General features: G+C 46.3%; 1 protein-coding gene across 1 annotated transcript; it reads left to right on the top strand.

The window, feature by feature from the left end:
- Nucleotides 1-358: 358 nt before the first annotated feature.
- CAPN11 (calpain 11) lies at nucleotides 359-160,296 on the top strand. Its single transcript, XM_030195746.1, has 22 exons — nucleotides 359-533; nucleotides 60,083-60,336; nucleotides 81,197-81,266; nucleotides 98,655-98,773; nucleotides 111,680-111,813; nucleotides 112,821-112,989; nucleotides 118,252-118,335; nucleotides 118,420-118,505; nucleotides 120,141-120,215; nucleotides 121,249-121,409; nucleotides 123,689-123,858; nucleotides 135,286-135,297; nucleotides 136,652-136,863; nucleotides 138,798-138,837; nucleotides 141,096-141,161; nucleotides 141,998-142,055; nucleotides 144,196-144,260; nucleotides 144,357-144,425; nucleotides 147,201-147,279; nucleotides 148,829-148,945; nucleotides 155,323-155,381; nucleotides 158,871-160,296. The coding sequence occupies exons 2-22, from the start codon at nucleotides 60,091-60,093 to the stop codon at nucleotides 158,895-158,897; spliced, it is 2,118 nt and encodes a 705-aa protein (XP_030051606.1). The 5' UTR covers nucleotides 359-533; nucleotides 60,083-60,090; the 3' UTR covers nucleotides 158,898-160,296.
- The last annotated feature ends 43,681 nt before the right edge of the window (nucleotides 160,297-203,977 follow it).

Genomic DNA, 203,977 nt, shown 5'->3' on the forward strand with positions numbered 1-203,977 from the left:
TGCATTTGTTTCCCTTTCTCCTCTTTCCCTCAGGATTGTTCAGAGTTTTCCTGCTCGGTCTTTGATTCCCCCCCCCCCTTAGTTTTGGGCAATTTGCATCTCTGATCTCTTTGTATTTTGCTCTGTAGAGGAGGAAATGCATTCTCCGTTTCTCCAGTGCTGCAGACTCTGGCTTTTGGGAGTTTCCACGGAAATGTCTGTTTGTTACAAGAATCTGGTGTTTTAATCGTCGGACTATCAGGGATTAGAGGAAGTGGAACCGGCCGAGCCTGTTCCTTGCCCTGGAGCCTCGCGCTCAGGTTTTGGCCGGGGAAAGGGTTAAAAGACGGTGCTGCAGGGCAATGCAGCACCCGGGCTGCTGTGCCTTTAAGGTGCCCGCCCATCCCCCAGCCCAGCCCAGCCCAGGCCTGAGAGTTGCACATCCTGCCAGACCCCACCTTCAGCTGGCAGCAGGGCTGGAAAGCTGCAACGGCAAGACAGAAGAAGGACAGACAGACAGAGGGAGGGACAGACCGGGCTGCAGCACACCAGAGGTAAGTGGCAGGTTGCAGGCAGAGTCCGCGGGATCCACCTTTTACCCGGACTGGCCTTCTGCACTTTCTCCTTGGTTCGTGCCCAGACGGGGGGGATCCCGGGAAAGGAAGTGATCAGTTGCTGGACAAGGCTCAGGGGAAGGGGGAGCATTTCTTGGAGACCAGTTAAACGATTGTCCTTTTCTCTTGTTTTTTTTTCCTCTCACTTCCTCCTATTCCAGCATTTTATGTATACAAAATGAGGAATCCATTACATTCTCAGATGAATCCTGGGCCTGTCTCTGCTTTGCTTGGGATGGATTTGGGCAGCTGGCTGGGGCCATGTCACTGGACCCTCCTGCCAGCCCTTAGTGCTCTGCCTCGTAGCCTTACTCTGCTTTAGGGCCGCTGGGACCCTGGCACCAAGTCAGTGCCCGGCCCTCTTCTTAAGAGCTCAGCCCTGGTGTTGCCCTGCTACTAGGAAAGTTGCATTCTCTCTTCATAACTATTTTCTGCTTCCTGCTTGTGATTCATTCCCTGCCTGCTCTTCAGATGTTTCTGTTCTAGTTTCCTGCCTTGGCACGCCTTTGGGGAAGCCTCTCAGCTTCCTTTCTACCCTCCTGCGTTCACCTCTGGTGCCTGAAGAAACCCAGGGCTTGGCATAAAACTCAGGTGGGGTGAGGCCCTGCTGCCATGGAGCCGGGGTGGGTTGGGCATGGAGAACGGGGCTCTGTTATGGGGGGGCACCTGGCACCAGAATGGTAATCGTTGTGCGGAAATCAGAATGAAGGCGTGTGAAAAGGGATGTCTCAGCATGGCATGTGCTGTCGCTCCCAGGGTCATAGAAGTGGAGGAGTGGCCCAGTGGTTAGAGCACGGGTCTTGCAATCCAGAGGTGGCCGGGTCAAATCCCACTGCTGCCCCTTGTGATCTTGGGCAAGTCACTTAATCTTCCATTGCCTCAGGTACAAACTTAGATTGTGAGCCCTCCTGGGACAGAGAAATATCCAGAGTACCTGAATGTAACTCACCTTGAGCTACTACTGAAAAAGATGCAAGCAAAATCCAAATAAATAAATAAATAGCAAGATTCTAGAATCCTAAAGAGTAACAAGATTCCATGCAGAATCTCAGAGTAGCAACATTCCATGTAGAACCCCAAAAAGTAGTAAGATACTTTGGGGTGGAGGAGTGGCCTAGTGGTGGAGGAGTGGCCCAGTGGTTAGAGCACGGGTCTTGCAATCCAGAGGTGGCCGGTTCAAATCCCACCACTGCTGCTCCTTGTGATCTTGGGCAAGTCACTTAACCCTCCATTGCCTCAGGTACAAACTTAGATTGTGAGCCCTCCTGGGACAGAGAAATATCCAGAGTACCTGAATGTAACTCACCTTGAGCTACTACTGAAGAAGGTGTGAGCAAAATCCAAATAAATAATAATAATATTCCATATAGAACCCCAAAGAATAGCAACATTCTGGAATCCTAAAGAGTGACAAGATTCCATGCAGAATCTCAGAGTAGCAACCGGAGTGGAGGAGTGGCCTAGTGGTTAGAGCACTGGTCTTGCAATCCAGAGGTGGCCAGTTCAAATCCCACTGCTGCTCCTTGTGATCTTGGGCAAGTCACCTAACCCTCCATTGCCTCAGGTACAAAATTAGATTGTGAGCCCTCCTGGGACAGAGAAATATCTAGTGTACCTGAATGTAACTCACCTTGAGCTACTAGTGAAAAAGGTGAGCAAAAATCTAAAATAGAAAGCTGGAAATGGCTGTGGGAGGAACAACAGTCAGCACGTTGATATTATAGAGGGGCTGTGAGCAAGCCTGGCAATACATAATATCTGAAGCTGTTAAGACTGAGCTCGGAACTGTACCCTGCTGGGTCTTACTATACCATGAGCTGCAACCTTCCCTTTAGGGATAAGCTGGAGTTTGAAATAATGTTGTCCACTGATAAGAGCACACATTACGCCCCCCCCCCCCCCAAGATTCTGTAAACAATTTATGCACGTAACATAATAGTTTAACAAGATAATCAGCGCGGATAATTGGCCACTAATGAGCAATTAGTACTAATTGACACTAATTAGAATTTGTGCAGCAGCTTTGTAATTGTATCCTGTAAAGCAGTGCATAGATTACAGAAGGGGGCGTAGACATGGGAGGGGCGTAAGCAGGTCATGGGCATTCCTGAAAATGATGCGCGCTGTTACAAAATGTGGCTGATCCGCGCCTAAATAAGATGTGGGCATTGGCGTAAATGGCTTCACCTAAATTGTAGTCACGGGACAGCCGCCAGGCGTATTCTTTAAACCTGATCCTAACTTTAGGGGAAGTTTATAAAATAGCGTTACGTGCTTTTCAGTGCTGAAGTTTTCGCCCCATCTGGCCCATGGTGGGCGCTCTCCTTAAAAACTGCGCCATATTTGCTCTTTGGGGGGGTCTTTTACTAAGCTGTGGTAAGCCCAACACGGGCTTACTGCTCGCTAAACCAGAAGGTACCACCGGGCTACTGCAGCAGCCCAGCACTAATTCCCACCCCCAGCAGGCACCATTTTCAGCGCTACAAAAATATATAGATTTTGTAACGTCGGTGTGTACCCGGCAGTAATCGGGCACTGCTGTGTGCTGCCCGATTATTGCCAGGTTAGCATGCTCCCCCCCCCCCCCCCGAAAAAAATGTCCTCACGGCAAGTGCTTCACTTACCGCTTGCCCATTTCTTAAAAAAAAACAAAAACACCCCTTTACTCGCTGCAGTAAAATGGGGCCCCTTTTGCTGCTGCTTAGTAAGAGGGACCCCATAGCGCAGCGTTTTTCAACCAGTGTGCCATGAGAGTTGGAACACCTTAATTTGTGCCAGGATGGAGCAAGTTTTCTTGTCTCTAGCGGTCGGTGGCAGGGAGCAGTGATTCATACAGCCTGTTCGCATCAACCCTGGATCAGGGGCGTAGCCAGACTTCGGTGGGAGGGGGGTCCAAAGCCCGAGGTGAGGGGGCACATTTTAGCCCTCCCCCCGGCACCACCAACCCCCCCCCCCCGGCACCACCAACTTTGATGACCCCTGCCGACGACCCTCTCGACCCTCCCTCCCGCCGCCAACCCTCCCCCGCCTACCTTTGCTGGCGGGAGACCCCAATCCCCACCAGCCGAGGAGGTCCTCTTCTTCCCGCAAAGGCATTGTTCTGTTTCTGACGTCCTGCACATTGTATGTGCAGGACGTCAGAAACAGAACGAAGCCTTCGCGGGAAGAAGAGGACCTCCTTGGCTGGCGGGGATTGGGGTCCCCCGCCAGCAAAGGTAGCCCACGGCAACGGCGGGGGAGGGTTGGCGGCGGGAGGGGGGTCGAGAGGGTCATCGGCAGGGGGGTCCAGGGCCAAATCTACGGGGGCCCAGGCCCTCCTGGTCCCACGTAGCTACGCCACTGCCCTGGATCCTTCTCTCTGATGTAACTTCTTGCTTTCGCATAGGTGGGAAGTGTCAGAACGCTCCAGGGTTGACACGGGCAGGCTGTATGAATTGTTGGTCGCTGCCCCTGACCACTAGAGACAAGAAAATGTTTAAAAGGTATATGGGGGGGGGGGGGAGGAGAGGGGACCGGAGGGAGAGATGTAGGACTATTTTTTGGGGGGGGGAAGAGAAGGTAAATGCTGAACTTCGGTGGGGGTGTGGGAAAGAAGGTAAAATACTGGCTTATGTGTGGGGGTGCAGGTGGGGTGGGAGGGGGGGAAGAAGGTAAAATACTGGACCATGTGTGTGTGGGGGGGGGGGTCCCTGGACAATTTTAGCGCCATTTAACTGCGCCGTGAGATTAAATAAAGGTTGAAAATGTCTGCTTCCCCTTTCCTGATGGTTTGCACAAACACATCTGTTAAGAAAATGCTCTCTATGTGCCAGTAGCGCAGTTTTAAAGGACAGAGTTCAGTAAAGTTAGGAGCCGGGAAGGTCCGCACTGACTAGCATTCTGCAAAGAGCCTGTTGTTAGTTACGGTCCCCAGATCTTAGTTATCAGTTTTGGCTTTTGCCTGGTTCTAGGTTCCTTTCTTCGGTCCCGGGTCCACTTTCCAGGGACAGTGGGTTGGATCTCACAATAAAGCAACACACAGGTGTGGCTTGGAAAAAGGAATTTTATATAGAAACTAGTAAAAAAGGCCCGTTTCCGAAACCAATGAAACGGGCGCTAGCATGTGGTTTTTTTTGTGTGTGTGTGTGTGTGTCTGTGTCACAGAGTTATTTTGTGTGAGTGTGTGAGGGTGCGGTGTGTGTGCAGGTTGTTGACGGCTGCAGGGGAATGCTGGAACATTTATGCGCTGCAGGAATCAGCGCCGTCTTTTTCCGGGTGCTCGGGGAATCCCCGAGGTGGGAGACAGCTTGCCTGAGGCTGGGGATGGTTGGGCACGTCCTTGGCCGCTTCGGCAAAAGGGGAAGAGGAAGGGGGTGGGGAGTTACCTGCAGCCGCCTGAGAAACCATGTATTCTTTGTTTTTGTATTATTAGTTTGCATTTCTGTTGAAGAAAGAGTGGATGCCTTTCGAATGATGGAGGTGGTGCGTCGGTGTGCGGTTGTTTCGTTAGTTTGGCAGCCAGTCTCCAGCGATTCCTAGGCAGGGAAGGAGTACTCCTCCCCCTTCCTTGGTCGCTGTTTGCTGCTGGCTGGGTCGCAGGTAATCCTTCCAGCTGGGCCGCAGCTTGTCCTGTTCGCCCACATCCCAGATGGTGACGGGTACGTTGTTTTCCGGCTCCTCTGACTCCATGTCAAGCGATCCCAAATATAGTCTGTGCTATAGGCCCTCTGGCACTCTTCAGTACTGGCATTAGGCATTTAAAAATTTCTCCCCCCCCTCCCCCCCGGTCTATTTTTGCACATACCCACAGCAGGAATATTCTTCTCTCGTTCCAGCGGTGGTTCTGTGCTCTCCGTGCTGCACAGATAATGAGCCATTCTGCTGGGGAATGCTCCTCCCTTATTGTCACGTAGTTTCCTCTGATTGGTCCGTCTTACGTTGCCTAGTGTTGCCTGGGAACGGTGTTGTGATGGTCCTTTGTGTTTCAGAATGTTGAGTGTGTTTTTTCTGATTGGTCCGTCATGCGAGGGCGGGGCAGAGAGACATGGTCAGTGTTGTGGCTTCACCACCATGAATCTATGAACCCTTCAGTGAGTGACTGAGTGACTTCAGAACGTTGTCTTCAGAACGTTGAGGGTGAGTTTTATTATAGTAGATAGGCTGACAGCACTTATGGATATATGATCAGAAGCAAACGCGGACGCTAGAGGCTGTTAGCGCCATACTAGCACCCACGTTTTTTTACCACCCCATGAACAGAGCTCCCGAGTGCGTGAAACATTCCTTCCCAATGATCAGCAGGCTGCACGCCGCAAACCCTACGCCACCTCAAAGTTTGGCGTTAGGGTTTGATGAACATTGGGGAGGAATGGAAACGCCCCCCCCCCCCCCCCATCTCAGTCCCCCCTGGAGGAGCCCCGAGCTCCCATCCCAAGCTGGTGACACAGGGGCTGGAGATCCGGCGGACCTCCAGTCCCCACGACTCCCCCAACATAAGCCAGTGACACAGCAGTGACCTGCAGCCCCCCTGACACAATTTCCCCCCCCCCCCCTCCAAAAAAAAAAGTCCTGGTGGTTGCAAAGTCAAGAACACCCCCTCCCCCAAACCTAGTGGTCTAACGACCCACCCCCGGTACCTTAACAGTGGAGGAGAGTGTACTACTCCCTTCTCCAAGACTAAGGTATGGGACGGGTGAGGAAGAGGGCTGTTAGACCAGGTTGGGGTGGTGGCTTGGTTTTCAGCCAGTGGGCTACCAGGGCTTTTTTTGTGGGGGTGCGAGGGGGGTTGGGGGTCTGGAGATCCACTGGATCTCCAGCCCCTCCCCCCCCCCCGTGGACTTGGGGATGGGGGTTCAGTGGGGGCACTAGGCCACCAGGGCCTTGTGTTGAAGGGGTCCAGTGGTCCCACGGACCTCCACCCCTGCGTTTGACAGGTCTGGGCTTTTGACAGCCCGGACCTGTCAACCAAGTGCGCATGCTCAGGCACAATCCTCCCGCACTTTACCCCATGATCAGAGATAATAGCGCACATAAATTTGCATGATATTAACTCTGATCATAGTGGCGGTAAAGCCCCGCACTCTTCCTGTTTGAAACAGCACAGGGTTTTTGATCTGTGGGTCTCCATGTCTGCTTGTCACTCTGACTGGGTGTGTTTGTCTGTCCTGTGGGAGCTGGGGAGTGATATATGTGTGGAAGAAGGTATGTGAATGTCTGTGTGTCCTGTCCCTCTCTGGCTTTAAGTACCTGCTGCATTCTCCTTTTCCATATCATCAAGCCGATCAGTCCATAGACTGGTGGGTTGTGTCCATCTACCAGCAGGTGGAGATAGAGAGCAATCCTTTTGCCTCCCTATATGTGGTCATGTGCTGCCATAAACTCCTCAGTATGTTCTCTCTCTCAGCAGGTGTGTGGTCACACAACAGCAGCTCTGGCTAGGTCTCCGAGCCTAATTGTTTAGGTTTTGTTGAGTACCTGGGGTTGCTCTTCGTGAGCAAGTGCAAACCTGGTGGTGCCAGGTCCCTCCTTTTCTCCCCCCTCCATTAAAAAAAACAAAAAACAAACAAACAGAAAAATAGACGTCTTTGAGAGAAAGACGTCCTTGTTTGCAGCTACTCACTGGGACTCCAAATCGTTGCAGCTCGGAGCGAGAAGCAGGTAATTTTTACCTTTTACTAGCGGGGTTCCCCGAATGGTCTCCGTGTGGCTATGGCGTCGGATGGGAAGGGCGCAAAGAGACGCTCCACGGACCGCGTGCGCGCGTCCAGCGGGGAATCGGGGGGGTTCAGAGGCAGAGACGCCTTTTTTGGGTGTTGTTTTGTTACTGTTATGTTTGACCTCGTTTTCGTCCTCTTTGAGCTATTCCATATGGAGGATTGAACGTATTAAGTTCATCCAGAAGATTCTGAATTGTTTTTCTTACTTCCACTGTCACCCAGTCCCATGGGGGTCTGTTCTGGGCAGGCATCAACAGCCGCAATTCGAAACTAATTCCCATAACTACTGCTTTCTGTCTTTCTGGATCTAGGTATATTCTGGGCCATTTATGTTCCCACATATAGTCTGTTAGAATCTATCAGTATTTTATGCACCAAATGAGTGTCTGGTGTGCGTTTAGTTTTGTTTAGTTAGTCAAATAAGGAATACTTGAAAATAAAGACAGAAATAGATTTCAGATAGAAAGATATTTATTCTTACCAGAGTTTCAATTCAGTACAGACATCGGACAGATTCTGGGTTCAATAGCACAGCGTTCTGGCGTCTGAGAAGTGCGGACGACGACTCCTCCCATTAAGCCAAAATCTCTCTTCTTTTATACCCTTACCTCTCCATAGAAGTCTATGGAGAGGTACAATTTTTGTCAGTTATTTCTCAATTTCTGCGGTTATACTTTCGCGTCCTGCCATCTGTGCATTTGTACCCAGCTCCTTCCGTTCCATCTATTTCAACAGGTTGCCACATTTTCCGGTTATGTCAACATGTTTTTAGAACAAACTGTTTTTGCGGTTACTAACATATTTTTCTGTTGAGATACCAGTTTCACATAATGTTTTTGCAACACCTCTCATCACATCTTCTGATCTCTGTATCATTTTATACATTAATATGAAAAATAAACCCCATTTTGAAAGCCACATTTTTTTCCATTTTATCCATCATTCTTTCATTACAGATGCTATATTTTATTTGAATACTGTACCTGTTTGTGTTAAGACTCATTGTTCAGACCTGCTTTCTGCAGATTCTCAAATATTAATTCATTTGTTACTTGTTTGGCCTAATCAGTACTTTTTCAGATGTTTTTGGCTCTGTGGCTTTGTCCATCACAATTCCAGTGGTAGATCTAAAACCAGGCCATATATTAACATTCCCCTCTTCACCCTATCCCATAGGGTGACACCAGGGTTAATGTACCATGGTACCATCCATTCCAGAAGGTTTCCTACAAGGCCATCAAATTTTCTGTGTCTCAATGCAAACCGGTACAGTCTGAATTATTTGGTTTCAGATTACCATCCTGGCACCACTTCAATTATTTCTATCCTTCCTACTTATCTATATCTATGGTTATACAAAAACTTATAGTTACTATACTTCTACCCTTTAATATGCAGATTCTATCTTATTCTTACCTATTTTATCATTAATTCTTTGGTTATATACTGATTATATCTTATCTTATAAAGCTTTATATGGTTATATTGTATCCCTGTGTGTGCTATTACCTGATTATACAGATGCAGACATCTCTCTAGTGTCTCTAGCAGTTGCATAGCGATTGGTCCTTCTCAGAGGGAGATAGTCCAATGTGTCATCTCCTGTGGTGTTGGGAAGGAGATTTTCGTACAGGACATATTGTCCTGCTGTTGTCTTTTTCGTGATTGCAGTTTCAATTAAGCGTTCTACTAAGCCTCTAGCACAAGGGATTATGCAACACCCTACTAGCACAAAAATTGCTACCACTATGATTATAGTTGTGGCTGCTGAAATGATAAATGTCTTCCATTTACCAAAAGCTCTATCCATCCAACCAGTCCAGGATGTATCAACGCCAGAGTTTTCTGCCAATTCTTGCGACAGTGAGGTTAAGCCTTCCAAAGCTCTGGTGATTGATCCATCTGGAGCTGTATTGTTGGGGATAAAGGTGCAACACTGTGTACCTATCTTTTGGCACACCCCGCCATCCGCTGCTAGAAGTTGGTCAAGAACTAATCTATTTTCCAACGTCATCCTGCTGGTGGCGTCTAATTGTGTTGCAATTCCTTTAACTGCGTCCCTAGTGTAGTTCACAAATCTCTGCTGGTTGTAATATATATAATTAATCCAGTCTACGTTCTTATTTATAGTGGACCACCAAAAGAAAGCTGATTCAAATCCTGCAGCTATTTGGTTTCTGGCTTTGAACTCATCAGGGACCCCTCTTGGAACACCAATAGCATCTATATAGACCCGATCATCAAAAGATCCAGGCATTGCATTTCTCTTCACTCGTGAGGAAGAGCTGCTGTGAGGAGGGAGTAAGGATGCTATTATGATTGGAATTACCAATTTTACTAAGGCACATCTGCCTGTCCAACTGTTAGGAAGTGTATGGCGAATAGTACGGGTTCCACAGTACCACCATATGTCTGCTCTACCTTGTGAGAACTGTGTTAGGTTCAGATTTTGCAGAGTCCCATTTCCTAAGGTTGTATTACAATTGGTTAAGTTTCCTAAAAACCGTGTCTTTTTCACCCCATATCGTTCCAGACATGTATGATATCTGGTAGCAGGATCTGGAATCCTGAATGCAGGTGGAACCCTCATCCGAGGGGGTAAGTAGGGGTGGTGCTCGTCAAGATGTTGACAAGACTGATTTATGTCCTCTTTAACCTGCAATAACTGCAACATACACCAAAATCCATCTGGATCATTTTGGAGATCTAAAGGGAAAGGAACTACCGTTGGTTCTGCTCTTGCATGGGAACAAAAATAACAATTAGAGACATTCAAGCTCTTTGTAGTATAATGTGCCCATTCGAGCCATAGGTTTGTTTCTCCAAATCCTGTTTCTAAGGCTATTAAATCTTTGGAATTATTAATTGGCACGATCTGGTAAGGAATTTTTACTTCTGGGATCTTTGTTGGCACCAAAGGATTATTTTCTGGTTGAGTTGGGGGTGGAATAATCTTGAACGTTCCAACCGGATCTCTACCTGTGGCATCAATTCCTATGGAATAAGTTCTGTATGTAGTGGCCGTTACTCCTCTGAAAGTGATAGCCACTTGGTTACATTTGGTCATTGGACAAAGGCCAGTCACTCGCAATTTCATGATGGAAATGCTCTTTTTGAGATCTGGAATCTCACTACCTGAGTAGGGGACCCACGAACCTGTATACCACCATACTTGTGCCCAACTTCCGCAATTGGAGAAGGGACACAGGTATACCTCAAAAGCTGATAGGTATTGCTGTACAGGATGTGCCCCACACATTGTGTAAGCACAGACATCAAGGGTTATTGTGGTTGTGTCCGTGGTGGTGGGTAATGCTATTTCGTAAATGGTAATGAATTGTTTTAGAAAACTTTCTAGTTGCTGTGTTCCTTGTATCATGGGTATGGTGTGCACACACAACAGGAGGAAGACTAAGGACTTCATGTTGGTAGTTTTCATGGTTAAATGTAAGATCTGGATTGTACCAAAGGTAATTGGCGGTTAATGAAAATGAGTAACACAATAAATCCTAGGGTCTTAACCAGAACTGTAATTGCTATAATTAATATTCCAAGGTATACCAAAGCTTGATATATCATTAGGAAGAATTTGGGTTGGGTTGGTAAATTCTAATAACTGGGTAGGGTGGGTAAATTCTAATAGCTCCTCTTTCAGGAGGGTCGGGGATATCGAAAAGACTGTATACTTCCAAAGGTCCCAATCCAACCTCTCTAATGAACACAAGGGGTATCCAATCAGTGCCCAGTACGGCGTATGTGATAATCCAAAAATCTACAACGTCACCAGTTTCTGGTCTTATTAGGAGGTCGTCGGTTTGTTCTATTTGTAAACCTAAAGTTCCTCCAAACAGGATCACAGTGTCTGTAACCGTTCGGCTAGGGCCTAGTGTCCAATTCTCAAACAAAGGTTCACACAATGTCAGATATCGGGTGAAGGGGTCCCAATTGGGATTGTCTTCTGGAGCAGGGTCCCAATGAGGATGTATTAACTCTCTTAGATCAAAAAGGTACTCTGGGGGTTCAGGGATTAAGTGTACACCTATACTAAAAGGCGATGGTGGGGGAGAATCAGGTGGAGAGGGCGGGTTATCTGGTAAATTCTGGGACATATATTGATGGTTACTTAAGGATGATGAGCTATCTGGGAGGTCGAGTGTCTGGGACGGTGATGTTTGGAGTGGCTAAAGTAGTATTCGTGGGAGGAGGAGCGTCACTAGGAGGAACCAGAGAATAAGGAGGAGGGGTGGGTCGTAATTCAAGCAAGGTAATATTATCCTCAAAAGTAGTTGTAAGATTGGGGACAATATGGACCGAGCTACTGATATTATTGGGAACAGTTGTAGAATGCAAAACAGGAGAATCAGTGAGGATAGGAGTAGTCGCAGAGGTTGCAATAGGCTCTGGAGGATTGCCAGTTGAAAAGTCTGTCGTGGCAGATGTATCTGCCCAGGGGGTGGGATGACTGGTGGCAATGGGACCTATCTTTGAGGTCGTCTGGGGGGATCTGTATGCAAACAGGCGTGTAAATGCGGTGTATTGTTGGGGCTCTGTGTAGGCTGCTGTAGTAAGTGGTGGAGCAGGAGTAGATGTAAGTACCGAAGTAGTTACAAGTACTGCTGGAGTAGTTGCAAGTACAGAGGTAGTTGCAAGTACCGTGGCGTTTCCGGCTGGCAAGGTAACGTTGCCAGTGGGAAAGGCAGTAAGTGTGATCCAAAGATCAAGGAGGTTACTGTCAGCAGTATAGGTAAACAGGGTAGTGAAAAACAAAACCAAACCTATACAAAGTAGGATGATGCACACGAGTCCAACAGCAAACAATCGAGCAGATGGAAAGCAGAAGAAGAGGGTGTATTGATGTAACACCGTCACTGCTGCTGAGACAACGCTCGGACGGGTGCTGGTTCCGTCCGTGTCGTCAGGAATGGTGTCGCCTTCCAAATAAGTGTCGTCGAAGTCGTTCGACCAATGGGAATTGGTTTCAGATACCTGCTCAGAGTGACACTTATCAACAGGGTAAAGTCCAATGTCCAGTGGGTCTGGTGGATCAGGTTCCTTGATATTGTCGAGGGCAGCAAGGTTCTCAGCAGTTGGTTCCCTGCGGAGACTCTTACCAGCGGGGGAGGGTGGTGGTATCAACACTTTCACAGGAGTGGTTGGAAAAGGTGGTATTGGAATAGGAACTTTATGTAGAGAAATAGTCTGTAAGGGAATGAGTTCTTCTGGAGTGAACAGCGGCGGAAATTGCTGTGGCATTTATCTGGCTTGATTCGGGAAATACAAATGTAGAATGTCGAGCAGCTCACAGATGTTGCTGTGCAAACTCTGTACTGTTGAACAGGCAACGGACTCTTGTTCTGCCAGATTCAACTGTCCTGCTAAGTTGCGGACTTGGCTGAGATCTTCCGTAAGATTACGGATTCGGATTAGACGGATGCGAAGATCAACGTATGTAAGTGGGAGAGCAGGAACGGTGGGAGGTAGAGGTGAGGATGGCAACTCAAACGCAGGTTCAAGTACAGGTGGTTGTTCTGCTGGTGACTCAGGAGAATCAGCGAAGGCTTGGATGACTATGTCAGCCAGATCAAGGAGGTGTGATTCGGGTGATGGATGGTCTAAGTTGATTAAGTGGTTAAGTCTTTGGTCGAGTTGATCAAGATGATTCAAAAGTGTTGGGTGCGGGGTCGGTGGTCTTGGGCTCAGTGGCGGTGGAGATGGGGTTAGTGGTGGGACAGGTCTCTCCAGTGGCTGCTGTGCTGGAAACATCAATGGAAACATCCAGGAGGCCTGATTGGGTATTCGGATAGGCGCGGATATCTTTCAGATGGACCCAGGATGTGTGGTCCTCAAGCTTAGCAGCTGTGGCTGACAGAGCTTCTATCTTGAAGGGCCCAACGTAGATGGGATCTCGCCAGGTCTTGTGCGTGTAATAACGCCGGTGCACTAGATCACCCACTTTATAAGGGGGGGATCTATTGGCATCACAATCCCCTCAAAATGAGGGGGCGGTCAAGAATTGGCAGGTTCGAAGGAAGGAGCAGCGGGAGCAATTTGCGCGCCGTGTGGTTATGCTGAACAAGGAGATCAGAAGGCTGCGTGTTCGAATCACGTCGGGGCCATATATTAACAGTCCTGATTACCAAGGAGGTGTGAATTCCTGTGAAGGTCCAGTCTTTGGAATCAGGCAGTTGAGCACTAGGTCCTGGTCTCTCTTGTTGCTTCACCCTCACTACCTCAGTTGCAAACTGTTTTCTGGGAGCAGGGAGATAGTTCATGTACTTGAGTGTAACTCAGTCTGAACTAATGAAAAGGTGAGTAAGTGGAGAATATGATGCTCTCTGTCTCAGGTCTGATATCTGGGGTATGTCCATGCAGTGCAGAGATGACTGGATCGATTAATTGCCTATTTTCTGCTGTCTTACTGTGAATATGTGCTATTCAAAGGACACCTGCTGTTTATCAGGGCTGCCATGATGTGTACCCTGTAAGGAGACCTACCGTGAATTCCTTCCTTGTTGGCAAGATTAAAGTTAGGCATAACATTTTGAAAACAGAAATGATTTTAGCTGTAATGGTCTATTAGTGACAGCCTGGACAGTAAACAGGTTTCCTGTACACACCCCACATATGTGACCTGGATGTGAGTCCCTGTATCTGCCTGTACCCTGGTTCTAATCCCAGCTCTGTCACAGATTCTCTGTGTAACCTGAGAATGAGTTTAGTATCTCAGTTCTAATCCCGGCTCTGCTGCTGATTCTCTGTGTGACCTGGGAACCAGTCTTGTATCTCTCTGCACCTCGGTTCTAATCCCGGCTCTGTCGCTGATTCTCTGTGTGACCTGGGAACGAGTCTTGTATCTCTCTGCATCTCAGTTCTAATCCCTGCTCTGTCGCTGATTCTCTGTGTGACCTGGGAATGAGTCTTGTATCTCTCTGCATCTCGGTTCTAATCCCAGCTCTGTCGCTGATTCTCTGTGTGACCTGGGAATGAGTCTTGTATCTCTCTAAACCTCAGTTCTAGTCCCGGCTCTGTCGCTGATTCTCTGTGTGACCTGGGAATGAGTCATGTATCTCTCTGCATCTCAGTTCTAATCCCGGCTGTTGCTGATTCTCTGTGTGACCTGGGAACGAGTCTTGTATCTCTCTAAACCTCAGTTCTAATCCCGGCTCTGTCGCTGATATTCTGTGTGACCTGGGAACGAGTTTTGTATCTCTGTAAACCTCAGTTCTAATCCCGGCTCTGTCGCTGATTCTCTGTGTGACCTGGGAACGAGTCTTGTATCTCTCTGCATCTTGGTTCTAATCCCAGCTCTGTCGCTGATTCTCTGTTTGACCTGGGAATGAGTCTTGTATCTCTCTAAACCTCAGTTCTAATCCCGGCTCTGTCGCTGATTCTCTGTGTGACCTGGGAATGAGTCATGTATCTCTCTGCATCTCAGTTCTAATCCCGGCTGTTGCTGATTCTCTGTGTGACCTGGGAATGAGTCTTGTATCTCTCTGCATCTCGGTTCTAATCCCTGCTCTGTCGCTGATTCTCTGTGTGACCTGGGAATGAGTCTTGTATCTCTCTGCATCTCGGTTCTAATCCCAGCTCTGTCGCTGATTCTCTGTGTGACCTGGGAATGAGTCATGTATCTCTCTGCATCTCAGTTCTAATCCCGGCTGTTGCTGATTCTCTGTGTGACCTGGGAACGAGTCTTGTATCTCTCTAAACCTCAGTTCTAATCCCGGCTCTGTCGCTGATATTCTGTGTGACCTGGGAACGAGTTTTGTATCTCTGTAAACCTCAGTTCTAATCCCGGCTCTGTCGCTGATTCTCTGTGTGACCTGGGAACGAGTCTTGTATCTCTCTGCATCTTGGTTCTAATCCCAGCTCTGTCGCTGATTCTCTGTTTGACCTGGGAATGAGTCTTGTATCTCTCTAAACCTCAGTTCTAATCCCGGCTCTGTCGCTGATTCTCTGTGTGACCTGGGAATGAGTCATGTATCTCTCTGCATCTCAGTTCTAATCCCGGCTGTTGCTGATTCTCTGTGTGACCTGGGAACGAGTCTTGTATCTCTCTAAACCTCAGTTCTAATCCCGGCTCTGTCGCTGATATTCTGTGTGACCTGGGAACGAGTTTTGTATCTCTGTAAACCTCAGTTCTAATCCCGGCTCTGTCGCTGATTCTCTGTGTGACCTGGGAACGAGTCTTGTATCTCTCTGCATCTTGGTTCTAATCCCAGCTCTGTCGCTGATTCTCTGTGTGACCTGAGAACGAGTCTTGTATCTCTCTGCATCTCGGTTCTAATCCCGGCTCTGTCGCAGATTCTCTTTGTGATAAGGGAGGTTATTCATGTTTTTGACCCCTTTCAAATGTATCTTTAAGTAAAGTATTATAAAAGGTAGTATTGATTCAGTTATTGAAATTTGTTGAGAGCAATGTGTTCTTGCATTAGCATCAATCAGGCTATGGATACAATCATAATACTGAATCTCTTTTACCTTAATGAGGTACTAGTGAAAATGGACCAGGGCTTTGATGCCCTCTGGGTTCAACTTGATTTGAGTGCTGTTTTTCATACTGTGTCCCATCTTAAGTTGGTTGGTTTATTGTGTAGTTTGAGGCTTAGTTCTACAGTATTGAAGTGGTTTTCTTCAAAACATTTACAAATGGTAGTGTGGAATCAAGAAAACTCTGTGCCAAAGAAGTTGGTTAAAAGGGTTCCTCCAGAATCACTTATATCTCCTCTGTTGTTTAATTTGTACTTGGTTCCTTTGGCAAAATTGGAGAGTTTAGATTTAAATTTTCATTTTTTTTTGCTGATGATAATCCAGCTCGTTATTGTTATGAAGGATGATCAGTGTAATGTCATTACCAGTTTCAATCAGAAAGTGGAGGAGTGGCCTAGTGGTTAGGGTGGTGGACTTTGGTCCTGGGGAACTGAGGAACTGAGTTCAATTCCCACTTCAGGCACAGGCAGCTCCTTGTGACTCTGGGCAAGTCACTTAACCCTCCATTGCCCCATGTAAGCCGCATTGAGCCTGCCATGAGTGGGAAAGCGCAGGGTACAAATGTAACTAAAATAAAATAGATACTATTGGAGATTCTACATGGAATGTTGCTACTATTGGAGATTCTACATGGAATGTTGTTATTCCACTAGCAACATTCCATGTAGAAGGCTGCGCAGGCTTCTGTTTCTGTGAGTCTGACGTCCTGCACATATGTGCAGGACGTCAGAATCACAGAAGCAGAAGCCTGCGCGGCCATATTGGTGATCTGCAAGGGCCGACTTCTACATGGAATGTTGCTAGTGGAATAGCAACATTCCATGTAGAATCTCAAATAGTAGCAACAGTGGAGGAGTGGCCTAGTGGTTAGGGTGGTGGACTTTGGTCCTGGGGAACTGAGGAACTGAGTTTGATTCCCACTTCAGGCACAGGCAGCTCCTTGTGACTCTGGGCAAGTCACTTAACCCTCCATTTCCCCATGTAAGCCACATTGAGCCTGCCATGAGTGGGAAAGCGCGGGATACAAATGTATCAAAAAAAAAATTGGCTGTTTTGGGTGACTGGTTAAGTAGCCGTGAGTTAGTTTTGAATGCAGAGAAGTCTGTGGCTATGTGGATTTCTCACAGTTCTACCCTAGTGGTATTTTTTATTTTGAAAAAAAAAAATGGCTAAAGATGTAAAGAGAGGTGACAAGACTTTTTCATATATATTGGAGAAAGGAGAAGAGATAGGAATGAAACTACGAGACTGAAAGATAATGAGAATGGCTATGTGGAGAGTGATGAAGATAAAGCGAACGTGCTCAACAATTATTTCTCTTCAGTGTTCACGGAGGAAAATCCTGGAGAAGGACCACAGTTGGCTGCCGAGGGAACATCTGGGAATGGAGTGGATACTGCGCCGGAGTTTATAAACAGCTGGAGAATCTGAAGGTGGACAAAGCTATGGGGCCGGATGGGATACATCCCAGGATACTGAAAGAGCTCAGAGAGGTCCTGGCGGGACCTCTTAAAGATTTATTTAATAGATCTTTAGAGACGGGAGAGGTTCCGCGGGATTGGAGACGAGCAGATGTGGTCCCTCTTCACAAAAGTGGAGACATGGAAACTACAGACCGGTAAGTCTCACATCGGTGGTAGGAAAAATAATGGAGTCACTGCTGAAAGAAAGGATAGTTAACTTTCTAGAAACCGACGGGTTACAGGACCCGAAGCAACATGGCTTTACCAAAGGAAAATCCTGCCAAACGAATCTCATTGACTTTTTTGACTGGTGATCAAAGAACTGGATGAGGGACGTGCGCTAGATGTAATCTACTTGGACTTCAGCAAAGCCTTTGATACGGTCCCCCACAGAAGACTCGTGAATAAGCTGAAAGGGTTGAACTTAGGACCGAAAGTGGTGAACTGGATAAGAAACTGGTTGACCGACAGGTGGGAAAGGGTGGTGGTAAATGGAATACGCTCGGAGGAAAGGAAGGTGAGCAGTGGAGCTCGTCAGGGGTCAGTGCTGGGGCCTATTCTGTTTAATATATTTGTGGGAGATATTGCTGAAGGGTTGGAAGGAAAGGTGTGCTTTTCTGCTGATGACACGAAAATAGCCAATAGAGTGGATACCCTGGAGGGAGCAGAAACGATGAGAAGGGATCTCCGAACGTTAGAAGAATGGTCGAGGGTCTGGCAGTTAAAATTTAATCAGTAACAAAACAGTACTCCTATTCTCTATTAATTACAAATTCTTTATTAGTGAAAATAATTCAGTGCATTAAAAACCTACCAAACAGTACCCCTGCCATCCTACCATCACTCCCACTACCATCCACATTTACACTTGTGCCCAGATCACACCTGCAAATCCCATCCCCAAAGCACTAAGCATCAACCCTAAACTGCAGTTTCTTCAGTCTCTGTATATAATCAAAACACAGGGCTCAGTAAAGATCAATCACTTAGCCATAAATAATAATGGCCTAGGGAACCCTGTTTTCAGCAGTAGGTGTCACTGCTCACAGCAGTGGCGTTCCGAGCCTAGCTGACACCCAGGGCGGATCGCCAATGCGCCCCCCCCAGGTGCACGCTGCTGGGGGGGGGGGTGCCGCGGCGCGCGCCTGTTGCCCTGTCTCCTTTCCGGAGACGGGAAGGCAGTAGAACTAGAGGACATGAATTGAGGGGGGCAGATTCAGGACTAATGTCAGGAAGTATTTTTTCACGGAGAGGGTGGTGGATATGTGGAATGCCCTCCCGCGGGAGGTGTGGAAATGAAAACGGTAACAGAATTCAAACATGCGTGGGATAAACACAAAGGAATCCTGTTTATAAGGAATGGTTCCATGGAATCTTAGCAGAGATTGGGTGGCGACGCCGGTAATTGGAAACAAAATGGGAGCTGGGCAGACTTCTATGGTCTACGCCCTGATCGTGACTGAATAGATAGGGATGGGCTGGAGTGTCAATTTTAAGGGGCTTCGATGTTAGCTTCAGAACTATATACAAGAACAGTACTGGGCAGACGTCTACGGTCTGTGCCCTGGGATAGGCAAGGACGAATCAAACTCGGGTATACATATAAAGTATCAATGAGTTTATCTTGTTGAGCAGACTGGGTGGACCATACAGGTCTTTATCTGCTGTCATTTACTATGTTACTATATTGGGATTTATTAACCGCCTTTATGAAGAGATTCACCCAAGGGTGGTGTACAGTAGGTAGAGGTTAACATCAAACTTACAATTTTGTTAACAGCATAGCAAGAGTGAAATGAACAGGTATAAACAGAAATACAATGAAAGAGGAAACCTGAAATGTAATTATAGGACCACCATGAAACAGGATCAAAAATATACACAGGTGACAGCACTGAAATTCAAACAACAGAGATATAATATGATGTAAGCATAATAGTGATGGAATACCTAATAAGCAGACAAATAGAACATTACATAAGTACATAAGTAGTGCCATACTGGGAAAGACCAAAGGTCCATCTAGCCCAGCATCCTGTCACCGACAGTGGCCAATCCAGGTCAAGGGCACCTGGCACGCTCCCCAAACGTAAAAACATTCCAGACAAGTTATACCTAAAAATGCGGAATTTTTCCAAGTCCATTTAATAGCGGTCTATGGACTTGTCCTTTAGGAATCTATCTAACCCCTTTTTAAACTCCGTCAAGCTAACCGCCCGTACCACGTTCTCCGGCAACGAATTCCAGAGTCTAATTACACGTTGGGTGAAGAAAAATTTTCTCCGATTCGTTTTAAATTTACCACACTGTAGCTTCAACTCATGCCCTCTAGTCCTAGTATTTTTGGATAGCGTGAACAGTCGCTTCACATCCACCCGATCCATTCCACTCATTATTTTATACACTTCTATCATATCTCCCCTCAGCCGTCTCTTCTCCAAGCTGAAAAGCCCTAGCCTTCTCAGCCTCTCTTCATAGGAAAGTCGTCCCATCCCCACTATCATTTTCGTCGCCCTTCGCTGTACCTTTTCCAATTCTACTATATCTTTTTTGAGATACGGAGACCAGTACTGAACACAATACTCCAGGTGCGGTCGCACCATGGAGCGATACAACGGCATTATAACATCCGCACACCTGGACTCCATACCCTTCCTAATAACACCCAACATTCTATTCGCTTTCCTAGCCGCAGCAGCACACTGAGCAGAAGGTTTCAGCGTATCATCGACGACGACACCCAGATCCCTTTCTTGATCCGTAACTCCTAACGCGGAACCTTGCAAGACGTAGCTATAATTCGGGTTCCTCTTACCCACATGCATCACTTTGCACTTGTCAACATTGAACTTCATCTGCCACTTGCACGCCCATTCTCCCAGTCTCGCAAGGTCCTCCTGTAATCGTTCACATAGATATGATGCTAATGCTTTTCTACAATACAGCTTACCATATAGATGGGGGGCTGAGTGCCGATAGATGGGGACAAGAAGGGTTGTACAGAGTCAGTTGGGATATTTAAAAACTCAAGGTAAATTCTTTGCACAGTTAATCTAGATATAAGGAACTGTCTAAGTTACAGTGGGTGTAGCAAGCTAGTCCAGGTGCAGAACGGGTGTATATAGACAAATCCCTCCTTTCAGTACCCTTCTCCACCACCACCAACTCCAGGCTCCGCCCTTTCTGCCTCGCCTCACCCCATGCTTGGAATAAACTCCCTGAGCCCATACGCCAGGCCCCTTCCCTGCCCATCTTCAAATCCTTGCTCAAAGCCTATCTCTTCAGTGTCGCTTTTGGCACCTAACCACTATTCAAGAAACCTAGACTACCCCAACTTGTCATTTCGTCCTTTAGATTGTAAGCTCCTTTGAGCAGGGACTGTCCTCTTTTATTAAATTGTACAGCGCTGCGTAACCCTAGTAGCGCTATAGAAATGTCAAGTAGTAGTAAGTAGTATAGTCAGTCACCCTATGGATTAAAGGTTTGGGAGAAGAGCCAGGTTTTCACCTGCTTCCTGGAGTACAGGTAGTAATACATTGTTATCAAAGCCAATATTACAGGGTAAACAGTTTGTCATTGTTCATGATTTTGTCCCTGGGGGATTTCATTCTCATGACCAAATGAAATTCAATCAGCAGATTAGTAATGTGGTTAAGAATCAACTGTGGCCATGACCAAGCAAAGCAAATTTGATGAAAATCGTTGTGAGGAGCAGACTGAACTGCTGGGATCATTAGGGAATTAGGGAGGGGCATAAGGTTTAGATACCACTAGTGTGTGTAGGGTGGGGGGGTAGGGGTGAAGCTGATATCCTTACACTTGAGAGCCTGACAGGAGGAAGTGCATTTTCAGATGAAGGTCTCCCTGGTGGTGAGGGTCTTATCTGCAGATGTGTGTGGAGGCATGGGCTGGTTTGTAGGTGGATGTGAGTTGTGTGTGATTGCACAGTCTTTGCAGGTCTAGAAAGCAGTAAATGATTTATAGTCTTGATCTTGCTACCTGCATTTAATATTTATTTTAAAATGCTTTTATCACTGACTTTTGCTTGATTTCACCTGCGTAAACAATGGCAAATACTTAACTGTACCCCTGACGCACGATCAAGGCCCTACCTCCCATCCACAGAAGAGTGAGGGAAGATTCTGCAGAAAGGCCCAAGTCTTGCAGAAGTCTGGGCAAAATCTATAGTGTAAAATGTAAATATGAAAAAAAAACCCATTACATATAGAGGGTAACTTTTTATTTCTTATTATTTTTTTAACCAATAAAGGACCTGATTACTAAGCCTTCCCCCCCCCCCCCCCCCCATAGACACATGAAGGTTAATTCTGTAAGTGAGAGCCTAAATTTACACACCCCCTATACATGTAAATTTACAGAATACCAGCACTTTTATAGGTAAGTGTACACTTTTACATATATACTAGGACTAGGAGGTCCACAATGAAGCTACTAAATAGTCAATTTAAAACAAATAGGAGAACAAGTATCTTCACACAACATGTAATTAAACTATGGAATTCGTTGCCAGAGAATGTGGTAAAAGCAGTTAGCTTAGCAGGGTTTTAAAAAAAGATTTGGCTAGCTTCCTAAAAGAAAAGTCCATAAGCCATTATTAAGATGGACTTGGGGAAAATCCACTGTTTATTTCTAGGATAAGGATAAGCAATACTGTTTTGGGATGTCGCCAGTTCTGGCTGAATTACACTGGTTGCCACTGGCTTCAAGAACACCGTAATCTTTAAGCTTTTGTTTGTGGTATTCAAAGCTTTTGGTCTGGCCGCTCCAGGGTATCTTTCTGCTGTGGTCAAAAGGTATGTGCCCACAAGACAATTACCCTTGTTGGAGGCTCCTCCATTATCTCTGTTTATCTTATCACTATGAATCGGGCCTTTTGTTATTCTGGCTCTCATTTGTGGAATTCTTTGCCAGAGGAAATTAGAAGCATTGATAGTCATCTGATGTTGTATAAGTTCGTTTGGGAAACTGTAAAGAGTGGTATTCAGTGTTTTCATGTAAATTCTCTAGGGAAATTGTATGCCTATCTTTAGAAAATTGTAAAGAGTGATATTTTGTGTTTTATGGGGGTGGGAGATATTGTATAAGTGTAATTTTGATGTATTTTAATATGTTTTTTAACCGCTTTGATGCTTTTTGTGTAAATGTGGTATATCAAACTAATAAATCGAATTAAGTCTCTGTATTCTCTGCACCTCAGTTCTAATCCTGGCTCTGTCACTGATTCTCAGTGTGTCCTGGGAACAAGTCTTGTATCTCTCTGCATTTCACTTCTAATCCCAGATCTATCATTAACCTGGGGGAGGGTGAATCCTTGCATCTCTCTGTGCCCGTTCTAATCCCGGCTCTGTCACTGATTCTCTGTGTAACCTGGGGTAAGTCCCTATATCTTCCTGTGCCTGAGTTCTAATCCAGGGGTTTCTCAACCCAGTCTTCGGGACACACCCAACCAGTCAGATTTTCAGGATATCCACAATGAATATGAATGAGATAAATTTGCTTTCACTACCTTCATTGTATTCAAATCTATCTCATGCATATTCATTATGGATATCCTGAAAACCTGACTGGCTGGGTGTGTCCCGAAGACTGGGTTGAGGACTCGTGTACTGATCCTGCCTGTCACTGATTTTTCCTGGGGGGTACGTACCTGTATCTCTCTCTGCCTCAGTTCTAATCCCAGCTCTGGCATTCTGTGTTTTGACCTGGGTATGAATTTATTTATTTTTTTATTTATTGCATTTGTATCCCACATTTTCCCACCTATTTGCAGGCTCAATGTGGCTTACAATACATCATGAATAGTGGAAATATATAAGAGAATATACATTTAGTATTACATAAGGATCTTGGGTAGCATGATAGGACAGTTCTTCCTCGGGCAGTGATCACAGTAGTGATTTTTTTAGACGCATGTCCATACAGAGGAAGAGGAAGAAATTTGCGCAGAAGATGGGGTGGAAACACCGGACCTCCCCGCCCCCAGACTCAGTCTCAATGGCAGTTCCAGCAATGGTAATGAACCTTTCTTCCCTTGAGTTGACTTCGTCGTATTACAGCTTGTTATCCTACTACAAATCATTTCTATAGCGCTACCAGTCGTACACAGCGCTTCACAATTGTTATCCAAGGGCTTATCGTTTGTGCCTTCTTCCAGATTTGACTTATTTCAATTTCATATTGACCTTGAACGATTTATTAGACAACTACCACAGGAGGTGGTGGAAATGAAAACGGTAACAGAATTCAAACACGCGTGGGATAAACATAAAGGAATCCTATTCAGAAGGAATGGATCCAAAGGAGCTTAGCCGAGATTGGGTGGCAGAGCCAGCCGGTGGTGGGAGGCGAGGATAGTGCTGGGCAGACTTATACGGTCTGTGCCAGAGCCAGTGGTGGGAGGTGGGGCTGGTGGTTGAGAGGCGGGTATAGTGCTGGGCAGACTTACACGGTCTGTGCCCTGAAGAGGACAGGTACAAATCAAAGTAGGGTATACACAAAATTAGCACATATGAGTTTGTCTTGTTGGGCAGACTGGATGGACCATGCAGGTCTTTTTCTGCCGTCATCTACTATGTTACTATGATAGTGATGAAACATGATAGTAGTTTAACAAGCAAATAATGTAAGACAATTCTGGGTATATGTGTAGGAGTTCACATTTGTTGATCTTTGTGGAATGCCTTGTTAAAGAGATGAGTCTTCAGTAGTTTGTGGAAGTTGGTTAATTCATAGATCGTTTTCAAGCTGCGCGGCAGCTCGTTCCAGAATTGTGTACTCAAGTAGGAAAAGGTTGACGCATGCATTAGTTTGTATTTTAGACCTTTGCAGTTGGGGAAGTGAAGATTGAGGAATGTGCGGGATGATTTTTTAGCATTCCTGGGTGGTAAGTCTATCAGATCTGACATGTAGGCTGGGGCATCTCCATGAATGATTTTGTGAACTAGGGTACATATTTTGAACGTGATGCGTTCTTTAAGTGGGAGCCAGTGTAGCTTTTCTCGTAAGGGTTTCGCACTTTCATATTTTGTTTTGCCGAATATGAATCCCTGTATCTCTCTGTTCCTCAGTCCTAATCCCAGCTCTGTCACCTAAGGGTGTCTCAGTCCTAATCCTGATGCTTTCACAAAGTTTGTGACCTTGGATGAGGAGTCACTGTTGTCAGGATATCCACAGCGCCTGGTCATGAGAGATGTTTGCATACATTTGCTTGAAGAACCTGTGTGCTTTGTGGACTGTGGTGAAGTGGTTGGGTGGGGCGTGAGGATGGATTGGGGAAGGCGCTGTGGTGAGCAGTTCTGCCCTGTACAGGAGGTGATGTTGCAGTTCATCTTATATACTGAAGACTGGCAGCAGGTAAACTGAAACACTTGGAGTCCGAGATCTGAAACCATTTTTACAAGGCTAGAATTTTAGTGACACCAGTGGAGAAAAATCCTGAGGTTTACCAGGTTAGACTGATATAAGGAGTTCATGCGTGCACATATCCCTCGCTCCTGATGCGCCAATTCTCCTGGTCACACCCACAGGGAAAAGCTCATCAGAATCTATGAAATTACGTTTGAAATTACAATTATTGCAAATAGCTGCTTCTAAACTCATTTTGGGTCGTAAGAACTTTGATGGTTCCACTTTGGCCCTCGGTACTCTGCACTGGCTTCCCATTCATGGTAGACTTTTGTCGCTTAATTTCTAAGACTTGATGGTACATCCCCAGAATATCCTTTTAGTTTGATTTCTTTACTTTTGCTCATAATATCTCAAGATCAAGAGCTCTACTTCATTTGTTACTTCCTTCTTTTTCTGGTATCAAATACAGAAAGATTTGGGAGTTTCTCATTCTGTTATCACGTCCTTCATTTTTGCCTTTCACTTCCTTTTCTTTATTTAGATATATATTTATAGCCTTTTTAAAGGAATTCCCTCAAGGTGGCCAACAGCAAGAATAAGTCAAACAGAACAGTAGACAATTACAGCAATAAAAATATTCAAACACCAATACAAAGTATGGCATACTATGTTATATTACAACGCCAACACAATAAAACATTTTAATAGACAGCATAGGATGTAAGCAAAGATGGAACATATAGATAGATAAGATAAAGTAACAGGAGTAAGAAAATAAGGGATTAGTTTTTCAAAAAGTTGCTTGAACGTTATCTTGGCCAGGGCAGGAGTGGGTAAACATGTCCTGCTCTCATATGTGCAGCCGGTGTCATCTACTTCTTCCGTTAAAGGCCTGGTTGAAGAGCCAAGCTTTCACCTGTTTCCTGAAGTAGAGATAGTCTCGTGTTAAGCGAAGGGCATTCCAGAGCATGGGGGCTACTCTGGAGAAGGCTTCCTTGCGGGGATCACATTGTTTAATGTCTTCTGGAGAGGGTGTGGTTAGGGAAACTCCTTGGGAGGACCTTAGTGACCTTGATGGTGTGTAGAGGGAGATCCTTTTCTTCAAGTATTCTGGGCCATTTCCTTTAAGGGCCTTGAAGGTCAAACATAGACCCCTGTTAGCGTTTTTAATGCGCCTACAATTAATGCACGTTCTAACCATGTAGGTGCCTATAGAGATGTTGTAGGCATGTACACAGTTAACGATTAAAAATGCAAACATGCCTGTAATGCGGCTTAGTTAACGGGATCCATAGAGTTTTCCGTAGATGGGAAGGCGGTAGAACTAGAGGACATGAAATGAGATTGAAGGAGGGCAGACTCAGGAAGTATTTTTTCACGGAGAGAGTGGTGGATGCTTGGAATGCCCTCCCGCGGGAGGTGGTGGAGATGAAAATGGTAACGGAATTCAAAAATGCATAGGATAAACATAAAGGAATCCTGTTCAGAAGGAATGGATCCTCGGAAGCTTAGCAGAAATTGGGTGGCAGAGCCTGTGGGGGGAGGCGGGACTGGTGGTTTGGAGACGGGGATAGTGCTGGACAGACTTGTACGGTCTGTACCGGAGACGGTGGTGGGCAGCTGAAGACTTCCTCCTGATAGTAACAAAAACGCTACTCTCCTTGATACTGGCACCTGCACATGCTCAGTTTGGGGGAGGGGGGAGAACACTTGATGCCCACCAGTGGCATTCCTAGGGCGGCTGACACCTGGGGCGGATCACCTATGCGCCCCCCCCCCCGGCGAAACGACACCTCCCCCCCGGTGAAACAACACCCCCCCCCCCCGGGTGCATTTTTACCTGCTGGGGGGGGGGGGGGTGCCGCGTGCCTGTTGGCTTCGCTCGTTCCATGCTCCCTCTGCCCCGGAACAGGAAGTAACCTGTTCCGGGGCAGAGGGAGCACGGAACGAGCGGAGCCGACAGGCACGTGGCACCCCCCAGCGGCGTGCACCTGGTGCGGACCGCACCCACCGCCCCCCCCAGGAACTCCACTGATGCCCACCCAGTTTTTGCCTAGGCCCACCCAAAATCTATTTTCTGGCAACACCCCTGATCTGATGTTCCTCAGTTTCCTCCCTTCCAGGCTCCCTTCCCTCTGTTTTCACAGCTCACATTATCCAGGTCTATATTTTCACTTTCCCCTGCCCTTCTTGAAGTAAGAGGCCTAAACCCAGACAGACTGCTGCAATGACAGCTTTACTTGCTGCTGGGTAGAGCAAATGAATTACAGCATGAGAGAAGAGAGCACTGCGCTCTCAGAAAGTCAGAATTCCACAGTGGTGTGTTCTGGGTAGACAGCTACGATCATCTCCTGGCTGCCGTTTTGTCAGTCCTCTGTTAACAGCAGCGTTGGATTTGGTACAGCATTCCATTTTCTTGGATGGGTTCCCGTCCTGTGTGGTATTGACTCTCCAGATCTGAAATGGTTTTTACTTCCTGCCTTTCTGAAAGGAAACAAAGAATTTAGTTGGAAGGGAAAGTCTTGGACTGGGTTGTGCAGTTGATCGGAGTGTCCTGCAAGGGTCGGCTTTGTCTTCTTTTTAATCTTTAAGTCTGTCCCCTTTTGTGGCATATTACGTGATCTGGGAATTTTTCAATCATTTTCATGCAGGCCATGTGATGTTGTTTTGACCTGTTTTCTAAGGATCTGGTTACTACTTGAGTGTTTGCATTTTCCTCAATTGATTCACAAATGCACAGTTATATGAAAACGGGCTGACTCGGAATTTTTCTAAAACTCGGTACCAGATGCCAGTAAATCATTGAACACTCCAAATGTGGCCAGAAAGACATATGCTTTACTCCTTTATCGAACCATACCCTGTTTACAGGAATTTATTAATGCTGGTCTGACCTTCTCTGTACAGCATAGGAGCCAACTTTTCAAAATGATTGGGGGTGCTGAATTTTTTTTTTTTTTTACATTTGGTGCATTCCCCCCTCCCCTCTTGTCCCCCCTCCACCTCCCTCTGAGTTCCAGGCCCCCCTCCCTCCCCTCTCTCTCTCCTTTCCCTCCCCCCTCCCTCCCAGTTCCAGGCCCCCCTCCCTCCCCTCTCTCTCTCTTTTCCCTCCCCCTCCCTCCGAGTTCAAGGGTCCCTCCCTCCCTCCCAGTTCCAGGGTCCCTCCCTTCCTCCCTTTGAGTTCCAGGCCCCCTCCCTCCGATTTTTAAAAGTCATCTATCTTGCGGAAACAGGAAATGAGGGCGGGATCAGAGCTGAGAGAGAAGGGAAAACAACTAAGCACCGAGCCGAGCCTGCATGCTTTTTTACTGCTGCTGCCGCCCTAACCCTGACGAGGTAAAATAGATGACTTTTAAAATTCAGAGGGAGGGGGCCTGGAACTCAAAGGGAGGGAGGGAGGGAACGAACTTCCGGTGGGTGAACGAACTTCTGGTGGGTGAAATATATTGGGGGTGCTCGAGCACCCACAGTACCCACGGAGTTGGTGCCTATGCTGTACAGGTTGATCGTTTGAATTGCACCACGTTACTGTGCCTCTGTCCGTATCTTCCATCTCCTGATTTCAGGGACATTTTACATACATTTTATTGATTTTATTGTTGATGCTGTATGTAGTTTGCTTTGTTTTTTTTTTTTTTTTTGATTTTGATTTTTTTGTAAACTGCTTTGATTTAAGCAGTCTATAAACAAGTAAAATACATCCGTCAATCATTTAGTCCTCTGGCCCAATGATTACTCTAACGTTCTGCACACAGGGCTGCCTGTATCTAAGTCGATGGACCCTTGGTCTTTCCCAGTATGGCGGTGCTTATGTGCTTATGTAATATATACATTGTGGATATCCTGAAAACCTGACTGGTGGGAAGCCTCCGGGGACCAGGTTTGGGAATCACTGATCAATGCCTCTAATTTCCTCTAGCAACTAATTACAAAGATAAAGGCCAGAATAACAAAAGATCCGATTAATAGTTGATGATAACTTAAACTAGAGACAAAGGCGGAAGTTCCAGCAAGTTCACTGCCTCGGTTTAGGGCTGAATGCGATGTGCGCCCCTTCTGTAAAAAATGAAAAGTCTGCCATTTTTCTGTTGCGTTCTCTGAAACCGTGGCGGCTGTTCTGTAAAATTGGCCCCTCCTTTTTTTATATCCAGACTTTACTTTGATTACCCAGATCTGGTACAAAAGAAAATCACAATATTACATTACATTTACATTAAAACACTTGTATTCTGCAAATACCTACTTAGTTCATAGTAGATCACAACCAATTACTAGGCATCCCTAGAAAATCACAGCAATATCCATACTATCTTTAAAAATGCACAACATCAGGACATAACATAAATAAAATAGCCAATCATTGTTTATCTAATACAAACTTTCTGAATAAATACAAAACCGTACGAGGAGAGACTTGCCGACCTGAACATGTGTACCTTGGAGGAAAGGAGAAACAGGGGTGACATGATACAGACGTTCAAATATTTGAAAGGTATTAATCCGCAAACGAACCTTTTCCGGAGATGGGAAGGCGGTAGAACTAGAGGACATGAATTGAGGATGAAGGGGGGCAGACTCAGGAGTAATGTCAGGAAGTATTTTTTTCACGGATAGGGTGGTGGACATGTGGAATGCCTTCCCGCGGGAGGTGGTGAAGATGAAAACGGTAACGGAATTCAAACATGCGTGGGATAAACACAAAGGAATCCTGTTTAGAAGGAATGGTTCCGTGGAATCTTAGCGGAGATTGGGTGGCGACGCCGGTAATTGAAAACAAAATGGGAGCTGGGCAGACTTCTATGGTCTATGCCCTGATCGTGACTGAATAGATAGGGATGGGCTGGAGTGTAAATTTTAAGGGGCTTCGATGTTAGCTTCAGAACTTAGTACAAGAACAGTGCTGGGCAGACTTCTATGGTCTGTGCCCTGAGAAAGGCAGGGACAAATCAAACTCTGATATACATATAAAGTATTACATACCATGCTAGATGAGTTTATCTTGTTGGGCAGACTGGATGGACCATATAAGTCTTTATCTGCCGTCATTTACTATCCAGCCTATAATCGAAACTAATCGCCGGCTATTTCCTGACACAAATCGGGATATGGCCGGCGATTTTGCAAAAGCCGGCGATTTCGTATAATCGAAAGCTACATTTGTGATAGCTTCGCCGCTTCCCCTTCGCCTCGCCAGCGAAGGTTGAAGGGGGCGTGTCACCGGCGAAGCGAAGGTGGGACATGGGCGTGGCTACCAGATGGCCGGCTTTCGCCGATAATGGAAAAATAAAACCCGGCGATAAGCAGTATTTCGCCGGGTTTACCTGGGCCATTTTTTTTCACGACCAAGCCTCAAAAAGGTGCCCCAACTGACCAGATGACCACCGGAGGGAATGGGGGATGACCTCCCCGTACTCCCCCAGTGGTCACCAACCCCCTCCCACACTAAAAATATTAAAATACAAACCTTTTTTGCCAGCCTGTATGCCAGCCTCAAATGTCATACCCAGCACCCTGACAGCAGTATGCAGGTCCCTGGAACAGTTGTTGTTGGTTGCAGTGGACTGCAGAAAGGCAGAGCCAGGCCCATCCCCCCCCCCTACCTGTTCCACTTGTGGTGGGTAATGTTGAGCCCTCCCAAACCCCCCAAAACCCACTGTACCCACATGTAGGTGCCCCCCTTCAGCCCTTAGGGCTAGGGTAATGGTGTTCACTTGTGGGCAGTGGGTTTTGGGGGGGATTTGGGGGACTGAGCACACAAGGGAAGGGTGCTATGCACCTGGTTGTTTCTAAAAGACTAGCCGTTAAGCCCGTTAAAACGGGCACGTATTGGAATGTTTTTTTTCCCAAGGCCCCCCTCCCGTTGCAGCTGCAAGGCCCCCTGCCATCCTCCTTCCCTGCCAGCTCCAAGGCCCCCTCTGTCCCTCCCTCCCAGCTCCAAGGCTCCAGTCCTCCCCCCTTCCCAGCTGCAAGGCCCCCTGCCCTCCCTCCCTCCCAGTTCCAAGGCCCCAGGCCCTCCCCCCCGCTCCCAAGGCCCCCTTTCCTCCCTCCCTCCCAGTTCCAAGGCCCCCTGGTCTCCCTCACAACTGTAAGGGCCCCCCTACCCTTCCTCCCAGCTCCAAGGCTCCAGTCCTCCCCCCTTCCCAGCTGCAAGGCCCCCTGCCCGCCCTCCCTTCCTCCCAGTTCCAAGGCCCCAGGCCCTCCCCCCCAGCTCCCAAGGCCCCCTTCCCTCCCTCCCTCCCAGTTCCAAGGCCCCAGGCCCTCCCCCCCAGCTCCCAAGGCCCCCTTCCCTCCCTCCCTCCCAGTTCCAAGGCCCCCTGCTCTCCCTCACAACTGTAAGAGCCCCCCTGCCCTCCCTCCCAGCTCCAAGGCTCCAGTCCTCCCCCTTCCCAGCTGCAAGGCCCCCCGCCCTCCCTCCCAGTTCCAAGGCCCCAGGTCCTCCCCAGCTCCCAAGGCCCCCTTCCCTCCCTCCCTCCCAGTTCCAAGGCCCCCTGCTCTCCCTCACAACTGTAAGGGCCCCCCTGCTCTCCCTCCCAGCTCCAAGGCTCCAGTCCTCCCCCCTTCCCAGTTCCAAGGCCCCCTGCCCTCCCTCCCTCCAAGTTCCAAGGCCCCAGGCCCTCCCCCCCAGCTCCCAAGGCCCCAGGCCCTCCCCCCCAGCTCCCAAGGCCCCCAGCCCTCCCTCCCTCCCTCCCAGTTCCAAGGCCCCCTGCTCTCCCTCACAACTGTAAGGGCCCTCCCTCCCAGCTCCAAGGCTCCAGTCCTCCCCCCTTCCCAGCTGCAATGCCCCCCCGCCCTCCCTCCCTCCCTCCCAGTTCCAAGACCCCAGGCCCCCCCAGCTCCCAAGACCCCCTTCCCTCCTTCCCAGTTCCAAGGCCCCCCCCGTGCCTTCTTCCCAGCCAGCTGGAAGGCCCCCTTCAGTCCAGCCCTCCCAGCTCCAAGGCCCCCCCTCCTTCTGAGACCTCCCATGTCCCCTCTCCCCCCCAAGGTAGCCGATACCGCCCCCTCCCCCCACCCCGGAGTCGCCACCAACCCCCCCTTCACCCAGCCCGGGCCCTCTCTTCGTTATTCAACTTACAGCAGCGCCAAAACAGCAGCAAGCAGCAGCTCCCGTTGGCCTTCCTTCACTGCCTGTGACTCGCCCTCGTGTGACGTCACGTCGGCGAGGGCGGGGCACAGGCAGGGAAGGAAGGCCGACGGGAGCTGAAGCTGAGCTGCTTGCTGCTGTTTCGGCGCTGCTGTAAGTTGAATAACGAAGAGAGGGCCCGGGCCGGGTGAAAGGGGGGGTGGTGGCGACTCCGGGGGGGGGGGCGGTAGCGGCTACCTTGGGGGTGGAGCGGTAGCGACGTCAGTGGTTCCCTCCCTCCCCTTCTGCGCAGTTTCCCTCTCTGTCCCGCCCCCCTCCCCCCGTCATCACGTCTTGACGCGGGGGTGGGACAGAGAGGGAAGTCTCTACTGCGCGTTTGCAGTGAGTACGGTCACTCGCCGTTTATATGTTTGATGTTTGAAGTGCCCCCTAGGATGCCCGCTTGGTGTCCTGGCATGTGAGGGGGACCATTGCACTACAAATGCTGGCTCCTCCCACGGCCAAATGCCTTGGATTTCGCCGGGTTTGAGTTCGCCGGCAGTTTTTTCCATTATCGCGGAAAAACAAAACTGGCGATCTCAAAACCCGGCGAAATCCAAGGCATTTCGCCGGGCTACACCGTATTATCGAAGCTGTAATATAAACAGTTTACGCAAAGAGTAAACCTGAGCAACCCTGACCGCATGCAGCAGTTAGAAATGTTATTGGAAGTACTTCTCTCTGATTTCAACAGCTGTTTGGTGCTGTTAGTCAGAGAAGGAGGAAACGAACATCCCCTGTGCTGTATCTGTTTAGTGAATACTGTAAACAAAGAAAAAGAAAAAAGCTAGTTGGGATCATGGCAATTTTTTTTATTTTTGTTACAATTGTACCCTGCGCTTTCCCACTCATGGCAGGCTCAATGTGGCTTACATGGGGCAATGGAGGGTTAAGTGACTTGCCCAGAGTCACAAGGAGCTGCCTGTGCCTGAAGTGGGAATCCAACTCAGTTCCTCAGGACCAAAGTCCACCACCCTAACCACTAGGCCACTCCTCCACTAGCAACATTCCATGTAGAGGTCGGCCCTTGCAGATCACCAATGTGGCCACGCAGGCTTCTGCTTCTGTGAGTCTGACGTCGTGCACGTACGTGCAGGACATCAGACTCACAGAAACAGAAGCCTGCGCAGCCTTCTACATGGAATGTTGCTAGTGGAATAGCAACATTCCATGTAGAATCTCCAATACTAGCAACATTCCATGTAGAATCTCATATAGTAGTAACATTCCATGTAGAATCTCCAATAGTAGCAACATTCCGTGTAGAATCTCCAATAGTATCTATTTTATTTTTGTTACATTTGTACCCTGCGCTTTCCCACTCATGGCAGGCTCAATGTGGCTTACATGGGGCAATGGAGGGTTAAGTGACTTGCCCAGAGTCACAAGGAGCTGCCTGTGCCTGAAGTGGGAATCCAACTCAGTTCCTCAGGACCAAAGTCCACCACCCTAACCACTAGGCCACTCCTCCACTAGCAACATTCCATGTAGAGGTCGGCCCTTGCAGATCACCAATGTGGCCACGCAGGCTTCTGCTTCTGTGAGTCTGACGTCCTGCACGTACGTGCAGGACATCAGACTCACAGAAACAGAAGCCTGCGCAGCCTTCTACATGGAATGTTGCTAGTGGAATAGCAACATTCCATGTAGAATCTCCAATAGTAGCAACATTCCATGTAGAATCTCATATAGTAGTAACATTCCATGTAGAATCTCCAACAGTAGCAACATTCCGTGTAGAATCTCCAATAGTATCTATTTTATTTTTGTTACATTTGTACCCTGCGCTTTCCCACTCATGGCAGGCTCAATGCGGCTTACATGGGGCAATGGAGGGTTAAGTGACTTGCCCAGAGTCACAAGGAGCTGCCTGTGCCTGAAGTGGGAATCAAACTCAGTTCCTCAGTTCCCCAAGACCAAAGTCCACCACCCTAACCACTAGGCCACTCCTCCACTGTTGCTACTATTTGAGATTCTACATGGAATGTTGCTATTCCACTAGCAACATTCCATGTAGAAGTCCTGACAGCGCTATAGAAATGCTAAGTAGTAGTAAGTCGGCCCTTGCAGATCACCAATGTGGCCGCGCAGGCCGCGCAGGAATGTTGCTAGTGGAATAGCAACATTCCATGTAGAATCTCCAATAGTAGCAACATTCCATGTAGAATCTCATATAGTAGTAACATTCCATGTAGAATCTCCAATAGTAGCAACATTCCGTGTAGAATCTCCAATAGTATCTATTTTATTTTTGTTACATTTGTACCCTGCGCTTTCCCACTCATGGCAGGCTCAATGCGGCTTACATGGGGCAATGGAGGGTTAAGTGACTTGCCCAGAGTCACAAGGAGCTGCCTGTGCCTGAAGTGGGAATCAAACTCAGTTCCTCAGTTCCCCAGGACCAAAGTCCACCACCCTAACCACTAGGCCACTCCTCCACTGTTGCTACTATTTGAGATTCTACATGGAATGTTGCTATTCCACTAGCAACATTCCATGTAGAAGTCCTGACAGCGCTATAGAAATGCTAAGTAGTAGTAAGTCGGCCCTTGCAGATCACCAATGTGGCTGCGCAGGCTTCTACATGGAATGTTGCTAGTGGAATAGCAACATTCCATGTAGAATCTCCAATAGTAGCAACATTCCATGTAGAATCTCATATAGTAGTAACATTCCATGTAGAATCTCCAATAGTAGCAACATTCCGTGTAGAATCTCCAATAGTATCTATTTATTTTTGTTACATTTGTACCCTGCGCTTTCCCACTCCTGGCAGGCTCAATGCGGCTTACATGGGGCAATGGAGGGTTAAGTGACTTGCCCAGAGTCACAAGGAGCTGCCTGTGCCTGAAGTGGGAATCCAACTCAGTTCCCCAGGACCAAAGTCCACCACCCTAACCACTAGGCCACTCCTCCACTCCACTCCATTTATGAAGGATCATTATGTTAGTCTTTAGTAATTTCCGGAAGGCTGTCAAGTCATGCATTGTTTTTATGGTAGTTGGAAGTGCATTCCATAGTTGCGTGCTGATGTGGGAGAAGCTAGATGCATATAAGTACATAAGTAGTGCCATACTGGGAAAGACCAAAGGTCCATCTAGCCCAGCATCCTGTCCTTTGCAACTGTGCTAAAGAGGTGCAGGCCATTGTCATGCACTTGTTACAAGCTTCTGAGCCGGATACTTCTGTGGGTCGAGACATTAAAATTCACTGGGTGCACAGATCGTTGGGCCCGAGGTGTGATAATATGCCCCTGGACATAGTGGTCTGCTTTTCCGACAACCCACGTAAAGAAAGAATTCTGCGTTTCAGCAGGTCACATTGAAGCAGCTTGGGCAGAGAAATCATATTAATTTTAACTTTGGTTCAGTCCTGCAAGTGATGGAATGCCATCTGGTTTTAATTGTTCAGAAGTCTAGCTTTTGCTAGACTAGAGGTTAGAAAGGTCAGAGAGAAATGAAACTTTTTGTCCCTTTTTGAGTTAATGTTAGTTCAAAGGTATTATTTACCATATCTGGATGCCATTATGAGCAAGGCATACTGGACAGTTTTGCAGGCAGTTTAAAGGATTAGATTGAACGCTGTTTAGAAGAAGATAGTTTAGATATAGATATTCTAGATGATTTAGATTTTGTCTTTAAGGAATTCTGATTTCTGCTTATTTTAGAATATGTTTTATTCTGTTTAATTAATAAGTTCTATTTCTATGTAGAATATCTTTTCAATCCAGTGTCTGACTTTTCAAGTGAGCTTTGTCTGCAGTTTAAGAGGTCATCATCTGGTTTGAATTATCCACAGTCCTAGCTAGTTTTGTGTATGAAACTAATAGGTGAAAGAGGTCAGGACAAGTCAAGTCTTCTCCTTGATTGATTAGCTAAGTGTAGGACTGGTCTTCTGAAAGTAATAACAAACCATGTCTGTGTGCCATTAAGCAAGATTAGCCCCTCAATGAACCTAAGTTATGAAGTTAGCTGATTATGTGAATAATAATAAAATGCAGGAGATAGGTGCCACATTGTCTAGTTTGAGAGGCCCCAGGTCATAGGTCAGTTTAGGAAATATCTCAAACCTATGTAACTGATATTTTTAAGTAATGTGTAAGTAATAATTAGTTCAAGACAGGGTAATCAATCTATTCTTTACCATCTGGTGAGAAAGGGGGGCTAGAAGGGTGTAGGAATAATATAAAGGAGAGCAGAAGCAGCTTACATTAGAGAAGGAGCTGAGAAGAGAAGGAGCTGAGACGAGAGAGGACAGACAGGAGACGCAGGATCCAGAGAGCTCAGAAGAAGAGACACAGAAGGACAGGACACAGAGAGAGCTAGAGCTGATGTCCTACTTTGTTTGCTGGCAAATAAAGAAGATTTCTCTCTCATTCTGGTGTGTGGTGTTTGACTCCTGAAGTACCACAGATTCTGCTAACAATAGTGGTAATTCCTGCAACAACATCACCTGATACAGCGGAGAGCCCGGAAAACTGAGATATTCCAAGATGTCTCCTCAATTAACACTGAAGAAGCGGAGGGATTTTGCTGGGGTGACGACATTTTTACGGCAGTCCAACCTGAACTATAAATGGGGCTTCCCATTTAGTTTGATTTTTACGGTCAATGGGGTTACCAAGCGTGTGCAAACTCCGGAGGATATTTGGCGAGAATTCCAACAATGAAAGTGGAGAATTTGCCAGAGGAGTTGATAGCCTTACCACAACACAGGGGCATCCCGATGGCTTAAGGTGTTAAAGGTTAACGGTGTTCTCAGTCTATTTCCTCTTCAAAAACCGCATCTCCGCCAAGTACCTCTGTGGAATTGAATCATTTAGCTTGGTTGGATGGTGTATGTCAGACGTTTCACAGTTGGATCTTGGTTCATTGGCCAGTATCTTAACTTTTCTTGTTTTTTTTTTTTTTTTTAATTTTATTCGAATGATCTGGACTCTACCTGGGACACATGAGAGATGACCCTTCTTTCAAGGGGCTCCCCAGTGGTCTTGAGGAGCAGGGACTAAGTGTACACCGGACTTTCGGATGATCTATGTTATTGAAGTGTTGTGTGGGGGGCGTATCCTGGGGTATCTCGTATGCACCCTGGAGCTGATGGGCCCTACTGCACAGTAGTTCTACACCCATGACTATTGGTAACATCGGTCTGGGTATTTGGGGTGGCAAGGGGGAGTGAGGGAGGAATGATCGGTGGGAGGGGGATGGGTGTGGTTGTATAGGTGTGTGTGGTTTGAACGCGCCAGGCACATTAACTGATTGAGTGGGATGGTTATACAGTCTCATGTCTAATGCTAAGGAATTAATTGGCAGGGCATTAATGTCAAAGGTCTTAATTCTCCCATGAAGCGTACCCTTTTGTTTAAAAAGTGTAAGCACCTGGCCTTAGGGACAGTGTTTGTCCAGGAAACACACCTCACTCACGGGGGTGGGGGGGGGGGGGGAGCACATGCTGATGCACAGGGACTACCCTCAAATCTTTTTAGTTCTTCCAAAGATGGGAAGAAGAAGACAGATACAAGAATGCGTAAATAAATAAATAAAATCTGGCTGGGCTGGGTTCATCCCTGGGTGCCCGGTCTGGACAACATTAAACAGGTCCTTCACTTAATTTGGGTGACTCGGAGGGAAAACATTCCATCCATGCTGATAGCAGTTAATGCGGGAAAAGCTTTTGACCACATCCACTGGGAATTCATGTTTGCAGTGGGGGTAGGACGGGACCCTTACTTACCTCCTGGCTGAAATCTCTCTATATATCTCCAGCTGCACATATTAAGATTAATGGGACCTATACGGATAGCTTTACGCTTGGGAGGGGGACCAGGCAAGGATGCCCACTGTCACCCATCTTGTTTACTTTGGTAATGGAGCCTTTTGCTGAAAGGATTAAGGTGACAGTGGACAGAGGAGGAGTGTGGGTGGGAGGGCAAACACATAACATAGTAACATAGTAGATGACGGCAGAAAAAGACCTGCACGGTCCATCCAGTCTGCCCAACAAGATAACTCATATTTGCTGCTTTTTGTGTATACCCTACTTTGATTTGTACCTATGCTCTTCAGGGCACAGACCGTATAAGTCTGCCCAGCACTATCCCCGCCTCCCAACCACCAGCCCCTCCTCCCAACCACCGGCTCTGGCACAGACCGTACAAGTCTGTCCAGCACTATCCCCGCCTCCCAACCACCAGCCCCGCCTCCCGATCTTGACTAAGCTCCTGAGGATCCATTCCTTCGGCATAGGATTCCTTTATGCTTATCCCATGCATGTTTGAATTCCGTTACCGTTTTCATTTCCACCACCTCCCGCGGGAGGGCATTCCAAGCATCCACTACTCTCTCCGTGAAAAAATACTTCCTGACATTTTTCTTGAGTCTGCCCCCCTGCAATCTCATTTCATGTCCTATCGTTCTACCACCTTCCCATCTCCGGAAAAGGTTCGTTTACGGATTAATACCTTTCAAATATTTGAACGTCTGTATCATATCACCCCTGTTTCTTCTTTCCTCCAGAGTATACATGTTTAGTTCAGCAAGTCTCTCCTCATACGTCTTGTAACGCAAATCCCATACCATTCTCATAGCTTTTCTTTGCACCGCTTCAATTCTTTTTACATCCTTAGCAAAATACGGCCTCCAAAACTGAACACAATACTCTAGGTGGGGCCTCACCAACGACTTATACAGAGGCATCAACACCTCCTTTCTTCTGCTGGTCACACCTCTCTCTATACAGCCTAACAACCTTCTAGCTACGGCCACCGCCTTGTCACACTGTTTCGTCGCCTTCAAATCCTCAGATACTATCACCCCAAGATCCCGCTCTCCGCCCGTACCTATCAGACTCTCCCCGCCTAACACATACGTCTACCGTGGATTTCTATTCCCTAAGTGCATCACATAAGATTTCATCGTTTGCCGATGATGTGATCCTGTCGGTAACTAAACCCCACACGTCACTCCCGACCTTTCTGAAGGAAATGAAGCAAGATGGGGCTGTCTCTGGTTTTAAAGCCAACTTAGGTAAGACTGAGGCGCTAAACTTTAATATTAATTATTAAATAATTATTAAATTAAATATTATTATTAATATTTAATACAACAATCTTCCGGAAACTACTAAAAGCCAACCTGTTCAAAAAGGCATACCACAATGATTCATCCTAAATACCAGACAACGAAGCATCAACCAAACTAAACAAAGCCGAACCCAACACTGGACTACCTCACTTATTCGGACATGGGTTACGCACTATACACCACCACCTTTTTGTCCATACCATAAATGAACTTTCTATAGTTAACTGTCTAACCACCTTGTACTTTACTCTAGCATTTATGAACTTTAATGCAATACCACCTTGTAATTCATGTTATCATCTACGAATAACAATGCTACACCACTTTGTATTTCTCAGATCCGGAAAGGGTGACCGCCATTACGGCTTAATGTAAATCACTCTTTCATCCATGAACACTAATACAAATTACTCTGCAATCTACCTTACAATATTCATTTTATACCACTCTGTACTTTTCAGATCTGGAAGTGGCGACTGTCACTCCGACACTATCGGAGAATGCAGTATGCAGGTCCCTTGGAGCAGTTGTTAGTAGGTGCAGTGGACGTCAGGCAGGCGGACCCAGGCCCATCCCCCCCTACCTGTTCCACTTGTGCTGGTTAATATTGAGCCCTCCAAAAACCCCCAAACCCACTGTACCCACATGTACGTGCCCCCTGCACCCCGTAGGGCTATGGTAATGGTGTAGACTTGTGGGCAGTGGGTTTTGGGGGGGGGGGGACTTGGGGGGCTCAGCACACAAGGGAAAGGTGCTATGCACCTGGGAGCTATTTTAATTTTTTTTTTTAAATTTGTAAAAGTGCCCCCTAGGGTGCCCAGTTGGTGTCCTGGCATATGAGGGGGACCAGTGCACTAAGAATCCTGGCCCCTCCCACGACCCAATGCCTTGGATTTGTTCGTTTTTGAGCTGTAATACTAGGACTAGGGGGCAAGCGATGAAACTACAAAGTAGTAAATTTAAAATGAATTGGAGAAAATTTTTCTTCTATCAATGTGGAGTTTAATTACACGTTGAGAGAAGAAAAATTTTCTCCAATTCATTTTAAATTTACTACTTTGTAGTTTCATCGCATGCCCCCTAGTCCTAGTATTTTTGGAAAGCGTGAATAGACGCTTCACATCTACCCATTCCACTCCAATCATTTTATAGACCTCTATCATATCTCCCCTCAGCCGTCTTGTCTCCAAGCTGAAGAGCCCTAGCCGCTTCAGCCTTTCCTCATAGGGAAGTCGTCTCATCCCCTATATCATTTTTGTGGCCCTTCTCTGCACCTTTTCTAATTCCACTATATCTTTTTTGAGATGCGGCGACCAGAATTGAACACAATATTCGAAGTGCGGCCGCACCATGGAGCGATACAAAGGCATTATAACGTCCTCATTGCCAGACAATGTGGTAAAGGCGATTAGCTTAGCGCAGTTTTAAAAAGGTTTTGACGGCTTCCTAAAGGAAAAGTCCATAGACCATTATTAAATGGACTTAGGGAAAATCCACTATTTCTGGGATAAGCAGTATAAAATGTTTTGTACTTTTTTGGGATCTTGCCAGGTACTTGTGACCTGGATTGGCCACTATAGGAAACAGGATACTGGGCTTGATTGACCTTCAGATGGACACCGTATGGTGTAGCTTATCTTCTTGTGTGGAGTGGGGGGGGATTAAGACATTCCAGGGTCACGGTCACAAATATTTAAGGGTAGATATTTAATGGAGTTTAAGTGAGCAGGAGGGGCTCCTGCTTAAACTCTGTTCAGTGAGCCTTCCTGGATATTCAGTCACACGTAACGCACAGATCCGCTGTATATCTCCTCGGACTGCTGCGTCACTATGCTGCTAGTGCTGGGGTGGTCTGTGGGCGGAGTCAGGGAGGAACTGGCATTTATGCAGGCAGCAGCATAGCCCCGTGCCACTGTCCTGCACAACTAACTTGGCAGATAGGACTGCGCAAAAGTCAGTCCACTCTTAGCTATGCAGGTGCCAGCAGTGCCCGGGACCCGTATAACTTCCGGGTTGGCGGCCGACCAGGATACTGTGTGTCAGGGTTGAGACATGACCCCAGCTTTGAACATCTGGATTAGATTCAGCCCACAGCGTTGGCAGCTTTAAAACCACTGACTTCCACGGGCTGAGTATTGGGGGTTATTGATTACTTGTATAGGCAGAAATATTTGGCTCAGATATGGAAAACCAGGTATTACTACTACTACTACTATTTAGCATTTCTATAGCGCTACAAGGCATACGCAGCGCTGCACAAACATAGAAGAAAGACAGTCCCTGCTCAAAGAGCTTACAATCTAATAGACAAAAAAATAAAGTAAGCAAATCAATGTGTACAGGAAAGAGGAGATGAGGGTAGGTGGAGGCAAGTGGTTACGAGTCAAAAGCAATGTTAAAGAGGTGGGCTTTCAGTCTAGATTTAAAGGTGGCCAAGGATGGGGCAAGACGTAGGGGCTCAGGAAGTTTATTCCAGGCGTAGGGTGCAGCGAGACAGAAGGTGCGAAGTCTGGAGTTGGCAGTAGTGGAGAAGGGAACAGATAAGAAGGATTTATCCATGGAGCGGAGTGCACGGGAAGGGGTGTAGGGAAGGACGAGTGTGGAGAGATACTGGGGAGCAGCAGAGTGAGTACATTTATAGGTTAGTAGAAGAAGTTTGAACAGGATGCGAAAACGGATAGGGAGCCAGTGAAGGGTCTTGAGGAGAGAGGTAGTATGAGTAAAGCGACCCTGGCGGAAGACGAGACGGGCAGCAGAGTTTTGAACCGACTGGAGAGGGGAGAGGTGACTAAGTGGGAGGCCAGCAAGAAGCAGATTGCAGTAGTCTAAACGAGAGGTGACAAGGGTGTGGATGAGGGTTTTGGTAGAGTGCTCGGAAAGAAAGGGGCGGATTTTACGGATGTTGTAAAGAAAGAAACGACAGGTCTTGGCGGTCTGCTGAATGTGAGCAGAGAAGGAGAGAGAAGAGTCAAAGATGACCCCAAGGTTTCGAGCCGAGGAGACAGGGAGAATGAGAGAGCCATCAACAGAAATAGAAAATGGGGGGAGCGGGGAGGTGGGTTTGGGGATAACCTGGGTTATCTGAACAGAAGGTATAACTGACAAGGTTTGGGGTGTGTTCAGTATATCATATATGCAGAAGCCCAAGTGTTTGCATATCTATGTATATACACGCATGTACCTATGCATATAATTTATGCTAACATATCCACTGTTGCTATATGTATGGGTTTGATTTAGTAAATTGAATTGATATTGAATGTGACTGTTGGGCATTCAGGTCTTTATCTGCCGTCACTTACTTTGTTGCTGTGGGGTTCATTTTCGAAAGAGAAAATCGTCTAAAAAGTGGCATAAAGCAGCATTTGGATGTTTTACTCCCGAAAACATCCAAATCAGTATTTTCAAAACCTAATTTTCAGACGTTTTTCTATGCTGTTCATCTGCAGTGCGTCCAGATCGCAAGGGAGTGTGTCGGAGGCGTGTTAAGAGCGGGATTTAGGTGTTCCTAAGACTTAAGACGTTTTTCAGCCGTAATGGAGCAAAACAAAACTAAGACGTTTTGAGCTAAACTTGGTTTTTTAACGAATAAGGCACAAAAGGGTGTCCTAAATGACCAGATGACCACTGGAGGGAATGACCCCCTCCCACCCCCCAAAAATGTGACTTCCCAGCCTCTATAACAGCCTCATAGCCAGGTCCCTGGAGTAGTGTAGTGGCCAGTGCAGTACACAGTGGGTGACCCAGGCCCTTATCTTCCTCTACCTGTCACACTTGTGGTGGAAACTGTGACCCCTCCCAAAGTCACCAGAATTCTACTGTACCCACATATAGGTGCCCCCTTCACCCATAAGGGCTATTGTAGTGATGCAAGATAAGGGAGCAAAGGTGAGATGTGTACCTGGGAGCATTTTTATGAAGTGCCCCCTAGGGTACCCGATTGCTCTCCTGGGATATCTGGGGGACCAGTTTACTAAAAATGCTGGCTCCTACATCCCAATGGCTTTGTACGTGTTTGTTTTTTTTGAAAATGGACTGTTTCTGATTCTTCTTCATTCTGGCATTAGCGTAATTTTTTCCACCATATTATGCTATTAGAGAAGCAGAGGGTGGGCTCGTCCTTAAAACGCAAAACAAACAGTTTTTATCTGTGTGGGATTCCTGTATACACTCCCTTCCTCCCAGAGTCCAGTTTTAGATTGAATACATTGTCATTTTGAATGGATATTAATATGTTTTTTTTGAAGGAGGTTGGGGGGGGGGAGGATGGTTTGGGGGGTTGTATTCAGTTTGAGACATATGCTCTGTCTTTCGGGGGGGGGGGGTTATAACACAAAAAGCCCCTCTGTAATTTTGCTTGATTGCTGTATAGGTTGGTTGTTCAGTTCTGTTGATTATTGTTCGCTTTTGCACACCTCAATCCTATATAATAAAACTCACCCTCAACGTTCTGAGGACACTGACGTCAGTGTCACTTCCTTCGGGTTCGAAGGGTTCGTGGTGGTGAAGCCACCGAAATCACTGTCTCTGGGCCCCGCCCTCGCGTCAAACGTTGTGACGTTGAGGGCGGAGCAATGGCGTCAGTGGCTTCACAACGAACAAGGACTCAGGAGATGAAGGTGGCGTGCGTTGACGAGGTGCGGAGCAATGGAGTCAGTGCCTTCACAACGACGAAGAGGTGGGTAGGGAGGGGGGGTTGGGGAAGGAAAACCTTGCTAGCGCCCGTTTCATTTGCTCCAGAAACGGGCCTTTTTTACTAGTACTTTAATAAAAAGATTTAAACATAAGTTATGCGCTGAAGTGTAGCTTTTATGCCAGCCATAGACTTGGTGTACGTCAGTGTGGTTAAATATAGGAACGTTGTTTCCGATGCTGCTGGTATTCTGTAAGATAAATTATGCGGGTAATTGCTGTTGATAAAAGTGATGCACTTCTGCAGTACCTGCTTGATTCTAGGCCTACCATTGGCTCCCAGTTATACAATTACATCTATGCGTCTGTAGCGTCTGTTCACACTGTTCAAATTTATTTATTGTACCGCAAATCAAGTAATTATCTAGGTGGGAAAGGAAAAGCGGGAAGAAACACTGGGATGCCTAAATTTACAGTAACCGATTATTAACAAAGTAACATAGTAGATGACGGCAGAAAAAGACCTGCACGGTCCATCCAGTCTGCCTAAGAAGATAAATTCATATGTGCTACTTTTTTTTATTTGTACTGTCCTCTTCAGTGCATAGACCGTATAAGTCTTGCCAGCCCTATCTCCGCCTCCCAACCACCAACCCCGCCTCCCAACCACCAGCTCTGGCACAGACCGTATAAGTCTGCCCAGCACTATCCCTGCCACCCACCACCGGCTCTGGCACAGACCGTATAAGTCTGCCCAGCACTATCCCCGCCTCCCAACCACCAACCCCGCCTCCCAACCACCAGCTCTGGCACAGACCGTATAAGTCTGCCCAGCACTATCCCTGCCTCCCACCACCGGCTCTGGCACAGACCATATAAGTCTGCCCAGCACTATCCCTGCCACCCACCACCGGCTCTGGCACAGACCGTATAAGTCTGCCCATTAAGTGTCTAGAACAGTATAATATACAAGTAATAGATTAAATTAAAGTATGATACAATAGGAGTGGAGGTACATAAGTGTTGCCATACTGGGACAGACCAAAGGTCCTTCAAGCCCAGCATCCTGGTTCCAACAGTGGCCAATCCAGGTCACAAATACCTGGCAAGATCCCAAAAAAGTACAAAACATTTTATGCTGCTTATCCCAGAAACAAGCAGTGGAGTTTCTCCAACTCCATCTTAATAATGGCTTACGGACTTCTTTTAGAAACCGATCTAACCTTTTTTAAACCCCGCAAAACTAACAGCTTTTACTACATTCTCTGGCAACGAATTCCAGAAATATTTTCTCCAATTTGTTTTAAATTTACTACTTTGTAACTTCATTGTGTGCCCCCTAGTGAAAAGGTAGTGTGCTATATCTACTGAATGCACGTGTGTTTTATGTTGAATGATTGTGAGTATGAGTATGTGCATGATAGAGGTATATAAAATAATGAGTGGAGTGGAACAGGTGGATGTGAAGCGTCTGTTCACGCTTTCCAAAAATACTAGGACTAGGGGGCATGCGATGAAACTACAGTGTAGTAAATTTAAAACAAATCGGAGAAAATTTTTCTTCACCCAACGTGTAATTAAACTCTGGAATTCGTTGCCGGAGAAAGTGGTGAAGGCGGTTAGCTTAGCAGAGTTTAAAAAGGGGTTGGACGGTTTCCTAAAGGACAAGTCCAAAACCGCTACTAAACGGACTTGGAAAACTCCAAAATTCCAGGAATAACATGTATAGAATGTTTGTACGTTTGGGAAGCTTGCCAGGTACCCTTGGCCTGGATTGGCCGCTGTCGTGGACAGGATGCTGGGCTCGATGGACCCTTGGTCTTTTCCCAGTATGGCATTACTTATGTACTTATGTACTTATGTGTATGACTGCAGGCATGTCTGGACATTTTGATACTGTTGGTGATTGAATGTCTGTGTGCTGTTCGTGTGTGTGTGTAAGAGTAAAGTGTGGTGACAGTCACATGATGGATATTGTGGTTAATGTGTTTCCAGCTTCCAATGAATTCAGTAAGCACTGCAGGGCCCTGGGGCAGAATGTTAACCTTTCAGAAGTCAGGGCACAGTCACACACAGGCAGGAAAATAGCTACTGAACCTGAATGTAAGTCACCTTGAACTAATGCTGAAAAGACCCAGGATAAATCCAGAAAGGGGAGGGCAATGCATTTGACACATCGCTTTTCTGTGGTACAGTCAAAGCAGTTTAGATGATATATGCAGGTACTTTCTCTGTCTCTAGGGAAAGGAAACTGGGACTTGATATACTGCCTTTCTGAGGTTTTCGCAACTACATTTTAAGCGGTTTACATATATTCAGGAACTTATTTTGTATCAGAGACAATGGAGGGTTAAGTGACTTGCCCACAGTCACAAGGAGCTGCAGTGGGAATTGAACCCAGTTCCCCAGAATCAAAGTCTGCTGCACTAACCACTAGGCTACTCCTCCACTAGCAACATTCCATGTAGAAGCCTGCAGGACGTCAGACTCATAGAAACGGAAGCCTGCGCGGCCGCGTTGCTGATCTGCAAGGGCAGGCTTCTACATGGAATGTTGCTAGTGGAATAGCAACATTAACAGTCCATCTATAATCTCCAATAGTAGCAACATTCCATGTAGAATCTCAAATACAGAAAGGGAACTGGGACTTGATATACCGCCTTTCTGAGGTTTTTGCAACTACATTCAAAGCGGTTTACATATATTCAGGTACTTATTTTGTACCAGGGGCAATGGAGGGTTAAGTGACTTGCCCAGAGTCACAAGGAGCTGCAGTGGGAATCGAACTCAGTTCCCCAGGATCAAAGTCCACTGCATTAACCACTAGGCTTTTAAAGTCTGTTTTAAAGTCTGTTTTGTGCCCAGGGTCACAAGGATCCGCAGTGGTAATTGAGCCTAGTTCTTTATTTACAGATACATGATTTTCTGTTGTTGTCTGTCTGTACCATTCTGAATAAGCAGATGTAATCCCCTCCTATCAGCAGCTGGAGGTAGAGAAAAACTGATATTTTCCGGTGAAACACTGGTATAACCTGCTGGTGCTCAGTGGAAAACTTTAGTATTTTCTCTATTTCTAGCAGATGGTAGGTTGTTCAGGCTGGTGCTTCTAGTCCCTGCCCTAGCACCCTTCTCTGCTGGCCGCAGCCGCTTCCAGATTGCTGGTTCCTGGCCGGACCTGGTTGAACACGGAGCATAGCCCGTTGCCCCCAGTCATACTTCTTAGCGTTCACTAGGTGAAGCTTTGGCTCAGCCCTGCCCTGGGCAGCTGTATTTTGCATTGGCTTTACTATAGCTGGTGATAAAGGCATGTACCAATTATATTTGATTATCTTTGGTCAAAATAGATTTCATTTGTTGTAACATACTCAGGTAGTAAAAACAAGATTTCACAATTGTAACTTATGTGCAACTTGAATTTCAAAGTCCTGTTCACCTCCTGTGGGGGGGTTTCATTGGACTTTCCAGAGAGGGTGGTAATTACCACTGATTCAAGTATCCTTGAATGGGGCTGCTGGAAGCTTCTTGGTCCATCATCTGCCTGGAGATTCAGGTTGGGTACCACAGCGGTAGGCTACATCAACAAGCAAGGTGGTACCAGGAGCTATTTCCTGTTAGATCTGTAGGAATGAGAGCTGTGGTGACTGCATTCCAGGTCATTCTGGACCAGTGGAGGTCTCTGATGTTCAGGCTGATGGCTACTCGCTCCAATACCAAGATGGAGCATTTCTTCAACCGCAAGAGGGAGGCAGCCTCGCAAGTGATAGGTGCCTTGATTCAACCATGGCCAGCAGATCAGACCCTGTATGTCTTTCTGTGACCTCTGATAGTATGATTCTTGCCCAGAATTGCATGGCATTCTCATGCAGGCCTGCTGGTGACCTTGGATTAGCCCCATTGGCCATGGTATGTGGACCTAGTGCGGGTGTTGGTGGCCGAACCACTCCAGCTACCCAAGAGTCATGGTCTTCTACATTAGGGTCCGGTGGAAATGGAAGATCTGGATCCTTTTTGGCTTATAGTTTGGCCCTTGAAATGAGGTGTTTAGCCAGGTGGGGTTTCTCCCCAGCTGTGGTCTCTACGTTGCTTAGGTCCCAGAAGTCTTCTGCATCCCTGGCTTATGTGTGGGTTTGGAAGGTTTTTAAGGATTAGTGTGCTGGGCATGATTGTCTGGAAGGCACAGATTCCTGATATTTTGTGTGTCTTGCAACAGGGCCTGGATCAGTGTCTGGCACTCAGCTCCCTAAGGGTCCAGGTGACTGCCCTTACCAGTTTTCGGGGCAGGGTGAGGGGCCTCTCCCTGTCAATGCATGGGGAGGTGGCCTGGATTTTGAAGAGGTGGTGCATTTGCATCCTCCAGTGTGACCTTCCTTTCTCTCATGGGTCCTGAATCTGATCTTCCATTCTCTCTCCGGAGCTCCCTTTCAGCCTTTGCGGTTGGCCTTCATTAAGGACCTCATTCTCAAGACAGTTTTCTTGTCGCAATTACCTCAGCTAGGAGGGTATGGGAGATGCAGGCTCTAACTTATTGGGACCTGTACCTCTCCTTTTCGGAAGACTCAGTGTTGGTTTGCGCCAGTCTTCCTTTCTTCCCAAGGTGAATTCTCCATTCCATGTGAATCAGGAGGTCTGTTTGTCCTTTTTGTTGAAGAGGCCTCCGATCCTTTGGCTCAGAGACTACACAAGCTGGACTTTCGGTGAATGTCGCTGTGTTACCTGGCGAGACGAGCTCTCTTTGTCCTTTTCCATTGCCCTTGGAAGGGCCAGGCTGAGTCCAAGGCCACCGTTGTGAGATGCATCAAGACAGCTATTGAGAACTCCTTCATTTGTAAGAATCCTCAGGTGCCTCCAGGGTTGACAGCACACTCCATGCAAGCACAGGTGGTGATCTGGGTGGAGACCTGGAGGAAATCTGTTGGGTGGCCTCATGGTCCTTGCTCCATCCCTTTGTGAAGCATTACAGGCGGGACATGCTGGCCAGGGCAGTCAATAGGGAGGCTTTGTCTTCCAAACTAATTAACAACAAGAAGTCTCTCCAAACAACAATTGCCAACATTAGGTGAATTGTACATATAAAAGGAAGAAAAGGATCTCAGAAACCACAGGGACAATAATCTCAATTGCTGCTTTGTCAGTGCATTTTATCTAGCGAAAAAGGTGTTGGTACTCAAATGCTAGGCCACCCTTCATGGGTGGGGTGATCACTGAAGGACCCACCCCACAATAGCCAGGGCCCCTGCAACCAGTTACAGAATCTATGACAAGGCAGAATTGGTGTGTAGAGCCTGAGCTCTTTCATTAAAACTTGGGGACCATGGGTCAAGTTTAGCAGACAATGGAAAAGGTGCCGGTACTCAAATGCCAGGCCATCCTTCAGGATGGGGTGATCACTGAGGGACCCATCCTACAACAGCCAGGCCCCCTGCAACCAGTCACAGAATCTATGACAAGGCAGAATTGGTGTGTAGAGCCTGAGCTCTTTCATTAAAACTTGGGGATCCATGGGTCAATTTTAGCAAACAATAAAAAAGGTGCCGGTACTCAGTACCCCCAAGTACCCCCTCAAAAAAAGCCCTGTGCTTTGTCCTATTTACAGGTTCCAGTTTCTATCATTGATCCTAAAAAACCTCCAACAACCTAAATACGTTTTTTTTTTCTTTCTGCAGTTTAAGATACAAAAAAAATTCAATTCTCACACAAACATGTACTATATGCCTGAATTTTTCAAACAAACACATTTTTGTTACATACATAAATTTTTCTATCAAATTTTTAACACATTTTGGCATTGTACCTTATGCATCCTGAAATATTTAACCAAATATATCGTAAAAAATTTGATAACAGCAGCCAGCTTTAAGTTTTTTTGCATGCCAACAGCTTAGCTTAATTGCTTAATTTGAAGAGTTTAATAATAGCCGCTGGCTTTAAACTTTTAAAGTGGAGGAGTGGCCTAGTGGTTAGTGCAGTGGAACATGGAATGTTGCTACTATTGGAGATTCTAGATGGAATGTTGCTACTATTCGAGATTGTGTTGCTACTATTGGAGATTCTAGATGGAATGTTGCTACTATTGGAGATTCTGTTGCTACTATTTGAGTTTCTAAATGGAATGTTGCTACTATTGAGATTCTGTTGCTACTATTTGAGATTCTACATGGCATGTTGCTAGTGGAGGAGTAGCCTAGTGGTTAGAGCACTGGTCTTGCAATCCAGAGGTGGCCAGTTCAAATCCCACTGCTGCTTCTTGTGATCTTGAGCAAGTCACTTAACCCTCCATTGCCTCAGGTACAAACTTAGAGAAATATCCAGAGTACCTGAATGTAACTCACCTTGCGCTACTACTGAATGTGAGCAAAATCTAAATTAAAAAAATATATAAATAAATAACAGCAGCCAGCACTTAGCTTTAATTGCCAACGGAACTCGCTTCGCTGAACTTCACAGCTTCATCAGGGACCACTCATATATATAGCAGCCAAAGTACTGTGAACAAATGCACACAGTCAGCATCTTACAAAATTAGAAAAACCTAACCAAATATACTAACGGGGCAAATTGTTTACCTCGTTCTAATTCAAAATGACACCTGCTCAATTTACAAACGCTGACGCATGTGCATATTTTTATATTCAAATGATGTCATACATGGATACATAAGTATTGCCATCCTGGGACAGACTGAAGAAAGGTCCATCAAGCCCAGCATCCAGTTTCTAACAGTGGCCAATCCAGGTCACAAGTACCTGGCAAGATCCCAAAACAGTACAATACATTTTATGCTGCTTATCCCAGAAATAAGCAGTGGATTCCATTTTAATAATGGCTTATGGATTTTTACTTTAGAAAGACATCCAAACCTTTTTTTAAACCCCACTAAGCTAACTGCTTTTACCACATTCTCTGGCAACAAATTCTAGAATTTAATTACACGTTGAGTGAAAAAATATTTTCTCTGATTCGTGCATTGGTGTCTCTAATGCATGGCTTTGTGCAAGAAAACCTTTTTCTATATTGTTCTCCCACAAAATTATTCATAGCCGTTGTGCAGAACCCTTGCCAATGTCTGTTCACTTTTGCTGCATTGGCTCCTTTATGGACATATGGGCTTAACTACTACTACTTAACATTTCTAAAGCGCTACTAGGGTTACGCAGCGCTGTACAATTTAACATGGAAGGACAGTCCCTGCTCAAGGAGCTTACAATCTAAAAGACAGGTGTACAATCTAGAGACAAGTGTACAATCTAAAAGACAAGTGTAGAGTCAATCTGATAGGGCATACTATATTTCCCGAAAGGTTAGGTGCCGAAGGCAGCATTGAAGAGGTGAGTTTTAAGCAGAGATTTGAAGATGGGTAGGGAGGGGGCTTGGCGTAGGGGTTGAGGAAGATTGTTCCAGGCATAGGGTGAGGCAAGGCAGAATGAGCGGAGCCTGGAGTTGGCAGTGGTGGAGAAGGGTACTGAAAGGAGGGATTTGTCCTGGGAGCGGAGGTTACGGGCGGGAACATAGGGGGAGATGAGGGTAGAGAGGTAGTGAGGAGCCGCAGACCGGGTGCATTTGTAGGTAAGAAGGAGAAGCTTGAATTGAATGCGGTATCTGATCGGAAGCCAGTGAAGTGACTTGAGGAGAGGGGTGATATGAGTATATCGGTTCTGGCGGAATATAAGACGTGCAGCAGCGTTCTGAACGGATTGAAGGGGGGATAGATGGCTACGTGGGAGGCCGGTGAGGAGTAGGTTGCAGTAGTCATTGAGGTTGAAGGAGGATGTTAGGGTGAGGAACTTAGAAGCGTTAGAGTTGGAAGGGTCATCAACGTGAATGTTAAAGTCTCCGAGAATGAGGGACGGAGATGAGGGTTCAAGAAAGACAGAGAGCCACGCATCAAAGTCAGTGAGGAAGGAAGAGAAGGATTTTTCAGGGGGGCGGTAGATGACTGCGACTCTGAGTGGGAGCGGGTAGAATAGGCGGATGGAGTGGGCTTCAAAGGATGAGAAGCAGTGGGACTGCGGTAGGGGGAGGGGTTGGAAACTACAGGAGGGCGAGAGTAGCAGCCCAACGCCTCCACCGCGGCCAATTGGGCGGGGAGTGTGGGAGAAGAGATAACCTCCGTGGCAGAGGGCCGCGACTGAGGCCGAGTCTTCCGGGGAGATCCAGGTTTCGGTAAGGGCGAGCAGTTGAAGGGAGCGAGAGATGAAGAGATCGTGAGTGAAGGGCAGTTTGTTACAGACTGAGTGGGCATTCCACAGGGCGCATGAGAAGGGGAGGGAAGAGGGGGGGAGAAGGGGAATAGAGACCAGATTGGAGCCGTACTGAGGGGTGGTGACCTTAGCCTGGACCTTTCTTTTGTCCTGCAAGTCTCCCCCTGCTCCTTGACACTTACTGTTTATTTGGAGCTGGTATCCTGTACCATGAGCATTTATTCCCATCTACATAAGATCTCTCCCCCCCCCACCCCCCAACAACACACTTGGTCTGGTTTTTGCAGGGTTGAGCCTGGTCTGGGAGCCATTCCCAATTTCCTTTCCAGAACCCTAAAATCAACCCTCTTGTATAATGACTAATAATGCCTTCTTTGTTCTGTGAATACTCCACAGCATCCCGTGGCTGGAATTGAATTCAGGGCTCCACTCGCTGTGTTTTTACGGACATCCGGTTTTCACTGACAGACAGCGGGTAACCCTGAGTCTGGGCTGTGAAACCTGGCTTTGAGACCCGACTCCCACTCTGGAATCTGGGGCGATTGTAACGAGGTTTTTTCTGTGATTAGGAGGGAAACTGGTAAGATACAAGGGGACATTTTCAAACTTCCCACCAGTTTTCTAAGCAAAAGTACCTACATACCCATGGCAGGTATTTTCATTTAACCTGCTTTTTACTCTTCCCCTTCCCCTCCAATATTTTCCAGAGAGGCGCAGTGCCCCCTTGGGTGCACGGAGCCGAAGATAACATGGCGCCGTGCACCGAGGGGGCATGCGCGCTCAGGCCAGCGGGGTGCCCAGGACAGGTACTAGGTGTTCGCGTGCCCGACGCGAAAGGGGCACCCCGCTGGGAGAAGGAGGAGAGAAAAACGGGGTATAAAAGCCCCGGGGAGGAGCCCGGACGCCCTCTTTCGTGTCTGGGCTCCCTGTTAGCTTTTCTCCTTTCTGCAGATGGTGATTCCTCCTCTTGGGCCCAGTTCTGACCACAGCAGCCTTCCTGGTTCTGTCCCCTCCTCCTGGTCGCAGCAATGGCTGCTCCTTCCTGGCTGGGTCCTGGCTGCTGCTGCTCCTCACCAGGCCCTTGCCTTTCGCTCGTGACTTGTCCTCACACCTCCAGTCCCACGCATCAGCCGCGGCTTCTCCTCACGTCTTGCTGAGCTTGGATTTTCTAAGCACTAATGTATGTGTGGCTGGTTCATTTATTTATTGAAACCATCATGTCCTTCCGTTCGGGACCAGCCAGCTAGGACCAGTAGCGTACCCACTGCTGTCTTCATGAGATGTTCCTCTGTTCCCAGTACCCTGCTGCTATTTCTGCTCAGTAGCTTTACTCTAACCCTGAAGATTGTTCACGCGTGTTGAAGATGTGACTTTAGGGCTCCTGGAGTGTTGTTCCATGCAGACCTGCCAGACTTGTTCATGAGACACAAGGACTCTGGAGGAGAGAAGAAATGGAAATAAGATATGGGTGTTTCATTTCCTCTGATACAAGAAGCAAAACCTTTCAGGTGGGAAAGCAGCTCTAGAACCAAGAGATAATGTGGTGACACTCGAGGAAGTGACTTGGGAGCAGTGCATTTTTTCTAGCAAAAAAAGGTGCTGGTACTCAAATGCCAGGCCACCCTTCAGGGGTGGGGGTGATCACTGAGGGACCCACCCCACAATAGCCAGGCCCCCCTGCAACCAGTCACAGAATCTATGACAAGGCAGAATTGTTGTGTAGAACCTGAGCTCTTTCATTAAAGCTTGGAGACAATGGGTCAATTTTGGCAGACAATAGAAAAGGTGCCGGTACTCAGTACCCCCAAGTACCCCCTCAAAAAAAAAGCTCTGCTTGGTAGTAACATGAAATATTTCTTTATGGGAAGGGGGAGAGATGCATGGAACGCTTCCCAGGGAAACTGGCAGAGGCAAAATCTTTACTGGAGTAATAGAAAACCTAGATACTTAACTTTGAAGAAGTAAAGGGGGGGAAACGGGAAGTAAATCATCCTTTATTGTCCTTATGTGACATCAGACTGTGCTGTGACAGTTTTAGCTGAGGCTTCTCTGCTCTTGAATGCCATTCTACCCCTCTGCTTCCTTCCAGACCTGTAAGCCTTTCTCTCCCACACTGTACATGCCACCCAGGGAGCTCTGCGGTGGTGACATGAACCCCACAGTCCTGTGAGTATAGGGATGACGCTTGAAGTCTTGAATCCTGCCGGAGTGGGTTTCCATATTGGAGGCGGTGGCCAACCATGTGCACTGCAGAGGGGAGGATTTAGGAGGTCTGGGGAGCATTGCCAGTGTGCAGGATGGCAGACAGGACATGTCTCATGCTAGCTACAAGCCTGAAAGATGAGTGACAGTATTCTCCGTGGACAGCCCTGTCACTACAGCTTCAGTGATTGCCTTACACAGACCCCAGCAAAAGCTAAAGGGGACTTCCTTCCTTCCCCAAACGCAGAGGTGCCCTCTTCTGATGTGAGTACTGAGCAGGACAGGGCGTTTCCTTACCATTCTCCTTCAGTAAAAGATTTCACTCTCCAAGGACACATGTCCCAGCTCCATAGCTAGAATGTCCGGGGGAGTGGGAAATCTGACTGAATGACCACCACAGGCAGAGAAGTTTGAATGCTCACTCTTCCCTTTCATTACCCCTCCCTCTCCCCTACTCCTCCCCAGATGCACTCTGCTGATTGCTCACAGGGGACAGAGGGACACGTGCTGAGAGGAGATAATTCTTGGATGCCATACACTCTTACTAATGCAAGTCCGCACTTTGCTGCTTCAGCACTGAGCCTCTGAGAGCTGGAGGGCAGAGCAGCCCTTCGGTGCTATAAGCTAATCATTGCAGTAAAACTTGACATAACAACTGGAGTCTTCTCAGCCTCTCTCAGCAGCAACCACTGCAGGAAAGGGTGTGGGGTGATCTCATCTCCTGCAGTCCCTGCCTCTCCCAGCAGGAGGCACTGTAAGGAAGGATGCAACAGCTGTGGTGTGAGGGAGCTCACAGCTCCCGCAGCCCCTGTCTCTCCCAGCAGGAGGCACCGTAAGGAATGATGCAGGGGCACGGAAATGAGAGGGTCATGGGCGGTTTGGAGCGGATCGCGAGCATTGTTTTGGGATATACGTGTGCAATTAGAAATACATCAGAATCAACACGATCTTATCTAAACCTGCACTAAACAAGCTGCAAAGGACTTAAATACAAAACAACTTACGCATCTAGTTTTTCCTACATCAGCACACAACTGTGGAACGCATTACCAAAAGCCTTGCAAACGACGCACGACCACCTAAACTTCCAGAAATCACTAAAAACCAACCTGTTTAAAAAGGCATACCCTACCGATCCAACTTAAATGCCTAATTTCTGCAACACAACCAAACTAAAGCACGTAATGGACATAGCACACCTCTTCCGTTCTCCGATTCCCTAATGTGGCTGTGCTCCGTGAACTTGATCTTACCACAACATCACTTTGTATTTGTTTACACCGGAGTCTGCAAACGCCTCTCCGGTACTATGTAAGCCACACTGAGCCTACAAATAGGTGGGAAAATGTGGGATATAAATGTAACAAATAAATTAATAAATTGTAGAATAAGGGGGGGATCTGTGCATAATTTTAGGCGGGGGCATTTGCACCACTTAGTTGGTGCAAATGGATGTGTCTAAATTTACATGCAACCCCCCCCCTCCCCCCAAGGACTTAAACGCTATTCTGTAAACCAGTGTGGCTTATAGAATAGTGAACAGCATTTTTTTCCTGCCCCAGTTATTTTTAGTTGCGATTTATAGAATTCACCCCCATGTGTGTTGTTATTTGAATATTTTTACTGCTGTGATTGTCTGTTGCCTAGGTTTGACTTACTCTTGCTGAACACCACCTTGGGTGAATTTCCTGAAAAAGGTGATAAATCAATAGCCTTTCAGAAAAGCTACTGGGGCAGCTTCCTGAAACCTTCCTGCTGTGTCTGATCAATTATGTTCGGCACTTGGGACCTGCTTCTTGGCTCTTGTTCAGATGTTCAGCAGAGAGCTGAAGTAGAGCAGTTTGAGAGCAGAGGAAGCTCAGTCAGTGGATAGGACAGGATATCTGATCAGATTCAGTGCACTAAGGTCCACTTCTGCTGAGTACAAGCTGAGATTTATATAAGAACATAAGTGTTGCCACACTGGGACAGACCGGAGGTCCTTCAAGCCCAGCATCCTGTTTCCAACAGTGGCCAATCCAGGTCACAAGTTCCCAATAGTAGCAACATTCCATGTAGAACCCCAAAGAATAGCAGTATTCTAGAATTCTAAAGAATAACAAGATTCCATGCAGAATTTCAAAGTGTAGCAACATTCCATGTGGAACCCCAAAGAGCAGAAAGATTCCATTCAGAATCCCAAGCACATAAGTACATAAGTGTTGCCACACTGGGACAGACAAAAGGTCCATCGAGCCCAGCATCCTGTTTCCAACAGTGGCCAATCCAGGTCACAAGTACCCAATAGTAGCAACATTCCATGTTGAACCCCAAAGAATAGCAAGATTCTAGAATTCTAAAGAATAACAAGATTCCATGCAGAATTTCAAAGTGTAGCAACATTCCATGTGGAACCCCAAAGAGTAGAAAGATGCCATTCAGAATCCCAAGCACATAAGTACTTAAGTGTTCTCACACTGGGACAAGCCCAGCATCCTGTTTCCAACCGTGGCCAATCTAGGTCACAAGTACCTGGCAAGATCCCAAAACAGTACAATTCATTTTATGCAGCTTATCCTAGAAATAAGCTGTGGATTTTCCCCAAGTCCATTTTAATAATGGTCTATGGAATTTTCTTTTAGGAAGCTGTCAAAACCTTTTTTTCTAAACCCCGTTAAGCTAACTGCTTTTACTATATTATGCTGCTTATCCTAGAGATAATCAAAAAATATAACCAAAAATGGCAACCCTCCACCACTTATAATTTGAACCATACACAACAAACTGTCAGTGGAGCAGCTCACACTTATTTATGTTTTAATGAGGGGATGTCTCATACTGTCACACAGGCACTTCTTTTTTGTGCTTCCTTAAAGCCTCAGCTTTAGTGACTCAGTTATAATCATCAACTACCCCCAACCACCCATAGTGCTGTCAACCACCTCAAAATCAGAGTTCTACAGTAAATTAATCCATATTTCAACTGTGCTTATATAACAAAAAATTCTTCTTTGGTTCATATCATTTTTTTGTAAATTTTTATGCACTATCGTTTGTAGCTTATATACAGAGCTTAAACCGGTGCAGAAACAATGTTTATACTTGTTAAGCAGGATCAATGTTTAGACTTATCTGGCTGAAAAACCCCCTGCTGCTTTATAATCTGTAGCTCATGCTGTGGATTCAGCCCTCCTGCATTGCTTAGATCTCACTTGTCAGCATTCCATTGAACAGCCGGTGAATGCTTTGTCCCTTGACAAAGCCAGGCACCGCGAAACAGGTACACAATTGAAGAACAGGGAGCAGGACCACAGAACATAAATAGGAATGGAGCTGTGGCAGACGCTGAACAATTTTCAGAGGACTGTGTTTGATTACAGGACCTGAGGCAGCATGATTTCACTAGAGCAGTGGCGTAGGAAGGGGGGGCGGTCTGCCCCGGGTGCACACCGCTGGGGGGTGTCGGCTCCGCGCTGGTGCACTGCCCTCTCTGCCCCGGAACAGGTTACTTCCTGTTCCGGGACAGAGAGAGAGCAGTGAACCAGCACGGAGCCTGCACACCCCAGCAACGTGCAGTCGGGGCGGATTGGCCCTCCCACCCGTCCCTCGCCGCAGGTATGCGCTCCGGGGGGGGGGAGGTATGTGCTCCGGGGGGGGTGCGCTCCAGCGGGAGGAGGGTGTGCCGTGCTGCACCCGGGGGGGGCGGGGTGTGCGCAGCGGCGACCCGCCCCGGGTGTCAGCTCCCCTCGCTATGGCTCTGCACTAGAGGCAGTTCTTCTCAGACAGATCTGATTGATTGATTTTGACGGGGTGACCAGAAAGTTGGACCAAGGGGGGAGCATTAGATGTGGTGTACTTAGATTTTAGCAAACCCTTCAACAAGGTTCCGCATAGATGACTAATAAATAAACCGAGTGCCCTCAGTAAGGGCCCTAAAGTGAGTGATTGGGTTAAGAACTTGCGGAGTGGAAGGTGGCAGAGGGCAGTGATAAATGAAGCTCACTCTGAGGAAAGGGATGTTATCAATATGCCTCAAGGTTCGGTTCTTGGGCAGTTCTTTTTTTTAACATTTTTGTAACTGATATTGCTGAAGGGCTTTGCGGATGATACCAAAAGCTGCAATAAGGTCCACGCTCTGTTGAGAAGGTACCTAACGAAGCTTGAAGAATGGTCCAGAATTTGGCAGCTAAGATTTAATGATAAAATAATGCAGGGTCGTACATATGGGCTGCAAAAGCCTGAGGGGCTGGTACATTTTAGGGGGTGATGAACTCTTGTGCGTGAAAGAGGTGGGACTTGGGCGTGATTGTAAGTGATGATGTTAAGGTGGCCAAACAGGTAGAAAAGGCAACAGTAAAATCTAGAAGGATTGTTGGGTGCATAGGGAAAGGAATGGCCTGTAGGAAAAAGGAGGTAATAATTTATTTATTTTTGTTACATTTGTACCCCGCGCTTTCCCACTCATGGCAGGCTCAATGCGGCAGGCCATGGAGGGTTAAGTGACTTGGCCAGAGTCACAAGGAGCTGCCTGTGCCGGGAATCGAACTCAGTTCCTCAGGACCAAAGTCCACCACCCTAACCACTAGGCCACTCCTTGTATAAGACTCTTGGTGAGACCTCATTCAGCGTACTGTGTACAATTCTAGAGATCACACCTTCAAAAACATATAAACAGGATGGAGTCGGTCCAGAGGGCAGCTACTAAAATGGTCAGTGGGCTTTGTCATAAAGTGTATGGAGATGGTGTATACTTTGTAAGAAGGCAGGAGAGGGGGACCCTCTTCGAAAACCCTCAGTTCCCAGCGATTGGCTCCTCCACTGGCTCCATTGGAGAGGGGGAGCCCAAAAAAACTCGTATGCCAGTTCTCGCACTTCCTCTGCGCTCTTATTGAGCACTGGGGTTCTCTTCCTATTTCTGAGATGAAAGAGCCCCCTATGAGCTCTGAACTGTTCAGGGCCACATCAACCACATAACACACCAATTCGGAGCTCCTCCTTCACAATCATCCTGCCCTCATTCCCATTGCTGGTTGCTGAATCCTCATACTGACTTGGCATAGTATCTTAAATTACTTGTTGCTGTAGTTGTCATTCAGACTTTTTACTTTAACACTGCTGGGCTGTGGTCGTTATATAGACTGGGATTCTGTATTTTTGAAGTTTGCATTGTTTGTTTCTTTGTTGCATTAAAGAAACTACACTCAGACTGTGTGTTGGCATCCCAGTGATCTGAGGTTACAATACTGCATATGTCTTATATTTGATTTTCAAATGCCCATCAGTTTGACATTCAGATTCACCTACGGTGTCGTCTCTACTGCAGACCCTGTTGGTCCTTAGATAAAAATAAATCTGTTCGGTGCTACTTCCTAGAGAGCGTATGTTTTCTTTCTCTTCCTTCACCTCCTGATAGGGCCAGACCCTCCTACCTCAGCACTTCAAGGGCCATAGGAACCAAAGCCACTAGGGCAGCTGGCTCGGCAGTCACCTTTATATGGCTGATGCATCCAAGAAGAAAGTGGAGCTACTTACCTGTAATGGAGGTTCTCTATGGACCGCAAGATGTGAGCCACACAAACCTCCCACCTCCCCTCTTTGGATGATCCGTTCCTAGCTAGAGATTGACTGAGGCAGGAAGTGGGGTTGCCTGGGCTCGCCTAGCAGAGATAGTCACTGCACATGCTCAAAGAGATCTTAAAAAAAAGATCTCCAAGGTATTGGAAAGCATTTCCATCCAGTGGAGCTGTTGGATGATGTCACATGTCTGTGGATGACTTATCCTGCTGTCCACAGAGAACCCTCATTACAGGTAAGTAACTCCACTTTTTCTAGAATTTTGTCATTCAGACATTCTTTTTGTTCTGTTTGGTGGATCTTCCAAGGGTTGGCGTCTAAAACTACTATTGCTTGTTGGATTAAGGAGGCAATTGGATCCAGAGTGGTTCCAGAAGGGATTAAAGCTTGTTGGGCAGACTGGATGGACCGTGCAGGTCTTTTTCTGCCATCATCTACTATGTTACTATGTTACCTGTGTTTATTATTAAACTGCACTGACCCCTTCTTCTCTCTTTGCACAGCTGTTGGTGATACCCTGCCATTTATCACGCTGTACTAACTTCTCCCCCTCTCTGCATGCCTGCTGATAATATTCTCCTATTTATTACACCTCTCTCTCTTTCTCTCTCTTTGTGTGTCTCTGCACAGCTGCTGGTGATATTCTGCCATTTATTACATGTCTCTCTCTCTCTGTTTCTGCACAGCTGTCAACATGATAGCATTTGGAGGAATCGCATCCAAGTTGCAGATTGAGCGGCTGAAAGCAGACGGGGTGGGACAGTTCAGTAATGCTGTGAAATATCTGAATCAGGATTATGAGAGCCTGAAGCAGCAGTGTCTGGAGAGTGGGACCCTCTTCGAAGACCCTCAGTTCCCAGCGATTGGCTCCTCCATTGGCTTTAAGGAACTGGGCCCCAGCTCAGGAAAAACACGAGGGGTGCACTGGCAACGCCCTTCTGTAAGTACCAGTCTGTTTTCAACTCTTTGCTCATGTTTCTAACTGGGTCCATTCTTGCCTCTGGTTCCAAACATATTGGGAAACAGGAGTCTTGGGTTAAATTCCCACTTGTGGGTCCTGGGGATCAGAGTCCTGCTAAAGAAGTTAAGATGAACTTAGACTCCTGGGAAGGGTAGCTTCAGTGTTCCATTTTGGGTGATCTTCAATTTTAGAACGAGGAAGATGGTTGTAAGAACAATTAGGGACATGAAGTGTTCTTATAGTGACCTCCCTGCAGTACTGGAGAGGGCCAAGAGCAAGGGATATAAAGCTGCATCCCAATCCCAAGGACCCTTCCCCCCTAGTATATATACTCTACTGAAGAGATCCTCTGTCCCAGGACTAAAACTCATGGCTTAGACATCCAATGCTTGATAAATGCAGATGATTTGGTCATGCTATCCCCCTCCTCAGAAGAGAATCATATCTACTAGAGACCTACAGCAAATCCTGAACCATCCTCTCTAACATTTAATGATCTCCCTAGGACTAAACTCAGTGACTCAGAAATCAAATGTTTGAAATATGCCGATAATCTGATCATTCTATTCCCTTCCTCAGAAGAGATCTTCATCTACTAGAGGTCATAGTAGATGACGGCAGAAAAAGACCTGCATGGTCCATCCAGTCTGCCCAACAAGATAAACTCATATGTGCTGCTTTTTTGTGTATACCTTACCTTGATTTGTACCTGTCCTTTTCAGGGCACAGTGTAACTCTGCCCAGCACTATCCCCACCTCCCAACCACCAGCCCCGCCTCCACCACCAGCTCTGGCACTGACCGTATAAGTCTGCCCAGCACTGTCCCCACCTCCCGCCACCGGCTGTGCCACACAATCTCGGCTAAGCTCCTTAGGATCTATTCCTTCTAAACAGGATTCCTTTATGTTTATCCCACGCGTGCTTGAATTCTGTTACCGTTTTCATTTCCACCACCTCCCGTGGGAGGGCATTCCAAGCATCCACTACTCTCTCTGTGAAAAAATACTTCCTGACATTTTTCTTGAGTCTGCCCCCCTTCAATCTCATTTCATGTCCTCTCGTTCTACCTCTTTCGCATCTCCTGAAAAGGTTCGTTTGCAGATTAATACATTTCAAATATTTGAACGTCTGTATCATATCACCCCTGTTTCTCCTTTCTTCCAGAGTATACATGTTCAGGTCATCAAGTCTCTCCTCATACGTCTTGTAACGCAAATCCCTTACCATTCTCGTAGCTTTTCTTTACACTTAATGACTCAGATATCAAATGCTTGATATATGCAGGTGATCTTTTCATTCTATTCCCCCTCGTCAGAAGATCTACAAGAGACTCTAAACTTGCACGTCTTTTTATCGCCCCCAAACTACGATTGCTTCCTTCCAAAGTTGCAGTGCCTATGTCCCATTAGTACATCCCTAACGACACCTCAACTGCTTCGCTTAACCCTGCATAATCTAATCTCTAACTATCTGTAACAAATTGTATTTCCAACATTCAAATCATATTGTAAGCCACACTGAACCCGCAAAAAGGTGGGAAAATGTGGGATACAAATGCATTAAATAAATAAATAAGAATCTGTAAAGGACAAAAATCATGATTTTGTAGAAAAAAAAAACTTTTCTAACATAAATTCGATGGATCAATATTCAAAAACTATGGCCAGCATTTTTAAACAAATCTATTCTGTATATTATGCGCTGCTATCCACAGAGTGTCAAGAGTTATCCATCCCTTTTTCTCTTCAGTTTTGCAGTATATGCTAAGATATGCCCTTGAAGGACTAATTTCGTGGGTGCCTAGAATGTGACAGAACCAACAGAGTCTACAGTGTTATGAGAAGCGTAATCTTGCCATTGTGTTTCCAAATAACTATGAAAGTCAGCATCTTGATATAAACTAGGTAACATCCTCCAAATGTATCACTTGTTATGTTAATGGAGGACGATAGTCACCTTAGCATGGTCGGAAAGTACCGGGGTCAATATACCTGATTGTGATATTTTCGGGAATAGAGCCTCAGATTTCAGTATGTAATCTGTTCTAATGTAGACCTCATGTGGGTTGGAGTAGAAGATAAAGTTTGACTCAAGTGGGTGAAGAGTTCTCCAAACATCTATGAGACCTAGCTCATCAAATAATTAACATCTCGCTCCACTGTATTTTATGGGGGGGACTTTGGGGATTGGCAGTTTGCAATCTACTGGTGGGTAAGTGGAGATATTGAAATAGCCACCCAACACCAAGGAGTAGCCATCATAAGAGTTAACCTTTGCCAGAAGATCAGAATAGAATATATACTATGGGCATAAACATTACCAACTAACAGTTGTTGACTCCATAGTTCGCCTGCCATCGACACAAACTGCTTTCTTATTTGCTTATGAAGGTTGAAGGGAATGCGCTTGTGGATCAGTATAGTCACCCTACATTGTCTGGAATTGAAAAAATGGAGTACCCCAACTGTCCCACCAAGTATCTCTGCAGCTAAGCATGTTCTGTTGTGTTTAGGTGCATTTACATAAGTATTGCCATACTGGGAAAGACCAAAGGACCATCGAGCCCAGCATCCTGTTTCCAATAGTGGCCAATCCAGGTCACTAATACCCGGCAAGATCCCAAAAATGTACAAAACATTTTATATTAACGGAAGGGATGGTGACCAAACAACTCACAAACTACTTTAAACAAATTCTCAATACTACACGACTCCCAGTCAGGATTTCGGTCTAACCACAGTACCGAAACAGTACTAGTTACTCTCATGAATAAGTTCAAACAAACGATTGCAATTGGCAAGAACATACTACTTCGACATGGTTGATCATGGAATACTACTACATATCCTCGAGTACTTCGGAATTGGAGGCAACATTCTCCATTGGTTCAAGGGATTCCTAACCACACGATCATACCAAGTGACATCTAATTCGACTACATCAGCCACATGGATACCTGAATGCGGAGTTCCTCAGGGATCCCCCCTCTCACGACCTTATTCAACTTAATGATGATACCCTTGGCCAAACTACTATCAAACCAAAACCTCAACCCATACATATACGCAGACGACGTAACGATCTACATCCCATTTAAACAAGATTTAAAGGAAATTTCCAAGGACATCAACCAAAGCCTACACATCATGCACTCATGGGCAGATGCATTTCAATTGAAACTCAATGCAGAAAAAACCCAGTGCCTAATTCTCACCTCTCAACATAACACGAACAAATTCACCACCATTAACACACCAACACTGAGCCTTCCAATTTCGGATACCCTAAAATTTCTTGGAGTTACCTTTGATCGACACCTAACTCTTGACAGTCACGCGAAAAACACAACCAAGAAGATGTTCCACTCAATGTGGAAACTAAAAAGAGTAAGACCTTTCTTCCCAAGGACCGTCTTCCGCAACCTGGTACAATCAATAGTACTCAGTCATCTAGACTATTGCAACGCACTCTACGCTGGCTGCAAAGAGCAAATAATCAAGAAACTTCAGACAGCTCAGAACACAGCAGTTGGACTCATATTCGACAAAACAAAATATGAAAGTGCAAAACCCTTATGAGAAAAGCTACACTGGCTCCCACTTAAAGAACGCATCACGTTCAAAATATGTATCCAAGTTCACAAAATCATTCATGGAGATGCCCCAGCCTACATGTCAGATCTGATAGACTTACCACCCAGGAATGCTAAAAAATCATCCCGCACATTCCTCAATCTTCACTTCCCCAACTGTAAAGGTCTAAAATACAAACTAACTCATGCGTTAACCTTTTCCTATTTGAATACACAATTCTGGAACCAGATGCCGCGCAGCTTGAAAACGATTTATGAATTAACTAACTTCCACAAACTACTGAAGACTCATCTCTTTAAGAAGGCATTCCACAAAGATCAACAAATGTGAACTCCTACACATATATCCAGAATTGTCTTATAATATTTGCTTGTTAAACTACTATCATGTTTCATCACTATCATGCTACCCAAGATCCTTATGTAATACTAAATGTATATTCTCTTATATATTTCCACTATTCATGATGTATTGTAAGCCACATTGAGCCTGCAAATAGGTGGGAAAATGTGGGATACAAATGCAATAAATACTGCTTATCCCAGAAATAGTGAATTTTCCCCTAGTCCATTTAATAATGGTCTATGGACTTTTCCTTTAGGAAGCCGTCCAAATCTTTTTTTAAACTCCGCTAAGCTAACCGTCTTTACCACATTCTCTGGCAATGAATTCCAGAGTTTAATTACACGTTGAGTGAAGAAAATGTTTCTCCGATTCGTTTTAAATTTACAACATTGTAGCTTCATTGCATGCCCCCTAGTCCTAGTATTTTTGGAAAGCGTGAACAGGCGCTTCACATCTACCCGTTCAACTCTACTCATTATTTTATAGACCTCTATCATATCTTCCCTCAGCCGCCTTTTCTTCAAGCTGAAGAGCCCTAGCCACTTTAGCCTTTCCTCATAGGGAAGTCGTCCCATCCCCTTTATCATTTTCATCGCCCTTCTCTGCACCTTTTCTAATTCCACTATATCTTTTTTGAGACGCGGTGACCAGAATTGAACACAATATTCGAGGTGCGGTCACACCATGGAGTGATACAAATGCATTATAACATCCTCATTTTTGTTTTCCATTCCTTTCCTAATAATACCTAACATTCTATTTGCTTTCTTAGCTGCAGCAGCACACCGAGCAGAAGGTTTCAACGTATCATCAATGACGACACCTAGATCCATTTCTTGGTCCGTGACTCCTAACATGGAACCTTGCATGACAGCTATAATTCGGGTTCCTCTTTCTCACATGCATCACTTTGCACTTGCTCACATTAAATGTCATCTGCCATTTAGACGCCCAGTTTCCCAGTCTCGTAAGGTCCGCTTGTAATTTTTCACAATCCTCCCACGATTTAACGACTTTGAATAACTTTGTGTCATCAGCAAATGTAATTACCTCACTAGTTACTCTCATCTCTAGGTCATTAATAAATATGTTAAAAAGCAGCGGTCCCAGCACAGACCCCTGGGGAACCCCAATAACTACCCTTCTCCATTGAGAATACTGACCATTTAACCCTACTCTCTGTTTTCTATCTTTTAACCGATTTTTTAATCCACAATAGAACACTATCTCCTATCCCATGACTCTTCAGTTTCCTCTGGAGTCTTTCATGAGGTACTTTGTCAAATGCCTTCTGAAAATCCAGATACACAGTATCAACCAGCTCCCCTTTATCCACATGTTTGTTCACCCCTTCAAAGAAATGTAGTAGACTGGTGAGGCAAGATTTCCCTTCACTAAATCCATGTTGACTTTGCCTCATTAATCCATGCTTTTGAATATGCTCTGTAATTTTGTTCTTAATAATAGTCTCTACCATTTTGCCCGGCACTGACGTTCAGACTCACCGGTCTATAATTTCCCGGATCTCCTCTGGAACCTTTTTTAAAAATTGGTGTTACATTGGCCACCCTCCAATCTTCCGGTACCGCGCTCAATTTTAAGGATAAATTACATATTTCTAACAATAGCTCCACAAGCTCATATTTCAGTTCTATCAGTACTCTGGGATGAATACCATCCAGTCTAGGAGATTTGCTACTCTTCAGTTTGTAGAACTGCCACATTACATCCTCCAGGTTTACAGAGAATTCATTAAGTTTCTCCGACTCGTCAGCTTTGAATACCATTTCCGGCACCGGGATCCCACTCAAATCTTCCTCGGTGAAGACCAAAGCAAAGAATTCATTTAATCTCTCCGCTACGGCTTTGTCTTCTCTGATCGCCCCTTTTACTCCTCGGTCATCTAGCGGTCCAACCGATTTTTTTGCTGGCGTCCTGCTTTTAATATACCTAAAAAAAAGTTTTACTATGTGTTTTTGCCTCCAATGCAATCTTTTTTCGAAGTCCCTCTTAGCCTTCCTTATCAGCGCTTTGCATTTGACTTGACAGTGAATAAACAACAAACACATACAGATAGATAGTGCAGATAAACAATGCAAAGGATTTATCTTCATATCATTTGTGTTAAATCACCAAAGATTAACAATCGTGGTTATAAATCAATGTGAAGAGATGGTCTAAAAGAAATAAATATATGATATAATAGCATATACAAATCGGCATATATATGGAAAGAAACACGTGAGTCTGGATAATATAGATGTACATGTTTATGTTAGATGGAGTCTGAATACATAGATAAATATCAACTGGTACTGAATAACAGTGACTTATAGATGTAACTATTTGACATTTGCTAATGTAAGATGGTACAAGAAATAGTTAAAAAGGAGTTACAGCTCGTTGGAAGTAAGGCGTACTCTTCCATCTTAGAGAGACCTTGAGTAAAGATTCAAGTTACGCTAAAAACATTAAGGATGTGTGTAAAATAACAATGAGACACAACATAAGTACATAAGTAATGCCACACTGGGAAAAGACCAAGGGTCCATCGAGCCCAGCATCCTGTCCACAACAGCGGCCAATCCAGGCCAAGGGCACCTGGCGAGCTTCCCAAACGTACAAACATTCTATACAATCAAGCCATTGTGACATCACTAATGAGGTTGGCTCTTATTGGTGGAATGAGCCACTATGACATCACAATAGGTTAAATCACTGCTCTATGTAATAAAAGTGAGCCAAGTAGTGGACATAAGTACATAAGTAATGCCACACTGGGAAAAGACCAAGGGTCCATCGAGCCCAGCATCCTGTCCACGACAGCGGCCAATCCAGGCCAAGGGCACCTGGCGAGCTTCCTAAACGTACAAACATTCTATACATGTTATTCCTGGAATTGTGGATTTTTCCCAAGTCCATTTAGTAGCGGTTTATGGACTTGTCCTTTAGGAAACCGTCTAACCGCTTTTTAAACTCTGCCAAGCTAACCGCCTTCACCACTTTCTCCGGCAACGAATTCCAGAGTTTAATTATGCGTTGGGTGAAGAAAAATCTTCTCCGATTTGTTTTAAATTTACTACACTGTAGTTTAATCGCATGCCCCCTAGTCCTAGTATTTTTGGAAAGCGTGAACAGACGCTTCACATTCACCTGTTCCACTCCACTCATTATTTTATATACCTCTATCATGTCTCCCCTCAGCCGTCTCTTCTCCAAGCTGAAAAGCCCTAGCCTCCTCAGTCTTTCTTCATAGGGAAGTCGTCCCATCCCCGCTATCATTTTAGTCGCCCTTCGCTGCACCTTTTCCAATTCCGCTATATCTTTCTTGAGATGCGGCGACAACAATTGTACTGGGACAAATATTCACCAATATTGTTGGAGAAACTAATATTACCAATGGAAGTGAAAGTTGAACGACACTGTCAGTGTGTATATACAACATTGTGTACTAAAACTGAAGTGTATATTGCCTGTAATAAAACACAGTGGTGAAAAAAGCTATAAGAACCTTTCTTAAAAAGATCTTTATTTAGCTGTTGGTGGTACAATGTTGGCAATAGAGGATTGCAGCAAAACAAAACAAACCAGGACGCCGGAGTGAATCCGGACAATTCGACGTGAAAGGGCTGAAGAATGGAAACAAAAGAAATGACCGATGGAACCTTATGGAGAAACAAAATTACATCAGGTGGATCTGGAAAAACAAAGGGGAACGAAACTGTAGTTGCTTCCGTCTGGGCAGATCACGGGTGGCAGAGAAGAAAAGCTTTGGGACAGCTGGAGGCAGCTTGTGAAGATGGCTGCCTCACCGGGGCTCCTCTGAGAAGGAAAATAAAAAATTTAAAGAAGACGGCAAGGTGAGGGGGAAGGGAGGGAGACGGACTGTGGTGGGGAGAAGGGGAAGAGAAGCCCAGACTGCATAGTAGCAATGCAGGTAGGGAGATCAAGGGCCCCTCCTTAATTTCTGCCCTGGGCCCCACACCATGTCTAAAACCGGCCCTGTATAGACTGGTAGCAAGCATGCCCCTCCTTGGAACTATTGGAAGTTTATATTGCTGAACTGTTGTCATATTATCTAATCAAGTTTGACTGTTTACATTCATTTTTTTTTGTTGTTGTTACATTTGTACCCCGCGGTTTCCCACTCATGGCAGGCTCAATGCAGCTTACATGGGGCAATGGAGGGTTAAGTGACTTGCCCAGAGTCCCACTAGCAACATTCCATGTAGAAGTCGGCCCTTGCAGATCACCAATGTGGCCGCGCAGGCTTCTGCTCGTCAGACTCACAGAAACAGAAGCCTGCGCAGCCTTCTACGTGGAATGTTGCTGGTGGAATAGCAACATTCCATGTAGAATCTCCAATAGTAGCAACATTCCATGTAGAATCTCCAATAGTATCTATTTTATTTTTGTTACATTTGTACCCCGCGCTTTCCCACTCATGGCAGGCTCAATGTGGCTTACATGGGGCAATGGAGGGTTAAGTGACTTGCCCAGAGTCACAAGGAGCTGCCTGTGCCTGAAGTGGGAATCCAACTCAGTTCCTCAGGACCAAAGTCCACCACCCTAACCACTAGGCCACTCCTCCACTCCACTCATTACATTTTGGATTCAGGCCTAGCCATTCAACTGAAGCGGTTTTGCTAGCTATTCTTTCTGAAGCAAAGGCTTTATTTGCTCAAGGGAAGTCAGCTTTCATTTTACAATTCGATCTTATGGCTGCTTTTGATCTAGTCGATCATATTTTGCTCTGTAAGTTAAGTTCTCTGGGTTTATCGGATCGGGTTTTGCTCTGGATGAAAGAGTTTTTGACTCATAGATTTTATAAGATGAAAATGGCTGATAAATGTTCTAATGAATGGATATCACTCTTCGGGGTCCCTCGGGGCTTTCCACTCTCTCCATCTTTATTTAATATTTTCATGGTTTCTTTCTGTCATGGTTATTTTCAACTGGGGTGAAGTTTTTCTATTATGCCGACGATATGTTTTTGTTGATTCCTGCCGACGTGAGCTCAGCTTCTACACTTTTCTGTTATTGCTCAATGTGGATCTAGGATTGAACACGGCTCTAAGTTAAATGAGGATAAAACTAAAGACCTGTGGTTGAGCCGCTTGGATTCCTCTGTTCCTTCTGATTTGATTCTAGCAAATAATCTTAACGTTGAAAGTGGAAAAAGTTTCCAGAGTTCTTGGTGTCCTTTTAGATACCAGGCCGTTGCCGAGACCACAGATTAATGCAGTGATTAAGACCACATTTTTTAAACTGCATTCATTTAGAAATATTTGCTCTTTGTTTGTGGTAAAGTATTTCTCCATTTTAGCTCAATCTGTTGTTATGCCTCTCTTCAGGAAATCTAGACTGCCCCTATTTGACTGACTGTACATTTGTCCTTTAGATTGTAAGCTCCTTGAGCAGGGACTGTCCTTCTATGTTAAACTGTACAGCGCTGCGTAACCCTAGTAGCGCTTTAGAAATGTTAAGTAGTAGTACTGTCTGTTGTCAGCTCAGGCTCTTTCTCGTTTTCAGGTCTTACAAAATACAGCAGCTAAGTTGATTTTTGGTTACAGAAAAAAATCAGGTCATGCTACACCTCGTTTGTTGAATTTGCGCTGTTCACTAGATAAGTAATAGAAGGGAATGGGGACAACAAATCGCTAGAAAATAATCACAAAATCTGGAATGACCCCAGGTAAAAAAGAATCCAAAAGTTGCCTGAAGTTAGTTGTCAGAAGGAAAAACGGCCTCAAAGAGCTCACTGACATAACGTATCTATAGAGCGAAATCGGATCACACAGATCCTCTCTTCATCATCGGCACGTAAAAACCCTTCAAGAACTGGAGTATGAACCACCTTAATAATGTGGCGAAACATGCGTTAATTGTGCAACATCAAATCAACTCCAGAGTTAACTGAGCTGTATATTTCAGGCTAAAGAGTTGGTAGAATGTGCTTGAATACAAAGCCAGCACTTATCTTAAGTAGTTTAGTAACACCAGGCTTATCCTGTGCCTGTGTCTACTGAAGGAATTTATTTTATTATTTATTTATTGCATTTGTATCCCACATTCCCCCACCTATTTGCAGGCTCAATGTGGCTTACATAGATTTGTTGACATAATCATAACAAGACATCAGATACAATTCGTAATGTGTAGCGATCAGGTAGGGAGGAGGAAAGAAGGAGGGAGTGATTAGGATAGTTGTATAAGGTGAGCTTTCATAATTGAGTGGGTTGGTGAGGTGACTTAGTGAGATTGTAGGCGTTCATTGTAGGCCTTGTTGGAGAAGAATGTTTTCAGAATTTAACGAACACTGTCTGCTGCTGCGGCAGTTTAACTTCATCTCACCCCAAGCCGACGGTGGCCAGCGTTTCGTTTTTGCTGCATCAGGGTCTCGGAGGTCAGGATACTGCTCTACTCTATCAAACAGCAACCAAAGACAAGTGCTGTGCGGTGGCGGTTTTTTAAACATATTTATAAATGATCTGAAAATGGAAATGACAAATGATGTGATCAGATTTACTGGTGACAAAAGAATGATTCAAAGTTGTTAATTGTGAGAAATTGCTGGATCACCTCGGGAGGCTGGAAGACCTGGGCCTCCAAATGGACAACTGCAAAGTGATGCATATTAGGAGGAATAACCCAATGCTGAGTTGCACGTTAAGAGTCAACACCCAGGAAAAAGATGTAGTTGTCATTGTGGACCAAGCCTCAAAAAAAAAGGAGGTAAAACCCCTCACGATCACAAAAAAAAGGTATTCTCATCTGTTCTCCTCACCTTTTTGTTTCGTATCAGTTGTCATTGTGGACAACTTGTCGAAATCTTCAGCTCAGTGTGTAGCGGTGGCCAACAACGCTAAACAGAATGTTAGGAACCATTAGGAAAGGGATAGAGATTAAGACAAAGAATGAGTATTGTGTGCATCTAAAAAAAAACCCCAAAACAACATTATAATGGAATTGGAAAAGGTACAAAGAAAGGTGACCAACCAGCTTATAATCGAAAGTAATCGCCGGCTATTTCCCGACACAAATCGGGATATGGCCGGCGATTTCGCAAAAGCGGCGAATAGCATATATTCGAAAGCTACATTTGTGATAGCTTCGCCGCTTTCCCTTCGCCTCACCGGCGAAAGTTCAAAGGAGCGTGTTGGCGGCAAAGGTAAGACGGGACATGGGCAGGCTTGGGCGTGGCTACCAGATGGCCGGCTTTCGCGGATAATGGAAAAATAAAACCCGGCGATAAGCAGTATTTCGCCGGGTTTACTTGGTCCTTTTATTTTCACGACCAAGCCTCAAAAAGGTGCCCCAACTGACCAGATGACCACCGGAGGGAATGGGGGATGACCTCCCCTTACTCCCCCAGTGGTCGCCAACCCCCTCCCACACTAAAATTATTAAAATACAAACCTTTTTTGCCAGCCTGTATACCAGCCTCAAATGTCATACCCAGCACCCAGACAGCAGTATGCAGGTCCCTGGAACAGTTGTTGTTGGTTGCAGTGGACTGCAGAAAGGCAGAGCCAGGCCCATCCCCCCCCCACCTGTTCCACTTGTGGTGGGTAATGTTGAGCCCTCCCAAACCCCCCAAAACCCACTGTACCCACATGTAGGTGCCCCCCTTCAACCCTTAGGGCTAGGGTAATGGTGCACACTTGTGGGCAGTGGGTTTTGGGGGGGATTTGAGGGACTCAGCACACAAGGGAAGGGTGCTATGCACCTGGAAGCTAATTTGGTTGTTTATAAAAGATGTTTGAAGTGCCCCCTAGGGTGCCCGGTTGGTGTCCTGGCATATGAGGGGGACCATTGCACTACAAATGCTGGCTCCTCCCACGGCCAAATGCCTTGGATTTCGCCGGGTTTGAGATCGCCGGCAGTTTTTTCCATTATTGCGGAAAAACAAAAGTGGCGATCTCAAACCCGGCGAAATCCAAGGCATTTCGCCGGCCCACACCGTATTATCAAAAAAAAAGATGGCCGGCCGTCTTTTTTGAAAATACGGTTCCGGCCAGCTGTTGCGCCGCCGCCAAAATAGATCGCCGGCGACCTATTTCGCCGGCGACGTTCGATTATTCCCCTCCAAATGATTAAGGGGACGGGAAGACTCTCATGTAAGGTAAGGCTAACAAGGTTAGGGCTCTTCATCTTGGTGAAGAGACAGCTGGTAGAGGTCTATAAAATCCTGAAAGAGTGGAACAGTTAAGCGTGAATCGATTGTTTACTCATCAGAAAGTACTAAGACTAGGGACACTCCATGAAGTAAGTAATACGTTTAATATAACCCAAGATACAACTTTTGACCCTACTAGTCAGTTCCAGAGCCCTTGGTCCTTTTGAGCATTTTCCTTACTCCTAGGGGAATTTACACAGAATTCCCCACCCTCACAGGATGTGTAGAATTAGGTGAAGGTACCTGCTTTGAGTGTCTCTTTCCCCCTCCCCCTCTCCCGCAGAGATTGGACAGCAAGTGAACTGCTACTGCAAGGTGGATGTGCCATGGGGGGGGGGGGGGGGGGGGAGAAGGAAAGAACAAAGTAAGGTGACAGTGTGCCATGGGGATGAGGAGGGCAAAGCAAGATGATCCTGTACGCTGGGGATTTGGGGGGGGGGGGGGCAGTGAAAGCTAAAATTGTTCCATGGGGAATGTATTTTTTTGGGAGGGGGGAGAGAGAAAACCGAGAGTGCAGAGAAAGTTAAGATTGTGCCTTGGAGCTGGGAGCAGGACAAGCTGAAAGTATGTCACTGGTGTGGGGGGAGATCAAGCTTGAGGATGTGCCATGGGAAGTGTTTTTAATGTCCCTCTCTACGACCCGGGGAGACCCATTTCTATGGAGACGTAGAGAGGGTTTGCGCCTCCACAGTCTGCTTGAACGCCTCCCTGAATTCCAGTGGTATCCCTCCCCAAGGGAATTGGCGTTGAGGAGGCATCAGAAGGCTCAGTTCTAACCTTATTCCCATCACCACAACTTTCTGTCCATTAGGATCAAAGTAAATCTTTATCCTTTTATTTTCCCACATATATTATATTGAAAATCAACCCAAATTAGTTCAGGGAATCAGTATTATTGGTGTGTGGATTACTTGGTAGATCAAGTGATAAGTAGAAGGTAAATAGAAATATAGAAATGAAGACAAAGATAGTTTCCAGAGATAAAGTATTTATTCTCACCAATATAAGGTCTTCAGGTCAGTACATTCATCAAACAGATTCTGAGTTCTACTGGACAGAGTTCTGCTGTCGGTCAAGTGTTGGAGGAAACTTCCCACTTTCTGTCTAAATCTCATCTCCTTTTATAGGCGAAGATCTCTATGCAAGTCAATGGCAAGACCCTTTTTTTTCTTATTATTGCCCAACCTCTGAGTCAATTTTCCGGCAGGTGTCCATCTGTACCATCTAGTTTCCGTTCTAGCTATTACAAGATTTCCGCTATTGTCAATAACATGTTTTTTTCTTATTACAAAAATATCTTGCACCTGTTTCCGCTTTTGTAAACATCTTATTTTTCTCTTCTTGATACAAAATTAACCTATTATTGACATCTCAGTTTCATATCAGCTTTCATAACATCTTATGATCTGAGTACCATCTCATAGAAGCACAGACTTCATTTTGAAAACCAGATTTTATCCATTTTAGTCCATTATTCAATCATCATATGTGCTATATTCAATTTGTAAGGTGTACCAAGTTTTATTAAGACTCATCATATAGTCCTGCTTTTGCAGGTTCTCAACTGTAATGCCATTAGTGGGTTATCAGGCCTAGTCAAGGCTTCTCAGCTGACCAAAGTCCTGTAACTTGGCCCACCACCATTCCAGTGGATAGGCCTTAAGCTACAACACATATTAACAGAAGGGTGGGAGAGATACAATGATAGCTGGACAGAGGAAGAGAAAGAATGAGGGGTGTGCTTGGGGGGAGGGGGAATGAGAGGTAGGGGTGGCTTCCTGGGGGGAAGGAGAATGAGGTGGGTGTGTTTGCCTGGGGGGAGGGAGGACAAGAGGTGGAGGTATTGCACGCGGGGGCAGAAGAATGAGAGGTGGGAGAGTTTGCCTGGGGGGAGGGAGGATGAGAGGTAGTAGGAGTATTGCATGCTGGAGAAGATTCTGGGGGCAGACAGAATTCGAGGTCCTGCTGGGAGTTAGAGGGAGAGAGAACTGCAATTATATTGAGAGATGGAACTGGGGAGGCTGGAGCCTGAGGAGGGAAAAGGTGGGAGGGGGAACTGTGCAAAAGCACTTAAAATAAACTATGCCGAATTCTTCCCAGAGTATTCTTTTGTACACTTCCTTCATTGCAAAATCTCCATCTTGGGCACAGAAAGCTAAGCACTGCACAGCCTCCCTCCCCCTCTCCAATCTTCGAATGCAGCATCATTTGTCACCAATCAATCAACATCTGTCTCTTCAGTCCATTAATCAACATCCAGTCTTAAGTTAATTTGGCATTCAGTCACAGTCAATCCATTGAACAGCATTTCGTATTCATTCTGCAGAAACAGTCAATGCTTAGTAAGCTCTGGAACTCATCGCTGGATCAACTGGTTAAAGCATTTAGTGTACCTGGGTTTAATAAAGGTTAAGACCAGGGACTCACAACCTAGTCCTCAGGACACATCTAGCCAGTTAGGTTTTCAGGATATCCACAATGAATATACAGGAGATAAGTTTTGCATACACTATGTATATCTATCTCAGCATGTTCACTGAGAATGTCCTGAAAACCTGGTTTGGACAAATGCCTCCAGGGAAAGCCACTGCTTGTCCCTGGGTTAAGTCGCGTGGAATTTGAAGGGAACGTCCATAAACCGCTATTGAGATAGACATGAGGGAAGCCACTACTTGCCCTGGGATTGATAGCATGGAATCTTGCTACTCTTCGGGATTGTGGCATGTTGCTACCCTTTGGGTTTCTGCCAGGTACTTGTGACCTGGATTGGTCGCTGTTGGAAACAAGATCCTGGCCTAGATGGACCCAGTATGGCTATTCTTATGTGTATTTTTGGAGTCCTGCAGGCTGACTGGAAAAGAGGGGATGGAATAGAACAACCCTGCTACTCTGGAGTCTGAAAATTAAGTGATGGAACCATGTTTTAGGCTGTTTTCCCCCTTCCCCAACCCAAAAAAAAATGAAGCCCTGATTTTGCATATAATTCTTAACTCTGTCTGGTGATTGAGTAATAGGTTTACTTGACTCTCTTTACTACTACTACTACTTAACATTTCTAGAGCGCTACTAGGGTTATGCAGCGCTGTACAGTTTAACAAAAAAGGACAGTCCCTGCTCAAAGGAGCTTACAATCTAAAGGACTTCCCCCCCCCCCCCCCCCCCAAAAAAAAAATGAAGCCCTGATTTTGCATATAATTCTTAACTCTGTCTGGTGATTGAGTAATAGGTTTACTTGACTCTCTTTAAATAACTCATAGTGCTCGGCAAAGAAACCAAGAGTCTGGAGTCCATTCCTATCCATGGTTGTCCATTCTCTTTCTGTTGTTTTCTTATTTCTGCTTTTCTTTGGTAACATATGAACATATTTACATGTTTCCCACTGTTCATGTCTAAGAGCATCCGGCTGAGTCATAATCGTTAATCGGAGAACCTCCTCTTCTTCCTTGCTCTCCTAAGAGGAATCCATGGTTGACCTCGATATCTTCACACTGCTGCTGAACCAATTTAGAGGGAAATTAGAGAATTTTGATACAGGGTTCTTCTTCATTTAATTACCAGACTCCCCATCCAAAACACTTCACTGTACAGGGTCAGTCAGAAAAGGCAGACGGTGCAAACTCTGCCTGAGCTGTTGTAGAGCTGGACTGATAGTAACATAGTAACATAGTAAATGACGGCAGAAAAAGACCTGCATGGTCCATCCAGTCTGCCCAACAAGACAAACTCATATGTGCTACTTTTTGTGTATACCCTACTTTGATTTGTACCTGTCCTCTTCAGGGCACAGACCGTATAAGTCTGTCCAGCACTATCCCCGCCTCCCAACCACCAGCCCCGCCTCCCACCACTGGCTCTGGCACAGACCGTATAATGGATCCTAAGGAGCTTAGCCAAGATTGGGTGGCAGAGCCAGCCAGTGGTGGGAGGCGAGGATAGTACTGGGCAGACTTATACGGTCTGTGCCAGAGCCGGTGGTGGGAGGCGGGGCTGGTGGTTGGGAGGCGGGGATAGTGCTGGGCAGACTTATACGGTCTGTGCCAGAGCCGGTGGTGGGAGGCGGGGCTGGTGATTGGGAGGCGGGGATGGTGCTGGGCAGACTTATACGGCCTGTGCCAGAGCTGGTGGTGGGAAGCGGGGCTGGTGGGTGGGAGGCGGGAATAGTGCTGAGCAGACTTATACGGTCTGTGCCCTGAAAAAGACAGATACAAATCAAGGTAAGGTATACACAAAAAGTAGCACATATGAGTTTGTCTTGTTGGGCAGACTGGATGGACCATGCAGGTCTTTTTCTGCCGTCATTTACTATGTTACTATGTTACTATCAGTCCGGCTCTTCCGTGGATCGCTGGTGAATGTGTATCCTGGGTGTCAAGGATAGTGTCGTTAGCTTAATTCGTTTTACCGTGGTTGTTAAAATAGTTTCATCATATGCAAGATCTTTAGGCAATGAGCCCTGCTGTCCAACAAATCACCTCAAAAAAAAAATCACCTCAAAAATTAAAAAAAAATAAAAAAAACCCCCAAGATTTGTGTTTGGAAGATTTAGTCAGGAGCATTTCACACCATTTTTGCATGATTTGCATTGACTTCCTGTTGAGGCACCATGCAACTTAAATACTTCTTGTTTTGGAAATCATTGTGCAAAGGCGTGCCATATTATCTGGCAAAGTGTGTGATGGATTACGTACCCAACCTCTCTTTAGGGTTGTGATAGCTGCCGTATGTGTCAATGGTCCACTTATACATGATGAAGTGCTTTTGGTTGTGTAGTGACCACTTTACCCCCACCTTTTGCAGTTGGGAAATTCTTGAAAGAACATAACCATTGCCATACTGAAACAGACCGAAGGTCCATCAAGCGCAGTATCCTGTTTCCAACAGTGGCAAATCCAGGTGACAAGTACCTGGCAAGATCCCAAAACAGTACAATACATTTTATGCTGCTTATCCTAGAAATAAAGCAGTGGATTGTCCCAAGTCCATCTTAATAATGACTTATGAACTTTTCTTTTAGGAAGCAATCCAAACCTTTTTTAAACCCCGCTAAGCTAAATGTTTTTACCACATTGAATGTATAAGCTTTCTGCCTTAGAGTTCAGTTCTTGAGTCCAGTGCCTACAGTCTCCAGTCTAGCTTCAGTCTCGGAGACTTCTAGCCGGTTCGGTTTCACCAGAGGGTTTAGTTCCAAAGGTTTTGCTCCAAGTCCGCCGGGCTTGTTTGTCTCTGCTTGTCTGAATCAACGACTGCTCCTGTCCCTTCATAGCAAATGGGTTGTGCCTCTCTTGAGTGTCTGGAAGCTGCCTATGATAACGTAAAGGCCTGGCCTGGTCTTGGACCGGTGCCCTGGAGATTTGGACTCCACTTCCTCAGGGGACGCTGTTTAATGCTTGGATCTGCGGTTGGGCTCTTTTTTGACCATTCATGGCATGTCACTCCTGGAAATAATTTCTTCTTTTAGTGGGTTACATCAAATATATATAATAGAATGTATTGTCATTACACATATAGATAAAACATAAAAGAACAGCAGTGAAAATGTTTAGCCGTAGAAATATTGTAAGGCTATACAGATCTATTACTTCCAATCTAATATTCATAATTGTCACAAATGGTCTTTTAATTTCTCACAATATATAATAAAATCAGGCTTCTCCATAAATGAGCTCATATCACTGGCCCTGCCCTGAAAGAGTTCTTGCCCTAATTACTGAGCAGCCTTACCTCATTGTGGGTTGGAAACCTGAAGAACCTTCTAGCTTCAGAGCACAAGGATCTGCCAGGAATATACATTTATCAGACCTTGCAAGTAGCCTGAGCCAATCCATGTATTTCGCTTAATAGCAACAAAAGAACCTTAAGTTTCACCCGGCTCCTAGTCAGAAGCCAAGGAAGCTCATGAAGATGAGCGATACGATGACAATATCTCCAGTCGGTGATGAGCCTTCCAGCTGCATATTATAAAAGCAGTAGAGCTTTCTTTGAAGTAGCAGGTAATCCCATAAAAACAGCATTACAGTCATCTGCTCCAGGTGAAACTAGTGCTTGTAAAACATTCTGAAGATCATGGAATGCCAAACGATGATGTCATGTTTGCAACAACAAAAAAGAACCATCCACAGCTTATCACCTTATCAAAAACCTCCAGAACACATGGAGAGTGATACCCCCCTCCCCCGTCTCCTTAAAGAGATTTCCCAGCAATTCCTTGTGTGGTCCATCCAGTCTGCCCAGCGAGGTGTCTACAGTTGCGTCTGCACTGTGCAAGTACCAGCATTGTAAGCAGGGCAGTCGGCAACTTGCCTTGCCAATCTCATATGGACAGTTCTTTGATCCAATGTTGAACACAACACCATTGCTTTCAACCCTAAGAATATCTTCCCCTCCCCCACTGCCGAGCTTTATGATTCTACCCCTCCCCCATAGAGTACGTAGCACTTTCAATCAGATCATATCGCAAGCTCTTCCTGCTCGATGAGGTGCCTAGCTTTAGATCCTAACGCCCAAATGAGGGTATTTAGCACCTAACTGCAAAGGGGTGGGGTATGTGGGCGGAGCATGGACAGGTCACACATTTAGGTACCAAACATAGAATATTGTAAATTGTGTGTCTAGGTGCCACTATTTACCCTTTACATGATGTAAGTGTTAAGATGTGAAGCGTCTGTTCACGCTTTCCAAAAATACTAGGACTAGGGGGCATGCGATGAAGCTACAATGTAGTAAATTTAAAATGAATTGGAGAAAATGTTTCTTCACTCAACGTGTAATTAAACTCTGGAATTCATTGCTAGAGAATGTGGTAAAGGCGGTTAGCTTAGCAGAGTTTTAACAAGGTTTGGACGGCTTCCTCCAGGAAAAGTCCATAGACCGTTATTAAATAGACTTGGGGAAAAATCCACAATTTCTGGGATAAGCAGTATAAAATGTTTTGTACATTTTTGGGATCTTGCCAGGTATTTGTGACCTGGATTGGCCACTGTTGGAAACAGGATGCTGGGCTCGATGGACCTTTGGTCTTTCCCAGTATGGTAATACTTTTGTACCTATTATGTAAACTTGGAGGCTGAATACCAAATTAGGCTGTGTTCTAGAACAGAATCTGGAGGCCCTGAAGCTCTTACAGAATACTACCTTAGCACGGATTTTGGGCCCCTAATTTTTAGCGCCCTGTTAAAGCACAGTATGCCACTTACAATGTCAACACAATACACATTACTTTAAATGTTCTCATTGAAAGACACAAAGAAACAACAAGACAGCAAAGCACACTTTTGTTTTCCTCCACAAACTTGCTTACCACCTTTAACAAAACCCCCTTCCTGTTACCCCTCCCCCACCAATAAACCCACACCCCAACCAGTGTGAATTAGGTAAAAGAGGAAGCAAAAAATGACTACAGGGTCTTGACCCCATAGTACCTAATCATAGTCATGGAACACTGGCTCTACCCTTACCCCTATCCACCCTCCCCCCCCCCCCCCCCCAAGATAGCACTGTTGAGGACCTGACCTCGTGCTTTAGGAGAGATGGATTGGAGGTACACCTCACATATAGAGAGAAAGACCCTTTGTCATTTAGGGTGGTACTGTGCCCCGCGTAATTCTCAGAGCATCTGAGGATGGAGCCTGTTACGATGAAGCCAATGATTATGGATTCATTTTTTACCAACCACAGAGGCCTTGCGTAGACACTGCCTTATCCCACGTTCCTGAACCCCATAGTGGCTCTGTACATTTGCAAATTTCAATGTGGAGCCCCAAATCTGTTGTAAATAATGTAAAACCCTGATTCTTCTACTCAGTTCGATTCGGTCGAAGAGTGATTTAAATTTGAATACGAATAATCCGGGGCTCTACTTTCCTAAGTCCTACTGAAATAAACACTTGATGTCTGGTTTCACATTGCTTCTTTTATTATTTGTTATGCTACAGGTTGGCCAAATAATATTTTTCATTATTCGTATTCGGACATTTAGAGTGGAGGAGTGGCCTAGTGGTTAGGGTGGTGGACTTTGGTCCTGAGGAAGTGAGTTCGATTCCCGGCACAGGCAGCTCCTTGTGACTCTGGGCAAGTCACTTAACCCTCCATTGCTCCATGTAAGCCGCATTGAGCCTGCCATGAGTGGGAAAGTGCAGGGTACAAATGTAACAAAAATAAAATATACTATTCGGTAGAGCTGTATTAATACATGCTTTAAGTTTACAGGGTGGGGGCTCTATAATGAAATTTATTTGTTGCATTTGTACCCCACATTTTCCCACCTATTTGCAGGCTCAATGTGGCTTACATAGTACCGTCAAAGGCGTTTGCCCAGTCGGCTGATAACAAATACATAGTTGTATAGTGATCGAATGAGGTATAAGTGGAGGGTCGGAAGGGGTGAAGATTGCGTGTTGTCCTGTTTGGTCATAGTTATGCTGTGTTGGTAGGTGAAGAGGGTTAAGTGGAGTTGTTGGGGTGACAAGGAGGAGGGCAGGAGGGGAGGCACTGGTGGTTGTGAATTGAAATAATTTATATGTAAAATGTGCTTATCTTGTAAACTTCAGAACTGATTGCTGAAGACACAATGTCAGCAGGTGTACTGGGATAGTGTATTTATGAGAATATGGGAAAACGTCACTTTCTGACATAAGCATCCTAAATGTTTTTCTAAGAGCAGTATATGCTGCTTCACAACTGGTAAAGTTTAAAAATCATATTTTCCTTTCTTATCCCATGTAGGAGATTGCTGGTGACCCTCAGTTCATTGTTGATGGAGCAACAAGGACAGACATCTGTCAGGGAGCGCTGGGTGAGTAATGAGTATGATGCCTGGATTTTGGAGTCTCAGTCCTTCCTTTCGTCAATCTGCTATCAGAGGTGCAGTCCCTGGGGTTGGGTCTCAAACCTCACTTTAGTGATGATTTAGGAGCAGGTATAAATCAGGGGGCACTAGACAAGGTAGAGTGTGTGGCCCCAGTGGCAGGATCTCAGTCCTTCTCTTAGTAATACTGCAGGAGCAGATATCAGTCAGAGGACACTGGGTGATGGACAGGGATGGAGAACAATCCAAATGAAGAAAATAGCCACTAGCAAATTAGATGATCGAAGGGCACTCAGGGACGACAGGGTCATCGCAGAAAGACTAAATTAATTCTTTCCTTCAGTCTTTACTAAGGAGGATGTTGGGGAGATACCTGTGCTGGACATGGCATTTAGGGGGAATTCTTTCTATAGGTATCCGGAGGCTGCTTATGAAAGAATGCTAACATAACCGGATATTATAATGAGAAAGTATCTTGAAATGAAAATGTCTTTAAGTCAGTTTTAAATTTTTGTAAGGAGCGTTCCAATATCAAACTAGAAGGAAGAGCGTTCCATAACGTAAGTCCTGTAACACTAAAAATACGTGGTCAGATGATGTCTAGACAAATATGCCTGAAGAAGGAACTCTTAGGCAGTTTTCTTAGGAAGTTTGTAATGTCCTGGAAGGAGAGTAGGGGATGAGTAGATGCGATAAGTATAGCGGGTCACCTGAATAGTCTACTTTATATACTAACCAAAGAAATTGAAGTGTTATTCTTTGTTGTATGTTCTTATAACAGAGGGGTGACATGGTCACATTGCTTTGAACCTGTAAGAAATTTTATGGCCATATTTTGAACAGTCTGCAGTCTTTGTATATTGGAACTTCTGAGACATTCAAGAGAGAATTCCAATAGTCCAGTCGACTTGTTATGAGAGGACGAAAAACAATTTTAAGGGCATTTTTCGTGAACAGCTCCCTCACTGAGTAAATCATGTGCAATTTCTAACATAGTAACATAATAGATGACAGCATATAAAGACCTGTACGATCCATCCAGTCTGCCCAACAGGATAAACTCATTACATATGGTGTTTGATACTTCATATGCATACCTGGTCTTGATTTATCCTTATATTAAACTTGGGTTCAAAATAATATATCTTTTTTTATTTTTATGTATGCACTTTAAAAAAAATACTATAAAGTGTTTTAAATTATTTTAAATGTGCTCAGACCATACCGTTTACACCCATTATATCCCCAAGAGGAATATGTGGTGGTGTCACAATGGAACCATCATTGCACATATGATGTTCCACCTCCTAATATTTGTGAATGTACATACAGCTGAGCCCAAGTAGATCTTAATCACCGGTGTATGCGTATATTTATAATACATATGTATAGGTCATAAACTACTCACATTAAATACTGTTAGACTTGAGCTCAAACCTCCGCCCATAAATTATGGTGCTTTCTTTATTACCATCTAATACATGGATAATAAAACATACCATTCAACATTTGTTTGAACCTAAAGGAGGTAAATGTTAATTCATGACACCCTGATCTCACTTCCCCACATATCTTACAAAAACCAACCCACAATGCGATATACACCCATATTCACATAATTATTTCACTTCCCTTGGGGTATATTGTGCTCGTGCTTGTGCTTCATTAAAATCACATATCATTCATCCATTCCAATCTTGCCATCAAAATAACTGCTCCCTTTAACTCTGGCCGAGTTTCAAAAGTCTTCATCAGAAAGGGAAACTAAAAATAGGAAAACACTCTTTTACAAACAACCCACTCTTACAGGGTGAAGTATACACTCACAATGCTTCAGACAAACTCAATATATTAAAACAAAATAACTCACAATACTAATCTTTTAAACCAATTTACAGGCATCATAAATCCCCCGGGTAGGATCGCCTCTGGAACCCTTCCTCACTCCAAGTATCAAAGCTCAGAGACAATTGTAAAACCACAGGGGGTCAAATTAACACCAGTCAAAGCCACTCCACCTCCCTGTTCAATCCCGAAGGGTGAACAGTGTTCCAGGAAAATATCAGACGCTGCTCCTTTTGGGCTAGAATTTCACTTAAATTGCCCCCTCTGGTCAATTCAATATGAAGCAGCACTGTATAACGTAAATCCTGAATGTGATGGTTATACTCCTGCCAGTGTCCAGATAAAGGAGCCTCAGGCTTACATGTACGAATGTTACTGACATGTTCCCCAATCCGAATCTTGATTTTTCTACGCGGGGGATTTATGATGCCTGTAAATTGGTTTAAAAGATTAGTATTGTGAGTTATTTTGTTTTAATATATTGAGTTTGTCTGAAGCATTGTGAGTGTATACTTCACCCTGTAAGAGTGGGTTGTTTGTAAAAGAGTGTTTTCCTATTTTTAGTTTCCCTTTCTGATGAAGACTTTTGAAACTCGGCCAGAGTTAAAGGGAGCAGTTATTTTGATGGCAAGATTGGAATGGATGAATGATATGTGATTTTAATGAAGCACAAGCACGAGCACAATATACCCCAAGGGAAGTGAAATAATTATGTGAATATGTGTGTATATCGCATTGTGGGTTGTTGGTTTATGTAAGATAAGTGGGGGAAGTGAGATCAGGGTGTCATGAATTAACATTTACCTCCTTTTGGTTCAAACAAATGTTGAATTGTATGTTTTATTATCCATGTATCAGATGGTAATATGGAATGCACCATAATTTATGGGCGGAGGTTTGAGCTCAAGTCTAACAGTATTTAATGTGAGTAGTTTATGACCTATACATATGTATTATAGATATACGCATACACCGGTGATTAAGATCTACTTGGGCTCAGCTGTATGTACACACACAAATATTAGGAGGTGGAACATCATATGTGCAATGATGGTTCCATTGTGACACTACCACATATTCCTCTTGGGGATATAATGGGTGTAAACGGTATGGTCTGAGCACATTTAAAATAATTTAAAACACTTTATAGTATTTTTTTTAAGTGCATACATAAAAATAAAAAAAGATAAATTATTTTAAACCCAAGTTTAATATAGTGAGTTTAAGGTTTAACTTGGTTTGTGGATTTGTTCTTCCTGATTTTTTGTGACTTGATTTATCCTTGCCAATTTCAGGGCATAGACCGTAGAAGTCTGCCCAGCACTGTCCTTGTTCTAAAATTTCTGAAGTTAAAGCCGAAGTCCTGAACAGCTCCACTCCATCCCATCCAAATCTATTCAGCCACGATGAGGACACAGACCTTAGAAGTCTGCCCAGTGCTGGCTTTGCTTCCCAATTACCAGTTTTGATTACCTGATCTCCGCTAAGCTTCTTTGGATCCATTCCTTCTAAACAGGATTCCTTTATATTTATCCCATGCTTTTTTGAATTCCATTACCATTTTAATTTCCACCACCTCCTGCAGGAGGGCATTCCAGGTATCTACCACTCTCTCTGTGAAAAAAATACTTCCTGACATTATTCCTGAGTCTGCCCCCTTTCAACCTCAATTCATTTCCTCTTGTTCTAGTGCCTTCCTGTCTCTGGAAAAGGCTTGTTTGTGGATTAGTACCTTTCAGCTATTTGAACATCTGTATCATAAGCAGTTCTGGACAACTTTCAAATTATATAAATGAAAGTTTAGTGATTGATCTAGTACTAATCCCAGGATCTTAACCAAAGAAACAGTAAGTATAGTACAGTTTGCCAATTGGAAAGGAATGATAGGGGTCATGGCATCTTTCCAAGAAAGAAGCATTGCCCAAGATTTTGGAAGATTTAAATGGAATATGTGAAGCCTTAACCAATCTGCAATCCTAGGGAGCTTATCGTTGAATAAAGATATAGCAGGGGACATTCGCAGTTGAGAGTGCCAAGGATCTGAATGTCGTCCGCATAGACAAAGGGGTTAGGCCTAAGGTTTAAATATGTCCTAGGAGCGGTGCCATGAATATATTGAAGAGAATAGGGGCTAAGATAGGCCCTTGAGGTACCCCACAATAAGAGGGGTGTGTGTCTAAGTGGTTATCTCACTAGAGGACTACGATATTACAGTTTGTCAAGTAGGAACCTAACACCATCCCTTGAATACCTATATCATGAAGTCTATTAAGGAGAAGTGTGTGATAGTATGAAGAAAATCATAACAACAATCAAAGATAATCGATAGCTGGATGTCAAAGAATTAAATGAAGAAGCTTTGGGCCCATAGAAGTAAACTTGTTATCAAGGCATTTGGTGAGATGAGGGATGAGTGTTAACAACACAGACACAAGATATTTCAGATATTGTAGCTTTAAGGATGACGTTGTAGGAATGTATTTGTTAGCGGATTCCATTTGTCTCAGTTGTGCATGTTGTTGTTATTTAACGAGTGTTAATGTTGTTATCCGCCTAGAACGTTTGAATTGTTGCGGAATATACATTTTTAAATAAATAAAGATAAATATATTGTAAACTTTCTGATCTTCCTGATGAAAAATGATTTATCAGCTAGTAGTGTACTTTATTCACTTTTTGTAACACAAATCACAGTGTGGCATTTTAACGCAGTGGTGAGACGGAGAAAGTGCTTGGACCTTCATGGGTTGAGGAGGTTGTCCTTATGAGTCATTGACAGCATTTTCTGTATGTTTATTTTATTTTATTTTTATTACATTTGTACCCCGCGCTTTCCCACTCATGGCAGGCTCAATGCGGCTTACATGGGGCAATGGAGGGTTAAGTGACTTTGCCCAGAGTCACAAGGAGCTGCCTGTGCCTGAAGTGGGAATCAGTATTGAGCTATGAAAGAGTTGACTGCTTCTGAGGTGTAGAGTCAAAACATGTGCTGTGCTGAAGGTGCCCTTATGCTGAGACTAGCACAGCCTGGAGGTGGTAGAAGTTTGAAATTAGATACAGCTTGAGTAGAGAAGGGATTTCACCTCCAAAGGCTTGCAAGGCATTCTGTTGGGTGAGAGACAGCAAAGTGTCCTTTCCTTTATTTTGTGTTGTAGCCCTGTGTCCACCTATTTGGACTGGTCTACTCCCCCCACTCTCTTACCCATCAATAGTCCCACTTTCTTACCTCTGCATCTGTTATGCCCCCTTCCCCTTCCTTGCCTATTCTTGTCTCTTACCATTTTCTCTTATTGCATTTGTCATTTTTAATTCTCCTATGTAAGCCACATTGTGCCTGCGTGTGTGGGAAAATGTGAGGTAGAAATGTACTATAAATAAATAAATTAATTAATTAAAGGTGTGGCATGCACCTGTAAGAGGTTTGCATGGGGAGCCAGTGACAACTATAAAACCACAGCACAGGCTTACCAGGATGTTCCCTCTAAGCTGTGGGGGAGTCCTCCATCTACGGTCCTGCCAGTTGGGGGGGGGGGGCCCTGTTTCACTATCACATTTTCAATATTGAGGGACAGGCAAGCTCTGCAGAACTCAAGGGTGCCTGCCTGTCCGTAGTGACTGAAAGCAGTTGGAGGACCCCCGCACAGCTTAGAGGGACCAGTGATCTTATTTTATTTATTTATATTTGTGGCATTTATACCCCGCTCTTTCCCGCTCGATAGCAGGTTCAATGCGACTTACAAGGTATGGTACAAAGTATCACAGAGATAATACAGTATGGAACAAAGTATCAGAGATGACATAATTACATAGAGTAGTACAATAGTGGGAGATGTGGGGAAGGGTTGGAGTTTGGATAGTACTAATGGTGTGAGTTAGGTTCGAGAGTTAGGATGGTTCATTTGGATAGGCTTGTTTGAAGAGGTAAGTCTTCAGCAGTTTTCGGAAGGGTAGGTGTTCATTGGTTTTTCCGGATGTGTCGAGGTACGGCGTTCCAGAGTTGGCTGCATAACGTGGCTTTGTTGTTGGTCCGAGGTTTCATTGAGGAAACTGGGAGTGGCAGCCATCAGCTCAGTAGATGGTGAGATTGAGTGGTGCCATAGTCCTTACCCAGACTATTACAGTCTGCATTCTTGGCGTGTTTCTGAAATCAGCACTGGAAGACACAGTTGCAGTGGCAAAGCCATGGGTGGGCCTGGGCCCACTCAAACTTCTGGCACCTTTTGTTATAGTTGGTGGGGACTCCCAAGCCCAACCAGCTGGAAGAGGTCCTCCGATGACCAGGACAGGTCATTCTCCTACTTGCAGCAGCCGTCAGCATTGTCCACGCATTGCTGCCTCGCTGTCTGTTCTCCCCTCCCCGGCGCATACTAAGTTTTTTCTCATGCACTGGCTGCAGCAGATAGGGGAGTGTCCTGGTCTGGCCGCCGGAAGACCTCTTTCAGCTTGTGGGGCATGTGGGATCTCTGTCAGCTCAGATATTTATTTTATTTGTCAGGAGGTCACTGATGAAGGGGCAGGCGTGGGGGCAAAAAGCACGGGGGGGGGGGGGGGGTGAGGAATTGTGTGCCTATCCACTTTCGGCTCAGGCCCACCCAAATATCATGTCTGTTTACGCCTCTGCACAGTTAGAGGATATTTGGGCCTTTAGTACTGAGTGCTGTGGAGGCGCTAGCAAGGACGTCAGACTCACAGAAACAGAAGCGTGCGCAGCCGAGTTGCTGATCTGCAAGGGCAGACTTCTACATGGAATGTTGCTAGTGGAATAGCAACATTCCATGTAGAATCTCAAATAGTAGCAACATTCCATGTAGAATCTCAAATAGGGAAAGGGAAATGGAAAAGGGACTTGATATACTGCCTTTCTGAGGTTTTTGCAACTCCATTCAAAGCGGTTTACATATATTCAGGTACTTATTTTGTACCAGGGGCAATGGAGGGTTAAGTGACTTGCCCAGAGTCACAAGGAGCTGCAGTGGGAATTGAACTCAGTTCCCCAGGATCAAAGTCCACTGCACTAACCACTAGGCTACTCCTCCACTCATTCCACCAATAAGAGCCAACCTCATCAGTGATGTCACAATGGCTTGATTGCCCGATACTTGGTTCGCTTCTGATATTGTGATGTCATAAGGGAAAGGGGGAAGGGAAATGGGACTTGATATACTGCCTTTCTGAGGTTTTTGCAACTACATTCCAAGCAGTTTACATATATTCAGGTATTATTTTGTACCAGGGGCAATGGAGGGTTAAGTGACTTGCCCAGAGTCACAAGGAGCTGCAGTGGGAATTGAACTCAGTTCCCCAGGATCAAAGTCCACTGCACTAACCACTAGGCTACTCCTCCACTCATTCCACCAATAAGAGCCAACCTCATCAGTGATGTCACAATGGCTTGATTGCCCGATACTTGGTTCGCTTCTGATATTGTGATGTCATAAGGGAAAGGGGGAAGGGAAATGGGACTTGATATACTGCCTTTCTGAGGTTTTTGCAACTACATTCCAAGCAGTTTACATATATTCAGGTATTATTTGTACCAGGGGCAATGGAGGGTTAAGTGACTTGCCCAGAGTCACAAGGAGCTGCAGTGGGAATTGAACTCAGTTCCCCAGGATCAAAGTCCACTGCACTAACCACTAGGCTACTCCTCCACTCATTCCACCAATAAGAGCCAACCTCATCAGTGATGTCACAATGGCTTGATTGCCCGATACTTGGTTCGCTTCTGATATTGTGATGTCATAAGGGAAAGGGGGAAGGGAAATGGGACTTGATATACTGCCTTTCTGAGGTTTTTGCAACTACATTCCAAGCAGTTTACATATATTCAGGTATTATTTTGTACCAGGGGCAATGGAGGGTTAAGTGACTTGCCCAGAGTCACAAGGAGCTGCAGTGGGAATTGAACTCAGTTCCCCAGGATCAAAGTCCACTGCACTAACCACTAGGCTACTCCTCCACTCATTCCACCAATAAGAGCCAACCTCATCAGTGATGTCACAATGGCTTGATTGCCCGATACTTGGTTCGCTTCTGATATTGTGATGTCATAAGGGAAAGGGGGAAGGGAAATGGGACTTGATATACTGCCTTTCTGAGGTTTTTGCAACTACATTCCAAGCAGTTTACATATATTCAGGTATTATTTTGTACCAGGGGCAATGGAGGGTTAAGTGACTTGCCCAGAGTCACAAGGAGCTGCAGTGGGAATTGAACTCAGTTCCCCAGGATCAAAGTCCACTGCACTAACCACTAGGCTACTCCTCCACTCATTCCACCAATAAGAGCCAACCTCATCAGTGATGTCACAATGGCTTGATTGCCCGATACTTGGTTCGCTTCTGATATTGTGATGTCATAAGGGAAAGGGGGAAGGGAAATGGGACTTGATATACTGCCTTTCTGAGGTTTTTGCAACTACATTCCAAGCAGTTTACATATATTCAGGTATTATTTGTACCAGGGGCAATGGAGGGTTAAGTGACTTGCCCAGAGTCACAAGGAGCTGCAGTGGGAATTGAACTCAGTTCCCCAGGATCAAAGTCCACTGCACTAACCACTAGGCTACTCCTCCACTCATTCCACCAATAAGAGCCAACCTCATCAGTGATGTCACAATGGCTTGATTGCCCGATACTTGGTTCGCTTCTGATATTGTGATGTCATAAGGGAAAGGGGGAAGGGAAATGGGACTTGATATACTGCCTTTCTGAGGTTTTTGCAACTACATTCCAAGCAGTTTACATATATTCAGGTATTATTTTGTACCAGGGGCAATGGAGGGTTAAGTGACTTGCCCAGAGTCACAAGGAGCTGCAGTGGGAATTGAACTCAGTTCCCCAGGATCAAAGTCCACTGCACTAACCACTAGGCTACTCCTCCACTCATTCCACCAATAAGAGCCAACCTCATCAGTGATGTCACAATGGCTTGATTGCCCGATACTTGGTTCGCTTCTGATATTGTGATGTCATAAGGGAAAGGGGGAAGGGAAATGGGACTTGATATACTGCCTTTCTGAGGTTTTTGCAACTACATTCCAAGCAGTTTACATATATTCAGGTATTATTTTGTACCAGGGGCAATGGAGGGTTAAGTGACTTGCCCAGAGTCACAAGGAGCTGCAGTGGGAATTGAACTCAGTTCCCCAGGATCAAAGTCCACTGCACTAACCACTAGGCTACTCCTCCACTCATTCCACCAATAAGAGCCAACCTCATCAGTGATGTCACAATGGCTTGATTGCCCGATACTTGGTTCGCTTCTGATATTGTGATGTCATAAGGGAAAGGGGGAAGGGAAATGGGACTTGATATACTGCCTTTCTGAGGTTTTTTGCAACTACATTCCAAGCAGTTTACATATATTCAGGTATTATTTTGTACCAGGGGCAATGGAGGGTTAAGTGACTTGCCCAGAGTCACAAGGAGCTGCAGTGGGAATTGAACTCAGTTCCCCAGGATCAAAGTCCACTGCACTAACCACTAGGCTACTCCTCCACTCATTCCACCAATAAGAGCCAACCTCATCAGTGATGTCACAATGGCTTGATTGCCCGATACTTGGTTCGCTTCTGATATTGTGATGTCATAAGGGAAAGGGGGAAGGGAAATGGGACTTGATATACTGCCTTTCTGAGGTTTTTGCAACTACATTCCAAGCAGTTTACATATATTCAGGTATTATTTTGTACCAGGGGCAATGGAGGGTTAAGTGACTTGCCCAGAGTCACAAGGAGCTGCAGTGGGAATTGAACTCAGTTCCCCAGGATCAAAGTCCACTGCACTAACCACTAGGCTACTCCTCCACTCATTCCACCAATAAGAGCCAACCTCATCAGTGATGTCACAATGGCTTGATTGCCCGATACTTGGTTCGCTTCTGATATTGTGATGTCATAAGGGAAAGGGGGAAGGGAAATGGGACTTGATATACTGCCTTTCTGAGGTTTTTGCAACTACATTCCAAGCAGTTTACATATATTCAGGTATTATTTTGTACCAGGGGCAATGGAGGGTTAAGTGACTTGCCCAGAGTCACAAGGAGCTGCAGTGGGAATTGAACTCAGTTCCCCAGGATCAAAGTCCACTGCACTAACCACTAGGCTACTCCTCCACTCATTCCACCAATAAGAGCCAACCTCATCAGTGATGTCACAATGGCTTGATTGCCCGATACTTGGTTCGCTTCTGATATTGTGATGTCATAAGGGAAAGGGGGAAGGGAAATGGGACTTGATATACTGCCTTTCTGAGGTTTTTGCAACTACATTCCAAGCAGTTTACATATATTCAGGTATTATTTTGTACCAGGGGCAATGGAGGGTTAAGTGACTTGCCCAGAGTCACAAGGAGCTGCAGTGGGAATTGAACTCAGTTCCCCAGGATCAAAGTCCACTGCACTAACCACTAGGCTACTCCTCCACTCATTCCACCAATAAGAGCCAACCTCATCAGTGATGTCACAATGGCTTGATTGCCCGATACTTGGTTCGCTTCTGATATTGTGATGTCATAAGGGAAAGGGGGAAGGGAAATGGGACTTGATATACTGCCTTTCTGAGGTTTTTGCAACTACATTCCAAGCAGTTTACATATATTCAGGTATTATTTTGTACCAGGGGCAATGGAGGGTTAAGTGACTTGCCCAGAGTCACAAGGAGCTGCAGTGGGAATTGAACTCAGTTCCCCAGGATCAAAGTCCACTGCACTAACCACTAGGCTACTCCTCCACTCATTCCACCAATAAGAGCCAACCTCATCAGTGATGTCACAATGGCTTGATTGCCCGATACTTGGTTCGCTTCTGATATTGTGATGTCATAAGGGAAAGGGGGAAGGGAAATGGGACTTGATATACTGCCTTTCTGAGGTTTTTGCAACTACATTCCAAGCAGTTTACATATATTCAGGTATTATTTTGTACCAGGGGCAATGGAGGGTTAAGTGACTTGCCCAGAGTCACAAGGAGCTGCAGTGGGAATTGAACTCAGTTCCCCAGGATCAAAGTCCACTGCACTAACCACTAGGCTACTCCTCCACTCATTCCACCAATAAGAGCCAACCTCATCAGTGATGTCACAATGGCTTGATTGCCCGATACTTGGTTCGCTTCTGATATTGTGATGTCATAAGGGAAAGGGGGAAGGGAAATGGGACTTGATATACTGCCTTTCTGAGGTTTTTGCAACTACATTCCAAGCAGTTTACATATATTCAGGTATTATTTTGTACCAGGGGCAATGGAGGGTTAAGTGACTTGCCCAGAGTCACAAGGAGCTGCAGTGGGAATTGAACTCAGTTCCCCAGGATCAAAGTCCACTGCACTAACCACTAGGCTACTCCTCCACTCATTCCACCAATAAGAGCCAACCTCATCAGTGATGTCACAATGGCTTGATTGCCCGATACTTGGTTCGCTTCTGATATTGTGATGTCATAAGGGAAAGGGGGAAGGGAAATGGGACTTGATATACTGCCTTTCTGAGGTTTTTGCAACTACATTCCAAGCAGTTTACATATATTCAGGTATTATTTTGTACCAGGGGCAATGGAGGGTTAAGTGACTTGCCCAGAGTCACAAGGAGCTGCAGTGGGAATTGAACTCAGTTCCCCAGGATCAAAGTCCACTGCACTAACCACTAGGCTACTCCTCCACTCATTCCACCAATAAGAGCCAACCTCATCAGTGATGTCACAATGGCTTGATTGCCCGATACTTGGTTCGCTTCTGATATTGTGATGTCATAAGGGAAAGGGGGAAGGGAAATGGGACTTGATATACTGCCTTTCTGAGGTTTTTGCAACTACATTCCAAGCAGTTTACATATATTCAGGTATTATTTTGTACCAGGGGCAATGGAGGGTTAAGTGACTTGCCCAGAGTCACAAGGAGCTGCAGTGGGAATTGAACTCAGTTCCCCAGGATCAAAGTCCACTGCACTAACCACTAGGCTACTCCTCCACTCATTCCACCAATAAGAGCCAACCTCATCAGTGATGTCACAATGGCTTGATTGCCCGATACTTGGTTCGCTTCTGATATTGTGATGTCATAAGGGAAAGGGGGAAGGGAAATGGGACTTGATATACTGCCTTTCTGAGGTTTTTGCAACTACATTCCAAGCAGTTTACATATATTCAGGTATTATTTTGTACCAGGGGCAATGGAGGGTTAAGTGACTTGCCCAGAGTCACAAGGAGCTGCAGTGGGAATTGAACTCAGTTCCCCAGGATCAAAGTCCACTGCACTAACCACTAGGCTACTCCTCCACTCATTCCACCAATAAGAGCCAACCTCATCAGTGATGTCACAATGGCTTGATTGCCCGATACTTGGTTCGCTTCTGATATTGTGATGTCATAAGGGAAAGGGGGAAGGGAAATGGGACTTGATATACTGCCTTTCTGAGGTTTTTGCAACTACATTCCAAGCAGTTTACATATATTCAGGTATTATTTTGTACCAGGGGCAATGGAGGGTTAAGTGACTTGCCCAGAGTCACAAGGAGCTGCAGTGGGAATTGAACTCAGTTCCCCAGGATCAAAGTCCACTGCACTAACCACTAGGCTACTCCTCCACTCATTCCACCAATAAGAGCCAACCTCATCAGTGATGTCACAATGGCTTGATTGCCCGATACTTGGTTCGCTTCTGATATTGTGATGTCATAAGGGAAAGGGGAAGGGAAATGGGACTTGATATACTGCCTTTCTGAGGTTTTTGCAACTACATTCCAAGCAGTTTACATATATTCAGGTATTATTTTGTACCAGGGGCAATGGAGGGTTAAGTGACTTGCCCAGAGTCACAAGGAGCTGCAGTGGGAATTGAACTCAGTTCCCCAGGATCAAAGTCCACTGCACTAACCACTAGGCTACTCCTCCACTCATTCCACCAATAAGAGCCAACCTCATCAGTGATGTCACAATGGCTTGATTGCCCGATACTTGGTTCGCTTCTGATATTGTGATGTCATAAGGGAAAGGGGGAAGGGAAATGGGACTTGATATACTGCCTTTCTGAGGTTTTTGCAACTACATTCCAAGCAGTTTACATATATTCAGGTATTATTTTGTACCAGGGGCAATGGAGGGTTAAGTGACTTGCCCAGAGTCACAAGGAGCTGCAGTGGGAATTGAACTCAGTTCCCCAGGATCAAAGTCCACTGCACTAACCACTAGGCTACTCCTCCACTCATTCCACCAATAAGAGCCAACCTCATCAGTGATGTCACAATGGCTTGATTGCCCGATACTTGGTTCGCTTCTGATATTGTGATGTCATAAGGGAAAGGGGGAAGGGAAATGGGACTTGATATACTGCCTTTCTGAGGTTTTTGCAACTACATTCCAAGCAGTTTACATATATTCAGGTATTATTTTGTACCAGGGGCAATGGAGGGTTAAGTGACTTGCCCAGAGTCACAAGGAGCTGCAGTGGGAATTGAACTCAGTTCCCCAGGATCAAAGTCCACTGCACTAACCACTAGGCTACTCCTCCACTCATTCCACCAATAAGAGCCAACCTCATCAGTGATGTCACAATGGCTTGATTGCCCGATACTTGGTTCGCTTCTGATATTGTGATGTCATAAGGGAAAGGGGGAAGGGAAATGGGACTTGATATACTGCCTTTCTGAGGTTTTTGCAACTACATTCCAAGCAGTTTACATATATTCAGGTATTATTTTGTACCAGGGGCAATGGAGGGTTAAGTGACTTGCCCAGAGTCACAAGGAGCTGCAGTGGGAATTGAACTCAGTTCCCCAGGATCAAAGTCCACTGCACTAACCACTAGGCTACTCCTCCACTCATTCCACCAATAAGAGCCAACCTCATCAGTGATGTCACAATGGCTTGATTGCCCGATACTTGGTTCGCTTCTGATATTGTGATGTCATAAGGGAAAGGGGGAAGGGAAATGGGACTTGATATACTGCCTTTCTGAGGTTTTTGCAACTACATTCCAAGCAGTTTACATATATTCAGGTATTATTTTGTACCAGGGGCAATGGAGGGTTAAGTGACTTGCCCAGAGTCACAAGGAGCTGCAGTGGGAATTGAACTCAGTTCCCCAGGATCAAAGTCCACTGCACTAACCACTAGGCTACTCCTCCACTCATTCCACCAATAAGAGCCAACCTCATCAGTGATGTCACAATGGCTTGATTGCCCGATACTTGGTTCGCTTCTGATATTGTGATGTCATAAGGGAAAGGGGGAAGGGAAATGGGACTTGATATACTGCCTTTCTGAGGTTTTTGCAACTACATTCCAAGCAGTTTACATATATTCAGGTATTATTTTGTACCGGGGCAATGGAGGGTTAAGTGACTTGCCCAGAGTCACAAGGAGCTGCAGTGGGAATTGAACTCAGTTCCCCAGGATCAAAGTCCACTGCACTAACCACTAGGCTACTCCTCCACTCATTCCACCAATAAGAGCCAACCTCATCAGTGATGTCACAATGGCTTGATTGCCCGATACTTGGTTCGCTTCTGATATTGTGATGTCATAAGGGAAAGGGGGAAGGGAAATGGGACTTGATATACTGCCTTTCTGAGGTTTTTGCAACTACATTCCAAGCAGTTTACATATATTCAGGTATTATTTTGTACCAGGGGCAATGGAGGGTTAAGTGACTTGCCCAGAGTCACAAGGAGCTGCAGTGGGAATTGAACTCAGTTCCCCAGGATCAAAGTCCACTGCACTAACCACTAGGCTACTCCTCCACTCATTCCACCAATAAGAGCCAACCTCATCAGTGATGTCACAATGGCTTGATTGCCCGATACTTGGTTCGCTTCTGATATTGTGATGTCATAAGGGAAAGGGGGAAGGGAAATGGGACTTGATATACTGCCTTTCTGAGGTTTTTGCAACTACATTCCAAGCAGTTACATATATTCAGGTATTATTTTGTACCAGGGGCAATGGAGGGTTAAGTGACTTGCCCAGAGTCACAAGGAGCTGCAGTGGGAATTGAACTCAGTTCCCCAGGATCAAAGTCCACTGCACTAACCACTAGGCTACTCCTCCACTCATTCCACCAATAAGAGCCAACCTCATCAGTGATGTCACAATGGCTTGATTGCCCGATACTTGGTTCGCTTCTGATATTGTGATGTCATAAGGGAAAGGGGGAAGGGAAATGGGACTTGATATACTGCCTTTCTGAGGTTTTTGCAACTACATTCCAAGCAGTTTACATATATTCAGGTATTATTTTGTACCAGGGGCAATGGAGGGTTAAGTGACTTGCCCAGAGTCACAAGGAGCTGCAGTGGGAATTGAACTCAGTTCCCCAGGATCAAAGTCCACTGCACTAACCACTAGGCTACTCCTCCACTCATTCCACCAATAAGAGCCAACCTCATCAGTGATGTCACAATGGCTTGATTGCCCGATACTTGGTTCGCTTCTGATATTGTGATGTCATAAGGGAAAGGGGGAAGGGAAATGGGACTTGATATACTGCCTTTCTGAGGTTTTTGCAACTACATTCCAAGCAGTTTACATATATTCAGGTATTATTTTGTACCAGGGGCAATGGAGGGTTAAGTGACTTGCCCAGAGTCACAAGGAGCTGCAGTGGGAATTGAACTCAGTTCCCCAGGATCAAAGTCCACTGCACTAACCACTAGGCTACTCCTCCACTCATTCCACCAATAAGAGCCAACCTCATCAGTGATGTCACAATGGCTTGATTGCCCGATACGTGGTTCGCTTCTGATATTGTGATGTCATAAGGGAAAGGGGGAAGGGAAATGGGACTTGATATACTGCCTTTCTGAGGTTTTTGCAACTACATTCCAAGCAGTTTACATATATTCAGGTATTATTTTGTACCAGGGGCAATGGAGGGTTAAGTGACTTGCCCAGAGTCACAAGGAGCTGCAGTGGGAATTGAACTCAGTTCCCCAGGATCAAAGTCCACTGCACTAACCACTAGGCTACTCCTCCACTCATTCCACCAATAAGAGCCAACCTCATCAGTGATGTCACAATGGCTTGATTGCCCGATACTTGGTTCGCTTCTGATATTGTGATGTCATAAGGGAAAGGGGGAAGGGAAATGGGACTTGATATACTGCCTTTCTGAGGTTTTTGCAACTACATTCCAAGCAGTTTACATATATTCAGGTATTATTTTGTACCAGGGGCAATGGAGGGTTAAGTGACTTGCCCAGAGTCACAAGGAGCTGCAGTGGGAATTGAACTCAGTTCCCCAGGATCAAAGTCCACTGCACTAACCACTAGGCTACTCCTCCACTCATTCCACCAATAAGAGCCAACCTCATCAGTGATGTCACAATGGCTTGATTGCCCGATACTTGGTTCGCTTCTGATATTGTGATGTCATAAGGGAAAGGGGGAAGGGAAATGGGACTTGATATACTGCCTTTCTGAGGATTTTGCAACTACATTCAAAGCGATTTACATATATTCAGTTACTTATTTTGTACCAGGGGCAATGGAGGGTTAAGTGACTTGCCCAGAGTCACAAGGAGCTGCAGTGGGAATCGAACTCAGTTCCCCAGGATCAAAGTCCACTGCCCTAACCACTAGGCTACTCCTCCAAGAGCAGCGGTGATGTTCATTAATCTTGCTCTTTTCAGTGGCATACCAAGGGGGGGGGGGCGGTGGGGGCGGTTCGCCCCGGTTGCAAGCCGCTGGGGGGGTGCCACACGCGCCTGTCCTTCATTCCTTCCATGCTCCCTCTGCCCCGGAACAGGTTACTTCCTGTTCCGGGGCAGAGGGAGCATGGCAGAAACGAAGGACAAGCACACGCGGCACCCCCTCCAGCGGCGTGCACCCGGGGGAGGGGTCTTTCATGGGGGGGGGGTCACGCTGCATCCAGGGGGCGGGCGCATCGGCGATCCACCCCGGGTGTCAGCCCCCCTAGGAACGCCACTGGCTCTTTTGATTGCTATTTGTCCTAGGCAGCTCTTTCACTCATACATTCCCACTTATTAAATCTATGAAATAGTTGTATATTCTACAGCATTATTTTAAGCAAGCAGTATGTTACATTTGTTGTGAATGAAGCTCTACATTTGTGTGGTACAGAACACGCATACTCGATCCTGATTTGTCTGTGCCATTGTCATGATGCAGATCGTAGAAGTCTGCCTGGATGCCTAAAATCGTGGGATTGAAAGCAAGCAGTGAGTGCAGCAGCTCAAAGCAACAGTGAAAAGACTTTCCACTTGCTCATACAGCAATGGTCAGGGGAAGGGAGGGAGGGAGGAAAATACAGAGAGTGGCAGTTGTTTACATCCTTCACCGCGTTACTAAATGGGCTGTTTTGGTCTTTATGTGCAGTTTTCCTCTGTTGCAGGGTGATGGAGGTGAGACATTGAGAAATTCGTAACTGTGACAAGTTACCTGCAGAGGGCTTTTCAAGGTTCAGTGGGTGGGTTGGGCACAGGGGATTCTGTGCACTCTAGGACCTCCTGACGTTTCCACGGGCCCTTTCTTTCCGTGGCTGTGCTTCATGGCCCTTTGTGTTTCTGTCTCTCTTCTGCAGGTGACTGTTGGTTGTTGGCTGCCATCGGCTCCCTCACCCTTAATGAGGATCTCCTGCACAGGGTGGTGCCACATGGACAGAGTTTCCAGGAGGACTATGCCGGTATCTTCCATTTCCAGGTAGAGTTGCTTCTTCTCCAGGCCTGGCTCTGTCAGTCTGGGATATTCCCAGGGGCAGAGGAGCACCCCTTTGACTGAAGGGAGCAAACAAACCAATGCCCAGCTCCTCCTCCAAGCTTTCCCTCTTGCCAATGTTGTTCCACGGCCCCAGTGACCCAGCCCATTCTCCTTTTACAGTATATTCCAGTCTGCAGTTTGATTGTCCACTTTCCAAGGAGGCAAAATCTATCTCCTTCTACTGCAAGCGTCAAGTATCCCTGACGCTTGCAGTAGAAAATGACCGCATGTGTACTGTTGTGGTTTTGGGGATTTTCAGCTTATTTATTTATTAGGATTTATTTACCGCCTTTTTGAAGGAATTCACTTAAGGTGGCGTACAGCAAGAATAAATCAAGCATAAGTAATAGACATTTACAGCATTAAAAATATTCAGACAACAATACAAAGCATGGCATAGTAAGCTGCATCAGCTTTGCTTCCTATAATACAGAATGTTATCTTAGAAAATCACTATGGGGCTCATTTTTGAAAGGGGAAAGGGAAATGGGACTTGATATACCGCCTTTCTGAGGTTTTTGCAACTACATTCAAAGCAGTTTACATATATTCAGGTACTTATTTTGTACCTGGGGCAATGGAGGGTTAAGTGACTTGCCCAGAGTCACAAGGAGCTGCAGTGGGAATCGAACTCAGTTCCCCAGGATCAAAGTCAACTGCACTAACCACTAGGCTACTCCTCCACTCATTCCACCAATAAGAGCCAACCTCATCAGTGATGTCACAATGGCTTGATTGCCCCAATACTTGCTCACTTCTGATATTGTGATGTCATAAGGGAAAGGGGGAAAGGAAAATGGGACTTGATATACCGTCTTTCTGTGGTTTTTGCAACTACATTTAAAGCGGTTTACATAGTATATACAGGTACTTATTTGGATCTGGGGCAATGGAGGGTTAAGTGACTTGCCCAGGCTCACAAGGTGCTACTACTACTACTACTATTTAGCATTTCTCTAGCGCTACAAGGCGTATGCAGCGCTGCACAAACATAGAAGAAAGACAGTCCCTGCTCAAAGAGCTTACAATCTAATAGACAAAAAATAAAGTAATCAAATCAATTAATGTGTACAGGAAGGAGGAGAGGAGGGTAGGTGGAGACTCAGTCCACCAATAAGAGCCAACCTCATCAGTGATGTCACAATGGCTTGATTGCCTGATACTTGGCTCACTTCTGATATTGTGATGTCATAAGGGAAAGGGGGAAAGGGAAATGGGACTTGATATACCGTCTTTCTGTGGTATTTTGCAACTACATTCAAAGCGGTTTATTATTATTACATTTGTACCCCACATTTTCCCACCTATTTACAGGCTCAATGTGGCTTACAGAGTGTTGTTATGACAGAGTCATGACAAGATATTGGATACAATCAAAAGTAAGCAGAAGATGGATGAGGAGTTAGAGAAGATGGTGTTAGAATAGGATAGTTTAGGAGGTGATTTGTGTCTTTAAGGGGTCTTTTTGTAGGCTCTATTAAAGAGATGTGTCTTCAGAGATTTGCGAAAGTTGCTTAGATTGTCCATAGTTTTTAGGGCTGGGGGTAACCCATTCCATATCTGTGTACTTCTGTAGCTGCAGTGGGAATTGAACCCAGTTCCCCAGAATCAGAGTCCGCTGCACTAACCACTAGCCTGCTCCTCCACTAGCAACATTCCATGTAGAAGCCTGCCCTTGTAGATCAGCAACACGGCCGCGCAGGCTTCTGTTTCTGTGAATCTGACATCCTGTACGTACAGGACGTCAGACTCACAGAAACAGAAGCCTACACGGCTGCGTTGCTAATCTGCAAGGGTTCTACATGGAATGTTGCTGCTAGTGGAATAGCAACATTAATATTCCATGTAGAATCTCAAATAGTAGCAACATTCCACGTAGAATCTCAAATAAGGAAAGGGAACTGGGACTTGATATACTGCCTTTCTGAGGTTTTTGCAACTACATTCAAAGTGGTTTACATATATTCAGGTACTTATTTTGCACCAGGGGCAATGGAGGGTTAAGTGACTTACCCAGAGTCACAAGGAGCTGCAGTGGGAATTGAAGTCAGTTCCTCAGGATCAAAGTCCACTGCACTAACCGCTAGGCAACTCCTCCACTCAGAAAAACATCCAAAAAGTGTTATAAAGAGGTATTTCTTCTCTAAACGTCCAAATCACTATTTTCAAAACCTATTTTGCAGAGGTTTATCTATGCAGTTTGGGGGAATGTTGGGGGCAGGATTAGGGCGTCCTGAAACTTGGACGTTTTGCAGCCCATAATGGAACAAAATGAAAACATCCAGGACTACAATTTCAATATTTTGGTCTAGCACAAAAAGGTTCTCTAAATAACCAGACGACCACTGGAGGGATTTGGCCATGGTCCCCTTTACTCCCTCAGTGGTTACGGCCTCCTCCCACCCCACAAAAATGTGAAAGAAACAGTACCTGCGAGCCACTATAATGGCTTCAGAATTTATGGACAGTCCTATTGGAGCAGAAAGCAGGTCCCTGGAGTAGCCTAGTGGCACTGTAGACAAGGAAACCCAGGCCGATATCCCACTGTAACTGTTACACTTGTGGTGGAAAGTGTGAGCCCTCCCATACTCACCAAAAACCTACTGTGCCCACATATAGGTGACCCTGTCAGCTATAAGGGCTATTGTAGTGGTGTAGTTGGGTACAGTAGGTTTTGGAGGGCTCACCATACAATATAAGGAGGTAACAGTGAAGTGTACTACAGTGTCCCCTAGGGTGCCCCACTGCTTTCTTGGGATGTCTGGGTGGCCAGTCTATGAAGAATGTCCCCCCCCCCCCCCCCCCCCCCACACACACACACCTCATACATCCCAATGGCTTGTTTTTGTGCGTTTTTCACTTGGACTATTTTTTTCCCCCCGAAAATGGTCCTCAAAGATAAACGCATTGAGAACAAAAACAAGCATGTAGCCATTTTAGAACAAAAAAACAAAAAGAAAAGATAAGGCATTTTGCTGTTTTGAAAATGGCCATGTTTCCTATTTGAATTTGGGACGTTTACAGCAAAACGTCAAAGTTGGACATAGACGTAATATCGAAAATGTCCCGCCAAGTCTGTCTGTCTAGCCTCATTATAATTTTTAAAGTGTTCATCCAGTTTAGACTTCCGAAGTAGAAGGTAGAATACCCACTAACCGGCACCTCACACCTTTTATGTGTCGTTAATATCCAGTGTGCCCGGAACTTGCTTCACAAAGGTGTTGCTTCTGTGCTGGGTCTGTAGGGAGCCAGACTCATCCAGCTCATGTGATACCTCAGGTCACATTGTGATGTCATCAAGCATTTTTAAAGCTGCACTGTCATTGGTTAGTGCCTACGATCACCAGGAAAACTCCATTTCTTACCTTGTTTCTGATGGTCATGTTACACAACATCTGCATAATGATCCTGGTCATATCCAAGTACAAAGTTCTGCATCAAAGGAGAAAATGAGGCATTGAAGAATACTCATGCAGTTCCTTGATATTTCCTCAGGGCTTTGACATACAGTTTATTTATTTATTCATACTTGTATCCCACAATTATCCAAAACCGAGTTTTGGTTCAATGTAGGGTTACCATATGTCTTGTTTTACCCAGACATGTCCTCTTTTTGAGCGTAAGTAGTTTTCAAGGCTTTTGGTAATGCGTTCCACAGTTGTGTGCTTATGTAGGAAAAGCTGGATGCATAAGTTGATTTGTATTTGAGTCCTTTGCAGCTTGGGTAGTGGAGATTTAGGTACGTTCGTGTTGATTTGGATGTGTTTTCTAGTTGGTAGGTCGATCAGGTCTGTCATATATCTCGGGGCTTCACCAGAGTGCAGATTTTGAAAGCAATGCGTTCTTTGATTGGGAGCCAGTGTAGTTTATCGCGAAGGGGTTTTGCACTTTCAAATCGCATTTTTCTGAAGATAAGCCTAGCTGCCATGTTTTGAGCGGTCAGAAGTTTCTTTAAGGTTTGTTCTTTGCATCCCGCATAAATTCCATTGCAGTAGTCTATATGGCTTAGTACCATTGTTTGTACCAGGTTGTGAAATGTTTCACCCGTTCGAGTTTCCACATTGAGTGGGAAGAAATCCGTCCGAAGGCGGAGAACTCAGAACGCCCCACAGAAAAACAACAGTCTTCATGCTTCAATAAACTTCTTTTATCAACATACATCTTCCAGTCTTTGGTATCCTTGGTCACTCTCCCACTTTTTCTGTTGTACTATCCACATTGAGTGGAACATTTTCTTTGTTGTGAATGTCACTTGGCTCTCTAGTGTTAGGTTGCGGTCCATTGTAACGCCGAGGATTTTCAGGCTGTCTGAGATAGGGAGGGTGTAATCTGGAGTGTTGATAATTGTGGGGTTGTCTGTGCTGTGTTATTTTATTTTTGTTACATTTGTACCCCGCGCTTTCCCACTCATGGCAGGCTCAATGCGGTGGGCAATGGAGGGTTAAGTGACTTGCCCAGAGTCACAAGGAGCTGCCTGTGCCGGGAATCGAACTCAGTTCCTCAGGACCAAAGTCCACCACCCTAACCACTAGACCACTCCTCCATGGGATGAGAGGATGAGACAGTGTGTTTTTTCTTTATTTTTAGTTGAAATGCATTTGCCCAAGAGTCCATGATGTTATAAGGGACACAGTCCATAAAAGTCTGTCCAGCACTGGCTTCACTTCCCCACTGCTGGAGCTGCCGTTTAAGCAGCAGTCCTGCTCATCATGAATGACCTTATAGCTGTTGATCTGCTAAGTTCTGTTTTGATACTATCCTATTTCTATTTAGGGATTTTTTTTGTGTCTGTCCCTTACATTTTTGAATTCTGTCCCTGTTTTCCGGCAGGACATTCAGGCATCCATCACCCTCTGGATTCACTGTAGCTAAGCAAAGAGACCTAGATTTATTCTAAAGATTCCCTCTGTGAGGGTCAGAAAGTCCCAAGGCAATCTGGAGAAAGATTAAGCCCTGAATACGGTGAAGGTGCTGTTTGGCTTTTGTCCACCATGTGCTTTCCTCCTCCCTCTTTAAGGCTTAGTCAATGATTCTGTATTGCAGGGTTATAAAACCAGGAGGAACAAAGCACAGCATTTCATCAATATCCCCTTACTGACTCTAAAGTAATCACATTGCCATGATTTGATCAAATCATTAAAAGGCAATTATTTCTAAAAGGTTCTCCAAACAATCCCGTCTGTGCCTCTCTTTTTTTTTTTACGGGCAGCAGCTACTTAAAGGGCCCTTGTTCTGAAGTTTCCGATATCCTGGCCTTTTTTATATGTTGGTTCTTGCCTCATCTTTTTCTCTTTGGGGGTCTATATGTGTGTCTCTCCCTTTCTCTTCTAAGCGTGTATCTATCTTTTTATTGTTCATCTGTCTTAGGACACAATAACTGTCAGGCTGGGTGTGAGCCCTTGAGCCTAGGCCGAGGCCTAATACAGCTTTTAGGCCAGGGCCTAGGATGGACCGAACAGGTACTATACACCACCCCAGCTACCAAGCCCTACACACACACACGCGACTGACTTGCACTATCAGAAAGGGGAAGATAGGGCATTTAGGCGGGCCTCACGGCCTAACGGGAACCCACTTGCTCAGAATACAGTCATTCGGGCCTCACGGCCTAACCGGAACCGACTCAAACCCAGGGAAGGGAGAAGGAAAAAAACGAGGGGTCCCCACGGGGTCTAGAGGACCAACACACTAAGTGTTCACTAAGGACACAAGGGAAAAATGAACTAAGAGAGGTAACTACAGGAAACACATCATGCTGTGCCTCACAGCACACAAAGAATTATGGATACAGAGAGCAGAGACCCCCAACAGACAGGAGAGGGAAAAGCCAGCAAAAAATAGAGAGCTGGGCCAGGGACGCATCCCGCTCAGAAAGGGCAGCACACAGTAATAGCGAGGGTAGTGACAGCAAAAAAAAGAATTAAAACAGTCACAAGGGAAAGACTGCTCCAAACACTCAGCTGCCAGAGGCAGGCAAAATACCAAGCTCTGAACACACAGCTGCCAGAGGCAGGAACACTGCGGACAAGGGTAACGTAAACACAGGGAAGAACAACCAAACAACTTCCACGGAAAGAAACAAAAGGTCCCGTGTCTGCCACAAAGACAAGAAGCACGACAAAATACAAACACAGCCCAAAGGGTAACGCCAAGGGAAACAAAGCAAACAACCTGGAACAGAATGATAAACGAGCTTACCACAAAGCACCAGAATCAAACAGAAGAAATCACAGGTGAGGGAAGAGGGGTAATCGGACACACCCTGGAAGCAGCAAGCACACTGAGACAGAGCTACAGAGGGCTACAGCAAGGAAGGAGAAAACAAACTCCACAATACAGAGATCAAAAGCTCAAACAGCGCAAGGAAAGGGTTCAGCAATAAACGAAGGGCAACGCCAAAGCAAGGGTCGTTGGGAAGGGTAAGCTTACGTAGATCAGACTGACGTCAGCTCAGCCCAGATGGGCCAATCAGGAACGTTGCCAGGCATTCCCCTGTCTGACTAGCAGAGTTAAACAGAATCATAACAATAACTCATCTGTCCACACACAAACACCCTTCTGTTCACACACCCCTGTAGCCACCCACCCACCCCCTCTCTCCATACACATCCACCTATCCATACACACACCCCTCTATCCACCCACCCCCACGCACATATACATCTCTGTCCACCCACCCACACACACTCTGTCCACACACACACTCCTCTGTTCACCCACCCATTCACACCTACACACACTTCTGTCCACACAACCCCCCTCTATTTATCCACCCACACCCCCCCCCCTCTATACTCCTATGCACAGACACAGCTCTATCCACTCACCCACCTCTACAAATACATCTCTCTAGCCACCAACCCACACCCCCCCCTGTCCACTCACCCCCCCCCCCCCCCAGTCCATTCCCACACTCCCCCACACACACCCCCTCTCGGGCACACACCCCTTTATCCATCCACCCACATCCACACATATCTCTGTGCACACACACCCCTGTATCCCGCCCCCGCCCCCCCCACACACACACACCCTTGTATCCACCCACCCATACACACACGGATATTCAAAGCAATTTAACCAGCCAGACAATGCCATTAACTGGTTAAATAGAATATTGCCATCTAACTGCTAATACTCCTCGGGAGATAACGGTTATCTCTGCTGAATATGGCCAGTTAGCGCCTAGCGTATAACCGGATATATCTTGCAACTTGTCCAGTTAGATGCCAATATTCAGCGCCTAACCGGATAAGTTTAGCACTGAAATAGGACTGTATAAATAGCTGTCCTAACTTCTGCTGCTAAAAAGTTAACCGGTTAATGCTGAAAATTGGCATAACTGGTTAACTTTTTAGCAGTTAAATAAAAAAACCCAGGTATTTAGTACCAGTTGCCGGAAACGGCCCGGCATTGAATATGATGCGCTATAGCACTTGTAGTCTGCCAACTCCCAAAATATGGTTCAAAGCTAATTTAATGCCAGCAGCGGACAGCAAAAACGCTGCTCTCTGCCAGCTAAATATCAGGCCCAATGGGGAGAGGGACCTTGGGGTGATGGTGTCCAAGGACCTTAAAACAAAAGACCAGTGTGACAAAGCAGGTCCGTAGCTAGAAGGATGTTAGGTTGCATCGAGAGAGGAGTAACCAGCAGAAGAAAGGAGGTGTTGACGCCTCTGTACAAGTCGTTGATGAGGCCCCACCTGGAGTATTGTGTTCAGTTTTGGAGGCCATATTTTGCTAAGGATATAAAAAGACTAGAAGCGGTCCAGAGGAAGGTGACAAAAATGATATGAGGCCTGCGTCATAAGACACATGGGAAGAGCCTGGAAGACCTGAATATGTGTAGTCTAGAGCAAAGAAGGGACAGGAGAGATATGATACAGATGTTTAAGTACTTGAAAGGTATTAATATAGAAACAAATCTCTTCCAGAGAAGAGGAAATGGTAAAACTAGAGGACATGAGCTGAGGTTGCGGGGTGGTAGACTTAGGAGTAATGTCAGGAAATTCTTTTTCACGGAGAGGGTGGTCGATGCTCGGAATGCCCTCCTGAGGGAGGTGGTGGAAAAAAGCTGTGGTGGAATTCAAAAAGGTGTGGGATGAACACAGAGGAACCCAATTTAGAAAATAGATGGTAGAAAACAAAAATAAATTAAAAACCTTAAATGGGTGCAGGAGGCGGATGTGTGAGTGACAATTGGACAACTACTCCGGCTGTGGCAGACTTTGTAGGGCTGTGTCTGTATATTATTATATGGCAATCCAATTTAGGATAGGCTGGAGAGGGGTTCAATGGCAACTTCAGTATCTGGAACCGAGGACAGTGCTGGGCAGATTTTTGTGGTCTGGATTTGGATAGGATGGAGTGAGCTTTGAAGGTAACTCCAGTAGGTGGGACATAAGGATAGAGCTGGGCGGACTTCTACGGTCTATGTCCCAGAAACAGCAAAGAAAGACTTGTGATAAAGTATATACTATCATATTCATTGTTGATTTAATCATGATTTGATAATGAGTATGACTGCTGGGGCGGAGTGGATGGACCGTTCAGGTCTTTATCTGCCGTCAGTTACTATGTTACTATAAATAATATGAAACCACTTAAATCTCCACACTACAGAATCTTTGGTAAATATAATCACGCTCTTCACAAATCCAAAGATAAGAACTTATCTTTGGAACTATAAATAATATTACAATAATCCAAATGACCCAGTGTAAGTGTCTGTATTATCAGGCTGAAGACATCTATTTTGAAATATGATCTTATATGTCTCAGCTTCCGTAATAAACTAAACACCTTGATGGATAACATGTGGACATGAGGCTCAAGAGAGAGTACAGAAGTATAAGTAATGCCACACTGGGAAAAGACCAAGGGTCCATCGAGCCCAGCATCCTGTCCACGACAGCGGCCAATCCAGGCCAAGGGCACCTGGCGAGCTTCCCAAACGTACAAACATTCTATACAATCAAGCCATTGTGACATCACTAATGAGGTTGGCTCTTATTGGTGGAATGAGCCACTATGACATCACAATAGGTTAAATCACTGCTCTATGTAATAAAAGTGAGCCAGTAGAGGACATAAGTACATAAGTAATGCCACACTGGGAAAAGACCAAGGGTCCATCGAGCCCAGCATCCTGTCCACGACAGCGGCCAATCCAGGCCAAGGGCACCTGGTGAGCTTCCCAAACGTACAAACATTCTATACATGTTATTCCTGGAATTGTGGATTTTTCCCAAGTCCAATTAGTAGTGGTTTATGGACTTGTCCTTTAGGAAACCGTCTAACCCCTTTTTAAACTCTACCAAGCTAACCGCCTTCACCACGTTCTCCGGCAATGAATTCCAGAGTTTAATTATGCGTTGGGTGAAGAAAACTTTTCTCCGATTTGTTTTAAATTTACTACACTGTAGTTTCATCGCATGCCCCCTAGTCCTAGTATTTTTGGAAAGCGTGAACAGACGCTTCACATCCACCTGTTCCACTCCACTCATTATTTTATATACCTCTATCATGTCTCCCCTCAGCCATCTCTTCTCCAAGCTGAAAAGCCCTAGCCTCCTTAGTCTTTCTTCATAGGGAAATCGTCCCATCCCCGCTATCATTTTAGTCGCCCTTCTCTGCACCTTTTCCAATTCTACTATATCTTTCTTGAGATGCGGCGACCAGAATTGAACACAATACTCAAGGTGCGGTCGCACCATGGTGCGATACAACGGCATTATAATATCCTCACACCTGTTTTCCATACCTTTCCTAATAATACCCAACATTCTATTCGCTTTCCTAGCCGCAGCAGCACAATGAGCAGAAGGTTTCAGTGTATTATCGACAACGACACCCAGATCCCTTTCTTGGTCCGTAACTCCTAACGTGGAACCTTGCATGACGTAGCTATAATTCGGGTTCTTTTTTCCCACATGCATCACCTTGCACTTGCTCACATTAAACGTCATCTGCCATTTAGCCGCCCAGTCTCCCAGTCTCGTAAGGTCCTCTTGTAATTTTTCACAATCCTGTCGCGATTTAACAACTTTGAATAACTTTGTGTCATCAGCAAATTTAATTATCTCGCTAGTTACTCCCAACTCTAAATCATTTATAAATATATTAAAAAGCAGCGGTCCTAGCACAGACCCCTGAGGAACCCCACTAACTACCCTTCTCCATTGTGAATACTGCCCATTTAACCCCACTCTCTGTTTCCTATCCTTCAACCAGTTTTTAATCCACAATAGGACATTTCCTCTTATCCCATGACCCTCCAATTTCCTCTGTAGCCTTTCATGAGGTACCTTGTCAAACGCCTTTTGGAAATCCAGATACACAATATCAACCGGTTCCCCTTTGTCCACATGTTTGTTTACTCCTTCAAAGAATTGAAGTAAATTGGTCAGGCAAGATTTCCCCACACAAAAGCCGTGCTGACTCGGTCTCAGTAATCCATGTCCTCAGATGTGCTCTGTAATTTTGTTTTTAATAATAGCCTCTACCATTTCCCCGGCACCGACGTCAGACTCACCGGTCTATAATTTCCCGGATCTCCCCTGGAGCCTTTTTTAAAAATGGGCGTTACATTGGCCACCCTCCAATCTTCCGGTACCACGCTCGATTTTAAGGATAAGTTGCATATCACTAGCAGTAGCTCCGCAAGCTCATTTTCAGTTCTATCAGTACTCTAGGGATGAATACCATCCGGTCCAGGAGATTTGCTACTCTTCAGTTGCCGAACTGCCCCATTACGTCCTCCAGGTTTACCGTGAAGTCAGTAAGTTTCTCCGACTCGTCCGCTTGAAATACCATTTCCGACACAGTATCCCACCCAAATTTTCCTCGGTTGAAGACCGAAGCAAAGAATTCATTCAGTCTCTGCGCTACGTCTTTGTCTTCCTTGATCGCCCCTTTTACCCCTCGGTCATCCAGCGGCCCAACCGATTCTTTTGCCGGCTTCCTGCTTTTAATATACCGAAAAAATTTTTTACTATGTTTTTTTGCCTCTAATGCTATCTTTTTTTCGTAATCCCTCTTGGCCTTCTTTATCTGCGCCTTGCATTTGCATTGACACTCCTTATGCTGCTTCTTGTTATTTTCAGATGGTTCCTTCTTCCATTTTCTGAAGGCGTTTCTTTTAGCCCTAATAGCTTCCTTCACCTCACTTTCCAACCAGGCCGGCTGTCTTTTGGACTTCCGTCTTTCTTTTCTAATTCATGGAATATGTATGGCCTGGGCCTCCAGGATGGTAATTTTGAACAGCGTCCACACCTGTTGTACTGTTTTTACTCTCTCAGTTGCCCCCCTAAGTTTTTTTTTTTTTAACCGTTCTTCTCATTTATCATAGTCTTCTTTTTTAAAGTTAAACGCTAACGTATTTGACTTTCTGTGTACAGTTACTTCAAGGTCGATATCAAAACTGATCATATTATGGTCACTGTTATCAAGCGGCCCCAGTACCATAACGTCCCTCACCAGATCATGCGCTCCACTAAGGACCAAGTCTAGAATTTTTCCTTCTCTCGTCGGCTCCTGCACCAGTTGCTCCATAAAGCTGTCCTTGATTTCATCAAGGAATTGTATCTCTGTAGCGTGTCCCGATGTTACATTTACCCAGTCTATATTTGGATAATTGAAGTCACCCATTATTATCACATTGCCCATTTTGTTTGCGTCTCTGATTTCTTTTATCATTTCTGCGTCTACCTGCTCGTCCTGGCGAGGCGGACGGTAGTACACTCCTATCACCGTTTTTTTCCCTTTTATACATGGAATTTCAACCCACAATGATTCAAAGGTGTGACTTGTGTCATGCTGAATTTGTAATCTATCTGAGTCAAGGCTCTCGTTAATATACAATGCATGACGCAGGATGCAGGATGACTTGACTTTTCTGCATGAGTCTGTATCGAAGGGAAAAAGAGTTCCCAATGTTGAATCCATCTCCAGTTTCACAGTGACTCTTGACCAGTGTTGAGAAGTTCATAAGTACATAAGTATTGCCATACTGGGAAAGACCAAAGGTCCATCAAGCCCAGCATCCTGTTTCCAACAGTGGCCAATCCAGATCACAAATACCCAACAAGATCCCAAAAAGTACAAAACATTTTATACTGCTTATCCCAGAAATAGTGGATTTTCCCCAAGTCCATTTAATAATGGTCTATGGACGTTTCCTTTAGAACTCCGCTAAGCTAACCGCCTTTACCACATTCTCTGGCAACGAATTCCAGAGTTTAATTACACATTGAGTGAATAAAAAGTTTCTCCAATTCATTTTAAATTAACTACATTGTAGCTTCATCGCATGCCCCCTAGTCCTAGTATTTTTGGAAAGCGTGAACAGACGTTTCACATCTACCTGTTCCACTCCACTCATTATTTTATAGACCTCTATCATATCTTCCCTCAGCCGCCTTTTCTCCAAGCTGAAGAGCCCTAGCCACTTTAGCCTTTCCTCATAGGGCAGTCGTCCCATCCCTTTATCATTTTCGTTGCCCTTCTCTGCACCTTTTCTCATTCCACTATATCTTTTTTTAGATGCGGCGACCAGAACTGAACACAATATTCGAGGTGCGGTCGCACCATGGAGCGATACAAAGGCATTATAACATCCTCATTTTGTTTTCCATTCCTTTCCTAATAATACCTAACATTCTATTTGCTTTCTTAGCCGCAGCAGCACACTGAGCAGAAGGTTTCAACGTATCATCAACGACGACACCTAGATCCCTTTCTTGGTGTATCAGAACCAAGTTCATCTTGGTCCTAATACACATTCCTGTAAATCAGCTGAAATAAATGTGCTTTCTGACCTTCTCTTGTTCTTCTCGTGCTTTTTCACAGATGTGGCAGTTTGGAGAGTGGGTGGATGTGGTTATTGATGACCGATTACCAGTCAAGGATGGGGAGCTGGTGTTTGTCCACTCGAAGGAGTGCAGTGAATTTTGGAGCGCCCTCCTGGAGAAGGCCTATGCCAAGTGAGTCCAATGTATTCGTCACACAATTCGTTCACGGCTGTAAACTGCCCGTGTGTGTATGACCTGTTCTGTGTGCATTTCTATTTGCGTAAAGTCTGTGCCACCTGGACTTCTGATGTGGCCTGTGGTGGCCAGTCCCCAATGCTTGATTTCCACCTGATCTGTAATGGTCAGTCCCTGTGTGACGTGCTGCTGTGATAGTTTACTTGCCTTTCAATAGTTCCCCAATGTGATCACCCACATAATCTCCTGTGGTCTCTGCCTGAGGAGGGTAACCCCAATGATCACACATGTAATTTGCCATGGTAATTGGCCATGTCATATGCAGTGGTGTAGCCACAGGGGGATGGGCCCCCTCACTTTGGGTTCAGGACCCCAAAATTGCAGCACTGTCTACTACTATGTCTGACAGGGGTCTCCAAGCCCTGCTACAAAACAGGTCCTCCACCAGTGGCCTGGCAGTCGGCACTTTCTGTGGGCTGCCACCACGCTGGCCCCCCTCCCTCTTGCATACTCTGATAGTGTGCATTGTGAGAAAACATTGCATGCGCTCAGGGGGCCTGGCACATCAACGACCCACTGAATGTCCTGCCAACTGCCAGGCTGCTGGTGGAGGACCTGTTTTACAGGCAGGGCTTGGGGATCCCCGCCAGCTCAGGTATTTGGAGGTCAGGTGGGGGAGGGAAGGGAAACTTTGTGCCTCCCCACAATTGAAGATCTGGCTACACAACTGGTCATGTGATGTTATGTTCCTGTGATCACCCATGTCCTTACTGTGATCACCCAAAATAATGTCCAGATGTGCCCAGGTGACAGCAATATAGCTTCTTATATGACTCAGCCCTTTAAAGTTTCCTTTTCTTAGTCCTGGTTTGTCACAGTGAACGTAGGAAACTGCAGTCCTGCTTCCTCTCTAAGCATGGCCAAGCCTTTCTCTGGTGCCCGGGTCACCTCTCATCTCCTCTTACTGCCGTTATAATGTGCTGGTTCTCACCTTTCACCTCCAGGTTGAACGGCTCCTACGAGGCGCTGTCGGGGGGCAGCACGACAGAAGGGTTTGAGGACTTCACAGGTGGAGTGGCTGAGTCGTACGAGCTGAGACGTGCTCCAAAGGACCTGCACAGGATCATTCGCCGAGCCTTGGAGAGGGGCTCTCTGCTGGGCTGCTCAATTGATGTAAGTGGTGCCCCTAGAATAGCTTAGCATACATCACCAAGGGACCCAGTGCAAGGAACACTGGGATTTGTAGTCCTTATAATCTGTATTGTCCAAAGCATGCTTTTAGACAAGAGTGGGAAAACCCAGGCCGGGCTCAGTGCAGGGTTACAGTGTTGCTTAGACTGGACATGGAAGTATTTTATTATGGACTGTAGTGCATGCTACCCTTTCTTGTCACTGTCAGGGGCCAAGCGACCATGCAGGAAGGAGCTGTGGCTAGTACAGCACTGCAGTGTTAGTCAGGGCAGCTTAAATGGCCATTTTTGGAGGGTGCAAAGTGGAGTGCCTCAGGGATCTGTACTGGGACCGGTGCTATTTAGCAGATTTATAAATGATCTGGAAAACAGAATGACGAGTGAGGTGATTAAATTTGCAGATAACACTAAACTTTTCACAGCTGTCAAAACACATGCGGACTGTGAAAAAGGTGTTACTATGAGTGTTTTTCTTCATCTTTTACCTAAATCCAACTTGATTGAATCTTATCTTCCCTATCCCAATACAACATTTTGTAACTATCCTGTACCGGATTTGGCAAACGCCTTCACAATATTATGTAAGCCACATTGAGCCTGCAAATATGTGGGAAAATGTGGGATACAAATGTAACAAATAAAATAAAACAAACCTATTTTATCAGTGCTTTGCATTTAGCTTGACACTGCTTATATTACATAAGTACATAAGTAATGCCACACTGGGAAAAGACCAAGGGTCCATCGAGCCCAGCATCTTGTCCACGACAGCGGCCAATCCTGGCCAAGGGCACCTGGCGAGCTTCCCAAACGTACAAACATTCTATACAATCAAGCCATTGTGACATCACTAATGAGGTTGGCTCTTAATGGTGGAATGAGCCACTATGACATCACAATAGGTTAAATCACTGCTCTATGTAATAAAAGTGAGCCAAGTAGAGGACATAAGTACATAAGTAATGCCACACTGGGAAAGACCAAGGGTCCATCAAGCCCAGCATCCTGTCCACGACAGCGGCCAATCCAGGCCAAGGGCACCTGGCGAGCTTCCCAAACGTACAAACATTCTATACAATCAAGCCATTGTGACATCACTAATGAGGTTGGCTCTTAATGGTGGAATGAGCCACTATGACATCACAATAGGTTAAATCACTGCTCTATGTAATAAAAGTGAGCCAAGTAGAGGACATAAGTACATAAGTAATGCCACACTGGGAAAAGACCAAGGGTCCATCGAGCCCAGCATCCTGTCCACGACAGCGGCCAATCCAGGCCAAGGGCACCTGGTGAGCTTCCCAAACGTACAAACATTCTATACATGTTATTCCTGGAATTGTGGATTTTTCCCAAGTCCATTTAGTAGCGGTTTATGGACTTGTCCTTTAGGAAACCGTCCAACCCCCTTTTAAACTCTGCTAAGCTAACTGCCTTCACCACTTTCTCCGGCAACGAATTCCAGAGTTTAATTACGCGTTGGGTGAAGAAACATTTTCTCCGATTTGTTTTAAATTTACTACACTGTAGTTTAATCGCATGCCCCCTAGTCCTAGTATTTTTGGAAAGCGTGAACAGACGCTTCACATCCACCTGTTCCACTCCACTCATTATTTTATAGACCTCTATCATGTCTCCCCTCAGTCGTCTCTTCTCCAAGCTGAAAAGCCCTAGCCTCCTTAGTCTGTCTTCATAGGGAAGTCGTCCCATTGCCGCTATCATTTTAGTCGCCCTTCGCTGCACCTTTTCCAATTCTACTATATCTTTCTTGAGATGCGGCGACCAGAATTGAACACAATACTCAAGGTGCGGTCGCACCATGGAGCGATACAACGGCATTATAACATCCTCACACCTGTTTTCCATACCTTTCCTAATAATACCCAACATTCTATTTGCTTTCCTAGTCGCAGCAGCACACTGAGCAGAAGGTTTCAGCGTATTATCGACGACACCCAGATCACTTTTTTGGTCCGTAACTCCTAACGTGGAACCTTGCATGACGTAGCTATAATTCGGGTTCTTTTTTCCCACATGCATCACCTTGCACTTGCTCACATTAAACGTCATCTGCCATTTAGCCGCCCAGTCTCCCAGTCTCGTAAGGTCCTCTTGTAATTTTTCACAATCCTGTCACGATTTAGTAGCGGTTTATGGACTTAGCCTCCTTAGTCTTTCTTCATAGGGAAGTCGTCCCATCCCCGCTATCATTTTAGTCGCCCTTCGCTGCGCCTTTTCCAATTCCACTATATCTTTCTTGAGATGCGGCGACCAGAATTGAACACAATACTCAAGGTGCGGTCGCACCATGGAGCGATACAACGGCATTATAACATCCTCACACCTGTTTTCCATACCTTTCCTGATAATACCCAACATTCTATTCGCTTTCCGAGCTGCAGCTCTTTTGGCTCTATTAGCCTCTTTCATTTCACCTTTTAACCATGCTGGCTGTGTCGTTTGTTCTTCTTTCCACCTTTGTTAATATGTGGAATACATCTGGTCTGGGCTTCCACAATGCTATTTAATGCTATTTTTAAACAACGTCCATGCCCTATTTAAAGCTCTAAGCTTTGCGGCCGACCCTTTCAGCTTCTTTTTAATCATTTTCCTCATTTTTGTCATAGTCACCCTTTTGAAAATTAAATGCTGCTAGAGTACATTTCTTTAGTGACTTCACTCTAAATATTAGCTCAAATTGATCATGTTATGATCACTGCTTCCCATCAAATCCAACACCGTTACCTCTCGTACCATGCCCTGCATTCCACTAAGGGCTAGATCCAAAATAGCGCCCTCTCTTGTCAGTTCCTGGACCAGTTGCTCCAAGAAGCAGTCCTTTATTACATTTTACCTCCCTAACACTCCCTGATGTAGCATTTATCCAGTAAATATTGGAGTAATTGAAATCGCCCATTATTATAATGTTTCTCAATTTGTCAGGTTTCCTAATTTCTGTAAACATTTCTTCATCTGTCCGTTCTGTCCTGGTGGCTGGTAGTACATTCCTACCGGCATACTCTTTCCCTTCACAAATGAAATTTCTATCCATAATGATTCCACACTGCTATCTGTGTCATGTAGAATATTTATTTTGTTCGACCCAATTCCCTCTTTAACATGTAGTGCAACCCCCTCTCCAGTTTGATCCACTCTATCATCGAGATATAATTTGTACCCTGATAACACAGTGTCCCATTGCTTGTCTTTCTTCCACCAGGTATATCTACCTCATCATTTAGTGCTATATACTCCAACTCTGGGATAAGCAGTATGAAATGTTTTGTACTTTTTTGGGATCTTGCTAGGTATTTGTGACCTGGATTGGCCACTGTTGGAAACAGGATGGTGGGCTTGATGGACCTTTGGTCTGTCCCAGTGTGGCAACACTTATGTGCTTGGGATTCTGAATGGAATCTTTCTACTCTTTGGGGTTCCACATGGAATGTTGCTACACTTTGAAATTCCGCATGGAATCTTGTTATTCTTTAGAATTCTAGAATCTTGCTACTCTTTGGGGTTCTACATGGAATGTTGCTACTATTGGGTACTTGTGACCTGGATTGGCCACTGTTGGAAACAGGATGCTGGGCTTGATGGACCTCTGGTCTGTCCCAGTGTGGCAACACTTACATGCTTGGGATTCTGAATGGAATCTTTCTACTCTTTGGGGTTCCACATGGAATGTTGCTACTATTTGGATTTCTGTCAGGTACTTGTGACCTGGATTGGCCACTGTTGGAAACAGGATGCTGGGCTTGAAGGACCTTTGGCCTGTCCCAGTGTGGCAACACTTAAGTGCTTGGGATTCTGAATGGAATCTTTCTACTCTTTGGGGTTCCACGTGGAATGTTGCTACACTTTGAAATTCTGCATGGAATCTTGTTATTCTTTAGAATTCTAGAATCTTGCTACTCTTTGGGGTTCTACATGGAATGTTGCTACTATTGGGTACTTGTGACCTGGATTGGCCACTGTTGGAAACAGGATGCTGGACTTGATGGACCTTTGGTCTTTCCCAGTATGGCAACACTTATGTACTTATGTGCTTGGGATTCTGAATGGAATCTTTCTACTCTTTAGGGTTCTAAATGGAATGTTGCTACTATTGGGTACTTGTGACCTGGATTGGCCACTGTTGGAAACAGGATGCTGGACTTGATGGACCTTTGGTCTTTCCCAGTATGGCAACACTTATGTACTTATGTGCTTGGGATTCTGAATGGAATCTTTCTACTCTTTGGGGTTCCACGTGGAATGTTGCTACACTTTGAAATTCTGCATGGAATCTTGTTATTCTTTAGAATTCTAGAATCTTGCTACTCTTTGGGGTTCTACATGGAATGTTGCTACTATTGGGTACTTGTGATCTGGATTGGCCACTGTTGGAAACAGGATGCTGGGCTTGATGGACCTTTGGTCTGTTCCAGTGTGGCAATACTTATGCTCTTATGTACTTACGAACTCTCCTATCTTATTTATAGGCTTCAAGCATTTGTGTATAGACACTTCAAATTGTGTTTTTTCCTAGTATCTACAAGCTGCTTTGAAGTTGACTGGGATAATTTGTCATCTTTTACTCTGCTATCCCATTAAACACTCCTGGCTTTCTTTCACCATTATTGAACCCCCTCTACTGAGATTCCCTAAAGATTCTGTTTCAGTAGTATCCTTCGAGGATACTCCACATCGAACCATGCGCTCCTACGCAACTGTCTGCTTTCCTCCCATTTTAGTTTAAAAGCTGCACCATCTCCTGGTTCCACCCCGGTTAATCCTTTTGGGACAGGCTCCCCCTTCCCCTGAATGTTGTCCAGTTCCTAGCAAATATAAATCCCATTGTCACAATCACACATTGAGACCGCGGAGCTCTGCCTTATCAATCCTGCTGTCTACAGAAAACACCTCCTACACGTGAGCAATATTGCTTTACCCACAGACAGGGTGGGCAGTAGTGAAAGAGTCTGTTTCTGCAGTTGAGATGCTGTGATACTCGGAGAAATGCCTTTGCCTTTTGCCTTATTCCAGACTTGTCCTGACTCGGTGTCCTCCTGGGTTGAGAGGTGATGGGCACGAGAACTCAGCAATGTCAGGAAGGGGCAGCAGTACTTCTGCTGAAGGGAAATACAGTACATATGATTGGTGACATAGCTAGGAAGCGAGAATGACACGGGCGAGGGAGCAGGGAGGCTGGAAACCCAGTACTGGACTGGCTAACAATCCCATCTGTTGTTACTCTATCCAGATAACCAGTGCCTTTGATATGGAATCTGTGACCTTCAAAAAGCTGGTGAAAGGCCATGCCTACTCGGTGACTGCACTGAAAGAGGTGAGTGGGGGAGGTGAACCTCTGGCTGCAAGGTGATGGCTGCTGATACCAGCTCTGTATCACTTTCACGCTGCTTCTTCACAGGTGAATTACCGGGGTCGTCAGGAGGTGCTGATTCGCATACGGAATCCTTGGGGTGAAGTGGAATGGACTGGGGCATGGAGTGATAAGTAAGTAGCAAAGACATCTGCACCAGGCTTTACTGTACTGCTGACAGCATCAGTAACGTTCTTGCAGGGACGCAAAGAGTTCTTAAAACATAAGTATTAAACAATGCTCAGACCACAATCAATAAATTGCTATGGGGCCCTGGCAGGTTGGAGGCACTGCTGTGGGGAAGCTCACTTCACTGGGGCCCTGGTAGGTTGGGGGCACTGCTGTGGGGAAGATTACCTTGGTAGGGCCCTGGCAGGTCGGGGGCACTGCTGTGGGGAAGCTCACTTCACTGGGGCTCTGGCAGGTCGGGGGCACTGCTGTGAGGAAGCTCACTTTACTGGGGCCCTGGCAGGTTGGGGGCACTGCTGTGGGGAAGATTGCCTTGCTGGGGCCCTGGCAGGTCGGGGGCACTGCTGTGGGGAACATTAACTTGCTGGGGCCCTGGCACGTCGGGGGCACTGCTGTGAGGAAGCTCACTTTACTGGGGCCCTGGCAGGTTGGGGGCACTGCTGTGGGGAAGATTGCCTTGGTAGGGCCCTGGCAGGTCAGGGGCACTGCTGTGGGGAAGCTCACTTCACTGGGGCCCTGGTAGGTTGGGGGCACTGCTGTGGGGAAGATTACCTTTGCTGGGGCCCTGGCAGGTCGGGGGCACTGCTGTGGGGAAGCTCAGTTCACTGGGGCTCTGGTAGGTTGGGGGCACTGCTGTGGGGAAGATTACCTTGGTAGGGCCCTGGCAGGTCGGGGGCACTGCTGTGGGGAAGCTCAGTTCACTGGGGCTCTGGTAGGTTGGGGGCACTGCTGTGGGGAAGATTACCTTGGTAGAGCCCTGGCACGTCGGGGGCACTGCTGTGAGGAAGCTCACTTCACTGGGGCCCTGGCAGGTTGGGGGCACTGCTGTGAGGAAGCTCACTTCACTGGGGGCCCTGGCAGGTCAGGGGCACTGCTGTGGGGAAGCTCACTTCACTGGGGCCCTGGTAGGTTGGGGGCACTGCTGTGGGGAAGATTACCTTGGTAGGGCCCTGGCAGGTCGGGGGCACTGCTGTGAGGAAGCTCACTTCACTGGGGCCCTGGCAGGTCGGGGGCACTGCTGTGAGGAAGCTCACTTCACTGGGGCCCTGGCAGGTCGGGGGCACTGCTGTGAGGAAGCTCACTTCACTGGGGCCCTGGCAGATCGGGGGCACTGCTGTGAGGAAGCTCACTTCACTGGGGCCCTGGCAGGTCGGGGGCATTGCTGTGAGGAAGCTCACTTCACTGGGGCCCTGGCAGGTCGGGGCACTGCTGTGAGGAAGCTCACTTCACTGGGGCCCTGGCAGATTGGGGGCACTGCTGTGGGGAAGCTCACTTCACTGGGGCCCTGGCAGGTCGGGGGCACTGCTCTGAGGAAATTCACTTCACTAGGGTGTTGGAAGCTTGGTTCCCTATGGTTTCTGATCCCGATAGCCTCATACGGTTTCTGGATCTGGAGAGCTTTCTCCCTCACGACCTCCTCCTTTTCTGAATTCTTTCCTACTGCTTTTAGCAAAATGGAGCTCTTTTCCCCGCTATTGAGTATTTTTGATTTGTACCCCGCTTTGATGGTATTGCCTTAAGCGGTAATCAAATGACACAACCGTGAAGCTTGACTCGCTGCCTCTGTTCTATAATGACAGCTCTCCGGAGTGGAATGAAGTGGATCCATCGGAACAGGAAGATCTGCGCCTTAAGATGGAAGACGGGGAATTCTGGTAAGCAAACTGTCAAAATATTCAAAAAGCATCAGGGCAGGCCACGCACCATATAGTGTTAAAGATGCAGTGCTGGGGGGGGGGAAGTTCAGTTTAGGAGCAGAAGGGTATTTCCAGTGTATTTGTAATCAGTAAGATTTATACATATGCAGAGTATGGCATTGTTTGCAAATGGCTCCTGAATTCACATCCATGATTCATAGTTCTTAAACACGGGTGCTGTTGTCAGGTTGGGAGGGACGTACAACGTGCAGGACGTCAGACTAGAACGAAGCCTTGCGCGGGATTGGGAAGAAGAGGACCTCGGCTCGGCTGGAGGGGGTTGGGGTCCCCCGCCAGCAAAGGTAGGCGATGGCGGGTTGGCGGCGGGAGGGGGGGGGGGTCGAGAGGGTCGTCAGCAGGGTGGTCCAGGGGCAAATCTATGGGGGGGGGCCTAGGCCCCCGTGGCCCCATACTGGCCATGCAATATGTCCACCTAGTATAACTAAGTAACTGCTGTCAGTATAAGATGGGCTGGGTTTGGGGCAGAGCAGACAGCCAGCACAGGATCACACTATGCATTTATTCAGTGCCACTCCTGTACGGATGACAGCACTGAATTCAGAGATTAATTTAAGCACCATTGTTAAATACAACTGTTAATTTAAGGGCTGGCTGAAAATTGACCCCCCCCCCCCCCCCCCCCCCCAGTTTTGTCCCTTTGGCCTGCTTTTTCCATGTCATTCCAGTAAAAGATCTCCCAACTACGTACCCACAGGAGCAGTCACTCCCACAGCCTCTGTGCACTGAGTGGCCAAAAAGCAGGGGGGTGGGGAGTGGGCTGCAGGGTAGGAGTGAGGTGCAGTAATAGAGCTGGATGTGAGGGTCTCAGTACAGGAATAGCTGAAGGCTGCAAGGCAGGAATCAGGTGTATTGGCAGAGCTGTATATGTCAGGGTCTCAATACTGGACTAGCAGGAAGTGTTGCTTGGCAGGAATGAGGTGCATTACCTGAGTCCTGTGTGCATCTTGTTTCCTATCCATGGATTCTCTAGGATGTCCTTCCAAGAATTTCTCAGACAGTTTTCCCGGCTGGAGATTTGTAACCTGACCCCTGATGCCCTGAATAAGGATGATGTCGGTAAATGGCACACCACAGTGTATGAAGGCACCTGGAGACGGGGCAGCACAGCTGGGGGCTGCAGGAACAATCCTGGTAAGAACTAGTACTCTCTGTCTGCATCTACTCACTCACTATGATTCCTTCCTCACCTTCTGTCAGCACCCGCTTACCTCCCCACCTTCTGTTAGCAGTTGCTCACCATAATACTCCCTTCACCTTCTGTCAGCATGCGCTCACCATGATTCCCTCCTCACCCTCTGTCAGCACGCACTCACCATGCTCTCCCCTCACCTTCTGTCAGCGCTTGCTCACCATGAATTTAGCCTCATCCTGAGTCAGCACCTGTTCACCATAACTCCCTCCATGCCCTCTGTCAGCACCCACTCACCAGGACTCCCTTCACCCTCTGTCAGCACTAGCTCACCATGACTCTCCCCTCACCTTCTGTCAGCACCACTCACCAGGACTCCCTTCTCACTCTCTCACTCTCTATCAGCAGTTGCACCCGTTCACCATGACTCCCTCCACCCTCTGTCCGCACCAGCTCACCAGGACTCTCCCTTCACCTTCGTTCAGCACCCACTCAGGTGGTTGTGTAAGGTATTATCTCTTATTCTGATCGAGGTGATTTCCAGCTGTGTTATGGATTCCTCAATGGGTTCCACTTTTTTCCCATTTCTAATCCAGTGTAGGATTTTGTAACCTGGAATGCAATGGTCTAGGATTATAGGGTCTTCTTTGTCATGGATCCAAGCTTTGTTAAGAAATACCAGTCCGAGGTCTTCATCTGATATCCAGTCTTTGATCAATTCAGTCTTGTTGACCGCTGATCTGGCATTGATATATCCCACCGGTATCGGAAGATGGGAGTCTTCTGTTGTCGAGGTTGTGTTGATTTTCACTAGTTGACGCTTGATTGGATTTTTATCTTGGTTGGTTCCCTTCTTCGCTGTTTGTTGTGTTTCGGTTGTTGGGCGTGTCTCTTCAGCTGTGTTTGTAGTTAAGTTAGTCCGTCTGTTTGAAGGGATTCTATTTTGTTGAGGAACTGTGTTTTTTGTTGTTGTGTGAATTGAAATACAAAGTATTGGTATTTTGTTATTGTTTCTTAGTGTAAGGGCTCCTGTGTTGGATAACAGGGTTAGGATAAAAATGCCTACTAGGAATTTTGTTATGTTCATTTTGTAACTGTCGGGTTGTTGGAGGGTTGATAATTGCTTTGGTGCTTGCATTTGGATCCTAAGTCAGCTTAGTTTAGTTTCCAGGCTGTGAAACCTAGATTCCTCTGTAGGATTCCTCAGACTCGTTCTCTCTAGCTGTGCTGTTGCGCCGTCCTGTTCCTCACTGTGGTCAGCAAGGTCATGGGTGCCTGCCCAGGTCACACGCATCTGCTCAAATTTAAATTTTTTTTTTTTTTTAATTTCTTGTGATCTGATCTGCCCTTTTACTGAGGCTCAGGCACTGCTCTTAAAAATCTCTTTCAGTTCTTGGTTGATTGAAGTAGTGGAGAAGTGTAAGGCGAGGGAACCATGTTGTGGTGCCCCAGGTTCCCGAGGGAAACTTGTATCTCTTTGCTTCTGCAGAGCTGTGTCCACCGCTTCCCTCGTGTTTTGACCGCAGTAGTGTGGAGCAGCACTTGCCACTGCTGCTTGTGTCCGTGCCCCTCGCTGCCACTCTTGTCCGAGCCCGCACCGTCGCTCATCGGTTGTGCCTGCCACTTGCATTTGCCTTGACGTCACTTCTCACAGCTGTGCCGGGTCAGTCACTGCTCGCTGCTGCGCCGGGTCAGCCACAGCTCATTGTATGCAGCTTCCCGTGTGTGGCTGAAGTCCGGCCTCTGGATCCAGATCGCAATGCCGGAATTGCTGTCCTCAGGGCTCTGAGCTGCACCGATGCCGTTCGAGGAGAAGGGGGTGGTAAGATCTGGCTGCTCCAGGCCGAGGAACGGATTCACTTGGCCAAAGAAACCCGGTATTGCCATGACTCTCCCCTCACCTTCTGTCACCACTCGCTCACCATGATTCCCTCCTTAACCTCTGTCAGCACCCGCTCACCATGACTGTCTCCTGTGCATGTCTCTTTGTGTGTCTCTGTGTGATTACCTGAGTTCCTGTATCTTCTGTGTATGTCTCTGTGAGGTTACCTGAGTTCCTGTATCTCCTGTGCATGTGTCTTTGTGTGTCTATGTGCGATTACCGGAGTTCCTATGTCTTCTGCGTGTGTCTCTGTGAGGTTATCTGAGTTCCTCTATCTTCTGTGTCTTTTCTGGTCCCCCTTAATGTCTCTGTTTGTGGTTCTGTTCAAGCCTACATCTGCACTTCCGGTGTCTGGGCTGTTCCTGACCTCAGTCTGTCTTCTCTTGGTCCTTTCTGCAGCTACCTTCTGGATCAACCCGCAGTTTAAGATCACGCTCCTGGAGGAGGATGATGACCCTGAGGATAATGAACTGGCCTGCTCTTGCCTTGTGGCTCTCATGCAGAAGAATCGGCGGCAGGAGCGGAGAACGGGGGGTGACCTCCATACAATTGGATTTGCTGTCTATGAGGTATCACTTTCAGAAGCCCTTCGTTCCTCTTTCTTCCTCCTGTCTCCTTTTTCTTCTCTCTCTCTTTCTTTACATTACATTACGTAAACCTTTATATTTCTCAATGCACCAAAACATTTCTCTGAGGCTTCCAGAATAGTTTCCTGGGCAAAAAAACCAATACAATAAATAAAATTACACAACACTCATCAGATCAATGTCTCAATAGACTTAAAAGCTTACATCTAAATATTTTTTTAAAGAAAATGCTTTCAAAACCTTTCAGAATGCTACATAATTCTGATCTGTGGAAGGAGAGAATTCCACACAAAGGAAGGTAAGGAAAACTCAATGAAAATACGCTCTTATAACGTAGACACTTAGGGTCAGGAAAATGCAATAGCATAGTGCTTTACAGCGTTTTTAACTTAAACATATTAAACTCGTCATATAAGACGGAGCCCTTCCATAAATTATTCTAACTACCATTCTGCACAGTTTGGATTGGATGCTCACCTCTATCGATAACCAATGAAGACCTCTAAGCAATGGAGTTACTCTATCATATCTATAAGTACATAAGTAATGCCACACTGGGAAAAGACCAAGGGTCCATCGAGCCCAGCATCCTGTCCACGACAGCGGCCAATCCAGGCCAAGGGCACCTGGCGAGCTTCCCAAACGTACAAACATTCTATACAATCAAGCCATTGTGACATCACTAATGAGGTTGGCTCTTATTGGTGGAATGAGCCACTATGACATCACAATAGGTTAAATCACTGCTCTATGTAATAAAAGTGAGCCAAGTAGAGGACATAAGTACATAAGTAATGCCACACTGGGAAAAGACCAAGGGTCCATCGAGCCCAGCATCCTGTCCACGACAGCGGCCAATCCAGGCCAAGGGCACCTGGCGAGCTTCCCAAACGTACAAACATTCTATACTTGTTATTCCCGGAATTGTGGATTTTTCCCAAGTCCATTTAGTAGTGGTCTGTGGACTTGTCCTTTAGAAAACCGTCCAACCCCTATGGGCAGAATAAATCAGGTGAGAACCGTGTAGTTTTTTCTAAAGAAATTTATGACAACCAGTGCAAATAACGTTGCAGTAATCCAGCTGCCAAAGAAGCAAACTTTGCACTAGTAGTGGAAAAACTGATGTTACACAATCACGAATTCTCCTCAGTTTTCTTAATATTAAATCAAACAAAATAAAACATGGAAAAGAAAATAAGATGATACCTTTTTTATTGGACATAACTTAATACATTTCTTGATTAGCTTTCGAAGGTTGCCCTTCTTCCTCAGATCGGAAATAAGCAAATGTGCTAGCTGACAGTGTATATAAGTGAAAACATTCAAGCATTACTATGACAGTCTGACAGGGTGGGAGGATGGGGTTCAAGCATTACTATGACAGTAAAATAGATACTATTGGAGATTCTACATGGAATGTTGCTACTATTGGAGATTCTACATGGAATGTTGCTAGTCCACTAGCAACATTCCATGTAGAAGGCTGCGCAGGCTTCTGTTTCTGTGAGTCTGACGTCCTGCACGTACGTGCAGGACGTCAGACTCACAGAAGCAGAAGCCTGCGCGGCCACATTGGTGATCTACAAGGGCCGACTTCTACATGGAATGTTGCTAGTGGAATAGCAACATTCCATGTAGAATCTATAGAAATCAAACAAAATAAAACATGGAAAAGAAAATAAGATGATACCTTTTTTATTGGACATAACTTAATACATTTCTTGATTAGCTTTCGAAGGTTGCCCTTCTTCCTCAGATCGGAAAAGAGATCTGATCCGATCTGAGGAAGAAGGGCAACCTTCGAAAGCTAATCAAGAAATGTATTATGTCCAATAAAAAAGGTATCATCTTATTTTCTTTTCCATGTTTTATTTTGTTTGATTTCTATTGATAACCTTAAGAGTGGACTAACACGGCTACCACACTCCTCTACTTAATATTAAAAAAAGACTTCTTTACAAGTGCATTTAATTGCAGCTGTGCTATCAGCGAACTATCCCCAAAACCTTTATATTAGACTCAAATTTAAAACTGGGATTCCCCAGTTTAAGTATGTTGTCGTTCCAGATGTTTTCAGACTGAGGTGCAGAGAAGGGCGACTAAAATGATAGTGGGGATGGGACGACTTCCCTATGAAGAAAGACTAAGATAGAGGTATATAAAATATTGAGTGGAGTGGAACAGGTGGATGTGAATCTTCTGTTTACGCTTTCCAAAAATACTAGGACTAGGGGGCATGCGATGAAAATACAGTGTAGTAAATTTAAAACAAATGGAGAAACCTTTTCTTCACCCAACGCATAATTAAACTCTGGAATTCGCTGCCGGAGAAAGTGGTGAAGGCGGTTAGCTTAGCAGAGTTTAAAAAGGGGTTAGACGGTTTCCTAAAGGACAAGTCCATAAACCACTACTAAATGGACTTGGGAAAAATCCACAATTCCAGGAATAACATGTATAGAATGTTTGTACGTTTGGGAAGCTCGCCAGGTGCCCTTGGCCTGGATTGGCCGCTGTCGTGGACAGGATGCTGGGCTCGATGGACCCTTGGTCTTTTCCCAGTGTGGCATTACTTATGTACTTATGACCTATTAAGAGAAATTTGATTTAATCTTCAGCTTCAAAGTATGGACGAAAATCAAATGTTCTATCAGATATAAGTAGTCTTTAATTGATACATTCCTGTGAAGAGTGTAATTCTCTTTGCTCTCTGTCTTTCTGCTCTTTATTCTGTTTGCTCTTCTCTCTTCTCTCTTTTCTGTCTCCTCCTCCTCTCTTTTTCTGCTGTTTCTTCTCTCCCCCAGTTTCCTCACTTCTCTTTTTCCCTCCTTTCTTACCACTCTTTCTCTTCTCTTCCCCACTCTCCTCTTTGAAATACAGAAATTTTAATTGATTTGACAGTTTGTACATGTTATACAAGTCCTTTTTAGTAAAATGTTACAGAGTACAGAGAGGATGGCAATAAGGATAATAAGGTTCATATGGTCCCTGGTCAGGTCACATTTCGGGTCCAGTGGCAGGATACAACATGTTTTGCTGCTCCAGCTGCAGTTTCTCCTCTTTCCCCCCGGGATTATACAGTTTGCCCTGCTCGTTCTTTGATTTTCTCTCTCAGTTTGGAAATGTGCGTCTCTGAATTCTTTCTTTCCAGCACTCACAAATCCAAGATGCAGATCCCTTCCTGTCACGCTCGTCACACTGAGAGGTGAGCCCCTGTACTCGATGAGGGAAACCCCTCACCAAGCTGTCGGCCAAAACCCTGAGTACCCCCCGGTGTCAACCACCGTTCCCCAGGGGTTGAGCCCCTGAGTGCAAGTAGCCAACAGCGGAGAGAACAAAGTCCAGCACAAAGTCCACAGGGTAAGACCAGGCAGCGAGGAACGAAGATCCAGGGACAGGCAAAGGCCAAAACCAGGCAGCGGTCAATAGCAGGTCCAGAGGCAGGCTAGGGTCAAAACCAGGCAGCAGTCAATAGCAGATCCAGGAACCGGCAGAGCAACTATCCAGCGAGCTGAGTAGAAGCCAAAGCACCGAAGAACTGAGAACAGGGCCTAAAATAGTGTGAGCATTAGAGCTAAGCTTGCACAGCTGAATACAAGATGGCTGCCCCCATCGGAGACACCCTGTGCCCAAATATGGGCTTCCTTCCTGAAGCTGCCCCACTCCAAGATGGCTGCCCCCACCACAGCCGCCCCTACCAAAGATTGCCACCAGAACCTGGAAAAAGCCCCAAACAAAGATGGCTGACAATCCTCCGGTGCCCTGCACTGCAGAGACAGGGACATGACACTTCCCTTGGTACTTGAATCTCTGAAATATCAGGTCCCCTGGTCCCAGGCAGTCCAACTCAGAACACTGCTCTGCAACACACAGGGCTGGCCCAACCATTAGGTAAGACAATAGCTCAAAGAGCCATCAGCACATCCTTAACCTGCAGCAAGGGGGCAGCAAAGAGCATCTGCATTTTCAGCACTTCCTTGTCATACCAGACCAGTCCAGACTTAATGGGTTACGTCCATCATCCACAGAGAAAAATAGTTCTTCTGATTCGCCCCATAAGGTCATTGTGTAGCCCAGAGTGTTCAGCTCCTCTGTGGTCCTTTTCAGCCAGCTCCTGCCCCAGGTCTCCTGGGTATCAGTTGAGGAGGGGGTTTTCTCTTGGAGGATGTTTGCTCCTTTTCTCTCAAAAACTATGGTTGGAGCTGGGTGACGCTAGTGGTGCCAGGTCCCTCCCCCTCTCCTCCCCCCCTCCATCACTATTCAGTGGTTGTGTGGCTGATTTCTTTTGCTGCAAATAGGATTACCTACAGATAAGTTATTTTAACAGGATTTTCTTCTCTCCCGATAAGTATTTTTGCCAGTTCCTTTTACCATGTGAGTTCTAATGAACTCAGTTCACAGCAGGAAAAGCCTCGTAGTTTTTTTCTGTCTGTTTCTTCTTCTCATGCTGCTCTTCATTCTCGTTTTCCTATGTGCAAACCGGTGTTTTATTCTCCAGGGGACTTTCCCTTTCGGCTTATGTCTGTCAGTAGTGCATGGCTGTGAGCTCAGCCTTGGTTGGGATAGAAACAGGCTGCTGGCACTAATGTTTAAAGGGAAAGGGAAATGGGACTTGATATACCGCCTTTCTGTGCTTTTTGCAACTGCATTCAAAGCGGTTTACATAGTATATACAGGTCCTTATTTGTACCTGGGGCAATGGAGGGTTAAGTGACTTGCCCAGAGTCACAAGGAGCTGCAGTGGGAATTGAACCCAGTTCCTAAGGATCAAAGTCCACTGCACTAACCACTAGGCTACTCCTCCAAGAGCAACATTCCATGTAGAATCTCAAATAGTAGCAACATTCCAGAATCTCAAATCACTCCTTGAGATTCCAGAATCTTGCTATTCTTTGGGGTTCTACATGGAATGTTGCTATTGTGTATGGAATCTTGGAAATGGGACTTGATATACCCCCTTTCTGAGGTTTTTGCAACTACATTCAAAGCGGTTTACATATATTCAGGTACTTATTTTGTACCAGGGGCAATGGAGGGTTAAGTGACTTGCCCAGAGTCACAAGGAGCTGCCTGTGCTGGGAATCGAACTCACGTCCTCAGTTCCCCAGGACCAAAGTCCACCACCATAACCACTAGGGCACTCCTTCACTCCTAATGTTGCTACTCTTTGAGATTGTGTATGGAATCTTGGAACTGGGACTTGATATACTGCCTTTCTGTGGTTTTTGCAACTACATTCAAAGCAGTTTACATAGTATATACAGGTACTTATTTTGTACCTGAGGCAATGGAGGGTTAAGTGGCTTGCCCAGAGTCACAAGAAGCTGCAATGGGAATTGAACCCAGTTCCCCAAGATCAAAGTCCGCTGCAATAACCACTAGGCTACTCCTCCACTTTTATTGAAAGAGCAACTTTTAAATTAGAACTGGGGGGGGGGGGGGGGGGGGGGGGGGAGCTGACTGTCACTCAGGAGCGCATGGTTTACAGTGAGGCATCCTTGAAGGATCCTATTATAACAGGAGGTTTAGAGAATCCCAATAGAGAGGTTTCTATAAAGGTGAAAGAAAGCCAGGAGTGTTTAAGGTAGAACACAGCAAAGGTTGCAAACTATCCCTGTCAAATTCTAAGCAGCTTTTAGATGTAAGGAAAAAACACACTTTGAAGTGTCTGTATTCAAATGCTAGAAGTCTAAACAATAAGTTAGGAGAGTCTATGGATTACTCTATCCATTTATGGATCAGCAGCATTGTGGGCATCACTTAGGAATATCCTTCCAAGCAGCGTTTTCCGACATCTGTATTTTGCTTGCACCTTGTTAGGCAGGTTTTGACAACCGATTTGCCTCCAGCCTGCTTGTCTTTCTAGTCGTGTTACCTGACTGCAGTGTTTCTTCCCCTGCCAGGCCCCTGCTTGCTAAGCATCTTTGTATGCGCCATTCCTTCTAGGTATGGCCTGATTTGTTTCTCTTCACTTTTTAGCTGGTCTGCTTGGTTACCGTCACAGCTGGTCTACGTTTGTTAGGTATATTTACCTGTTCTGTAGCTCACTTTTGTGTGTAGAGCACAGATCCACCTCCAGGTGTACCCTGCAGCTCCATCTCTCTGTGTGCAGCAAAGCTTCATCTCTCGAAGTTGCATGTTAATCTAACTCTGGAAGTAGAACATGCATCCGTCTCTAGGAGTGTTCCACGGTTCCATCTCTTGAGGTGGTGGTCAACTCTTTCTCTAGATGTAGAGGGCGGCTCCACCCTTAGATGTGGAATACAGTTTAATCCCTGGCCCTGAAGGCCAGTTCTGTTTCTAAGTATGGAGAGTACTCGTATCTTTGCAGACTGAGCACTGCTCCATTTCAGACTGCCAGATTTGGCTTGTCTTCTCATTTCCATCTCTATGTCAGTAGGTAAAGCACAGCTGTTCATTTGTCTGTGGAAAGTGGCTTGATCTGTCTTCAATTCGCAGCTCAGTTTATCTATAGGGCACTGCTCACGGCTCCCTCCTATTGTCAGAGGCCACTCTGTCTTCCACTAAGACACTACCTCATCTTAACTCTGGAGCACTCTTGTGTCTTATGATGTTGATCCATATCTCCATGTCTGCACGTCCAGTGGGATTCCATATCTGGACGTGACACGACACCCTATTTCTGCACAGGGATTCCAGCTTCTCTAAATGTGGTTCAGCTCCATTTCTGCATATTGAGCATGACGCCATCTCTCCGTAAACGGCATGGTTCTATCTTTGGATGAAGGGCGCACATCTATCCCTTTCTGTAATGGCTGACTGTGGCTCCATTATGGGATTTTCATCCAGGAATACCCTCAGGTTCTTCGGTCTTCTTCACTATCTCCGATGGGGAGTTTTCTCCAAATTCCTGCTTCTCCTTGGGCCTTGGTGTAATATGATGGAGCCTTCCTTGGCTTGCCGAACTTTGCATCCCTACTTCTATTCTGGGATGTGTGTGTGTGTGTGTGTGTAGATATATATAATTTATTTGTATTTTATTTTTGTTACATTTGTACCCTGCGCTTTCCCACTCATGGCAGGCTCAATGCGGCTTACATGGGGCAATGGAGGGTTAAGTGACTTGCCCAGAGTCACAAGGAGCTACCTGTGCCTGAAGTGGGAATCAGTTCCCCAGGACCAAAGTCCACCACCCTAACCACTAGGCCACTCCTCCACTGTTGCTACTATTTGAGATTCTACATGGAATGTTGCTATTCCACTAGCAACATTCCATGTAGAAGTCAGCCCTTGCAGATCACCAATGTGGCCGTGCAGGCTTCTGCTTCTGTGAGTGTGACGTCCTGCACAGCCTTCTACATGGAATTTTGCTAGTGGAATAGCAACATTCTATGTAGAATCTCCAATAGTAGCAACATTCCATGTAGAATCTCCAATAGTATCTATTTTATTTTTGTTACATTTGTACCCTGCGCTTTCCCACTCATGACAGGCTCATTGCGGCTTACATGGGGCAATGGAGGGTTAAGTGACTTTCCCAGAGTCACAAGGAGCTGCCTGTGCCTGAAGTGGGAATTGAACTCAGTTCCTCAGTTCCCCAGGACCAAAGTCCACCACCCTAACCACTAGGCCACTCCTCTACTCCATCTTATGTCCTTTCTTGGACATTGGAGCGACATGTTTCTATTCCCTTTATCAGCTCAAGATATTCTCTAGCAGTTCTGTTACAAACTGTTTGAGGTACTACAGTATTAATGGCATCATTACAGGGCTCTTTCCTCTATTTGTTTCCAAATTTTGAGGGTGAGCACCCCAGACTTCTCTAGTTTCCTGTCCTTATGGGGTGTCTCCTTAATTTCCCTTCAGAGACCCACTCTGGTGGCTTCTCCTGGGCTCACGGACCCTTAGTTTTACCCTCCTTTCACGTGGATGTTGTCATGAGGGGAATCTTGCTTCTTCCTTCCTCGTTTAGTTGGTCCAGTCCAGCTAACAAGAGTCCTTCCAAGGTTTCATTGTCTATTCAAGTTACATTATTCAGCTCCTTCATCTGTTTATTCTTCTATGACACCTTCCCCGGTTAGGTCAGTGTTCCTCAATTCCTGATCTAACAGAGTCTGTAGGAGTGTCTTGCATCGATCTGTTGATAGGTGTGCTCCATATTCTCATATGACGACCTGGCAGGTTTTTTTTGTTGCCTGTTCTTCATAGGACATGTTCTGACGCTCGAGTTGAATCCTGTTCTCCTCCTTTGGATGTCAGTACTATGTTGAACATGGGAATGGTTCCTCTTTTGAGTCTTTTTTTTTTTCTGCCGTGTTTCCCAGTGGCGCTACTTATGGGTTCTCCGATAGTCTCTTAGGCTATCTGGGCTAAGACTATAAGCATTTCTCTTTATTTGTGCTCTCAAGGTTTGGCCACCTTATATATCTCACTGGGGCACTGGGACTGCTTTGCTACATCCCATTAGTCTGGACTGGTGTGGTATTATGACAAGGAAGGTAAAATTATGTCTTATCTGTCAATAAGACCAGTCCAGAAACCCACCCGACTCTTTTCTTTGTTTTTTTTTCTTTCTGGCATGCAGTTTCTTTCTCACTTTCTGTTTTGAACTCTCCATTTTATTTTCAGATATTGTCTCCCGCATGTCCTGCTTCAGTGACACATCTGTATGCCAATGGCCTCCTTTTTTCATGGTCTTCTTGGCTGAATGGGACAAATAGTCTCGAGTTCTCAATCATGACTGGCAAATATAGTCAGAAGAACCACTGCTTGGCTAATCGAAATACTGAACATTCCAGGCTACACAATATCCTTAAAGGTTGAATCACAGGAATTATTTTCCTCTGTCTCCTTCCGTTGTTTGATGGACATAACCCATTAATTAGCCTGGACTGGTTTAGTAAGACTAAAGGAAAGAAAATTATCAGGTAAAACATAATTTTACCATCTAGTTAAATGCCACTGGCTAGTTAAATCGTTTTGAAAATTGGTCCCATTGAATTTAATTATCAAAATCTTGGGGTGGGGGGAGGAATTGGCTACAAGCTGGGATCCTGAAAGTTAATGAGGGGAAGACGTAATGCTGAAAGTCCACCTGTGGCACCCACTACCCTTGTACTGAATCCAGCCACACTGTCATCGGTTGTTACAGCTGGGTGTCCTCAGACTCGAGACAACAGACAGGAAGGAACAGTAGAAGGATTTATTATTTATTTATTTATTTATTTGTTACATTTATATCCCACATTTTCCCACCTATTTGTAGGCTCAATGTGGCTTCCATAGTACCGGAGAGGCGTTACAGACTCTGGTGTAAACAAATACAAAGTGATGTTGTGGTAAGATAAAGTTCATGTGGCACAGCCACATTAGGGAATCGTACAACGGAAGAGTTGTGTTATGTCCATTGTGTACTTTAGTTTTGTTGTGTTGCAAATATCAGGCATTTATGTTGGATCGGCCGGGTATGCCCTTTTAAACAGGTTAGTTTTTAGTGTTTTCCGGAAGTTTAGGTGGTCGTTCGTAGTTTTCAAGGCTTTTGGTAATGCGTTCCACAGTTGTGTGCTTATGTAGGAAAAACTGGACGCGTAGGTTGATTTGTTGCCAGACAGATGGAGAAGAAGAGAGAAAGGATGGAAACCAAGAAGGGGAGAAGCCCAGTAGAAATCTCACTCCTCCAGTTCTGTGTCCATGAAAACTCTTGCCACAATGGTTGCTGCAGACGTAGGATGCTTTCCTTCTCCACTAACCATGCAAAAAGGATGTTCAGATTCTGCGGTCATCTCCCTCCTCCATCACCAGATAAAGTGAAACAACTGAAAACGCTGTAAAAAATGGATTCCACACATACGTAGCAAACCTGCCCTATCAAACCAACATTAATACCCGGAAGGGCTTAAAATGGAGGGGGAAATAAAGGCTGATGGATTGGATATACCGCCATTCTCTGCTACAACCAAAACAGTTTACATGCACGCAGGTACTTTTTCTGCCCCTAGTGGGTTCACAATCTAACAGCTGATACCTAACATATGAAAAACAGACAAATGAAAACACCTACTATATGCCCTAGTCCTGTTGAGAGAACTGCACAACACTTGCACAGAATCCCTGGCCAGAAAGCACAGACAGACCGTTGCCCACTTCCCCTCTCCCTCCACTCATCATCCCCGTCTCATCTGCCCGCAACCTCGGAGTCATCTTCGACTCCTCCCTCTCCTTCTCTGCGCATATCCAATAGACTGCCAAGACCTGTCGCTTCTTCCTCTACAACATTAGCAAAATTCGCCCCTTCCTCTCCAAGCACACCACCCGAACTCTCATCCACTCTCTCATTACCTCTTGCCTTGACTACTGCAACCTACTCCTCACCGGCCTCCCACTTAGCCACCTATCCCCCCTTCAGTCCATCCAGAACTCTGCCGCATGTCTTATCTTCCGCCTTGACCGATATACTCATATCACCCCTCTCCTCAACTCACTTCACTGGCTTCCGATCAGATACTGCATACAGTTCAAGCTTCTCCTACTAACCTACAAATGCACTCAATCTGCAGCCCCTCCTTACCTCTCTACCCTCAACCTCCGCTCTCAAGACAAATCCCTCCTCTCAGTACCCTTCTCCACCACCGCCAACTCCAGGCTCCGCCCTTTCTGCCTCGCCTCACCCTATGCTTGGAATAAACTCCCTGAGCCCATACGCCAGGCCCCCTCCCTGTCCATCTTCAAAGCCTTGCTCAAAGCCCACATCTTCAATGTCGCCTTCGGCACTTAACCACCATACCTCTACTCAAGAAATCTAGACTGCATCAACTTGACATTTCGTCCTTTAGATTGTAAGCTCCTTCGAGCAGGGACTGTCCTTCTTTGTTAAACTGTACAGCGCTGCGTAACCCTAGTAGCGCTCTAGAAATGTTAAGTAGTGGTAGTAGGGAATAAATGACCACTGACTAGAAATAGAAACATGCAGACAAAAAACTGAACTGGAAACTCCATGAACCAGACTCTGCATGCAATGCAGTGCCAGAGAAATTTTAAACAGAAATGCATTTCCTCCTGTACTCTGCAAGATGTGGGAATTTAAATCCTAATTCTTGTCCTTTTGATGATGCTCCTGGGATTTGTGAATAAAATAAATACGCTCCCAGCTTTGTGCACATGTGCTCCCTCTGGTGGTAGCAGATCAGAACCGCAGATGAGTTGAGTGTTTTCCTTGACTTGGCCAGTGGAGGGCGGTCACCGTACCTTGTACGCACAGCCACACCCTTTAGAATCTAAGACTGCTGGGCTCCTGAATTTCCGCCCAGTGGGATCCCATGAGGACATCTCCAGGTTGTAGCTTACGTAGTGTCTCTGCCTGTCGCAGTTTGGAATGAATAAAATGTTTGCTGTTCAGCCTCCCTGACTGCGCCTTGTGATTGATTTGTACCTTTCTCTGTCTCCTCTCTGCAGGTCCCTGACGAGGTATGTTTCTGCCTGGATCTCACAAAATCCCCTCCCCAGGGAGGAAAAGCAAGGTGTCACTTTGAAGGAATGTCCTAACAGGCAGGAGAAGCAGCCCCATCCCCCCTCCCTATCATTTACTGAAAATAGTACTTGAAAAGCAAAACACAGCTAGGTGTATGTAGCCTTATGTCAGGAGGAAACCTCTTCAGAATAGGAGGGGAGGGCAGGAGGGGCAGGTGAGGCTAGAACAGGAGCGGAGGAGGGAAGAAACCAGCCTGAAAGTTCTGCGTGAGTCGGGCTCGGTCCTAAGGATCAGACAGATTCAATCAGGACTGTTAACGGAGCCAGTGACAGAAATGCCAAAAGTCAGGTAAGAAAACTAACCGGTACAGGGCTGGGGACTGAGGAATAAGCTGAGCGGCAGAGTCCAGAGCGTGGTGATCAGTGGAATCCACTCTTATGGGCTGGGGTAGAGTGACCAGTGGATTACCCCAGGGATTGGTGCTAATGACATAGTTGAGGGACTGCAGAAACAAGGCATCTGTTTGCAGATGACTCAGGGCAACCAAAACCATTTTCTTCAGTTTCAGCCGAAACCGAATCTGTGGCCGAAATTCGTCACTCAGTTTTGGCCAAAATCAAAACTGGTCACTAGGGCCCGGCCCAGCCTAGCCCCCCACTCTTTTCTCTCCCGCTCCACCCCCACCCCACACAGAATGAGACCCTATCCCCTCCCTCTCTCCCCATGAACAATGAAACCCCCCTCCCCAGCCAGACTCACCTGACCTCCTTGTACATTCCCTGATGGTCTAGTGGCTAGTTGGAGCAGCGGTGATTCCCCAGACACTCCTGTCTATGCCAGCTCCAATCTCAAAATGGCTGCTATGACTTTGCATCACATGGGTTGGAAATGACTAGGGATTGCTCCTATCCTGACTAGCTACTAGACCACCAGGGGATGTACGGTAAGCCCAGAGAGGGGGACCTATGAATGGGTCTGGGAAGGGGCTCATTCTGTTCAGGGGAGGGGGGTAGAGAGATGGGCTTCTACTGTTTTAGGTGGAGGGGGGGGGAGAGCTAGAGGACCCAGCATAAAGTTTTCAGTTCCCGCTGAAAATGCATCTGCGTTTTTGGCCGAAACTGAAACAAAATCGAACACGAATGTTGGGTTGGTTTTGGCAGAGAAACTCAAATTCAGAACTCCCTGATAGATAGAAACACACTGGGAGAGGTGTAAGTATTGAGAGAGTATTGGGCAAAACCCTAGAAAAATGGGCAAGATTTTAGAAGTTGAAAAGTGAAAAATGCTGCAGGTGGGGGGGTCTCTTAGAGCGGCTGCTCTGTGTCTCTTATTTCCCTCTCTCTGCTCCAGTTTAAGGGCTGCCAGAATGTGCACCTGAAGAAAGATTTCTTCCTGCGACACCAGTCGTGCGCTCGCTCCGAGACCTTCATCAACCTACGCGAGGTCAGCACACAGGTCCGCTTGCCTCCGGGAGAGTACATCGTGGTGCCCTCCACCTTCGAAGCCCACAAGGAAGGAGACTTCATCCTGCGCGTCTTCAGCGAGAAGCACTCAGAAACTGAGTGAGTGACACTAGGGCAGTAGCCAGACCTTGAGGTGGGAGGGGGCACATTTTGGGCCACCATCCCGCTGCCACCCCCTCCACCGCCTCACCACCCTGTCGCTCCCCACCCACTGCCGCTGCTTTACATCTTGGCTGACGGGGGTCCCCAACCCCCGCCGTCTAAATACTTCATCCATGCTCAGTTTTACTAAAAGGAGCGCGCGCTGGTCGTGAGGGGAAGAGAGAGCAGGGCAGGCAGTCCTTCACTAAACCAAAAAAGGACGTCCCTGATGAGCAGGACAGGCTTTTCTTCAAGGGTGCTCGATTATGCCCCTCCTCCAGGTCTCTTCTCAGCCAATCACAGCGCGTTTAGCTGTCACTGGTGTCAGCTAAACGCGCTTTGATTGGCTGAGAGGCCGTGGGAGGGCCTCACAATCATCCATTAGCCCTCTCTTCAGCTGCTGATCAGGAAGGGAAAAATGTCTCAAAGGAAGATTTAAAACAGAAGAGCGAGAGTAAAAATTAAGAAGTACGATGTCCTTTTTTGTTGTTGTTGTTTTGAGTGAAGGATGTCCATAAAGGACGTCCCGGACGAGCAATTGGACGGTTCTTTCCCCCGATTGGTTTTTGGTTAAATTTAATTAAGAAGTACGACGTCCTTTTTTTGTTGTTTTGAGTGAAGGACGTCCAAAAAGGACGTCCCTGACAACATTTTATTCTTCTGATTTGTCCCAACGAGAGGTGTAGACCTCCCGTTAGGTTTTCCACGGTAAGGGGATCGGAAAACGGTAGTGCATCTCATTATAATAGCCTTTGAATCATCTGCATTCCGTTTTCGTTAGCTGCTACCGTGATCGGAAAATGGCTTGGAGAAGCCTTTTGTGCATGCCACGGTTTACTACTTGCTCGTTAGGTTTAGTGCATCTGGCCCTAAGCGAGATTATTATGTAGCCAAACAGCTACTTCCTGGAGACAGTTCTACAAGGGAGAAAGGTCATTAGAGTCCTTAGAAGTGTAGTGAATCAAAAGAAAGTCATCTGCTTATGCTAATACCAAGTGTTTGAATTAATAAGGCTAGTGGGCTAACAAAAAGATTCAAGAGCAAACTGATCCATTGCCGTGAGCCCTCAATCACTTTTGCTGAGGGTTTTTTCCCCTGCTACATCATACCCAATCCAGCCACTAGGTGTCGCCCTTCAGCAGTTGCAGACTTCTCCACTCCCCCAGGGGACATCAACTCTGCATCCACAGCAACCCAGTGGGCCCAAGCATGAGACTGAACCTTGGGCCTTCCTGAGAGCTGTGCTGAGCTGGTTTCCCCTGCCTAAGGTTACCACATGTCCTCTTTTTCAGGACACGGGGGACGTCAGGGTGGGTTTTTCAAGCCTGCCCGTTGTCCGGGTCTGCGGGCAGGCTGAGGCTGGTGCTGGTGGGCCTCAGGATGTCCTCCCTTCCCCTACCTTATCGTGCCCTGGTGGTCTAGCGGCCTCTTCGGGGCAGGAAAGGACCCCACTCTTTCCTGGCTGGCGATGCTGCTTCCACTCGCTGCCGGCGCCGCTTCAAAATTGCTACCGGACTTCAAGCGATGCCGGCAGGGAGCTGGAGCGGCATCGCCGGCCAGGAAAGAGTGGGTCCTTTCCTGCCCTGGAGGCCACTAGACCACCAGGGCACGATAAGTTAGGGGAGGGGAGGTGGATCATGGATGGAATGTGGGTAGGGGGTGAGGGGAGGATCAAGTTGACTATGCGGCATGGGGGTGGGGAGGGGTTGTGACGGGCACGATGGGGTGGGGAGGGGGCATGGCTATTGGTGTCCTCTTTTTTTTTTTTTTTGTCAAGGCAAATAATGGTAACCCTACCCCTGCCACTGTGATTTGCACTATGGCCTGTCTTCTAGCCCTTGGTTAGCCTTCCCCTTATGTCATTCACATCTCTGTCTCTCTTGTGTTCCCAGGGAACTGGATGATGAAATCTCTGCTGATTTACCTGATGAGGTAAGAGTCGGTCAGGCCATTGGATGTGTAATATTGCATTCCGTACGGCTTTCATCTTACCCAGCTCACTCCATGCATGTACCTGGGACTAGTCACTGGTCCCCACAGGCTGGTGGGAGGAAAAGGGATCACAGCAGTCTGCGGGGCTGGGGTGAGGGGTGGCAGCCACCGGCTCAGTTTTCTACCAATCAGCTTTTAAAGTTCACTTAAACTCAGTGCGGTACATACTTGTGCGTTTGAATTAATTTCCTGGGTTAATTCATGTGCGCATGCATCTGTTGTCAGAAGTGTGTCCAGAAATTTGCAACCTCTTCCCGAACCCACCCACGAGAAACGTTTGAACCCAATGTATGCAATCGTTCACCTGGAAAAGGCCGTATGTGCTTAGGTTTATCCACATTTGGACTGGAGATATTCCAGAAGGTCTTTTCTGTGGGTAAAGAAAGGTTTTTGAAAATCACCCCTTGCCCCCAGGGTATGAGAGAGTAAATGTTGGAGGTTTAATGAGAGCGTGTTGTTGTGTTACCAGGAACTCAAGATTTAGATTAAAAAGTTGATGCCCCGATGCTCAGAAGCAAATGCCATTAGCGCCGGACTAGTACCCGGGTTTGATAGCACATAATGGTCAGAAAGCCTTCACTGCGGCAAGAGCACGCCAGCGATCAGCGCTAATTAAAATGAGGTCATCTTGCATTTCCCCCAGTGCACAGGAAACAGTGCCCTGAAGGGTGTCCTCACTACACAAAACCCAACGTCGGCTCAGAGCAGACGTCACTCACTTGGCCAGCAAGGTGACGGAGTGAAAGTCCCCTTCCTTCCCATGTCGCCAGTCTTTTTTCTGTACACAGGGACATGTCAGATGGAGATGCAGAGTTTTTGAGGCGTTTTGAAGGAGAGAGTTTTTAAGGAGGCAAGGGAATCCTCTTCCCAACCGAAGCTGGCGTGCTGTGGGAATGCGAGGAGGCTGCGGGGAGGCCATGGGAGAGGAGTGAGGATGCGCAGTCTCCAGCTACTGTTGCACTGTCCCTTGCTCTGGGGCCTGGTTCCCTCTGCCTTTGCACTGTCCCTTGCCCTTCGGTCCGGTTCCCTCCGCCTTTGCACTGTCCCTTGCTCTGGGGCCCGGTTCCCTCTGCCTTTGCACTGCCCCTTGCTCTGGGGCCCGGTTCCCTCCGCCTTTGCACTGTCCCTTGCCCTTCGGTCCGGTTCCCTCTGCCTTTGCACTGTCCCTTGCTCTGGGGCCTGGTTCCCTCTGCCTTTGCACTGTCCCTTGCCCTTCGGTCCGGTTCCCTCCGCCTTTGCACTGTCCCTTGCCCTTCGGTCCGGTTCCTTCTGCCTTTGCACTGCCCCTTGCTCTGGGGCCCGGTTCCCTCTGCCTTTGCACTTCCCCTTGCCCTTCGGTCCGGTTCCCTCCGCCTTTGCACTGTCCCTTGCCCTTCGGTCCGGTTCCCTCTGCCTTTGCACTGCCCCTTGCTCTGGGGCCCGGTTCCCTCTGCCTTTGCACTGCCCCTTGCTCTGGGGCCCGGTTCCCTCCGCCTTTGCACTTCCCCTTGCCCTTCGGTCCGGTTCCCTCTGCCTTTGCACTGTCCCTTGCTCTGGGGCCCGGTTCCCTCCGCCTTTGCACTTCCCCTTGCCCTTCGGTCCGGTTCCTTCTGCCTTTGCACTGTCCCTTGCCCTTCGGTCCGGTTCCCTCTGCCTTTGCACTGTCCCTTGCTCTGGGGCCCGGTTCCCTCTGCCTTTGCACTGCCCCTTGCTCTGGGGCCCGGTTCCCTCTGCCTTTGCACTGTCCCTTGCTCTGGGGCCCGGTTCCCTCTGCCTTTGCACTGCCCCTTGCTCTGGGGCCCGGTTCCCTCTGCCTTTGCACTGTCCCTTGCTCTGGGGCCCGCTTCCCTCTGCTTTTGCCGCACTGAATCTTCCCCCTGTTGGACTGGTTGTGAGCACAGAAACTTTGCTTACACACAGCCCTTCTGTTCATGCCCCTGGAACAAACCTGCCGCTTAACTTCCTAATGCTCAATGCTAACAGTACGCATATCATTTGCATACTATTAGCACTGAGCATTAGGGAGTTATTTTTGGGTGCTACTGTGGCGAATTTTAAGCATCTGGGCCTCAGCAGAGCCAGTGACAGAGCTGGGATTAGAACTGAGGGGGCAGGGAGACAGACAGACTCATCCCAAGGCCACATTGAATCAGTTTTTGAAATTTGAGGTCTTTGAAATCTGGTTTAAGCTTGCTCCGTCTTGTGTTTTGCTGCTGCAGGCGGGACTCACGGACGAGGATGTGGAGGATTCCTTTAAGAACCTGTTCCAGCAGCTGGCGGGAGAGGTGAGTTGCTCTGGGTCCCTCTATCCTGTGCTGTGCATTTCGGATTGCCCATACTGGACTTCCTGCTGTGGAGCGGATCAGGCTCTCAGAGATTAAACATTGCGCCTTTTTGTCCTCAGTGTGCAATGAAAACTTGCTGCAGATTTGAAAAGCAGCAGCATTAATTCAAAAGACAACAATTCCCATCACGTCTAGAGAGCGCTCCGTGGTGAGAAATTATCCTGGCACTCTGCCCCTCTCCCGGTCAAGGATATAAATAAAAGAAATATACACAGCTTATAATAACATTATTATAAGGGGGAAGAAATATAGAAAAGGAAACAGGTAAACAATTTTAAGGAAGGACACACAAAGAAGACAAAAATTTATAGTAATACATTCAGATATGAAAGCTGTAAGGTATGTATCCTGTTAAGCTACCATTACGTAGAGTGAGAATATGCGCATGAAATTAAGTATTGTATTGTATAATATTACTTTATACTGAAACACCCAAGGGAGGCAGGGAAGTTAACAAGAAAGGATAAAACAGTGGCCAAATGAACAGGGACATAATGCTAGTTAGAGAGACCGCCTTAGTCAGAGAGCGAGTCAATATATCTGGGCAGCTGATGGAAAGGCCTGTCTGAAGTAAGAGGTTTTCAAAGCAATTCCTACAGAAAGAGCCTTCCGTAAAGTTGGTGCGATGAATGCAAAACAAGACTGCCTGGTAAAGATCCAAGCGAATCTGGCGATGGGTGGGCACAGTTAACTGCTTTTCAGAAGATGGAAATTTGTGGAAAGCCACATGGGAATCAGTGTTAAAGACTAAAACCAGCTCTCCTCTTCTCCCCCAGGACATGGAGATTAGCATAGCTGAACTGAAGACCATCCTGAACCGAGTAGTCAGCAGGCGTAAGTACCAGGCGTGTAACTCCTGAACAGGCTTGGGGGGGGGGGGGTATTGTCAGGGCCGTGCCAACACAGTAAGCGGGATAAGCACCGCAGGGGGGTGCCTGCCTTCAAGGGCGCTGCCTGCCCCCACCCGCAAGTTGCAGGCTTCCCCGCTCCCCAGCCAGGTCGTCAATTATCTCCCAGCTGCCCGATAGCCCTTGTTTCCTTCCTGCCCTCGCCCTACCTTAAAATATTGTAATTTTCATCGAGCGGGCAGCGCCAGCATTGCAAACAGCAGCAGGCTCCAGCCTTCCCTCGCATGGCTCCGCCCTCTTCTGATGTATTTCCTGTTTCCGCGAGGGCAGAGAACCATGCGAGGGAAGGCTGGAGCCTGCTGCTGTTTGCAATGTTGGCGCTGCCCGCTCGATGAAAATTACAATATTTTAAGGTAGGGCAAGGGCAGGAAGGAAACAAGGGCTATCGGGCAGCTGAGGGCAGATGGGAGATGATTGACGACCTGGGGAGCAGGGGATCGGGGACTTGCTCAGAGTCACAAGGAGCTGCAAAATTTGTCGTCTAAGTCCCTTCTTCCTTTTGGTTCTGTTGGTTGGTTGGGGGGGAGGGGGCGTGCCAACTGATACTCTGCAGGGGGGCACCAGAGACCCTAAGCACGGCCCTGGGTATTGTCTCCTTTCCTCTCATTCTCACATATGGAGCAGGCTGTGTCCCTCCCTTTCACTCCCAGAGCCCCCTGTGGGCAGAGGGCTGGCTTCAGCCTACCCACCCCCTTTCTCCCATATTCATGCCTCCTGTAGCACTCCTGAGAGAAGCCCTCACTACCCCTCGCCCTAGGTGGGATTAAGACTCCTGGTTGGCTACATTTAATCCTAGCATGCATGAAGATGGTGTTCCAGGCTGACCTCAGGAGTAGGCCTAGTGGTTAGAGCAGAGGGGCTGGGGTTCAAATCCCACTTACACTTCTTTGGTTTGGGGCAAGTCATTTACCCCTCCCTCCGTTACCACAGGCACAAACTTAGATTGTGAGCCCTCTAGGGACAAGGGGGTACCTGTTGTACCTCAAAATAACTTACCTTGAAACTAAACACTGAAGTTCTGTCTTCTGTTTGCATAATAAAGAGATTTAATCATAAAATGAGTTTCTCTTCTCCCATTTGTACCCAAGACAAATGGAGGGTGAAGCGTTATATTCAAAGCGATTTAAACTGGCCAGAAATGGCTCCTGGCTGGTTATATCGCCTGTTCGGGGCTAATTGTGGAGTGGAGGAGTGGAGCGGCCTAGTTGTTAGAGCACCAGTCTTACCATCCAGAGATATCCAGAGATGGCCAGTTAAATTCCCTTCTGCTCCCTTGTGATCTCAAGTCTCCATTGCCTCAGGTACAAACTTAAATTGTGAGGTCTCCAAGGACAGGGAAATATCTAACTGTACCTGAATGTAACTCACCTTGAGCTGCCAGTAATTTTCAGCAACACTTAACTGGTTAGCACTGAACTGAACCAATTGGCTGTTTTGGGGGATGTTCTGGGGAACAGTTGGCCAAGATAACCGTATAGTACTACTAATCATTTCTATGGTGCTACTGGACGTACGCAGCACTGTACACATTATAGGCGGGTATTTTCTCTGTCCCTAGAGGGCTCACGATTTAAGTTTTTGTACCTGGGGCAAGGAGGATTAAGTGACTTGCCCAAGGTCACAAGAAGCTGCAGTGCGAATCGAACCCACTAACCATTACACCACTCCTATCTTTATGTAGTGCCCCGTAGCTGGTTAACCGCTTAATATCGCACTTAACCGACTCTGCGTTAACCATCTGCAGAAGCCTGGCATTGAATTTCCAGGTTTAACACCGGTGGGGGGGTCAGCAAAACACTGGTCGCTGCCAGCTGACAATCAGAACCTTTGTTTTATGGAGATTTGACTAATGTCCTTTGAAATTCTTCAGTGTTGTAGATACAGTACGATCATCTGCCCCAGCAAAACGTTCCGTCACGTCATCCTGAATACAGATCCCCAATTTCAGCGGATGTCCCATGTTTGATGTCCAGAAGGGAGTTGTTGCTATATTTGTTTTTTACGATGAGAACGTATTTTTGCACATTGCGTCCTAGTATGAGCTAACACAATCCATCTTCCCTTAGACAAAGATCTGAAAACGGACGGCTTCAGCACGGAGGCCTGCCGACAGATGGTTAACCTCATGGACGTATCCTTAAGTGAGGGGGGGAGGGGTTGCTGTGGCCAGGGTTCTCTTACATTGCGCTTGCCCCCTCTGTATTCTCCTTAACCCAATACCCTACAGAAAGATGGCAGTGCCAAGCTGGGCATGGTGGAGTTCCAGATTCTGTGGAACAAGATTAGGAAATGGCTGGTAAGGATGAAAACCTGAGCTCAGTCTCTGATCACAGTCCTCAGACTCGGTTATGACTAAGCAATGACAGGAGTAACGATGATTCATTTCAGGCAGGTGCTCACTTTCATTGGGAGTTTGCCGCATCAAGAATGGATTGTTGATAAATGGAAGACGCTGTATAATAAGTTAGAATATTATGTTGTAAGAAACGTTATCTTGCATTGATGGGTACAAAGAATGACCATTCTGGATGTACTGTGGCAGACCGATGGTCTATCTAGCCCAGTATCCTGCTTCCAGAGCCATAGCGAGGGGAGCTGACATCCGGGATGGGTCGCCGTTGCGCACCCCCCCCCCCCCCCCCCGGGTGCAGCACGGCGCACTCTTCTCCCGCTGGAGCGTACCCCCCCCTCCCCGGAGTGCATACCTCCCCCCCTCCCGGAGCGCATACCTGCGGCGAGGGACGGGCGGGAGGGCCGATCCGCCCCGACTGCACGTTGCTGGGGTGTGTCGGCTCCGCGCTGATTCACTGCTCTCTCTGTCCCGGAACAGGAAGTAACCTGTTCCGGGGCAGAGAGGGCAGTGCACCAGTGCGAAGCCGACACCCCCCCCAGCGGCGTGCACCCGGGGCAGACCGCCCCCCCCTTCCTACGCCACTGCCTGCTTCCAACACTGATCAATCCAGGTCACAAGTACCTGGCAGAATCCCAAATAGTAGGGACAGCAGTTGCTTCCCCCATGTCTAGCTCAATAGCAGACTATGGACTTTTCCTCCAGGAACTTGTGACTTTTCCTCCAGGAATTTGTCTGAACCTTTTTTTAAACCCAGGTACACTAACCACTGATTCCACATCCTCTGGTAATGAGTTCCAGTGCTTAACTATTCATTCAGTGAAAAAATATTTCCTCTGGTTCTTTTATCCTCCAGAGTGCCAGCAAGGTCTGGTGCCCACAGGCATTTTATTTATTTGGATGCATCTGGTGACTGGGAGCATCCTGGGGTACGCTGTGGGTATATAACATAGTTTTAATGTAGGTCACTGGCTTACATCATTATTGCTGATGTGCTGCTGGTAGTAACTGTGATAGGAGGCACCTCGAATATTGTGTTCAACTCTGGTCGCCGCATCTCAAAAAAGATATAGTGGAATTAGAAAAGGTGCAGAGAAGGGCGACGAAAATGATAAGGGGATGGGACGACTTCCCTATGAGGAAAGGCTAAAGCGGCTAGGGCTCTTCAGCTTGGAGAAAGGCGGCTGAGGGGAGATATGATAGAGGTCTATAAAATAATGAGTGGAGTTGAACGGGTAGATGTGAAGCGTCTGTTCACGCTTTCCAAAAGTACTAGGACTAGGGGGCATGCGATGAAGCTACAATGTAGTAAATTTAAAACGAATCGGAGAAACGTTTTCTTCACTCAACGTGTAATTAAACTCTGGAATTCATTGCCAGAGAATGTGGTAAAGGCGGTTAGCTTAGCGGAGTTTAAAAAAGGTTTGGACGGCTTCCTAAAGGAAAAGTCCATAGACCATTATTAAATGGACTTGGGGAAAATCCACTATTTCTGGGATAAGCAGTATAAAATGTTTTGTACATTTTTGGGATCTTGCCGGGTATTTGTGACCTGGATTGGCCACTGTTTGAAACAGGATGCTGGGCTTGATGGACCTTGGTCTTTCCCAGTATGGCAAAAAAAAAAGAAAGAGATTTGACCTGCCCTTCCACAACAGCTTCGATTGTTGTGTAATGTTTGTCGTTATATTGACAGAAAACATCTCGCTGTATTAGTTCAGGCTCTCGCATTTATCCCACTTAGATTACTGTAACAGTCTGTATTCGTCTATCACTTTTAAATTATGAACTAAATTGCAGATCCTACAGAACTCTGCTGCCAGACTTACTCCAGTTAAAGAAGCACGATGGTATCACCGGCCCTGATTTCCCTACACTGTACAACCCGTATCTCATTTAAAACCAGCTTGTTTAATGGACCGAGTCCAGAATATCTGTCAAACTTGGTGGTCCTTCCTTACAAGAGATCCTTTTCTCTTACTCTTTCCCTCAATTGCTGGCATTAAGTTTAAGAAAACTCTAGAAAAATCTTTTGGTTGCCAAACTGTTCAATTCTGGCTCTCATTACCTGAGGACCTGTGTTGTGTTACCTCTTACACTGCTTTTCATAAGGATTTAAAAACGTACTTCCTTAGGAAATATTATACCTGAATTCTGTAGAATTTATTGAATTTTTTTTCTTGGTTTAATATATGATTAGTCTGTTACCCGCTTTGAACCACCATTTGGTTTGGGATTTAGTGGGATATAGGCGCTATGTCATGTCATATGTCATATATCATATATATCATATCATAGCATCAAAGCAGTGGTGGATGAATGGTGGAGGAACACTGTTGCCGATGGTAATGAATAGAATGATGAAGTGATGCTGGGAGTAAGGATGAAAATTACAAGGTGAGGTGAGTCTGAGTGATGATGGATGGATGGTAGAAGATTATTATCAGGTAGCTTTAGAAGTGATAAACCGTGGTAATGGCGATGACAGGCATAATGGTGATGGGGCTGCTGGAGAGAATCATTAGGATGACGTGATTATCAGGTTGTGATGATAATGGTGATGGATGGTGTTATCGAACAGTTATCACAGAGGTGATCGTTCTAGGGAGGCTGCTGGTAGGAGGGATGAGATTGATGAGAACAGCTGAAGTCTTTCTGAAGGCTACAGTAAGGAAGGCGGGATAGCGATGAACTTATGACTCTGAACTTTTTACCTGTCAGGGCATTTTCCGGCAGCATGACATGGACAAATCGGGTACCATGAGTTCCTACGAGATGCGACTGGCTCTGGAAGCAGCAGGTGAGCGAGAATGAGAGTGGTCCCTAATACAGCGATATCAGTTGGCTTGAACTAAGCCAGTGGCGTTCCTAGGGGGGCTGACACCCGGGGCGGATCACCGATGCGCCCCCCCCCGGGTGCAACGTGACCCTCCCCCCCCCCCCGGCGAAACGCGACTATCCCCCCTCCCCTTACTCTGCTATCCCAATCCCTGGTGGTCTAGAGGTACCTCTTCGGGGCAGGAAAGAGCCCCCTCTTTCCTCCCCGGAGCTGCTAGCTGCCCTGCATCCTCCTGTCCTGACTTGAAACGCCGAGAGCCGGACTCACCACAGGACAGGAGGGCAGCTCCGGGCAGGAAAGAGGGGGCTCTTTCCTGCCCCAAAGAGGTACCTCTAGACCACCAGGGATTGGGATAGCAGAGTAAGGGGAGGGGAGGGGGAGGAGAGATGACAGGGGGGAGGTGAGGGTGTGGAAGGGGCGGGACAGGGGACGAGAAAGGGGCAGCTCCCCCCAGCGAAACGACACCCCCCCCCCCCCCCCCCCGGTGCATCTTTACCTGGTGGGGGTGGCGGCGCGCATCTGTCAGCAACGCTCGTTCCTTGCTCACTCTGCCCCGTTACAGGAAATAACCCGTTCCGGGGCCAGAGGGAGCAGAGAACGAGAGTTGCCGACAGACGCGCGGCACCCCCCCAGCGGCGTGCACCCGGGCGGACCGCCCCCACCGCCCCCCCCTTAGTATGCCACTGAACTAAGCAGAAACTTGTAAAACTAATGGAAGACAAGCGATCTTTGATGGTAGAATTGTTTCCTGAATGACCCTGGGGATCACATCCCCAGCTCTTGCCTTGAGCTTTTAGCAAACACCTTTAGTGTGCAGCTGTAAACCCCAGAGCTTTGATTCACAAGTGAGGAAACCTAAAATTCAAGTTAGAAGCAGGGCCCCATAGGCGCAGTGATAGAAGGAAAGGAAAGCGGGACATGGGTAGTAGAGAAGCAAAAGAGAAGGAATATGAAGGAGTAGGGGGACGTGAGAAGCCACAGGAGGAAGAGAAAGCTGAGAAGGAAGTGGATTGTGTGTCTTTCAGGGGCGGACTGACAGTGATCATTCTGGGCCCCCGGGTAGTAAAGGTCATTCGACCACTCACAACTGCTGCCCGACACCCCCCTTTCACACACTACAGCCTCAGTGGTCCCTTCCCAATCCTACCTTGAAGGTCCCTGGTGGTCTAGTGGCTTCTTCGGGGGAGGAAAGAACCCAACTCTTTCCTACCCACTACCGCTATTCTGCCGTGGTTTCAAAAATGGGTGCCGAGACTGCCACAGAGAGTCTTGGCAGCCATTTTTAAAACATGGCGGTGCCAGACAGAAGAGTGGCAGCAGACAGGAAAAAGCGTTGTTCTTTTCTGCCTCCGCAGAGGCCACTAGACCACCATGGCTCTTCAATGTGGGATGAGGGAGGGCCCACTGAGACTCAGGGGGAGAGCCTCTGGGCCCGGTTGCCCAAATGGTCAGTCCGCCCCTGATGTCTTATGATCTGAGACTTAATCGTCTGCTCTCTGTTCTGTTCTAGGTTTCAAATTAAGTAATAAACTGCTGCAGGTCTTGGTGGCCCGCTACTCTGACACAGACATGGGGGTGGATTTTGATAACTTCGTCTGCTGCCTGGTGAAGCTGGAGTCCATGTTCAGTAAGTGTGATAGGCCGCATCCTTTAACTTCCTCCTTCTGCCATGCCTCTTCCTCCTTTGATGCTCTCCTTTCTCCGTCCTTCACTTTCTACTACTACTACTTAACATTTCTAAAGCGCTACTAGGGTTACGCAGCGCTGTACAATTTAACATGGAAGGACAGTCCCTGCTCAAGGAGCTTACAATCTAAAGACAGGTGTACAATCTAAAGACAAGTGTGGAGTCCGTCTGATAGGGAATACTATATTTCACGAAAGGTTAGGTGCCGAAAGCAGCATTGAAGAGGTGAGTTTTAAGCAGAGATTTGAAGATGGGTAGGGAGGGGGCTTGGCGTAGGGGTTGAGGAAGAGTGTTCCAGGCATAGGGTGAGGCAAGGCAGAATGAGCAGAGCCTGGAGTTGGCAGTGGTGGAGAAGGGTACTGAAAGAAGGGATTTGTCCTGTGAGCGGAGGTTACGGGCGGGAACATAGGGGGAGATGAGGGTAGAGAGGTAGTGAGGAGCCGCAGACCGGGTGCATTTGTAGGTTAGTAGGAGAAGCTTGAACTGTATGCGGTATCTGATCGGAAGCCAGTGAAGTGACTTGAGGAGAGGGGTGATATGAGTATATTGGTTCTGGCGGAATATAAGACGTGCGGCAGCATTCTGAACGGATTGAAGGGGGGATAGATGGCTAAGTGGGAGGCCGGTGAGGAGTAAGTTGCAGTAATCAAGGCGAGAGCTAATGAGAGCGTGGACGAGAGTTCTGGTGGTGTGCTCAGAGAGGAAAGGGCGAATTTTGCTGATGTTGAAGAGGAAGAAGCGACAGGTCTTGGCTATCTGTTGGATATGCGCAGAGAAGGAGAGGGAGGAATCGAAGATGACTCCGAGGTTGCGGGCAGATGGGACGGGGAGCATGAGGGTGTTATCAACTGAGATAGAGAGTGGAGGAAGAGGAGAAATGGGTTTAGGTGGAAAGACGAGGAGCTCGGTCTTGGACATGTTCAGCTTTCTATCCATCAGCTGCTTTAGGAGAGAGCTCCACCCTCCTCCCCATTCCTCCGAGTACATCTGTCTTAGATAACTGCCCTCTTGCTTCAGACTTCATACAGGATATGAGGCGCTGGGTATGTCCCGCCTCCCCTCACCCTGTATTTTTTGCCTGTCTCTTTCCTTCCCTCTTCTACTTGCCTGTCACCTTCTGCCTTGCTCCCTCCATCTTTGTCTTCCACGGTCCCCTTCCCTTATCTGTCACCACCCACCTTATTTATTTATTTGAAGTAACTTTATGAACCACAACACACAAAGACACTGAGAATAATTTACAGTGTAGGAAGACACCACAAGTAACTATTTGCATGTACTTAATCCATGCAATATGTGTGAAGGTGAATAGGGGTCAAATCTTTGTATTAGTTATTAAATAATGTAACATAATATAGCTGAAATACCGATGAGCGATGATATATGTGCAGAATATAGTTAACATGGGGGCAATAATTACATTAAAGACACAACATAATTATCCAGTTTCTTCCATTTCCTCACAGCATTACTTCAGAAGCAGGTGGAAATGTTCAGATATATATTCTAAAGTACCAGCTTCATGTTCTGCTCAGTGTGCTGCTGCGGCTAAGAAAGCGAATAGAATGTTGGGTATTATTAGGAAAGGTATGGAAAAAAGGTGTGAGGATGTTATAATGCCGTTGTATCGCTCCATGGTGCGACCGCACCTTGAGTATTGTGTTCAATTCTGGTTGCCACATCTCAAGAAAGATATAGTAGAATTGGAAAAGGTGCAGCGAAGGGAGACTAAAATGATAGCGGGGATGGGACGACTTCCCTATGAAGAAAGACTAAGGAGGCTAGGGCTATACAGCTTGGAGAAGAGACGGCTGAGGGGAGACATGATAGAGGTATATAAAATAATGAGTGGAGTGGAACAGGTGGATGTGAAGCGTCTGTTCACGCTTTCCAAAAATACTAGGACTAGGGGGCATGCGATGAACTACAGTGTAGTAAATTTAAAACAAATCGGAGAAAATGTTTCTTCACCCAACGCATAATTAAACTCTGGAATTCGTTGCTGGAGAACGTGGTGAAAGCAGAGTTTAAAAAGGGGTTAGACGGTTTCCTAAAGGACACGTCCATAAACCAGTACTAAATGGACTTGGGAAAAATCTACAATTCCAGGAATAACATGTATAGAATGTTTGTACGTTTGGGAAGCTCGCCAGGTGCCCTTGGCCTGGATTGGCCGCTGTCGTGGACAGGATGCTGGGCTCGATGGACCTTTGGTCTTTTCCCAGTGTGGCATTACTTATGTACTTATTCAAAGTGATTTAACTGGCGAGAAACAGCTGCTAAGCAGTTAAATCGCGTGTTCGGGGCTATCTGTTCATTTTCAGTGGCACTTAAGCAGTTATCGTCTAAGTGAAAGCCGACTATTTGAGGGGCGTTCTGGGGGCAGAGTTGGCACTTGGCCAGTTTAAGAGCCAATGTTAAGCAGTTAACTAGCCATGGTGACCGAAGACACAGTCTATCTTTTTGCGGTAACTCATAGCTGCTTAAGTTCTGAATATCGACTTTACTGGTATGTGTTAGCCGGAGCCACATAAACGAGATGGTCCAGCCGAAGCTCGGACGTGACCCGGTATTGAATATCTGGGAATAACACCGGCAACGATCAGTAAAATGCTTGCCGTTGACGGCTGAATATTGACCCCTTGTACACAAATCTCAGCTTTGCTCGTGTTCCCAAACACACCTCCATATTTTTTATTTTATTTTATTTATTTGTTACATTTGTATCCCACATTTTTCCACCTATTTGTAGGCTCAATGTGGCTTACATAGTACCGGAGAGGCCTTTGCAGGCTCCGGTGTGAACCAGGGGCGTAACTGCGTGGGCCACAGGGGCCTGGGCCCCCGCAGATTTCGCCCTGGCCCCCCTCCCCGCCAGCCGAGGTCCGACCCGAAGTCTTCATATTTCGTCTTCCTCCGTGGCCATGCTGCAAGGAAGTAACGCTGCAGTGCTAATTCGTTGAATCCAGTTCGGAGTCTGACGTCGCAGCACATTGTACGCGCGTACAACGTGCTGCGACGTCAGACTCCGAACTGGATTCAACGAATCAGCACTGCAGCGTTACTTCCTTGCAGCATGGCCACGGAGGAGTCGGAGGAAGACGAAATATGAAGACTGCGGGTCGGACCTTGGCTGGCGGGGGTTGGGGCCCCCCGCCAGCAAAAGTAAGCAGCGGGGGAGGGTTGACGGCGGGGAGCGGGGTGGAGAGAGGCGGGGGGGGGGGGGAAGGGAGGCAAAAATGTGCCCCCCCTCTCTGGCTCTGGCCCCCCCTACCGCCGGATTCCAGATACGCCCCTGGTGTGAACAAATACAGGGTGATGTTGTGGTAAGATCAAGTTCACGGGGCACAGCCACGTTAGGGAATCGGAGAACGGAAGAGTTGTGTTATGTCCATTACGTGCTTTAGTTTGGTTGTGTTGCAGAGATCAGGCATTTATGTTGGATCGGTAGGGTATGCCTTTTAAACAGGTTGGTTTTTAGTGATTTCCGGAAGTTTAGGTGGTCGTACGTTGTTTTCAAGGCTTTTGGTAATGCGTTCCACAGTTGTGTGCTTATGTAGGAAAAACTAGATGCGTAAGTTGTTTTGTATTTAAGTCCTTTGCAGCTTGGGTAGTGCAGATTTAGGTACGTCCATGTTGATTCGGATGTATTTCTAATTGGTAAGTCGATCAAGTCTGTCATGTAACATCGGGGCTTCTTCATAGATGATTTTGTGAACCAAGGTTCAGATTTTGAAGGCGATGCGTTCTTTGATTGGGAGCCAGTGTAGTTTTTCACGGAGGGGTTTTGCGCTTTCAAATCACGTTTTACCAAATATAAGCCTGGCTGCCGTGTTTTCAGTGGTCTGAAGTTTCTTTAAGGTTTGTATCAGGTTGCAAAATGTTTCCCTCGGGAAGAATTGCTTCACGCGTTTGAGTTCGCAGAAAAGTATACGACTCTCTGGTGGGGCCTTTTCCATGCTAAGACTCCTAAGTGGCACTTCCGACGGCACATGGTAAGAGCCCGCTCTGCATTGGAGCCTGGTGTCTATTATAATGCGACATCAGCATGCCTGACATTCTAGACGCTTCCACTTATGCCAGCACCTAAATGAGGCAGGATCATGCGTAACTTAAGTGCCCTGTCCCAAAAGTGTTCACTGCCCCCTGCAGATACCACTGTACAAGACAGGCACATATTCCTCTGGGTTCTATATTTGGCATTCAAAATTGAAATGAGTAACTAGCCCATTAGCGCCAGTAATTGGCTGCTATCAATTACTGATGTTAATTGGCAATTTAGATTTACGTGTCATTTTTCCTAAGCGCTATTTTATAAAAATGCATGCATAAATCTTTGTGTGCAACTGAAAAGGGGGTGTGGCCATGTGAGGGGCCTAGGCAGGTCAGGGGTGTTCACTAAAGAATACCAGGCATCTGCACCAGGTTGGTGTCAATCCTCACGCCCAGATTTGGGTACAGATCATAAGTACATAAGTGTTGCCATACTGGGACAGAACAAAGGTCCATCAAGCCCAGCATCCTGTTTCCAACAGTGGCCAATCCAGGTCACAAGTACCTGACAAGATCCCAAAACATCACAACACATTTTATGCTGCTTATTCTAGAAATAAGCAGTGGATTTTCCCCAAGTCCATCTTTATTAATGGCTTTTGAACTTTTCTTTTATGAAGATATCCAAACCTTTTTTAAACCCGCTAAGCTAACTGCTTTTACTACATTCTCTGGCAACGAATTCCAGAACATTTTTGTGCCTGGATTCCGATAAATGCACGCATCCCGCTTCGGCATTTATTAGCTCTAGAATTACCACCGAAATCCAAGTAACAGAGGAAGCGATCAAAGGAGCTATGAGCGATTTAATGAGCCATTTTGAGGTTTCTCTGTACCGGCCGTGTGTACTTTTCTGGACAGAGTGTATGGTGACACACGCGAGCGTGAAGCATACATGCATCCGGATGTGGGTATTCCAGGGGAGAAGGTTGGACGGAGCTTGCACAGATTTGATAAATTACATGCATACTTTTACACCTGCCTTGGCACAAATGTAAATGTGTGCCTTGGGATTTGCACACTATTGAGGCAGGTTCTGGGTGGCTCTTTTATCAAAGTTACATAGGTTTCCTAGGTTGTCGTTCTTGAATCACAAGGGAGCGAGGGTATAAGGTTCCTCGGAAGAGCAAGAGATGTACAAAGAGGAGTGAATGAATTAATAGGACTGTATGAAAGTCTTTAGCAATACATAAATCTAAGAGACCCCACCATGGCCAAACATGTAACGTCACTATAAAGAAAAAGCACTGTCTAGGTGCGGCAGATGGATTAAAGCACTGAAAGCCATCTCTTCCTTCAGAATCCACAATCCTGCAGCAAGTCTGTGACATGCTGTCTTCAGCAGCTGTGGAAAAAGCGGTTTCAGATGCTGAATTTTTATGGCCAGTTTGCAGGCAAGGCACCAAACACGGTAGAAATAGCAACCCAGAAACAGGGAAAAGAAAGATGGATCGTACAATAAATATTTCACATTTCCTTTCACTAAGCCCCAATAAGTCGGTCCATAGGATACTTGGGAAGTGAGCCAAGCTCATGACAACGGTCTTCTGAGGCAGGACCAGAACCTTGTAACAGATTCAGACCCATTCCCCTCTAGAGCAGCCAATGATAGCCCAGGCTACTGGCTTCTAAACCAATAACCAATACGTAACCTTAAAATACTCACAATCATAATGGAAACGCCACCACTTTGAGCCCAGGCAAAGGAGAACTTCTCAGCTGCCAAGTATCTATGAACACTACAAAGGCCAGGAGCTTATGACTTGATCATTTGAGAGTTTGCAAGATGGAGGAAGTTTTGCCAGGGCAAAATAAGATTCACAGTGCACACCAAAGCCTCTGTTTCACCACAAGTATTGTCTGGAGGACAGGTAGAATGACTTCTGACAGTGATCAACTTGGAATTAATGTCCCTATTAAGATCTTCCAAGTCGCTGGATTGACCACTTTCAGAGCTTGGGATACTGGGTTGATTGGACCCTAGGCCTTGGCCCAGTCTTCCCACTCCTTTCCTTTCCCCTCCTTCTGTCAGAGATAAAAACAACAGACAGATGTTATAGGAAGGCAAAGAGCCTTTACTGAAATCCAAAAGCTCCTAGAGATTTAAACATCTGGGAGTTTTGGGATTTTAATAAAGACTCTTTGCCGCCTTCTGCCTCTTGATTTTTATCCTCCATGTTGGATTTGGTGGACCGTTTGCCTTGTTCCTTTTCTCTTTGTCACACCGCTTTCCTTAACCTGTGCTACCTTGATGTTTTCGGCAGGGTTCTTCTATGCCATGGAAAGTGAAGGCAGTGGAACGGCAATGCTGGATCTTACTCAGGTGAGTGACCGGTAATCCATTAAATTGAGTGGTGCTCTGTAAGTAAAGGAGCCTTCTGCATGTGAGTATACTAAGGGGTAAGGGTAATGGGCCTTGTGTTCATACCTGATGGAATGCTGTGCATTTAGGGCAGGGGCGTAGCCAGACACCCAAGTTTGGGTACGCCTGGACCCAAGGTGGGTGGGCAAAACTCCGCCTTGTCCTACAAGTGATTTGGTTTCTCCCTCTCTCATATGGTCTTTCAAACATCCCCTCTCCCCCATATACCTTTTAAATAGCAGATTTTCACCGGCAGCAAACAGTTGTTGGGAGTTTTGGGCTAGTGGGGCTTGGGGTCCCTGCCAGCCACATTATAGGTGTGCTGCTACTTGGTGGGCCTGAATCTAAAGTGGGTGGGCCTGGGCCCACCCCAGCCCACCCTTGGCTACGCCACTGATATAGGGCTCCAGGTGGGTACGTATATTTTTTATTTTATTTGTTACATTTGTATCCCACATTTTCCCACCTATTTGCAGGCTCAATGTGACTTACATAGTACCGTGAAGGCGTTCGCCAACTCTGGTAGAGAAACAAATACAAGTGATGTTGTAGGCTAATAAGGTTCATAAGTTACAGACACATTGGGAATAGTAGAGAAGAAGAGTTATATAGTGTTCATTATGAGCTTTGGTTACTTTGTGTCGCAGGGTTCAGGCACTTAAGTTGGGTCGGTAGGGTATGCCTTTTCGAATAGGTTGGTCTTTAGTGATTTCCGAAAGTTAAGATGGTCGTACGTTGTTTTCACGGCTTTTGGTAATGCATTCCACAATTATGTACTTATGTAGCAGAAGCTCGATGCATAAATTGATTTATATTTGAGTCCTTTACAGCTTGGGTAGTGGAGATTTAAGTATGTTCATGTTGATCTGACTGCGTTTCTGGTTGGTAGGTGTATGAGGTCGGTCATGTATCCCGGGGCTTCGCCATAGATAATTTTATGGGCTGGGTGCAGATTTTGAAAGCTATGCATTCTTTGATTGGAAGCCAGTGCAGTTTTTCTTGGAGGGGTTTTGGCGCTTTCGAATCGCGTTTTTCCAAATATAAGTCTGGCTGCTGTGTTTTGAGCGGTCTGAAGTTTCTTTATGAGTTGTTCTTAAAGCTTGTATTTTAGTTGAGTTCAAACCGAAATAAAGTGAATCACAAAAGTCCAATCGCAGAAGTACCAAGTTTTTTGCAGTACTATATGAAAAACATATTCTGGTAACATACCTTCAACTTAATCCTCGTAGTTGGGGGAAAAAGCAGTAGAAATGACATGATCTATTTGAGCTTACGTATTCAATTCAAAATCTAACATCACACCCAAATATGACCATCTCTGGGAAAAGATGGTTTTAAGGAATTCTGTTAGAGCAAATAGTTTGTAACACAACAGTCTAAACCCCATCCGTTTACGTGAAAAGATAAAGTTACAGAAGTTGAAGCATGTAACGTTTTCAGAAAAATCAGCCACTTTCGACATTTTGGATCCACTACTTTAGTCATATTTTCCCAGAGACGGTCATAGATTTGCACAACTGAGTTTGAGCCTCCTGTTCCACATAAGAGCCCAAAAGCGTCCGCTTTGGTCTTAATCCAAAAAGTGAGTGTGAACTGCTAACGGTTAGGCTGGGTTAGGTTGTTTATTCAGCGATGCCACGTGGAAAAGAATTTTCAGAGGACCAGTGAAGTGGTTTCTGCTTCTCCGTCTTGACGGCGTTACAAAAGTTCCATCCATCCACTGTCAGATAGGACAGGAGGACATCTTAAAAAATGTTCACATGTAATTCTGTTACCCGGAAATGGCAAGCGCCATTACGGCAAATGTAAGCCACATTGAGTCTGCAAATTGGTGGGAAAATGTGGGATATAAATGCAACAAATTTCACAAAGCTGCTGTTTGCATGCACAGATGCTTGGGTGCACTGGGGCCATGGTTTGGAAAGGGGATGACAAACATATTATTATTTAGTACATTTGTACCCCGCGCTTTCCCACACATAGCAGGCTCAATGCGGCTTACATAATACTAAAAACAAACATTAAAACAACAATTAATTCATTATCCTCAAAACCCCACTACTACTGTGTTTACTACAACTTGTAACATTCTCCTTCAAGACTTACAAAGTCTTGAAGGAGAATGTTACAAGTTGTAGTAAACCTAGTAGTAGTGGGGTTTTGAGGATAATTAATTAATAATTGTTGTTTTAATGTTTGTTTTTAGTATTATGTACGTTATGCTGTTGGCCGCTTAGGTTTAAGCGGGGTACAATCTCTTCCTCTCCATCCTTCCTACTCCTTACCCCTTCCAATCTCTTCTCCTTTTCCTCATCCTATCTTTGTTTACCTCTCCATGCTCAATTTACATATCCTCAAAACCCTGCATGGAAGGCATGAGTCCATCTCACACTTGAGGATGATCTGATTTGTGGAATCCCGGTGAGGGGTGGAGCTGATGACCTGGATATATAAGGAAGGGCAGTGCTGTAGCATTCATAACCCTGGCCAAGTGACCCGTTGGTGCGAAAGAGAACCCTGATAGTAGAACAGGATCAGGGTCATTGCTGTTAATCTCCTGAGCCATTTAGAGGAGCCAACCTGCAGGCTGAGATTGGGCTCAAGGGTAGGTCGCCGTCTGCCCTCAGCTGGTGATTGCTTTCAAGGTAAACCCCTGAAAGACTTGGACAGTCGATGCTGGATCCAGAAGATCTCCGTTGGTACTGGTACTGCATCGGAGAAAGTGAGTGCAGGGTGCCATCTGTCTACAGGTCAGGCGTAAGGGGTTTTGCACATAAGGAAAGATTGCACGTTCTTGTGACTTTGTATTAACATCTTAACCAGGGGTGGCTGACCATTAGGCCACCTGAGGTGGGGGCTTCAGGCAGCAAGGGGCGGCATCTCCCCCTTCGTGGCATTTTACCTCATCACATTCCAAACCCAGCAGCGGTGGTGATTCTTGTACTCTGCCCTGCTGCTGGTACCCGCCTCTTCCCTTTACTGCGGCCGCCTCTCTGATGTAACTTCCTGTTTCGTCAGAGGCTCAGGCAGCCACAGTAAAGGGAAGAGGTGGGTGCTGGCGGCAGGACAGTTTATAGGAATTGCTGCCAGGTTTAGAATGTGTCTCGGGCAGCATCTTGTGTTGGGCCGGCCCTGATCTTGATTATACGCTGAGGACTTTTCTGACAATCAATGCTAAATATAAAGTTCAGTTCATTTTCTTTGACTCTCCTGACTACTGTGTTGTTCCTGTGTGAGATCCGAAGGGGACCTGAAGTGAGTAGTTGTACCTCCCGGACCTAAGAGAGAAACGGGTTACATGCACACTGGAGAACTCTGTGTATATGGAGGGGGAGGGGCAGGCTGTGCATACCGGGGGGGGGGGGGGGGGGGACTGTGCACACAAGAAGACTGTCCTTTTTTCCAGTACAAAGGAATAATTGATACCTGTCTTGGTTTTTGTCTTTTCAGTGGCTGCTGCTGACTATGTGTGGTTAATAAAAGAAGCCCGTCGGGGTCTCTCCTATCATCCTGCAAGTGCCTCCCCCCTCCTCAAACAAACCCAAGTATCCTCCTCTCTCACTATCCCTGAATGATAGACAGAACACTTCAGCCTTCTGCTGCTTCCCCTAGAATCGGCAGCAGGGGACAACCCGGGCATGCAAACCCGTCTCTCCTCTCTGCTAGTCCCCAGTGGTGGGTGAAGAATGATGACGTGAGACGGGTTAGAGAAAGAGCCGGACACTCACTCCACCAAGCAAGAATCTGCTTAAAATGTGCATGTGCGGCAAGACCCATTGGGGGTGGGGGTGGGGGGGGAGGAGACAGCCTTAAAAAGATGCCAATGAAGTGATCCTTTGAATTACATTCAAGGTGTAATCTCTAACCAGATTCACATTTTTGCCCCCAAGCCCAGAACCCAGCCCAGTGGTCCTTCCCTGAAGAGCCAGGACAAGGCCGTCAGTTTAAGGGCTACATTTCACTCTCCTTCAGTACCTTTTGGTGCTGTCATAGAATAAATACTTGTATATATTTGCCAAATTCTAATGGAGACAGCCATCTCTCATCGCTTCCCCTCCCCCACAGCAATATCCGTCTATGTGGTCAGGACATAAGCCTAACACAGATACAACCAAATCTAGATACTGGTAATGCACTCCTTCCCCCTCCAATTCTACTTAATCCCACCCGGCTTTGTAACTTTACCAATCATCCACCTTCTTTGTAAAAATGATTGTGCACCGAGCAGCCAAGAGAGGTTGTCAGCTTGGGAAGAACCCCCCCCCCCCCCCCTCCCCTCACGTGCTCAGCATGTGCTCAGCTCCCTGTGGCTGGCTTGTGACACTGTACCCGGACCACACTACAAAAGGGCTAGAAGTGACAGTTTTAAGCAATGGAGAGCCATCTGTGCCTGCCGCTCTCCATCCTCAGCTCTTTCCTTCTGCACATCAAGCCTCGCTGCCTTTCACTTAGACCATTAATTGCAGCTCTTTCTGATTTACAGTGCGTTGTCTTAACTCCATCATACCCGTATCCTAGAAGTCACCACTGGTTTAATTCTGTGATGAAGTGTGCACTGGGTGTGAGACATAACCACTGAGCCTTGCAGCCCTCCAGCCCAGTGCACAGACAAGCCACTCCACCCCCCACCCCCTTTTTCTTTTTTTTTCTTTTACAGGGTCTACGTAGAAACAGACCTCATGCTCGGACTTTTCACTTGGGAAATGCCACTTGCCTTCTAGTCTTAGCTACTATTTAACATATGCAGTGGTTCAGGAGCAGCCGAGACATTGCATTACCTGTGGGAACTGTTACATCACCATGAGTTACTCTCCTGTTCCACGGACACATTCTCCAGAAAAACTGTAGAAATTTAAATAAAACCATTAGAGACGGATTTAGTCTTTGTTTCTGCATGAAGTGCAAATGCAGTTTCTGTGATCAGTGCCACTGTACCATTGGAGAGATTGAAAGCACGGCATACCTGGCCCTGTGCCCTAACAGTGACTATTGGAATAGCAAAGAGGCACTGAGTGTCTTGCAACGACAGAAGAAAAAAAGCAGGAAGCAGACATTGAAAGTCCACACGGTTTCTTTATTCGTACCAGGGGTGTAGCTAGACTTCGGCAGGAGGGGGCTCCAAAGCCCACATTTTAGGCCCCCCCTGGTGCCGCCGACCCCCCCCTGCCAATTTTGACCCGCCGCCACCACCATCTTTGAACTCCCTGCTGCCGACCCTATCGACCCCCCCTCCCGCAGGTAACCCTCCCCTGCCGCTGCCTTCACCTACCTTTGCTGCCGGGGAACCCCAACCTCCGCCAGCCAAGGTCCTCTTCTTCCGGTGTAAGGCTTTGTTCTGTTTCTGTGAGTCTGACGTCGTGCAGGACGTCAGACTCACAGAAACAGAATGAAGCCTTGCACTGGAAGAAGAGAACCTCGGCTGGCGGGGGTTGTACGTGCAGGACGTCAGACTCACAGAAACAGAACGAAGCCTTGCACTGGAAGAAGAGGACCTCGGCTGGCGGGGGTTGTACGTGCAGGACGTCAGACTCAGAAACAGAACGAAGCCTTGCGCCGGAAGAAGAGGACCTCGGCTGGCGGGGGTTGTACGTGCAGGACGTCAGACTCAGAAACAGAACGAAGCCTTGCGCTGGAAGAAGAGGACCTCGGCTGGTGGGGGTTGGGTCCCCCGCCAGCAAAGGTAGCAGACGGCGATGGCAGTGGGGGGGAGTCCATGGCCAAATCCACGGGGGCCCAGGCCCCCATGGCCCCACGTAGCTACGCCCCTGATTCGTACAGACCCAATGTGGCCACGTTTCACCAATAAGGCTGCACCAGGGGTAGTAACATAAAACAGCTAACCAAGGACAAAGAAAGGCTTAGCCCAGATAGCATAACTGATCATCCAAGATGACTTCAGCAGTGGGTTTCTTCACAGAAGCGGCGCATATACGAATAAAGAAACTGTTTGCACTTCGGTGTCTGCTCTCTGTTTTTCTCTTACAGTGACTGACACACCAGTGCACACAGCCCTGTATCCTCACAGAGATTATACTGTTTACTTTTATAGTTCATTTCTATTTTTTAAAATCATGTCTTACAATTTAAACATTAGCAAAAGCATAAATTTAAAAGACAGATGGCTGAGGGAATAAGGTGTAATGTACCGGGTCCACTGCTATTTAACATTATCAGAGATCAGAACGGCTGTGTCGTCATGTTCGCAGATAACACCAAACTCTGTCATACTGTAAACCCTTTAAAAACAAAGTCAGAATGTCCTGAACTAATTGTGAAATCAAAATTCCAAACTAAATTAATATGTGAGACAATGTATCCAAAGCCGTGTAGGTGCCTGTGCACATCAATTCGGAGTAACCACCCAGCTACCGCGTGGCCTGTGCGGTAATTTCATTTTTGACGTGCGTCTGCTACAGGCACCAGAAAATATATTTTATTTTCTGGCCCGTGGCGAAAATCGGGTGGTAACTCCGACTTGATGCGCGTAGGTGATTACCGCACGGTTAACGTGAGAGACCTTACCGCTAAGTCTAGTGGCTGGCGGTAAGGTCTCAGACCCAAAATGGACGCGCGCCAATTTTGATTTAGCTGCACGTCCAATTTTGGCAAAAAAAATTTTTTTAAAAGGCCTTGTCTACAGGTGCGCTGAAAAATGGATCTGTGCGCATCCGTAACATGCGCCTATGCTTCCACAGCCCATTTTTCAGCACAACTTTGTAAAAGGACCCCCATAATGAGGGTGATTTCCAGCAGTGGCAAGCTGGGTTTAAATATGATGTACTAGTTAAAAAAGGCCTGATTATGACACGAATGAAACGGGCACTAGCAAGGTTTTCCTCACAGTGTGTATGTTTGAGAGAGTGTGTGTGAGAGAGAGAGAGTGAATGTGCGAGTGTGTGTGTGTGACAGAGAGAGAGAGTGTGTGTGATTCTCCCCTGCCCCCCTCCAGCCACCCAGCGACTCTCCTCTCTCCCCTGCCCCCCTCCAGCCACCCAGCGATTCTCTTTGCTCCCCTGATCTCCGCCGAAACGGCCGCGTTATTGAAAGCCATGCCCAGCTCTAGCCTTCCCTTTGAGTTCGTTCCATCAGAGTCCCGCCCTCACAGAAAGATGAAATTACGTCAGAAGGCGGGACTTAAGGGAACGAACTCGAAGGGAAGGCTGGAGACGGGCAGGGCTTTCAGTGACGCGGCCACTTCGATGGAGGTAATCAGGGGAGCGAGGAGAATCGCTGGGTGGCTCGGGAGAGACCTGTGAACTGATGCATGCACGGCACGTCGGTCACAGCTCATTTATATAGTAGGATATTCAGCAGTGCTTTATAGGAAGTCAGGGCATGAAATGAAATTGAAGGGGGGCAGACTCAAGAAGAATGTCAGGAAGTATTTTTTCACGGAGAGGGTGGTGGATGCTTGGAATGCCCTCCCGTGGGAGGTGGTGGAGATGAAAACAGTAACGGAATTCAAACATGCGTGGGATAAACATAAAGGAATCCTGTGCAAAAGGAAGAGATCCTCAGGAGCTTAGCCTAGAATGGGTGGCAGAGCTGGTGGTTGGGAGGCGGGGCTAGTGCTGGGCAGACTTATACGGTCTGTGCCGGGGCTGGTGGTTGGGCGGCGGGGATAGTGCTGGGCAGACTTATACGGTCTGTGGTGGGAGACAGGGATAGTGCTGGGCAGACTTATATGGTCTGTGCCAGAGCTGGTGGTGGGAGGCGGGACTGGTAGTTGGGAGGCGGGGATAGTGCTGGGCAGACTTATAGGGTCTGTGCCAGAGCTGGTGGTTGGGAGGCGGGGTTGGTGGTTGGGAGGCGGGGATAGGGCTGGCCAGACTTATACAGTCTGTGCCCTGAAGAGGACAGTACAAATAAAGTAGCACATATGAATTTATCTTCTTGGGCAGGCTGGATGGACCGTGCAGGTCTTTTTCTGCCGTCATCTACTATGTTACTATATAGTAGGATATTCAGCAGTGCTTTATAGGAAGTCAGCAGCACGAAATACCATGTGTTATACAGCGACAGCCGTCATTGTACATATCCTTTACGCCTTATCCAGATTGTTACTCAGACTTACAGTGTTACAAGATTCACATTAAAATATGAAAATGCAGCACCCTTGACTAAAAAAACATCAATTCCATACCAAATCAAACAATAATAATCCACCATAAAATCAAATACATAAATATTGTGGATATAATGTGCTCAGTTCACCAGTGGGATCCCCTGTGCTTATGTAGCGTGAATACTGGACTGGGAACCATCAACGCACATCGTGTTCCAGAAATACCTTCAAATAAAACAACCAAGGCAACTCCTCTGGATTAACACCTGCTACCAAACGGTTCACCCTAAACCATTATGACAGTGACCATAGTCGCATCAACCCTTTGATAAAGAACCTGGAAAATCTAGTTTGTTTGTTTTTTTGTCCAAGTATCTTTATTAACTTTGAACAGTACAAAGTACAAAAAAAATGTGCACAACAAAATACTCAAAGAATTCAATGAGACCAAGCAGAAGAAAGAAAAACAATTTGTCAGGTGAATTGCTGGATGTGAAAATAAAGAAAGTCATCACCTTTCAAGTACAGTATCTAGAAAATATTAGAAACATATATCAAAGCTGTTAAGTAAGTATTTAAGTATTAGACATATAGGAGTCCAAACTAGACCATACTTTAAATGCCAGTGGAGAAAGATCTTTCTTATCTATTACTGAGACTTCAAATTGATGAGGTTGCAATACAGATTGCCACCAGAAATGAATATTTAGAAGAGAGTTATCTTTCCAATTGGATAGTAGGAATTTTACAGCAACTGGTAATCAAATGTTGAGCAATTTAAAGTCATGTTTATCCAGAGAGGTGTCCAATGCCTGGTAGTTGGGAGGCGGGGATAGTGCTGGGCAGACTTATAGGTTCTGTGCCAGAGCCGGTGGTGGGAGGCAGGGATAGTGCTGGGTAGACTTATATGGTCTGTGCCAGAGCTGGTGGTGGGAGGCGGGACTGGTAGTTGGGAGGCGGGAATGGTGCTGGGCAGACTTATACGGTCTGTGCCAGAGCCGGTGGTGGGAGGCAGGGATAGTGCTGGGCAGACTTATACGGTCTGTGCCAGAGCCGGTGGTGGGAGGCAGGGATGGTGCTGGGCAGACTTATACGGTCTGTGCCAGAGCCAGTGGTGGGAGGCAGGGATAGTGCTGGGCAGACTTATACGGTCTGTGCCAGAGCTGGTGGTGGGAGGCGGGACTGGTAGTTGGGAGGCGGGGATAGTGCTGGGCAGACTTATAGGGTCTGTGCCGGAGCTGGTGGTTTGGAGGCAGGGATAGTGCTGGCCAGACTTATACGGTCTGTGCACTGAAGAGGACAGATACAAATAAAAAGTAGCACATATGAATTTATCTTCTTGGGCAGACTGGATGGACCGTGCAGGTCTTTTTCTGCCGTCATCTACTATGTCACTATGTAACCAGAAATAATCATTTTCCAGGAGATTGGTTGTTGACTATGTAGAATTTTGGAAATAATGGTCCATGTCTTTTCCCAAAAGGCATGAGTGAGATTGCATTCAAAAAGAAGATGTTTCAGAGTTCCAAGATATGTCTTACATGACCAACATAGATTTTGAGGTAGTAGACCTGCAACTGCTAGGTTTTGTGGAGTCCAGATGGCTTTGTGATGCAAAACGAAAAGCGACTGCTACTACTACTACTACTATTTAGCATTTCTATAGCGCTACAAGGCATACGCAGCGCTGCACAAACATAGAAGAAAGACAGTCCCTGCTCAAAGAGCTTACAATCTAATAGACAAATAGACTGGATCATGTTAGTTGAGGTTACTGGTCGTCCAAGAAATTTCCAGAAGTCTTTCCATTGTTCTGATGTTAGTTTGTGTTCCAGATCTAGTTCCCATGAATGCATGAGGCCAGATTTTGAAAATAATTCTTTTGATCTCAAAAATTTGTATGTATTAGAGTCCATATGACCAATACTAAATAGTTTCTCAACAAAGGAAATCATAGTCGATTGTAGTGAAGAAAGTGTGTTAATATTTTCATTTCTGGTAAGGCAATGCTGCAATTGCAATTAAAGGGTATTAGATATTTACTCCGCAATAAAAAGGAATGCAGTGTTCCATTGGATAATAATTGATCTATATAATATATGCCTTTGTTATACCAAGTTAGCCAGAATATATATGATTTGTTGATTTTAATAATGGGATTACCCCAAATTATGGTGTGTAATCCATTCTCACTAGGGGTTTCCATATATTTATCTAGTTCAAACAAGCATTTATGAGATGAAACAATAACAGAATTATCTTGTAAGTGTTTCAGTATACAGAAAGGAATATGTTGTGGATGTACGTATTGAGACCATAGTTCTTTTTCAATTTTCAACCATAGAGGTTCATAACTGGAATGTGTAGCAATCCAATAAACATGCTCGTTGTGTTATGAATGTTTTATGATATGTCCAGAAATCTGGAGGTGGGGGATAAGGAAAGGAAGGGGAGATGGACACCTGAAAAGTGGGAGAGGGGTTGGGAAGGGAAGGAGCCATGCTGGAAACCTGAGTGGGAGAGAGGGGAGATAAGGAAAGGAAAGCGAGATGTTGGACACCAGAAACATGGGAGAAGGATTGGGAAGGGAATAAGCCATGCTGGAAATCTGAGATGAGGGAGGAAGGGGTTAAAGGAAAGGAAGGTGAGACGTTGGACACCTGAAAAGTGGGAGAGGGGTTGGGAATGGAAGGAACCATGCTGGAAACCTGAGGTAGGGGGTAGACTTGGACTACCTGGACCTAATCCCTGGTGGATGCCCAGCTGACCGTATCTGGTCAACATTCACTCTCCTCACCACTGAATCAGTTACAAAAATGACTGATAGGTTTGCCAACACCCACTGCAAACTGGACATATGTCCCAGTCATCTACTCAAATCCGCCCCTGACTGCTTCATAGCAGACCTCACATCCCACCTAAACTTCATGTTACAACAAGGTCTCTTCCCCGAGGAATATGGCAACATCCTACTCACCCCAATACCAAAAGACACCAAGAAAAACACAAACGATCTTACCAATTACCGCCCAGTTGCGTCTATCCCACTAGTAGTCAAAATGATGGAGAGTTTGGTGACCAAACAACTTACGGAATACATGGACAAGTTCTCAATACTACACGACTCACAGGATTCCGCCCCCACCACAGTACTGAAACTGTCCTAGTCACGCTCCTGGCCAAATTCAAGCAAGAAATAGCCACAGGTAACAGTATACTTCTCCAATTTGACATATCGAGCGCATTCGACATGGTAAACCACAACATACTACTAAGACTCCTTGGCCACTTTGGGATTGTTGGAAACGTACTTAACTGGATAAAGGGTTTTCTAACCACCAGAACTTACCAAGTAAAATCAAACTCAAACATATCACCACCGTGGAAAGCTACCTGCGGAATACCTCAAGGATCACCATTATCACCAATACTCTTCAACATGATGATGATCCCACTAGCAAAGTCCCTAGCCAACCGAGGCCTCAACCCGTTCATCTATGCAGATGACATCACAATCTACATTCCCTTCAGTCATGAATTGACAGAAATAACCAATGAAATCAATGACGGCCTGAACATCATGGACTCCTGGGCAAATTCATTCCAATTGAAACTGAACACTGAAAAAACACACTGCCTCATCCTCTCATCTCAACATAACAAGTACAAACCCACAACCATAACCACCCTAGAACACACCCTCCCTACCTCAAACACCCTAAAGATACTCGGCGTCACAATTGACCGCAACCTTACCCTTGAGAGCCAAGTAAACTCTGAAATAAAGAAAATGTTCTATTCAATGTGGAAACTTAAACGAATAAAACCTTTCGTCCTGAGTGAAACCTTTCGCAACCTAATACAATCAATGGTCCTAAGCCATCTATGTGGGATGTAAAGAACAACTCGCAAAAAAACTCCAGACCGCCCAAAACACAGCTGCCAGGCTGATATTTGGTACATCACGCTTCGAAAGTGCTAAACCCCTCCAAGAAAAGCTGCACTGGCTCCCAATCAAAGAACGGATCATCTTCAAAATCTGCACCTTTGTCCACAAAATCATCTACGGCGTAGTCCCAGGATACATGACAGATCTCATAGATCTACCAACCAGAAACAGAATCGGATCATCACGATTATACCTAAACTTACATTACCCAAATTGCAAAGGACTTAAATACAAAACAACGTACGCATTCAGCTTCTCCTACGTAAGCGCACAAATATGGAATTGACTCCCAAAAGCTGTAAAAATAATCCATAACTATCTAAACTTCAGAAAATCATTAAAAACCAACCTCTTCAAAAAGGCTTACCCCATCAATCCAACGTAAATCCCTACACCCAGCAACAGAGCACAACCAATGATCGAACTGGACAATATATAATCTTCATTCCCTTCGACCATCACGGTGCCTGACACGCACCTACCTCATTCAACCACAACACAACCTTGTATTTGTTATCAACTGACTGGCAAATGCCTTTGCGGTATTGTGTGAGCCACATTGAGCCTGCAAATAGGTGGGAAAATGTGGGGTACAAATGTAACAAATACAATACAAAAAAATAAGATAATGAAAGGAAGGGGAGATGTTGGACTAAGGAAGATGCTGACAGAGATGAAGGGTCTTGAGCCACTCCTGAGCAAGAGGGGGAGGGGCACATGGCTGAAGGTTCACTTAGGGTGTCAAATACATAGGAGCCGACGCTGTGGGTGCTTGAGCACCCCCAATATTGAGAAAATTCCTTGTATTTCCAGGGAGAGGTTATTTCCATTGGGCTTAGCACCCCCAATAATGTTTTCAACTTTTCAAGGCTCCTATGGTCAGATATCCTTGTGCCAGCCCTGTGTTCCTATTCTGTTAATGAGGTTTGAAACATTCTTTTCGTTATACAGATACAAATTAAGTTCAATCACAGAGAAAGTGGAGTGGAGGAGTGGCCTAGTGGTTAGGGTGGTGGACTTTGGTCCTGGGGAACTGAGGAACTGAGTTCGATTCCTGGCACAGGCAGCTCCTTGTGACTCTGGGCAAGTCACTTAACCCTCCATTGTCCCATGTAAGCCGCTTTGAGCCTGCCATGAGTGGGAAAGTGCGGGGTACAAATGTAACAAAAAAAAAAAAAAAAACCTGATGAAAATATCTTTCAGACCAGAAAGGTAAATGATCCCCCCCCCCCCCCATCTGCTGTGCTTGTCTAGGGACAAATTCCCCCTGTGAACTCAGGAACTGGCATGATGTTTCTTTCAGATGTCTGGTAGTGTTTGAAGGGTGCAGTCCTGGACATCCATCTTCCTCAAGAAATATCCTACAGGGATGAGAACATAAAAGATTGTTCAAACAGGTTCTTTAAGTTAGAGAAAACATTTAAAAGGGGATTTAATTACACCATATAAACCCACCCACAATGAGGGGGCATCCTCTGAGATTAGGGGTAATAGACCACTTCTTCCCTAGGCTAAGACTCTTTACTCAGACTGCTAACATAGGGGACATTTTCCTAGCAGAGAGGTAGTTATGGCCACAACGATGAGCCTATTAAAAAAAGAAACGGGACAAGATTTTGGAGGAAAAGGGTATTAGTGGCTGTGATGACACAGATTCACGTGTGTGTGTGTGGGGGGGGGGGGGTCTGATCACAAAATTTGGGGTCAGGAAGGTAGGGGTACTACTACTTAACATTTCTAAAGCGCTACTAGGGTTACGCAGCGCTGTACAGTTTAACATAGGACAGTCCCTGCTCGAAGGAGCTTACAATCTAAAATACAAAATGTCAAGTTGGGGCAGAAAAGAGGTAAAGTGGTTAGGAGCTGAAGGCGACATTGAAGAGGTGGGCTTTGAGCAAGGATTTGAAGATGGGTAGGGAGGGGGCTTGGCGTAAGGGCTCAGGAAGTTTATTCCAAGCATAGGGTGAGGCGAGGCAGAAAGGGCGGAGCCTGGAGTTGGCGGTGGTGGAGGGTAGGGGCGGTAAAGGCCTGAGTGAGCGAGGGGCAGTGGTGGTGGCTAAGCTGCGTCCCACGTTGGGAGTGGGGGCGATGGCCCGTGCCCAGCGCTATCTCTCGGCAGCCCTGTTCTTTGACAGCAACTGGGGGTGAAGTTTCAGCAGGGCTGCTGTGTGGCACAGATCATGACCAGCATCACATGCACAGAGGAGACAGATGGAAGGAACCCCTGCCAGGTAGGTGTCAATGAAGAGAAATCCAACCTCCTATAACAGGGCAGCATCTCACTCGCAGAACAAGCAAAAGGTGGCACAAGGGACACCCTGTTTCCCGAATACAGCTGCATCTAGGAAGGAGGATAGCTCCGGGGCTTTTTTTGAGGGGGTACTGAGTACCGGCACCTTTTCCAGTGTCTGCTAAAATTGACCCATGGACCCCAAGTTTTAATGAAAGAGCTCAGGCCCTACACACCAATTCTGCCTTGTCATAGATTCTGTGACTGGTTGTAGGGGGCCTCAGTGATCACCCCACCCCTGAAGGGTGTCCTGGCATTTGAGTACCGGCACCTTTTTTGCTAGAAAAATTGCACTGGATAGATCCATTCCCCGGTTCCTGTTCTCATCCTCGCCACTGATTTGAAGCACTTTATCAGTGAATCAGGACTGTTTGCCCAGGTTCTTGCTTTAGATTTTTAACCCAGTTACAAAATGGGACCAGTTCAGTGGTCCAGTATTTCCAGGTTGCAGAGCGAGGACGATGATCAGCGCTGTACTGTCTAAAGAAAAATCCAGCAATGCGGAGAAGTGACCAGGACTAGTCTTCAGACTTAGGGGTTCCTGACCTGGTGGCCCTCTGCCCTGCATCCGCCTCTTCCCAAATCTCTTACGAGTTCAGAGCAATCAGAGTTGGTGTCAGTTTATCTATGTTATTATGTCTTTACTAGTTAAAAAGGCCCGTTTCTGTAAGAAATGAAACGGCCGCTCGCAAGGTTTTCCTTTGAGTGTGTATATTTGACAGAGTGTGTTTTGACAGTGACTGTGTGTGTGTGAGTGAGTGAGAGAGAGATAGACTGTGACAGAGTGTGTGTGTGTGGGAGAAAGACAGAATGTGGATTGATTGTGTGTCAATGCTCAGGTCAGTGTTAAATGTTCACTGGGAGAAAGAACCACCTAGAAAATGCCCTTATTAATCAACGAATCAGGATGCAAGGATAGGCTTCCCTATCTCTGTCAGTATCCATATAGGCATAACCTTCCTATTTTTTTTGTCCAAGCTCTAAATATCAAATTAAATTAAGAATTGAAACGTACGACGACGGCAGCAGCAGCAGCATCGGTAAATGGCGTACAGGCTCGGGACGTCTCTGTCTCTCAGCTCTGGTCCCGCCCTCATTTCCTGTTTCTGCAAGGGCGGGACCAGAGCTGAGAGACAGAGACGGGCCGAGCCTGTACGCCATTTACCGATGCTGTTGCTGACGGTGCCGCCGTCCGCCGTAACCCTGACTGGATAACTGAGACTTCAAAAATTCGTAAGGAGGGGGGGGGGGCTGGCAGTGGATGGGAAGGAGGGAGGAAGGGAGGGAGGCATGATGACCCTGGAACTGTGAGCGAGGGGGGATCCTGGAACTGGGAGGAAAGGAGGGAGGGGGGATCCTGGAAGTGGGAGGGAGACCGTTAAACTCGGGGATCTGGGAGGGAGACCGTGACATATGTGTGGGGGAGGGAGTGGTGTTTGATGTGCTTGGGGGGGAGGGTGTTTGATGTGCCGGGGGGGGGGGGGGCTTGGGTGATGTGCCTGGGGTTGGATTTCTGTGGTGCCGCACCGCTCCCTGCCACTTGCTCCGATGTGGCAGGAAGCGGCGCACTGACAGCTGATTCCCAGGCAGGGGGAGGAGTACCTACTCCTCCCCCTGCCTGGAAATCAGCTGTTAGTGACGTCATCCTGGCTACGGAGCCTAGCTCAGCAACTCCAGGAGCCACGGACACAGGCAGTCACTCATTAGAACGTTGGTGGTGAGAATTATTATATAGGATGAGCATTTATTTACCACCTTTTTGAAGGAATTCACTCAAGGTGGGGTACAGTAAGAATAAATCAAACATGAGCAATAGTACAGCAGTAAAAATATTCAAATAACAATACAAAGTATGGCGTGGAGGGGCATAATCGAACGCAAATGCCTATCTCCATGGGCGTCTATGTCCAAAAATGGGTACGTGAAGAGGCAGGACAGACCGTATTTTCGAAAAAAATGGACGTCCATCTTTTTTTTTCGATAATACGATTTGTGCCGGCCAAATGCATCGGATTTGTGCGGATTTGAGCTGGGCGGTATCGTTTTTCAGCGATAATGAAAACCGAAGGCACCCAGCTCAAAAACGACCAAATTCAAGGCATTGGATCGTGGGAGGGGCCAGGATTCGTAGTGCACTGGTCCCCCTCATATGCCAGGACAGCAACCGGGCACCCTAGGAGGCACTTGTAAAACGTAAAAAACAAAAGTAAAATACCTCCCAAGTCCATAGCTCCCTTCCTTTGGGTGCTGAGCCCCTCAAATCCCCCCCCCAAACCCACTGCCCACAACTCTACACCATTACCATAGCCCTAAGTGGTGAAGGGGGGCACCTACATGTGGGTACAGTAGGTCTTGGGGGCAGTTTGGAGGGCTCCCATTTACCAGCACAAGTGTAACAGGTAGGGGGGGATGGGCCTGGGCCCACCTGGGTGAACTCCACTTCACCCACTAACAACTGCTCCAGGGACCTGCATACTGCTGTCATGGAGCTGGGTATGACATTTGAGGCTGCCATACAGGCTGGAAAAAAAGGTTTTTCAAGTTCTTTTTTTTTTTGGTGGGAGGGGGTTAGTGACCACTGGGGGAGTCCGGGGAGGTCATCCCCGATTCCCTCCGGTGGTCAACAGGGCAGTTGGGGCACTTTTTGGGGACTTGTTTGTGAAAAAAAGGGTCAAAAAAAGTGACCCAAAATCGCGGTAAACCCGCCCTTTTTTTCGATTATTGGCCAAAGGCGGCCATCTCTCCTCGCCCGATAACCACACCCCAGTCCCGCCTCCGACACGCCCCGTCAACTTTAGTCATTCCTGCGACGGAGTGCAGTTGAAGACGACCAAAATCGGCATTCGATTATACCGATTTGGTCGCCCACGGGAGAAAGACGCCCATCTCCCGATTTGGGTCGAAATATGGGCGTCTTTCTCTTCCGAAAATAAGGCTGATAGTATACAGATGGCAAAGAGATGCCCAACAGTATAGTATTGTGTATCTGGATTTCCAAAAGGCGTTTGACAAGGTACCTCATGAAAGGCTACAGAGGAAATTGGAGGGTCATGGGATAGGAGGAAATGTCCTATTGTGGATTAAAAACTGGTTGAAGGATAGGAAACAGAGAGTGGGGTTAAATGGGCAGTATTCACAATGGAGAAGAGTAGTTAGTGGGGTTCCTCAGGGGTCTGTGCTAGGACCGCTGCTTTTTAATATATTTATAAATGATTTAGAGATGGGAGTAACTAGCGAGGTAATTAAATTTGCTGATGACACAAAGTTATTAAAAGTCGTTAACTCGCGACAGGATTGTGAAAAATTACAGAAGGACCTTACGAGACTGGGAGACTGGGCGGCTAAATGGCAGATGAGGTTTAATGTGAACAAGTGCAAGGTGATGCATGTGGGGAAAAAAGAACCCAAATTATAGCTACGTCATGCAAGGTTTCACGTTAGGAGTCACCGACCAAGAAAGGGATCTGGGTGTCGTCGTCGATAATACACTGAAACCTTCTGCTCAGTGTGCTGCTGCAGCTCGAAAAGCGAATAGAATGTTGGGTATTATTAGGAAAGGTATGGAAAACAGGTGTGAGGATGTTATAATGCCATTATATCGCTCCATGGTGCGACCGCACCTTGAGTTTAGTGTTCAATTCTGGTCGCCGCATCTCAAGAAAGATATAGTGGAATTGGAAAAGGTGCAGCGAAGGGCGACTAAAATGATAGCGGGGATGGGACGACTTCCCTATGAAGAAAGACTAAGGAGGCTAGGGCTTTTCAGCTTGGAGAAGAGACGACTGAGGGGAGACATGATAGAGGTATATAAAATAATGAGTGGAGTGGAACAGGTGGATGTGAAGCGTCTGTTCACGCTTTCCAAAAATACTAGGACTAGAGGGCATACGATAAAACTACAGTGTAATAAATTTAAAATAAATCGGAGAAAATTTTTCTTCACCCAACGGGTAATTAAACTCTGGAATTCGTTGCCGAAGAACGTGGTGAAGGCAGTTAGCTTGGCAGAGTTTAAAAGGGGGTTAGATGGTTTCCTAAAGGACAAGTCCATAAACCGCTACTAAATGGACTTGGGAAAAATCCACAATTCCGGGAATAACATGTATAGAATGTTTGTACGTTTGGGAAGCTCGTCAGGTGCCCTTGGCCTGGATTGGCCGCTGTCGTGGACAGGATACTGGGCTCGATGGACTCTTGGTCTTTTCCCAGTGTGGCATTACTTATGTACTTATGTAAGTCGAAGGTTACGACTAAACCCCTTACAAAATGGTCTGCTCTGAAAGATTGTGTCTAAACTTCCTTAATATTTTTTTTAGCTAATTCATCTGTTTTCTTAAGTGTATAATATAATTAGCCACAATTTTGTTATATATGTTGTATCATACTTTTTCTTTGTAATGTTTACTTTAAATTTCAATAAAAATAGTAAGACTAAGGGTGGAAAAAGAACTGAGGCAGAGAGAGATGCAGGGACTTGCTCCCAGGTCACGCACAGAATGACAGAGCTGGGATTAGAACTGAGGCGCAGAGAGATAAAGTGACTCCTTGTAAGGTCTCAGAGGTGTGAGTGGCAGAAGCCATGTGTCCTCTCATCGTATTAAAATTTGTATTATTTTAAAAAGCAGGCAGGAAGAACTCCTGGACCAACCTCTCTAAAACATGTCATGCCCCCCCCCCCCCCCTCCCAAGATTGCCAGTATAGGAATCCCTTGTGCCTGAGCTACTTTGTGTCCTCTCCTTTCCCTCCCCCATGATTTTTTTTTTTGGGGGGGGGGAACTATGCTTAAAGCACAGCTGTGCAGAGGCTTTGAGGGCACAATACCCATATTGTACAGTCAGACCACAGGAAGCAGAGCAGCTGATCTGAGCTTAACTCAGAGCACAGACAGCCCCCTCCCCAGGAGACCACAGAGCTCCCCCCTCACAGGCATCAGAAAGCACAGGAGATGAAGGAGGGATGAAAGCCCCCCCACCAACCTCTTCCCCTTCTACCCCCTTGGTTAATTCATTACCATTGGCTCCCAGTAAAATACAGGATACAGTTTACACTATGGCTTCTCACACGAGAAACATTGCATTGGCTACCAATAAAAGAACGTATCACTTTCAAAATCTGTACGACAGTTCATAAAATTATTTAGGGCAAGGCACCAGGATACATGGCAGACCTCATTGACCTGCCAACCAGAAACACAAAATCTGCACGATCATACCTAAACCTCCACTACCCAAGCAGCAAAGGACTCAAATACAAATCCACCTAGGCAACCAGCTTTTCCTACTTAAGCGCACAACTATGGAACGCACTGCCAAAACCAGTAAAAACTACGCTTGACCACCTAAATTTTCGGAAAAGCACTAAAGACAGACCTGTTCAGAAGAGCTTACCCCACCAACCCAACATAAAAATACCTGGACACTTGCGATACAATGTAACCAAAGATTGCAACAGACATTACCTGACTCTTTTCCCCCCTTTCCCTCTCTAAGTTCCCCCCCCCCCCAACTGTTTCCTACCATACATAAACCTCATTATACCACAATATCACTTTGTATTCATTCATACTATGTATTTGTTCAAACCGTAATTGGCTAACACCGTTAACGGTTATATGTAAGCCAGGGGCATAGCCAGACTTCGGCAGGTCCAGAGCCCGAGGTGAGGGGACACATTTTAGCCCCCCCCCCCCCCCCGCAACCGCCGACCCCCCCCCCCCCCCCCGGCGCCATTGCTGAACCCCCGCCGCCATTGCTACCCTCCCTGCCAACGACCCCCCTCCCGCCGCCGCCTACCTTTGCTGGCTGGGGACTCCAACCCTTGCTAGCCGAGCCGAGGTCCTCTTCTTCCCAATCCCGCGCAGGGAGGATGAGAGTGTTATCCACAGAGATAGAAAATGGGGGAAGAGGAGAGGTTGGTTTAGGGGGAAAGATAAGAAGCTCAGTCTTGGTCATGTTCAGTTGCAATGTCATACAGGCAAGCTGATACTTTGGCCTGGATTTCTGTTGAGATTTCTGGTGTGGAGAGGTAGATCTGGGAGTCATCAACGTAAAGATGATACTGAAAACCATGGGATGAAATCAGAGTACCAAGGGAAGAAGTATAGATGGAGAAAAGAAGAGGTCCCAGGACAGAACCCTGAGGTACACCAACTGATAGTGGGATAGAAGTGGAGGAAGATCAACCAGAGTATACACTAAAAGTACGATGGGAGAGATAAGAAGAAAACCAGGAAAGAACAGAGCTCTGAAAGCCAGATTGAAGTGGATCAAGAATAGCTTGAGATGAAAGAAAGTCAAGACAACGGCGGTGAACAGCACTTTCAAGTATCTTGGATAGGAAAGGAAGGAGGGAAATGGGGCGATAGTTGGAGGGACAGGTAGGGTCCAATGAAGGTTTTTTGAGGAGTGGTGTGACTACGGCATATTTGAAGGCAGACCACAAACACAAATAGGAATGGAGGGATGGAGTCACTGAACAATTTTCAGAGGACTGTGTTCGTGAGTAATTAGCTAAACTGAAGGTAGACAAAGCAATGGAGCTGGATGGCATACATTCAAGGGTACTGAGGGAAGTTCTAGTGGTTCTGCTAACTAACCTTTTCCATGCTTCTCTAGAGTTGGGAGTGGTCCTGGAGGACTGGAGAAGAGCAGACGTGATCCTTCTCATAAAAGCAGGAGTAAGGAAGAGGTTGGGAACTAAAGGCCGGTAAGTCTGACTTCTATCGTAAGTAAATTAATGGAAATGCTTTTAAAACACAGAATAGTAAAGTTTTTGGAATCCAATGGATTACAGGACCCAAGGCAACATGGTTTCACGAGGCAGGTCTTGTCAGACAAATCTGATTAATTTCTTTAACTGCGTGACCAGATAGTTGGATTGAGGGAGAGTGCTAGATGTGTTTGTATTTAGATTTTAGCAAATCCTTTGACATGGTTCTGCATAGATGACTAATAGTCTGTTATTGAGATTGATATGGGGGAAGCCATTGCTTGCCCCAGGATTGGGTAGCATGGGATGCTGCTATTAATTGGGTTTCTGCCAGGTACTTGTGACCTGGATTGGCCACTGTTGGAAGTAGAATACTGGGGTAGATGGACCATTGGTCTGACCCAGTATGGCTATTCCTATCTTCTTAAATAAACTGAATGCTCTTGGTATGGGCCCTAAAGTGACTGACTGGGTTAGGAACTGGTTGAGTGGAAAGTAACAGAGGAAAAGGATGTTACCAGTGGTATGCTGCAAGGTTCGTTCTTTTTAACATTTTGTAAACAATATTGCTAAAGGGCTGTCTGGTAAGGTTTTCCTCTTTGCGGATGATACCAAAATCTGCAATAGGGTAGACACCCCTGAAGGACCTGGCAAAGCTAGAGGAATGGTCTGGAATTTGGCAGCTAAGATTATCAATAGAAATCAAACAAAATAAAACGTGGAAAAGAAAATAAGATGATACCTTTTTTATTGGACATAACGTAATACATTTCTTGATTAGCTTTCGAAGGTCGCCCTTCTTCGTCAGATCGGAAATAAGCAAATGTGCTAGCTGACAGTGTGTATAAGTGAAAACATTCAAGCATTACTATGACAGTAAAATAGATACCATTGGAGATTCTACATGGAATGTTGCTACTATTGGAGATTCTACATGGAATGTTGCTATTCCACTAGCAACATTCCATGTAGAAGGCTGCGCAGGCTTCTGCTTCTGCTTCTGTGAGTCTGGCAGGACGTCAGACTCACAGAAGCAGAAGCCTGCGCGGCCACATTGGTGATCTGCAAGGGCCGACTTCTACATGGAATGTTGCTAGTGGAATAGCAACATTCCATGTAGAATCTATAGAAATCAAACAAAATAAAACATGGAAAAGAAAATAAGATGATACCTTTTTTATTGGACATAACTTAATACATTTCTTGATTAGCTTTCGAAGGTTGCCCTTCTTCCTCAGATCAGAAATAAGCAAATGTGGTAGCAGATAGTATATATAAGAGAAACATCAAAGCATTACTTTGACAGTCTGACAGAGTGGGAGGGTGGGGGTATGCATGGAGACATCAAAGCATTTCATTGATATTCTAACAGAATGGGTGTTGGTAGGTGAGAGGAGGGTAATAAACAGAAATACAGCTTTATGTTTTATAATGAGTTAGAAAACCCAGATCCTTATTAAGTCCTGTCTGTTGGGTGTCAAAATATTCAATCATTCTTATTTCAAAGGTCTTACGTTCCTGTATTGTTTTAAAATTACCTTTTAGTATTCTTACTGTGAAATCACTGGTGCAGTGTTCTGGTCTTGTGACGTGTTGGCCCACAGGGGTGGGGGCCTGACTGGCACCGGCTATTTTCATGTGATGTCTGTGTAGACTGAATCTTATCTTAAGCATCTGGCCTGTTTCTCCAATATAGCACCCTTCGTTACATTTCTTACACTGAATGATATATACCACATTGGAAGATGAGCATGTAAAATAGGTGGTGAACGCTTGGAATGCCCTCCCGCGGGAGGTGGTGGAGATGAAAACGGTAACTGAATTCAAGCATGCGTGGGACAGGCATAAAGGAATCCTGTGCAGAAGGAATGGATCCACAGAAGCTTAGCTGAAATTGGGTGGCGGGGGGAAGAGGGGTTGGTGGTTGAGAGGCTAGGATGGGGGAGGGCAGACTTACAGTGGGGGAAATAAGTATTTGATCCCTTGCTGATTTTGTAAGTTTGCCCACTGACAAAGACATGAGCAGCCCATAATTGAAGGGTAGGTTATTGGTAACAGTGAGAGATAGCACATCACAAATTAAATCCGGAAAATCACATTGTGGAAAGTATATGAATTTATTTGCATTCTGCAGAGGGAAATAAGTATTTGATCCCCCACCAACCAGTAAGAGATCTGGCCCCTACAGACCAGGTAGATGCTCCAAATCAACTCGTTACCTGCATGACAGACAGCTGTCGGCAATGGTCACCTGTATGAAAGACACCTGTCCACAGACTCAGTGAATCAGTCAGACTCTAACCTCTACAAAATGGCCAAGAGCAAGGAGCTGTCTAAGGATGTCAGGGACAAGATCATACACCTGCACAAGGCTGGAATGGGCTACAAAACCATCAGTAAGACGCTGGGCGAGAAGGAGACAACTGTTGGTGCCATAGTAAGAAAATGGAAGAAGTACAAAATGACTGTCAATCGACAAAGATCTGGGGCTCCACGCAAAATCTCACCTCGTGGGGTATCCTTGATCATGAGGAAGGTTAGAAATCAGCCTACAACTACAAGGGGGGAACTTGTCAATGATCTCAAGGCAGCTGGGACCACTGTCACCACGAAAACCATTGGTAACACATTACGACATAACGGATTGCAATCCTGCAGTGCCCGCAAGGTCCCCCTGCTCCGGAAGGCACATGTGACGGCCCATCTGAAGTTTGCCAGTGAACACCTGGATGATGCCGAGAGTGATTGGGAGAAGGTGCTGTGGTCAGATGAGACAAAAATTGAGCTCTTTGGCATGAACTCAACTCGCCGTGTTTGGAGGAAGAGAAATGCTGCCTATGACCCAAAGAACACCGTCCCCACTGTCAAGCATGGAGGTGGAAATGTTATGTTTTGGGGGTGTTTCTCTGCTAAGGGCACAGGACTACTTCACCGCATCAATGGGAGAATGGATGGGGCCATGTACCGTACAATTCTGAGTGACAACCTCCTTCCCTCCGCCAGGGCCTTAAAAATGGGTCGTGGCTGGGTCTTCCAGCACGACAATGACCCAAAACATACAGCCAAGGCAACAAAGGAGTGGCTCAGGAAGAAGCACATTAGGGTCATGGAGTGGCCTAGCCAGTCACCAGACCTTAATCCCATTGAAAACTTATGGAGGGAGCTGAAGATGCGAGTTGCCAAGCGACAGCCCAGAACTCTTAATGATTTAGAGATGATCTGCAAAGAGGAGTGGACCAAAATTCCTCCTGACATGTGTGCAAACCTCATCATCAACTACAGAAGACGTCTGACCGCTGTGCTTGCCAACAAGGGTTTTGCCACCAAGTATTAGGTCTTGTTTGCCAGAGGGATTAAATACTTATTTCCCTCTGCAGAATGCAAATAAATTCATATACTTTCCACAATGTGATTTTCCGGATTTAATTTGTGATGTGCTATCTCTCACTGTTACCAATAACCTACCCTTCAATTATGGGCTGCTCATGTCTTTGTCAGTGGGCAAACTTACAAAATCAGCAAGGGATCAAATACTTATTTCCCCCACTGTATACGGGGTCTGTGCCGGAGCCGGTGATGGGAGGCGGGACTGGTGGTTGGGAGGCGGGAAATACTGCTGCACAGACTTATATGGTCTGTGCCCTGAAAAAGACAGGTACAAATCAAGGTAAGGTATACACATGAGTTTATCGTGGGCAGACTAGATGGACCGTGCAGGTCTTTTTCTGCCGTCATCTACTATGTTACTATATTTTTCCTTTGTGAATGACTGTGAGGTCTTGTGAAATGTTTTGGCATAGTTTGCAGCTGGCTGTGGACTAACACGGCTACCACACCTCTCTACTTAAGATGGCAGTTAAGATTTAAAGCAAAAAATTGCAGGGTCATGCATTTGGGCTGCAAAAACCCAAGGGAATGGTACAGATTAGAGGGTGAATAACTTTTGTGCATGAAAGATGAGTGGGACTTGTGTGTTATCATATGTAATGATCTTAAGGTGGCCAAACAGGTAGAAAAGGCAATGACGAAAGCTAGAAGGATGCCTGGGTGCATAGGGAGAGGAATGGCCAGTAGGAAAAAGGAGGCGATGATGCCCCCGTATAAGACTCTGGTGAGACCTCATTTAGAATATTGTGTACAATTCTGGAGACCAAACCTTCAAAAAGATATAAACAAGATGGAGTCGGCTATTTCCCGACACAAATCGGGATATGGCCGGCAATTTCGCAAAAGCGGCGAAAAGTGTATAATCGAAAGCTACATTTGTGATAGCTTCGCCGCTTTCCCTTCGCCTCGCCGGCGAAAGTTCAAAGGGGCGTGTTGGCGGCGAAGCGAAGGCGGGACATGGGCAGGCTTGGGCGTGGCTACCAGATGGCCGGCTTTCATGGATAATGGAAAAATAAAACCCGGCGATAAGCAGTATTTCGCCAGGTTTACTTGGTCCTTTTATTTTCACGACCAAGCCTCAAAAAGGTGCCCCAACTGACCAAATGACCACCGGAGGGAATGGGGATGACCTCCCCTTACTCCCCCAGTGGTCGCCAACCCCCTCCCACACTAAAATTATTAAAATACAAACCTTTTTTGCCAGCCTGTATGCCAGCCTCAAATGTCATACCCAGCATCCTGACAGCAGTATGCAGGTCCCTGGAACAGTTTTTGTTGGTTGCAGTGGACTGCAGAAAGGCAGAGCCAGGAGCAGGTGGGGGGAAGAGGGGGTGGTGGTTGGGAGGCGAGGATAGGGGAGGGCGTACTTATACGGTCTGTACCAGAGCCGGTGATGGGAGGCGGGACTGGTGGTTGGGAGGCGGGAAATACTGCTGGGCAGACTTATATGGTCTGTGCCCTGAAAAGGACAGGTACAAATTCAAGGTAAGGTATACACATATGAGTTTGTCTTGGGCAGACTGGATGGACCATGCAGGTCTTTTTCTGCCGTCATCTACTATGTTACTATGTAGTTCAGAGGGCGGTTACTAAAATGGTCAGTGGTCTTCGTCAGAAAGCATATAAGGACAATTAAATACCTCTGTGGCATTAATGCACAGGAGGGAAGTCTCTTTCAATTGAAAGGAAGCTCTGGAAAGAGGGGGCATAGGATGAAGGTGAAAGGGGATCTACTGGGAAGTAACCTGAGAAAATTCTTCTTCACAGAAAGGGTGATCAATTCGTGGAAACGTCCTTTCGGTGGATGTGGTGGAGATGAAAACAGTATCTGAATTCAAGAGAGTTTGGGACAAATACATAGGATCTCTAACGGAGTGATAGGGAGAGTAGATTAGTTGCCAGAGAATGTGGTAAAGGTGGTTAGCTTAGCGGAGTTTTAAAAAGGTTTGGATGGCTTCCTGAAGAAAAAGTCCACAGACCATTATTAAATGGACTTGGGGAAAATCCACTATTTCTGGGATAAGCAGCATAAAATGTTTTGTACTTTTTTGGGATCTTGCCAGGTATTTGTGACCTGGATTGGCCACTGTTGGAAACAGGATGCTGGGCTTGATGGACCTTTGGTCTTTCCCAGTATGGTAATACTTATACGTACTTATGTAGATGGCCTGGATGGGCAGACCAGATGGGCTATATAGTCTTTATCTAACTACATTTTTCAATGTTTCTATGACAAATGGAACCCTAGTAATAGGGCTACCATGATTCCGTATCAGACATATAAACATTAAATAACACTGCAAAACAATCGCTTAAGAGAAATATGATGAATGTCTTCAGAATACAAATGATACCATAATGGGCAGCATGGAAGAACATTCATGTAACAGAGATGTGATACGATGTTAGCACAATACAAATGAAACACCTTAATAGACAGGTGAGGGGGCAAATGCAGTTGACATATATAGATGGGATAAGTTGGGTACTTCAAAGTCAATTGGGATAAATAGTTGGATGGCTAAAGCAGGGGCATAGACAGACTTCGGTGGGAGGGGGGGGGTCCAGAGCCCGAGGTGAGGGGGCACATTTTAGCCCCCCTGGCGCCACCGACACCCCTCCTGCCATTTTTGACCTGCATCCACCACCAATTTTGACCCCCCCCCCTGCCGACGACCCTCTCGACCCCCCCTCCCACCACCAACCCTCCCCTGCCAGCAAAGGTAGCAGACAGCGATGGCGGCAAGGGAGGGTTGGCGGCAGGGGGGGTCGAAAGGGTCATCAGCAGAGGGGGTCCAGGGAGAAATCTACGGGGGCCCAGGCCCCCGTGGCCCCACATAGCTACGCTCCTGGGCTAAAGTGAAGGCAAATTGGAACTGTTCTAAGTTACAAGGTGTGAGCCGAGCTAGTCCAGGTGTCAGTCACCATATGTGTCAAAGGCTTGGGAGAAGAGCCAGACTTTCACCTGCTTCCTGAAGTAGAGGTAGTCTTGAGTTAGACGTAGTTCCTGTGATGGAGGGGGACCTGTAAAAATCGGAAGGGAGGGGGAAAGAGACACGTAAAGCAGAGAGTGGGAGGGGAACAATGATGTACCCCCAGCCCTTACCCCCCCCCCCCCCCCTCTCTCTGTCTTTTGAAAATCCTAGATCTGGCCATGTGTGGTGTGTATGAAAGTCAGTCAGATGTTTTCTGTGTATGGCCAGATTGTTAAAAGAGGGCAGTTGCGCTGTCCTTTTCCTAAGTAGGGAATTACTTTACAAAACCAGGCTGTCCTGTGTAAAGCATGTGCCATTCCTGAAGCCCAGCTGCCCCTGGTGCCGAGAAGGGCAGTGAACAGCTGCTCAGGCCTCTTCCTAGCCAGCTGCTGTCTCTCGGTATGCAGCCATGGCCCCTGGTGCTGTAAGAGGACCCTGCTCGGCTGTCACCCTTGCATTACTTTCTAGCAGATGTCTTGTCCCTGCCCCTCAGCTGAGGATGAGCTTAGCTAGTGCGGGTAGAATGGAAGGTAATGTTCCTGCAAGGGGGCTGGAAGGGTGGGATCAATGCAGTGGATGACACCAAATGCTTGTTCTCTGCTGAGTACAGAAAAGGATGGCCCAGGGCAGCTGCTCAGTCAGTGTCTAAGATCTGGTGTGTAAGAAGCACAAGGGAAGCAGAAGGGTCTATGACCTGTTTGCCAGGGGAGAAGAGTAGCGGCTGAAGAGAAGCAGATCTAAGGTAAGAGTCGGACTGGGCTCTGGGACCGGCCTGTTGTAGCTGTTTGTCTGCCCACCCCAGCTATGGCTGCCTCTTGTGTTTCATTAGTTACTTATCACCAGTGGTGGGAAGAAGCATGGAGCTGATCATCACAAATTACGAGATGGACACTGTTATGGGGGTGATTTTACTCTTCCTCCCACACCAGCTAACATTACACTAGAAGTTCGCACTCCCACTCAGGAGTAGGCATCACACACTCAATATCAGCACAGGTGTGCAGCAGCCTCAGCTTCCTAATCCAGATTCACACTGCAGTAACTGAATGAGGAAGAAAAGGCTATCTAAGTGTGAAACAGAGCAGTGTGTGTGCACAGGGTTCATTAGCACAGACTGACTTCTGCAATGGCAGAGGTATTACAGAAGCTGCGATGCCCTCCACAAATGTTTTTCTTTGACAAGGGCATTTGAGAAGGCAGCGGGCAGGGTGTGAGGCACAGATGATGTGAGCATTTGTAGCATCAACAGACAAGTAAGGATGCCAGCCAGTGCACTGTCTTTCCTGTGCTGAGTGGAACCGTTACGAAGGATGGGTCTGTCTTAAGCGGGCCGGCGGATCATGTGAAGAAAACCACCCCTTAGCCTTACAATTCTCTCAACAGAGATGTACAGGACAAAAAGGAACTTCAGACATGTAATTTATTAGAAAAAATTGTTACAATCAAAGGGCCATGACCAGGGGAAACAAGATTTAAAAGCAGTGGAGTGGAGGAGTGGCCTAGTGGTTAGTGCAGCGGACTCTGATTCTGGGGAACTGGGCTCAATTCCCACTGCAGCTCCTTGTGACTCTGGGCAAGTCACTTAACCCTCCATTGCCCCTGGTACAAAATAAGTACCTGAATATATGTAAACCGCTTTGAATGTAGTTGCAGAAACCTCAGAAAGGCGGAATATCAAGTCCCAGTTCCCTTTCCCTAGTTGAGATTCTAGATGGAATGTTAATGTTGCTATTCACGAGCAACATTCCATGTAGAAGTCTGCCCTTGCAGATCAGCAACGCGGCCGCGCAGGCTTCTGTTTCTGTGAGTCTGACGTCCTGCACAGAAACAGAAGCCTGCGCGGCCGCGTTGCTGATCTGCAAGTGCAGACTTCTACATGGAATATTGCCAGTGGAGGAGTAGCCCAGTGGTTAGTGCAGTGGACTTTGATCCTGGGGAACTGAGTTCAATTCCCACTGCAGCTCCTTGTGACTCTGGACAAGTCACTTAACCCTCCATTGCCCCTGGTACAAAATAAGTACCTGAATATATGTAAACTGCGTGGCAAAAACCTCAGAAAGGCGTATATCAAGTCCAATTTCCCTTTCCCTTTGGGTTTCTAAAGTGCATTTCAATAGGGCCAGAGATGGGGGCAGGACACACTGACTGACTCAGGAGATCCATTGCAGGGATGCAGTGCAGCAAGATGGGAGTCGGGGGTTGGCAGTGGAGGAGAAGGGTAACCATCAGAGCTGTTTACTTGATCAACAGAGTTCTTGGGGAGGGTTGTAGGGAGATGAGAGGAGAAACAGAGAGGGAGCCAATGAAGTGACTTGAAAAGTCACATAGTTAGAACTGTCTTATAATATCTGCTTGTTATACTACTATCATGATTGTTCATTATCATATTGCCAAAGATCCTTCTGTAACACTAAATGTCTATTTTCTAATATATTTCCACCACTCACGATGTAAGCCACATTGAGCCTGCAAAGAGGTGGGAAAATGTAGGATACAAATGCAATAAATAAATAAATAAAAGAGGACTTATGTGAGGGTAGAGACACCAGTGGAAGGACATGTTGTGTGGGAGAATTTTTAATGCATTAAAATGGAGAGAGATGGTTCAGTCAGAGACCTGTGCGGACTGCGGAGCAGTAGCTGGGTGTGTTGGGAAAACTGTCTAATATTTCTTCTCAAGATAGTGCTGTTGAGGGATGATTGTGGCCAGAAAGTGACATTCTTGGGGGCCACCAATCTAGCCCTAATTAAGGATAATCTTGTGTTACGTATTTGGAAATATTTTTGTTTCAAGAACTTTGAAATTTGCTAATATCAGCTTGAGATGTTTAGGAGTTTTCTCCCTTAGTTTTGAAAACTGCTGAGGTTCTGCATCTATTTCCACAGCCAATACCAGGCATCGAACATTAAATTCATTTAGAAGAAGGGACGGATGATGGACGCTTTTGTCCTCTCTCTGAAATTAGGGGGTCCTTTTACTAAACCGCGGTAAAAAGTGGCCTGCGGTAGTGTAGGCGCATGTATTGGGCGTGCGCTGGGCCAGTTTTTACCACATCTACAAAAAAGATGTGTGTGTGTGATTTTTTTTAATGGGACGGGAAAAGGGCCTGCGGTAAAAATGAAACCAGCACGCGCTTAAAACCGGCCTGAGCCCTTAATGCCACCCATTGATCTAGCGGTAAAGGCTCACGCACTACACTCTCACTGACTGGGTTGGCGCGTGCCAAGTGCCGATTACCGCCGCATAGGAGGAAATAAATAATTCATCCGGGCGTTATGGGCGTGTGCCAAATCTGAAATTCCTGCCAGGAGGGTGTGCTGGCCTGGCGGGAGTCTCATTTTGGCGCATGTTGCACATGCGTAGAGCCTACCACGCAGGGGCGTAGCCAGACTTTGGCGGGAGGAGGGTCCAGAGCCCGAGGTGCACGTTTTAGCCCCCCCTCTGGTGCCGCTGACCCCCACCCCTCTGCCCCGCCCTACCCCACCATTGCTGCCGCCGCAATCAACTTTGCCCCCCCCCTGCCGACGACCTTCTCGACCCCCCCCCCCCACAGCCAACCCGCCGTCATATACCTTTGCTGGCGGGGGATCCCAACCCTCGCCAGCCGAGGTCCTCTTCTTCTCGCAAAAGGCTTCCTTCTGTTTCTGACGTCCTGCACGTTGTACGTGCAGGACATCAGACTCACAGAACGAAGCCTTGCAGATCAGCCAGCGGTTTGTTACAGTATTTGTTTAATTGGTGTTAACAGGCTTTTGTCTCTGGATATTATTTCTTGTTCGCTGCTAGAGAATGACACGCTCTGTCTCCGTGGGTTCTGTCTCTGTCCCCGCAGGCCCCATCTCCATCCCTGTCCCATCCCAGCAGGCCTTGTCTCCATCCCCTGCCCTGTCCCCACAGGTTCTGTCCCCATCCTTGCCCCATCCCCGTGGGCTCTGTCCTCATCTGCAGAAGCCTCGAACAATTATGATTTTATATTTAAATCTTTTTATTAAAGTATAAAAAGGAACAATATGCTGTGCAACTGTTGTGTATAAATTACAAATAGAGAACAATAATAACAATGAGCAGCTATAATAACCCTCCTTCCTACCACCACCCTCTACCCTTCCAACCCCAACAATAGCTGACTTCTACTGCCCCAAGGAATCCTAATCCACACTGTTAAAATGTCCAGGGATATAAAATACACAGTGCCGTAGCGAAGGCTAATGACACCCGGGGCAGATTGCCGCTGCACACCCCCCCCTGGGTGCAGCACAGCGCAACACCCCCCCCCTCCCCGGACCGCATTCTTACCTGCGGGAGGGCCGATCCGCCCCGAATGCAAGTCACTTGGAGCTGCGTCGGCCCCGCTGGTTCCCTGCTCTCTCTGCCCCGGAACAGGAAGTAACCTGTTCCGGGGCAGAGGGAGCATGGAACCAGCGGGGCCGGCACCCCCCGAGCGCGTGCACCCGGGGCGGACCGCCCCTCCCGCCCCCCCTTCCTACGCCACTGAAAATACAACACGTTCTGTATGCCTTAGAGGGGAAAAGAATATGCCCTATGAAGCACTGCTATGATTTTTTAATCTGTGGACGAATAAGAAGTCATCAACAATCTCAGGATTCAGTCTGGCTCTCCTGTCTTCCACAGTCCTTCTTGGAATAGAAGATGTCTTCTTAGCAGGATGTACAGGATCCCCCGTGCAAATTTTTAAGCCCAGATACACTAACCACTATTACCGCATCCTCCGGAAACTGGGGGAGGGGGAGTATCAGAACAAGTCACTCAGGGGAGCAGTGGAGGGATCGCAGGACTTGGCTACAGAAATTGTAAAGGCAGGGAAAAGGGAAGTAGTGTAGAGGCAGGATGTCCCGGAGAGAAGAGCAGGCGGTGGAGGGATAGCAGGGCTGGGGTCACAAAAAGCATGAGGGGAAATGGAAGTGCAGGACAGAAGGAGAGATGGGGAAATGGATTGGAAGCTGTGGATAGAAAATACCTCCATGGCTCTGCACTTTTCTGGTTTCTGAACAGGGTGTGGGTGGTATTCAGGGAGACGCTGATGGGCTGATGATCAGAAGCAAACGCGGACGCTAGAGGCTGTTAGCGCCATACTTGCGCCTGTGTTTGCTATCGCCCCATGATCAGAGCCCCCGAGCGCGTGAAACAACGCACTCATGGGCTCTGAACGCAACTAGCATGCAAATGCATGCTAAACAGGGCTCCCTTATATGGTGTGAAGCCCCGCCTAGCACATCCCAGGATGCACGGAATAGGCTGGGCGTCGCCATTTTCAAGGCGGCACTGCTGGAAGAGAAGGGAGTGTACCTCCCTTCTCCAACAAAGGTACAGGGTGCAGGAAAGACGGCCGCTAGACCACCAGGTTTGGGGGGGGGATTGATTTGCGGCCCACTGGGTTTTGGGGAGCGATGCGAGGAAGGGTTAGGGGGGCTAGAGACCCACCAGATCTGCAGCCCTCCTGAACTTGGGTCTGGGGGACTGGAAGTCCACCAGACCTCCAGCCTCCATGTCGCTGGTTGGGGGTGGGGGTTCAGTAGGGGCACAGGGCCATGTTATTGGGGTCTGGTGGTCCCACAGACCTCCAGCCCCTGTGTTTGACAGGTCTGGGCATTTGACAGCCTGGACCTCTCAACAAAGTGCTCATGCAAATCCTCCCTCACTTTACCCTATGATCAGAAATAATAGAGCACATAAATTTGCATGCTATTATCTCTGATCATAAGGGCGGTAAAGCTCCGCGCTCTTCCAGTTCTATTTTAGAGCGCTATTTGGAACAGCGCAGGGCTTTTGATCATCTGGGCATCAGAGAGATGTCACAGAGATGAAAGGAGAAATCCCTGCGCACTGTGAAGCCCCGTTTGCAGCTGCTGCTTCTGATCATACGTGTACAAACTGACATACAATCACATGGAGGAGTGGCCTAGTGGTTAGGGTGGTGGACTTTGGTCCTGGGGAACTGAGGAACTGAGTTTAATTCCCACTTCAGGCACAGGCAGCTCCTTGTGACTCTGGGCAAGTCACTTAACCTTCCATTGCCCCATGTAAGCCGCATTGAGCCTGCCATGAGTGGGAAAGCGCAGGGTACAAATGTAACAAAAATAAAATAGATACTATTGGACATTCTACATGGAATGTTGCTACTATTGGAGGTTCTACATGGAATGTTGCTACTATTGGAGATTCTACATGGAATGTTGCTATTCCACTAGTGACATTCCATGTAGAAGGCTGCGCAGGCTTCTGTTTCTGTGAGTCTGACGTCCTGCACGTATGTGCAGGATGTCAGACTCACAGAAGCAGAAGCCTGCGTGGCCACATTGGTGATCTGCAAGGGCCGACTTCTAGTGGAATAGCAACATTCCATGTAGAATCTCAAATAGTAGCAACAGTGGAGGAGGAGTGGCCTAGTGGTTAGGGTGGTGGATTCTGTTCCTGGGGAACTGAGGAACTGAGTTCAATTCCCACTTCAGACACAGGCAGCTCCTTGTGACTCTGGGCAAGTCACTTAACCCTCCATTGCCCCATGTAAGCCGCATTGAGCCTGCCATGAGTGGGAAAGCGCGGAGTACAAATGTAACAAAAATAAAATAGATACTATTGGAGATTCTACATGGAATGTTGCTACTATTGGAGATTCTACATGGAATGTTGCTACTATTGGAGATTCTACATGGAATGTTGCTATTCCACTAGCAACATTCCATGTAGAAGGCTGACAAGGCTTCTGTTTCTGTGAGTCTGAGGACGTCAGACTCACAGAAGCAGAAGCCTGCGCGGCCACATTGGTGATCTACTACTACTACTACTACTAAACATTTCTAAAGCGCTACTAGGGTTACGCAGCGCTGTACAATTTAACATGGACAGTCCCTGCTCAAGGAGCTTACAATCTAAAAGACAGGTGTACAATCTAGAGACAGGTGTACAATCTAGAGACAAGTGTACAATCTAAAAGACAAGTGTAGAGTCATTGGTGATCTGCAAGGGCCGACTTCTACATGGAATGTTGCTAGTGGAATAGCAACATTCCATGTAGAATCTCAAATAGTAGCAACAGTGGAGGAGTGGCCTAGTGGTTAGGGTGGTGGACTTTGGTCCTGGGGAACTGAGTTCAATTCCCACTTCAGGCACAGGCAGCTCCTTGTGACTCTGGGCAAGTCACTTAACCCTCCATTGCCCCATGTAAGTCGCATTGAGCCTGCCATGAGTGGGAAAGCGCAGGGTACAAATGTAACAAAAATAAAATATCTACTATTAGAGATTCTACATGGAATGTTGCTACTATTGGAGATTCTACATGGAATGTTGCTATTCCACTAGCAACATTCCATATAGAAGGCTGCGCAGGCTTCTGTTTCTGTGAGTCTGACGTCCTGCACGTATGCACAGAAGCAGAAGCCAGCGCGGCCACATTGGTGATCTGCAAGGGCCGACTACTACATGGAATGTTGCTAGTGGCTAGTGGAATAGCAACATTCCATGTAGAATCTCAAATAGTAGCAACAGTGGAGGAGTGGCCTAGTGGTTAAGGTGGTGGACTTTGGTCCTGAGGAACTGAGTTCGAGTCCCACTTCAGGCACAGGCAGCTCCTTGTGACTCTGGGCAAGTCACTTAACCCTCCATTGCCCCATGTAAGCCACATTGAGCCTGCCATGAGTGGGAAATCGCGGGGTACAAATATAACCAAAATAAAATAGAAACTATTGGAGATTCTACATGGAATGTTGCTACTATTGGAGATTCCACATGGAATGTTGCTACTATTGGAGATTCTACATGGAATGTTGCTACTATTGAGATTCTGTTGCTACTATTGGAGATTCTACATGGAATGTTGCTACTATTGGAGATTCTACATGGAATGTTGCTATTCCACTAGCAACATTCCATGTAGAAGGCTGCGCAGGCTTCTGTTTCTGTGAGTCTGACGTCCTGCACGTCAGACTCACAGAAGCAGAAGCCTGCGCGGCCACATTGGTGATCTGCAAGGGCCGACTTCTACATGGAATGTTGCTAGTGGAATAGCAGAATCTCAAATAGTAGCAAAAGTGGAGGAGTGGCCTAGTGGTTAGGGTGGTGGACTTTGGTCCTGGGGAACTGGGTTCAATTCCCACTTCAGGCACAGGCAGCTCCTTGTGACTCTGGGCAAGTCACTTAACCCTCCATTGCCCCAGGTACAAATAAGTACCTGTATAAAATATGTAAGCCGCATTGAGCCTGCCATGAGTGGGAATGCGCGGGGTACAAATGTAACAAAAAAAATAAATAAATGTACATGCAAACACGATACATACAGAGACGATACATAGCTAAATACACACATCAGATGCACACACTCTGACATAGATACATGGTGGATACATGGTGGAAATGAAAACAGTAACGGAATTCAAACATGTGTGGGATAAACATAAAGGAATCCTGCTCAGAAGGAATGGATCCTAAGGAGCTTAGACAAGATTGGGTGGCAAAGCCGGTGGCGGGAGACGGAGATGGTGCTGGGCAGACTTATACAGTCTGTGCCAGAGCCGGTGGTTGGGAGGCAGGGCTGGTGGTTGGGAGGTGAGGATAGTGCAGGGCAGACTTATACGGTCTGTGCCAGAGCCGGTGGTGGGAGGCAGGACTGGTGGTTTGGAGGCGGGGATAGTGCTGGGCAGACTTATACGGTCTGTGCCAGAACCGGTGGTGGGAGGCGGGGCTGGTGGTTGGGAGACGGGTGGGAGACGGGGATAGTGCTGGGCAGACTTATACGATCTGTGCCCGGAAAAGGACAGGTACAAATCAAAGTAAGGTATACACAAAAAGTAGCACATGTGAGTTTATCTTGTTGGGCAGACTGGATGGACCGTGCAGGTCTTTTTCTGCCGTCATCTACTATGTTACTATGTACATACACATATGTTCCCTGCACTAGAGGGGCCACTGGAAGGGGGGAGCGTGATGAGCTCATTCTGCCTGTGTGGGACCTCCCTGCACTCTCAGCTCTGGGATGCGATCCAGCCTTTCCTGCTGTTTTATTTCTGCCTCTGTGTTTCCTCTCTGCAGAGCTGAGTGAGGGGTCTCTGGACAGGCTGTGGCCGCAGCATGCCTGCACTCCTGCTTCTGCTCCGTACCCTCCTGATCCGGCTGCTGGGCAGCAGACTCGCCGTGTCCGGGGTTCAGCTCATCTCTCGGGGACTGCGCTGGGCAGGACCCCGACTCACCCTCCTCCTTCGCCACATCTGGAGACGGGTGACTTCCGAAGAATCCCAGCAAGCAGTGCTCAACTGCCTTCTCTGCATCCTGAACCTGCGCAAGAGGGTGGACAACTGAGCAAGCAGGTGATGCCCCAAAACCTGTCTCCCCCTAACAATTGAATGAGGAAAACCTACGGTACCTCTGAATGAGGAGTGATACCCAAATCCTGTAATAAATACACCCTGACCAATCAAGGAAAAATATCCCAGAACCTATAATATTCCCACCCTGACTGAGGGGAACACCGCACCCCAGAAACATCCCACCATTCAACACCTGTGCCTGAGGGTGGACAATTTGTGGAGAGATCAACAAATATTACCTCACCCTCCAGCTTACCTGCAGCATCCTCATAAACCCCCACCCCCAAAACACAGCACTCTCCTAATACTATGGAAGCTCCAGGATAGGGATGATGTGGCTGCACCCCGAAAACCCCCTGTAGCTCCTCTTCCTCTTCCTTCCCTCTTGGCCTCTGATTTTGTGTGTTTTTCCTTGACAGCAGGGACAGGAGCTGCTGCCCTGGGTGCACTGAGTCCAGCATGGCTCATGCCTGGTCACTGCAGACGGACGGACCCTGTGATCTTTTTAGGCTGCCGCTGACTTCACAGTAATGCCAGAAAATGAAGTAAGGCAAGCGCAGCCCTTTATCATCAACACCAAACTCTCCCCACTGAAGTGCAGGGCTGCTGAGGAGACCTGCTCCCTACACCAGAACCTGAGTGATCACGTGTCTTTTTACCCGGTCCAGGCCCAGGTGGCCCCTGTCCCCCAGCGCTCCTTTCTTGTGGCCAGTCTCGGGTGTTACAGAGACCACACCCTGGAAGAGAACAGCGGACTTGATCAGGTTACACCGGTGCGCACCATTACGAAGATCACATTATCCAACAGTCACTGGGAGCCCAGGGCCAGGCGAAATTGGGGGAGCTGGAAAGGGGGCCCCAGACACCCCATAAGAGTCTGAATAACAATAACAGCTGCAGAAGCACAGGGATGGAGCCTCCGTCTATCACTGGTGTCACTTATGAGACCAGACCCAAGGCTCAGGTCAAGGTAAGAGGTTACGACCTTACTCCAAGGCTTAAAGAGTCCCGTATAGATTGGGTAGAAGCAGACATGCTGACACAACAGGGTGTAACTATCAGAGCTGCATTTAAACTTTAGGTCTCCATAGGAATTAGGGGGTGACTTCTGTACCCAGTCCTCGGAATACACCCAGCCAGTCAGGTTTTCAGGATATCCACAATGAATACGCATGAGATACATTTTGCATAGACTGGAGGCCCGACTGGCTTGGTATGTCTCAAGGACTAGATACAAAACCCCTGGTGTATAAACAAACCACCCACTCCTGCCCAAGTAGATTCTGATTGGAAGCCGTAGAAAGAGGAATTTTGTAAAAGGTCACCTGGATATGAGGCCCAGGATGGTCATTCTAAAATGAAGCTTTTGTGAGCTAAATGCCACTGTATACATTTTAGACCTGTTCGGGGGTTGCTAGATATGTGTGCACGTAGCACGTGAATGAAGTACTAACTCCTCCCCTGAACACGCCTACACTAGTAGCAGAAAAGGAGGCGCTTTCTCCGCTCTTACTGGAAACGCGTAACCCCTGGGGTCATTTTACAAAACCTCTTTTTCAACAAGTAGACTAGTGTTTAACCATGTTTATGAAATGATCCCCTTAGAGTCTTCAGAAAGGTGTTAAAAATATGAAATTGGATGGAATGGCCTCTTTCTGAAAAGACTCCACAGATTAGGGGAGGGGTCCCTAGCTCAGAAAGGAGACAAGTGAGATGAGACACGTGGGAAGCTCAAATATGAGTGCAGAGAACAAACTGATGATAGGGAACAATGAATTACGACCCTTCATAAAACTAGTAGCGGACTTAAATTATTTTTTTTTCAGTCATTGCAAATTTGAACTACAGAATTTTCTGCCAGAGAATGTGATCAAGGCTAATCGAATTTAAACCAGTTTAGAGATGCTTCTCGAAGACAGTTCTATTAACCATTAACAGGCAGAGTAAGCTAAGATGTCTCCAGCTCATCCTTCTAGGAATGAACAACATGAGCTGCACGTTCCTATTTGGGACCTCCTGGGGACATCCAAAGTCAGAGAGAAGATGCTGGACTTGATGGACCGCTAGTCTGAGTCAGTATGATTCCTAATAGAAAATCTCACCTGTGCTTCATGCTATATAAACTGACCAATAGAAAACATCACCTCTGCTCCCTGCCATCTAAACTAACCAATAGAAGAGCTCTCCCAGTGCCTGTGCTCCCTTCCCTTCCATCTAACCAATAGAAGAGCTCTCCCAGTGCCTGTGCTCCCTTCCCTTCCATCTAACCAATAGAAGAGCTCTCCCAGTGCCTGTGCTCCCTTCCCTTCCATCTAACCAATAGAAGAGCTCTCCCAGCTGCTGTGCTCCTTACCATATGATCTAACCTGTAGACTAGCACTCACAGCGCCTATGCTCCCTTCCCTTCCATCTAACCAATAGAAGAGCTCTCCCAGTGCCTGTGCTCCCTTCCCTTCCATCTAACCAATAGAAGAGCTCTCCCAGCTGCTGTGCTCCCTTCCCTTCCATCTAACCAATAGAAGAGCTCTCCCAGCTGCTGTACTCCTTACCATATGATCTAACCTGTAGACTAGCTCTCACAGCGCCTATGCTCCCTTCCGTACCACCCAAGAATAGAAGAATTCTCCCAGAATTTGTGTTCTCTTCTTTATCATCTTACCAGGTTTGTTTGGGTCTAAATGTCTTTAAACGACTTTGTAAAAAAAAAAAAAAAGGTTTAGTTCTGGGAAGCCATAGCAGGTACCTGTGGAAAGTGAAGGCTTCTTTAGTCCATTCAGTGACAGAAACATAGGGGGCAGTATTGAGCCCGCACCGGTCCGTGTCTTTGTAAGCGCTGACCGACTTGGCCAATATTCAGCTCCATATCCAGTCAGCTAACAACGTATGGTTAGAACAGAATTATATGTGGCCTAACATGCCCAATTAGCTATCCAGATACTGACACTGAAAATTTGTGATGTTCGAAGAACTCGCAGCTCCACCCTGGCTCTAACCACATAGTGCCATCATTCAGCAGCACTATCTGGTGATGGGGGCACTTGGTATTTATTTATTTGTTGCACTTGTATCCCACCTTTTCCCACCTATTTGCAGGCTTAAAGTGGCTTACAAAGTACCGTGATGGCGATCGCCAGTTCCGGTCTGGCACATACATAGTGATATCATGGTAGAAGTCGTGTGTGACAGACACATTATGGAATAAGAAAGAAGGAAGAGTTATGTTATGTCCATTTCGAGTATTAGAGTCGTTGTGATGCAGGACTCGGGCATTTAAGTTGGATCATTCGGGTATGCCTTTTTGAATAGGTAAGTTTTTAGTGACTTTTGGAAGTTTAATAGGTCTTGTGTTGTTTTCACTGCGTTTGGTAGTGCGTTCCATAGTTGAGTGCTTATATAGGAGAAGCTGGATGCATAGGTTACATAAGTACATAAGTATTGCCATACTAGGAAAGACCAAACATCCATCGAGCCCAGCATCCTGTCTCCAACAGTGGCCAATCCAGGTCACAAATACCTGGCAAGATCCCAAAAATGTAAAAAACATTTTGATTTGTATTTGAGTCCTTTGCAACTTGGGTGGTGGAGATTTAGGTATGTCCGTGTTGATCTTGTTGTGTTTCTAGTTGGTAGGTCAATGAGGTCTGTCATGTATCTTGGAGTATCGCCAAAGATGATTTTATGAACCAGAGTGCAGATTTTGAACGCAATCTGTTCTTTGATTGGGAGCCAGGTAAGTTTTTCTCGTAGGGGGTTGGTGCTTTTGAGTCTCATTTTTCCAAATATAAGCCTGGCTGCAGAGTGTTTTGAGCAGTTTGGAGTTTCTTTATGATTAGTTCTTTCCATCCCACGTAGATTCCGTTACAGTAGTCTAGGTGGCTTAGTACCATTGATTGTACCAAGTTGCGGAATATTTCCCTCGGGAAGAAAGGTTTAATTTCTTTTGAGTTTCCACATTGAGTGGAACATTTTCTTTGTTGTAGATTTTGCTTGGCTTTCGAGTGTGAGGTTTTGGTCAATTGTAACTCCTAGAATTTTCAGGCTGTCTGAAACGGGAAGGGTATAGTCTAGAGTGTTTATATAGGTGGGTTTGTTCGTGTTGTATTGGGATGAGAGGATGAGACATTGTGTTTTATCTGCGTTGTTTTAATTGGAATGCATCCGCCCATGAGTTCATGATTTTTAGGCTGAGTTTAATTTCATTAGTGATTTCTGTTAGGTCATGTTTGTAAGGGATGTATATCGTGACATCATCTGCGTAGATGTGAGGGTTGAGGTCTTGTTTGGCTAGGGATTTGGCTAGTGGGGTCATTAGGTTGAAAAGGATCGATGATAGTGGTGATCCTTGGGGTACTCCACAGTCTGTTTTCCATGGTGATGATATGTTCGAGTGCAATTTCACTTGATATGTTCTAGTGGTTAAGAAACCCTTAATCCAGCTAAGTACACTTCCACCAATCCCCAAGTATTCTAGGATGTATAGTAGTATTTTATGGTTTACCATGTCGAACATACTAGACTTATTGAATTACCGGATGCTTTAGCTGCACTATATGGTGTTTCTTTGCTGGCCTCTCCCATATGGAAGGATATCTCTACCTTTCTCTCGACCTTTCAGGTCTCTAATTCTCTGCTCACTACTCCTTCAGATTTTGTTGCCCTCTGTCTCAGTATTGTAGATGGTAAGAAAAAAGCATCTGTCCTTTATAAAAAACTTCAGGATTCGTGTGTTGATGCTGTTGCTCCATTATGGCTGTCTTGGGAAAGGGATCTCAGTCTTGATGCGTCTGATTTTGACTGGTACACTTTTTGGGTCCATTCGATGCGTCCAACTAAATCAGCAGCAATTTCCCAATCCTCCTATTTTCTTTTTCACAGGGCTTATTGGACACCTGCTAGAGTGGCCAGGATCACTAAAAGTCTTGATTACAAATGCTGGTCCTGTCAAGAATCAGATGGATCCCTTTCCCATATGGTTTTTTACTGTAAGAATGTAAGAGCATACTGGCGACTCATTTGGGCTAAGTTGCGCCTTATTTTTCAGTTGCCTGCATTAACCGTGATCTCTTATGATATTGTGCTTTTAAGAGCCTCTTCTCCTAACCTCTCTCTTTTAGAATCCGATAAGAAATTGTTTAACATTTTGTTAGCGGTTGCTTTACATTTAATTGTTTTAAATTGGAAAAATAATGTACATCTCAATTATAATGAATGGTGGAGTAACGTGCAGGGGCGTAGCTACGGGTGGGCCTGGGTGGGCCCAGGCCCACCCAAACTATACTCGGGCCCACCCAGTTGTCCTGATAGGATCGGATCATCGGATGTGCGCTCTGGCGCCTTTCTGACCCTCCACGACGTGCAGCGTTTCGGTAGCCGGCAGCGCTGCAGTCTTCCTCCTATCAGACAACTTATTTTTTCTTATTTCGCGCCCCCTTTCCTGATGTAGACCTGGCCAGTCTAGCGCTGTGCTGCACTCCCACGACGCTACTCCCACGACACTACGAGGTCTGACTGTATCTTCACTCTGGACTCTGCTGCTTTGGCTTGCTCCTCCCCCCCCCCCCCCCCCCCCCCCCCCCCCCGTGTGCACGCTGGTGCCACAGTGCAGCAGGGGAAAATCTACCGGCTGCCATCAGTGTTGTGGCTCTTCTACTGTGTACTACTGTGGCTTCGTTACAGCAATATCAGCCTTTTCTTGACCTCCCCCCTCCCCGGCCACCCTCAGCACTCCCCTGCAGCCCCAGAACAGGCATAGGAGACAGCACACACAGAATGGAGCATGGTGCTTGAGTCTACACCGCCTGCCTGCCACCACATGCAAGCCAGCAAGGTAAAATAAATAAAATGTTTTAATTTTAATGTGTACAGTGTAATGTTGGCTGGTGGTGGCTTCCTGGTGGGGGTAGGCTGTTCACTGCCTAGGGCAAAAAAAGGTATGTGTAATAATTAATATACCTTTTTTTTTTCCTAGACAGTGAAGAGTCCAAAATATACCTTTATTTTGCCCTAGACAGTGAAGAGCCCACCCCTCATCCAGAAACCCACCAACAATAAATTTTAGTAGTGTCCAAGTTAAAGTTTTAAAAAGGTTGTAAATGTTGGTGGGTTTTTGGGTGAGATTGGTATCTGCATTGCCCAGGTTAATGTTCTAAATTTAATATAGGCAGGTCTCTGGGTGGAGGTGGGCTCTGCAGGGACCAGGACATTAAAAAAAAAAAAAAATATATATATATATATATATATTTAGTGCTGGTGTCCTTTGGGGGAGGGGGAAGGAGATGACAGACTATGGGGGATGGATAGGGGGTAGGACAGGGCTGACACTAGGCTACAGGGAGGAGTGGGAGAGGGGGTAAGGTAGCGCTGATGCCTAGCTATGGGCTGGATGGTGGGGATGGGCTGATACTGGGCTATGGGGATGGATGGGTAGGAGAGGGTAAGGTACAGAAGGGAAGGGCTGATGCTAGCTAAGGATGGAGTTATGTCTGGTCAAGTTTGATATGGCATAATATAACTATATTTAAAAATATTGTTTTTTCCATTAAATATGTTTGGGGTTTATGTTGATGCAGGGCAGCTGTTGGGTAGAGAAATCCATCATCAATTGCGTTCTAAGGCATTATTTTGTAGTATGCCAAGAAACACTACTCATGCTTATATACATAGTGCCCGCCCATATTAGCTCTGGGCCCACCCAAAATGTCAGGTCTGGCTACGCCACTGGTAACGTGTGTGTGATTAGGAAATATGAAACTATACTAGCCCATAGGCACCGTTGTGTTCAATCTGTCTTGAAGACCTGGGCTCGTTTGGATTCATTTTGTCAGACTCCTAATAGCACTACCTGATAATTGTATAATTGCTGATTTGCTATGGGTATTGTCATGGTATGTTGTTCTGCCTTTTTATTTTTGGTTATTAACTTTGCCATGGATTATTGTTACTGTTTCTTTTTGGTTGTTTTGTGTTATACTTGTAAAACCTTAATAAAAATATGAAAAAAAAAAAAAAGACTTATTGAATTTCAGGAGAAGTATGCTTTTGCCTTTTGCAATTTCTTGTTTAAATTTGGTTAGGAGGGTGACTAGTACTGTTTAGGTGCTATGGTTGGAGCGAAATCCTGATTGTGATTCGTGTAGTATAGAGAATTTATTTAGGTAGTTGGTGAGTTGTTTGGTTACCATACTTTCCGTCAGTTTAACTACCAGTGAGATAGATGCGACTGGGCGGTAGTTGGTGATTTTGTTTGATTTTTTTCTTTGTATCCTTTGGTATTGGGGTGAGTAGGATGTTGCCATTTTCTTTAGGGAAGAGTCCATGTTGAAGCATATAGTTGAGGTGGGATGTGAGGTCTGTCATGAAGCGTTTAGGAGCGGATTTTATTAGGTAATTGGGACAGGTGTCCAGTTTACAGTGAGTTTTGGCGGACTTGTTAATCGCTTGGGTGATTATTTCGGCGGTAAATTTGAAATTTGTCCAGATTCTGTCTGCTGGGTTTGGACTGCCAGCAGAAGTCAAATCATTTGTGAATATCAACCTCATAGAGTTTAATATCCTTTCCGTTCATTTTGTAGGTATTCTGTACAGGTTTCGGCTCAGGCTGGTTTCCTATCGCCAGATGGTAGATTAGTTCAAACCTGCAGCTGGAATGTCACCATGATGTAGGACGGAGGACACAGAATTGTCTCAATATTGCCATGAATAATTAAACTCTTAAGAGTACATTCCTTACACACCCTTCTCACCCAATCGGGCTGGAAACCAGTTTTGTCCCTGTTTCAATACGATCTGCAAAACTGTTTTCATGCCAGCAATAATATTATTATACCAGTTAAAGGACTGGGACCAGATATGCACATAACATAGTAGATGACGGCAGAGAAAGACCTGTACGGTTCATCCAGTCTGCCCAACAAGATAAACTCATACGTGCTACTTTATGTGTATACCTGATCTTGATTTGCATCTGCCATTTTCAGGGCACAGACCATAGAAGTCTGCCCAGCACTAGCCCTGCCTCCCAACCACTAGCCCCGCCTCCCCCCATCGGCTCTGCCACCCAATCTCCACTAAGCTTCTGAGGATCCATTCCTTCTCAACAGGATTCCTTTATGTTTATCCCACGCAATTTTTAATTCTGTTACAGTTTTCATCTCCACCACCTCCCGCGGGATATATGTTCACATGATTTAGCTGAGCGTATGAATGATTGCTGACTGTTTCCCCCTGGACTATAGGTGCTGGTCAGGAAGGAAAGAGAAGAGGACAGTGAGGTGAGAGAAAGAAAGCAACCACCAGCTCCTCAAATGAATTTGGTCCACTATCCATCCATCAAAGGCTTCACCTTCCACAGAGTGAGTTCCACAATGCCAACTGTTCCTGCCCTACAGTGACTGGTTTGCTGAATGTTTCCTAGGTCAGGTGATCTCAACCCAGTCCTTGGAGTGCACCTAGCCTGTCAGGTTTTCAGGATTCCCCCCATAAATATGCATGAAATAGATTTGCATATAATGGAGGCAGTGCGTACGAATCACTCTCATGCATATTTATAACAGATCTCCTGAAAACCTGACTGGCTGGGTGTACCCTGAGGGCTGGGTTAAGAACCATTGTCCTAAAGTGTGGTAATTCCCCCTCCCAATTCTAATTCTGGGTCAAGGTCTTCAAATCGCTTTGTGTGTTGCATGGCAGAAATGGAACTTCACTCCTATGCCAGGCTATGGGTCCAATTTCAATCTCTATGATTAGCGATTCATTCTGCTGCATCTTTTGGTGTTAGCAAAGTGATATGGAATTGATGTTGAGTTGGAAAATGACATGAACTGTAGTCTCCTCCTTCCCAGCTATTACCAGTATCACCTAATGGACTTGATGTGTATACAAATAATACCACCAGCCCCCCTTTCTAGATAAGAGGAGTGACAAGTCTCCCAACATGCTCCTTGTGACCCTGGGCAAGTCACTTAACCCTCCATTGCCCCTGGTACAAAATAAGTACCTGAATATAGGTAAACCGCTTTGAATGTAGTTGCAAAAAACCCTCAGGCAGTATATCAAGTCCCAGTTCCCTTTCCCTATTTGAGATTCTACATGGAATGTTAATGTTGCTATTCCACTAGCAACATTCCATGTAAAAGCCTGCCCTTGTAGATCAGCAACACGGCCGCGCAGGCTTCTGTTTCTGTGAGTCTGACGTCCACAGTGAGTCCGACGTCCTGCACGTGCAGGACGTCAGACTCACAGAAACAGAAGCCTGCGCGGCCGTGTTGCTGATCTACAAGGGCAGGCTTTTACATGGAATGTTGCTAGTGGAGGAGTAGCCTAGTGGTTAGTGGAGCGGACTCTGATTCTGGGGAACTGGGTTCAATTACCACTGTAGCTCATTGTGACCCTGGGCAAGTCACTTAACCCTCCATTGCCCCTGGTACAAAATAAGTTCCTGAATGTATGTAAACTGCTTTGAATGTAGTTGCAAAAACCTCAGAAGGGTGGTATATCAAGTCCCATTTCCCTTTCCCATCTTTATGCAAATGCTGCCAGTTTTTCTGAAAGGCAGAGATTATTCTACCCTACTGCCAGTGAGCCATGATCCCAGCATCTTATTTCACTTACATCCCACAATTATCCAAACAATGTTCAGTTCAGTGTGGCTCACGTTTGAAATAAAATACTATTTAAAAAAGCCTTTCAGTTACATAGCAATAAAAACAATTTCAAAAGGTTTTCAGACACAGTAAAGGATAAGAAAAATGGATCATATAAACAAATACATGTTACATTGATCCCATGTTAATTCCTGAGCCCATGGGGATCATAGTAATTAATTTTTCTAGTAATTAGAAATTACTTTAAAAGATAGGACTTGAGCATTTTGCAAAAAAATAGGTAATTATTTAGATTTTGCTCACACCTTTTTCAGTAGTAGCTCAAGGTGAGTTACTTTCAGCTACTCTGGATATTTCTCTGTCCCACAATCTAAGTTTGTATCTGAGGCAATGGAGGGTTAAGTGACTTGCCCAAGATCACAAGGAGCAGCAGTGGGATTTGAACTGGCCACCTCTGGATTACAAGACTGGTGCTCTAACCACTAGGCCACTCCTCCACCACTAGGCCACTCCTCCACTAGCAACATTCCATCTAGAATCTCAAATACAGGTAGTAGCAACAGAATTTTAAATAGTAGCAACATTCCATGTAGAATCTCAGATAATATCAACATTCCATGTAGAATTCCATGTAGAATCTCAAATAGTAGCAACATTCCATGTAAAATCTTAGATAGTAGCAACAGAATCTCAAATAATTTATTTGGATTTTTGCTCACCTTTTTTCAGTAGTAGCTCAAGATGAGTTACATTCAGGTACTCTGGATATTTCTCTGTCCCACAATCTAAGTTTGTATATGAGGCAATGGAGGGTTAAGTGACTTGCCCAAGATCACAAGGAGCAGCAGTAGGATTTGAACTGGCCACCTCTGGATTGCAAGACCAGTGCTCTAACCACTAGGCCACTCCTCATCTAATTCATCTCTTTTGGCAGTGAATTCCACAGTTTTGTTGCAGGATAAGAAAACCCCATAACATTTGTACTCCCTTACAGCTAGGAAAATGAAGTAGTTGGAAATCTGGAGCCCCCATCAGGTGCTTAACGGGAGATCCAATAGAAGAACACTCAGGTTCCTTAACAGGAGATCCAATAGAACACTCAAATAATCAGGGGCCAAGCCATACAATATTTGAAACACAAAAGCTAAGATTTTTGAATGGACCCTGGCTGTCACAGGAAGCCGGTGCAATGCAACGTCAGGCGTGCTGCAGTACTTTGAGCAGGCTAATTTTTTTAGACTCTTATTTTATCGTCAGTAGAATACTAGACTCTTTAAACAAGCTAATAATTATAATTTTTAATGAAATCGAACAAATTCTCAATTCTCCTATAGCTCAAGGTTTAAGTCATTGAATCTTCCAGCAAAGTAATGTTCACTTACCCAGAGAGGCTTCCTCTGCTCTCAGAACTTCTTCATTTGCTGGGGCACTTTGCGGGGCTGAGGGCAGTTATAGAAGAGGTAGTTTGAAGGGCTGAGAACAATTTTCAAATTGATGGGGCAGTTGTGGGTGGGTAGTTGTTGGGGTTGAAAGCAGTTTACATAGTGTAGAGCTATTGCAGCAGGGGTAACATAACATAGTAACATAGTAGATGACGGCAGAAAGAAACCTGCACTGTCCATCCAGTCTGCCCAACAAGATAACTCATATGTGCTACTTTTTGTGTATACCCTACCTTGATTTGTACCTGTCCTCTTCAGGGCACAGACCGTATAAATCTGCCCAGCACTATCCCCGCCTCCCACCATCGGCTCTGGCACAGACCGTATAAGTCTGCCCAGCACTATCCCCGCCTCCCAACCACCAGCCCCACCTCCCACCACCGGCTCTGGCACAGACCGTATAAGTCTGCCCAGCACTATCCCCGCCTCCCAACCACCAGCCCCACCTCCCACCACCGGCTCTGGCACAGACCGTATAAATCTGCCCAGCACTATCCCCGCCTCCCACCACCGGCTCTGGCACAGACCGTATAAGTCTGCCCAGCACTATCCCCGCCTCCCAACCACCAGCCCCACCTCCCACCACCGGCTCTGGCACAGACCGTATAAGTCTGCCCAGCACTATCCCAGCCTCCCAACCACCAGCCCCGCCTCCCACCACCGGCTCTGCCACCCAATCTCGGCTAAGCTCCTGCAGTGGGGTAAGGTGGCGGGGGGGGGGGGGAGGGGTGGAACAGTTGCAGGATATAATGTTTGAGGTACTGTTTGTGTCTGGTGGGGACCATTGAAAGGGGTAGTTCTTTGAGCTGGAGCAGTT

This window comes from Microcaecilia unicolor, chromosome 3 (assembly GCF_901765095.1).
Source record: "Microcaecilia unicolor chromosome 3, aMicUni1.1, whole genome shotgun sequence".
NCBI classification, from domain to species: domain Eukaryota; kingdom Metazoa; phylum Chordata; class Amphibia; order Gymnophiona; family Siphonopidae; genus Microcaecilia; species Microcaecilia unicolor.

What these genes read in the sequence shown, in the direction of transcription:
- CAPN11 (XM_030195746.1), top strand. Translation starts at nt 60,091, where the DNA reads ATGATAGCATTTGGAGGAATCGCATCCAAGTTGCAGATTGAGCGGCTG. An exon ending in CATCTGTCAGGGAGCGCTGG is followed by an intron (nt 81,267 to 98,654) that starts GTGAGTAATGAG and finishes TCTCTTCTGCAG; the next exon opens with GTGACTGTTGGTTGTTGGCT. An exon ending in ACTGGGGCATGGAGTGATAA is followed by an intron (nt 118,506 to 120,140) that starts GTAAGTAGCAAA and finishes CTATAATGACAG; the next exon opens with CTCTCCGGAGTGGAATGAAG.